General features: G+C 46.8%; 14 protein-coding genes, 1 long non-coding RNA gene, 1 other non-coding gene and 1 pseudogene across 30 annotated transcripts; 10 read left to right on the forward strand and 7 right to left on the reverse strand.

Moving 5' to 3' along the window:
• The first annotated feature begins 707 nt into the window (after positions 1-707).
• SPN (sialophorin) lies at positions 708-6118 on the forward strand. The gene is made up of 2 exons (XM_077141259.1): positions 708-821; positions 1183-6118. The coding sequence occupies exon 2, from the start codon at positions 1211-1213 to the stop codon at positions 2543-2545; it is 1335 nt and encodes a 444-aa protein (XP_076997374.1). The 5' UTR covers positions 708-821; positions 1183-1210; the 3' UTR covers positions 2546-6118.
• A 4858-nt stretch (positions 6119-10976) lies between these two features.
• Positions 10977-33222, forward strand: QPRT (quinolinate phosphoribosyltransferase). Its single transcript, XM_077140232.1, has 4 exons — positions 10977-11066; positions 31308-31843; positions 32347-32478; positions 32589-33222. The coding sequence occupies exons 1-4, from the start codon at positions 11054-11056 to the stop codon at positions 32838-32840; spliced, it is 933 nt and encodes a 310-aa protein (XP_076996347.1). The 5' UTR covers positions 10977-11053; the 3' UTR covers positions 32841-33222.
• Positions 33223-67105: 33883 nt separating this feature from the next.
• On the reverse strand, positions 67106-70326 carry C23H16orf54 (chromosome 23 C16orf54 homolog). 4 transcript variants are annotated; one of them, XM_077140237.1, is made up of 2 exons: positions 69669-69777; positions 67106-69064 (listed from the first exon to the last, which is right to left on the reverse strand). In XM_077140237.1, exon 2 carries the CDS (start codon positions 69062-69064, stop codon positions 68414-68416), a length of 651 nt encoding a protein of 216 aa, XP_076996352.1. In that variant the 5' UTR covers positions 69669-69777; the 3' UTR covers positions 67106-68413. The 4 variants fall into 4 exon arrangements, with proteins under 4 accessions (XP_076996352.1, XP_076996351.1, XP_076996349.1 ...); XM_077140236.1 differs by lacking the exon at positions 69669-69777 and adding an exon at positions 70271-70326 and having other exon boundaries at positions 67107-69087; XM_077140234.1 differs by having other exon boundaries at positions 67108-69179; positions 69669-69783.
• A 4550-nt stretch (positions 70327-74876) lies between these two features.
• On the reverse strand, positions 74877-75685 carry LOC143667793 (magnesium transporter NIPA2 pseudogene; annotated as a pseudogene).
• On the reverse strand, positions 75634-75740 carry LOC143667869 (U6 spliceosomal RNA). Its single transcript, XR_013168177.1, has one exon. It is a non-coding gene; the product is annotated as a U6 spliceosomal RNA (small nuclear RNA).
• Positions 75741-89959: 14219 nt separating this feature from the next.
• On the forward strand, positions 89960-91573 carry ZG16 (zymogen granule protein 16). The gene is made up of 3 exons (XM_077141260.1): positions 89960-90111; positions 90308-90440; positions 91159-91573. The coding sequence occupies exons 1-3, from the start codon at positions 90057-90059 to the stop codon at positions 91472-91474; spliced, it is 504 nt and encodes a 167-aa protein (XP_076997375.1). The 5' UTR covers positions 89960-90056; the 3' UTR covers positions 91475-91573.
• Positions 91574-103554: 11981 nt separating this feature from the next.
• Positions 103555-119107, forward strand: KIF22 (kinesin family member 22). Of its 2 annotated transcripts, none has more exons than XM_077141261.1 (14): positions 103555-103660; positions 111626-111821; positions 112989-113116; positions 113209-113363; positions 113590-113799; positions 113880-114110; positions 114223-114376; positions 114484-114619; positions 116504-116672; positions 117165-117333; positions 117709-117776; positions 118524-118739; positions 118835-118894; positions 118981-119107. In XM_077141261.1, the coding sequence occupies exons 1-14, from the start codon at positions 103564-103566 to the stop codon at positions 119026-119028; spliced, it is 2037 nt and encodes a 678-aa protein (XP_076997376.1). In that variant the 5' UTR covers positions 103555-103563; the 3' UTR covers positions 119029-119107. The 2 variants fall into 2 exon arrangements, with proteins under 2 accessions (XP_076997376.1, XP_076997377.1); XM_077141262.1 differs by lacking the exon at positions 103555-103660 and adding an exon at positions 103686-103805.
• Positions 119108-119863: 756 nt separating this feature from the next.
• On the forward strand, positions 119864-124923 carry MAZ (MYC associated zinc finger protein). 3 transcript variants are annotated; one of them, XM_077141265.1, is made up of 6 exons: positions 119864-119951; positions 120577-120663; positions 120747-121609; positions 121987-122050; positions 122330-122501; positions 123827-124923. In XM_077141265.1, exons 1-6 carry the CDS (start codon positions 119916-119918, stop codon positions 123976-123978), a joined length of 1374 nt encoding a protein of 457 aa, XP_076997380.1. In that variant the 5' UTR covers positions 119864-119915; the 3' UTR covers positions 123979-124923. The 3 variants fall into 3 exon arrangements, with proteins under 3 accessions (XP_076997380.1, XP_076997378.1, XP_076997379.1); XM_077141263.1 differs by lacking the exon at positions 119864-119951 and adding an exon at positions 123292-123516 and having other exon boundaries at positions 120420-120663; positions 123827-123935; XM_077141264.1 differs by lacking the exon at positions 119864-119951 and having other exon boundaries at positions 120421-120663.
• A 1141-nt stretch (positions 124924-126064) lies between these two features.
• PRRT2 (proline rich transmembrane protein 2) lies at positions 126065-129713 on the forward strand. Its single transcript, XM_077141268.1, has 3 exons — positions 126065-126209; positions 126884-127860; positions 128232-129713. Exons 2-3 carry the CDS (start codon positions 126949-126951, stop codon positions 128535-128537), a joined length of 1218 nt encoding a protein of 405 aa, XP_076997383.1. The 5' UTR covers positions 126065-126209; positions 126884-126948; the 3' UTR covers positions 128538-129713.
• Positions 129714-129915: 202 nt separating this feature from the next.
• On the forward strand, positions 129916-133936 carry PAGR1 (PAXIP1 associated glutamate rich protein 1). 3 transcript variants are annotated; one of them, XM_077141271.1, is made up of 4 exons: positions 129916-130073; positions 130439-130940; positions 131134-131216; positions 132810-133083. In XM_077141271.1, exons 2-4 carry the CDS (start codon positions 130459-130461, stop codon positions 132902-132904), a joined length of 660 nt encoding a protein of 219 aa, XP_076997386.1. In that variant the 5' UTR covers positions 129916-130073; positions 130439-130458; the 3' UTR covers positions 132905-133083. The 3 variants fall into 3 exon arrangements, with proteins under 3 accessions (XP_076997386.1, XP_076997384.1, XP_076997385.1); XM_077141269.1 differs by lacking the exon at positions 132810-133083 and adding an exon at positions 133468-133936 and having other exon boundaries at positions 129942-130073; XM_077141270.1 differs by lacking the exons at positions 129916-130073; positions 132810-133083 and adding an exon at positions 133468-133936 and having other exon boundaries at positions 130080-130940.
• Positions 133937-134189: 253 nt separating this feature from the next.
• On the forward strand, positions 134190-170790 carry MVP (major vault protein). Of its 2 annotated transcripts, none has more exons than XM_077141267.1 (15): positions 134190-134416; positions 150579-150723; positions 150947-151142; positions 161026-161149; positions 161257-161388; positions 162142-162236; positions 162544-162780; positions 164187-164456; positions 165216-165460; positions 165559-165756; positions 166481-166867; positions 167620-167736; positions 167877-168003; positions 169656-169844; positions 170529-170790. In XM_077141267.1, exons 2-15 carry the CDS (start codon positions 150599-150601, stop codon positions 170745-170747), a joined length of 2661 nt encoding a protein of 886 aa, XP_076997382.1. In that variant the 5' UTR covers positions 134190-134416; positions 150579-150598; the 3' UTR covers positions 170748-170790. The 2 variants fall into 2 exon arrangements, with proteins under 2 accessions (XP_076997382.1, XP_076997381.1); XM_077141266.1 differs by having other exon boundaries at positions 134191-134412.
• On the reverse strand, positions 150493-152352 carry LOC143667272 (uncharacterized). Its single transcript, XR_013167972.1, has 3 exons — positions 152164-152352; positions 151930-152002; positions 150493-150854 (listed from the first exon to the last, which is right to left on the reverse strand). It is a non-coding gene; the product is annotated as an uncharacterized LOC143667272 (long non-coding RNA).
• A 6883-nt stretch (positions 170791-177673) lies between the features above and the next one.
• Positions 177674-182662, reverse strand: CDIPT (CDP-diacylglycerol--inositol 3-phosphatidyltransferase). The gene is made up of 6 exons (XM_077141274.1): positions 181778-182662; positions 181538-181672; positions 180710-180863; positions 180184-180265; positions 179759-179840; positions 177674-179659 (listed from the first exon to the last, which is right to left on the reverse strand). The coding sequence occupies exons 1-6, from the start codon at positions 181818-181820 to the stop codon at positions 179514-179516; spliced, it is 642 nt and encodes a 213-aa protein (XP_076997389.1). The 5' UTR covers positions 181821-182662; the 3' UTR covers positions 177674-179513.
• Positions 182172-186871, forward strand: LOC143667275 (putative protein T-ENOL). 5 transcript variants are annotated; one of them, XM_077141276.1, is made up of 7 exons: positions 182544-182772; positions 183212-183296; positions 183627-183777; positions 184045-184078; positions 184250-184307; positions 186105-186177; positions 186563-186871. In XM_077141276.1, the coding sequence occupies exons 1-6, from the start codon at positions 182675-182677 to the stop codon at positions 186147-186149; spliced, it is 471 nt and encodes a 156-aa protein (XP_076997391.1). In that variant the 5' UTR covers positions 182544-182674; the 3' UTR covers positions 186150-186177; positions 186563-186871. The 5 variants fall into 5 exon arrangements, with proteins under 5 accessions (XP_076997394.1, XP_076997390.1, XP_076997391.1 ...); XM_077141279.1 differs by lacking the exons at positions 182544-182772; positions 186105-186177; positions 186563-186871 and adding exons at positions 182172-182368; positions 185945-186098; XM_077141275.1 differs by lacking the exons at positions 186105-186177; positions 186563-186871 and adding an exon at positions 185945-186098 and having other exon boundaries at positions 182532-182772.
• A 1243-nt stretch (positions 186872-188114) lies between these two features.
• Positions 188115-206472, reverse strand: SEZ6L2 (seizure related 6 homolog like 2). 2 transcript variants are annotated; one of them, XM_077141272.1, is made up of 18 exons: positions 205913-206472; positions 204887-205018; positions 203875-204174; positions 203390-203529; positions 202904-203105; positions 198919-199104; positions 198075-198243; positions 196233-196396; positions 194142-194342; positions 193549-193687; positions 192558-192754; positions 192226-192420; positions 190519-190710; positions 190224-190415; positions 189680-189718; positions 189379-189496; positions 189179-189275; positions 188115-188692 (listed from the first exon to the last, which is right to left on the reverse strand). In XM_077141272.1, the coding sequence occupies exons 1-18, from the start codon at positions 205989-205991 to the stop codon at positions 188663-188665; spliced, it is 2772 nt and encodes a 923-aa protein (XP_076997387.1). In that variant the 5' UTR covers positions 205992-206472; the 3' UTR covers positions 188115-188662. The 2 variants fall into 2 exon arrangements, with proteins under 2 accessions (XP_076997387.1, XP_076997388.1); XM_077141273.1 differs by lacking the exon at positions 189680-189718.
• Positions 206473-207604: 1132 nt separating this feature from the next.
• On the forward strand, positions 207605-210948 carry ASPHD1 (aspartate beta-hydroxylase domain containing 1). Its single transcript, XM_077141281.1, has 3 exons — positions 207605-208942; positions 210079-210192; positions 210706-210948. The coding sequence occupies exons 1-3, from the start codon at positions 208063-208065 to the stop codon at positions 210813-210815; spliced, it is 1104 nt and encodes a 367-aa protein (XP_076997396.1). The 5' UTR covers positions 207605-208062; the 3' UTR covers positions 210816-210948.
• Positions 210949-211132: 184 nt separating this feature from the next.
• Positions 211133-223878, reverse strand: KCTD13 (potassium channel tetramerization domain containing 13). The gene is made up of 6 exons (XM_077141280.1): positions 223447-223878; positions 222537-222706; positions 214664-214753; positions 214520-214572; positions 213634-213829; positions 211133-211896 (listed from the first exon to the last, which is right to left on the reverse strand). Exons 1-6 carry the CDS (start codon positions 223694-223696, stop codon positions 211660-211662), a joined length of 996 nt encoding a protein of 331 aa, XP_076997395.1. The 5' UTR covers positions 223697-223878; the 3' UTR covers positions 211133-211659.
• Between the last annotated feature and the right edge of the window lie 34770 nt (positions 223879-258648).

A 258648-nucleotide genomic window follows, 5' to 3' on the forward strand; every position in this document is an offset into this window, starting at 1 on the left:
GCAAAAACATACGCATACCAAAAGTCAAAGCATACTAATTAGAGGAAAGTTAAGAAAACAGAAACCAGCCAAAGAAGACAATAAAGAACCTCCTACTTATATCTATCCAAAGACAACTTGATAAAATCTCAGTAGACATCTTTCTGGATCATTTTCCATTTAAATTCCCACGTCTCTGTTATTATTCTACAAAAAATATGACCACAGCATATGCAGTGCTGGGTTAATACCTTGTTTACTTAAGCAGCCCATGACTGAGGACCATTGGACTGACCCCTAGCTCCTTGTAATGAACCCAAGAACTAGCCAGGAACACATGGAGCTGCAAAGGCTTTCACTGCCCCCAGCCAGGGTTGGGGATTCCCCTTGCCCTGGTATTTCCTGGGAGCTCTTTGGGCAGGAAATGGCAGGCCCTGGCCTAGCAGTTCGGGGACCACAAAAGCAAAGAAAACCACCCTTCCCTCCTACCTCCTCCCTTGCACCCCTAACTCCTAAGCATGCACTCCCATTACCTGACCCCATCCCTACTCCAGCTCCACCCTTTGCCATTCTAATCCTCAGCCAAGACCCAGGAATCTCCATTCCTATTTCTGAGACCCCAGAACCCTCAGGCCCCACCTCAGACCCCAGAAAGAGTAGGTGATGGTGCTTTCAATGCAGAGCAGCTGCAGGAGAGGGCGGGTCAGGATGCAGGGGTGGGTGTGGGTGGAGCCCGCACTACTTCCTTTCCCCTAGAGGCCTTGTCAGCCCCAGTCCTGCCCCAACCTCCAGAAGAGTTGCAGTGTCCTGGCCCCGGCCCTGTGCCCTCATCATCTGAGCTGGTAAGGGGGTGCGACCTGGGGGGCTGGAGCTTCAGCGCACCTGGGAATGTGCCTCTGGCATGCAAGGATCCTGATGGGCAATGGGGCCAGACAGGGTCCGGGAAGGCCAGGAGATGGTGGCCATTGCTGGGGTCTGAACTGCTAAGGCCTTCGGGGCCTATGGGGTGGTGCTCGTGGGGAGCTGCCAGCATCTGTTCCCTTGCTATTTCTGATAATAGTAAAAGCAAGAGTGGAAAAAGCCGTTAAACCACAAGTTGGGCCTGGCAGTTGGCAGGGAAGTGGGTAGGAGAGGAGGGCCTGGCTAGCCCCCACTCCAGCTCCTTCTGTGTGTTCTCTTTCTCCAACTCCACCCCCCACTCAGGTTCCAAACCCTGCTCCTGCCTGTTGCAATGGAAATGGCCCTGCTTCTCCTCCTCTTTGGAGGCTCCTGGGTCCAGGTCATAAGCATGGAAGCACATTCTCTGGGAAGCACATCTGCACGGGGAGCTTTTGCCAACATCTCAGATAGCACTGTGACCTCCAACTCTTCAATGATAATGGACCCGCAGAAGGTTGGCAGCCCTGGGGACCTTAGCTCAACCCCAGCTTCCTCAGCTTCCTTTATAGCCAGTGAGAACCTTGGCACTGCCTCTCCTGAACCTGGGTCAGCAACCTTCCAAGAAGTTTCCACTAAGCAGCCATCAATCGTCCCAGAAATCTCTAATACAACCAATGACTCTGCTGTCCCTGGAACCATGATTTCTCTGGGGACCCATACTGAGACTAGTGAAACTATGACAAGTGGTGCTCTGGAGAAATTCAATGGGACGAGTGGACCCCCTGTCACCATAACAACTAGTTCTCTGGAGACCTCCAATGTGACTGGTGGACCCTTTGTCACCATGGCAACTACCTCTCTGGAGACCTCCAAAGGAAGGAGTGGACCCCCTGTCACCATGGCACCTACCTCTCTGGAGACCTCCAGTGCAACTGGCGGACCCCTTGTCTCCATGGCAACTACCTCTCTGGAGACCTCCAGTGTAACTGGTGGACCCTCTGCTACCATGGCAACTACCTCTCTGGAGACCTCCAGTGCAACTGGCAGACCCCTTGTCTCCATGGCAACTACCTCTCTGGAGATCTTCAGCGGGAGGAGTGGACCCCCTGTCACCATGACCACTAGCCACCCAGAGACCAGGACCAGCAGCTCTCCTGTCTCTGGGATAGAAGTACCGGCTATGGCCACCTCAGAGGCCTCCATGGACTCAACCACCAGTGGCTCCCTAAGTTCAGATCAGGGGATGAACGGCTCCCTGCTGGTGGCTGTGCTTGTGGCCCTGCTGGTGGTCGGGGTCCTTGTGGCACTGCTTCTGCTGTGGCGCCAGCGGCAGAAGCGGCGGACGGGGGCGCTGACGCTGAACAGGGCTGGGAAGCGCAATGGGGTGGTGGATGCCTGGGCGGGGCCAGCCCACATTCCTGATGAGGAGGCTGTGATAGCCACAGGGGGAGAGCCCGGGGGTGACAAGGGCTCTGGGGTCCCCCCCGCGGAGGGCACTGGCCGAAGGCCCACGCTCACCACTTTCTTTGGCAGACGGAAGTCTCATCGGGACTCCGTGGCTCTGGAGGAGCTGCAGGCTGGGTCGGCCCCCAGCCCAAAGGGAGAGGAAGAGCCGCTGGTGGGCAGAGAGGATGAGGCCTCTGATGGGCCAGAAATAGGAGATGGGAATGCCCTTCAGAGTTTGTGAATAGCAGGAGTGGGGTCAAATTCATTTCCAGCTTTTATCACCTTCCTCCTGCCATCACCTCCAACCTAATCCTCACCCAGCGTGTTCAAAACCAGCACCGTCCCCTGACTCTTCATCCAGCTCCTCCACCCTGGATCTCCCACCAGCATCCTCACCCTGCGTCTTTACCCTGTGTCCTCACCCAGCTTCCTCACCCTGTGTCCTCACCCAGCCTCCTCATCCAGCCTCCTCACCCACCACCTGCATCTGGCACCTCATCAGGGCCTTCACTCAAGGAACATCATTTGTGGACTGAATGAATAAACCTTCTTCACCACTTCCTACTTCTTCTCCCCATCCCTCTCACTACCCCTACACCATCTCTTTCTCTCTCTTTTGCCTTTTGTCCTTGGAACGGCTGCTGAGTCTCCATAATGCCAAACTTACTCCATCTAGGATTTCTTGGACAATTCCTAAGGGGATATCAGAGTCTAGGAAGAAGAAGCAAAGGACATCCTAGTAAACTCCCACCTGGGATTAATTTTGTAGATTATACTTGACCCCAGAGATTCAAAGGACCTCCCTGGCCCTGGGTCAGCCTGGGAACCTACTCTAAGTTTGGGGTCCAGTCTTTGGTGTCAGCTGGGTGGGGCCATCCAGCTGTGTGCTCAGGTGTGCCTGTGACCTTCCCCAGAGAACCTGGACTCGAGGCTGGCCCATGGCCCATCCCGCCACATGGATTGAGATAGCAGAGGCTTGGGGACTTCCTCTTCTCCAGGGCAGAGGTGAGAAGTTTCTGGGCAAGTGTAGTTTTCAGAAAACCCAGCATCTGCGTAAGTTCATTCCTGGATGCAGTTTGTGTGCAAGAAGTGAGGGTTTGGAGGGTTTTGTGATGCGTTGGTGGATATGAACTGAGTGAGGGAGGGCTGCCGGAAGGAGTGCAGAAACTGAGGGCTAGCCAGTCAGAGGCGGGAAACACAGGAACTGCTGAGAACATATGTGCCCTTATTTTGGCTTGGGTGGGGTGGAGGGAGCAAACTTAACTGTGTAGCCCAATAGAGAATGCTTGACTTGCTAGAAAGACCACATGGCAAGAGGAGAAGAGCCTGGGGGCCTGGGGGCAGACAAATTTTGTTGTCCCTCTAAACCTAGTGGTCTTTGCTGACCCACCCCTCTCTGCTTGTCTGTTTGTCCGTATGTCCTCTGAGCGTCTCCCCTTCTCCAGGAGGAATCAGTGAGAGTGAGTCAAATAAGGAGAGGTGACAGGCAGCTGGAACAACACAGAACCTTCCTGCGTGTGTCTGGGATGGAGAGGAGGGGACAAGTTCCGATTGTGTTGTCTCTAGGATCAGTCCAGGCTGGAACCCAGGGGAGTATGTGGGTCACAGGCGGTTGATATTTCCCCAGGGCAAAGAGGAAATTTGCAAAGAGGAAGTTGTTGAGTCAGAGTGTGCTGTGGCTGAGAGGAGATGGAATGACCCACAAAAGGAGAGACAGATGGGAACCCTTTGAGAGTATGAGGGCAATATATGCCCAGACACGTTGGGGAAGGCAAGAGAAAAGGGAAGGGTTCCAAGTGGATCTGTTAGTGAGTTGGGAAGAGAAGAGGAGAGGTGGGGAAGTGGCCATAGACCTACCCAGGTGCTCCATCCGGGTTTGTCAACTGTGCTGGCTGCCTCTGGTCTGTGGGGAAGAGCTTCACCAGCCATGCTGGGCACCCACAGGGCTGTGTCTGGGCACATTTTCCTATTTCTCATGAAGGTGCTGTTCAGACTAACTCACATTCTGCTGTACTGTGGCCCCAGTACAGCAGAATGTGAGTTCCGAAAGTCGCTCGGAGAAACTGCAACCATTGTCTTGGATTTGTCAACCCAAGTGTTCCAATTTATGGCTTAGAAAGAATTGTCACTGAACTCCAGAGGTCGTCAACTCCACCCCCTCTCATTTGACAGAATCATTTTGCAAGGCATTTCTGGGTTCTAGGTCCTGGGGGAATCTAGAAGGAGATGGGATGGGGGTGGGTAGGGTTCCCAACAGGGTGCCCACAGCCCAGAGAATATGGAAATACGTGATGTGTTAAAATAGAGGCACAAATACAATTTTATGAGTGCACCAAAGGAGGGAGTGACATACCGCTCATGGGAAAAGGTTGTTGCTCCTGGCTGAGAGTTTAAATTTCACAGGGTCTTTGCCATCTTCACTGCCATATTCTTAGAGGCAACTGTGCTTGACCCACAACAGGGCCTCAAAAAATATTTGTTTGTTTGAATGAATGAATGAATGAGATGACTTCTCAGAGATTGTGAAGGGTGAGAAGGGTTTTATCAGGGAGGAGCGCATCTGGGCAGAGGACACCACAGGTGCAAAGGCATATGGTGAGGGAACCATGAGCAGTTAGTTCAGTGTAGACTTTTCTTTGGACAAATATGGAATGAATGCTATTTTTGTTTGTTAAACCTGATGAAAATGCAATATACCAGAAATGGACTGGCTTTTAACAATGGGGACTTATTAGCTTGTAAATTTACAGTTCTAAGGCCGTAAAAAATGTCCAAGTTAAGGTATCAACAGGGCGATACTTTCCCTGAAGACCCACTACCAGCAGGCTTGGGCTCCCCTGTCAGATGGCTAAGCACGAGGTGACATCTACGGGTCCTTCTCTCCCAAGTTTTGTTGCTTCCAGCTTATGGTTTCAGTGGCTTCCTCTCTCAGCTTCTCTAGGGGCTTTTCTCTGTCTTTTATCTGCTTATAAAGGACTCCGGGAAGAAGATTAAAGTCCACCTTGAATAAGATGCGTTACATCTCAATTGAAATAACATAATCAAAAGGTCCCACCTACGAAAGGTCCACACACCAAGAATGGATTAAAAGAACATGACCTTCAATTCTCTAGAAGAGAAAAAAAGGGCAAAGTAAACAATAGCTATCGTAGGATCAAAAAAGGAAAAAAAAGAGAGAGAGAAACCTTAAGGAAATAAAAAGTATAAAGATAGGAGAGGACCGGACATGTATGTTATGAAAACAATTGTAAAAAGCTTATTGTACTTATCATAGGTGTTACAAATCACATTTTCAAAACCTGTACAATGACTTTGAAAAATGCTTGCAATATTATGTTAAGTGGGGAGAGGGGAAGCCAGTTGCTAATCTATAGATATCTGATGTTAGTTTTGTAATAAAAGTTAAAAAACACATTTATAGGGAAAAAAGACTTATGGGAAATGCCGCAAATGTTTACTGGGGTTATGTATAAGGTGTTGTTTTTATGGGCAATTTTTATTTTGTTTATACTTGATTTGTACTTTCCAAATCTTCTACAATAAACATCTATTTACGATTAGGAAAAATACTGATAAGAAAAGATGTTCAAATGGAGTGGAATTGGGAGTCTGGCTTGAGGGATGTTGCAGGAGATCAGGCTGGAAAGGGAGGTGGGAGTTGTGCCTCCAGAGTTTGTCCTTAGTTCTGACAGCAGTGGGGGAGTCAGCGAACCTCACATCTGCTCTCCTATCTTTTTGGGGACTCCTGAAGCGGTGAGTAACGTTACTTGTCTGGTTTCTCTAAGGCCTCCAAACCATCACCGAACCCCACTCTCTCCCGTGTCCTTGCTCCCCGGGTGCTAAGTCCAGCCGATTCTTCTTCCGTCACCCCTTGGTTCCCTTCCTCCTCCCCACACCCCACCCCACCTCGCCTGGGTCCTGCCGAGACTCTTTTCCCGTTCACCCTCCATCCACGGTGGTGCTGGTCACCCAGCTAAAGGGCCGCCCTGTCCGGCTTACCCCTGCACTGCCCAGGGTGTGCCCACCTTCCTTAGCGTTGCGTCTGGGACCCCTCAAGATCTGGCTCTGTCCTGCCCTGGCAGGTCAGCCTTTGGCCCAAACCCTCTATGTCATCCAGCCTCCTCAGGTTCTTTGCAGCAACTTGAGTAGGTCTTGGGCTTTTTGGGGTGGTGGTGGGTGGGGTGGGGGGGCGGGCCCTTTTAAACATTGGAAATACTTATTTTTCCCAGAGAATAAAATCACATTTTCCTTCTTTTGCAAAAGTTAATTGCTAGGTGGCTGATATGGTATATGAATATATCTCAATAAAATTGCAACAACAAAAAAGTTCATTGCTAGCACATTTCATCTTCTCTCTCTTTTATTTAAAAAGCCGCTTTATTCACACACCATACAACCCATCCAATGTGTACAACCGGTGGCTCTCAGGATGATCACAGAGTCATGCTTTCATCACCACCATCGATTTTAGAACATTTTCATTGCTCCAAGAAGAAAAATGTTGCACTGCTTATACACTCCCTATTGCCACTAATATTGGCACCAGCGTTAGTCTGATGCCTTTGTTACAGTCGATGGAAGAATATTGCACTATTGTTGTTAGCTACAGTTTATATATATATTTCCCATGTAACACCTTATTATTAACACCTTGTAATGGTGACGTGTTCGTTCTAAATCACAGAAGAACATTTTTATAGTTGTACTTTCGTCATCCACGACAGGGTGGATTACGGTATGCCATCCCTTGTTTCATCCTCTAGCTTTCCTTCTAGTGACATACACAACCCTAAACTTCCCCTTTCAACGGTGGTCACCCTCCACTTTATTAAATAACAGAATTCCTACCCACACGTATCGTCACATATAGTGCATTGCTCTTCATTCTTACTATACATGTCTCTTTTCTCAAGGGTGCAAAATAATGCCTCGTTACAAGGACAGCATCATCAGCCAATGTGATTTGGATAGGGGAAGTTCTCGAGAAATCTATGAACGCAGTTCGCCTTGGCAGGCAGGGAAAGGGCCTCAGCACATGAGTCTAAAGACATTTCACTTCTGAAAATGTACGGTGAGGTCCATTGTGCCTCCGGGTCCCCGTTGCCTGGGAATGTGTGCCCCCTGGGGGCTGCGGACAGAGGCCACCTGTCACCCCTGAGCCCTCCAGCCCTTGGGCTGGAGGACTGAGAAACCAGATGGGATCCCTGAGCTGCCTGGCCAGCCACAGAGCCAGGAGGTAGCTCAGGCCAGGGCTGTTAAGATGAGAGAAGCTTACAATGAAAAGCTTCTAAAATGCCCAATGTAATTACAAAAGCAGATCACAAACAAAAGGAGAGAGAAAACATTCAGACCCTGAGAGAGGACTGCTTGGCTGACAACAGATTATCATGCAGTGGATACCACCTTATTAACAGCTTGTCGCAGTGACAGTCATCCCCTACGCAGGGGAGGGAGGGGAGGTTTGGAGTAGGGCCACTGGACAGTGGAAATGGGGTAGGGGGGCATTTTGGAGACGATCCGCTCCCTGCTACCAATGAGCTGCCAGAGGGTGCCCGGCCCCCCAGCCCGGCTGAGGCCCAGCCCATGTCCTGGGTCAAGGAGAGCAGTCTCGATGGTGACAGTGGGACCGTGTGGAAGGGACCTCAGACTCTCTCTTGCACTTGGCCATGCTTGAATGCGGCCCACCCCAGCTCACCCCAGGCCACACAAGTCTTGACTTCCTGTGGAACTCCTCCTCAACCGTCAAGATTCAGCTCAAAGGTCAAGGTCTTTGTGGAGTCCTGCCCCCCTCAGGGGGGACCCTCCTCCACCTTCACAGAGCATCCCTGTGGCTCCAGATTTCAGGGCCTGGCACCGGGTTCAGCACACAGCAGCTACCCGATGGGTGTTTCCAGGAGGGAGGAATAAATGAATTAATGAATGAACAAACAATGGTTTTCCTTTCATTTACTTATTTATATTTATCTTTTACAGCAGTTGTAGGTTTACAGAAAATTCAGGCTGAAAGTACGGAGTTCCCACATACCCTCCCCACCACACACACACACACATACACACGCACACACACAAACACACACACACATAGTTTCCCTATATACTACATTTTGCATTTAAGAGTGTGGTACATTGGTTACAATGGAAGAACCAATATTATTATAATTATATTATGAACTGTAGTCCAGAGTCTACATTAGGTTTCACTTGGTGTGTTGTAGAGTTCTATATTGTTGTGTTCTGCAATTTTTATTGTAGTAACATTTTTATTTAAGTACAGCGTAAAGTTTCCCATTTTAACCACTTTTCACCATACAATTCAAGGGTGTGAATTCCATTCGCCACAAACAAAAGTTGGTTTTTAAATGAATGTCTGGCAAGATCAGATCTGTGTTTCAAAATTACCCCTGCCTTGTGGTGGAGCTGGTGCAAGTTTGGTTAAGTGGTAGAGGCTTGCCTGCCATTCCCAGCCCTTGTACCCCACAAAAAACAAAGCAAAAGAAAACCCAAAATTAACCCTGGCACCCAAGAAAATGACATGGAGGAAGTGAGGCCCAAGATGAGACCATTATTCTAGTCCAAATAAGTATGATACTGTGGGAGTCTGGCCTCAGTGGAGGGAAGGTCAGGTTTGAAATATATTAATGTGGAGAATAAGATTTTAGAATTAATCAGCTGTTGAGGTGATGGGGGAAGAATCGAGGCAAGACATGAGGTTGCCATGTTTGGAGGCTGAGGAGGCACCGATGTCATCATCTGGAAATTATCCGGTTGGGCAGTTATTTTAGGAAAAACAATGAATTTATTTTTAGAACTGTTAGGAGGGATGCTTTGGAGAGAATTAGAAATAGAGGCTTGGAGCTTGGGAAGGAAGGCAGCGCTGCAAATAAGGATTTAAGAATCATCTGGTTACAGAGAGCAATTTAAGACATGGCCTTGACGGATTAATGAACGAATGATGTCATTCAGTATATAGAACGAGAAAAGAAGAGAGCTGGGGAGAGAATCTTAGCGTCTTAGTCGGGGTAGGCTAGCCGTTGTGACAAACAGCCCCCAGGTCTCAGTGGTATAACTCAGGAGAAGTTTTTTCCTTGCTCCTGTTCAAAGCTGGCATTTGGAGGGTGACATTCCACAAGGTTGTGCGGGGACACAAGCTCCTTTCATTTTGTGGCTCCTTTATCCTCCGAGGGCTGGGTGCTGTTAGCCAGCTGGAGGGAGAAGAGAGCAAGAGAGGAGGACCATGGGGGAGGACCTCAGGGCCACGCCTAGAAGAGCCCCCCTCGCTCCTGCCTGCATTCCACTGGCCAGGCTCCCATCGCACGGCTGCAGTGCCACAGAGGAGCCTGGGAAATGTGGTTCAGCTGTGTGCCCCGGAGGAAAAGAGAAACACCCCCCACCCCACCCCCTCGGCCCTCTCCCTGAACCCCCCCCCCCACTGAGGGAACACCAACATTTGAGGGCTAGATATAGGAAGAAAGGCCCGTGAGAGTGGAAAAAAAAATCCTTAATAAAAAACTTGGTAGAAAATGACTTCTAGAGGTAAAAAAAGAAGAAAAGAGTTTGCAGCAGCTTGTTAGAAGCAGGGGCAGGACTAGAGTGAAGCAAGCACGGTGCCTAGGGTGCAGAAGCCAACCTGAGCGTGAGGGCCGCCTTCAGTTTTGCATTCTACGTGCCCGCTTCCCTCGCCCTTGTCCCAGGCCTGGCAAGGTCACATGCTGTGGCCTTGAGAAAGAGACGGGAGAAGGTTGGGAAGAGACCACTGGATTTAGCGATCAGGAGGTCCCTGCAATTCTGCTAAGAACGGTTTCACGTGAAGAAACGGAGGTTCTGACAGTTCTGGGATGGGAACTTGCCCAAAAGTTTTCAGCAGTTTTCCAGTTTTCTGGTTCAGAAGCCAGCTCGGATCTGCTTATATGCCCTTGATGTATATTGGGAAGAGGGAAGGGAGAGAGCTTCTACTCTGTCTCATTTGCAGTTTTCTCACTTGGCTGTCAGCCAACTCAAGAGGTAGATAAATGATTCCATGCTACAGCTAAGGAGACTGAGGCTCAGCAAAAGGTAAAACACACATTTGATAAATTTAGTTTGACATGCTAGTGATAAATGAAAGCGAGGGGTAAGGGGTATGGTATGTATCATCTTTTTTTTTCTGTTATCGTTTTATTTCTTTTTCTGTGGTCTTTTTATTTCTTTTTCTAAATGGATGCAAATGTTCTAAGAAATGATGAATATGCAACTATGTGATGATATTAAGAATTACTGATTATATATGTAGAATGGAATGATATGTTAATGTTTTTGTTTGTTGTTAATTTTTTTTAATTAATAAATAAAAATAAAAAATAAAAAAAACAACAGCACACATTTGAGATAAAGAAGGATGGCGTTAGGATTTGAACCCAAGTCTGAAGCCCATGATTTTACCAGTATACCATAAAAAAGGCTTTCCAGCCATCCGGAGGGAGCTCCTTGAAGCTGTCCGGGCTGGTGTGTCCCCTCCCTGATGGCACCAGGGAGCAGCTGAGAGCTCTTCCCCTGGTCAGGGGCCTCCCGACCCCTGCGGGACAGCCGGAAGTGCCCCTGAAAGCCTGGGAAGTGCTGGGGCTGGGGGTAGGTGGACGGGGGGGGCGGGGTTTGAGGGAGGGGGACCAGCTAGGCCCGCCCCTCTCTCTCTTTCCTCCCACTGACGGCCTCACCCAGTCTCAGGCCTGAATCCGAGAGGGGGACACACCAGCCCAGACAGCGTCAAGCCCTCATGGACCCTGAAGGTAAAGCAGGCGCCCTCACCCTCACCTTTACCCTCTCTCCCCTCGCATCTGCCCCCCATCTCCTCCCCCTCCTGACTCACCTCCCCTGGAAGACCGAGTCTCTCTCCTCTGGTCTTCCCAGTCTTTTCTCTTATCTCCCCCCATCCCCTTCCAACCTCCCCACCCCAAGCACCTTTTCTGCTTCCCCCTGCCCCCACCGCACCCAGGCCTTTTCTCCTTCTTCTCTCTCCTATGCCGGGTCCCCAAGGCGCTCTGGGGAATGAAGGGGCTTGAGCCCCTGGAAAGGGCAGGGTGGACCAGAGGACGCCCGGGCCGGGGGCGGGCCGCGGGGGGGGGGGGGGCGGCCAGGGCAGCAGCTCTGGACTTCGCTCCCCTTAGAGCCTGCAGCTCCGAAGCAGCCGAGCCAAAGTCCTGCCCCAGCTGCAGCCGGGTGGGGGTGGGGGACTCGCGTCCTGGGATTCTCTGGCCACCGGGGAGGGGACCAATGGCACCAAGATACCCGTCGCCAGAATGGGAGGGGACAGCAGCTCTTCAGGGGCTCAGGGGCTCAGGGGCGGGTTGCCTGACCTTGGGCAGCTTTTCCTTGCATCTTAGTAAAATGACGCTGATGGTTTCCCCCACGCACAGGGTTGAGGGAGCACAAATGATGTGACCCTTGAAAGGTGCCTGACCTGTGCCTGCCGCCCTGGAGGCCCCTTTTCAGCCCCCTGGGTTTGCATGAGGTCCCCCTCCTTGGTCTTCTCCTGTAGCCTCTGACCTTGCCCCACGCTGGCCTGGATGCACAAGGACACTTGCGAAGCCACTGGGGACCTTCCATTCTCTACTTTCTCATGCTCTTTTCCCCTTAAATGTTTTATTTTAAAATAATATCAAACTTACAGGACAGTTGCAAAAATAATGCAAACCCCATGCAGAGAACTCCAACATAACGCCCCCTACCCCAGATACCCAAATCTACCAATTTTAACATTTTGCCACATTGGCTCTATCTATCCATCTATTTTCTGAACATTTGAGAGTAGGCTGCCATACATCATGCCCTGGAACACTTAATACTGCCATGCACATTTCCTAAGAACGAGGATATTCACTTAAATTCTCACCACTTACATCACCACCAGTTATCATGTTTGAGAAACGTAATGTGATACCAAACTTACAATCCAAATGCCAATCATTTCATATGCCCCATTAATGGCCTCTGAGGCTGTCTTTCTCTTTTGAAATAACACCGACCTGGGTTTGAATTCTTATTGCTGCCCGACAGCTGTGGGAACCTCAGCAAGTTACATCACCTTTACGAGCCTCAGTTTCCACATCTGGTCTCACCGGGTTATCGTGAGGATTTAAAACATTAGCAGAAGTCTCGGCTTTATTCCATTAGGGTGGGGTTTCCTTACTGAGTGTTCAAGTTTGCTAGCTGCCGGAATGCAATATACCAGAAACTAAATGGCTTTTTAAAAAGCTCCGTTTAATAAGTTACAAGTTTACAATTCTAAGGCCAAGGAAATGTCCCAATTAAAGCAAGTCTATAGAAATGTTCAGTCTAAGGCATCCAGGGAAAGGCATCTCAATTCAAGAAGGCTGATGACATTCAGGGTTTCTCTCTGAAGTGGCAAGGCACATGGTGAACACGGCGTCATCTGCTAACTTTCTCTCCTGACTTCCAGTTTCATGAAGCTTCCCGGGAGGCATTTTCCTTCTTCAGCTCCAAAGGTTGCTAGCTCGTGGACTCTCTGCTTCGTGGTGCTGCAGCATTCTCTGCTCTCTCCGAATTTCTAGGTTTCTCCAGAATGTTTTCTCTTTTATACAATTCCCATAAACTAAGACCCACCCGAATGGGTGGAGACGCATTGTCACCTAATCCAGTTTAACTATCACTCTTGATTGAGTCACATCTCCAGGGAGATGATCTAATTACAGTTTCAAATATACAGCACTGAATAAGGATTAGAAGAAACAGCTGCTGTTACAAAATGGGATTAGGGTCAAAACATGGCTTTTCTAGGGTACATACATCCTTTCAAACTGGCAGTCTGCAACTGAAATTTTCTATAGCGCATAATCTAACTCAGTCTATCTGTATAGCTCATTTGAACAACTGAAACACAGAGAACCCAGAATAAGAAAGAGGTCCTTTATACTGTATAGATTATTGTAATACCTGAATACCTCCTAGAGTATATTAAGTAGATAATCAAAAAGTACTGGCAAAGCCCCTTGAGGGATGGGAGAAAGAATATGGAACTATTAACCTTTATCATCAGGGAATCCCTTGAAACTGTGTCAAACATTAGGGACACCCAATTCAATAGCCCTTGATCCTGAGGCTTACTCTTGTGAAGTTTATGTAGGTAGCAGAGAAGTTTAGACTACCTACAGGCGTGCCTAAGAGTTACTTCTGGAGGACCTCTTTTGTTGCTCAGATGTGGCCTCAGTCTCTCTAAGCCCAACTCTGCAAGTGAAACCATTGCCCTCCCCCATATGTGGGACATGACATCCAGGGGTGAAAGTCTCCCTGGCAACGTGGGAGATGGCTCCTAGGGATCAATCTGGCCCTGGCACTATGGGGTCAATAATTCCATCCTGACCAAAAGGGGGAACAGATATGAAACTAATAAAGTTATCAGCGGCAGAGAGTGTTCAAATAGAGTCGAGAAGCTACTCTGGAAGTTGCTGTTAAGCAACCTTCAGTTAGACCTTGCTACCTATCATAACCTGCCAACCTCCAACCAGGACCATTCCAGCCAATCCTAAAGAACACCTAGGGCAATATATAAGATCCCACAAGGGTTCTATGCACTACAGCAACTTTCCAGAAACCTACAACCTCCTGATTGGTCCTGGGACCAGATAAGTCCTGAAACTAGAGGGCTCAGCCTCTCCAGAACATCACATAGTTCCATCTTCCTACCCGATATTAGTGACAGACCCTTCCAACATTAAGAAGCCAGAAGGGCCATAGCACAAACACCCCAAAAGAGAAGGGGGAAAGATCAACAGTGAAGGTGAAATTACACAGTGCAAACAGGATTCAACAGATGAACATGAATGCTGAATCACCAAACTGACATCTCCCCTAGTCTCCAGCATCCTACAGCAGCCAGAAGCAAAAACCCAAAACCGTGGAACTGTACCCCATGTCAAACTGAAACATGCTCCACAACCAACCGTGGTGCTGTGCACTGAAATCCATTGCTTCCCTGTATATATGCCACTCCTCACAAAATGAAGGAAAAAAGTTGACCGTGATGACAAAAAAATATTCAAGCCTCCTTTATTCTGGAGCAGCCAGAAGGAAAAACCCGAGAGGATCGCGTGGCAGCCCATGACAAACTCTGAGATCCGTCCTACAACCACACGTTGAAGAATGCTTTGAAAACCACCGCCCCTTCCATTTCCTTGCCTTGTACACATGCCACACCACACAACAGAAAGTCAAAAAAAAAAGATCAAAAAAAAAAACTGATCAAGGACCTATAAGAGCTAAAACTATAAAACTCTTAGAAGATAATACATAGGTAAATAGTCATGATTCAACAATGGGTTCTTAGATATGAAACCAAAAGCATGAACAACAAAAGACCCAATAAATTTGACTTCATTAAAATTCAAAACTTGTATGCCTCAAAGGAAATTTCCAAGAAAGTGAAAAGACAATCTATTGAATGGGGAAAATAGTTGCAAAGCATATATCGGAAAAGAGTTTAATATCCAAAATATATGAAGAATTTTTTACAATGCAGCAATAAAAAGTCAAGCAACCCAATTTTACCTAAAAATTGGTAAAGAATATTTCTCCGGAGAAGATTTATAAATGGCCAATAGGCACGTAAAGATATTCAACATCATTAGCCATCCCGGAAACACAATTCAAAACCACAAGATACCACTTCACACCCACAAGGATGGCTATTGTTATTTTTTAAAATGGAAATAACAAGTGTTGGTCAGGATATAGAGTAATTAGGACTCTAGTGCATTGCTGTGGGAATGTACAATGGTGCAGCCACTGTGGAAAACAGTTTGGGGTTTCCTGTTGAAGCTTGAGTGACCATCTCCTTATAAATAGTATCCAGGCTGATATTTGAAAAAGTGGATAATGCTGATACAATAGTTTCTGCTTGTGCTTTGTCAAATCCATGAGTTTCCAAGTCCTGAACCAATACATGGGTATCAAAAGTTAATTTCCTTTGCTCTATAGGAGTTATGTCCACTTGCCTCACATCATATCCTTCCTTGGTTACAGTGGTTAATAAGTCTCTCTTTAGGGCCGGGCGAGAAACACCCGCAGGGGAAAGAAACCTGGCAGCCCACATTGCCTTCAAAGCCAAGGAGCCGTCAGGCCCAGGGAGTCCTCATATCCTGTTTTCCAGTTGAAGAAAGCGAAATATCTTCTTTTGTCCTCGTGGTAGCCCTGTGAGTTCCTCGGGGAAACTGACTCTCAGAGAGGTTAGCGACTTGCCTAACATCACACAGCATTAGGTGGTGAAGCTGAGATTCTGACTTCCAAACAGGGCCCCTGTAGCCTGGCTGTGGCTTCAGGACTCTGCGATCACTGATAAAATAAGCATATAATAACTAAAAACATAATTTTGTCCTAGATTAAATGGTAGTGGTGAGGTGAGTGAGGGAATGGACTCCGGAGCCGGCCTGTCTGGGTTTATAATCCTGACTCCATACTTCCTGGCCATGTGACTTGCCCTTCCGGTGCCTCAGTTTCCTTATCTGTAAATGGGGATGATAGATAATAGTATCTACCTTATAGGGTCATTGTGAGCATTCAAAGTGTTTATCTGTTATTATTATTACACTGTACGTCCTGCCAGCTTCTATTATGGACAAGTGGTAGCAGGCAATGGAGTTTTAAGAAAAAGTCAGAAAGACCAAACTTCTATCTACTTAAGTTTCCTTATCCCTGTAACTTGAAGTGGTGAACCATCGCTTGGTTTTGGCTGGAGAACCCTTCAGCCTGCCTCGTGCAATGCCAGGGTTTGCTGCCAAGCACCAACCACATCATTACACATAAAATTAAGAACAAAGCCTTGCTCTCTTCATTCAGGCGTGTCCACAGAGCCTCCCTTTGTGCTCTGCTGGGCCAAGGTACGGACAAGTGTTTGTTAAACGATTGAACAGAAGATGAAGTGATGGAAATTCTGATTCTGACACAGCCCCTCCTGGCAAGGAGCCACTGGCAGGTTAGGGACAGCATCGAAGTAAATAAAAATCAGTCACCAATCCAGAAGAGGAGAGCGAGTGTCCCAGAGGAAAAGCCCCCAGACACGCTTTTATCAGAGTCATCAGTTTCTCTGTATCTCCTTGCATTTATTTGCAAAGAGAGGAGAGGTACAGAAATTAACCCCAATCAGACTTTGGAGACTCTTAGACACAGAGATGCCAATTTTAATAAAACTCTGGACAACCAATTAAGACGGCATCGCTTCGAGAGATTCAAGTTCCATCCCACTGAATAAAACTATCATCTGGGGTCCAGGCATCTTGAAAGAACACGCCGGGTTACAGCTGTCTCTTCAGCAGAGCACTTTCTCTGGACAAGCTGGCTCAGTTAGCAATTCCCCCCTGCAGCTGCAAGAACTGCACTCTCCCTCTCTGCAGTTCCTTTCAGAAACAGCTGCTGATTAGGGGAGCCCATATTTTCAAGATTACCCGCAGGAATCCCTCTTATTGCTGAATGCATGAGGCAGCCACGGCCTAATGAAAGCCAGACATATTTGTTTGTTTTTCACAAATGGAACCTGGAGGGTGTAACAGCTAGCAATCAGAGCAATTTCTCTCAAGGGAAGGCTGGCAAGAGAGTCAGGTCTGGTGGTGCAAACAGCCTGGGGTTCTCAAAGTACCTGCGCCCACATGTCTCATTCTCCAGCCCTGGACTGTAGGTAATACTTACCTTTACCTCAGTCCTCCATCTGTAAAGATGAATGAAACCTACCTTGAAGGGCTGTGGGGAGGGTTTGTGCCTGCTGGGTGCCTGCTAGGTGGTGGGTACCAATGTGGGGGAGCCGTTGGTTTCTTCTTTTAACTCAGAGGCGCTCACCTCTGCCACAAATTAGAAGGATGTCACCACATTCCAGACAAATGAAATAAGAATAGTTTGAAAAACAAATTTTTTTTTTAAGTATGAAAGGTGCTTCCTGTATATATATCCACATACATATTTACTTACGAACAGCTTTTTTTTAACATGGGCAGGCACCGGGAATCAAACCCGGGTCCTCTGGCATGGCAGGCGAGCATTCTTGCCTGCTGAGCCACCGTGGCCCACCCTATTTTTTGGAACTCCGACTATGTTGGTTATGCAATGCTGAGAAACGTAGTCGAGATAAATCTGCAAATCAACCGCACGATACATGGGGTTTGTAGAATAGAGGGCAGAAACCACATGACCTTCTCAATGGATACATTAAAAGTATTTGAAAAATTAAAAATCAGAATCTCTGGCGGTGGATTCAGGACACCTTCTTTATAAGGGGCCCCAGGTGTGCAGCTCAGGTTGAGATTCACCGCCCCACCCCATCCTATAAACTCTCCTTGACCTTGTCCCTCTATCTCAAGTGGGGAACTGTTTCTCTCCTCTCCTTTATTTATTTTTAAATTTCTTTCTTGTTATAGAGAATTTCAAACAGATACAAAAGAGGACAGAGAAGTATAATGAACACCCCATGCCATCACCCAGCCCCAACTGGCTTTTGGCCAATTCAGCCCAATTCACAACCTTATTGACTTTCTACCTTCTTGTTTTGTTTTAGAGCAAGCCAGCTGCCCTATCTTTTCTCTCTTGGATATTTCTACATGCATTATCTAAAAGATAAAAGACACAACCCATTATCACGTCTAAATATAAAAAAATTTTGTCTTCAATGTTTTCAAATAGTGTCCAAATTTTCAGTTGTCTCATAAATATTCTAATTCCTTTTTATTTTTTTGGTTCGAATTAGGATCCAAATAAGATCCACTCATTGTGATTGGGTAATGTGTGCTTTATGGTTCTTTTAACTTTTTTGTTTTCTTTATAATTTATTAGTTGAAGAACTTAGGTTATTTTTCTGGTGGAATTTCCCACAGTCTGAATTTTGCCAGTTGCATCCCCATGGTAGATTTTGACATGTTCGTCTGTCTGCTGCCAGGATTGTTAATTGGTGGTTACATCTAGAAGTCGGATAGGATTCAGGTTTGTTTTGTTTTTGGCAAGAGTACTGAACAGGTGATGTCTTCCAGCTGGGCGCCCAGGGCCTCAGTGTCATCTTGCGATGTTGCCCTTGATGCTTAATTCCTGGACCCACTGGTTCACCAAGGGTTGCAAAATACCTCATGCCTTCCCTTAGAATGCTGGTTCTTTTGTTTGTCTCTTTAAGCATTCAGTTGAATGAGTTTTAGTAAATTTACCAAGTTTTAGTAAATTTACTATCACCAAAATCCAGTTTTAGAATATTTCCATCACTTCAGGTGAGATTCCGTGCATGTTTAATTCATCCTCGGCCCCCAGCAACTTCTCATCTGATGTCTAGCTATTTGTCAGTTCTGGACATTTCATATGAATACTGGTGACCAATATGTCATCTTATGTGAACATTATTTCTTAACCTTCATGTGTAGCTGAGATATGGGAGAATTTTTGAAAACCCAGATGCCAAGGCACGGCACCCCAGGGATTGATTCAGCGGGTCTGGGATGGGAAAGCTGGCACCCAAGAGTTGGTAAAGCTGGCCAGGTTGCTCAAATGTGCAGCCCAGGCTGAGGGTCTTGCTTTATCAATTTCATCTGAAAGAAGTAGTCTACACCCAATGCTGTCACTACCTAACTTCCTGTTCTAGTTTGCTAGCTGCCGGAATGCAATATACCAGAAACAGAATGGCTTTTAAAAAGGGGAATTTAATAAATTACTACTTTACAGTTCTAAAGGCCAAGAAAATGTCCCAATTAAAACAAATCTATAGAAATGTCCAATCAAAGGCATCCAGGGAAAGATACGTTGGTTCAAGAAGCCTGATGAAGTTCACAGTTTCTTTCCCATCTGGAAAGGCACATGGCGAACACAGTCAGGGTTTCTCTCTCGGCTGGAAGGGCACATGGCGAATAGGTCATCTGTTAGCTTTCTCTCCTGGCTTCCTGTTTCATGAAGCTCCCCGGGAGGCGTTTTCCTTCTTCATCTCCAAAGGTCGCTGGCTTGTGGGCTCTGTGCTATTGTGGCTATGTCGTTCTCTGCTCTCCCATTTTGGAGAATCTCCCATTCTCCAAAATGTTTCCTCTTTTATGGGACTCCAATAAACCAATCAATACCCACCCAAATGGATGGAGACATGTCATCACCTAATCCAGTTTAACAACCACTCTCGACTAAATCTCATCATCCCAGGAGATGATCTGATTACAGTTTCAAACATACAGTATTGAGTAGGGATTATTCTACCTTTATGAAATGGGATTGCAATTAAAACATGGATGTTCTAGGGGCATACTTCCTTTCAAACCAGCACAGCTCCCATGCACTCCTTTCCCATGAAAGGTGGCTTCTGGCCCCCAAACCTGGTGCAGAGGTCTCCCAGGTGCCAAGTCCCATGGCTCACTTTCAGTCTTCCTTCTAGTTGCTTCTGCCCGCACACTACTTGAAATTCTCTTGTCCTTCTCATCCACCCGTTCACTCTTGGTGCTGTTTCTATCTTTTTTTTCATCTTCTGTTTGTCTCTAAATACGGATGTTTCCAAAAACACAACTATTGCATGATCTCACTGATTTGAAACAATTAGAGTAAGCAAAATCATAGAGTCAAAATCTAGAATATAGGTGACCAAGGGACAGGGTGGGGTCAGGGAATTGGGAAGGTAGGGCTTAAAATGGACAGCGTTCCTCTCTGCAGTGAAGGAAATGTTTTGGTACTGGATGGTAATGATGGTTGCACAACATTGTGAGTGCGATTAACAGCACCAAAATATAGAGCTGAATGTGATCGAAAGGGGAAATGCTGGATCGCATACATGCTAACAGAATAAAAATGAAAAACAAACAAACGGAAAAACCACACTACACAAACAGTGACCCTCAAGTTAAACCGTGGACTTTAGTTAATAGCGCAATTGTAAAAAATATGCTATCATCGATTGTAACAAATATTCCACACCAATGCAGGGCGGTGGTGGCGGGCGGTGTATGGTATCCTGTACTTCATGCGTGATTGTTCTGTAAACATACAACCTCTCTAATAAAGAAAAATAAGTAAATAAAAACTGTATATATTTTCCCAGAGCCCTCCTCTTCTTGCCTGCTCTGGGGGGGCCTCAGCCACAACTCTGCTTGCTTTCTGGCCTTGTGGCTCTAAAATGCCTTCGCCTCACCCCAATATCTCTTCTGAACTCCCAAACCATTCTTCCATGCACCAGCAACACTGCCACTCACATCCCCTACCAGCATCTCAGCCTTAAGTCCACAGAACCAAACTTATTCTTCACCCCCCCCCCCACCTTCCTCTCCTAAACTGTGTCCTCAGGGCACCATACAGGAACCTCTTCAAGATTCTCTTAAAGAGGAATCTCTTTAAGATTCAGTTTCTGCGTATGGAATCAAGATGAATAATAGGGGGAACAAATGTTAAAATGAATTTAGAGTGAAATGCTGGTGATCGGTGAAGGGAGGGGTAAGGGGTATGGTGTGTATGAATTTTTTTCTGTTTTCCTTTTATTTCTTTTTCTGAATGATGCAAATGTTCCAAGAAATGATCACGATGATGAATATGCAACTGTGTGATGACATTGTGAATTACTGATTATATATGTAGAACGGAATGATCAACAGTTATGAATGTTTGCATTTGTTTGGTGTTTTTTGGTATTTAAAAATTTTTTTAAAAAAGATACAGTTTCTGTACTTGTAAAAGGGGAGTAATCCCTGGTGTGCCAGTTGGAAAGGCTGTATGTACCCTAGAAAAGCCATATTTTAATCCTAATCCCATTTTGTAAAGGCAGCCGTTTCTTCTAATTCTTATTCAGTACTGTATGTTTGAAACTGTAATTAGATCATCTCCCTGGAGATTTGACTCAATCAAGGGTGGTTGTCAAGCTGGATTAGGTAGAGACATGTCTCCACCCATTCAGGTGGGTCTTGATTAGTTTACTGGAATCCTGTAAAAGAGGAAACATTTTGGAGAAAGAGAGATTCAGAGAAAGCAGAGAAGAATGACATAGCCATGAGAAGCAGAGAGGCCATCAGCCAGCGACTTTGGGAGATGAAGAAGGAAAACGCCTCCCAGAGAGCTTCATGAAACAGGAAGCCAGGAGAGAAGCTAGCAGATGAGGCCATGTTTGCCATGTGCCCTTCCAGCCAAGAGAGAAACCCTGACTGTGTTCGCCATGTGCCTTCTCACTTGAGATAGAAATCCTGAACTTCATCAGCCTTCCTGAACCAAGGTATCTTTCCCTGGATGCCTTAGATTGGACATTTCTATAGACTTGTTTAATTGAGACATTTTCTCGGCCTTAGAACTGTTAACTTGCAACTTATTAAATCCCCCTTTTTAAACGCCATTCCGTTTTTGGTATATTGCATTCTGGCAGCTAGCAAACTAGAACACCTGTTGATGTGTTTCAGGTGATGCAACGGGTGAGAACTGTAGCACCCATGACGTGTTCTCCACAGGCAGTTAAGCACAGCTGACTGCCCTCTCCGGGCACCCCACCCACCACCCCAACCTCCTTCGCTCTCTGAGCTCCTTTTGTTGGTTTTCAGCCACCCAGGTGTATGAGTCAGGGTTCTCCGGAGACACAGAACCAATAGGATATATACACACATATATTCTTATACACACACACATACAACAGATTTACAAAGAATTTGCTGACATGACTGTGGGCAATTCCGTAGGGCAGGGTGGAGGTTGGAAACTGTGGTAAGAGTGATGTTGAAATCTTGGGTCTGAATTCCTTAGGCTGGAAACTCTAGAATGAGCAGAGGGTGTAGCCTCGAGACAGAATTCCTTTTACTCAGAACCCTCAGTTCTTTCATTTAAGGATGGGGCTCATCCACAGTTTCCAGGGTAACCTCCTTTACTTAAAAACCAGTTTATTGTAGATGCTAATCCCTTCCACACAATACCTGCACGGTAATATCTAGGCCAGTGTTGGACCAAACAACTGGACATCACAGCCTAGCCGAGTTGGAGTATGAAATTACCCATGACATCAGAAACCCAAGTATGGCTTTTGTCTCAAAATTTCTGTTGCTTCCTGTTGAAACAGAGTTCGAAGGACACTAAGGAATGATGAGAAAGAGAGAAAGAAAGGAAGAAAAGACAGACACAAATGGGTTCAGGGGGTCTGAAGCTTAATTCTACGTCAGACATCAGACAACTTGATTCTTAACCAGATCCTGGTTATATACCACAGGATGTCAATAGATATGCAGGCATTTCCTGAGGGAGCAAAGTTCTTATCTTACAGTGTTCTTCATACTTAACATAACCATTTGGGGTAAACATTCTCTTCCTCCCAGACTGCTCTACATAACGATCTCCACGGTTTACTGCCACCATCCTGAGGCCAGCTGCTTCCAACAGATTCTGCAGGTCTTGTTTTAAGCCTTGTCTCCTACAAATTTCCACTCCTCACTCTTCCAAGCCTGCAGATTCTGGTAGTTACTATTCAGAAACAGCTCTCACATCTGCCCCTCCTCTCTCTTTTCCTACAGTTACTCCCTCAGTTTGCGGTTTCATCACTTTTTGCCTGACTAGTGGCCTCAACCTCTTTTTGCCTCCCAAGCCATCTTCAGTTGCTGTTTGAAGTGACCCTTCCAGAACAAAATCACATCCCTCCCTCTCCTGAAAACCTGTGATGGTTCCTAGGGTGCCACCAGGCTCCTCAGCTAAACAGCTCAACCCTTTTCCACTCCGGGTTCACCTCTCACCATTTCCCCCACGAACCCTACACTCAGACCCCCGGATTTTTTTCTATGTCTTACTTTTGAGTCTTTAAAGGCCTGCTCTCTCAGCTGGAATGTCTTGCCCACCTCCTCCCCACCCACACCTCTGCCTGGCAAACATTACTCATCGTTCAAGGCCACTATGACTACTCTCCCTTCCTCAAGGACACTTAGTCATTTCTTCTCTCTGCTCCCAGGGCACTTGGTAAATGCTTCAGTCGTTTCTTTAGCAAACACACTAGTAGATACTGGTGCTAAGTGCTTTTCAAATATTAACTCATTTAATTTTCATAACAACCTTAGGTTATTATTATAATGCCTGTTACAGATGAGGCCACTGCAGCCTCACTTGCTCAAGGTCACTTAGAAGTGGCAGAGCCAGGATTAGAACTCAGGTAGAGCAGCCCCGGAGCCTTTTTTTTTTTTTTAATTTTTAAAATTATATAATATAACATATATATAAAGCAAAGAAAGAAAAAAGCAATAATTTTCAAAGCACTCTTCAACAAGTAGTTACAGAACAGATCCCAGAATTTGTCATGGGCTACCATTCCATCATCTCAGATTTTTCCTTCCTTCTAGCTGCTCCAGAATATACATACACATATATATAAAATCATCACAATTGATATTTTTTCTTTTTTGTGAAAAATAACATATACACAAAAAAAGTCAATAAATTTCAAAGCACATCACAACAATTAGTTGTAGAGCAGATTTCAGAGTTTGGTGTGGGTTACAATTCCACAATTTTAGGTTTTAACTACTAGCTGCTCCAAGATTGAAAACTAAAAGAAATATCAATATAAAGATTCAGTAATCCTACTCATTTATTAAACCTGACCTTCTCTGTATAATTCTACCATCACCTTTGATCTTTCTTCCACTCTTTAGGGGTATTTGGGCTATGCCCATTCTAACTTTTTCATGTTGGAAGGGGATGTCGATAATATGGGATAGGGAGGTGGAACTAGTTGATGTTCTGGAGAGGCTGGGCCCTCTGCATTTCACTTATCTAGTCCAGGGACCCATCTGGAGGTTGTGTAGGTTTCTGGAAAGTTACCCTAGTGCATGGAACGTTTGTAGAATCTTATATATTGCCCTAGGTGTTCTTTAGGATTGGCTGAAATGGTTTTGGTTGGGTTTTGGAAAGTTATGGCAGGTAGCAGTGTCTAATTAAAGCTTGCATGAGAGTGACCTCCAGTGTAGCCTTTCCATCTATTTGAACTCCCTCAGCCACTGATACCTTATTTGTTACACTTCTTTTCCCCTCTTTGGTCAGGATGGAATTGTTGATCCCACAGTGCCAGGGCCAGATTCATCCTTGGGAGTCATCTCCCATGCCGCCAGGAAGACTTGTACCCCTGGATGTCATGTCCCATGTAGCAGCATCTCCTGCATTTTTAGTCCTGTGTATACTGCCCAAGTTGTCCCAGAGGCAAAGGCACCGCCACCTTGGTCTCATGGGAGGAGGAGCTGACTTCAGTGTGGACACAGCACCACAGTCCCCAGGGCCCAATAGGGAGGCCTTTGCTATATGGTCAGAAGCTTGTTCTGGGGCCTCCTCCCCTCCCCTCCGGGTGCCTTCGGGAACCTTCCAGCAGCGCAGGTGGTGCTGCCTGTGAGACCTTGAGCAGCCCTGCGCCCCCGTGCCCTGGCGCCCCACGGGTCCAGTGATGACCTGTCCGGACCTCCCGCCACAGGAACACGGCGCTGGAGGCCTCGGGGAAGGCCGGCGGGGACCCCTAAGACCCCAGGGCGCCCAGCGAGTCCTCAGAAGGGCGAAAAGCGCGGGAGAGATAGGGCACGGCTGGCCGAGCCAAAACTAACGAGGCGTCCATATTCCAGAGCCTGGGTTTTAATTCACTCCACTGTTGTGGCCTTTCTGATTGGATAAGTATCTCTGAACACTTACAATGAAGCCAAGTCATATGAAATTGCCGGTAATTGGCCACTTTTGACCTAGAAATGCCCCAAATTCCTAAGTCCAGAGTGCTAGGCAGAAAACTCAGTGAACACAGAAGCTTTGAACAACCAGCAAGAACTGGCAGAAACATCTTTCTCAGGGCTCCAGAAAAGAGTTAAAAAAAACTGCAGAAACAGGGCAAGTGCTGAATCAAGAAAAAGGCCACTGAAAAGTGATAGGATCTCGTGGGGCCCGGCTGGCCCCTCCCACCCCATCACTCACTGGCCCAGCACAGAACCAGCAACACTCCCAGTGGGATCCTGGTCCCGGTTTGGGAGAGAGCAGCGAAACCCTTGTGCACACACTGGGAGTATGTACGCCTGGTCCAGTCTGGCTGGTGATGGCCTGAGAGACTCGCTGTCTCAGAACTCCTGCGTGCAGTAGGTGGCTCATGGAACTCTGCCACAGAATGCTGTGGGAGAGCAGCCACGTAGTGCTGCCTGGATGCCTGGGACAAGGGACTGCCAGCTGTAGGATGTACATACAGTGCCGTATCCAGTTTTCTAGGGAAGAGGAGATATTCTTATCTGAGTAACAGGGGGGGTTCCTACGGCCACATGCACAGGTCCAAGATAAGCCTGTTACACAGAAAGAACCAGGGAGGCTCATATGCTTTGGCCTGGAGCTAGTCTCTAAATTCATTGTATGAATAAGCCCCATAGAAGAGCACTGGCACAGGTCAATCTGCAAAGACTGGGAAAAGGTGTTTTCCTTTGTTTTTTCTTTTTTTTCTTCTTCTTCTTTTTATGTTAGCTTCTGGCATTCAAGGAAAGCTCTGTCATAACATTAGTTGGGTACAGATGCCAGGAATTTAAGGAACAGATGCCACATCATCTAAATTTAATCAATAACACAATAAAACATCAAAATGTAAAGGTTTCAACAAAAGGTTACCAAGCACACCAAGAAACAGGAAGCAATGACCCAGGCAAAGGAGAACATTAAAGTCTTAGAAACCGTCAATGAGGAGGACCAGACCTGGGGCATACCAGCAAAAACTTTTAAAAATAGTCCTACATATACTTAAAAAACTAAAGGAAAACATGAGTAAGGAATTTAAGGAAAATTGTGCTGGTATGAAAGGATGTATGCCCCTTAGAAAAGTCATGTTTTACACAAAATCCCATTTCATAAAAGTAGAATAAGCCCTGTTCAATACTGTATGTTTGAAACTGTAATCAGATCATCTCCCTGGATGATGTGATTTAGTCAAGAGTGGTTGTTAAACTGGATTAGGTGAAGACAGGTCTCCACCCATTTGGGTGGGTCTTGGATTGGCTAATTGGAGTCCTATAAAAGAGGAAACATTTTGGAGAACGGGAGATTCGGAGAGAGCAGAGAATGCTGCAGCACCAAGAAGCAGAGAGTCCACCAGCCAGGGACCTTTGGAGATGAAGAAGGAAAACGCCTCCCGGGGAGCTTCATGAAACTGGAAGCCGGGAGAGAAAGCTAGCAGATGACACCGTGTTCACCATGTGCCCTTCCAGCTGAGAGAGAAGCCCTGACTGTGTTCACCATGTGCCTTCTCACTTGAGAGAGAGACCCTGAACTTCATCGGCCTTCTTGAACCAAGGTATCTTCCCCTGGATGCCTTAGATTGGACACTTCTATAGACTTGTTTTAATTGGGGCATTTTCTCAGCCTTCGAACTGTAAACTTGCAACTTATTAAATTCCCCTTTCCACTCCATTTTTGGTATATTGCATTCCGGCAGCTAACAAACTAGAACAAAAACCATAGATGAAAACAAAGAGAACATCAGTAGAGAGATGGAAATTATGAAACATCACTAAACAGAGCTGAAGACGTAGCACCAGAAATTAAAAATTCCCTAGAGGCATTCAATAGCAGATTGGAGCAAGTAGAAGAAAGAATCAGTGAACTTGAAATAAGATGATCGAAATCATCCCATCTGAGGAGCAGAAGGAAGAAAGGATGAAGAAAAGTGAACAGAGCCTGAGCAACTGTGGGATACTAGTAAATGTACAGTATAGCATTGTTCAAATTCCAGAAGGAGAAGAAAGAGAGAAAGGGGCTGAGAGAAGATTCAAAGAAATAATGGCTGAAAAGTTCCCAAATCTAACAAAAGACATGACTATGCACACCTAAGATTGTCAATGAAAACCAGACATTATAAACCCAAACAGACCCATTCCACAGATGTTATAATCAAATTGTTGAATGATAAAAAGAAAGAGAATTCCAAAGGCCACAAGAGAGAAGCAGTGTGTCACATGGAAGGAACATTGATTAAATGCCAATTTCTCATTGGAAATCACAGAGGCAAGAAGGCAGGCACATTTAAAATGCTGAAAGCAAAAAATTGTCAACCAAGCAAAAATTGTCTGTATCCAGCAAAACTGTCTTACAGAAATGAGGGAGGGATTAAAACATTCCCAGACAAACAAAAGCTGAAGGAGCTCATCACCACTGAGACAGCCCTACAAGAGATGCTAAGGAGATATCGGTAGGGTGAATAGAAAGGGACACAGATGATTGATCAAAGCTGTATGAAGAAATAAGGATCTCTGGTAAGAGTAAGGACATGGGTAAATAAAAATGCCAGTACTATGGCAATTTTGGTGTATAACTCCACTTTTTACTTCCTATAGGATCTAAAAGGCATAAAATGTAATGACACATCAGTGATTTTGGACTCACAATGTGCAAACATGCACTTTGTGACAAGAAGCACATACAGGCGGGGCACTGAGGGGCATAGGAACAGAGTATACTGTTGAAGTTGAGCTGGTATCAAAGCAAACGAGCTTGTTAAAGATTTAGGATGTTAAATTTAAATCCCATGGTAACTGCAAAGAAAATTATTGGCGCAAATGCAAGCTCAGAGACAGAAATTAGAATACAGGTTGTGGGGATGGGCAGTCAATTGCATAAGGGGTGTAGCATTTCTATTTGGGGAGAGGGGGGAGTTGTAGTAATGGACGTTGCTGAGGGTGCTACAATATTGTGAGTGTGATTTATGCCACTGAGTGGTATGCTTGGGAGTGGTTGAGATGGGGGAAAGTTTACGTTGTATGTATGTTTATTCTAGTTTGCTAGATGCCAGAATGCAATATACCAGGAACAGAATGGCTTTTTAAAAAGGGAGTTTAATAAGTTGTAAGTTTACAGTTCTAAGGCTGAGAAAATGTCCCAATTAAAACAAGTCTATAGAAATGTCCAATCAAAGGTATCCAGGGAAAGATACCTTGGTTCAGGAAGGCCGATGAAGTTCAGGGTCTCTCTCATCTGAGAAGGCACATGGTGAACACAGTCACAGTTTCTTCCTTAGCTGGAAGGGCACACGGCGAGCACAGCGTCATCTGCTAGCTTTCTCTCTTGGCTTTCATGAAGCTCCCCGTCTTCCTTCTTCATCTCCAAAGTGCTGGCTGATGGACTCTCTGCTCCACGGTGCTGCAGCATTCTCTGCTCTCTCTGAATCTCCTATTCTCCAAAACGTGTCCTCTTTTATAGGACTTCAGAAACTAATCAAGACCCACCCAAATGGGTGGAGACATGTCATCACCTAATCCAGTTTAACAACCACTCTCGATCACATCTCCAGGGAGGTGATCTGATTATAGTTTCAAACATACAGTATTGAATAGGGATTATCCTGCCTTTACGAAGTGAGATTTAGAATAAAACATGGCTTTTCTAGGGGTCATACATCCTTTCAAACCGGCACAATAAAAAAAATGAAAGAGTAACTACAGAGACAGTGCTGTTGGATGGGCTCTGGCAAGGGAGGGAGAAAAGGTTCAAAGGGACATTACTGGGACATGTGGAAAAACTGGAATATAGACTGTAAGCTTTATAGCAACATTCAATTGCCTGAACTTGATTAACTGCACTTAAGGTGGTTACATAAGTGAATATCCTTGGTTTGAGGAAATGTATGTGGCAGTATTAAGTGTTCAGAGATGCAGACAAACTACCCTCAAGTATTCAGAAGATGGATAGATAGATAGAACGGTATAGCAAATGCGGCAAAAAGTTAAAATTGGTGAATTTTGGTATCTAGAGAGGGGTAGGGATATGTTGGAGTTCTCTGCATGAGGCTTGTATTGTTTTTGAAACTGTCCCATAAATTTGAAAATATTCAAAAATAAAAAGTCTTAAAAAACACAAAACCTTAATGGACAGATACAATCTCTGGCCTCAGAACGGAAACAATAGCCGTTCTGTATCTGACCTCAGAACAATGTGGGGGGGGGGTGGTGGCGAAGGGAGCAGAATACAGGGTGCTGAGAGAGAGTATGACCTAATTTAGGGGCTCTGGGAAAGTGCCTGGGGAAATGGTATTTGAGAGGAGAGCTGAGGGAGGAGCCAGAGTGAAGAGGGAGTTTGGGGACAAGGGTAAGGGAAGGGGCTTCTAGGTAGAAGGTGCCACCCTGGAACAGCATAGGCTAAGGACTGATTAGCACCTGGCCATTAACAGGGGCCCCAGTAAGGATTTGTCAGAATAATAAATGACAAATTTATTAGTTGGAGCTAATATAGTGCAAGTGGAGTTTTAAGCAGAAGAGTGAGGCCCACAAATGTACTTTTTTTGTTGCTTTATTTTAAAGGCAGTTTTATTGTGATACAATTAGAGAAGGTAACGTTCACCTGTTTTGTTTTTTTTTTTGTTTTGTTTTTGGATGTACAATTCTCTGAGTCTTAACAAATGCATCAGTCATGCAACAGCCATCAGTCAAGAGGCAAAACTGCTCTATCACACCCCAAACTCCCTGATACAGTTCCTTTATGGCCAACCCTGCCTCTACCCCCTGCAAACCCCTGATCTGATACCTGTCATTATAGCTTAGACAGATTGTCATCTGCTAGATTGTCATCTAAATGGAATCATACAGCAGGGAGCTTTCTGAGTTTGGCTTTTTTTTTTCTTGCATGAGGTGTCTGAGATGCATCCCACTTGTGTATCTGTAGCTCCTTTTCGTTGCCGTGCAGGATTCCATTGTATAGATGTTCCACATTTCATTCATCCTTCACCAAGTGAAGGATTCAAATTCGCTTAAGAAGAAAAAGGACCACCGCACCTAGTTTGAATGGACGGAGGAATTCCTGGCTAGACAGGGGTCACGATGGAGATGGAGGCGTCTTTGACCCTTTGTCTTTGTGCCCAGCACCCAGCTGAAGCACAGCGGGCACTGAATGGAGGATTCGAGGCCACTTGGGGCGGTTGTGGAAAGGGGGGAGGGGGTTAGGTGCAAACACTAAGGACTGTGGCTCAGGTGGACGGGATAGATGGGTGCTTGGCTCCGGGGAGGAAGGACCAAACAGGAGAGGACCTGCTTCTGAGAGCAGAGCAGTTTGGCTTTACTCTCATCTTGGAGCCGAAGTGGGGGTGGGGGTGGGGGGAACCCTCAAGGGCTGTCCCTCCCCGGACGCTGAGTCGTCTGTGGCCAGCGCCCACGAGGCTGCAATTCTCCTCCCAACCGAAAGATGGCGGTGTTGCCTCGCGTCTCAGCCCTGCCTCGGCCATCGTTTCATTCAACAGTAATGAAGGGTGGGTTGGCGGCCACACTGGGCAGAAACCATGCTCCTGAAGCCATGCCTCGCGGGGCAGGGACTCAAGGCCAATTTTCCTGTGCTCTGTCCTCCTTGTGCGGCCCCTTGGAAGAATTCCCAAGGTTGAGGGCAAAAGCAGTAGCGACAGTCATGACTCCTGGCTGGCTTGGGCTCTGCCTCCAGTTGGCTGTGTGACCTTTGCTCTGTGGTCCTCAGTCTCCACATCCACAAAAGGCTGAATTTCCGGCTTTTAGATACTTGGTGCTATGGAGAAGACTAGGATGAAAAAGACACGACCCCCCCCCCCCCGCCCCCGCACAAGCTCACATTCTGGTTAGTGGGGGCTTCAGCTCATAAATGACTAATCCCTCCACACAAGGCAGATTGGAAAGGCGGTGGGGTGACATTCGGGTGTGCACGGGGCGACTGATTGGACCGCTCAAATATTGAAAGACTTCCCTTCCAGTTGGCAAACAGCTGATGATCCACCGCTAGGTTTCCCTGATAAAATTCAAGACACCCTGTGAAATTTGACTTTTGGCTACAAAGGATAATTTTTAATCTAAGTGTGCCCTAAATAAATGTTACCTAGGACATATTTATGCTAAAAAAATTAGTCATTGTTTAGCAGGGATTTAAATTTAACTAGGCCTCCTGGCTTTTCATTTGCTTGATCTGTGCAGCCCATAGGGTCTCGCCCTGGGATCCCCAGATTTTCCCTCTGAATGGTCAGTGCCCAGTTTATCTGGTTGTTAAATAGTTCCACTATCACCCCTGGCTACGAGAGAGCCAGGGATACCTAAATCTGACAGCTCTTCTCCCATTCTCCCTTCCAGGCCTGGCCCTCCTGCTGCCCCCCGCCACCCTGGCAGCCCTGGCAGCTGCCTGGCTCCAAGAAGACTGCCCGGGCCTCAACCACATGGCCTCGGTCACCGGGGCTGTCCCCTCGCAGGCGGTGCTGTGGGCCAAGTCCCCCGGGGTCCTGGCTGGGCGGCCTTTCTTCGATGCCCTCTTTGCCCAACTCAACTGCCAGGTGTCCTGGTTCCTCCCCGAGGGATCGAAATTGGTGCCCGTGGCCAAGGTGGCCGAGGTCCGGGGCCCTGCCCACCTCCTGCTGCTCGGGGAACGGGTGGCGCTGAACACGCTGGCCCGCTGCAGTGGCGTGGCGACCGTGGCTGCTGCCGCCGTGGAAGCCGCCAGGGGGACCGGCTGGTCCGGGCACGTGGCGGGCACGAGGAAGACCACGCCGGGCTTCCGGCTGGTGGAGAAGTACGGGCTGCTGGCCGGCGGCGCTGCCTCCCACCGCTACGACCTGGGAGGGCTGGTGATGGTGAAGGACAACCACGTGGCAGCGGCGGGGAGCGTGGCGAAGGTGCGCCCCGGCCCTGCTCCAACCCTCAGCCCCCTCCCTGGCGCGCCCCACCCTCCAGGACCCTCAGTCACCACCAGTCATTCGTTCCGTCTGTAAAACGAGGGGCTGGACTTGCTTCTTTACGTTGTCCTTCGGTTGCTTGGTGTGGCATTCAAGGGCAAAGGACATACCGTCCGGGCCTCCGGGGTCCAGGGTTCCGTGGCCTTAGGCAGGTCACACTAACTCCACGCCTCAGTTTCCCTATCTGTAAAAGGGATCTTAAAGACCCCTTTCAGTTTTAGTGTTCTGAGTGCAACGAAACTCAAGTCCAAATACCAAATATTGCTGCTACCTGCCCATATTTGACCTACCAACATGGGGAATTCCGTGGGCTTTAGCCCAACGCGACAGAAACCATCTGGGGGCCTTTTGACAGCCGGTCCCTGTGCCCCCAGCCCCATGGCCCAAGAGCCCTGGTGCCAGAGTCCACCCTTCTCATCCTCGCCCTTCGGCCTCCCGGACAGGCGGTGCGGGGGGCGCGGCAGGCCGCCGGCTTCGCCCTGAAGGTGGAGGTGGAGTGCAGCAGCCTGTCCCAGGCTCTGGAGGCCGCCGGGGCAGGAGCCGACCTCATCCTGCTGGACAACCTCCGGCCGGAGGTGAGTGAGGGGCGCTACCTCCCGGAGAGGCGGGCGGGGGGGGGGCTGTGGAGGGGGACGGCTCTCACCCACCCCCATCCCCCCCACGCCCCCGGGCCTGTGTCCCGCAGGAGCTGCACCCCGCGGCGGCGGCGCTGAAGGCTCAGTTCCCGCACGTGGGCGTGGAAGCCAGTGGGGGCATCACCCTGGACGCCCTGCCTCGGTTCTGCGGGCCCCACGTCGACGTCATCTCTTTGGGGATGCTGACCCAGGCCGCCCCGGCCCTCGACTTCTCCCTCAAGCTGTTCGCTGAAGGGACCACTCCCGTGCCCCCTCCCCCGACTCCCGCTGCGCCCCCTGCGGTCCTGAGGTGGGAGACGTGATGCCCTCTGTGGGTGGTTTGTAAGGGCTAAGAGAGCAGCGGGCAGAGTTTGATTGGCGATTGTCTTGCTGAGTGGTCATTTGCGTGCTTTCCAATCAGTGGGATCTTGAATGTGATGTCACCTGGAACTTCCCCGTGGTTGGTGTCCGTGATTAGGTATTTTGCGTCTCACTTTTGGCTGTTATTGGCTCTTTGGTGGAGAGACTCCCTCCCTTCTTCACTTCCAGGGTCCCCGATACACTCTGCTGGCGGCTCCCCCACGGTGGAAGACCAGAAAACACCAAACAAACGCAAACATTCTTAACTTTTGAACATTCCGTTCTACATAGTAATCAGTAATTCACAGTATCATCACACAGTTGCATATTAATCATCATTATCATTTCTTGAAACATTTGCATCTATTTAGAAAAAGAAATAAAAAGAAAACAAAAAAATTCATAGATACCGTACCCCTTTCCCCTCCCTTTCATTGATCACTAGCATTTCAAACTAAATTTATTTTAACATTTGTTCCCCCTATTTATTTTTATTCTATATGTTCTACTCGTTTCTTGACAAGGTAGATAAAAGGAGCATCAGACACAAGGTTTTCACAATCACACAGTCACATTGTGACAGCTATATCATTGTTCAATCATCATCAAGAAACATGGCTACTGGAACACAGCTCCACATTTTCAGGCAGTTCCCTCCAGCCTCTCCCTTATATCTTGAATAACAAGGTGATATCTACTCAGTGCATAAGAATAACCTCCAGGATAACCTCTCGACTGTTTGGAATCTCTCAGCCATTGCCACTTTATTTTGTCTCATTTCGCTCTTCCCCCTTTTTGGTCGAGAAGGTTTTCTCAATCCCTTGATGCTGAGTCTCAGCTCATTCCAGGATTTCTGTCCCACGTTGCCAGGAAGGTCCACACCTCTGGGAGTCATGTCCCACGTAGACAGGGGGAGGGTGGTGAGTTTGCTTGTTGTGTTGGCTGGAGAGAGAGGCCACATCTGAGCAACAAAAGAGGCTCTCTTGGGGAGGACACCCCCATTCTGGGCTGAAGGCTTGTTCCATGAGAATGGCATTTGACAGGGGAACGTGGTGTGCACAGAGCAAAGGGCAACCATGGAGTGGTGTGGGCAGGAGTCCGTGTGCCGATGTCAAAGCTCCTTCCTCAAGAGTTAGGACCCACAGCCAGGCAGCTGCAGCCCAGCAGAGGGTTGAGCCCAGCTCCTTGCCTTGCACACAGCCTTGAGGCCCTGCTCTCCTCTGTGGGTGCTCCACCCCCCAGCCTCTCTCTAATCCTTCAAAGGTGGCCCAGGAGGAAGGGGGGTGTGAGAGGCCCAGAGTGGCCTCAGGGGACTCCTTCCAGGGGGGCCGAGGCAGGGCTGCCCTTCCCCTCCCAGAAACTACTCTCTTCTCCACTCTTTGCCTGAGGAGAGGAAAACAGCTCTTATCAGCAAAGGCTCCTTCCCCAGGGGGCCTCTGGGGTTCCCAGGCTGCACTAAAGGAGGGTGCCCACCTCTTCAGCCCTGAAGACCAGAGAAGAGCAGATAAAGAAAACAATGAGCCCATCTCTGAACCAAAAGCCCTAGACAGACAAATCCCTCCATCCCACAGCAAACAAGCAGTGAGCACCTGCTGGAGAGGAGGTGAGCAGAGAGGCTGGCTCGAGCTGGACGCTGCCTTTGGGGGTGCCCTGAACTGAAGGAGCCCAGAAGTGCCCCCTGGGGCTCCCAAATCCCTGTCTGCACCCCGGGGTGCTTCTGTCTTCCCTCCAGGGGAGACAGGGACATGCTCAGCCAGGCTGCCTTCCCTGCCCCAGCTCCTCATTCCTAGGCAGGGAATGCCAGGCCCGTGCAGCACCAGGGACCCTGCCAGGAAATCAGGGCGGGGAAGGTGGGACCCATGGGCCAGCTGGGAATTAGAGATGAAACACCCGGGATCCAGGAGGGAATCGGGGGCAGGAGGGAGGAGCGAGTACCAGGAGCTGCCAACTCAAATACCTCAAGGGACCAGAGAGATAAAATGAAGGCATGAAGCTGGGATTAGACAAATGGGGCGGGGGGTGGTGGTGCTATGATGAATGCATATGGCACTCACAAGTGTTTCAATAACAAACAAACAATAAATGAATATCTTGTTCTTAGGAAATGTACATGGCAGTGTTAAGTGTTCAAGGAACAGGATGTAATCAACCTACATTCAAGTGTTCAGAAAATTGATTGATAGTCAAATAGATGGATTGAAAGATTGATAGAATGATGTGGCAAATGGCAAAAATGTCAAAACCGATGGATCTGGGTATCTAGGGGAGATAGGGGTATGTTGGAGTCCTCTATCAGGGGTTTGTATTATTTTTGAAGCTGTCCTATAAGTTTGAAAGTCTTTCCAAATAAAAATTTTTTAAAAAAAATTCAAAAGAACCTCTGCCAGGCTTGAGTCTCAAGCTCAAACCAGGCGGGGGTCAGCCCTAGAGGAACTTCCAGGGGAGGGGATCCCAGCACCAGAGGCAGGGGAAATGGATCCTGGGCAGGCAAAAGCAACAACACTTGGCCTCCTTGCAGGAGAATGGATTTCCTGGCAGAAGCGACTGCAGAGGCAAAGGTTGGGGCGGGACGCAGCTTGGACTGTTTGTTCTAAGATTTGAAAGTGGGATTAGGAGAGGTGAAGTGGCTGGGAGACAGGTTGGGTCCAGGCCACGGAATGGTGATCCCAGGATTGGGCGCTGTCCCAAGAGCAATCAGATATAAACTGGAGAGTGAGATAAACCCATTTGCAGTTTAAATTTAGTCCACCGCAGGAAGATGCCTTGAGGGGGCTAGAGCAACTGCAGGGAAACAAGGAGGAGGCTGATGCAGCCAACCCCACAACTTGAACACGGGCCATGGCAGGGGGTTGGAGAGGAGGGAAAGCAGGCAGAGAAACAGCATCCACACAGGCTCAGAGGCCCAAGTGAGGCTGATGGAACCGACGGTCTCAGGGCAGTAGGAGAGGTCGGCGTGGCTGAAGGGGTGGATGGCAGAGGATGGATCTCGCATCTCACCTGGGATTTGCCTGCCCATCCGGCTACCCTTCCTCCTGGCCTGGCCAGCCTGGGACGAGGCTGGAATCATTCCCCATAGGCAAATGTGCCCCTCAAATCGGGTTGCTAAATGAAAACCATGTGGGGCTGTCGGTATATGATGTGGCGTTGGCCGCAAGTTGCCCAGCATATGTGGGCATCTGTCTCCCAGTTAATGGGCGTGGCACCTCCAATTTACCCACGAGGAAACTGAGCCCCTATAAAGTTAAGAGAGTTGCCGCATCCATAGAGTGATGGGACAGAGTTTGAAATCTATGGCGTTCACTCATGCAGTATTTATTGAATGCCTACTATGTACTAAGCACTAGTCTCCATGCCAGAAATACAACAATGAGAAAATGGGCAAAGATCCCTGTCCTCGTGGAGTTTGTATTCCAGTGGGGATGGGGTGGTGTGGTAGTAGGGGAATAGGGGAGGAATAAATAATGAAAAAATATTTAAGGAAAAGAGGTAGAAGCCTTAACAGGCAGTCCCCCATAGCCACCAGAGGGCACTATCCCCCCCAGCCCCCACCTTCCAGTTTCCTCAGATTCCATCTCCCTTTTTGGTTCCAAAAACAATGGCCAAGGAGGCTATGAATAGTAAGGATGGCATCTGCTAAAGGAGGAAAATTAAGGAAGAGAATGTAGCAAGTCCTTCTTCCACCCACTCTGCCAGCTTCATCCCCTCCTCAGCGTGGTGTCCCCCACAGCTCACCAATGCATTCACACATGTCCCTCAGCCCACTCCCCTGGCCTTCCGTCCTCATCCCACCCTCCTTCCACCCGCACTCCTGCCCCCCACCCACCCTACCCACCCATTCAGGCTTCCATCTATCCCCCATCCCTCTTTCCTCCTACCTCTACCCATCCCCCAACTCATCCATCCCCCGTCCCTCCATACCTGCATGTACCTGCCAACCCGGGCGCCCAGACGCCCACACAGCCTTCTAGGCTGCACGTGTTCATGTATTGACAGTTCATGTACTGTTGTGGTACAGTAGAGTCTAGAAGAAAGACTAACCAGTAACAAATAAGTACAACAAAATGTGATGGATGAGTGTGCCTGGAGCAGAGCACTCGGTTCCGAGGGTCAAGGAAAGCAAGGGGAAAAAACAGAATCGACGAAGTCAGTGAATTGCCTCAATGGGCTTGAGTTTTAGTATGCCAAGGCCAACAAAAGGTGAAGGCATTTAAAAACCAGACATTATAGCAAACAATACTGTCTCTGAAAATGACTCAACCGTGGATCTTCAGAACATCTCACAGTGGTTATTCGGCATGGATACATATCTATCACTACACCTACAAGACAACAGGGTATGTAAAAGGCCCATAAATGTTTCAGGATCTCTGCACTTTATTTCTGTGACGTCCCTGAGCAATGGACCATTTTGGCACTTGCTCAGTAGCATTTAAGGACCTGCTTTCTGAGGCCCTCAGTGGCTCAGCATTGCAAGACCAAACTGTAAAGTACTGAAGGAAATGTAGACGTGAGGTTGTGAATATCGTCTCAGTAGATCACTGTACATATCTGATCCATCCAGATAATTCAATCTTTCTTTGCTTCAGAAAAAAAGCTTCCAGGATGCAAAGCACAGGACGGGGGCAAAGAGACCCTCTGCCCTTCTCACTGGTTTGGTAAGGTCCCTGGGGAAACCGCTTTTCTCTCTTCCGGCTCCTCAGCTGAAAAAGTCAGAAGACTTTGACAGCACCAATGAAAAGCTGTCCTAGAAGTTCTTTTTGATATTTGGCTATTTTTTAACCAAAAGCAAGCAAGCATCTTTGTTAGAATAATATATCAAAATATAAAGGACAATATGTAGTCTTTAAAGGATGGCTTAAAATCATGTTTTCCCCATAAAAACAAAACTTGTAGTAACTCCCTTAACTGTAATCTTCCTAACAGCCCAAACCGTTTACATTTACTATTATTATCATTTTGCATGATTTGTTTTCTCAATATGCTATGAGCCAGAAGGAGAATTCACTGGAGATTGGCAGCTTTTTCGGCAGAGGATTGTATTGAATACAGATTTATATTACTAGTAGAGTAACCACCCAAATGGATGTAAGATTTCAAAGGCTAAATCAAGTCTTGCATTTTTTTTTATTCAAGGTAATTAATTCCAATGGATGAGAAGTCCATTGGGGAAAACATAGATGATGCAAAAGAACTGCTTATTCGTGACCCAGCTGAGTCAGTAATTCAGTGATTTCTACATACAATAATTAAATGTAAAATACAGCCCAAAAAAGTATATCCATAACTTCTCTGACAGTTAATTTATTTATCCTCTCCTTTCTTTTCCATTTGTTAATGTATTTAGTTAGCAGGGTATAAAATGAACAAGTAAGAATCCCCATTCTCTCCCATCCCCCTGAGGCAACAGCTTTTAATGTGTTCTGTTTTTAACTTGCACTGCCAACACTCAACCTATAAATAGTATGGACTCCAAAGATTTCACCCACTCACCCTTTCTCCTCTTCTTTCTTTTTTCTTTTTTTTTTTTTTGTGTGTGTGTGCTTGTAGGGCAGAAGTCACATTTCATTCTTTTTCCATGTGAATATCCCATTATTTGCAGCAGCATTTGATCAATTTTTTATTTGTTTGTTTGTTTGTTTTGGGAATAGCATGGGCCAGGAATCGAACCTGGGTCAAACATTAACTTTTTCGGGGGGGGGTATTATTAATTTTTAAATTAAAAAATATATAACAACAAACAAATGCAAATATTCTTAACTTATGATCATTCCATTCTACATATATAATCAATAATTCGCATCATCACATAATTGCATATTCATCATCATGATCATTTCCCAGAACATTTGCATCAATTCAGAAAAAGAAATAAAAAGACAGCAGAAAAAAATTCATACATACCATACCCCCCACCCCTCCCTATGATCACTAGCATTTCAATCTAAGTTTATTTTAACATTTCTTCCCCCTATTATTTATTTTTATTCCATATGTTTTACTCGTCTGTGGACGAACATTAACTTTTAAAAGTTGACAAAATTCTTTTCAATAAATGGGCATGGGAGAACTGGATTTCAAAAGCCGAGAGAACGAAAGAGAACCCCTATCTTACACCCTATACAAAAATTAATTCAGAATGGATCAAATACCTAAATGCAAGCGCCAGTACCATAAAACTTCTAGGAAAAAAATGTGGGGAAATATCTTCAAGATCTAGTAATAGGAGGTAGCTTCTTAAACTTTACATCTAAAGCACAAGCTGTGAAAGGAAAAAAATAGACAAATGGGAACTCTTGAAGATAAAGAGCTTCTGTGCCTCAAAGGACTGTTAAAAAGGTGAAGAGGCACCTTTCTTCCAAATATGGGAGAAAATATTTGGAAACCACATATCGGATAAGGGTTTGATATCCTGTGTACATAAAGAAATTATACGGCTCATCAACAAAAGAACAAACAACCCAATTATAAAATGGGCAGAGGAAATGAATAGGCACTTTTCTGAAGAGAAAATACAGATGGCTAAAAAGCACATGCTGATTTCATTCCCAGTCCATGCACTTCCCCTGAAACAAACAAACAAGCAAAACCAAAAGCACATGGAGAGCTGCTCATCTTCATTGGCTATAAGGGAAATGCAAATTAAGATGACAATGGGATATCACCTCACACCTGTAAGAATGGCTGCAATTAAACAAACAGGAAACTATAAATATAGAATGCAGAGAGATTGAAACATCTGTTCACTGTTGGTGGAAATGTAAAATAGTTCAGCAACTGTGGAAGTCAGTTTGGCAATTCCTCAGAAAACAAAATATTGAGTTGCCTTGTGACCTGGCAATACCAATACTCAGCATATACCCAGAAGAGTTGAGAGTAGTGACACAAACAGACATTTGCACACTGATTGTTCATAGCAGCATTATTCACAATTGCCAAGAGATGGAAACAATCCAGTTGACCATCAACAGATGAGTGGATGAACAAACTGTGGTATTACATACGATGGAATATTATGCAGCATTTAGACAAAATGATGTCCTGAAACATAAGACAACGTGGATGAACCTTGAGGACATAATGCTGAGTGAAATAAGTCAGGCACAAAAAGATAGATACTGTATGATTCCATTATTATGACTCTGATAAAGCCACCAGTGTTTTGGAGCAGCTAGAAGGAAAAATCTGAGATGAGAGCATGGTAGCCCATGACAAACTCTGGGACCTGTTCTGTAGCTGCTTATTGAAATGTGCTTTGAAAATTATTGCTTTTTTCTTTCTTTTCTTTGTATGTATATATATACACACATTATGTTTTACAACAACAAAAAAAAACGTTAAAAAAAACTATAGGCAGCTATAGTAAAATTAGATAAAATAAATTCCTGCAATAAAAAATTGAAAATATTTAGTGACATAGCTCACGACTATAGCAAAGTTGATATTTATAATAACTTTTTACCTGATATTTTGAGAACGTACACAATTTTGATAGTTAATTAAATAGTATTTAAGATAATGCTTAATATTTAGAATTTAAGAAACTCTGATATCTGTATCTATAGATTTTTTTCTTCCTTGCTTTAATTTTAAATTGGTTTATGAAACATATTGTACAAACAGGCTTTACGATGATGACTTAGATTTTTAAAAAATATCCCTATGGAGACCTATGAATCGCACTGATTCACACTAGAAATGTGAATGACTTCTCGTGAGAATTACTCAAAGATATGATTCTTGTATAAAGAGTGTTTAAGACCAGGGTACAGGGGGAAAACTGCTATTGCATGCTGTGAGCTGTGTTCAAAAGGAAACCATCAGCACTACTATAGCAACAGCAGAGGTAAATAAAGGGGTGAGAGACAAGAGTTAAGAGGAGTTTAGATTTCCTATTTGGCGAGGGTGTGTTTATTGGTTGTCATTCTCTTGGGAACAATGAAATTATCTAAAATTGAGAATGTGGATGGACTGTGGACTTTGGGCCTTCTACATGATGCCCCATGAATGCAGGTGGCTGAAGGATGCACTGACAGAGAAGTAGATTGGCGAATGATGATGGTGTATACTTATGAACAAAGGTTGTGCTGCTACAAAAAGGAACAATGTCGTGAGGCATGCAGTGATGTGAATGAACATGTGGGACATTCATTGAGACAAAATAAGCCAGAAACAAAAATATCCAACAATGGTATGGTCACCTTTAGAAAATGATTGTAAGAAGACGGGGGTCTAGATAGTAAGCTTTTGGAGCAGACACATTAAGTCCGGAGTGGTGATTATCATTTCTGGATTTTGAGAGGCTGTTTTATAAATATAACCTGATATTTAGAGATAAGAACGAAGCTCGGCAGGTTGGGGTTAAAGATATTCAGAATATAGGGGTAAGGAAGATAGTGTCTGTCATGGTTAGGGACAGGTGTCAACTTGGCCAAGTTGTGGTACCTGTTCATCTGATTGGGCAAGCGCTGGCCTGCCTGTTGCAATGAGGACATTTCATAGGATTAGGTCATGATCACGTCAGCTGCATCCACAGCTGATTCCATTTGTAATCAGCCAAAGGGGAGTGTCTTCTGCAATTAGTGATGCTAAATGCAATCATGGGAAGCCTTTTAAGGAGGACTCAGAGAAGACAGGTCCCAATCCTGCTTTGCTGGTGAGCCTCTCCTGTGGAGTTCATCCAGGCCATCTGCGTCATCGGCTTCACAGCCTGCCCTGTGGATTTTGGACTCTGCGTTCCTACGGTCACATGAGACACTTTCATAAATTTTATATTTGCAAGTGTTCCCTGTTGATTCTGTTTCTCTACAGAACCCTAACTAATACAGTGTCTATTTTTTAGAACCACACATACCAGTGGAAGAAAGGTTTATTTGATCTGGAACTGCAATTTTCTGTAGTGTATAATCGAATTCAATCTGTCTATATAGCTCATTTGAACAACTGAAACACAGGAAGCACAGAATAAGTAAGAGGTCCTTTAATCCTGTATAGATTATTGTAATGCCTGGATACATCCTAGATTATATTAAGCAGGTAATCAAAAAGTATTGGCAAAGTCCCCTGAGGGAGGGGAGAAAGACTATGGAACTATTAAAACTTACCATCAGGGAATTCCCTGATACTGTGTCAAACTTTAGGGATACCCAAATCAATAGGCCATGCCCTTGATCATGAGGCTTACTCTTGTGAAGCTTATGTAGGTAGTGGAGAAGCTTAGACTACTTATAGGCATGCCTGAGAGTTACTTCTGGAGGACCTCTGTTGTTGCTCAGATGTGGCCTCAGTCTCTCTAAGCCCAACTCTGCAAGTGAAATCATTGCCCTTCCCTCTACATGGGACAAGACATCCTTGTCGACGTGGGAGAGGACTCCCAGGGATGAATCCAGACCTGGCACCTTGGGATCAACAATTACATTCTGACCAAAAAGGGGAAAAGAAGTGTAATTAATTAAGTATCAGTGGCAGAGAGAGTTCAAATAGAGTCAAGAGGCTACTCTGGAGGTTCCTCTTACACAAGCTTCAGTTTAGACCTTGCTACCTATCATAACCTGCCAACCCCCAACCAGGACCATTCCAGCCAACCCGAAAGAACATCTAGGGCAATGTATAAGTTTCCATAAGGGTTCCAGGCACTAGAGTAACTTGCCAGAAACCTACAACCTCCAGATGGTTCTCTGGTCCAGATAAGTCCCGAGACCTAGCCCAGCCTCTCCAGAACATCAGATAGTTCCATCTCCCTACTCCATATTTGTGACAGACCCTTCCAATATCAAAAATTTAGAATTCCCATAGTCCAAACAACCCCAAAGAGAGTATGGAAAGGCCAAATGTGATGGTGGAATTATACATGGAAGATAGGATTTAAAAAATGAATATGAATATTGTTATTCATATTCAATGCTGAATCATTAAATTGATATCTCTTTTAGCCTTCAGTATTTTAGAGCAGCTAGAAGTAAAAACCTAAAATTGTGAAATTGTAACCCATGTCAAAGTTTGAAATATGTTCTACAAAATTGTGGTGCGGTGCTTTGAAATTTATAGCTTTTTTGTATATATGTTATTGTTTACAAAAAAAGAAGGAAAAAAGGTCGATTATGATGATTAAAAAGTAAGCCCTCTAGCCTCCTATATTCTGGAGCAGCTAGAAGGAAAAATCTGAGAGGATCGTATGGTAGCCCATGGAAAACTGTGGGATCTATCCTGTAACCACTTTTTGAAGAGTGCTTTGAAAACCATTGCTTTTTTATTTCTTTGCTTTGTATATATGTTATACTATGTGTCATGGTTAGGGACATGTGTCAACTTGGCCAAGTTGTGGTACCTGTTTATCTGATTGGGCAAGTACTGGCCTGTCTGTTGCAATGAGGACATTTCATAGGATTAGGTCATGATCACTTCAGCTGCACCCAAAGCTGATTCCATTTGTAATCAGCCAAAAGGGAATGTCTTCTACAATTAGTGATGCTAAATTAATCACGGGAAGCCTTTTAAGGAGGACTCAGAGGAGACAGATTCCATTCCTGCTTTGGCTGCTGAGCCTCTCCTGTGGAGTTCATCCAGACCTTTCATCGGAGTTGTCGATTTCACAGCTTGCCCTGTGGATTTTGGACTCGGCGTTCCTGCGGTCACGTGAGACACTTTTATAAATTTTATATTTGCAAGTGTTCCCTGTTGATTCTGTTTCCCTAGAGAACCCTAACTAATACATCTTGGTACCAGGAGAGGTTCTTAAGAAACAGAATCTTAAAAATGGGTTTTTATGAATGGTTTTCTACTCTGACTGGACTCAGAGGCATTAAGGACTCTGATTCCCACAATCAGAATGACACTCCCAATCCATGGAGTGAGTTGGCAAAAATGCGAAAATATCCTGTTCTCCTTCCCACCTTCAGTCCCCTCGCAGCCTCCTCTCCATCCTTTACCCTGGCATTCGTGCACGCTCCCTGCAGGCTGCGCCTCAGGCCTTTGCACCAGCCCCCATGCCCGCCCTCAACGCACGGGAAGGAGGGAAAGTCGCGGTCGGACCTGAACCCACGAGAACCCACGGAGTTCTTGTTCAGACTCTGGAATTCATAAACAGTGTCTCCCGGAGACACATAACCTGTCTGGGTTTGATTCTTCACCTGGGAGAACCTTTGCCTTGCCTGCTTCACAGGGTTATAGTGGGGAACAAATGAAGTAATTTGAAGTTATGGAGCCCCTACTTTGTGCAAGGGCCTACGAGAGCTGAAGGAGTCAGGTTCCTGCCCTTAAAATGTTCTCAGGCTAAATGCAAATCAAAACCACAATGAGACACCACTTCACCCACTAGAATGGCTAGTATTAACAAAACAGGAAAGCAGCAAGTGCTGACAAGGATACAGAAAAATAGGAACCTCAGTACATCGTTGGTGGGAATGGAAAATGGTGCAGACCCTGTGAAAAACAGCTTAGTGGTTCCTCAAAAGTTAAACAGAATTACTGTATGACCTGGCAATTGCATTTCTAGCACAAAATAATTGAAAACAGAGACTCAGACATATTTGTAAACCAATATTCACAGCCACATTGTTCACAATAGCCAAAAGGTAGAAGCTACCCAAATGTCCACTAGCCGATGGATGGATGGACAGACAAAATGTGGTATATCCATACAATGGAATATTATTCAGCCCTAAAAAAGAAATGAAGTTCCAATACATGTGATTGCATGGATGAACCCTGAAGACATTATGATGAGTGAAATAAGTCAAGTACAAAGAGACAGATATTGTATGATTATACTTATATTAAATAGCTAGAATATGCAATACATAGAGACAGAAATTGGAGTACTGGTTACTGACGAGGGGTGAAGGGGAACAGGGAGTGAGTGCATAATGGATATAGGGTTTCTATTAATGGGTATACAGGTGATGGGAAATTTCTGCTAATGGATGGTGGTAAGGGTAGCTTAACATCATGAATGTGACTAATCCTTCTAGTGGTATGCTTGTGTCATGGTTAGGGACAGGTGTCAACTTGGCCAAGTTGTGGTACCTGTTTATCTGATTGGGCAAGCGCTGGCCTGTCTGTTGCAATGAGGACATTTCATAGAATTAGGTCATGATCACGTCAGCTGCATCCACAGCTGATTCCATTTGTAATCAGCCAAAGGGGAGTGTCTTCTGCAATTAGTGATGCTAAATCTAATCATGGGAAGCCTTTTAAGGAGGACTCAGAGGAGACAGGTTCCATTCCTGCTTTGGCTGGTGAGTCTCTCCTGTGGAGTTCATCCAGGCCATCCATCGGAGTTGTCGGCTTCGCAGCCTGCCCTGTGGATTTTGAACTCTGCGTTCCTACAATCATGTGAGACACTTCTATAAATTTTATATTTGCAAGTGTTCCCTGTTGATTCTGTTTCTCTAGAGAACCCTAACTAATACATCTTGATACCAGGAGTGGTTCTTAAGAAACAGAATCTTAAAAATGGGTTTTTATGAATGGTTTTCTACTCTGACTGGACTCAGAGACACTAAGGACTCTGATTCCCATAATCAAATGACACTCCCAATCCATGGAGTGAGTTGGCAAAGGAGATAGTCAAAATATCATCATTCAATTCTCCTAATGCTTCACTTGTACGAAGCCAGACTCTGGGGGATAATGTTTTTGACACCTTTATAGAGTTTTGTAGAAATAAGAGTTATAGAGATGTTGGTTGGTTGTTGTTAGATACACTGTCTACATTAAGGGGTGAAAGGGATGGGCTTAAGGCTTCAAACGAGAAGCTTAAGTGCCGTCTGAAAGATGTAGACGTTTCTATGAGTATCCTGAAGGAAAATCTTATTTCCTGCAGCCGTAGACTTGAGGTCTCTGAAAATCAGACTCAGAATCTTATTGTTAGAGTAGCAACTTTACAATGTAAACTGAAATCTCAGTCTTGCATGGTGTCTGCCGTTAAAGTGAGGGCATTGATTGGAAAGGAGTGGGACCCTGAAAAATGGGATGGTGACATATGGATTGATAATGATATTGGAGGCGAGGTTGAAACCCTAGGCCATGCTGAGCCTTCTCTAGATAACCCTGTAATAGTCTGCCCTGAGGACATAGCCGCCCCACCTCCAGCCTGCCTTGAGGAATTGGCCACCCAACCTCCACCTGAAGGGATTAGCCCTAGAGTTACTAATCCTGTTTCACCAGATGAAACTGCAAATGAAGGCCCTGAAGCAAATGGCTTAGAAGATATTTCTAATTCTTTTCATGACCCACCCCCACCACCTCTCATTTCTTCTAGACCTATAACTAGACTAAAGTCCCAACAGGCCCCTAAAGGTGAGGTACAAAGTATCCCACATGAGGAGGTACGTTATACTCCAAAAGAACTGTGTGAGTTTTCCAATTTATATAGATAGAAATCAGGGGAATATGTGTGGCAATGGATTTTAAGAGTGTGGGATAATGGTGGGAGGAATATAAGGCTGGATCAGGATGAATTTATTGATATGGGCCTACTAAACAGAGATTCTGCATTCAATGTTATAGTTCGAGCGGTTAGAAAACGTGTTAACAGCTTGTTTGGGTGGTTGGTTGAAACATGGATCAAAAGGTGGCCAACATTACCTGAGGTTGAAATGCCAGAACTGCCCTGGTATAATGTAGATGAGGGGATCCAGAGGCTTAGAGAGATTGGGATGTTAGAGTGGATTTATCATGCAAAGCCTGCTCTTACACCCCAGGAATGTCCAGAGGATGCACCTTTTACCAGAACAGTGAGAAATAAGTTTGTGAGACTAGCACCATCATCCCTCAAAAGCTCTGTGGTTGCACTTCTCTGTAGGTCAGATATTACTGTAGGAACTGCTGTCACTGAGCTGGAATCCTTAAACACAATGGGGATGACAGGATCCCGAGTTGGCAGAAGCCAGGTGGCAGCACTTAATCACCAAAGACAGGGTAGACATGGCTATTATAATAGACAACAAACTCAAAGGAGGCATCAAAATTATATGACACGCAGAGATTTTTGGCATTGGCTAGTAAATCATGGGGTGCCTAGAAATACAATAGAAGGGCAGTCTACTAAATTCTTGTTGGAGCTGTATAGACAAAAGAGTTCTAGGTCAAGGGAACAGAAGTCTAACCTGAATTACAAAAACACAGAGTCATGGCCCCTTAATCAATTTCCAGACTTGAAACAGTTTACGGACCCTGAGCCCCTGGAATGAAGGGGAGGCCAGGTCCCTATGGGGGAGAAACCTGTTACACTGCCACAAATTTATACTGTTAATCTTCCTCTAAGTCTTCCCTAAGGAGACCGATGGCCTTTTACCAGGGTAACTGTGCATTGGAGAAAAGGAAATGATCAGATATTTCAGGGATTATTAGACACTGGTTCAGAAGTGACATTAATTCCAGGGGACCCAAAACGTCACTCTGGACCACCAGTCAGAGTGGGGGCTTATGGAGGCCAGGTGATCAATGGAGTTTTAGCTCAGGTCCATCTCACAGTGGGTCCAGTGGGGCCCCGGACCCATCCTGTAGTTATTTCCCTAGTTCCGGAATGTATAATTGGCATAGACATACTGAGTAACTGGCAGAATCCCCACGTTGGTTCTCTAACTCGTGCAGTGAGGGCTATTATGGTGGGAAAGGCCAAGTGGAAGCCACTAGAACTGCTCCTACCAAGCAAAATAGTAAATCAGGAGCAATACTGTATTCCTGGAGGGACTGCAGAGATTACTGCCACTCTTAAGGACTTGAAAGATACAGGGGTGGTGATTCCCACCACATCCCCATTCAACTCTCCTATTTGGCCTGTGCAGAAAACAGATGGGTCTTGGAGAATGACAGTGGATTATCGTAAACTCAACCAGGTGGTAACTCCAATTGCAGCTGCTGTTCCAGATGTAGTATCATTGCTTGAGCAAATCAGTACATCCCCTAGTACCTGGTATGCAGCTATTGATCTGGCAAATGCTTTTTTCTCAATAGCTATTAGTAAGGACCACCAGAAACAGTTTGCTTTCAGCTGGCAAGGTCAGCAATATACTTTCACTGTCCTACCTCAGGGGTATATCAACTCTCCAGCCCTATGTCATAATCTTGTTCGCAGAGACCTTGATCGTTTCTGCCTCCCACAAGACATCACACTGGTCCATTATATTGATGATATCATGTTGATTGGACCTAGTGAGCAAGAAGTAGCAACTACTCTAGATTTACTGGTAAGGCATTTGCGTGTCAGAGGATGGGAGATAAATCCAACAAAAATACAGGGGCCTTCCACCTCAGTAAAATTTCTAGGTGTCTAGTGGTGTGGGGCATGTTGAGATATCCCTTCTAAGGTGAAAGATAAATTGCTGCATCTGGCCCCTCCCACAACCAAAAAAGAGGCACAACGCCTAGTTGGTCTTTTTGGATTTTGGCAACAACATATTCCTCATTTGGGTGTGCTACTCCGGCCCATTTATCGAGTGACCAGAAAAGCTGCTAATTTTGAGTGGGGACCTGAACAAGAGGAGGCTCTGCGACAGGTCCAGGCTGCTGTACAAGCTGCTCTGCCACTTGGGCCGTATGATCCAGCAGATCCAATGGTGCTGGAAGTGTCACTGGCAAATAGAGATGCTGTCTGGAGCCTTTGGCAGGCCCCTACAGGAGAATCACAATGCAGACCCTTAGGATTTTGGAGCAAAGCCTTACCATCTGCTGCAGATAACTACTCTCCTTTTGAGAAAGAGCTTTCAGCCTGCTACTGGGCCTTAGTAGAGACTGAACGCTTAACCATGGGCCACCAAGTTACCATGAGACCTGAGTTGCCTATCATGAGTTGGGTGTTGTGTGACCCACCAAGCCATAAAGTTGGGCATGCACAGCAGCACTCTATTGTAAAATGGAAATAGTATATACCAGATAGGGCCACAGCAGGTCCTAAAGGCACAAGTAAGTTACATGAGGAAGTGGCCCAAATGCCCGTGGTTTCCACTCCTGCCACATTACCTTCTCTTTGGTAGAAGGTAAGAGCTATGGCCTCTTGGGGAGTTCCTTACAGTGAATTGACTGTGGAAGAGAAAACTCGGGCCTGGTTTACAGAACGTTCAGCATAATATGCAGGTACCACCCAAAAGTGGACAGCTGCAGCATTACAACCCTTTTCTGAGGTGTCATTGAAGGACAGTGGTGAGGGGAAATCCTCCCAGTGGACAGAACTTTGAGCAGTGCACCTGGTTGTTCATTTTGCTTGGAAGGAAAACTGGCCAGAGGTGCGTTTGTATACTGACTCATGGGCTGTTGCTAATGGTTTGGCTGCATGGTCAGGGACTTGGAAAGACCATAATTGGAAAATTGGTGACAAAGAGACCTGGGGAAGAAGTATGTGGATAGACCTTTCTGAGCGGGCTACAAACATGAAGATATTTGTGTCCCATGTGAATGCACACCAGAGGGTGACTTCAGCAGAGGAAGATTTTAATAATCAAGTGGATAAGATGACCCGTTCTGTGGATACCAGTCAGCCTCTTTCCCCAGCAACTCCTGTCATTGCACAATGGGCTCATGAACAAAGTGGTCATGGTGGTAGGGATGGAGGTTATGCGTGGGCTCAGCAACATGGACTTCCACTCACCAAGGCTGACCTGGCTACAGCCACTGCTGAGTGCCTAATCTGCCAGCAGCAGAGACCCACACTCAGCCCCCGATATGGCACCATTCCCCGAGGTGACCAGCCAGCTACATGGTGGCATGTTGACTACATTGGACCACTCCCTTCATGGAAGGGGCAGCGATTTGTTCTAACTGGAATAGACACATACTCTGGATATGGGTTTGCTTTCCCTGCACGCAGTGCTTCTGCCAAAACTACCATCCGTGGGCTTATAGAATGCCTTATCTATTGTCATGGTATTCCGCATAGCATTGCTTTGGATCAGGGAACACACTTCACAGCAAATGAAGTGCGGGAATGGGCACATGCTCATGGAATTCTCTGGTCTTACCATGTTCCCCATCATCCAGAAAATATTGATAGAATGGTGGAATGGCCTTTTGAAAACTCAATTACGGTGCCAACTAGGTAGCAAAAACTTGAAAGGCTGGGGTAATGTTCTCCAGGAAGCTGTGTATGCTCTGAATCAGCATCCGCTGTATGGTGCTGTTTCTCCCATAGCCAGGATCCATGGGTCCAGGAACCAAGGGGTGGAAATGGGTGTGGTACCACTCACTATTACCCCTAGTGATCCACTAGGAAAATTTTTGCTTCCTGTCCCTGCTACCCTGAGCTCTGCTGGTCTACAGGTTTTAGTTCCAAAACGGGGAGTGCTTCCTCCAGGAGAAACAGCAATGATACCACTGAACTGGAAGTTAAGATTGCCACCTGGTCACTTTGGGCTACTTATGCCTCTGGATCAACAAGCCAAGAAGGGAATTACATTATTGTCTGGGGTAATTGGCCCTGACTATCAGAAAGAAGTAGGACTGCAACTACATAATGGAGGTAAAGAAGAGCTTTCTTAGAATATAGGAGATCCCCTAGGGCGTCTATTAGTACTACCATGCCCTGTGATTAAAATCAATGGAAAATTGCCAGAACACAATCCAGGCAGGACTACCAATGGCTCTGAAACTTCAAGAATGAAGGTTTGGGTCACCCCACCAGGCAAAGAACCATGGCCAGCTGAAGTGCTTGCTGAGGGGAAAGGGAACATGGAATGGGTAGTGGAAGAAGGTAGTGATAAATATGAACTTCGACCACATGATCAGTTACAGAAACAAGGACTGTAATGCTGTTTTTTTCATGTTATACTATTTAAGTTATAAGATATCAAGTTTAAGAATGAATGTTGCCCAAGGATTTGCACCCTATTCTGGAGAGATTTAATGTGTTTCCAGTTATATGCAGGACAGTTGAGTATTGTCAGGTAAAAGAAAAAAAAATGTGTGCTTATTTGTTTTCATTTGGAAATTAAGTATGGTTTAAGGTGATATATATATAGGTGCCAAGTTGACAAGGGGTGGGCTGTCATGGTTAGGGACATGTGTCAACTTGGCCAAGTTGTGGTACCTGTTTATCTGATTGGGCAAGTACTGGCCTGTCTGTTGCAATGAGGACATTTCATAGAATTAGGTCATGATCTCGTCAGCTGCATCCACAGCTGATTCCATTTGTAATAAGCCAAAGGGGAGCGTCTTCTACAATTAGTGATGCTAAATTTAATCACAGGAAGCCTTTTAAGGAGGACTCAGAGGAGACAGATTCCATTCCTGCTTCAGCTGGTGAGCCTCTCTTGTGGAGTTCATCCAGACCCTCCATTGGAGTCATTGGTTTCACAGCCTGCCTTGTGGATTTTGGACTCTGCGTTCCTGCGGTCACGTGAGACACTTTTATAAATTTTATATTTGCAAGTGTTCCCTGTTGATTCTGTTTCCCTAGAGAACCCTAACTAATACACTATGCAATAAAAAAAAGTTAAAAACAAACAAGCAAAACAAAATATGCCATGGAAAAGCTAACGAAGATATCCATTTTTGGTGGCTAAGATTTTCATATGCTAATTGTAAAAATATTTGTATCTTCATATTTTCCTGGAATTAGGAAAATATTTAGTAATATAGGTCATTACTATAACAAGGCAGATATTTGTAAGAACTTTCTACTTGATATATATACATGGTGTACAGCGGGGATCAAATTTCATTATTTCTCCATGTGAGTATCCCATTATTGCCGCACCATTAGTTGAATTTTGTTGTTATTTTTGGTTGATTGGTTGGTTTTTGGAAGGTGCATGGGCCAGGAATCGAACCTGGGTCTCCCACATGGCAGGCAAGAATTCTGCCACCAAACTACCCTCGCACACCTCTACTTTATATTTTGCAAACATTTACAGTTTTGACAGCTGATCAAATGGTATCTAAGTTAGTGTTTAATATTTAAAATTTAAGAACTTTGCTATCTGAATTTGTAGATTTTTTTCTTGTTGCCTTAATTTTAAATTGGTTTATGAAGTACTGTGCACATACAGGTTTTACAGTGATTATATGGATACTTTATTTAAATATGCCTATGGTTAAACTAAGATATCCATTTTTGGTGGTTCTAAGTGTATTGTGTGTTTCCTTAAAATATATATATATATATCGTAGACATAGTCCCCTTTATATGTAAGAATTTCTTAGAAATAATGATTGTCACGTCAGTTGAAAAATGGGCAATAGACAATCGCAAAAATGATAATAACAGTCAATAAACATGGAAAAATGTTTGGCTTCATCATGGATCAAATAAAGCTAATTATATATATATTTTTTTTTCTCTCTTTTTTTTCCGGGGGATGCATGGTCAGGAAATCAACCCCGGGTCTCTTGCATGAAAAGCGATCATTCTACTACTGAACCACCCATGCACCTGCAATAAAGATAAACAGGGAAAAAAAAACTTGACATAATTTACTTTCTGCAAAATTTGTCATTTTAGAGTGTACAATTCAGTGGCTTTTAGTATATCCACAGAGTTGTATAAGCATCAGCATTATCTAATTTCAGAATATTTTAATCATCCCCCAGAGAAACCCCATTCCCATTAGCAGTCACTAAACTTCCCTTCCCCCCTACCCCCCAGCTGCTGGCAGCCACTAATCTACCTTCTGTTTGTAGTTATTTGTCTATTTTGGACATTTTATATAAATGGAATCATACAATATATGACCTTTTGCATCTGTTTTCTTTCCCTTAGCACAGTGATTCCAAGGTTCTTGGACATTGTAGTGTGTATCAGTGCTTCATTCTTTTTCATGGCTGAATAATATTCCCCTACATGGATATACCATATTATATTTATCCATTCATCAGTTGATAGTCATGTGAGTTGTTTGCATATTTTGGCTGTTATGAATAAATGCTGCTATGATAATTTGTTTGAGTTTTTGGGTGGACATATGTTTTCATTTCTCTTGGTTATATGTTTAGGAATGGAATTTCTTGGTTATATGGCAACTGCCGTTTTTTAAAAGAATTCCCAAATATTTTTTCAAAATGACTACACCATTTTATGTTCTTATCAGCAATGTAAGAGGGTTCCATTTTCCACACATCCTCTATAACACTTGTTAATTTCTGTCTTTTTTATTATAATCATCTTAATGGGTGTGGAGTGGCATCTCATTCTGGTGTTGATATGTATTTCCCTAATAGCTAATGATGTTGAGTATCTTTTCACGTGCTTTTTGGTCATTTGCATTTTTCTTTGGAAAAATATCTGTTTTGGAGAAATGTTTAGTCATAATGTTGTCCTATCATCATCACCACCCATTACCAAATGTCTATTTTTTTTGGAAAATGTCAAATGACAAATGTTTCTTCTTGAGTTGGAAGAGTTCTTTATATATTCCTGATATTAAACCCTTATCAAGATGTGATTTGAGGCTATTTTCTCCCATTCAGTTGGTTATCTTTTCACCCTGTGGATAATGTCCTTTGATGCCAGAACTTTTTAATTTTAATGAAGTCCAGTTTATCTATTTTTTTCCTGTTACTTGTACTTTTGGTGTCATATCTAAGAAGCTATTCCCAAACCCAAGGTTATGAAGATTTATGTCTTTAATCCTTCTAAGGATTTCATAGTTTTAGCTCTTGTATTTAGCTCCTTGATCCGTTTTAAGTTAAATTTTGTGTATAATGTGAGGTAGGGATCCAAATTCATTCTTTGCATGTGAATTGTCCCAGTACAATTTGTTGAAAAGACTATTTTCCCCATTGTGTGGAATTGTCACCCTTGCTAAAAATCAATTGACAGTTCTGGGTCAAGATGGCGGCTTAACAACGTGTGCATTTTAGTTCGTCCTCCAGAACAACTGCTAAATAACCAGAAACAGTACAGAACAGCTCCTGGGGCCACGTCAGTGACCAGACACACAGCGTACCCCAGTCTGGACCAGCTGGACCGGCTGTGAGCACCCCCCAAAACCGTGAGTTCCCAAAGCTGCAGCAGCCAGTGCCCCTCCCCGACAGGCCGCTTCCCAGAGGGGAAAGGAAAGGACTTTACCAGCAGCAGGGACTGGGCACAATCAAACGCCAATTGTGGAACTAATTAACAAATTCTGACTACTAAAAATAGGCCCCCAGCTTAGGTGAACCCAATCAAAGCGGAGGTTGCTCATTTTTGCCCCGGCACCAAGGGGGCAGGACTGACAGAAAAAGGAGGAAAAAAAAGAAGGAAACAGGTTTTTGTGACTGTGTATCTACAAAGGCTTGACTGCCTCTGGATACAGCGGCAGGACTTTTCAGGCTGCAACTGCCCCAGGCATAGGCAGCAGTGAGCTCTTTTGGGGGCTTATCTGGAGCCTGTGCCTTCCCCAGGGGAGGGGTGAAGGCCCACCCAGGTGGAATCCCTCCATCAAGAAATTCAGACACCAGGGCTTGGTAATTTGAAGCCATTAAAACCAGCCTAAAACCTCTCCTCTGTCTCCAACAAACCCCCAGCCAAAGTTAAAGGTACCGCATCATCTTATGCTGGTGGGACCTGCAGTCAGACAAGCGCCACATACTGGGCAGGATAAGAAAAACAGAGTCCAGAGACTTCACAGGAAAGTCTTTCAACCTGCTGGGTCTCATGCTCAGGGAAAACCGACGCAGGTGACTCTTTCCTCCTGATAGGAGGCCAGTTTGGTCTGGGAAAATCTGGCTGGGGTCTATAATATCTAAGCAGATCCTCCTAAGTGTGTGTGGGGGAAAGGTACCACACAAGCAGGGCAAGAAACAAGAAAACAAGAACTGAAAAATTCTCCTCTGTTAAACAAAACTTAAGCTAAAGGTTCAGATAAAGCTGAACAGAATGTCAAAGAACAGATAGACAACAAATTCATCCAGCAAGAAAACCCTAGATAAAAGAAGTGAAAGCAATCTCCAGAATAAACTAATTAAGGTAATTAAATGCCTAGATGCCAGCAAAAAATAACAAATCACACTAAGGAAATTGAAGATATGGCCCAGTCAAAGGAACAAACCAACAATTCAAATGACATACAGGAGCTGAAATAACTAATTCAGAATATACAAACAGACATGGAAAACCTCATCAAAAACTAAATCAATGAATTGAGGGAGGATATAAAAAAGGCAAGGAAGGAACAAAAAGAAGAAACTGAAAGTCTGAAAAAACAAATCACAGAACTTATGGGAATGAAAGGCAAGGCAGAAGAGATGAACAAAACAATGGAAACCTACAATGGTAGATTTCGAGAGGCAGAACATAGGATTAATGAACCAGAGGACAGAACATCTGAAATCCAACAAGAAACAGAAACTATCGGAAAAAAAAAATGGAAAAATATGAGCAGGGACTCAGGGAATTGAAAGACAAAATGAAGCTCATGAATATACGTGTTGTGGGTGTCCCAGAAGGAGAAGAGAATGGAAAAGGAGGAGGAAAACTAATGGAGGAAATTATCACTGAAAATTTCCCAACTCTTATGAAAGACTTAAAATTACAGATCCAAGAAGTGCAGCATACCCCAAAGAGAACAGATCCAAATAGACATACTCCAAGACATTTAATAATCAGAATGTCCAAGGTCAAAGAGAAAGAGAGGATCTTGAAAGCAGCAAGAGAAAAGCAATCCATTACATACAAGGGAAGCCCAATAAGACTATGCGCAGATCTCTCAGCAGAAACCATGGAGGCGAGAAGACAGTGGGATAATATATTTAAATTATTAAAAGAGAAAAACTGCCAACCAAGAATTCTATATCCAGCAAAATTGTCCTTCAAAAATGAGGGAGAAATGAAAACATTTTCAGACAAAAAATCACTGAGAGAATTTGTGACCAAGAGACCAGCTCTGCAAGAAATACTAAAGGGAACACTAGAGACAGATTCGAAGACAGAAGAGAGAGGTGTGGAGAAGAGTGTAGAAAGGAAGACTATGAGTAAAGGTAAAAGGAAGGAAAATTAGATATGACATATAAAATCCAGAAGGCAAAATAGTAGAAGAAAGTACTACCCATACAGTAATAACACTGAATGTTAATGGATTAAACTCTCCAATCAAAAGACATAGTCTGGCAGAATGGTTTAAAAAACAGGACCCATGTGTTCTAGTTTGCTAGCTGCTGGAATGCAATATACCAGAAACGGAATGGCTTTTTAAAAAGGGAAATTTAATGAGTTGCTAGTTTACAGATCTAAGGCCGAGAAAATGTCCCAATTAAAACAAGTCTATAGAAATGTCCAATCAAAGGCATCCGGGGAAAGATACCTTGGTTCAAGAAGGCTGATGAAGTTCAGGGTTTCTCTCTCATCTGGAAAGGCGCATGGTGAACACGGTCAGGGCTCCTCTCTCAGCTGGAAGGGCACATGGCAGACACAGCGTCATCTGCTAGCTTTCTCTCCTGGCTTCTGGTTTCATGAAGCTCCCCGGGAGGCATTTCCCTTCTTCATCTCCAAAGGTCGCTGGCTGGTGGACTCTGCTTCGTGGTGCTGCAGCATTCTCTGCCCTCTCTGAGTCTCTCATTCTCCAAAATGTTTCCTCTTTTATAGGACTTCAGAAACTAATCAAGACCCACTCAGATGGGTGGAGACGTGTCATCCCCTAATCCAGTTTAACAACCGTTCTTAACTAAATCTCATCAACCAGGGAGATGATCCCATCACAGTCCCAAATACACAGCATTGAATAGAGACTATTCTACCTTTAAGAAATGGGATCCATATTAAAACATGGCTTTTCTTAGGGGGCATACTTCCCTTCAAACCAGCACATTCCACCCTCTGGCCCCTAAAAAAGACATGTTTTTCCCAAATACAAAATACATTAATTTCATAACAATATCAGAAATCCTTAAACCTATCAGTAGCAATACAATGAAGTAAAAAATTAGAGACAGTATAAAATCTCATCAAGTCAGTTACAGGCATGGTCTGTCCTAAGGCAAAATTCTCTCCATTTGCTCTGGACCTTTGAAAACTCACAAGTTATTTGCTGCCAACATACAAAGGAGGAACATTCATAGGATATATATATACATTTCCATAGGGAGGAAGGAACACAGGAGTCACTGGACCCATACAGTTTCGAAAACCTGCAGGGCAAAGTCCATTAGATTTCAAAGTCTGAGACTCATTTATCCTCAGGGCTTTAGAAAGTGGCAGTCCCACCCTTTCCAAATGCCTACGCCTGCCTCTCTCTGAATGCAACCTTGGGGGATATTGGGGAGACCACCTTTCTCTCGGCTCCACCCTCTCCAAGCATTGGGGCCGCACCCGGGCTCTCTGCCATCTCCGGGGCACATGCTCAGCCCCTCCATGTGGTGGCAGCCAGGCTCTCCCCCAACCCCAAGAAATGTGCTTCACCCTCTCCAAGGCCTGAGGCGGCATGACTCTTCCACTGCAATGAGGTGGAAGGCCCATTCTCTGCCTTTGGGGCAAACTCACCCTCTCCATGGGCTTGGGTGGGTCCACTCTCCTGGTCTGAGGCTTCTTGACTTCAGACCTCAGCCTCCACGGTTTTGCCTCTGAAGTTATTTTTCCTCCAATGTGCCCCTTCTCTGAACCCCTCAGTCCAGACTGGCAGCAGCTCTGTTTATACAGGTCCCACAGCACTCTCGTTGGCTTTCTATGCAGTAGCCTTGGATCATGCCCATTAGACATAAGGAGTTTCCACAAATCTTTCCTGGATAACTCCATGTCTGATCCTGACTTTCTCTGAAATGGCTGGCTAGTTCCACATTTGTTTAAATCCACACTATACTCTGTAGTCTCCCTTTCTGTAGGCCCAGAATTTTCTGGGACCTCAATTTCTGGTTTCTTTTTACTCAAGAGTTCAGTTTTCAGCTTATCTCTTTCCTGTCGCATTTCACTATAAGCTGCAAGGAGAAACCAGACTGCACTTTCAACATTTAATTTGGAGATCTCTTCTGCTAAATATCCAAGTTCATGGCTTTTAAAATCTGCCTTCCAGCCAATACCATTAGTCAACTTTGCCAGATTATCTGCCATTTTAAAACAAGGATCACCTTCCTTCCAGTTTTCAATAACACGTGCCTCATTTCTTTCTAAGGCCTCATCAGAGGTATCTTTAGAGTCCACATTTCTACCAACAGTCTCTCCAAAACATTCTAGGCATTCTCTATCAAGCTTCTCACAAGCTTCTCTATCAAGATTCTTCCAGAATCTTCCCCTTATCCATTTAAAAAGCCACTCCAACATGCTTGGTATTTGCAAACCACAGCAGCAGCACCCCACTCCTGGTACCAAAATCTGTTCTAGTTTGCTAGCTGCTGGAATGCAATATACCAGAAACGGAATGGCTTTTTAAAAAGGGAAATTTAATGAGTTGCTAGTTTACAGATTTAAGGCCGAGAAAATGTCCCAATTAAAACAAGTCTATAGAAATGTCCAATCAAAGGCATCCGGGGAAAGATACCTTGGTTCAAGAAGGCTGATGAAGTTCAGGGTTTCTCTCTCATCTGGAAAGGCGCATGGTGAACACGGTCAGGGCTCCTCTCTCAGCTGGAAGGGCACATGGCAGACACAGCGTCATCTGCTAGCTTTCTCTCCTGGCTTCTGGTTTCATGAAGCTCCCCGGGAGGCATTTCCCTTCTTCATCTCCAAAGGTCGCTGGCTGGTGGACTCTGCTTCGTGGTGCTGCAGCATTCTCTGCCCTCTCTGAGTCTCTCATTCTCCAAAATGTTTCCTCTTTTATAGGACTTCAGAAACTAATCAAGACCCACTCAGATGGGTGGAGACGTGTCATCCCCTAATCCAGTTTAACAACCGTTCTTAACTAAATCTCATCAACCAGGGAGATGATCCCATCACAGTCCCAAATACACAGCATTGAATAGAGACTATTCTACCTTTAAGAAATGGGATCCATATTAAAACATGGCTTTTCTTAGGGGGCATACTTCCCTTCAAACCAGCACACCATGTATATGCTGTCTCTACTCAAAGGTCACAAGGCCAAGGACACAAATGGACATTTACATGTTTATAGCAGCATTATTAACAATTACCAAGTGATGGAAACAGCTAAAATGTCCATCAACAGACAGTTGACTAAACAAACTGTGACATTTACATAAGATGGAATATTATGCAGCTGTAAGATAGAATAAAGTTATGAAGTATGTAACAACATGAATGGACCTTAAGGACATTATGCTGAGTGTGATTAGCCAGAAACAAAAGGACAAATACTGTATGGTCTCACTGACATGAACTGATGTTAGTGAATAAACTTAGAATATTTCCTTGGTAACAGAAACCATCAGGAGATAGAAATAGGGTGAGATATTGGGTGATGGGAGCTGAAGGGATACAGATTATGCAACAGGACTGAATATAAGGTCTCAGATATGGACAGCACAATACTACCTAACAGTAATATAATTATGTTAAAACACTGAATGAACCTGCATGTGAGAATGATAGAGGGAGGAGGACTGGGGACATAAATGAAATCAGAAAGAAAGATAGATGGTAAAGATCGAGATGGTATAATCTAGGAATGCCTAGAGTGTATAATAATAGTGAAATGTACAATGTAGAAATTTAAGAAATGTTTTTGCCCGAGGAAGAACAAAGGAATGTCATTATTGCAGGGTGTTGAAAATAGATGATAATTAATACTTTAAAATGTCACCTTATGTGTGAGACTAAAGCAAAAAATGTTTATTTGTTACAAAATTTATATTTTGACTAGAGCATTTCCTAATATAACTCATGTAGATAGTTTGACTGAATGTCATAAGTACTTGGAATCTCAGGTAGCACATGAGATTTTGTTGGTTTGTCCAGAGTGATGCCCCGATGAATCCCAGAGTGATTTGATCAGTGACTGGAAAAGTATTTGCAAGCCCCCTTCGGGGAATGGTGAGAGTGGGGAGATATTCTCACAAGCAGTGTGGACAACCAAAGCTATAGGCTGACCCCCCAGGCTTGGGGTTTGTTCACATGAAACTTAACCCCACAAAGGATAGGTCAAGTCTACTTAAAATTTAGGCCTAAGAGTCACCCCCAAGAGAGCCTCTTTTCTTGCTCAGATGTGGCCTCTCTCTCCAGCCAAGACAATGAGCAGTCTCACCACCCTCCCCCTCTCTGCGTGGGACATGACTCCCAGGGGTGTGGACCTTCCTGGCAACGTGGGACGGGGATCCTGGAATGAGCTGAGACTCAGCATCAAGGGACTGAGAAAAACCCTAGAATGAGCTGAGAATTAACATCAGGGGATTGAGAGAACCTTCTCGACCAAAGGGGGAAGAGTGAAATGAGACTAAGTGTCAATGGCTGAGAGATTCCAAACAGAGTCGAGAGGTTATCCTGGAGGTTATTCTTATGCATTAAGTAGATATCACCTTGTTGTTCAAGATGTAGTGGAGAGGCTGGAGGGAACTGCCTGAAAATGTAGAGCTGTGTTCCAGTAGCCATGTTTCTTGATGATGATTGAACAATGATAAAGCTTTCACAATGCGACTCTGCGGATGTGAAAACCTTGTGTCTGATGCTCCTTTTAGCTACTATATCAGCAGAAGAGTAGAACATATGGAATAAAAATAAATAATAGGGGGAACAAATGTTAAAATAAATTTAGTTTGAAATGCTAGTGGTAAATGAAAGCGAGGGGTAAGGGGTATGGTATGTATAATCTTTTTTTTCTCTGTTATCATTTTATTTCTCTTTCTGTTGTCTTTTTATTTCTTTTTCTAAATGGATGCAAATGTTCTAAGAAATGATGAATATGCAACTATGTGATGATATTAAGAATTACCGATTGTATATGTAGAATGGAATGATCTCTTAATGTTTTGTTTGTTAATTTTTTTAATTAATAAGAAAGGCCAATGAAGTTCAGGGTTTCTCTCTCAACTGGAAAGGCACATGGCAAACATGGTCTGGTAGCTTTTTCTCCAGGCTTCTTGTTTCACGAAGCTCCCCCAAGGGCATTTTCCTTCTTCATTTCCAATGGTCTCTGGCTGCTTGCACTCTCGTGGTTGTTGTGGCTCTCTCGTGGCTTTCCAGCTCTCTCTAAAATGTTTCTTCTTTTAAAGGATTCCAGTAAACTAATCAAGACCTACCTGGAATGGGTGGAGTCACATCTCCCTCTAATCAAAGTCAATACCCACAATTGGGTGAATCACATCTCTGTGAAGATAATCTTATCAAGTTTCCAACCTACAGCATTGAATAGGGATTAAAAGAAAGGGCTGCGTCCACAAGATGGGTCAGGATTAAAACATGGCTTTTCTAGCGTTCAAAATCCTTTTAAACCAGCACACCCATATTCTTCATTCCTTTGTATAAATCCAGATTTCCTTTTAGTGTATTTTCCTGCTGCTTTTACCTTTTCTTGTGATGTGGGCTATTGGTTTTGGTTTCATACATCTGAAATATATATTTTTTTGTCTTCATTTTTTTTTTTTAAATATTTTTTTTATTAATAAAAAAAGAATTAACAAAACAATTAGAAATCATTCCAATCTACATGTACAATCAGTAATTCTTAATAACATCACATAGTTGCATATTCATCATTTCTTAGTACATTTGCATCGATTTAGAAAAAGAAATAAAAAGACAACAGAATAAGAATTAAAACAATAATAGAAAGAAAAAAAAACAAATAAAACAAAAACAAAAAACCTATACCTCACATGCAGCTTCATTCAGTGTTTTAACATAATTGCATTACAATTGGGTAGTATTGTGCTGTCCATTTCTGAGTTTTTATATCCAGTCCCGTTGTACAGTCTGTATCCCTTCATCTCCAATTATCCCTTCTCTTTTTTTTTTTTTAATTAACGGAAAAAAAGAAATTAACCCAACATTTAGAGATCATACCATTCTACACATGCAATCATTATGTCTTCATTTTTGAAAAATATCTTTGCTGGGTATAGAATTCTAGATTTGCTGGGTCATTTTCTTTTAATACTTTAAAGATGTTGTTATATTGATTTCTCGCTTGTATTGTTTCTAAGAAATCTGATATTATTCTTGTCTTTGTCCCTCTGTACACAGTGTATTTTTTTCTCTGACTGCTTTTTAAAATTGTTATTTCAAAAATTGACATATAATTTGCATGCCATGAAATTTGCCCTTTTCAAGTGTACAATTCAGTGGTTTTTAGTAGTCACAGAGTTGTGCAACCATCACCACTATCAAATTCCAGATTTCAATTACCCCCACAAGAAATCTCATTTCCATTAGCTCATTCCCTCCTTCCCCAGTCCCTGGCAATCACCAGTTGGCTTTCTTTCTCTGTGGATTTCTCTCTGGCTGCTTTATAATTTTTCACTTTATCACTGGCTTTAAACAATTTGATTATGATATGCCTTAGTGAATTGTTTTGTCTGAGAGATTTATTGAGCTTTTAAGATCTGTATGTTTATAATATTCATCCAGTTTAGAATTTTTTTTAAATTTCGGGGGTGCATCGTTTGGAAATCAAACCTGGGTCTCCTGCATGGAAGGTGAGCCTTCTGCCACTGAACCACCTGTGCACCCTGGCCATTATTATTTTTTAAAACTTTCTTTTTCTGTACCTCCTCTGTCTTTCCTCTCCTTCAGACTCTAATTACTTGTATATTAGGCTGCTTGAAGTCCTATAGCTTACTGATGTACTTTTCTTTTTTTTTTTTAGAAAATGTGTTGTGGTAAGAAATATACAACATAAAATTTGCCACTTTAACCATTTTTAAGTGTACAATTCAGTGACATTAATTACATTCACAATATTATGCTACTATCATCACCATCTATTACCAAAACTTTTTCATCATCCAAAACCAATTATGCAAACACTCTTTAAAATGTGTAGCTGAGCAGCTTAACAAGACAACCCTATTTAAAAATGGGCAAAGTACTCAAATAGACATTTCTGCAAAGAATATATGCAAATGGTCAATTCACACCAGAAGATGTTCAACTTCATTAGCCATCAGGCAAATGAAAATCAAAACCACGTGAGATTCTACCTCACACCGAGAATCATTATTATTAAAAAAAATGGAAAATAACAAGTGCTTGCAAGGATTTATAGAAATTGTTGTACAGTTGTTGGGGGGATAGAAAATGGTACAGCTACCATGGAAAACAGTGTGGTGAGGCCCCAAAAAAGTAAGCATAAAAGCTACCATATGACCTGGCAATCCTACTTCTAGCTCCATACCCCAAAGAATTGAAAGCAGGGATTAAACAGATATCGGTATGCCATTGTTCATAGCAGCATTATTCACAATTGCCAAAACATGGAAGCTGTCCATCATAGACTAATGGACGGAGTATGGTTTATACATATGTAGCATAATAAAAACATGGCTGGTCTTTGTCCCCAATTCCTGGAGAGATAACCTCTACATCCCAGGAATTTCTATGATGGGAGTGTTTTATTTGTTAATCATGGCTGGCCTGGAACCACACCTGATAGTTCATATGCTAATAGGATGACAGGGTGGGACTAGACACCCTGTAGTTTTAAGATAGGGCTCTGACCACCCCAGAAAGACCAACCATGTGATTAGGTCTAGAGATTGAATTCAACCACATGGGCATGGATTCATTCCTCAATGGAACCCCACATAAACTTGGGACACTGGAAGTTCAGGAGAGAGCTTCCGTGATTGAGAAGGTACATTGCTGTGCGGGAAGGGTGGCATATCCTGACTCCACATGGAGAGGACACGGGCTTGTGTGTGAGATCCTCCTAGACCTTACCATAGGTGTCTCTTCTTTTGACTTCTTATTTGTATGTTGTGACTATAATATAGTACTGTAATCTCAAGTATAGTGCTTTCAGTTAGTTCTATGAGTCATTCTAGCAAATTTCAAACCCAATGTGCTGGTGGGGATCCCTAAATTTGTAATTAACTGGTCAGAAATGTCAGTGGCGTGGGCCCCCAAACTTAAGACTGGTGTGGGAAGGACAATCTTGTAGAGGATTGCCATAACTTGCGGAGTTTGGCCTAACTCCCAGTAGTTAGAGTCAGAATTGAATTGAATTACTGCAGTATTTACGGTTGGTGTCAGAAGCTGTCAGAAGTTGATAGAAGTTTTTGCAACCTTTAGAACATACCGTGGAATATTATTCACCCATAAAAAAGAAAGAACGCTACAATACACGTGACCTAGAAAACATCACATTGAATGAAATAAGCCAGACGCAAAAGGACAGATATTGAATGACTCCGCTTATAGGAAATAACTAGAATATGCAAATTCAGAGAGATGTGTGTAGAGTATAGGTTATGAGGGTTGGGTGGGAAGCAGAGGGAGAGGGAATGGGGAGTGAATGCATAATGGCTGCAGTGTTTCTGTTTGGGATAATGATAGCACAACATTGTGAATGTAATTAACACAACTGAATTATGTGCTTGGCAGCAGTTGAGATGGGAAATTTTATGTTGTATATATGCTACCACAAATTTAAAAAAAAGTATAATTGAACTTGCAAAAAAAGTAATGGTCATTTCTGGGAGCCATACACGAAGAAGAAATTGAAAACCAGAGCTGTGTAAGCCGATGTCACTGCTGCTTGGTTGGTTGTGTATCTTGGTAATACCATTTCCATAACCTAGGTGGTTTTATACTCACCTGGGGATTGGCAAGGAGGCCTTGCCTGGGGAGTTGAAATCAGACCCTTAAATAAAACTGGCTTTCTTTAAAAATGGCACCCTCAGTGAAAGAGTTGGTGATATAAAAATCTGCCCACCAACCCAGGGAGCACAAAAGAAACTTGTCCATCCTGACCTGAGACCTTTCTCAGAGAAAGGTCTCCTTTGAGAATCCATAACCAAGGGCTTGCCCTCACTTGGGTTGAGTGCTTAAATAATACTATCTACATGGTCTAGGACCCCCAAACAAAATTAACAAAGTGGTCCAGAGTTGACAGCACCTGGGAGGCACTCTTGGCAGAGCAAATGCAACACCTCAAACATAGCGACGTGGATTCCAAATGATGAGGCCATTCTGAGGCCATATTCACAAACCCAGAACTATAAAACTTAAGAGGAAACAATCTGTCATGAATGAGAGTAACCAGATACAGCACCCATTGGTTCACTCAACTGAGAGTTCATTCCCACTGTATTAGTTAGGGTTCTCTAGAGAAACAGAATCAACAGGGAACACTTGCAAATATAAAATTTATGAAAGTGTCTCACGTGACCGTAGGAATGCAGAGTCCAAAATCCATAGGGCAGGCTGTGAAGCCGACGACTCCAATGGATGGCCTGGATGAACTCCACAGGAGAGGCTCACCAGCCAAAGCAGGAATGGGACCTGTCTCCTCTGAGTCCTCCTTAAAAGGCTTCCCATGATTGGATTTATCATCACTAATTGCAGAAGACACTCCCCTTTGGCTGATTACAAATGGAATCAGCTGTGGATGCGGCTGACGTGATCATGACCTAATCCTATGAAATGTCCTCATTGCAACAGAGAGGCCAGCGCTTGCCCAATCAGATGAACAGGTACCACAACTTGGCCAAGTTGACACCTGTCCCTAACCATGACACCCACCCTAGAAATCCAGGTAATGGAATTATTGGATAAAGAATCATACACTAGGTATTTTTTAAATGCCTAAAGACATAAAAGGAATCAACATGAGAGTAAGATGTTTAAAAATGTTAAAAATCAAAGGGCAAGGTTAAAGGAAAAATTTATCTATCCATTCACTCATTCATTCCTCTTTCATTGGACTCCTATTGTGTTTTAGATCATGTTTTGTGTCTGCGAATATAAAGGTGACTCTGGGGATAGCAAGTTGGACTCTGTCTTAGGAGATCACATCCATTTGTCCATCCACCCACCCATTTGTGCATTTATTTATCCAGCCAATCATCCACCTACCCATCTGTCCATCATTCACCCATTCATTCTCCCATCCAATCATCTATATCTATCTATCCATCCATCCACCCATCCATCCATCCAACTTTTATCTTAGAATATCCTCAAATGTCACAGTCCTGACAGATCATCTTGTTCAACTTTCAACTCTCTTGTTGTACAGACAAAGAATCTGAGACCCAGTAACCCAGAAATCACTTTTCTAAGTTTCTAAGTGTTTGGGTGTGTATTAGCTAGGGTTCTCTAGAGAGACAGAATCAGCAGGAAATATCTGTATGTAAAATTTATAAAAGTGTCTCATATAACTTTTGAGGAATGTAAAGTCTAGAATCTGTAGGGCAATCTGTGAAGCCGGTGACTCCGATGAAGGGTCTGGACAAATTCCACAGGAGAGGCTTGCCAGCCGAAACAGGAAGAGAGACAGTCTCTTCTGAATCCTCCTTAAAAGCCTTCCAGTGATTAAATTAAATGTCACTTATTGCAGAAGGCACTCCCCTTGGCTGATTACAAATGCAACGCAGCCAACATGATCATGATTTAAATCTATGAAATGTCCTCATAGTAACAGACAGGCCAGCACTTGCCCAACCAGACAAACGGGCACCACCACCGCCTAGCTAAGTTGACGCATGAACCTGACCATGACAGGATGATAGAACTGGAATGAGAGCCAGGAGCCTTGCCACCTGGCATCCCTTCCAGTATGTCCTGCCCCTCCTGAGCACTTGCTCTGCAGTCATCTGAGCTCTGAACACCTATATCAATGCTCCCTTTCCCAGGTGGACTCTTCACTCCTCATGGGCAGAGTCCCCACAACCCAGTCCTGTTAGCTGGTGGTGACAATGAGAAGTGACATGGTGACCTAGCTCGTGAGTGACAGAAATGGGTGTCTAGGTCTTATCTTGCTCTTACCTCTATCCCCCAACCCCTGCCACTAAAAGATCATGAGGACCAGGTCTCCGTTTTCCCTTTCCCAGGGTGGGTCTCAGAGAAGGTGATCCGAGTCCTGCTGGTTAAGGGACCCGGCAGGAGAGGCTGGGCTGGTGGTTTTTCATCTGCACACCTGGTGTTTCTCAGCCTGGGGGTCTCTCATTCCCTCTGCTGCCTCTTCAACCAAGGGATGGAGGGGAGGTCGAGGCTCCGAGTACTCCTTCTCCCTCCTGAGATGAGACCTGAGTGTTGGCTACAGCCCAGGAGAGTGTTTCCCCAGGGTGTGGGTGAACTTAAGAGGTTCCTGGTCAAGGTTATACAACACAGAACCACTCTTCCCTTTGCAGGGCTCTCAGTCTGCCTCAGTACTTCCAGGGGACGGTCTCAGTTTTTGCTAGACTATCTAACACTTTTATAACATTGGCTAGTCCCCTTCCCCCCTCAACCCCCCTCCCACTTTTTTAACAAAGCAAGCTCAGAGCTCTGGGACTATGCCTCCAGCCGGGAACAATGTCAACTTACAACTTAACGTTATTTATGTCGTATTTATTTTCATGGTTTACCTTCTATTTATGGCCAGTGATACTGGTTTTCCATTTACAGAAATGACACAAAAAAGATTCCTTTTAAAATAAATGTATTAAGCAAACAGTCAACTTCAAAAAAATATATAAAGTAAATAGTGCCACAGGTGGTAAACTGATAGGGCAGAAAGTCTGCCATTCGTGACCGAAGTTGGGGAAATCAGAGCCCTGGGAATGGAAACTCTTCCACTGTCCCACCTCCTGGCTCTTCTCCTACAGGGAAGTTCGCTGAGACAAATGGCTGGGACCAAGGACATTTGGGGCTCCATTTCCATGGGGTGGAACATTATTAAGTAGGCCAATCTTGGGGCCGATCCGTCTTTCTGGACCACTCCAGCAGGCTGGGAGGGAAGCCTACCCGAAGGCCATGTTTTGAACACTGCCCTGAGCTGGCACAGGGCTCCTCCTTCTGTGTTGGCTGGAACTCAGTTCTTGGCTTGCGCTTTCCTCACTGTGAAATGGTAAGATCCCGAGGGCTGCTGAGCCCTGCGAGTGACCTCTGAGGCGAAGAGGAGGCCTTTTGGTCTTTGGCTTCAGGCAAAATAGAGCCTTCCAGCTTGGCCCCCCAAGTTCTTCATTGTGATTTGGAGGTCAGAGCCACAGTCCCTGTGTGTAACCAAATGCTCCTTTGCTGGGCCTCGGCCTTTCTTTGTTTATATGTTTCCCTGCAGGACCTCATCGGGGGAGGGGCTGAGGAGGGCTGAGATGCCTGGGTTTGGGAAACTGGATTCCTGACATCTGCTGCAATCCCTGTTAATGCTGTCAGCAGCTCTGTAGCACACTCCGTTTGCTCTTTAACAACCACCAGACTCCTTCCCTCTGGCGTCTGGGATTTTGGGTACACACTCTCAGGAGGTGGAAGCGCCTGGGGTTGCTGCCATTTCCTGCCAGTCTAGTACCTTGAATTCTTAATCTGGAATGTGATCTTGGAGGCTTCAGGCCCAGCAACGGCCCCACCCCCAGGCCTCAGAGCCCCAGCCCCCGGCCGCTAAACAGAGGTGCTGGCTGGGCTTCCTCAGTGACCCCGGGACTGGAAATCCAGAAGTAAAAGGCCTTGGAGGGGCAGGCTTACCTGGGTGGGGGTGGGGCTGGGAGAGGGGGGCTCAGGCATCAGTCCTGGCTTCCAGGCTGGAGCCCCAGGATCTCGAGGTCTCTAGGAGGCAGGGCCCTCCGCGGGGTTCTCTGGAAAGCAGCAGGCAGGCCCCCGGGCACTGAGGCCTCAGAACCCCACGCTGCTCCGGCCTTCGCGTCTCCAGAAAGCTGAGATCTGCTCCAGGGTGACGCGGGGCTGGAGGCCCCACTCAGGCTCAGGGCTCCCTGGCCGCGGCCTCCAGGCCTGGGGGCTCCCCAGCTGCCTGGCGGCCTCGGGTCTCGGCCCTGGCTCGGCCCAGCTCACCAGGCCTCTGGCCTGGGGCCTCTCCTCCCAGGGCTGCGGCACCCAGAAGGTGCTGCGGGCTGGGGCCTGCGGTGGGGTTCTGGGAACCACGGAGCCGGGGGTGCAGGCTGGGGCTGCGGGGGCCGGGGGGGCCGTGGCTCGGGCCTCCAAGGTGCCCCCGGGGGAGGCGAGGTCCGGGACTTGGTCCGTCAGGAGGGGGACCGCCGAGCTGTACCAGTCCTCGGAGCGCTCGCGGGGGCTGCCTGTGGGCTCGATCCATAGCTCTCCCCCAGGGCGCCAGACCAGGGTGGGGGGGTGCTTGCCGGGGTCAGGGCGCAGAGAGCGGCGGAACAGTCGTTCGGCCAGCACAGCCGTGGTCAGGAGGAAGAGGGCGGCGAAGGAGGCCAGGGTCAGCATGATGGGGATGCAGGGCCCGCAGGGGAGCGGGGCCCACGGGACCATGGGCCCAGGAGGCTGCTCCGGAGTCGGGGGCATCTGGGAGACACGGAGGGGGTGGTCTGGAGAGGAAGCAAGTGAGTCCGAGTCGACACACCCCAGAGAGGCCGCGAGTGTCAAAGAGAGTGAGAAAACAGGAACTCCTGGGTGCTATCTACGTTACCACAAGAAAAACAAAAGAGTGAGCGAGTCAGGAGACCTCAGCTGGCTGCCAGGCCCTCCTGTTCAGGCTCCCCAGACCCTTTCTGGAAGCCCCCTTTCCCTCCCAGACCCCAGGGAGCCTCGGACAAAATCTTAAGGGTCCCAGGACCCATCTCCTCCCGTCTAGGAGTCCTCAGGTCTGGCTGAGGCCTAGGGAGGACGTGATCGTGAGGAAACGGGAGCCTCCCCTCCTAGCCCCTGCCCAGCTTGCACGGTCTTCTGCGGGAACCCCTGGGGGCACCTCAGCCTCTCCTTGGAGCTGGTCTTGCTGTCTGTGAGCTCTGTCTCGGCCACCACCTCCCACCTGTCCCTGCCCCTCCAGTCTGGCCCCTCTCTGTCTCCCCCATCGGGCTCTGCCCATCTCTGTCTCCCCCGGGGGAGAGAGCCCCCACGCCTCCACCCCTCCATCCATCTGCAGGGGCTCCTGCACCCCTCCCCTCACCTCCACTCAGTCCCGGGGGGCTCCTCTCTGTCCCTTCAAAGCCGCTTTTCCCTGCTCAGGGCGGTGGCCCCAAGTGCGAGGAGGGCTGGCCCCACAGGAGCCGGAAGGGGGGGCAACCTGCCCCAACTCCTCCTGCCCCCGACCAGGGTTTCCAAGGCAACCTGAGGGGATGTGGTCACTGCGGGGAGGAGGCATTTCCTGGGGTGAGGTGGGGCTGGCGTGGGCGGTGGCTCTTTTGAACCGGGTCTCACCCCATGGCCAGGCCCCAGGCCCCAGAACTTTCCTCCAGAAACCAGGAAGGAGGAGGTGGAGACTCCAGCCCATCCCAGAGCGCCGTGGAACCGAGACCTGCCTGTGCCTGGAAGGTTGCCCACTGTAACTGTCCTGTCCTTGACTTCAGACCACCTAGGCCCAATTTTGGTTGGAAAATACCCGCCAGGTGAGGCTTCCATAACAAATGGCAGCACTCTGGGTAGAAGGCCTGTTTCCGAGATCCCGGACACCTGCCGTGTCCGTTCCTCCCCCCTGGTGCCGAGAGCCAGGGGTCAGGAAGAGCCACCCGGCAGGCACCCGGGGGTAGGTGTGGTGGGGCATGAGGGTACCTGGAGTTGAGGAGACTTTGCAGAGATTCTCTAGTTCGACTCGTTCACTGACAGATGGAAAGAGCGAGTCCCGCGGAAGGCAGGTGACGTGCCCAAAGTCACACCGCCCACGCGGGTGGGAGGGAGGGGGACGCAGAGATATAAATACATGCTTCCTCTGGCGAGCTCCCCGAACACAACAGCAACTCTTAACAGTGGTTAATAATTCGTTTTGCAAAATGACAGCCCCGTAATGTGAAAGGCTACACAAATACGTTGAAACGTCGGCATCTTACAAAAGGAGGCTGCAGGGGCAGCTGACTCTATTTTCGTGCAAAGAATAGAGTTCCTGTATACCTGTCCCCATTATTAACATTTTGCATTAGTATGATACCTTGGCTACAACTGATGCGGGGATACTATTCTAATTGTACTATAAAGTGTGGTCAATAGTTGACAGTGATGTTCCCTGTTTGTGTTGTATAGACCTATGGTGGTGGTTTTGTTTTTTAACATTTTCTATTGTTTTTTAACATTTTCTATTCTAGTTAACATACGTATCATTTAAAATTCCCCCCTTTAACCACCTCAGAGATATAATTCAGTGCTGTTAACTAAATTCACAACGTTTCGCTACCATCACCACCAAGAATTTGATGAGATTTGAAGCCTTAAAATAAAATCTGAAAATTGTGATGTATGTTCTCTCTTATGTGTGTATGTATGCTTACATAATTTAACCATAGACCAAATAAAAAGTAGTGATTCACACTTATGTATAAGACAATTTCAAGTGCTATAAAATATTTGTAAAATGTTTGAATACTAATTAGCCCATATATTCTCGATGGGGGCAATATCACCTCTGAATACTGGTTCCTGGGGAGGCAGAAAGCTTTTATTCTTTATGAATAAAGCACACTAACTTACGGCACATAAACAGATATCACTGTTTATCAGTCTACCTGTGGTACTGAAAGTACATGGGGTAGGGTGCACGGGTAGTTTAGTGGTTAGAGTACCTGCCTTCCATGCGGGAGACCGGGGTTCAGTTCTCGGAGCATGCACAAAAAAAAGTACATGGGGATAATAATGCCTAAGAGTTGCTTCCAGGAAACCTCTTTGGTTGCTCGTATTTGGTCTCTCTCTCTCTCTCTAAGCACAACTCTGCAAGGAAAATTATGACCCTCCCCTGCTCCGTGGGACATGACCTTCAGGGGTGAAACTGATGACAGTCTCCTTGACAATGACAGACATGACTCCCAGGGCTGAGCCTAGCTCTGGGATCATGGGATCAACACCAGCTTCTGAACTAAAAGGGGGAAAAGAAATGTGATAAAATAAGGTCTCAGTGACTAAGAAGTACAAACAGAGTTCAGAGGCTGTTTGGAGGCTACTCATATGCACGCTTAAGCTAGATATTGCTCGTTGCCATGGTTTGCCATACGCCAACAAACTTCATTCCTCTTACCCCTAAAGAACACCTAGGGCTCTAACTGAGACTCGACAGAGGTTTCATGTACTACGTTTACTTCCCCGACACCTATAACCTCCAGAGGGTTCCTGGGCCAGAACCCCAGAGGGACCAGCCTCTCCAAGAATTCTAACAAATTCCATCCTCCTGTTCTGTATCATTCTATATCACCTACTTTTTCAACGTGAAAAAGTTAGAATGGGCATAGCCCAAAGACCCCTATAGATTAGGAATAGAATCAAAGGAGAAGGAGGCGTTATAACAGAGAAGATGGGATTTAACAAGTAAGTATGACTGCTGGATCACTATAATGATATTTCTTTTAGCTTCCAGTGTTATGAAGCAGCTAGAAGGAAAAACCTAAAAATGTGGAATGGTAACCCATACCAGACTTTGAAATCTGTTCTGCAATTGCTTGTTAAAATGTACTTTGAAAATTATTGCTTTTGTTTTTTTGCATATATGTTACGTTTCACAATAAAAAAAAGTGTGGTTTTTTTTTTAAAGTATATGGGGAAAGTGATTAGGAGAATGTGCCTAAGACAATATATTAGAGGGTTAAGAGTTAAAAAAAAAATTGGGACAAAGAAAATAAACCTTATTTATCCCATGAGACCTGGGGGCTGAGTGCAAAAATCTTTGCCCCTGATGAAGCCAACCGGGCCACGTGCAATGCCACAAGCCGTGCCCGGGACTGCACACTGTGCCTCCAACATGGCCCCGGGGAAGTCTGCGGGGCAGAGTTGGGGGTGAGGGGCACTCCCAGGGGTGGCTGAACGTGCTGCCCCCTTGGCTGAGCAGCCTTGGGAAGGAGCAACAGGACAGGACAGGCCCAAAGGTATAATTTTTAAGACCAATTCCTGGCTATAAATTGACAGTTGTCTTTTTGTGTCTGTGAAAAATAACATATATACAAAAAAGCAATACATTTCAAAGTACATTGCGACAGTTAGTTGTCGAACAGATTTCAGAGTTTGGTATGGGTTACAACTCCACAATTTTAGGTTTTATCTCTACCTGCTCTAAGGTACCAGAGACTAAAAGAAATATCAATATACTGATTCAGCAAACATCTTTGTTTGTTAAACCCTACCTTCTTCTATAACTCCACCATCAACTTCTATCTTTCTCCTACTCCTTAGGGGTATTTGGGCTATGCCCGTTCTCATTTTTCATGTTGGAAGGGGATGTCGATAATATGGGGTAGCAGGATGGAACTAGTTGATGTTTTGAAAAGGTTGGCCTCTCTGCATTTCAGGAACTGTCTTGTCCACGGACCCATCTGGAGGGTGTAGGTTTCTGGAAAGTTACCCTAGTGCGTGGAACGTTTGTAGAATCTTACATATTGCCTTAGGTGTTCTTTAGGATTGGTTGGAATGGTTTTGCTTGGGGTCTGGCAAGTTATGATAGGTAGCAATGTCTAACTGAAGCTGGCATAGGAGTGACCTCCAGAGTAGCCTCTTGACTCTATTTGAACTCTCTCAGCCACTAACTTTATTAGTTACCCTTATTTTCTCCTTTTTGGCCAGGATGGAATTGTTGATCCCACTCTGCCTGGACCAGTCTCATTCCTGGGAGTCATTTCCCAGGCCACCAGGGAAACTTTCACCCCTGGATGTCATGTCTCACTTAGGAGGGGAGGGCAATGATTTAACTTGCAGGGTTGGGCTTAGAGAGAGTGAGGCCACATCTGAGAAACAAAACAGGTCCTCCAGAAGTAACTCTTAGGCATGCCTATAGGTAGGCTAAGCTTCTCCGCTACCTATTTAAATTTCAGAAGAGTAAGCTTCAAGACCAAGGGCATGGTCTATTGATTTGGGTATCCCTAAAGTTTGACACAGTATCAGGGGATTCCCTGATGGTAAGGTTTAATAGGTCCATATTTTTTCTCCCATTCCTCAAGGGGCTTTACCAATACTTTTTGATTATCTGCTTAATATATTCTAGGATGTATCCAGGCATTACACCAAGCTATGCAGGATTAAAATCTGGGCTCCCTGTGTTTCAGCTGTTCAAATGAGGTACCCAGACAGGTTGAGTTAGATTATGTACAACAGAAAATTTAGGTTCCGGACAAAATAAACCTTTCTTCCTTTGGCCCCAAGAGTAGGTGTGGTTCTAAAATATAGACAATGAAGTTGACAGGTTTTGAAGTCATTATATTACTCTGCTACTTTGCATATTTAAAATTTTTCCACTCCTTTTTTTTTTTCCTGTAACATTTTTTCAAACATCAAAATATAGAGTGGTTCAAATGACCTCTTAAGCAGCAAAGTAAAATACGTGGTACAAAGAAATCATATTTTACAAGCATTTCAAGTTTGTGCTGAGCATTCAGACTTAGAAAAGAACTCTGTAACACATTGTATTTTTATTATAATGAGTTAAACCTACAAAATAAACCCTAATCTTCTGACTGTATTTTTTTCCCCAGAGTTATTAAAGGGTGTAAATGGCAATAAACTCATTATACAAACATATTGAAAAGTACAAAAGCATCACAGGATTGGAGGAACTGAAGAAAACTGGCAGACTCCAAAAGAGATCTCAGGCTCCAAAGAGGAAAGACACATCGAGTTTAACAAAATAATACATCAGATACACACTTGAAATCTTACCTGATAACTCAGTCACAACCTGAAAAATATTTCTTTGAGTGATTTCCTAATCTTTTTTGTGTCTAGAATTTGCCCTCGTTCAGTAACTTAAGATTCCCTTAAAATGACATTTCAAAATTAAAATAATTCATCAAACAGGAGGCATTTTATAGGCAAGGTAAACTACAGCATAATGTATTTAGATAATAGTGTCCTTTTTTTAATCGAGAAGCTTTATAATGGTCAGGGATTGACAGAGAAGATGACAAATAAACATTTCAGACTTTTATCAGCTATGAAAAAAGAAATCATTTTTATAGACTTACTATTGTCATTAGTACATTCAGTTTTGGGTAAAAGATTTAAAATTTAAAATCCCTCTAAAATAATACAGTGTTACTAGAAAAAGAAATTGGCCACATCCTGAGGTCATTTTAGTGAACTACCATCATTTAAATGTGCGAGAAGTAATAGTTGGCCTAATTAATGAAACCTTTAAAAATATTGTCTTTAGAAAGACTTGTTGAGGACAATGGTTTTTCAGACACATTCTGATATTCAAACTCACTTTATAGCAGAACCATAGTTTAAAAGTTTTTTTTTTTCTTTTTAAAAAAAGCTGTCCGATTTCCATTTCTTTGGGAAATATTTTCACCCGTGTGTTGTTCAATTCCACAGGTTAAGCTTGATGAATTTCCTACATATTGCAGAGATTGCCATGCATTGCCTTCTCCTCCTTTCGAAAAAACAGTGGCAGACTTGCTAGACTAGAACTGAGATGATTAAAGGCATGCAATAAAAATATCCCCCATCAAAGTACCTGTGACATCATCAACAGGCATATCTTGCCACTCCTTAGAAAGAATAGCTGAAAAAGTTAAAACTGGTGTTGTGAACAATATATAATATATTGGCGTCATGGTGGAGGTGTTGAAAATGTCCAGGGTTCTACTCAGGCCCTTGATCTGTGTGTTTGACATTCAGCAGCAGAGCCCAGGCGGTGTGGCAGCACAGACTTTCCCACAAGCAGTTCTTTACTAGCAATGCCCAAGCCTTTGACACAGGACACCGAAAATGCGCCAGTCACAGAGCAGGTTGTTATACACACAAAGACATTTGTCTGTCCGTGGTGGGGTCCCACTACGAGGATTAATATCGAGGACACAATGACCACAAAACCGGGATCACCTGGCTTGTGAGACATTTCATTTAAGGTCTCTATCTCCTCTTCTTTTGGCCCATAACTGTAGAGTCTAAATTACTTAACAAACACCCAATTTTCCCATGAAGATTAAGGCTTTCACAAAAGTATTAAAAATATGGAATGCTTCACGAATTTGCGTGTCATCCTTGCACAGGGGCCATGCTGGTCTTCTCTGTATCGTTCCAATTTTAGTATATGTGCTGCTGAAACGAGCGCTTTTTTTTAAATTAAAAAATTGTATTTACTCAGAAGCATTCAGAATGTCAACAAAACAGCTGCAGCTTTTTTTTTGCAATTAGAGTCGTATTCAGTTAACAGAATAACAATTATTTTGAATAAGTTGATGAGAGACAACTGAAGATGAAAAGCCTAATCTCCATATATAACTAATTTGTGCTGCCACCAAAAAGAACCTGCTTTAAATTTTCATGCCAATTTTCAACCCCCATACTGTATCAGGCAAGGTTAGTGGCTACTGAAAAGACCACAAGACAGGGCTATTTGAAAACACATTCGGTAGTGTGTTAACTATTCAAAAAAAAAAGTCCCTTTACAGTTTAAAAAACAAATCTTACACAGCCTTATGTTTCAATTTTTTTCTTTAGAAGGAGTGAGTGGTGTACACAGGGGCTAAATGCCTTATAGATAAGAAATAAAAAACAATTGTGCTAGAACCAATTTATCATCATCTTCGTCTTCTTTGTCTTACTCCTTCTTTTTCTTTCTTTTCTCAGCCTTGACATCTCCCTTTTTTGCAGTACCAGGCTTTCCTGATGCCAGGAAATGCCACAATATCCTTTTCATATTTCTCCTTGAGCTTAGCAGCCTTCTTTCCCTAAGGCTGCTTGTCATCTGCACCCAGTTTATTACACATCTGTCCCAGTTTCTCTGCAGAATGAATATCTGCCAGGATATTCGCCTTCGATTTGGGCGCGATACTCAGAACAAAACAAGAAAAAGGCCAAAGGCGGCCTCTTGGGTGCACTGGGACCCTTGAACTTCTTTTTTGCTTCCCCTTTAAAGAGGGATATAGGTTTTCATTTCTCTTTCATATCTTGTCTGCTTTGGCCGTGTCTTCACATTTTCCTTGCTCTTTAGCAGACATGGTCTTCCACCTGTCTCAGCACTTCTCAGGAAACTCTGAAAAGTTGACCGAAGCATCCGGTGCCTCTTCTTGTGCTCCTCCCAGCGGGTTTGCACAAAAGAATGCACATGATGACGTTTTGCCTCTCTGCCTCTCAGTGCCTCCTTTGCCCATGCTTAGTTATTTTTCATTATTTTACTCGGCTAGGCACAGAGTCACCTCACGTCCGCCTGGCTCTCACTTGCCCCCGCGCTGTCTCTACGGAGCTCAATGTACTGCAGAGGCCATGCCTGTTCCCTTTCAATCAAACCTTTCTTAAAAGAGAAAAAAAAAAAACAAAACAAAACCCAGAAGAGTAAACATTATTAAAAACCGGGACGAGAGACGTGATTTTTCTATTTCTAAAATAACAAGCTAGTTGCTTTGACTCTTAACACTTTCATCACTTAAAATAAATAGCTATAAAAATATTAGAGAAAATTACAATGTAGAAAAGAAAATCATTCCCTGTAATCTCGCCATGCCCAAATAAACCTGAAGTTTTTTTTGTTTTGTTTTGTTTTTTAATACAGGCTTCTGCGTGGTTGAAGTCAGGATCCTGGAGTCCGTAATTCTAGTCAGACCAGTGTCCAGAATCCCGGCCCTCAAGCCCGCGTCTTCCCACTCCCCCTTTCAAGAATCCTGAAGTTTCTCAAGCAGTGTGTGCAATGAGAAGTTTCTGGATTGCCAGCCAACCGCCACGAGCTGGAGTGGCAAGGAAGATTCTGCTTTACATGGCCCAGCAGTTACCTTGGTTTCAGATTTCTGGCTTCCAAAACTGGGTGACAATACATTTTTGTTGTTCAAAAAAGAAAGGAAAAAGTTTCTGGGTCAGAAGCCTAGAAAACAGGCCTTTGGGAGTTATCTTCTGGGCAGGGGTGCGCTCCTAAGGTCAAGGTGTTCAGGGGTGGGCTTGCCTACGCCCAGACAACCAGCAAGAGATAATGATTTCTTCACGGACGAGGGAGCTGGCTCTTGGCTGCTGTGTGCTTGCTGTTAGTGCTGAATCTCATGTGACAGGAAGGTCTAAGCAGGAAGAGGTACGGTCATCCCCTAAAATAGTGAAGCTTCTCAGAGTTCTGTTTGGCACCCTTTTGGCCCCAAGTCTATGGGGTGGTTTTAAAACATGTTCGCAAATTCTCGGACGCTGCTCCTATTGAAAGGTGGCATCTAACTTCACTCCCCTTGAATCTGGCTCAGCCTTAGTGACTCCTTTCTAATGAATAGAATGCAGCAGCAGACACAGAGCACAACTCCTTCCCAGGCTGGGTTTAACAAAAGGGGAGATTGGAGTGTGTGTGTGTGGACGGTGGGTGTGCTCTCACATAGGTGTGTGTGAACACGTACGGGCTCCTGTGTGCCTGCTGTGCCATAGTCCCTGACGATGCCAGCTGAATAGAGTTATAGGCGGGGGCAGCTAGGATTATGCTCTGGGAAGTTTAGCCACTTGTCATTTGGAAGCCTCCCTAAGGGGTCCTCATTTGCTGGAAAAAAAAAACTGTCAACTGTAAACGGAGTTGGGGACATGCTGGCTACAAGCCAATGGTGGGGACATTCAACAAAAATTTATTGGGCATTGACTATGTGCCAGGTGCCGTGCTAACCTCTGAGATTCGACAGTGAACAATCAGACATGGTCCCTGTACTCATAGGGCTCACCTGGGGATGACAGCCAAGCAGCTGAGCAATGAATAAACCAATGTCTTGAGCGTAGTGATCAATATGACCCAAGCTCCTGCTGGTTTTAGCATATCTGAATTATGTGCCTCTCTGTTGTGTGTGAAAAACTTAGCAAGGCTTCTTGGATAAAACTGTCTGATTTTGCGGGGGAGGTGGGAGGGTGGGCAGACAGGGGAAGACGAGGAGGCTGGACAAACATGTTTGTGAAACTGGATACCCCAGTTCTGTGCCACGTCCTCTCCATTCAGAAGATCCAGATGCTGCCAGAACCAGTGCATGTGGTCCCCTGAGTTGAGTGGAGATTTGGGGAATTGGAGAACTACCCCCTGAGATTCTGCCTTACTTTCAACCTGCAGATCTTACTAGCCAACCCCCAGACATTCTCCTTCACTTCTGCTTGGATCCCACCTACCCAACCTGGCCGCATCCTAACGGTTCTCTGCAGCCCTGAACTGAAGCTGAGGCCCACAGGTCTCAGCAGGAGATAGTGGGACCTGATGGAACTCTGCAACCCCCTGGAAAGAAGGAATCAATTGAGCTGAGTACGGAGGGGAGCATCGTGCCAACATGCCCATTTGTTGAAGTTCCTAATTCTCTGTCATCGTGCCACCTGGAAAGTCATTGGGACCCATTCCAGCCTGAGGCTTTCAGGGTCCAGCATCTGGCCCCACAGCTTATGATCCACTGCTGCCCAGGTGATGCTTCCAGGAAAAGGGAGGGCCCAAGAAGTTCAAGGGCCCACGTCTTTCCCTGAATCCTGAATGTAACGGGCTTGACCACACTCACATTCTCAGACTGGTTCTGGTGGAGGAGGCTGTCTTGAGAAGATAATGAGCTTCATGCTGTCTACAGTGTACCTGGTCATCCATCAGGAAGGTTTTCCACCTACATGGACCACTAGCTGCCTTAGTCCAACCAAGGGATCCACTTGATTCCTGGTTCCCGAGGACTCATCCAGCCATCCAAATCATCTGCCCCCTAGCTCGCACATCCCGACACAAGGAATATCAGCTGAAACCTGAAGGCATCACTCTGAGCTGTAGACTATACTACTACCCGGATGCAGTAGGACCCGGTGGCCAACATGTGATTTATTTATTTATTTAGATATAATTCACATGCCATAAAATTCACTCTTTTAATGTATGTAATTCAGTGTTTCTTTCAGTACATTCACAAGATTGGGCAGAACATTTTCATCACTTCAGAAAGAAACTCATACCCATTAACAGTCACTCCCCATTTCCCTTCCTCCAGCCCCTGGCAAATACTAATTTTCTGTCTTTGTGGATTTCTCTATTCTCTACAGTTTATATAAATTGGATCATACAATATGCTTCTTTTTGCTTCTTTCACTTAGCATAACGCTTTCAAGATTCATTCATGGTGTAGCATGTGCCAGTATTTCCTTCCTTTTTACAGCTGAATAATATTCCATTGCATGGTAATACCACGTATTGTTATCCGTTCATCAGTTGATGGATGTGTGAGTTCCCCATTTGGGCTATCATGAATGACGCTGCTTTGAACATTGGCATACACGTTTTTGTGTGAACATATGTTTTCAATTCTCTTGGGTATACACCCACAGTGTATTTGATGGGTCATGTGGTAATTCTACGATAACATTTTGAGGAAGTGCAGGTGACCAAATTTGCAACTGCTGAGTTCGTCCACTTCTCCTGTCTGCTGAGAACTCACCTTTCAATAGCAATAACAGCTTCCTTGCCTCCTTTGTCCACAAAATTGAGTCCTACCACAAACCTGACTATGAGGCAAAATGGGGGGCCACTGACCTTGTGTGAGAAGAAAGTTGACAGCAGGCCCCAGGGAGAAGGCCATTCTTCTGGGGCGCTCTGTCTGGCCCTCTTCCTGCCATACTCACCCCACTCATCCTGGTGGAAGCCTGAAAGCCTCTTCCTGGGCTGTCACTGTGATGGAGTTCTGGGTCTTGTGTTTCAAGCTGCCTCCGTCCATGTGCGCCCAGCCCCCGTTTCCCCTCTCCCTACTGAACAATATGTGCATGGACTTGGCCGTGCTCCCCTCTTTTTTTTTTTTTTTAAATTTATTTATTAATTAAAAAATTAAGAAACAAAATAAAACATCAACATTCATAATCAGTAATTCACAATATCATCACTTAGTTGCATATGCATCATTTCTTAGAACATTTGCATTAATTCAGAAAAAGAAATAAAAAGACAATAGGAAAAGAAATAAAACGAACACAGGAAAGAAAAAATAAAGATTATACCTATCATACCCCTTACCCCTCGCTTTCATTGATCACTAGCCTTTCAAACTAAATTTATTTTAGCATTTGTTCCCCCTATTATTTATTTTTATTCCATATGTTCGACTCCTTTGTTGACGAGGTAGATAAAAGGAGCATCAGACACAAGGTTTTCACAATCACACTGTCACATTGTGACAGCTATATCATTATTCAATCATCCAAGAAGAGGATCTTGAATGGAAAAGAAAGAAGAAAGAGACGAAGAAAAAGAAGAACCGACACAGTCCAGACCACCCAGGCATGGGCAGCAGCCAGCCAGCAGCAGCCTCCACTAACAGGACTGTTGGACTCTGCCAGGATCACTTTTCCTGCTCATGCTCCCCTCTTGACAAGAGGCAGCAGCCACAAATGGTGGGAAGGTGATCAACTGGGGAGGCTCATGATTCGTGGTCTAGGCCACAACATAAGCCACAGCTGAGGGCTCCAAAGAATGCGATTGAAAAGTGGCTATGCAATTCAGAAATTTAGCTTCAGCAGATGAGGGTGCATGTAGTCGGCGCTGAACTTCTTCCAGTTTAGATAGAATTAAATGGTACCCTATCCTTGTAGTCTCTGAAAAGCACCACCCAGTTTCTGAGAAGCAGAGCAGGTGAACCTAGGTTAAATGAAAGCAATCAGAAGACAGCCACTTTTGACACCTGGAAACTGAGGCAGAGAGTGGTTGAGTAACCCATCTGGGGTGACCAGCCATCCCATCTGCCCGGGACAATTCTGGTTTTAGTGTGGAAGGTCCCCTGTTCTAGGAAACCCCCTAATGCTGGGCAAGCCAAGAAAAACTGGTCAGTACCATCCAAGGTCACACAGCTAGCAAGTGGAATCTGAAACCAGATGTCTCTTTCTCCAAAGTCCTCCTTACATTAATGAATTACTCCTTGAGCATGTCAATCACATGAGACATACCCAAATCTTCAACAAGGGAGTCCAGGCTCTTCGTGCAACTCTTGCCTCCCCCTTCACCACTCTCTCTGTAGCACGGTCTATCCCAGTCTCAGAGCTCCAGCCTTCACCCAGGGCCATCTGGGTGGCAACAGGAAATAAAGGTGGGGCTGAGCACAGGACGGTTTCCACATTGCTCAGAACTTGCCAGATCTCTTGCCTACTTGGTGATCTAGAACCCAAGAATCAGAGTCTGACCATGAAAAGATGATGAGAATGAATTACAGAATCCAAGTGTCATGTCTTTGGGGGAAATCTGAGATGGCGCAAAGGACCCGGGCTTTGGAGCCAACCAGCCCTGGGATTAAATTTGAGTTTCTTCATTGAACAGCCGTAAGACCCTTGGCAACCTATTAGATTTGTGTCTGAGTTTCCATTTTTTCACTAATCTCCATTGCGCTGGTTTGAAAGGATATATGAACCCTAGAAAAGCCATGTTTTAATTAAAACCCCATTTTGTAAAGGCAGGATAATCCCTAATCAATACTGTATGTTTGAAACTGTAATCAGATCATCTCCCTGGAGCTGTGATTTAATCAAGAGTGGTTGTTAAACTGGATTAGGTGACGACATGTCTTCACCCATTTGGGTGGGTCTTGATAAGTTTCTGGAGTCCTATAAAAGAGGAGACATTCTGGAGTAAGAAAAAGATTCAGAGAGAGCAGAGCAGAATGGCATAGCTATGAGAAGCAGAGTCCACCAGCCAGCGACCTTTGGAGATGAAGAAGGAAAATGCCTCCCGAGGTGCTTCATGAAACATGAAGCCAGGAGAAGAAGCTAGCAGATGATGCTGTGTTCACCATGTGCCCTTCCAGATGAGAGAAGAACCCTGTGTTCACCATGTGCCTTTCCAGACGAAAGAGAAACTGTGACTGTGCTTGCCGTGTTCCCTTCCACTTGGGAGAGAAACCCTGAACTTCATCAGCCATCTTGAGCCAAGGTATCTTTCCCTGGATGCCTTAGGTTGGACATTTCTATAGACTTGTTTAATTGGACATTTTCTTGACCTTAGAACTGTAAACTAACAACTTATTAAATCCCCGTTTTAAAAGCCACGCTGTTTCTGTTAGCTGCATTCTGGCAGCTAGCAAACTAGAACATCCATCTTGAAGGGTAGTTGTGGGGATAATATAATAAAAGATAGTTGTGGGGGTAGAAGTGGGCACTCAACACTTGGTTCCCCCTCCCACCTTAATCTAGCATCATCTCTGAAAGACTATCAAAGAATCTGACCCTCCACTTTAGGGACCCACCTCGAACTTTATTATCATCCAGGATCACTCTATGTTGGCCATAAAGGCTCCCACTCCACCTGCTGGTTGATCTTGTTCCATCTCCCTATTTCCCTCCATAAGTGCTTTTCGTACATTACATACATGCTATCTTTGCACGTGCAGCAGTGTTCTGTGAGTAGGTGAGCATTTCGCCCTATTCTTTAAAAAAAAAATCAGCATGAATGCAAAAGTGATGTTTCAGTTTGCTAAAGCTGCCAGAATGCAATATACCAGAAATGGGTTGGCTTTTTAAATGGGGATTTATTAGCTTACAAATGTACAGTTCTAAGGCCATGAAAATGTCCAAATTAAAGCACCTGAAGAAAGGCCACCAGCATCTGGGACATCTCTGTCACATGGGAAGGCACATGGCTGGACACTGCTGGTCCTTCTCTCTTGGGTTCCATAGCTTTCACTTTCTGGCTTCAGAGGCTTCCTCTCTCAGCTCCTCCGGGGGCTTTTTGTGTGGAATGGTAGGAATGGATTGTGCTGGTTTGAAAGGAAATATGCCCCCTAGAAAAGCCATGTTTTAATCAAAATCCCATTTCATAAAGGTAGAATAATCCCTATTCAATACTGTACGGTTGAAACTGTAATCAGATCATCTCCCTGGATGATGTGATTTAGTCAAGAGTGGTTGTTAAACTGGATTAGGGGATGACATGTCTCCACCCATTTGGGTGGGTCTTGATTGGTTTACTGGAGTCCTATAAAAGAGGAAACATTTTGGAGAACGGGAGATTCGGAGAGAGCAGAGAATGCTGCAGCACCAAGAAGCAGAGAGTCCACCAGCCAGGGACCTTTGGAGATGAAGAAGGAAAACGCCTCCCAGGGAGCTTCATGAAACTGGAAGCCGGGAGAGAAAGCTAGCAGATGACACCGTGTTCGCCATGTGCCCTTCCAGCTGAGAGAGAAGCCCTGACTGTGTTCTCCATGAGCCTTCTCATTTGAGAGAGCAACCCTGAACTTCATTGGCCTTCTTGAATCAAGGTATCTTTTCCTGGGTGCCTTAGATTGGACATTTCTATAGACTTGTTTTAACTGGGACATTTTCTCAGCCTTAGAACTGTAAATTTGCAACTTATTGAATTCCCCCTTTTAAAAGCCATTCCCTTTCTGGTATATTGCATTCCGGTTGCTAGCAAACTAGAACATGGATAACTGAGGTTTATAACTAAATCTTGAGGTATAATTGGGCATGTTTTGATTTTCTCATTTCAATGGGATGAAGTCACCCCTTAAAACAGGAGATGGTTGTTAGACCTGCACACACTTGATTCATGTGGAAAACACTTCCTTGGCATGCTCCATGCACCCACAGTGCACTGAAACGTCACTCACGCCAGCTGGTAGATACAGATACTGCCTCCTCTTTCCTGAGTAGCAGCAGCTGGATTCCAACGCAACCTGGCCCCTGAGTCTCTGCCTTAATGCATTTCCAGAATACATCATGCACAAAAGCAGATGATTGCTTGAGTGTCATGTGATGAACAGACAAGGCAATCAAATGTGCTCATAGTCTTCAATTAATTCTTCCTGACACAGAGTAACAATCGGTGAATCCTGGTGGCTTGACTCCATCTCCTTCCCACTTTAATAGCAGCTTATCTAGAATACGTGAGCACTGAGTATGGCCGAATAAAACGACTCACACTATATGATATTGTCATATGTTCTGGAAAGTGATCATTTTTTGTGCCAGGGAAAAAAAGTAAAGGAAACAAAGGAGAAAAACAAAGATCAAGGCATCAAGCAATTAATTCAGTAAGAGATGTGGAGATTTTGAAAGCAAAAAAACATGGAGGGCCATAAAAGAGATTACCACATAAGATACACTTCAATATAAAAAGGATATTATAACCAGATTCCAATTGACTTTAGTGTCAGTTGTCCAACCAACTTACACAATATTCTTTTCCAGGTTCTATGGTACATTTGACAAGGTCTCTAGTATCTGAACTCAAGCTAACCCATAAAATAAAGCTAACCAAAGATGACAACAAAAATGGCTGCCCAGATCAACTTTATCTGAAAATGATCAAAGAGAAAGGCCACATTTTATGAACTTCTGATGGGAGAAGAGAAGGGACATTTGCTGAGTACCTACCATGTGTCCAGGCCAAATCCTGACTTACCTTATTATTTCCAAATTACAGATAAAGAGACTGAGACTTAGTCAGCTCTTCAGGGAAGGGCTGGAGCCAGGCTTTAAACTCACATCTCTTTATAATACAATATTCTGTCCATGAATTCTTCGTAAATCTCCACAAGTTTCAGACCTCGAAATGTGACTGGCAACCTACGCTCACCTGGCCTCAAGCTGGGTCACCTGAGCTACCCTAGTTACTTCCATCACTGCTCAAGCTGCCCTCCAGAGGTGTCCAAACCCACATCTAGCCCGACAGAATTCTGAACCAAGGGCATTGTTTATAGAGAACTTGTATTTGAACCTCACTCTTTGAGGGAGGTAGAGTTCTCTTTTCTTCTCATCTTACAGGCATGGAAACACAGGCTCCAAGGAATGAAGTGACCCCTTCAAGGCCACACAGCTAGGAAGTGTTGGATTGGGGCCGCGACTCAGAATTGTCTTTTCGTCCAGTATTCTTAGCAGTACAGAGTTTCTCTGAAGGGATGGTAAATGGGAAATGGAAGGAAACACAAATACAAACCCTGCAAGAAAAGAGACTTACATGTGTGAAAAGGCAAAGGGTGAATGTCTACTAGAAGTCTCACATCAGTCTGGCCTCAAGGCCCTGCCTCACTTGTAAATAGGCAATCATTTATTTGTCTACTAAATAAATGTCTACTCTGCCAGGTGTGATGCTAAGGAGCTGGGAATTCATTCGGGGATGGGTAAGACCTAGTCCCTGCCTTCAATGAGTGCACCACTCAGTAGGGGAGATGGTCATGTAAACAGATAAATTGCAGCTCAGGGTAATTAGACCCATAATAGGGTTATGTAGGAAGCTCAACTGGAGGCCAGAGAAAGGAATAACTGATTCTATTTGGAGTGGAGGGGCTGGGAGAAGAGAGCCGAGCAGCCTGTAAGAGGAGGCTTTGCAGTGGGCTCCGGGGTGGTGTGGGTACAGGTGATGGTATCATCTGAATGGTCCTGAAGGTAGAAAATGCCAGGTGGGCAGAAGGAGGAGGGTGTTCTAAGCAGTGGAAGGGGCGTGGGCAAAGACAGAAAAAGTATGGGGTTGGCAGCTGCAGGCCACTGAGGGCACTGGAGTGTGGGGCAGAGGGGTGAAAGGGGTAGGGGAGTAGAGGGATCCCGTACATGGCGAACACAATCAGGGCTTCTCTCTCAGCTGGAAGGGCACATGGTGAATACGGCATCATCTGCTAGCTTTCTCTCCTGGCTTCCGGTTTCATGAAGCTCCCCGGGAGGCATTTTCCTTCTTCATCTCCAAAGGTTGCTGGCTCGTGGACTCTCTGCATCTCATGGCTACATCGTTCTGCTCCCTCTGAATCTCCCTCTCCAAAATGTTTCCTCTTTTATAGGACTTCAGAAACTAATCAAGACCCACCCAAATGGGTGGAGATATGTCATCCCTTAATCCAGTTTAACAACCACTCTTGACTAAATCACATCAACCAGGGAGATGATCTCATTACAGTTTCAAATATACAGTATTGAATAGGGATTATTCTATCTTTATGAAGTGAGATTTATATTAAAACATGGCTTTTCTTAGGGGGCATACTTCCTTTCAAACCAGCACAACCACTGTCCTCTTTGCTGTTTCCAAATGCACCATGCACCCTCTCTCCCCTCAAGGCTTTGGTACTGATGTCCCCTCTGCCTGGAACACTGTTCCTCCAAATATCTGCATTTCTGTCATCACTTCAGCCAAGTCCCTTCCCAAATGTCAGGTATAAGAGCAGCCTCCCCAGCCCTCCTTGTGCCATCATCCTGCCTTATTTTTCTCCACAGCACTCCCTTCTCACTGACAGATGATGCGTTAGTTTATTTGGTCATGGCCTGACTCGTGGCATTGGCATGACGGCTCTTTGAAGGAGCATGCTGATATTCCTCACTGCGACTTCCCCAGCACCTAGAACGCTGCCTCCAAGGTCGAGATGCCCCGTAAACATTTGGTGAGTGAGTTTCTTTGCCAAGGGACCTGAGGATCTGGTGAGAGAATGGGAACAAGGGTGGCAAGCTTTGGGAGGGCCTCATGGCCTATAGGACTGGGGATGGGGGGGACGTCAAGGCAACTCCAACCAGACTTTAAGGGGCAAGTAGGTCCCCCGCTGGCACATGGCTCAAATGTAAAGCAGATCAAATGGGAGCTGATGAGGGAGAAGCAGAGACGGGCCTGACATTCTTTCCCCTCCTTCCTTCTGGCTCTTCAGTCACTGCATCAGAGCCAACCCGTGACGTAGGTACCAGCATTAGCTGGACAGTGGCCTCCCAAGTCTCTGGGAAAGACTGAGGATTGGCCCCGAGACCCCTCCCACTGAGGATGGGCATCTTTCGCACTCTGGAGAAGGGGACTGGGAACTTGCACAGAGGAGCAAGGGACCAGTCTCCAGGCCATAGAGAAGACCTGGGATCTCCCCCAGAGGGTCAGTATAGGGGATGGAAACTGTGGCAAATGTGGGAGCTCCTGTCCTGAGGGTCCTGGACGTGTTGTGCCTGGAAATAGGTTGACCTCCACCTCAGACCTCTCTGAGCTGCCACCTATGACTTCCTGGGTTTGGCCATAGAGTGTGTGATTCATCCCTAACAGGAGATAGATAGAGGGGGACACACATGACAGCGAGAGAAAGGAAAAGTTAGAGAGCAAGTGAGCTAGGAATTAGATGGAAAGATAAACAAAGAAGAGATGGAGATGGTGGGGGCGGAAAAAGGCATAGAGGTTTTGGTGATGGATGGTGTGATGGCAATACAACACTGTGAATGTAACTAACGGCACTGAATTGCGTACTTGAAAGTGGTTAAGATGGGAAATGCTATGTTGTGGATGTGCCACAACAAAAATTTTGAAATGGGGCCTGGAGAGAGGGAATATTAAGATAAAACCTCAGAGCAGGAGATACAGGGAAAGGTAGAGACATAAAGAGAAAGAGAGAGAATGGGGAAAGGAATGCAGGCACAGAGAGAGGGCAAGAGATGTAACCAAAGTGGCTGGGGTGAAGGAGCAAAGTTGTTCTCCTTGAAGCTTTGCCTGCGCGGGGCTCTGCTCCTGGAACCTTCACCCAGGACCCCGCTGGCTTCTGGCTCTTCAGCGCAGGGCTGGCTCCCTTTGTTATATGGGATGGGTCTTCAACCAGGAGGAAGAGTTCTCTGAGCACCTGGCTATCAGTCAATCAGAACTGAGAGGGATGAGCCCCGCCCCTCCCTGGGTTCCATCCTCCCCTCATGTGGAAGGACCTGCTGACTCAGGGGGTTCTCTGGGGGGATGAGACTAGAGGACTCCCCAAGTCAGTCCTGTCCGCAGTCCTGGAAGAAAAAGGTCTAAAATGAGAAGAAATGTGTGACACCAGCCCTGGGGAAGTTTCAGACATAAGGGAAGGAGCAGTTGGCCTGGGTGGGCTGTCCTCAGTGTGTGCTGTCCCCTGGGCAGGGGCTCCAGTCCCCAGAGGATTCAGCCTATGCTGCTGAGAGGGGGGTTTGGGGTCCAGAAGGAGAGCCACCCCCAGAGGAGGCCCTGGGTTCCCTCAGATCCTCAGCTTCTCCCTTGCCCGTTGGACGGACTCTGTGTGTTCTTGGAAGGGGACCGTTAGCAGGTGTCCAATATGTTCCCTTCTCACAGAGAAAAGGTTTGAGAAAGGTCTGGCAGGGGGGAGGTGAATATGTGGTTGGATAGAGCAGAGAAAAGAAAGCAAATAGTGGGCAGTTTTAAGTAAAAAAATATTGGGAGTGTGGCCCCATTCTGGGGGAATCCGTATTTTGAATGCCTGGAGGGCAATGTTTATCCTGAAAGATGGGAGATTTCAGGTGAGAGCACCTGCAGTTCATTCAGGGGAGGGAAAACCTTATGAGAAACCTTAGATTCCACGACACAGGTGACTAGTCAGTCATCCTGCCTGCCCAAAGCTGATTGCCCTTCAGTTGGCGACCTTTCCTCAAGTTTAATCTGCCCCTCCTGAGATCTGGGGTTTGGCCCAGAGTGGACCCCACCCTGCCACCTGTGACCCTTGGGGAGAGGGGCAGGTTATGATGTTCCAGGCCTTACCAGACACCTGATCCTAAGAAATTGATCATGTTTATTCAGGAGGTGAGGTTCACACGATAAAGAACAGAGGGAGGGCTAGGGCCTACTATAAAAGATCTGGAAGATTCTGGGAGGTTACTTTATACCTGAGATGACCGGGTGAGACATGAGAGATGCTTGGGCTAAGTGGGTGACAGGGTTGCCTGGATCTGAGTTAGGGGGAAATTCAAATCTGAGCCTGAGAGGAGAATGCTTGGATTAAGCAGCAGGAGAGACCTGCATCTGAGCTAGTCTTAATTAGGTGCAAAGATACCTGGGCCTCAGTTGGGGGTGCTCTGGGGAAGGGAAATGGCCAGATTTTGGCTAGTGGAGAAAGAATTATGACAAATAGGTGGGGTCCCTGGAGTCTAATGTGCTGACCTGGTCCCGGCTCCTTCTACAACCTCTTGGTCTATTCCGATTCCACTGCAACTGCTCAGATGATGGTGTTGGCACAGCCCTCTCACCATCTTCTCTCGCCAGGTGGCTCAGAGGCACCTCCAAGATGCTTTATGTTTTGAGACCAGGGTTAGGCTGAGGACTTGAGCTATGCCCCAGAGGCCCCACAAACCAGGCCTGTGTACCATAGTCAGGCTTCAGTTAGGTTTTGCTTAGACTCATGAGTTTGGTAAACAACCACCTCTGTGCTTTGTGATGTCCTTGACTTCTTTTGATAATGCCTTTCCTGCTTCGTGCCAGGAAGGAAGGGGGCTTGCCACAGCTTGATCCAGACAGAGGTTGCTAGGATTTCTCTTCTGGCTTGGGAAGGGAGAGCAGAGTTTGGCAAAAATCAGACCAAGGAGACCCGGAGGGGCTGAGGACACAGAAGACAGTATGCAGCTGCACCAGGACTCTACATAATGGATCGTCCTTTCTAAGCCTAAGACAGGGTCTGCTAGGCCTTCGTTGAGAGACTAAGAAGGCTGAGCCTGTGAAGGAGGTCAGGGATGCCTGGTAAACAAGCCCAGACGGAAAAGGGCAAACCTTCATTTTCCCCTTTCTTCCCATTCCCACCCCAGAATGTTGACTGCCGCCCTCCTGGCCCTTCTCTGTGCCTCAGCCTCTGCCAGTGCCAGTAAGTGAGACGCCGGGAACCTCAGGGTCAACCCCAAGGTCATGGGAAAGCAGCCTTCTGCCCTGCTGGTGGCCAAGGCCTTCAGACGCCGGCTTGGGGGTGGTGGGAACTGAATTGTGGGATGTCTAATAGAGGGAGTGGGGAGAAACTGAGCTCTTGGGGGCTATCCCTCTCCAACTCCCACTCTCCCCTCCAGTTCAGGCGCGGTCCTCCTCCTACAATGGAGAGTACGGTGGTGGCGGTGGAGAGAGATTCTCCCATTCTGGAAACCAGCTGGATGGCCCCATCACTGCCCTCCGTATCCGAGTCAACAATAACTACATCGTAGGGTAAGGTTCTCTGAGTTCCTGTGGTTTGGGGGACCCTCTAAGATCTTACAAAATTGACATATTTTCTGCCACTTTGGGGTCATGTCTGTTTCAATCCATGAATTCTAGGGGTAATGTGACCAGGTAAAAATGCAGATGACTTGAATTCTAGACCAGCAGTACTACAACCCCTCCAACCCCTGCCACGTGTGACCTTGGACACACCTGAGGTTTAAATCCCTCTGCAATACTCCACTTGGCCATCCTCCATCCTTGCTTGATGACTCTCCTGAGAGACTCCCTTTCCATTCATATGATTGGAAAATTCTATTAGATGCTGAGCCAAAAGGAATCACCTTCCCATCTCAGCTCTGCACCCAGGGGCAGCACGACAAGTCTCTTTCCTCTTCCACATTAGAGACTTTCAGAGGCTTGAAAAACATCTTTTTGCTTCTTTCCAGGGGCACAGGGATGAGGGGAGAGGGTCTGGACTTCAAGTTCAAGCTCTGCCACTTGCTTGCTCTCTGGGTCATGCTAGGCAAGTTGCTTTCCCTCTCTGAGTCTGCTGATCTCCATATATGATCTCCAAGGGCTCACCCGGCTCTCATATCCCATGGGGACACGGCAGGAGACTTCTCATGGCCATGACCAGTTTGAACTCTCCCCAGCCAGGAGTACTGAATTCTGATCATCTTTCCTGCTTGTCTCCCTTCCTTTCCTTCCTCACCCCTGCTCACAGCCTCCAGGTGCGCTATGGCAAAGTATGGAGTGACTATGTGGGTGGCACCCAGGGGGACCTGGAGGAGATCTTTCTGTACCCTGGGGAGTCAGTGATCCAAGTGTCCGGCAAGTACAAGTACTACCTGAGGAAGCTGGTCTTCGTGACGGACAAGGGTCGCTACCTGCCTTTCGGGAAAGATACAGGCACAAGTTTCAACGCTGTCCCCTTGTACCCCGACACGGTGCTGCGGTTTATCAGTGGCCGATCTGGCTCCCTTATCAATGCCATTGGCCTGCACTGGGACTTCTACCCCAGTGACTACAGCAGCTGCTGAATCTCAGCCTCCTCCTTGGTAGGGTCGCTGCGGTTGGGGTAGGAGAATTCCCTTCTCGCTAACCGCCATCCAATGGCTCAATAAAAGAACATGGCTAAAGCGAATGTGTATGTGGGTGTCTGTAGCTGGCATCTGACTTTGACTCGGGGTGCAGATGTCCAAATCTCACTTCTGGCTATCTGTCAGATGTCAGTCTGGGGAAGAGTGGGTGGATGAGGCAGACAGGTGCTAGGTAGGAAGCCTGGGCTTCTTAGAATATATTTTATCAAGAGGAGATAAGATTCTGGCTTGCATCAGCTCTGTTTTCAAGGATAGCTCCTGAGTGTTTACCCAAACTGGAAAGCTGAGGCTGAGGGGCAAGGCCTGGTGTGGTTCATTGCCCAAACCCCAGATGTTCCCTTCTCTCCTGCTCCTGTTGTCCCTTGTCCTTCCCTTGAGAAAGTGTCCCAGCGTCAGGCTTTTAACTCAGCCACTGTAAGCAGGTGGCCTGGGTCGTCATCCTTTGTTCTTGCCCGGAAACCAGCTGATTCTTGAAGTTTAACCTACGCCTGTGCTGAAGGACACAGCCCGATTTCTTCCTCGCCTTTACCCATAAGCCTCCGTGTCCTTGCTCAGTTCTCTCAGAACCAGATTCTTTCCTGAGGCAGCTGCCACCTCCGCAACAGCCCCACACCCTGCCAGCACCCACCTCAGAAAAGAAAACTCTGAGGTGGGGAGATTTCCAGAGTGGGGTTGCCATGAACATGAGGGATTGTTCAGAGTTCAGGGGTTTTGGGGTGACTAGACAGAATCAGCGAGGACATAAAGTTGCCTTGGAAATAAGTCTTAGGACTCTAGCTCCCAGTCATGAAAATTTCTGACTTTTTTTGGGGGGGGAGGAAGGTGGGGGTAAACTTGCTGCTTCTAACAGATTTGTTCATGTCACAGGGAATGCCAGAATCACATTCCTTACCAATTAGACAAAGAGAACAGCTACATGCATAGTAATTTTGTAAAGAAATACTGATATTCTAGAAACAAACCCATGACTAGGTCATTTTTATAATCATTCCTTTATCTTGTCCCCCCCCCCAAATCAATTCCATAGATTGGGATATTATGTCATCGTAATTCTTTCTAAAATTAAACTATCATAAAATTCACCCTTTTAAAGTGTACAGTTCAGTAGATTTTAGTATATTCATTCACAAGGTGGCGCAACCATCACCACTATCTAATTTCAGAACATTTTCATCACCCTAAAAAGAAACACCAGCTATCGGTCACCCCCCAACCCCGATCCCTGGCAACCACTAATCTGCTTTTTTGTCTCTATTCCAAATATTTCATACAAGTGGAATCATACAATATGTGGCCTTTGGTGCTGGCTGTTTTCTCTTTGTATAAGGCATCTGAGGTTCATCATGTGTCAAATACCAGCATTTCATCCCATCTGGCCCACTTCCGTGGTTCTGAATTTGAGAGCGAGTGGGGGGTAGGTGGGTAGAAGGGCTTGAAAGCTGCATGCTTGAGGGTGGGGGGTGGGGTCGAGGGGTATTTCCATGTCTCTAGGCAGGCCCCGGGAAGAAAGGGATATCATTCTCTGGGATCGGAATCCAAAGGAAAAATTAATTAGCATTTTGGCCTGTTGAGTTTTGACGTATCTGTGGGATATTCTGATGGAGGTCCAATGTGAGGCAGAGAGATATTTCAGTCTGAAGCTTAGGCTATAAGTTTGACATAGGGTCATAAATTAAGGAGTCACCAGCATGTAAATAATGACGTTTAAATAGTGGATATAGAAGAAGTCACTCAGAAAAACTATGGGCATATAAAATGGGAAAAAGCCTGAAGTCAGAGGATTGAGGAACACCAGTGTTTGATGGCTGGTCCAGAGAAGAGGATCTGATTAAAGAAATGGGGGCTGGAATGGTCTGGAGATAAAGGGGATGAGGAGTGATGCTCTTTGAAGGCAACAGAGAGATTTCAAGAAGGAGTTAATGCCCAGAGAAGTCAAAGGAAGAGCAGCCTTCCCTTTCTTTGCCTTTGGCAATCAGAAAGTCTTTAATGACCTTGACAAAGAAAGTGTCAGGTGGTTTGGGGGAGGTGGAAGTCAGGCTGCTATTGGTTAAGGAAGTGAGGAAATATAGCGAGCAAAAGCTGAATATTTCAAGAAAATTGATTCTGGAAGCCAGAAGATAGGCAATCGTAGTTATTAGGGGATACAGAGAAGGGTGTTTTGTTGTTCTGGTTTTTTTTTTTTCTAGACAGAAGAGATGGGAGCATGTTTATGAGATGAAGAGAAAGGAGGTAGAGTAGAGGAAGAGGCTGAAAATTCAGGAAATAGGGACTAATTGATAGAACAAAGTCTCAAAGAGATTGGAGGGTGCTTTATGTAGATGCTGGAACAGGGAAATTTAAAGAAAGGAGGGAAGAAAGTAAAGATGAAGGAGTAGTTTGTATGGGTAGTAGATATGGGTAGTGAAACTTAGGGAAATCAATACCTAACCCTTATTTGCTCAGTTAAATTAGAAGTAACGCTACCTGCTAGGGCCTAGAAGGACAGGGGTGGGGAGCCAGGGAAATGATAGGAAGTTTGTTTCTGAGCAAGCCAAAGGCATGAGCCTCCAGGACGCCGCACGAGCAGCAAGGCCTATACAGCACTTTAAGGGGCGTTCCTGGGGGGACAGTGAGATACGCAAATGATGACACTGAACGCATGGGAGTTGACCTGACCATGAAGACCTGTTTTAGCCCCAGCCGGGTTATTGGACTCTCAAGTGACTGACAGCAAGTAGGAGGAGCCTCAGCTCGCATCCAGGACGCCCTGAGCACAGTGTTGCAATATGCAGGGGATGTACTGTCTGGAAAATTGTCAGCTGACAACACTGTGGGCCGCTTCTTGATGAGTCTGGTTAACCAAGTACCCAAAATAGCTCCTGATGACTTTGAGACCATGCTCAACAGCAGCATCGATGACCTGCCGATGGTGACCTCCCTGGCTAATCTCACGCAGTCACAGATTGCCCTCTATGAGAAATTTGTAAACCTGTGGTGGGCCCTAAGCAGCACTCCCGGAAATCTAGGTCCCATCCCTAGGACTCATTATGGAGTGAAGGAGAAATGGTTTCTTTGTGGTCTCGAGGCACATTAAGTCAGTCAAACATCGCCTACATTTTGTAAACGAAAAAAAAAAAGGCCAGTCAAAGGACTACTGTGCAAAGTTGGAAGTCTAGCTAACAAAGGTTGCAGCGAGTTAGGTTGACAAAGCACTGCACAGGAACTTAAAAAACCTAATTTCTGACTCCACTTGGCTATAAATTTGCTATATGAGTTCAACCAAATCTCTTAACCTCTCTAGATCTCAATTACACATTTATAAAATGAACTTTTTGTATTAGAAGCTCTCTAAGACCTGCCTGGCTCTCACATTCTAGAAATTTAAATTCTAAGAATTTACTATTACGGGAAAATGACTGGTCTCACTGTCTGGTAGCTGAGTGGTATATTGGCCTACAGCACGCTGCCCCCAATCCATCAGCAGATGGGTGTGTCAGGAAAGCGGTTCTAGGCACACCTAACTGGCCCGAGAGGGAGACATCTCTGGAGGAGCTTTTTTTTTTTTCAGTAAAGTCTGAGGGCTTTTCTGGAGCATGCCTTGAAAGAATACTGAGAGGCTTACCAGCTACAATGGGGCTCACAGCTCCTCTAGTGATAACTGCACTAGAAAGGTAATACCTTCAAAAGGAGCCCCCCTTCCCCAAATTTACAATTAGCCGGGTTGACTTATGATATAATCTATGATTATTTATATAATACAATACAATACAATACAATATATAATATAATATAATATAATATAAATGACTTAAGACATAAATTAGCTAAGTTAATGAACTATGACTGCTTCCTCATTTGGCTCATCATGGACTCCTCTCCATGGCTGATACTGGGCCTTCAAGCTCCCACTTCCAGTCACAGCAGGGAGAGAGCAAGGCCAAAGGAACACAGGGCCAGGCTTCTTGAGCACTTCCAAGAATAGGGAAGCCTCAACCTGCAAAAAGCTAACGCAGTCATCAAGTAGATGCCAAGGTCAAATCCCCAACCAAAGCCACCAACACAACCCAACTCTTCAAGTAATAGAAGATTCCCCTTAGACTATAGCTCACGGGTTTCAAGAACGTTTTATGTTTTTTTTTTTAATTTTGTTTTGTTTGGTTTTTTATTTCAACTGCCTTGGTGCAGGTTTATCATGTTAAAGCATCACTTCTCCCCTTTTCCAGGGCAAGGCATCAGAGCACGGGGAACAAAGAACCAGCCAAGGCAAAAAGAAATGAAATGGCTGAGTTAATGAGAGCTTTAGGGCTTCTGCTTTCTTTTTGTCAACAAGCAACAGTGACCTCTTGTCTTGCAGCCTGAACCGAGGTTGGCATCTTGGTTCTGAACCCATTGAACTCAAATGCACCATCAGTTAGAAAGAATCGCTCTTTGGCAGATCCTGCTACTGAAAAAATGGCTTGCCTGAAGCAAGACCTTTTTAAAAAGCACAGCAGAGGGCAGGCCATGTGGCTCAGCAGGCAAGAATGCTCGCCTGCCATGCCAGAGGACCCGGGTTCGATTCCCGGTGCCTGCCCATTTAAAAAAAAAAAAAAAAAAAAGCACAGCAGAAAACCTGAGTTTGGGAGCCTCCATCTTCCAGATGAAAGTCCACTGGAGCATCTACGAACCTCCAGTCGGAACTACGGCCCAGGCTGACTTCGATTCTTCAAAGAGCCTTTGGTGAGTTCAATTATCTGGTGAATGTCCAGTGTATCCCCCTGGATCTTCTTTCCATCCCACTGTGGTTAGAAGGGGGTTAAAATCTCTCTCTCCCTGAGGGACTGGTCAATAGCAACTACACTGAAGTTTCATTCAGACCCAGCTTCTAGGCCAACATGCACCTGGTCAAGAGGTTGGCAAGCTGTAGGCCAGGGCAGTGCGGTAGTGGTCCTCCTTCAGCACCAGGTAGTAACCTTGCAGGGGATGCTGATGCAGAAGCGCCTGTCAATGGCAAACTCCTCAGTAACCTACAACAGGCCACAGCATGAGATGTACAAGGGTCACAGCAGAGGTAGGTCTATGCCACCCAGCTCAAGGGCTGATCATGAAACCTCCCTGTACAGCCAAGGGCTTCAGGGCTCGGCTGATACAGCAGCTCAGCAAGGGGGTAAGTGGTATGTCAGACATGGCTATGCTGTGCAGTTTATTGGACATTTCTGACTCAGTGTCCCCATCCATGCTTTTTCAGCAACCACCTCCCACTTCTTCCACGATGACTTCCTTGAAGCTTCTCTTTCGGTCTTGCACAGATCCTGCAGGGAAACCCAGCCACCAAGAAAATTTTTAACTCAACAAATTCAAATCCAGCCAATGAAAGTGTGAAATTCTTGGAATAATCATGACATGGACTAGCATGCATGAGAGAAAGACAGAAAATACAGGGAAATTATTAAGATAGGGCATCTGAGAGAACATTGAAGGACTGTATAGGTAAAAAGACTATATTAGCAGTGATCTATGCGTGTTGCGGTTATTTCAGGGAAACCCAGGGAGAGGTGAAAGAGGCACTTTTGGAATATTCATTATTAGCTCAGATACTTTTCAAAAATTAGCTCATTTAATTGTAACAGCAATCCCGTAGAAAAGGAGTATTATTAAAACCATTTTTCAGGTGAAGTCACCAAGACATAAACACCATAACAAACCCTGTGTTTGTAGGTAGTGGAGAGTCACAGGACAGATGTCAGAGCAGGGCTCTGTGTTGAGGTGGCCATCATCCACACATAAACTTCCCATTATCCAGTATTCAATAACTGAGCAAACCCATCTTTGCTTTTTTCAGTTCGTCACCATAAGGAAACTCACCCTGAAAACACTCTAAATCTTGGTAGAATGACTCCCAGGGGTGTGGGCCTTCCTGGCAACGTGGGACAGAAATCCTAGAATGAGCTGAGACTCAGCATCAAGGGATTGCAAAAACCTTCTCCACCAAAAGGGGGAAGAGTGAAATGAGGCAAAGGGTCAATGGCTGAGAGATTCCAAACAGAGTTGAGACGTTATCCTGGAGGTTATTCTTACGCATTAAGTAGGTATCACCTTGTTAGTCACGATGTAACGGAGAGGCTGGAGGGAAGTGCCTGAAACCATAGAGTTGTGTTCCAGTAGCCATGTTTCTTGAAGATGATTGTATAATGATACAGCATTCACAATGTGTGTGATTGTGAAAGCCTTGTGTCTGATGCTCCTTTTATCTACCTGGTCAACAGACGAGTAGAACATATGGAATAAAAATAAATAATAGGGGAACAAATGTTAAAACAAATTTAGTTTCAAATACTAGTGATCAATGAAAGGGAGGGGTAAGGGGTATGGTATATATAATCTTTTTTTTCTGTTGTCTTTTTATTTCTTTTTCTGAATAGATGCAAATGTTCCAAGAAATAATCATGATGATGAATATGCAACTATATGATGATATTGTGATTTATTGATTATATATGTAGAACGGAATGATCAAAATAGGAATGTTTGCGTTTATTTGGTGTTTTTTTGTATTAAAAAAAAATCTTGGTAGAGCAAACGAGAATGAGATCTGTTGGACTTAAGCACACAAGAACTCAGGAAAGTTTCATTCCTTCCTTCAGTCATAAAACAAATAGTTAAGTATTTATGATGTTCTAGGTACTGTGCTAAATGCTGTTACTTGCCCAAAAATCACAAATACAGTAAGTGGCAGAGTCAGGACTAAACCTAGGACTTTCTGATGTCAAAGCCTGGACATTTTTCACATGTCCGTGATTTTCAAACTTCTTTGGGGACAAAATCTTTCAAGGAAATACAGTATGTGAAATAAATGAAGAGCTGTCTGGTTGAAGTGGGACTGCGGTGCCCTGAACCCTACCTACTCTGCTCTCTTCCTTCTGCGTCCCTCAAATATTCCATCTAAGGTCCTGGTGAACCCCTAGGATTGGAGGGATTCCAGCTGGAAAGCCATGCCATGCTTCCATCGCAGGAGTTCTAACAAATGCACACACCTGTGTAACCTAAACTCCTAGGAAGATATAAGACATAACTATCACCTGAGAAAATTTCCTGCTGGCCCTTCCCAGTCACTACCTGTCCCCAATGCCCAAGAAACAATCACTGCTGTGAGTTGTTTTTTCCACCATAGACTAGGTTAGCCTGTTCTGCATTCAAATCTGCCGTGATAGTACATCTCATGTAGCCTCTGGAAAATTCCACTATATACTCATGAGACGATAGCGCAAATAGATCTCTTGGTATTATTAGGAAAATAATTTGAACTTTGCAGAGCCCAGAGATACCCCAGACCACATTTTGAGAATCCTTGCTCTAGGAATTACAATGGATCTTGTTTTTGAAAACATGAATATTTTTCTCTTTCGTCTTCTCAAGCCAACCTCTGCAGAGCTAGTCTTACTCTTCTGGGGAGCAATCAGCGAAATGAATCTTAGTGCTTTTAGGCAAGGACCTTCTACTGGAAACTGTCTCTGGACTCTCCTAGCTGAATCCCTTTCCGTAGTGCCCCCATGTGGCTCTTATGCAATTTTATGTAAAATGAAGGAAAAAGTGTCCATATGGCGGCAATTGGCCCAGCTTCCTGGCTCAGTGGTGCTCCATCATCTCTTTAAGGACTGTTTTTATCCACCTGGCCTCCCACATTTGGTCTGGTCCTCTTGCGTCCAGCCCCCACTACTTTCTCTTCTGCCATGCCTCTCACCTTAGATGACCCTCGCTGAATCGTCCCAGGCTTGAAGGTCAGTTTTTTACCTCGCCCTCTATCCTCTACTTAATGACATGAACTCTGTAAGTTCTACTCTCTTTTGTTTCCTCTTATTTCTTAAGAGTCTAGTTTGGAAGTTAAAAAAAAATTGTTTCTGATAGATGATAAGGATAAAGACTGAGATGGTATAATCTAGGAATGCCAGAGTGTATTTTGACTAAATGTACAAATTAAAAAATATTTTCACATGAGGAAGAACAAAGGAATGTCAATATTGCAGGGTGTTGGAAATAGTCATATTTTAAAACTTTAACTTATTTGTGAGACTAAAGAAAAAATTGTTTATTTGATACAGAATTTATATTTTGACTAGTGCATTTCCCAACATAACTTATATGGACAGTTTATTTGAACACCATAAGTACATGGAACCTTGAATAGGGCATTAGATTTTGTAGGTTTGTCCAGAGTGATGGCCTGATAAACCCCAGAGTTATTTGAACAGTGAATAAAACAGTATTTGCAAAGTCCCCTTGGGGGAAATGGCAAAAAGGGGGAAAATTCAACTTCCCCATTTGGAGAATTCCTGATGTGCTTGCAAGCAGTGGGGACAAAGAAATCAATAGGCCAAGTCCTCAATATTGGGGTTTGTTCATATGAAACCTATCCTCACAAAGGACAGACTAAGCCTACTTAAAATCAGGCCTAAGAATCACCCCTAGAGAATCTCTTTTGTTGCTCAGATGTGGCCTATCTCTCTCTTAGCCAACACGGCAAGCAAACTCACCACCCTCCCCCTCTCTACATGGGACGTAACTCCCAGGGGTGTAAACCTCCCTGGTAATGTGGGACAGAAATCCTAGAATGAGCTGGGATTCAGCATCAAGGGATTGAGAAAACCTTCTCAGCTGAAAGGGAGAAGAGAGCTATGAGACAAAATAGAGTGTCAGCGACTGAGAGATTTCAAATAGAGTCGAGAGGTTATCCTGGAGGTTATTCTTATGCATTATATAGATAATCCCTTTTTAGTTTAAGATGTATTAGAAAGGCTAGAGGGAAGTGCCTGAAACTGTAGAGCTGTGTTCCAGTAGCCATGTTTCTTAAAGCTGACTGTATAATGATATAGCTTTCGCAGAGTGACTGTGTGATTGTGAAAACCATGTATCTGATGCTCCTTTTATCTACAATATGTAAGATGAGTAAAATGTGGATTAAAAATAAATATAGGGGGAGCAAATGTTAAATTGAGTAGATTGTAATACTAGTGAACAGTGAAAGGGAGTGGTAAGGGGTATAGAAAAACAATAGAGGGAACAAAGGTTAAAATCTATTGAGTAGTGATCAATGAGAGAGAAGGGTAAGGGGTATGGTATGTGTGAGTTTTTTCTTTTTGCTTTTTATTTCTTTTTCTGGAGTGATGCAAATGTTCTAAAAATATGATCATGGTGATGAATATACTACTGTGTGATGATATTGTGAGTCATTGATTTTACACCATGCTCAGAATGTTTGTATGTTAAGAATGTTCATATTTGCACACTGTTTTGGTTTGATTATATGAAATAAATTTTTTTTTAATGCCAAAAACATTGTTTCCTTCTCTTTGACTATCAGGCATTAAACGACCGTAATTTCCACAAGGCAGATGCAGATCTTATTGCACTTTCCTTAGAATTCTTTATTGTCTGTCCACACTGCCCATCCCCATGTCCCCCTCCCTACAAAAAGTAAAGTCCAGGAAAACAGGGACCATGTCTGTCTTCTTGTTCACCATGGAGTTTTCACCACCTAGAAGAGAGACTGGCACACTGTAAGCAATCAGTTGTGAACCTAACTATCTGAGTTAATCCTTAAAACTGTGGGAGGTAGAGTCAACCATTATTCCCTTTCAACATTTGAGGAAAAGGAGGCATAAGAGACTAAATTTCTGCTCTGAGTGGCCTAGCAGGATTATGGTCTTTCTACTATTTCTGGCTGCCTCCTAAGCAGGCATCTTCTTAAATATCCAGGGATTGTCCACAAATGTGAAAACCTGAAAATGTGAAAATTGGAAGAGCTCTTTCTGAGGGTCAGAGAAGACCAAATGGCCTATTGTCTAAGTCAGTGGTTCTTTTTCATTTTTTAAATTTTATTTATTAAACATACTAACATAAACATACACAGACATTCTTACCATATGATCATTCCATTCTACATATATAATCAGTAATTCACAGTATCATCACATAGTTGTATATTCATCATCATGATCATTTCTTAGAACATTTGTGTCAATTCATAAAAAGAAATAAAAAGAAAACAGAAAAAAAATTCATACATACCATACCCCTTACCCCTCCCTTTCATTGATCACTAGCACTTCAATCTACTCAATTTATTTTAACATTTGTTCACCTTATTATTTATTTATTTTTAATCCATATGTTTTACTCGTCTGTCAATAAGGTAGATAAATGAAGCATCAGACACAAGGTTTTCACAATCACACAGTCACATTGCGAAAGCAATATTATTATACAATCATCTTCAAGAAACATGGCTACTGAAACACAGCTCTATATTTTCAGGCAGTTCTCTCTAGCCTCTTCATTACACCTTAACTAAAAAGGTGCTATCTATATTATGTGTAAGAATAACCTCCAGGATAACCTCTCGACTTTGTTTGGAATCTCTCAGCCATCAACACTTTCTCATTTTGCTCTTCCCCTTTTTGGTCGAGAAGGTTTTCTTAATCGCTTGATGCTGAGTCCCAGCTCATTCTAGGATTTCTGTCCCATGTTGCCAGGAAGGTCCACACCCCTGGGAGTGATGTCCCATGTAGAGGGGGGAAGGGTGGTGAGTTTGCTTGTCATATTGGCTGAGAGAGAGAGAGGCCACATCTGAGCAACAAAAGAGGTCCTCAGGGGGTGTAAGTCACTGGTTCTTAAAGTAGGTCCCAGGGACTTTTGAAGGTCCCTGAGCTGCTTTCAGGAGGTCAAAACTATTTTCAGAAAAAACCTTCGACTTTTACTCTTGTATTCTTTAACAATACCCTTGCATTGCTTTCAAGAGGTTTTATGATGTGTGTGATACTGCGACAGATTGGAGAAGCAGACATGAGAATCCTCTCTATTCACTAAAAGGCAATGCTGCTCTTCTAAATTTTTGTTTTGGAAGATAGTTTTATTTAATTAAATGTCATTTACGTTATGTTAATGAATTTGTATTTGTAATTTTTGGTGGTTACATTTGTTGAGAGATAATTCATATATCATAAAATTAACCATTTAAAAGTTTATCCATTTATAATGAGTCCCAATTTTTCCCTTTCCTCATCCTCTGGCAACTACCAATCTACTTTCTCTCTGTATGGATATGTTATTGTAGTTTCTAAGTGCATTAATATTTTTAAAACTTGCTTTAATTTTTAACATGCTATAGAGAGATCTAATTCACACTAACAAAAGACCTATGGGGACCTCAAGTTTTTAGTATAAAGGCATCCCAAGATGAAAAAGTTTGAGAACCACTACTCTGGTTTTTGTTTCCTTTTAACAGGGCTGAACATAATGTCTAAACCCAGGCCCTACCAGGAGCTCAAAGATGAGATAATTACCCCTGGTTAAGCTTCTGAAAAGGATCGAACTATTTGATAGTCCGTTCAACTCATAGGACATGAGACTAGAGTGAGGTTGAGGAAGAGATCAAGTACGCCTTTGGAGCTCACTCCCATGCGCTGAGTGCTGACTTATATTGTCCGGAGCTTCCTAGCTAGTCTCCTCGGCTCAGACAAGTAACATTAAGGAGATACCTATGTCACCTGGCCTCTACTCCTCACACAGTGGCCTTGGGCTCAGCAAGACCTGAGTGCAACGCCGCTGTCTACAATGCAGCCTGCGCGGTCGGATCTACAGAACCGACCAGACGTTAAAGCACCGTTGACTGCCCTGAAGTCAAGACGTGCAACCCATAAATCGACCCCTGCCCCACGGACGCGTAGGCAACTTCTGAGGCAAGAAACTGTCGAAAGTGAGTATCTCCGGTAGAATGATCGGTTTCCAGACATCTTCCTTATTTATATAATCAACGCTCCTGCCACTAAAATACTTAAACCTGGACTCAACTACGGTAAGTTTCTGGAAAATTCGTAGTTATTTTGGGAGTTAAATCAGGCAAAAAGTCTGCGTTTCCGCAATTCCAGGCCTCAAAGTCTGGAAGGTAAAGGAAGCTCAAGCCCGGGTCACACGCCCAGCAGCCCCGGAACCGCCCCGCTCACTAACGCTAGGCGCGAGATTTGCGCCAGGGCGCGAGGGCTGCTCGTCAAGGTCTGGGCGGCCGACGAGTGCGCATGCGTCCTCTCCCAGGGCCCACCTTTTCTGGCCCGACCCAGTGGCGAGCCCCTAGAGGGCGGTATAACTTCGAGCCACAAGAAGGGATTTCCGGCGGTAAGTAGCTGCGATTGGTGGATCCTTGAGAGAAGGTGGGGCCTCGGGAAATTCGAATAGGAAAGGCGGGTCAAAGGACCGAGTGGGATGGACGCCGGACCTCGGGCGCATCTTAGGCGACGCGAGATGGCGGCGGCCACCTCAGGTACCAGAGCCGGCCTAGGCGGGGAGGGGGGGGCCGAAGGCTTCAGCCTTATGGGGTGAGGCGTCGGAGTCCTGTCGGGCTCTGCCGGTTGCCCGCCGGAATGGCGCGGGGGGCGGGGGTGGAAGGAGTGGGTAGCTAGCTAGCTGCCAGCCGCCCCGCTCTTCTCTTTATGCACTCCGCTCGGTTTTGTAGTCCCGGGTTCAGACCCGGCCTGGGCACAAGCCCTTCGTTTGAGCTCGCGGCGCTTTTCCTTTCTGAGCTTTGGTTTCTTCGTCTGTAAAATGGGGACAGGGACCCCATCTCAGGAGACTACTTGAGTAAACTAGTGGAAAAGTGGACAGCACTTTAACCATAAGGACAAAAAGAAGGGAGCCAGATGCGTGTTTGGGGAGAAGGGTTCTGTGTATGACTGGTGTTTGGTGCGGGGGGCATCCCCGAGGGATGCAGGAGGGCGGACTGAGGTTCAGAGGGGGCTGCCGCTGGGCGTGAGTTGACAGTCTGAGGTGCACTGAGACCACAGAAAAGAGAAATATTGTTTACTTTTATTCTGTCCAAGGAGGTAAGTGCTGTTTTTAAGGGCTAGAGGGCTGTTAGGACACTAAGAATCTTGTTTACATGGATCTCTCCCTTCCTGTTGACCGCGGATGCTGATAGACACTTGTGGTGGACACCATGGTGATTTACTTAAATTCCTTACTGTTTGTCCTGTTCTGTGGGGAAACAGTGAGGAGACAAACACATTTGGAACCCTAGCCAAGTGCCAGACACAATTGTAAGCATTTTGTGATGATGAGTCATCTAATTGCCACACAATTGCTATGAGTTGGTCACTATTATTGTCCGTGTTTTACAGACGAGAAACTGAAACATAGATGGGTTAAATAGCTTGGCAAAGTAACATGGCACTGCCAAAGTTAAGCTAGAAAGTAACAAGGTCTGAATTTGTACTCAGGTAGTCTGACTCTAGAACCTCTGCTTTTAACATTAAGTTATTCCTGTTGCCTGGGCACAACCTCTCCTTACCCTCCCAAGATTCACCTTGCCTGGCAAACAGCAGATGACATAAAAATATATGAATGAATATTGTCCCTGCCTCAGAGGACCTTACAGTCTGTTTCAGGAGATAGTCACATAAATGGATATAATATGATGAAACAATGAGAGCTATGTACAAACTGCTACAGGGAATAGAATCAGAAGTAAACCCATGTTGAATCAGAAGTAAACCCATGGTGATTCAGGGAGGACTTCACTAAGCAAGTGATATTCAAAGTGGGTTTCAAAGGTTGGAAAAGAGTTTGCAGGTGTTGGTGGGGAAGAAAAGACCACCAAGTGTTTTCTTATTTATGATGTAAAGAGAGGCCAAATATGTTCTCTTTGGCTCTATTTCCCCACCAATAAGAGAAATAAGAATTAAGCTGAGAAGTAAAACTTTCATTATTTGCAGATGACATGATCATATATATATATGATATATATATATAGAAAATCCCCCAAATCTATAAATAGCTACTAGAGCTAATAAAAATGTTTAGTAAAATGATGGGATTCAAGATCAACAAGCAAATATCAGTAGTGTTTCTATACACTAGTAATGAGCAATCTGAGAGGAAATAAAGAAAAAAGGTCCATTTACAATAGCAACTAAAAGAATGAAATATCTAGGAATACATTTAACCAAAGATGTAAAGGATTTGTATGGAGAAAACCACAAACCATTGCTCAAAGAAGATCTAAATAAATGGAAGGACATTCCATGTTCATGGATTAGAAGACTGAATATTGTTAGGATGTCAATTCTACCGAAACTGATTTACAGACTTAAAGCAATCCCATTCCAAATTTCAACAGCCTCATCTGCAGAAATGAAAAAACTAATTATCAAATTTATTTGGAAGAGGAAGGGGCCCCGAATAGTCAAAAAGAAGAATGAAGTTGGAGGACTCACACTTCCTGACATTAAAGCATATTACAAAGCTACACTGGTCAAAACGGCATGCTACTGGCATAAAGATAGATATACTGACCAATGGAATAAAATTGAGACTTCAGAAACAGACCCTTACATCTATAGTCAACTGATATTTGACATCAGTGCCATGTCCACTCAACTAGGAGAGAATAGTTTCTTCAACAAATGATGCCAGGAGAACTGGATATCCATATCAAAAGAATGAAGGAGGAACCCTATCTCCCACCTTATACAAAAATTAACTCCAAATGGATCAAAGACCTAAATAATATAAGAATCAGGACCATAAAACTTCTAGAAGAACATGTAGGGAAGCATCTTCAAAATCTTATGGTAGGCAACAGGTTGTTAGACTTTACACCAAAAGCATAAACAATGAAAGAAAAAATAGATAAATGGAGCTTCTCAAAATTAAAAACTTTTGTACTTCAAAGTACTTTGTCAAGGAAGTGAAAAGCCAACCTACTCAATGGGAGAAAATCTTTGAAAACCACATTATCTGATAAGAGTTTAATATCCAGAATATATAAAGAAATCCTACAACTCAACAATAGAAAGACAACCCAATTTAAAAATGGGCAAAAGACTTCTGAATAGACATTTTTCCAAACAGGATGTACAAATGGCTAAAAAGCACATGAAAAGATGCTCAATATCACTATCTATTAGGGAAGTGCAAATCAAAACCACGATGAGCTATTTCACATCTACTAGAATGCCCACTATTAAACAAACAGTCTACAAGTGTTGGAGAGGATATGGGAAATAGGAACATTTAGTCACTGCTGGTGGCAATATAAACTGGTAACAGCTGCTGTGGAAGAGAGTTTGGTGGTTCCTCGGGAAGCTAAGTATAGCACTGTCATATGATCTGACAATCCTGCTACTAGGTATATACTCCGAAGAACTGAAAAAAGGGACATGAAGGGAAATTTGCAGACTGATGCTCACAGTGGCATTACTCACAATTGCCAAAAGATGGAAATAACCCAAGTATCCATCAACCAGTAAATGGATAAACAAAATGTGGTATATACATACAATGGAATATTACTCAGCTGTAAGAAGGAACAACGTGGATGAACCTTGAGGACAAAAATAGAAGTATTTTCAAAAGTGCTATCAATAATAGTAACAGATGTTTCACACCAATACAAGGTGCTGGTGGTGGGTGGTATATGGGAATCTTGTATTTTATGCATGATTGTTTTTTCAACTCACTTCTTTAATTAAAAAAAAAGTTAAGCTGAATGAAACATGAAAATTGTGGGAGAGGGGAAAATTAGAAAAAAAATTGCCAAAAGCCTTGCCTAACTTCAAATTCCTTTTATGATAAACGTGACAGACTCTTGTACTGGAAGCAGTTACTTGTGTGTGTTTATCCTTCCCTACTCTCCTGGACTGAGTTGAGGGACAGGAGTGTTATTCTGCCACTTTTTTTTTTTAATGAGAACAATTTATATAAAACAATGTCTTCTGTTCCTTCTTTCACTTATCTTAATTGTTCAGCAAATACTCCCTATGTGCCCGGCATCGGGGATAAAAATGTGAGCAGGTTAAGACTTGTTCTCACAGGGTTCACAGTCAGATGGAGAAGACAGACAAATGGGCCATTACAGTGGAGTGTGAGTGCTTGGATGGAGGCGCTAGAGCCATGGGCACACCTAACAGAGCCTTAACATGAGCAAGAATGTCTAACAGGGATTATTTCTTAGAAGAAGTAAGATCTAAATATTTAATCATTTGGGGAGTGGGGGTACAGGGTTATAAAGAAAATATTCTGGGGAGAGAGAATAGCACATGCAAAGACCCAAAGAGTGAAGGAATATTGTGTGTTGTAGGAACTAAAATAAGTGGGAGTGAGACTGGAGACAGGGAGACCAGGGGGAAGGTTGTTAAGTAGTTCCTGTGAAATAATGGTGACCTTGGGCAAAGATAGTGCAGTGAAATCAGAGAGCATATTCATTTAAGAGCTATTTAAGAAGGTAGATTTGACAGATGTTAATGATTAGCTGATGTAGGGGGTGACAGTGAATGAAGGTGGAGTTAAGATAGACTCCCATCTTTGGGGTTGTCCATTCATTTACATTAAAGAGCACAGAAGGAAGATAAGGTTGCAGAGATGAGAAAGGGTTCAATTTATGGTATGTAGAGTTTTTGAGGTATCAGAACCATCTAAGGAGATGTCTGAGCAGCAGATGGGAATGTGGATCTGCAGTTCAAGGAGAGAGATCTCATGTGGTGGTGCTGACTAGGAGTCATCAGCTTTTAGATGGTAATTCAAGATAAGAGAGAGAAGGTGACCCATGCCCAGGATATGAATGTTTCTCAACAGTAGGGTGATTTTGCCCCCCCCGCCCCCTCCCCGGCACATTTTGTGATGTCTGGAGACATTTTGAGTTGTTACAACCTGGGGGGTTGATACTGGCATCTAGTATCTAGTGGGTACAGGCCAGGGATGTGCAAAACATCCTACAATTGAACAGGAGAGGCCCCTACAACAAGGAATTATCCAGCCCAAAGTATCAAGTGCCAAGGTTGAGAAATTGGCCTACAAAGAGAAGAGAAGGATCCTATGTAAAACATTAAGACAGCCAGAAACTGAGAAAGAGTGAACGGAGCCCGGAAGACAATAAAGAGAGTGGATAGCATGGAAACTAAGGAAAAAGTGTATCTCACAAAAGAGAGCAGATCAGGAGTGTTGAATGTTGCTGGGAAGCTAAAGAGGATAGGGACTGAGCATTCCCACTGGGTTTAGCAGTAAGGAAATATATACATTGTATATACATTATTTCTTTGAATCCTCAACAATCTTATGAAGGTACATACTGTTGTTACTGTTACAAAGAGAACTGGGGCTTGGGGAGGTTAAGTAGCATTCTTAAGATCACACAGAACTTGCCTCTGACTTTTACATGGATCTCTGACTTTTACATAGATTACCTTATTTACTCCCCTAACAGCCAAATGAATAAATATTTTCGTTTACCTCCATTTTACAAGTGAGGAAACTGAGGCAATGGAGGAATGGAAAATAATTTCCCCAAATGGTTCAGTTAGTGATAAGCAGCAGAGCTGGGATTTGAACCCAGGCCATCTTACCTTGAATAAGGTACCTATCTACTACGTGCTGGTCACTGTCCTGGCATCTTACCTGTCACTTCTTTTTTTGGGGGTGCATGGTCTGGGAATCGAACCTGGGTCTCCCTCATGGAAGGTGAGCATTCTACCACTGAACCACCTGTCACTTCTCTTAATCTGCACAAGGTCCGCCCCATCCCCTTCTATTTTACAGACAAGGAAATTGAGGCACCTGGATGTTAAAGTCACTTGTCCAAGTCAGAAGCTACTGTCAGTTGCAATTTAAATCCAGTCCAGTCTAACCAGAGTCTGCACTCTTTTCTCTCTCACCACAGACTTCCCCTTCCCCTTGGATTGATCTTAAGTGCATTTACATCTGCCAACTTTCTCTATTCACACACACACACACACAAACCTGGGACAGATGGGCAGGGAGAAGCTCCCTTACATTTTTGACAAGTCAGTGAACATCTTTGTACCTCAATTTTCTCGAACCTGTGTATGTATATCTGCAAGTTTCTACCTGCTTGCTTCCTCTCTCAGGATTACTGTGAAAATCAAATGATTACTAGAGGCCCAAGTGCCTTGTAAACTATGAAGTTAGAAATATGCCCATTTGTCAAATGAAGGTACAGAGGCTCCATTTTTAAAGCAGCCCACCTGCTTATGGGCTGACCTTAATTCTGTGTAAGATTCTTTGCAAGGGTAATTGGTGTGTCTGTCTACATCTTGCTGTTTCTGTGTGGGCCACATACAGCAGCCTCTTGCCTTCTGTGAGGCTTGTGGCTCCCAGCAACCAGCTACTATCACCAGCATGAAGGATCAGGCTGCTAGGAGCTTTCCTAGTTGGTGCATAATAGGGAGGCAATAAGCCATTCTCATTAAAAGCACAGATTTTTTTTAATTAAAAAAATTTTTTTAACCATAACATACAAACACGAACATTCTTACCATATAATCATTCCATTCTTGGTATATAATCAATAACTCACAATATCATCACATAATTGTATATTCATCACCATGATAATTTTTAGAACATTTGCATCAATTCAGAAAAAGAAATAAAAAGAAAAGAAACTCATATATACCATTCTCCTTATCCCTCCCTCACATTGATTGAAAAGCATAGGTTTTTTTTTTTTTTTTTTTAGAGAGAGGGAGGAAGGGAAGGAAAGACAGAGAGAAGGATGGAAGGAAGGAAGGGAGGAAGAAAGGGAAACATCTTTAAACATTTTCTTGTTTTATTGTATTTTGTTTGTTCGTTTGGTTTTTACATGGGCTGGGGCCGGGAATCGAACCGAGGTCCTCCGGCATGGCAGGCAAGCACTTTGCCCGCTGAGCCACCGCGGCCCGCCCCGAAAAGCATAGGTTTTTGAAGGCAAAGAGATTTAGGTTTGAATTCTGTTATTAACTAACTGTAGACGGTAGTATGGTGTCCTCTTGATAAGAGTTGGTCAACTCACTTAGTCCTTCCTTACTAAAATAAGAGGCTGGTTTTTTGTTGTTGTTGTTTTTTTTATCTTCATTGTGTTTTCTGATTATAAAAATAATTTATATCATTATTGTTAAAAAGTACAAATATTACAGAATTGGTTAACACACAAAAAAACCCATATAATTCCCCATCAAGAGAAAATTGCTGTTAACTGTCGTGCATGTGCCTGTGTCTGTGTGTATACGTACATGAGTATGTATTATAAGCACCAGGTAAGAAATAGAGGTACAGAGAAGTCAGGCAGTTTTTGTCTGGTGGGGGTAAATGGCAACTCTTTTAATCCTCAGACAAGCCCGGGAGGAGCATGGACTATTACATCCTTACAATTCAAAGCCAGGACCAGCAGTGTCAGAAATACAGAATATTGGGTTCCACCCCAGGAACTGAAGTCCAATCTGCATTTTAATAAGATCTCCTAGGTTATTTGTGTATACTATACCGTCACTATACCAGTATACTGGTCCTACTTGTAGAACAGGAAAGGAACTGGGATTGAGCTTGGAGGGGCTCAAGGCAGCAGAAATAGCTCCCCCAAAGTAAACTGTGGTCCCCGACCCTCCTGAAGGCGCCTCAGGGCCCAGCGTCCAGGCCTTCTTCCCAGTCCTTGTGTCCCTTTGTCAGGGTTATGGGGGTCGCCAGGCATACTGAGATTTGGGCTTTTTTTGCTTCATTTATTGTAGGTTTTGTCCATTCCTCCTTTGGAAGGCATAACAGCAAAATGTTGATTATGATATAAAATAATGGCTCTAGGCCCTAGGTGTAAAATACTTACACATCTCTGAGCTGTTTCATTGGTAAAATGGGACTAATAAAGCCTACCTCACAGGGACACCATGAAGATTAAAGTGTGCCTGGCATTAGGGCTTAATAAATGTTAATGATTTCTAAGTACACAATATGACTTGTAGTCCCCAACCTGTATATGATTTCTCTCCTCAAACCCTCACTGTACCCTGCCTGAGATCATGTATTTGCTTCACCTTTTTTCTCCATCTTGCCCTTCTCTGCTCAGCCTCCCTAACAAAATACACACATAGTCCTGCCTCACCAGGTCTCCAGAGGGGCTGCACTTCCTTAACTCTGTGCCTTTGCACACGCCATTTCTTCTGCCTGGAATGTTTGGCAACTTCCTATTTATCCTTCAGAGCTTAGCTAAATCAAGTACCTCTTCCTCTAAGACCTCTACCCTTACTTCTTAGCAAATATGGTCCCTACTTCCTCTGTGCTTCCTTCATACTTCATGCCTAAAACTTATCTTTTCTCCTCTAGGAGCTGGTCGCTGTCGGCTAAGCAAGGTGGGGCCTGGCCGGCGTCCGCCTCCAGCTCGAGTACGGGTGGCTGTGCGACTACGGCCATTTGTGGATGGAACAACAGAAGCAAATGATATCCCCTGTGTTCGAGGTCTGGACAGCTGCTCTCTAGAGATCGCCAACTGGAGGAACCACCAAGAGACACTCAAATACCAGTAGGGTTCAGGCTATTTTTCCTCCCATCCCTCCCCACCCCCCTCATCTTCCTTTCCCAGTCCTGCTTTCATTATTATCACTTGCTGAAATGGTTTCTCAAACCCATGTCCCTAGGGTCCATGCTCCCTTCTTAGCACACCACCTTCAATTAGTTCCCCATTACCTTCATTTGTTCATTCAGGAAATGCTCATGGGTATCCACTGTCTGCAGGGCACCCTGTAGGATATTCCAGTGTGAAGACACTGAAGGCTGAACCCCTCTGGTGAGGGAGATGGGCACAGAGGGAAAAGGAGCAGCAGAGGTATACAGGGAACCTAGATGGAGTAACTTAAGTCCAAACTCTTTAGCCTGTCATTCTAGGCCAGGAGGTGATCAAATCTGACCAGAAGTCTATTTTTGTAAGTAATGTTTTATAGTGACATAGCCATGTTCACTTACTTACGTATTGATCATGGCTAGACTCTGACTATAATGGCAGAATTGGGAACTTGTGACAGGAACCATATAGCCTGCAAAGCCTAGCTCTTTACAGAAAAAGTTTTCCAACTCATTATAGATCTTTGATTATTTGGCTTCAGTTTCTTTCCAGCCTATTCCCCCAACAAATACTACCTTCCATTTACACTAAAGCCCTTGCTGTTGCCTATGCTGCAGCTTCTCCACCAGTACTTTCTGTATATGCTGTACGGTGAAAAAGGTTGGGAAACCTGGCCTTTTTACACCATGTATTATCTATGTGCTATTCTTGTTACCTGGAGTCTTTCTTTCCTCATCTAAGATGTAATGTGCTTTGAGCTGAGCCCTCTACATGCAATTAGTTTATCAAAGCCTGCCCCCAATCCTCCCTTTCCCTGAAGCACACTCCTTCTAGTGTGTGCACATCTTTGTTTCCTGCATTATAGCACAATATAGTTAACTATCCCTCTAGATTGCAAAAATTCCAAGAGCAGGTATATTCAGATTCATCCCTAGCACCAAATGTCTTTGAACACTAAGACAAAGTAGGTGTTCAGTGGGCTCGTTCTAAGATCTTGGTGCAGAAAAAGCGCCAGAGGTCTTGCTTTTAAAATCATAGCCAGTATCATCCTCTAAGGGCTAGGTAAAAATGAGGACTTCCCACCATCCCCCGACACACATTAATTCTCTTCTTTCTTCCTACCTGCAGGTTTGATGCTTTCTATGGGGAGAGGAGCTCCCAGCAGGACATCTATGCAGGTTCAGTGCAGCCTATCCTAAGGCACTTGCTGGAGGGACAGAATGCCAGTGTGCTTGCATATGGGCCCACAGGCGCAGGTTAGAGAGCCAGATGGGAGCAGCTATGGATCAGAGAAAGTTGGGGAGCAGGGAGGAAAACCTCATAGCTTTCTCCACTATTCTTTCCCCAGGAAAGACACATACAATGCTGGGCAGCCCAGAGCAGCCTGGGGTGATTCCCCGGGCACTCATGGACCTGCTGCAGCTCACGAGGGAAGAGGGCGCTGAGGGCCGGCCGTGGTGCCTCTCAGTCACTATGTCCTATTTAGAGATCTACCAGGAAAAGGTAAGGCTGTATTTGGGGTGGAGGGAAGAGACAAAGGGTCCAAGTAAGACCCAGTTTAGAACAATTGACTCTGCTCTAGCAAGGAGGGAAGGTGAAACCTGGAAAGATGGAGCTTGGGGTAGCAGATAGTACAACTCTGAGAATCCGACAGAAAAAATTAGACTAGTTCCAGGAAATAAGCAGCCTTTATATGGGCAATTGGCCCTATCTCTCACTGCCCAATCAGGTCCTAGATCTTTTGGATCCTGCTTCAGGAGACCTGGTGATCCGAGAAGACTGTCGGGGAAACATCCTAATTCCAGGCCTCATGCAAAAGGCCATCACTAGCTTTGCTGATTTTGAGCGACACTTCCTGCCAGCCAGTAGAAATCGGACTGTAGGAGCCACACGGCTCAACCAGCGCTCCTCCCGCAGTCATGCTGTGCTTCTGGTCAAGGTGAGGTCCATCAACAGGGGTGACAACATGCAAGTTCCTAAAGACTAAGCTAAGCCCAGGACCCTTGCTCTTACCCCCAGGTAGATCAACGGGAACGTTTGGCTCCCTTTCGCCAGCGGGAAGGGAAACTCTACCTGATTGACTTGGCTGGCTCAGAGGACAACAGGCGGACAGGCAACAAGGGCCTGCGGCTGAAGGAGAGTGGAGCCATCAACACCTCCCTTTTTGTGCTGGGCAAGGTGGTGGACGCGCTGAACCAGGGCCTTCCTCGCGTGCCTTACCGGGACAGCAAGCTCACTCGCCTGTTGCAGGTCAGGGCACACATCTCAGGGAAAAAAGGGTTGGAGGGAGACATTCTTGGGCTACTAGGGTGTTGGGGATGGCAGTCAAGGAATGGCACCCCACCAAAACTCCCTTCCTCAGGACTCCCTGGGGGGCTCAGCACACAGCATCCTCATTGCCAACATTGCCCCTGAAAGACGCTTCTACCTGGACACAGTCACTGCACTCAACTTTGCTGCCCGCTCTAAGGAGGTGATCAACCGGCCTTTTACAAATGAGAGTCTGCAGTCTCATGGTAAGGACAGGGGATGCAGTGGTGGAAAGGTCAGATCTGGATGACTGGGGAGTTTGCTGAGCCACCAAGCCTCAGGACAGAGGCTGACACTCCCCATCTGGTTCTAGTCTTGGCACCTGTTAAGTTGTCTCAGAAAGAATTGCTGGGCCCATCAGAGGCAAAAAGAGCCCGAGGACCTGGGGAGGAGGAGCTTGGGAGCCCTGAGCCCCTAACAGCTTCAGCCTTTGCTGCCCAGAAACTGAGGTGAGCAGAGGGGGTGGGACCTGGGTATATCCCTCTCCCTGTTCTGTCTGGGTTATGTGCAGTGAGTTTAGCCTGGTAGACCCTTGAGCTTAGAAAGCTGTGAACTTGCATCTCTTCCACTGAATTTACTGAAATCCTGTACTTGCTTGAATTTACAAGGATAGAAGTGCTAAGTTCAGTCTCTACCCTCAAGTGCTACTGCCTGGGGACCTACAAAGGCCCCCTCAGGCTCCTATCTCCCTCCCTTTCCATTTTCCAGCCCCTTTATGGGGTCAGTAAAACCTCATTTCGGGGCAGTTGTTTCAAGGACCAACACTTTTACTTCTGGTTCAAAGAGTAATCTGATTAGATCTTTCAGGTTCAGAGGATGAGAGCAAAGAGACAAAGGAGGGAGATGTCTCACTGAGACCCCTCTGTCTGTGTCCAGCCTCTCCATAATTCTAAGGAGCCGTTACTGTCCTGACTTTGCCCTGTTTCTATTCATTCCAAACAAAGCATCTCTAAATTAAGTCCCTTTTTGTGTAGCCTCCCTTCTCAGCTCTGATAGTCACACCCCCACCCCCACCCAGGGCCCAGTACACGCTAATTTTTAGGCCTCCTGTATTCAGTGGTCTTCCTGATTGTCCCTGAGTCCAAGGAGTCAGGTGCAATTCTAACTTTGCCCCATTTCTTCCCCAGGCCAGGTAAAACCTCTCCAAGCTACATAGTTCCTAACTGAACAGAGGGAACCTGAGGTGGCCCAGGGTTAGCATACCATGCCCCAGGGGCACTAGGTAGTTGGGGAAGGAAGCCACTCACAAAAAAGGTGCTTGCTCACTCATGATCCCATCTCCCAACTCATCCTTCCCAAGCCATCTGTCAGCATTCCCCTCTCCTATGTGCACAAACTTAGACATAGCTATACACCCTTATGCTATTACATATGAACAGGCAGGCTCTCTGCCGACAGACCCTGTGGGGAAGGGATGAGGCACATCAGACCTAATGAGCCCCTGACCACAGGGGGGCTCACTTTTCAGCAGAGGAGGAAATAAGAGGATGATGTGAGGTAGATGATACAGAATGCAGTAAGGAAGGATGTGCTGCAGGATGAATTAGAGCCAAGAAGGAAAAAATTGCTTCCTGCATTCATCTACCTGTTTTCGGCTCCTTCTCTTCCCAGGCAGTTGCACACAAAAGATAGGACAGTCCCTGCCCTGAAGGAGCTAGCTCACAGTGTAGTAAGTAAGACACACAATCATCTGGGCAGCATGGGAAAGGTGGCATCAAACTGACTTTGAAAGACAATTGAGATCTGATGTGAAGGTGAAAGAGAAAAATCCCAGGCAGAAGGGACAAGTGTTCGGTTTTCCATGTAATAAAACTCAGCTCAGATTGTCAGGATTTTGCTTTTAACAAGCCTACCCTACTGCCCACGTGATAAAGGCTTGCTATTTGAGGTCTTCAGTGACTTACAAAGCCCTGTTGAAGATGACCTCTTCTGTGAGGCTTTCCCTGGTGGCTCCTTCAAATGGACAGGCACTCAGCCCTAGCTGTCTCTTTATCATAGTCTCTTATTTCCCTTGTCAGATGGTAATCATCTCTAGGGCAGAGCAATGTTGTAGACCCCTAATACCTGGCACTCAGGTGTTCATTAAATGCTTGTCCTTATATCATCCCCTGGCATAGAGGTTACTAGGGCAGGTGATGATTGGTCCTCGTTTAACTGAAGACATTGCACTCAAAACAGTGGGTGACTTCCTCAGCTTTGCCCAGCAAATTGACAGGGATTCTGGAACCACAGGATAAACCAGATTAAGACATTAGGGAATCCTGCTGCTGGGGGTGAGGGGTAGGGGTGCAGATGAGAAGGTAGGTGGAGAGTCACTTCCTCTATCTCCTCAGCCCCTTGCAGAAGCTAAGCAACATGGACCCAGCTATGTTGGAGCGCCTCCTGAGTTTGGATCGTCTGCTGGGCTCTCAGGGGAGCCAGGGAACCCCTCTGCTGAGCACCCCAAGGCGAGAGCGGATGGTGCTCATGAAGACGGTGGAGGAGAAGGACTTGGAGATTGAGGTTAGTATTGGGGATCTTGGGGGCAGGGATTCCTACTGCTCTTGAGAAACAATCCTAGAATTTTCAGTGTTCGAAAGGACACTGAAAGGCTAGACTATAATCCAGTTTTCACCCAACACCTACTCAGTCTTCCAGCTTCTGCTTGAATATCCTTAGCGTGGCTGAACTTTGAAGATGAGGTCAGATGTGAGGAAATGAGAGGGAAAAAATTCAAGTAGAAGAACAAATGTTAGATATTGCTATTTCCTAAAACTGCTCAAATTAAGTCAGGACTCTGCTTAACAGTCCTTCAACATTTTCCAAAGTGGCTTATTCTACCATCTGGGCAGCTCTGATCATTAAAATGCCCTGTTATACTGGGCCCTTAGCTAACTCCTGGTAGTTTCTCCCTTTGGTTCTAGCCCTATACACTCATCCTCCTAACTCACACTGCCCTTCAGGCTACCCTGAAGCTGGGTCTGAAGCACATCTCTCTTTGATCCTTTCCAATAGAGGCTTAAAATGAAACAAAAGGAACTAGAGGCCAAGGTGCTGGCCCAAGAGGCTGCAGATCCAAAGGAAAAGGAAAATTGCTCTCCTGCGATGCTCCGTCCCCTTGCCCGCCGCACAGTCACAGTCGCTAAGCCTCTAAAAAAGGCTGTGGTGATGCCCCTACAACTAAGTAAGTATAGCTCCAGGGGCTCAGATAACTGGGATCCTGGAACAGTGGTATTAAGGACATCTCAACAGACCATCACTCATGTCCTCCCACCATATGCCAGCTCCAGAGAGGAGTGAATAGTCTCTGAAGCAGAGCTAGGTGCTCTGCCCCCTGCAGTGTTTAGTACAGTGGGGTAGCCAAACAAGTGCATGATTGCTTTTAATGCAAGACCAATTGAGATGACTATCAGATACAGGTATTGGAAAGGATGTGGGGAAACACAGCAACTCAGGGTGGAAGGGCGCTAGGGAATTGGAAATGGGAGAACTAGCTGGCTACCTGAGAGGGTGAAAGTGGCCTCTGCCCTGACTCCAGTTCCCTAATTCTTGCTTTCAGTTCAAGAGCAGGCAGCATCCCCAAATACCGAGATCCATATCCTGAAGAAGAGAGGCCGGAAGAGGAAGGTGAGAGTCGCTGGAGGCTTGGGCTACACTTAGAGCTTAGAAGAGAAGTAAGGGGTAGTGAGACTAGTGGGAAGAACACTGGCCTTGGAGTGACAACACCTGGCCAACACCAGGTCTTTACAACTCGTGTAACATGCTTACCCTCTATATGTTGTGATGGTACCTCACAGGACACTTAGGATGAAATGCAATGCTATGGAGTTTCCTAGCACAGGGTACATGTCCACTATCTGATTTTGATAGCTCTCACCTTTAGAAGCTATGTAACAATGTGTAGCCTGGGCCCAAACCCACTTAAGAAAACATGACCTAAGCGCTTAAATAAAACAGCAGTAAAAGAATTACCGGAAAACTGAGGTGGCAAGGTAGGACTGGAGGTGGGGGTGGGGGTGTAATTTATTGAGAACTTTCTCCTGTGTGTCTTCCCCAGAGTTAAGAAGGTATTCTTTGCTTTTCTAGAGATGAGGCACCAGATTCAAAAAGCTTTGTGCTTTACATTCATTAACTTAATCTCCTTAACAACGATGACCACTTTCCTAAGTCATATAGAATGAGAATTAGTCCAGAGAATAACCAAAGGGAAAGCTTTTTGGACAGACACTTGATAGAAGGGAAAAAGAGGCTGGGGCGTGGGAGGGAGCCGTTGCCAGGTTCCTAATCTTGGCAAAGGAGTCTAAAGTGCATCGCAGCAGTGGGCTGGACGGCAAACCCTACCATTTCTGCCACTCACCTACCCCTGCCTCATAGCTGGAGTCCCTGGATGCCTCAGAGCAGTCCGAGGAGAATGGTGAGGACTGCTGGGAGCTGCAAATTAGCCCGGAACTGCTGGCCCATGGTCGCCAAAAAATCTTAGACTTGCTGAACGAAGGCTCAGCCCGGGATCTGCGCAGCTTGCAACGCATTGGCCAGAAAAAGGCCCAGCTCATCGTGGGCTGGAGGGAGCTCCACGGCCCCTTCAGCCAGGTAAAGACCAAGGGAGGGCAGCCTGGCATTCAGTCGGAATTCGGGGGGAGGGGAGAGCCTGGCACTCCTACACCCCATCGTTGCTGTCCTGCCAGGTGGAGGACCTGGAACGCGTGGAGGGCATTTCCGGGAAACAGCTGCAGTCCTTCCTAAAGGTGAGGTCACGGCTTTGTGCCCTCTCCTCCCCCTGGCCTGTGCCCTATCCCCAACTCAAGCGTTGCTCTCCCCTCCTGTCTTGCAGGCAAACATCCTGGGCCTCGCCGCGGGCCAGCGCTGCGGCTCCTCCTGACTGCTGTCTCCTCCACTCACTTTCTGCCTTTTTGTTTTATTCTTGTACAATCGCGTGTTATGTAAATACAATTTTTACTCTGGTGTTTCAGCCTGATTCTTGGAACCGCGGGGGGGGGGCTGGGGAGGAGAAGGATGGGGGAGGGGAGCAGGTGTAATTGCCCTCGGGGTCCGCTAGCTCGGCGGGCGAACGCCTTCCAGCGCCATCTTTAGTAGGAAACCACGCACCAGCACAGAAAATTGTAAATAAACCTCTCTGGTGGGGAGGGGAGAAGGACGGTGGCCGAAAGGTGACAAAAAGCTAAAGCGAAGCCTTCGGCCGACGACCGTTAGACGAACGGGCGCGCGCTTACAGCTTAGCCCCGCCCCATTCGTACTCCCGGCGCGCGCGGCCCCATTCTCCCGCTCAGCAACGACAGCGGCTTTGTGCGCGTGCGCGCGAAATAACGGCCGCGGGAGGGGGGGGGCGGAATCGTTGAAGGGGGGAAAGAGAGAAGCCGCCCTGTCTCCCGCGCGCCCACCACCTGCGCCATCACCAGCCAATCAGCGGCCGTCTCAGGGGTCTCGCGCTTGGGGCGACTCGGGCTGCTTGGGTGGCTCCAGCGTCCCTCCTCCCGCCAGAGTCCCTCTAGTGCCTCCCCCCTCCCGCTGGTCGCGCGCGCGCGCCCGCGCTCGCGCCCGCTCGAGCCTCTTGTGTGTCCTCGCGCCCCCCGCCCGCCCTCCCCGCGCGCAGTGTACTCCGCTCCCCCCACCCTCCTCCTCCTCCTCCTCCCCCCCTCCCGCCCGCCCCGCGCGCCTCCTCCCTGGGTTCCCCCTCCCCCACTGCCGCCGCCTCCTCCTCCTCCCGCCCCAGGGTGAGCGCGAGCCACCTCCCTCCCTCCCTCCGCCATGGATCCCGGCAACTGGAGCAGCTTCATCTTCCAGGTAACAACCCCCTCCCCCCACCTCCCCACCCCCTTCCCACCCCCACTCCTGCCCGCCCTCCCGCCCGTCCCACCCCCCCTCCGCGCGCCCGGTGCGCGCGCAGCTGTCCCCCTCCCTCCCTCGCGCCCTCCCCCGCCCTCCCCGAGGCGCCAGCTGGGCGCGCGCGCGGCGGGGGCCGAGGCTGCTCCCTCGCTCCCCCCACCCCGCCCCGCCAGGCTCCAACCGCTGCCGCCGCCGCCACCGCCCGGGCCCCCGCCCCCGGCCCCCGGCCCCGCGGGGCCTCCCGCCCCCACCCAGGGGGCGTCGCTGGCGCCGTCGCCGCCGCGCTCCGCGGCCCGCAAGGCGCCCTCCTTCCCTCCCTCCCGCCGGCCGGGGTGCGCGGGCGGCGGGGCGGCCCGCGGGCCATGCGTTCGGCGCGGCCCAGCCCGGCCGGCCGGGGGCGGCGCCCCGAGCCCAGGCCCCGCGCGGCCCGCGCCCCCGGCCCTCGCTGAGCCCCGCGGGCCCCACCGCGGCCGAGACCATGTTCCCCGTGTTCCCTTGCACGCTTCTGGCCCCCCCCTTCCCCGTGCTGGGCCTGGACTCTCGGGGGGTGGGCGGCCTCATGAACTCCTTCCCGCCACCTCAGGGTCACGCCCAGAACCCCCTGCAGGTCGGGGCTGAGCTCCAGTCCCGCTTCTTTGCCTCCCAGGGCTGCGCCCAGAGTCCATTCCAGGTGAGTAGGGGCCGGCCGTGGTGGGCCGGGCCGGGAGGGCGCCGACCCGCGGCCGCGGCCCACACGGCGCCTTGTCTTCGTAGGCCGCGCCGGCGCCCCCGCCCACGCCTCAGGCCCCGGCGGCCGAGCCCCTCCAGGTGGACTTGCTCCCGGTCCTCGCCGCTGCCCAGGAGTCCGCCGCGGCCGCTGCTGCTGCAGCTGCTGCGGCCGCGGCCGCCGCCGTCGCCGCCGCACCCCCGGCCCCGGCCACCGCCTCCACGGTGGACACAGCGGCCCTGAAGCAGCCCCCGGCACCCCCTCCGCCGCCCCCGCCCGTGTCGGCGCCTGCGGCTGAGGCCGCGCCCCCTGCCTCTGCAGCCACCATCGCCGCGGCCGCAGCCGCGGCCACCGCCGTCGTAGCCCCGACCTCGACGGTCGCCGTGGCCCCTGTCGCGTCTGCCTTGGAGAAGAAGACAAAGAGCAAGGGGCCCTACATCTGCGCCCTGTGCGCCAAGGAGTTCAAGAACGGCTATAATCTCCGGAGGCACGAGGCCATCCATACAGGAGCCAAGGCAGGCCGAGTCCCCTCGGGTGCAATGAAGATGCCCACCATGGTGCCCCTGAGTCTCCTGAGCGTGCCCCAGCTGAGCGGAGCCGGCGGTGGAGGGGGAGAAGCGGGCACCGGTGGTGGAGCTGCCGCCGTGGCTGCAGGCGGCGTGGTGACCACCACTGCCTCGGGCAAACGCATCCGAAAGAACCACGCCTGTGAGATGTGCGGCAAGGCCTTCCGCGACGTCTATCACCTGAACCGGCACAAGCTGTCGCACTCGGACGAGAAGCCCTACCAGTGCCCGGTGTGCCAGCAGCGCTTCAAGCGCAAGGACCGCATGAGCTACCACGTGCGCTCACATGACGGCGCTGTGCACAAGCCCTACAACTGCTCCCACTGTGGCAAGAGCTTCTCCCGGTGTGCACGGGGCTGCGGCCACCCCCTAGGCTGGGGAGGGAGGGGTGGGCAGTAGAGGTGGCCTGGCCTTTGCTGGTGTGGAGGGAGGAGGCCCCTCACCCGAGGATGGGGAACCGGTGCACCTCCCTGGAAAGAGGAAGGACGGCCTCTTTCCCTTACCAGAGTCCAGGGGGTGGCACTTAGCCAAGGAGGTGGGTCCTCAGGGTGGAGGGAAAGCTTCATGTAGGCAGAGAAGGAAGGCGTCCTGGAGGGGAGGCATCGTGCTGAACCTAGATGCTGGGGCCTTTGGAAAGGCCCAGCACATGAAGTTAGGCAGGTTTGGGGCACCTGCTCCTCCAAGATCCCCAGCCCTAACCCTACCCCCAACATGTTCCCAGGCCGGATCACCTCAACAGTCACGTCAGACAAGTGCACTCAACAGAACGGCCCTTCAAATGTGAGGTAGGAAGCCCACAGCCTCCTGCCCCAGTTTTCATGAGTTTGACCCTCATTGTAGCTGTCTGAGTTCAGCCTCTCAGACCCCCTTTTTCTCTCTCTTCTTTTTGCCTTTTCACTCCATTTTCTCATCCCTTCTTCAAGGCCTCGTCATCTCACTCCCATTTCCTACAGATCAAAGATCCCCAAGGCTCTGATTCCTTTAACCTCTTGCCCCCCTCTCCCCACTCCCGGAAGCTTTAACTCTTCCTGTGACACCCCCCCACACCCCTCCCCCCTCCCCAGAAATGTGAGGCAGCTTTTGCTACGAAGGATCGGCTCCGGGCGCACACAGTGCGACACGAGGAGAAGGTGCCATGTCATGTGTGTGGCAAGATGCTGAGCTCAGCGTACATTTCGGACCACATGAAGGTGCACAGCCAGGGCCCTCACCACGTCTGTGAGCTCTGCAACAAAGGTGCGTGCTGAGGGAGGCCAGGAGGGCCATGGGGGGAGGGGGGTTGTGAGGGCAGGAACAAAGCTAGAGTCCTTTTCACAGATGTGGGTTAAAGGGGGCTGCAGCCAAGAGCTGGTGGCATCAGCTAGAGGAAGCTTTAGGAAGAAAACAAATAGCACTGGCAGCAACTGGACGCTCTTGAGTTCTGAGAGGTCTAGGCTGGAGGAGACACCTACCAGGAAAAGCCAGCCTCCTGGGTGTGTGGGGGGCAGAATGGGAGAGGGACATGGTTCTTTTGGGAAAGGATCAGTCTAGAGAGCTAGTTCCGAAGGGAAAGCAAGCAGGGTGTAAGCTCTACAGCCACAAGTTCTTGTCTCCAGCCCCTGGAGTAAATGGAGGGCACTGATAAGGTCAACCTGCACACACCCTGCCCCAGTAGCAGAGAAAACTGCTTTAAACAGACTCACTTATTCACTAACTGGGCCAAGAATGCGTGAGGCACTGGAGGGAGGGGACACAGCCGTCTCTGCTGAGGGTCACTCCCCTCAAGTCGCTAGGAATCAATGTCCTGATCCCCAGGGAGAGAGCTCACACCACAGACAATGGGCTCTGTGGGTGCCAAGGCTGAGAAACCAGGACCACTCCACCGGCCCCAGTAGCACAGTTGGCCCCAGGCTACTAAGGATGTGGCGGGAGGAGGACAGGGCTATCTGAGGAGGACGTCCCCAGCCTGGGAGAACAGCCCCGTCTCTGGGGTCTCCACCTGGCTGACCCCCATCCCCCCCATCCCAATCCACCCCCCCCCCCATAGGCTTCACCACAGCAGCATACCTGCGCATCCACGCGGTGAAGGACCATGGGCTCCAGGCCCCGCGGGCTGACCGCATCCTGTGCAAGCTGTGCAGCGTGCACTGCAAGACCCCTGCCCAGCTGGCCGGCCACATGCAGACCCATCTCGGGGGGGCCGCCCCCCCTGTCCCGGGAGACGCCCCCCAGCCACAGCCCACCTGCTGAGGGGGACTCCCGCACTCACCAGGCAAGGCGTGGGGCATGGCTGGGGGGGGTGGGATGGGGTGTGTGGGACAAGGGGGTTCAGAGGGCCCAATAGGGGATCTCAGGAAGGCCAGGGATGCCCATCCTTCACCCAGGCTAGGGAGACCTCGGGACAGGGCCTATCAGGAGAACTGTTCTGTCTGGGGAAGGATGTAGGCCGAGGCCTCTGGGGAATAAACAGGAAGTGAGCAACGGCTGTGTCCCAGGGAAGGGAGTCTGGAAAGGAGTCTGGGGGCCAGGGGCAAGGCTGTTGCCATTCAGATCTCGCTGTGATCTCTGTGTTCTCCCTGCAGGTACTGGTGAGGTCTGTCCAATGGCAGCGGCGGCGGCAGCTGCAGCAGCGGCAGCAGCAGCAGTGGCAGCCCCTCCCACAGCTGTGGGCTCCCTCTCCGGGGCCGAGGGGGTGCCTGTGAGCTCTCAGCCACTTCCCTCCCAGCCCTGGTGAGCTCCAAGTTGGTGGGGGGGAGAAGGAAGAGTGGAGGAAAGTCCCTTGGTACCCTCTCCTCTTCCTCCCTCTCTTCCCACCAACTCCTTGCTACTTCTCCCACCAACCAAGGAGCCTCCAGAAGGAAAGGAGGAAAGACATGTTTTCTTAGGGGATTTCACTAGGTTTTAACGATTTGTTTCTCCTACTCCTCTCGTCTCCCTATAAGACCTGACCCCACACACACCTGTCCCCTTGGTTGTGTTGAAGCCCCCTGGACAGTGGGCAGGGGTGGCAGAGGACAGGACTGGCCACTGCCCTTCCCCGCTCTCCTCTGTGATCCCCTGCCCTGCCCTCCCAGGGATTTGAGAGCCTTTTCCCTCAGTGGTCTTTCTTGCTCTCCTCCTTCCAGTCCCCTCCCCCCCTACTGTCTGCTGCCCCTCCCTGGGGAGTTGGTGCTTTTTTTTTTTTCAGGGGGAGGGAGGAGAGGAAGGAGGGGAATCAAAGATTCTGTCCCAGACAGGGGGAAAGGCCAGATGTGTAAAGGGGCAGAAGCAGGAAAGGCAAAGGTTATACCTTCACAAGGTGGAGTTGTTTAGGGTCAGGCCCTAAACATCACCCCTACTCAAGAATCTGTTGGGGGAGGGGGAAAGTCTGGGGGAGCAAAGAAAGGAGCCACTAGGGCCAGAGGCAGAAAAAGAGATGGACTCTTAGGGGGCCAGGATAAGTGGGGGGATCCAGGGACTAGAGGTGCTTCCTGGGGTGGGGGGAATGCAGCTGCAGTGTCTCCCCCTTCCCTCTTCCACCCCAGCTCCAGCCCTGGCCTTTTCTTTTCATTCCTCTTCCTCACGATAGATGCTGTGGCCCTGGCCATGTCATCGTGTTCCTGTGTCCCCTGCATGTTCCCCACCCTACACCTCCCTCCCTTTGCGCGAATCCCATTACAATAAATTTTAAATAAAAACCTGTCTCAGGCTCTGGTTTCAATGAATTGCCCGCACCAAGACCCCTGGTTCCAACCCCCAAGGAGTTTCTTTGGTCTGGCTGGGTGTCACTTTCAGTCTCGGTCCTGCCTGCTGAGGCTCTGAGGCTCTGGCTCTGGCTCCTCCACCCCAGTGGGGGGGGGGGGGACAGCTGCAGCCCAGATAAGGGTGTGGCCAAGGCCCAGTGGCTGTGGAGCACAAGTTGCAGGACTCCCGGGTCCCTAGGGGAATACCGGATCTGGAGAGGCCCAGAATAGCCGCTGGAGGTTTGAAGAGGCCCTGGCTAGGAGCCCAAACAGCTGCTGGACAGAAATGCTGCTCTCCCTCAACCACATCCACTGCCTGCTGCTCAGACTGGCACCCCAGATCCCAGCCAAATACCTGCACACCCACCAGGCCCTGAAAGGCAATGGTGGAACTGCAGAAGGGTTGGGAAAGTCAGCCCCGGGACTGGGAGCAATGAGGGTGAGAATAAAAACTCTGCTTCTCCCCAGTAGTCCCTCTCATGGCATGATCCAAGCTGCCTGTCCACTCTCCATTTCCACTTGCTTCTCTGCCAGCAGCTCCCCTGCCATGCCAGGCTGTCCCTGCAGCCCCTGCCCTGCCCCTTGCAAATCCCCCCAGTTCTTGCTCCCTGTCTTTTCCAGGGACCCTTTTCTTTGAGCCTTCTAGTACCCATTTCTGCTGCTTCTTCCTTGGGGGTGGGGAAACTTCCTGTTCTGCAGTCTCCCGTCCCCTGAAACCCCACCCTGCTCCTCTGCAGCCTTCCCAGCTTTGCCCCTCCGACCATCCCCTCTTTCTCCTCCTGAGGGTGCTTCCACCCGGCCCTGCCGGTCTCCCTGGTCCCGTCGCTCCTCGCAGACCCCTCTCCGTTTCCCCTAACCCCGTGCCTCTGACAAGACCCCCGGTGACCGTTGGCGGGAGGGGCCGGGGGCTTGGGAAGGGGCCGCCCCGGGAGGCGCGCGTGGGAAGGGGCAGGGAGGGGGCGCGAGTGGTCCCCCGGCCGGTTGCCCGGGTAACGCGGGGCCTGGCACGCGAGGCTCCCTAGGGCCGGCCGGGAGGGGCGGGAGGCAGGCGAGGGGCGGGGGCGGCGCGCGGCGGCGGAGCGCAGGGGAGGGGACCCGAGAGGAGGGGACGAGCAGACGGGAGAGGAGAGGAGGAAAGACCCGCCGCCTCCCTCCCTCGCTCGCTCGCTGACTCGCTCCCTCCCGGGCTGCGGCTGCTGCAACGGCGGCGGCGGCGGAGAGCAACCTGGAGGCCGACGTCGAGGTGAGACGGGGACGGGCTGAGGCTCGGGGTACGGGTAGACGGACAGACGGCGGACACCTGGGCGGGCTGCATGGGAATGCGGGCGCCTGGCCGGCGGGCTGGTGGTACTGGGCGCGCCGCGGCAAGGGTAGGAAGAGGCACCGGCACCCCGGGGGCGAGGGAATCCCTGGGAGAGGGGCTGGGAAGGGACTTGGAGGAGATGCCCAGGTCCCCCACGGAGGGGCGGGGGAGTCTACTCCCGAAACACGCAGCAAGAAAACCGCACGCCTGGAGGCTCAGGGAGAAGGGGAGGATGCAGAGGGAGTGGAACATGAGTGAGTGGCGGGTCCTCTATCCTGTCAGACTGTCAGTGTGTTGGCAGGGCTTGTTGATTTGGGGGCGCTGGGGCGTCTACTAGGATCTTAGAGTCAGAATCTTGCTGGGGGACCGGGATAGAGTCCTGCCCACAAAAGGGTGAATTTTCCGCGGGCTCTCCAAGCAGAACAGACTTTGAGCAGAGTATCCCTGTCCCTACCCCAGGGATGTCCCACCCCAAGGCAAAGGAAACCCCAACTTTCTTCCTTTCCCCAGAGGCAGCCCAAGGCTGGCCTGAGACAGGAGCATAGCTCTCCCTCGTGAGCTGGCAGTGCCCAGCACCCCGTCCCCCCTCATACCAAGACTGTCTTCTCTTCCAGGATTTGCTGCCGCCTCTGCTGCTCTATCTTCCGCAAAGGGGCCCTCTCCCCTCTCCCATCTCAATATGGCAGCCAGCAGCTCTGAGGGCTTTGAGATGAAGGGGGTTGAAGAAGGTCCCCAGACTCCAGGAGTAGGGCCCAGCTCTTCTGAAGCTGGAACTGACCCTCCCCAGGTCCCAGCTGGGGTCCCAGATGAGCTAGACGCCCCACAGCCAGGCCCAGACACCACTGGGGCTCCTGTGGACTCAGGGCCCAAGGCTGGGCTGGCTCCAGAAACCACAGAGACCCCGGCCAGGGCCCCAGAAACAGCCCAGGCCACAGACCTCAGCTCAAGCCCAGGAGGGGAGTCAAAGGCCGAATCCAGCCCCAAAGAAGCATGCCAAGACCCAGAATCCAAACCAGAAGTGAACCATGAGGCCACCGCAGACCAGGGGTCTGAGCTGGAGTCTGCAGGCCCCCCTGAGCCAGCCTCAGAGCCTGTCCCCAAACTGGACCCCCAGACAGACCCTCAACCTGACCCTCAGCCAGAAGGCCAGCCCAGCCCCAAGCCAGCCCACCAGCCCGAGTCCCCTACACAGGAGGACCCCGCCCCTGAGGCCCTGACGGAGAGTATGGGAGAAAAGCAGGAGAATGGGGCTGTTGTCCCCTTGCAGGCTGGTGGTGATGGGGAAGAGGGTCCGGCCCTCCAGTCTCACTCCCCACCCTCAACCAAAACAGCCGCGGCCAATGGGGCCCCCTCCCGCGTGCTGCAGCAGCTGGTTGAGGAGGACCGAGTGGGAAGGGCTCACAGCCACAGCGGGCATCCAGGATCTCCTCGAGGGAGCCTGAGCCGCCACCCCAGCTCCCAGCTGGCCGGGCCTGGGGTGGAGGGGGGTGAAGGTGCCCAGAAACCTCGGGACTACATCATCTTGGCCATCCTGTCCTGCTTCTGCCCCATGTGGCCCGTCAACATCGTGGCCTTCGCTTATGCCGTCATGGTGAGCCCCGTGCGACCCTGGCCCAGGCCAGCTGTGGCTCCCAGCTTCCTGACAGGACTGGGACTGAGCCCCAGGAGTGGCCTCGCCTTCCCTCTCCTCCCTGCATGGACCCTCTGTTACCATAGAGCCTTTGCTTGCCTCTACCCAGGACCTCACCCTCTGATGTCCTGACCCATTTTTTGCGGGGGGAGGGGGTTATTGAAGTACATGTCTCACCCAGCCTTGCTTACCGGTGCCCTCCCCCCCCCTTAACTTCCATGGGGCCGGCCCACCTCCACTGGATGACTCTCACCTGATCCTTGCCCGCCTGGCCTCATCTGACCCCACCTGACCTGGGCCATGGTGCCCCCTGCCCCTCACTCCAACCCCAGTCCCGGAACAGCCTGCAGCAGGGGGACGTGGACGGGGCCCAGCGTCTGGGCCGCGTGGCCAAGCTCTTAAGCATCGTGGCGCTGGTGGGGGGGGTCCTCATCATCATCGCCTCCTGCGTCATCAACTTGGGCGGTGAGTGGGGGTCCGGGACCGGCCAGGGAGGAGTGGAAGGGTGGGTGAGGGCAGCTTTACTAACCCCCTGCCCCTGCTCTCTCCTGTCTGTCCTCCCCTCCTTGTCTCTGCCCATCCCCACCCCCTCCCACCGTCTCTGTCTGTCCTTCCCGCTCCTCTCCCACAGTGTATAAGTGAGGGGCTCTGCCCTGCATTCCAAGACTTTTCTTCCTGTTGGGAGCTGCCTTGGGTCCATCCCTCCCCTGGGGGGCAGCCCAATCGATGGTCCTGGCCCCCACCCGTAGGGACCAAGGGAGCCTGAGCGGCCTTGTTTACAGCTTCTCTCCTGCTCCTGCATCCTGCCAGGCTCCCCTGCCAACTGTAGGCCTCCTTTCTCCCCGCACTGTTTCCCACCTCCCTGAGAGTCTGCCTGCACCCATCCTGCCTCTTGGCCTCCTCATCCCTGCATTTCCAGAAGCCTTCCTGCACTTCTGTCAACCATCCTGAACATCTCCCAAACTCTCTGCCCCCTCTCAGCCTCCCTCCATCTCTCCCAGCCTCTCTGCACCTCTTCTGGCGACCCCCAACTCCCACCCCCCACCCTGCCTCCGCGATTCCCTTTACCTCTCTCCCTGGCTTCCCCCTCCCAACTTTCATTTCCTTGGCATCTTCCCCCTTCCTTTCTTCTTTCTCTCTTTTAGCATCTCCCTTTCCCTCTCCACGTCCCCACCCCCTTCCTCCTCCTGCCTCCTCATCTCCCCTCAGCATACTCTCCTCCACCCTCCCGCCACTATTTATTCTGCAAAAACTCCAACACTTATATCAGGTTGGGGGTGGGGGGAAATAGGGAGGGAAAAAGGGGTCGGGAGGCGTGTCTGGAAAGGGCTCTGACAGTTCTCTCCTAGAGCCACCCAGACCCGGACGTCCCCCTCCCCCCCAAGGCGCCTCTCAGGTCCTCTAGCTGGGGTCAGACCGAATCTGGGAGCATGTGCCGGGGTTCGGAGTTACCCCCTAGGAACACACAGTGGGGAGAAGTAGGGGCTCAGCAGCGGACATGCCCCTCCTGGGCTTTTTAACCCCAGACAGTGTGTTTCTTTCTAAAAGCGTCGGGGTGCGGGTCGTTCACGTGCTTTTTTAAGGCAAGAACCCCTAAAACAGGACCAAAGCTCCCAGCCGCAAGGAGCGAGGGAGAGGCGGGGAGCGCTATAATTATTTTCTAAGAGGGTGAGGGAGGTTTATTGCACGCGGCGGCCCGCAGGGGAGGCGCGGCCTGAACTGCGACGCGGTTCGGAGTTGGCGGTTGTTTTCTAAAAAAAAAAGTGTGCGTGGGGGGGGGGGGGGACAAATTCCAAAAAAAAAAAAAGGTATATCAAACCGATTCCCCTCTTTTTGTATGCCGGATGCTGCATGGGTCTGAAACACCAATAAACGGAGACTGCATGAGACGCCTCTGGTCTCGGTTGGTCCTTGCATTCGTCGGCCGCGGGCCAGCGGTCCTACCTCCCTACGGGCGGAGGCTACTGGGTGATATGCGCATGCGCCTTCCCGGTAGCCATCTTTACTGCGGGCCGAAGCCTTTGATGCCGGAATGCCTACCTTGCCAAACCCTGTTTTGCGCATGTGTTAGCCTCTCCTTGCTTTTTCCTCTTCCAAGTAGTTTTGACTAGCGCGGAGCCTCCCGTGCCATCTTTGTGCGCCTGCGCAGCCGGGGAGGCGGGTCTTAGCTCCAGGTGCGTAAGGTGACTGGGGTGGCGCCACCGGGAACTGCGAAGTCTGGGGAGAGGGCAGCGGGCCCAGGTGTGGGGAGGGGTGGTGTGAAGGTGAGAAGAGTGGGCCCGCCCCTCCCCCTGCCCTTTCCGAAGCGGAAAGTGGTTTCGGTGGATCCGGGGGAACACTGACGTACCGGATCTCGACTCGTGGGGCGGGATCGGAGGCGGGGACTTAACGCCCCCTCCCGGGGATGGACGATCTGGCTTCGGGGATCGCCGTTGGAGGCTGATTGGTTGAGAAGACATTCCCTAAACCCCTGGGGAGTCCATTCCCTTGGGGTGGGAGCTGGGGCGGCTTAGTACCCCTGCATCTCCTGTCGTCTCAGGGCCTCTTCCCTAGTGACCTATGTCCCTTGCCCGGGGTCATGGAGACCCTGCGACCAACACGGCGGCGCCCCTGTCTGAAGAAGGGGAAGTGACCTCCGGCCTCCAGGCTCTGGCCGTGGAGGACCCCGGAGGTCCCCCTGCTTCGGCCAATAAGGCTGAGGAAGAAGTGGAAGGAGGCCGGGAGGAGGCTGAGAGAGAGGGGCCCGGGGCCGAGGAGGCCCAGGGAGAAGGCCCCCGCGCTGGGGAGGAAGAGCAGGCAGAGGGAGAGTCCGAGGACTGGTGCGTGCCCTGCAGCGACGAGGAGGTGGAGCTGCCCGCGGATGGGCAGGCCTGGATGCCCCCGCCCCCGGAAATCCAGCGGCTCTACGAGCTGCTGGCTGCTCACGGCACCTTGGAACTTCAGGCAGAGATTCTGCCCCGCCGGCCCCCCACGCCTGAGGCCCAGAGTGAAGAGGAGAGATCGGATGAGGAGCCAGAGGCCAAAGAAGAGGAAGAGGAAAAGTGAGGGCGCACCTTTGCATCTTGTCCCTGGGGCTATGTCCCTGATGCTAGGGGAAAATAGGGAGGGAAAAAGGTCTTGCATGCAGAGGGAGGGAAGTGGAAGGAAAGGAAGAGTCTGTTGTTTGGGGAGTGGCACATGGGTGGGTGTTTGGGCAGCTACCCTCACCCTTCACTCTCTATCCACCTGTCCCAGACCGCACATGCCCACGGAATTTGACTTTGATGATGAGCCAATGACACCAAAGAACTCCCTGATTGACCGGAGACGCACCCCAGGTAGAGACAAGAGGGAAACGTTGGGGGGAGGTGAAGATCTCTGTTCCCAGTTACCCAGGCGGCTCCCCACAAGAGGCCTGGTACCCAAGTTGTCCCACAACTTTTAGCTGCAGGAGAAACCATTGGCCCAAAGGCACCGTCCTTCCGGTTTAGGATTGCGTACCTTATCTTCAATAAGGGTGATCACAGATCATCCCTGCCTGCTTCCTAGCCCCTTAACCTCTGTCCCTTCAGAAGCCCAAGTTTTCCCAGTCATTCATTATTATCCAAATGGATGTGCTGGGACTGTGTACATCTCCTAACCTGACTCAGTTTCCCTCTCCACGTATCTTCCTAGAATTTACCATCCTTTCAGACTCCTCTATATCTCCAGCTTCCTCTTTGAACATTGCCTTTCTTACCCAAACCAGAACTGACTGTCCACTGAGGACAAGTGGAGGCTGAATTTTCTCTTGCTACTCACCCGTGACAGAGTCTAGGGGTTAGAGTGGTGTTGCCTCCCCCTTCCCCACTGCCACTTACAAGCCATTTCTTTTCTTTTAAAACTCTCAACCTTTTTTGAATGTCATGCCGGATCTATCAGGCCTCCTTCGCCTGGCACATCTGTCCACCTGCACTCCTACTGTGTGGGTGAGGGGCCCCTGAGGCCAGCCTGTCCACCCCTCTTCTGGACCCTGACCTCCCTCTCTTCTCCCTGTGTCAGCAGTCTGGTCCATTTTACTGGATTAGTCACAGCTATGTAAGAACGTGCTCCAGTTCTTTTTTCCCTTATACAATCACATTTCTCAAGAGTTGTTTGTAATCACTGTCTCCTCTTCTCTTATTCCCTTTAACACATTCCAGACAGGCTTTGGACCCCATCCTGTAGAAACGGTGTTTTTTAGGGTCACCAGTCACCCACACTCTTCCCAACCCTGTGTCCTCTCCATCTGTCCTCAACAGCTTAGTCTCTCAGTCACTCGTCACTCTTCAGATGCTTTTGTTCCTTTTGCTTCCAGGGCATTACTCCCCGACTCTTCTTCTCCCTGCTGGTCGCTGCTTCTTGGTCGCCTATGCTGGTTTCCCCTTCTCTGCTTGACTTCTTCCCAGGTGGTTGGGAACAGACTTTGGGAGCCCACTGTCTGGGACCAGATCCTAGCTTTGTCACTTACTTGCAATGGGACCTTAGTAAAGTTACGCTCTAAAGAGCCTAGAAAAGCACCAGCTGTGTAAGCACTAGCAATGAAAAAAAAATTATTTTCCTCTTTAAGATGAGTGACCCAGGGCTGAGTGCTCTGGCTACCCCCTATTCTAGTTCTTCGCATCCAGCAGTGTGAGTCTGAAATCATTTAAACCACCAACCGTCACCTCTCCCTTGAACTCCAGATTCTTCCATCCAGCTGTCTGCCTGATACCTCTACAACACCCCCCTTCCCCATCCCCAGATTCCTACCTCCTAGAAAATGGAATCAATATCTGCCTAGTTCAAACCAAAACCCTTGGAGCCTTAATTCTTCTTTTTCTCTGGTGCCAACATCCTGGCCAGCAAGCAGTCCTATTAGCTCTGTCTCTAATGCCACATTTCCAAGGCCACCCACTCCTTTCCACCTTCAGCGCCACCCCAGCCACCGTCTCTTGGCTGCACTGTTAAAGTAGCTGTTGGGTGGTTTGCCTCCCTCCAGTCTCAGCAACCAGAACGACCATTTTAAAAATGTAAGTCATACCGCTTTTCTGCTTAAAATCCTCCAAAGGCTTCCATCACATTTAGAATAGAAATCCAAACCACTTTCCAGGACCTGTGGGGCCTCTGCCCTCTCCTTTGCCTCCTCACTCACCTGGCCTCCACCTTTGAACAGACCCCTCCCTTCCTGCCCTGGGGTCTCTGCACCTGCTCTTCCCCCACCCGGGATGCTGTTCCTGAATCTTCACAGTACTGGCGCCTCGTCACAACTGAGGCCACCACTGACACCCCCTTCACTGTCCCCTCCACCTGGGGGCCAACCCCAAACCGTGAACCTCTGTGACAGAGCCTGGAAATCAGGGTTTTTAGTTTTATTTTATTTTTTGTATGCTGTGCAGTGGTAGGGGGGAGGGTGTGTGTCACATTTAATTCTTTTTCCGTGTGAATATCCTGCTATTGCAGCACCATTGGTTGATTTTTTTTTGGAAATTGGGGTCTTTAACAAGTCCCTCAAGTGATTGAAAAGGCACAGGCAGGGCTTGTGCCCACTGCTTCAATCCCTTCCCCTCTTGTCCCCTTCCTCTCTTCCAGGAAGCTCAGCCCGGAGCCAGAAACGGGAGGCCCGCCTGGACAAGGTCCTCTCAGACATGAAGCGACACAAAAAGCTGGAGGAGCAGATCCTTCGTACGGGCAGGGACCTCTTCGAACTGGACTCGGAGGATCCCAGCCCCTCCAGCCCCCCACTTCGGTCCTCGGGGAGCAGCCTCTTTCCCCGGCAGCGGAAATACTGACGGCGTCCGCCTCCGGAGTACAAAGTCTATACCCTTGGCAACGGAGGAGGGCAGGAAACTGAGGGAGAGGAGAGAAACCCCCGGCTCCTCCCACAAAGACTTGCAAGAAAAACGTGTGTGTGTGTTTATGTTTATGTTTATGTTTATGTTTATGTTTCCCGTCGCTTAGCTTTTTGGAGACCTGAGCTAAATTTTCTGAATCTCAAATAAAAGATGCAGACTTACCTTCTTCGAAGAAGAAGAGCTGTGGCTCGAGCTGGACCATTGGCCCCACTTTGTGGGGCTGGGGGGTTGGGGAGGAAAGACAGAACTGTGTTCACCCAGATTGGGAAATTAAAGCCAGCTAGGGCAGAGGTGGACTCAGTAAGAACCTGCTTACCTTCTCTCGGCCCTCTGACCCCTCCCAGTCTCACCCCAATGTTGCCGCCTGGCCCCAGTGCAGAAATTCTTGCTCCTTCAGCTGCAGCGAAAGCAGCCGGGAGGAGCCAATGAGAAGCAGCTGCAAAGTTCCTTTAATACCCGAGCCCCACCCCCTGGCCTCTGTCCTGCGCTCTCCGGGAAGTGATCCCCGGGGCTAGTGAGGAAGCGTCCCTGGCGGAGGCGAGGAGCTCATCCGTCTCAGCCCCGCCACTCCTCTGGCCGTGAGGACTGTTGGCCAGCCTCCAAACCAACAGTGGGGGGCTCTGGGCCCCTCAAGAATCTTTCCAGCCCCGTCCTGCTTTGGAGGGCCTTACTTCTTGCTGGGGTAGGTAAGATCTCTCTGAACCTGAAGGGAAAGAAGGTGGGTGGAGGCTTTGCCTCGGGAGGATTTGCTTTCCTCGTCGGAGTTTTTTCTGTGTTTGGAAGCAAAGGTGGATCCACTCATCAGCTCGTCCCCCACCCCCCCGACCCAGCCTCACCCCACCCACTAAAATCCTAGGCCTGTCTCTGACTTCAGGCTCCCACATCTGAAGAAAGGGGAATCTCAGACTCCATCCTGGAGCTGGGTTGGTCCCCGCTGTATTTGCCCTTCCCCCTCTCCCGGGACTTGGGCTCTGGCCTGTCTCCTAGAGCTCCTAGGGTGTGACTTGTCCCCAGGGAGACCCCTTGACTGTACTTCATGGTGAGGCCCTCCTGCTGCCCACTCAGGGCTGTGCCAACTGTGGGCCTTGGCAGGCCACTGAGAAGTCAGTAGCGGGCTGAGCTTAAGGCAGGCTTGATGACCAAAAGATGTAGGGTTTGGCGAGCAAGTTCTTTTGTTTAAGCGTAGGAGGGGAAAGTGAAATATACCGTAGAACTGCACAAAACCCCAGGAAGCTCAGTTGAAGCTGCCAGGCCATGTCACTGACTCCTGGGAGGGGAACCCCGATGGAGGAGGCTGGTTGAGGTTGAGTTTCCCTGTGTTTTCTGCTTCCTGCCCGTGTGGAACCCTGGGTTATGGCATAGAGACTGGCTGTCATGTGGGTGGCAGGTGGCTCTCCCTGGAAACTCCTGCCTGTTCACACCCAGGGCAGGACTCCAGCCCTGCCCTGGGTGGGGCTGTGCACCAGGGCTGTTCTCCCTAGCTGGGAGCAGGTAGTGCAGCCACATTGAATGGACCCAAGGTGACTCCTGGTGCTCTTTTGTTGGGTGCTGCACTCCCAGGCCCTGGGCTGGGCACTGGCCCAGGTTACAAGGAAGTGCTCACCTTTGAACTGCCATTGGCACTGTCTCCTGGGGAGGGCCCAGGCCCGCCCAGGTCCTTAAATAATTGTTCTAGGGTACGTGTCCGCAAGAGGTCTCTGCCTGAGAAGCCACACTGTTTAGGGGCTCTGTGATCACAGTACCCCAGGATAGAATTCTGACTCTATACTCTGATAACTCTGACCCTGAGCAAATTCCTTAATCTCTAGTGAGGTTTAGATGAATTGATTAACAATGCATGGCACAAATTAAGTTCTTAAGTAGTAGCTGTTCTTTGGGGCACCTGCCAAAAATAAGTGTGCCAGACCCCTCTGGAAACCTGAGTCCAATGGTTCTGGGGTGAGGCCTGGGAATGAGCATCAACAGGATTAATGATCTCTGGTGAGCCTTGTGATTGGGCGAGTTTAGAACACTGATTTAACTCAGGAGTTCTGAAAGCTGGTTCCTTTTTTTTTTTTTTTTTTAATTTCATGAAAAGCTTTGCTGTGGTCTAACTGACATATGGTAAACTTAGCGCTGCTTGATGAGTTTTGAGATGGGACACCAGTGAAAACGTCACCACAATCAAGATTTCTTTCACCCCCAAAAGTTCATCAGGCCCTTCCCTCCTTCCCACCTCCCCATCCCCAGGTAACCACTGATCTGTCACTGTATGTTAATTAGCATTTTCTAGAATTTATGTAAATAGAATCATACAGTATGCACTTTTTGGGGTCTGATTTCTTTCACTTGTCATGATTATTTTGAGATTTGCCTATTTTCTATGTATTAGTAGTTCATTCCTTTTTTTTTTTTTTTCTTGGCCAAGTACTGTTCATCCTGGGCTGTCTCTAATGTAGGCAGTCTTCCTACTTCAATGACTGGCACTAATGACCAGGGTCAGGGAGGCAGGCCCCGGGGGGCAGAGCTGTTCCTCTCTCCCACAAAGTGGCCCAAGTTGGGCTGGTGCTCAGATGAAATTTTCTTAGGAAGAAAAGTTTCTAAAACTTTGTTTCTTAAGTCACTTTTGTGTGTGTGTGTGTGTGTGTATGTGTGTGAGGTATCTGCTCAGGAATTTGTACTAATAATCCTCTAAAGCAAATGACACCATTTCCCCAAATGGGGACGCTAACCGGTGAAAGCAATTTCTCTGCCGTTCCCGAGTCATGTGACTCTCACATCCCATAAACAAAAAATGCTTAACTTCAAATTAGCATTGGGGAAACTCCGCGAAGATAAGCCTAGGTTTATCCTGAACTTTTCCACTCACTTTGGGGCTTGGGGCAGAGGGATAGATAGCTTGCCCCAGTTTGATAAAGCCAAAGTTGATAGAGGTGGATGGGGGCAGGGCTGGGGGTCAGCCTTGCCTCCAACTTCATGCCCATTTGGACCAAAAGTCCAGGTGAGGGACAAAGAGGCTTGTGTTGGCAAGGAGGCTGCTTGGGTTGGGGGAAGGCTGGGGCTGGAGGGGAATAAATGAATTTCCCTTTCCTGGAGAAGCAGTCTGTAATCTGAATGCCTCTTCATTTCTCCTCTTACCTACTGCTGCTTGCTGAACACTCACTGCGTGCTAGAGGCCTTCTCCATCCTCACATCCCCTTAACCCTGGACAGCAGCCCCTTCTATCCCTGGTTTTTCAGGGTCGAAGTGAGTAAGGCTCAGAAGCTAGTAAGCATCCCAAGATCAGGTCAGCAGTGACAGAACCTACCAGATTGAAATTGTCCCCTGCTGGCTTTCAACCTTGTCAGCCACAGCGCTTTTTAAAAATAACAATGTTGGGCGGGCCACGGTGGCTCAGCAGGCAAGAATGCTTGCCTGCCATGCCTGAGGACCCGGGTTCGATTCCCGGTGCCTGCCCATGTTAAAAAAAAATAAAAATAACAATGTTTGCATCCCACCCCTGGGCCAATTGAATCAGAATCACCAGAGAATGGGTGCCTTTAAGAGATCTTCAAGTGGTTCTGATGTACAGGCAGGGTGGAGAGAGTAGCTGCTTCTCCTTGGGGATGTAGTTGAGATGCTGATGGAGACGGTCCTAGCAAGCTTCCAAGGGACGCTGATGCTGCTTACTGCCACCATCCTTTGGCATCTGCTATCACGAGTCACTGTTTTGGCTACTAGGAATTGACCCTGAAGATTTCTGGTCTGCAGTGGCACGTGACTCATCTATTTGTTTTTGCTGCTGCATAAATCTTTGAGTCAAGAAACCGGGATCATGAACCTGTCTCTTAGAGAGTGACCCCAACCTCGGTTTCTGGCAGGCTGTTTTGTTTTCCTTGGTCTACCCCTCCTTTCTTTGTCTACCAGGGAGATGCTGGTCCCTGGAAGGCTTTGGGTGAAAGTTGACCATTGGTATCCCTTACAGACTGGGTTTTTAAAAAAATTTATTTTGTATTTTTCAAACCAAAACAACATACAATCATGAACATTCTTAACATACAAACATTCTGTGCATGGTGTACAATCAGTGGCTCACACTATCATCACATAGTAGTATATTCATCACCATGATCACTTTTTAGAACATTTGCATCAATTCAGAAAAAGAAAAAGAAAAAGAAAAAACTCACACATACCATACCCCTTACCCCTCCTTCTCATTGACCACTAGTACTTCCATCTACTCAGTAGATTTTAACCTTTGTTCCCCCTGTTTTTTTCTATACCCCTTACCGCTCCCTTTCATTGTTCACTCTAGACTGGGGTTCTTGAAGGAGCCTCCCGACCCTTGAGGGAAATGTGATTGGGCAAGGCCAGATATGCACCCTGAGAGCAGACGAGGGGGCAGATCTCAGAAGCAGGGACCAGAGGGAGGTCAGGGTGAGTGGGGTGGGTGTGTGAGTAGATGTGGGTCCTGCCCGAGGGCTGGGCAGGCCCTTACAAAGGCTTGGGTAATCCTAACCACTGTCTGTTGAGGGCCCTGAGATACTGAAAGTAAATGTTACAACTGTATGTACTATCTGGTAAACCACAAAAGTCTAAATCTGAAACTTGTCATGAACAAGCTGCCCAAGTCAAACGCTTCCCCGGATCCCCTGAAGGAATGGAGAGGATAAGAAGGCTAAACCTGGTCTCGGTGAACTTGGCAAGTGGTCTTGGGAGAAGGCCCAACCTTGGGGGTGGGGAGAGGGGAGGCCAGGCAGGGTCTAAGCAAGAATACTGGATCTGAAAGCAAAACCTGGGTCTGCAAGCGAGACCAGGAACAAGGTGGGAGCCCAGTCCTTTCAGCTGAATCACTGAGCTGGGCAAGGTTCTCAGCCTCCCTGCCTGGGCCCAGCTGGGGTGGCAGATGGCAGAGGGACCTCAGCCATGGGGGGTGGGACAGCCTCCAAGGAGGAGCCAACGTGGCCTCTCCCAGAGCCTGCTTGCCAGCCCTTCTGGACTTCAAATCTTCCCTGGGGGGTGGGGGTGGGGATGAGGGGCTCAGGGACTCCTATCTGCACTTCTGCCCCCAGCCCGAGCCCTTCTTCTCCCCCCATCTGGTTCCCTGGCCAGGCTTCCATCCCCGCAGGGAACTTAGCAGAGGAGCAGCTGGAAAAGGCTTCACCTGCCTGTCAGATGCCTCGACTTTGCAGTTCTAGCCTCCAGCAGGGGAGACAAGGGATGCCCCGCTTTCCTGACCAGTAGGCAAGTGAAGGTCAAGACTGCAATGCCAGGTGGGGTGGGAGCCTCTTGAGGCAAGCCCCCCACCCCCACCCTACAATTGGAGACGAAAGCGGGGCCTCGGGCGTGAGTGCCTGCTTCGGCCCTGAAAGATGGAGCCCAGCTTGGTTCTAAGTGCTCTGCGTATCCCTTCACTTGATCCTCATGACTCGCAGGTAGATGATCATTTATGGAGGAGGAAACCCAATTGGTGGGGTGGGGGTGCCCGCAGCCAGCCCCAGCGTGCCCGGACACTACCTGAAAACAACAGAAGAGGGCGCTCTGAAGTTAGAAAAGCCACCTACCAGCAAGTTCAGGGAGGACTAACTTTCCTTTAAAAAAGAAAAAAGGAGCTCCGGAAAAGTGTCAAATCTCGTACAGATTTGTCAGAACGAGGAGCAGAGTAACATCCCTCTGAGATGGAAAGGATACCAGGAAAACACATCAAAACTGTTAACTCTCTACCTGAAGGGAATACCGGGCGGGAAGACAACAAATCCCAATTGTAAAGCGGGCAGCCTGGCTCCGTATCTGCCCCGTACCTTTTACCTCTTGGTGAAGAAGGGATTAGGCATTTAATTGGAGCTCTGAGCCTAGAACTACGGTTGATTTGCTGTGTGACCCTGAAAATAAATTGTCCCTATTTGGGTCTCAGTTCTTTAGAGCTATACAGCTCAACGTGGGATCAACCAGCGACATTTGACTATTTAAATTAACATTTAAAACTCCCTTCCTCCGTTGAATCAGCCATACTTGAAGTTTATGTTGTGGTCCAAACACAGCAGGGATTTAGAACATTTTTACCACTGTGGACATTTCTGTTGGACAGCGCTGATGTGGAGGATTTTAAACTCGATCAGAGGTGGTGAATTGAAATGCACACGAGAGTCAGGCATAGCTGGGCGCAGGGGCCCAAGGACAAGATGACATAGTGAGTGGGTGGGGGTGGGGGTGGGGGTGGGGGATTGATTGTGATAAAATGGAAAGCTTGTGCTCGGTCCGAAGGGGGCAGCCACTACCTGGCTCCAGCCAGTTGTGCCACGTGGGAATGAATTTTTACAGTGTTGCTGAGTTCCTAGCTCTTCAAGACAAGCGAGAAATAGTGATTTTGTGAAAAGTCACGATTTCTAAATGCTGGCATCAGATTTGGAAGTTTCCAGATTGTGTGGGCTGAGCTCTCCTCGTGCCCCTTCCAGCTTTGATTCTGTGATTTCCTGCCTCCTGCCTAGTTCCCCTGTGCCAAGCCTTGACCTTTCCCTGCTCGATTCCCTTTTCTCCTCCGGGCTGGAAGCTGGGGGAAGGGTGGAGTCAAGGAGGTGCTCTTCCTTTCGCTGGTGGCTCACAAATGTCTAGCCAAATTCTCGGAGGACAAAACTCCCAGGGGCCTGGTGTAAACTGGGTTCTTTTTTGAGTCGCACCATCTGCAACCTCCAAGCGGTGCTGAAGGCAGGGATGGGGCTTAGGTGGGAGGGTGACATATCTAAACGGGGCCACTCAGGATTCAGGAGCAGGTAGGAGGCGACTGGGATATGATATCCACCTAGCCCTCTTCCCCTTTCCCTGCCCACAGCAGCAGGCAGCTGAGGACCAATGCGGGAACTGGGGACAAACTGAATGCTTTGTGGTCTCTCTCCAGCCCCTTCTATGGGAGAATCGAGTCCCTCACAGGTTTCCTTCCTTGAGAGGAGGAGCAGGTCTCAACTGTTACACCAGAATCACCTAAAGCACAGGGAAGGGCGAGAGGCAGTGCAGAGAGCATGCAAACTTGCTCTGGCTCTGGGCTAACATTTGTCTGCAGCCTGGGTCCCTAGGAGCCTCAGAAATCCTGGCTGCCTGCCTCTGGAGGAGGTGTCCAGTTACCTGGAGCCACTGCTTCCCACTAGGTGTAGGAGAAGAACTCACCCCCTCCAGGCTGACCTAGTCACCCATCGCCAGCTATCTCAGCTCCCGTACTCTGGAGGAGGGGAGGGGCGTGTGCACATACGCATGTCGGGAAAGGGCAAGGAGGAGTCCACTCCCCTCCCCGACCCCCCACTGTGTAGTTTAACAATTTTTTTTTTATTTTTTAGAGAAGCCATAAGTTCACAGAAAAATCATGCAGAAAAATAAATTCCCTCTAACTCCCCTTCACACACTTAGTTTTCCCTTTTAACACTTTCATTAGTGTGGTGTATTTGTTATAATTCATAAAAGAATATTATAATTTTACCGTTAGCTGTAGCCCGTTGTTTACATTAGGGTTCACGCTTATGTACAGTCCTATGGTTTTACAAATTTTTATTCTAACATATGTAACCTAAAACTTCCCCCTTTTAACCGCATTCAAATATATAAGTCAGTTAATTACATTTACAATGTTGTGCTGATATCACCACCATCCAATACCAAAACTTTTCCATCACCCCGTGGGAGAAACTCTGTAACAGTCAAGCATTAACTCCCAAATCCCTACACCAATCTTGGTTCCTGGTACTCTTGTTTTCTAGTATCTGACTCCATTAATCTATTCTAATGACTACGTACCAGTGAGATCATACAATACTTGTCCTTTTGTTTCTGGCTTATTTCATTCAAGATGTCATCAAGGTTCATCCATATTTTCATATGTATCAGAATTTCATTCCTGTTTTATGGCTGAATTAGATACCACATTTGTTGATCCATTCATCTGTTGATAGACACCTGGCTTGCTTCCATCTTTGGATGGAATTCAGAATTCCAATCATGAATGCCACTGTGAACACTGATGTGCAAATATTGGTTCACGTTTCTTATTTCAGTTCTTTTGGGTGTATATCGAGAAGTGGGATTGGAGGGTCAAGTGGTGATTCTACACTTAACTTGTTGAAAACTTCCAAACTGTTTTCCACAGTGGTTGAATCATTTTACATTCCCACCAACAATGAACAAGCGTTTCTATTTCTCCACATCTTCACCAACATTTGTTATTTTCTGTTTTTTTTTTTAAAATAGTAGCCATTCTTGTGAGTGTGTACTGGTATCTCATTTTTTTAGAGCAGTTTCATTGAGACATAGTCATACACCATAAATCTATCCAAAGTATACGATCAATGGCTCATGGTTTAATCAGAGTTATGTATTAATCACCACAATCAATTCTAGAACATTATAGTTTTAAAAAAAGCCCTATACCCCTCATTGCCCTTTTATTGACACTTTGCATTGGTGTGGTACCACCATTTGTTACAGTTGATGAAAGAATATTAAAATGTTAACTGTACTCCATAGTTTACATTAAGTACATTTTTCTCATATACCACTATATTAACTCCTTGTAATTAGTCGTGATGTACGTTTGTTCTAGTTCATAAAAGAACATTCTTATAGTTGTACTATTAATCACAATCATTGTCCATGATAGCATTCAGTTATACAGTCCCATGTTTCATCCTCTAACCTGCCTTCCAGACACAATGACCCTAAACTTCCCATTTCACATGTATAATTCAGTGCTGTTCATTACACTCACCGTAATGTGTTGTCATCACCTCTATCCATTTCCAAATGTTTACCCTCAACCTATTTAAAAATTCTGCACAAAGCTAAGCATCCGCTCCCCATTCCCTAGCCTCATTCTATCTCCTGGTAACTTATATTCTAGATTTTAACTGTTTATTCATTATAATTAGATCATATTAGTCAGATCATACAATGTTTGTTCTTTTATATCTGGCTTGTTTCACTCGATAGAATGTCCTCAAGGTTCAGCCATGCTGTTATATGACTCAGAATGTCATTCCTTTTTGCTGCTGAATTAAACATCACATTTGTGGATCCATCCATTTGTTGATGAATACTGGAGTTGCTTCTATTTTTGGCAATTGTGAATCATGCTTTCATGAACATCAGAGTGCAAATATCTATTCAAGTCCCTACTTTCAATTTTTAGGGGTCAATATTTAGAAATGGGATTGCTGGGTCATATGGTAATTCTGTACTTCCTGAGGAACTGCCACACTTATCCATGGCAGCTTCACCATTTTTACATTTCCATCAGCAATGAGCAAGTATTCCTATGTCTCCATATCCTCTCCAACACTTATTTTCCAATTTTTAAAAGAATGGTAGCCATTCTTGTGGGTATGAAATGGTATCTCATTGTGGTTCTGATTTGCATTTCCCTACTGGCTAATAATGTTGAACATATTTTCGTGTGCTTTTTGTCCATTTGGATAGCTTCTTTGGAGAAATGTCTATTCAAGTCTTTTACCCACTTTTTAATTGGGTTTGTCGTTTAGTTCAGATATAGCAGTTCTTTGTATATTCTGGATATTAAATCTTTGTTGGATATGTGGTTTCCAAATACTTTCTCCCATTCTGTAGGTTGTAATTTTACTTTCATAATGAAGTCTGTAGTAGTTTGTTAAACTGCTGGAATGCAATATACCAGATATGGAATGGCTTTTATAAAGGGAATTTAGTAAGTTGCAAATTTACAGTTCTAAGGTAAAAAAAATGTCCAAGTTAAGGCACTAACAAGAGGCTACCTTCACACAAAGGCTGATGCCATCTGGAACACCTCTATCAGCTGGGAAGGCACATGTCTGGCTTCTGCAGGTCCCTTGTTCCTAGGCTCCATGGCTTTCAACCTCTGGTTCCTGTAGGAGTTCCTTGCTTTGCTTCTCCAGGGCTGGCTTTCATCTTTTGGCTTCCCTTGGCTCTCTCCAGGTTCTGGCTTGCTTAGCATGTCATGGGAAGGTACATGGAGACATCTACTGGGATCTCTGCCCATGTCTAGGCATCTGCTCTCTCTGTCAACACTGCAAGCATCTCCAAACATCTGTGTCTCTGTGAGCTCTGAAGCAACTGTTCTCCAAGTGAGTGCAGCTGAGTTTTCTCCAAAATGTATCACCTTTTAAAGGACTCTAGTAAACTAATCAAGACTCACTGTTGAATGGGAAGAGTCTCAACTCCATCTAATCAAAAGGCCACACCCACATGTTCATGGAGGTAATCTAATCAAAAGTTTCTATCCTGCAATGTTGCAATTAGATTAAAATAAACAGCTGTCCCCACAAGATTGGATCAGGATTAAAACGTGGCTCTCCTGGGGTACATAATAATTTCAAACTAGCCAAAGTCCTTTGCTTTAAAGTCCTTAATTTTGAAATCCCATTTTTTTTCTGTTGCTTGTGCTTTTGGTGGAAAGTCTAAGAAACCAATGCCTAACACGTGGTCCCAAAAGTGTGTCTCTGTTTTCTTCTAGGAGTTTTAAAGCTTCAGTTCTTATATTTAGGTCTTTGATTCATTTTCAGTTAATTTGTATATATAGTGTGAGGTAGGGGTCCACCTTCATTGTTTTCCATATAGATATCCAGTTTTCCCAACACCATTTGTTGAAAAGACCGTTCTTTCCCTATTAAATGGACTTGGTATCTTTATTAAAAATATCAGCCATAGGGTGCATGGGTGGTTCAGTCATAGAATGCTCCCGTTTCAAGTGGGAGACCCAGGTTCGATTCCCAGACCATGCACCCTAAAAATATATATATATATTTATCAGCCATAGATGTGAGGGTTTATTTCCAAACTCTGAATTCAATTTCATTGGTGTATTGTCTTTGTGCCAGGAGCAGGTTGTCTTGATTTCTGTAGCTTTGTAATCATTTTTGTTTGTTTGTTTTTGGTACATGGGCTGGGACTTGAACCTGGGTCTCTTGCATGGCAAGCAAGTATTCTACCACTGAACCACCCATGCTCCTGGGTAATAATTTTTTTAACATAGGGAATTGTGAATCCTGTGCCTCTTATTTCCCAAGATGGCTTTGGCTATTCAGGGCCCCTTACCCTTCCATATAAATTTGATGATTGGTTTTTCCATTTCTGCAAATAAGAATTTTGATTGGGATTGCATTGAATGTGTAAATCACTTTGGGTAGAATTGACATTTTTTGTTTGTTTATTCGTTTTTAAATATTTTTATTGAGAAATCTTCACACACATACATTCCATTCATGGTGTGCAATCAGTGGCTCACTATATCACCACACAGTTGTGTACTCATCACCATGATCATTTTTTCAAACATTTGTATCACTCCAGAAAAAGAAAGAAGAAAGAAAAAAGGAAAAATTCATACATACCATATCGCTTACCCCTCCCTCCCAAAGACCACTAGTATTTCCATCTACCCAATTTATTTTAACCTTTGCCCTCCCATTAATGATTTATTGTTTAAAGAAAATGTTTTTATTATAAACAACGAACAAACATACAAACATTCTTGACATACAAATATAGAATTGACGTTTTAACAATATTTAGTCTTCCAATTCATGAGTATGAAATGTCCTTCCATTTATTTAGGTCTTTGATTTCTTTTAACAAAGTTATATAGTTTTCCCACATAAATTCTTTACATCCTTGATTAAATTTATTCCTAGATATTTAATTCTTGTAGTTGCTATTATAAATGGAATCTTTTCTTGTTACTTTTTAGAGTCTTCATTACTAGTGTACAGAAACAGTACTGATTTTTGTGTGTTGATCTTGTACCTCACCACTTTGCTGAATTTGTTTATTAGCTCTAGTAGTTTTGTGGTGGATTTTTCAGAACTTTCTATATACAGGATCATGTCATGTACAAAAAGGAAAGTTTTACTGCTTCCTTTCCAATTTGGATACCTTTTATTTTTCTTGCCTAATTGTTCTGGCTAGAATTTCCTGTACGGTGTTGAATAATAGTGGTGGCAATGGGCATTCTTGTCTTATTCCTGATCTTAGAGGGAAAGCTTTGAGTCTTGCACCACTGAATATGATATATGCCTTTTATCATATTGACGATTTCTCCTATTCCTAGTTTAAGTGTTTTTGTCAAGATAGGGTGCCGGATTTTGTTGAATGCCTTTTTTTTTTTTTTTTTTGCATCAATTGAGATGATTATGTGCTGTTCCCCTGACCCCCTGCCCTGCTTTGTTCTATTAGTATGATGTGTTACATTAATTGGTTTGCTTGCGTTGAACCACTATTTGTTTGTTTTCAGGCAAAGAGGTGGATTTATTTGCTTGAGGTAATACAAATTAGTATGTCAAACCACTCTTGCATACCTGGGATAAATCCCACTTGATCATTGTGTGAACTCTTTTAATGTGCTATTGGATTTGGTTTGCTAGTATTTTGTTGAGGATTTATTTTTGCATATAAGAGTATTGGTATTTAGTTTTCTTTTCCTGCGGCATCTTTACCTGGCTTTGGTATTAGGGTGATGTTGGCCTCTAGAATAAGTTAGAGTGTTCCCTCATCTTTGGTTTTTGTTTGTTTGTTTGTTTTTGGAAGCGTTTGAGCAGGATTGATAATAATTCTTTTTTTGCAATGTTTGATAAAATTCCCCTGTGAAGCCATCTGGTTCTGAAGTTTACTTTGTTGAGAGGTTCTGATTACTGATTCAGTCCCTTTACTTGATATTGGTCTGTTGATATCTTCTGTTTCTTTGAGTCAGTGTAGGTAGTGTGTTCCTAGGAATTTGTCCATTTTATCTAGGTTATCTAATTTGTTGCAGTACAGTCGCTCATTGTATCCTGTTATCCTTTATTTCTGTAGAGTCAGTGGTAATGTCTCCCTTACATTTCTGATTTTAGTTATTTGCATCTTCTCTTTTAACTTTGCCAGTCTAGCTAAAGATTTGTCAATTTTATTGATCTTGTTAAAGAACCAACTTTTGGTTTTGTTGATCTCTATGTATTTTTTAATTCTTTATTTCCTTTATCTCCATTCTGATCTTATTTCTTCTTTCAGCTCATTCTGGCCTTGGCTGGCTCTTCTTTTCTAATCCTCCAGGTGAGGTTAGAGCTCTGCTTTCAGATCTTCCTCCTTTTTTTTCTTTCTTCTTTTTTAATATAAACATTTAGAACTAAAAATTACAGTCAGCACTGCCTTTGCTGCATCCCACAAGTTTTTGGTGTGTTCTGTTTTCTTCTTCATTTCCCTTAGGATATTTACTAGTTGCCTTTGTAATTTCTTCTTTGACCCATTGGTTGTTTAAGAATGTGTTAATTTCCACATTCTTGAATTTTCCAGTTCTCCCTCTGTTAATTGATTTCTAGCTTTATTCCACTGTGGTTGGAGGTGATAATTTCAATATTTTAACATTTATTGAGACTTTGTTTGTGACTTAACATATGGTCTTTCCTGGAGAATGATCCACGTACACTAGAGAAAAATGTGTAATCTGTTGCTGTTGGGTGAAGTGTTCTATATAGATCTGTTAGGTCTAGTTGGTTTATAGTATCACTCAACTCTCTCTTTCCTTATTGGTCTTCTGCCTAGATGTTACATCTCTTATTGAAAGTGGTGTAATGAGGTATCTTACTCTTATTTTTCTTCAAATTAATATTTCTCCCTTCAAATCAGTCAATATTGGCTTCAGATATTTGGGGACCCTGCCATTAGGTGCATATATATTTACAGTTGTTATGTCTTGTTGAATTGATCCCTTCATCATTATATAGATACCTTCTTTGTTCCTTGTAACAGGGTTTGACTTAAGTCTATTTTATCCAACATTAGTATAGCTATTCCAGCTCTTTTTTGATCACTATCTGCATGGTATTTTACCCATCCTTTTACTTTCAACCTACTTGTGTCTCTGAATTTAAGGTAAGTCTCTTGTAAACAGCATATAGTTGGATCATGCTTTTTTATCCATTCTTCTAATCTCTGTCTTTTGACAGAAAGAATTGAATCCATTTACATTTAAAGTAGCTACTAAAAATGCTGGACTCTTTTCTGACATTTTGCTATTTGGTCTTTGTAAACTTTTTTGCCCCTCAATTATTCTGTTAACACCTACTTCCATTTTTATTTGATTTCTTTTTGTACCATACCATTTTGAATCCCTTCACATTTTCTTCTATGTATATATTGTTAATCTCTTCATGGTTACCATGGAGCTTAAATTTAACATCCTAGATCTATAATGGTCATGTTTGATTTTATATCAACTTAGCTTCAATAGCATACACATACACTGTTCCTATACCCCTCCGTCCTCCCATCTTTTTGTTGTACTTGTTACAAATTATATTTTTATACATAGTATGTCCCAAATCATAGATTTATCATTACTTTTTATGTACTGTCATTTTAGAACAGTAAAAAGTAGAGTTACACACCTAAATACACAGTACAGTAGTACTGGCATTTATAATTACCCAGATAGTTACCTTTATTGCAGGTGTTTGTTACTTTATGCCTTTTCAATCCATTTCCTTTCCTTTCAGTCAGAAAGATTCCTTGTAGCATTGCTTGAAGGGCAAGTCTAGTGGCAATGAACTCCTTCAGCTTTTGTTTATCTGGTGATGTCTTAATCTCTTTCTGATTTTTGAAAGACAGTCTCACCAAATATCAAATTCTTGATTGGTAATTGTTTTCTACCAGTTCTTTAAATATGTTGTCCCATTGCCTTTTTGTCTCATGATTTCTGTTGAGAAATTGGCACTTAATATTATTGGAACTCCCTTGTACATAACACATTGTTTTACTTTTGAAGCTTTCAAAATTCTTTCCTTGTCCTTGGTGTCCAACAGTTTGACTACAATGTGCCTGGGCATGATTCTCTTTGAGTTTATCCTGTTTGGAGCTTGTTGTGCTTCTTGAATGTGCATATTCATGTCTTTTGGAAAACCTGGGAAGTTTTCTGCTATTATTTCTTTGAATGTTCTGCTCTTTTCTCTCTCCTCTTTTTGTGACTCCTATAATGCATATATTGGTCCACTTGATGGTATTCCAAGGTCATTTAGGCTCTGTCTACTTTTTTCATTCATTTTTCTAACTTCTCACCTGAATCATTTCATTTGTCTTGTCCTTGAGTTCACTGATTCTTTCTTCTACCAGCTCCAATCTGGTGAAACCCTCTAGGGAATTTTTCACTTCAATTATTATCGTTTTCCTCTCCAGTAGTTCTGTTGGGTCCTTTTTGGAATTTTTGTCTCTTTTTGAGATTATCATATTGCTCATCTGTTGTTTTCTGATATCAGGGTATAGTTCATTCTGAGTCCTCCTTTATCCCCTTGAGCATATTGAATATCATTTTTTTTAAAGTCTTTTTCTGGTATGTCTGAAGTCTGGTGTTCATTGATGGTTCTGGGTTTTTATCTTGTTCTGTTGGATGAGTCGTAATTTCTTGTTTGTCTTGTAATATTTTGCACATCATATACTTTAATATGTTAAAGTGTTAACTCTGGGATTCAGTCTCTGGACTTCATAGTTTGTGCAGCTAGTGATTCAACATATTTCCTTGAGGGCCAGGAGCTAACAGAAACAAACAAACCAATACGAAAATATCTTTCAGTCTTTGCAAGTTGGTTCTGCATTGGCTGATGATCTCCTTCAGATTTTAGCTCTCCTACCAAGAAGGCCAGCTTGAATCTTTTTTACTGTGAATGTGAAGTATAGGGGCCTCTCCATTACTAGGCCTGTGTCTTGTCCTAGGCTGTGTTTGCTAATGGTTATAGGAATTCCCCCATTTATAGAAATTCAAATGTCCCCTCTACTCCTTAAGAAATAGATTTTCTCCTCCTCCTGGCTCTATTGTATGACTTAAAGCACTAAATCCCTTGCCCTAGGCAGCTTTGCCTTAATTGTTTCTTATACTGCTTTGATTGTGTACAAGCTGCTTCTGCCTGCAAAGCAAGTTATGGGAGGATGAGCCAGAGTTTTCCAGTTCAGTCTTTCAGGCTGCCATCCAATATATAGGCACTGCATTATGCACATAGGGGTTATTCTGCCTTCAGAACAGGACCAGGTACCCATAATGGGAGTATAGACTGGCTTTACACCATTCCCAGGAGGGGGTTGGCGGGAGGACAGCAAATTTCTCCTGAAAGATGTGTCTCATATTTTAGTGAATTTTTACTGAGATATACTCACACATCATATAGCCTATCCAATCAGTGGCTCGCAGTATCACTGGTTAGTTGTGCATTCATCACCACCATCAATTTTAGGACATTCTCCTTTCTCCAAAAAGAAAGAAAAACCCAAGACAGCACATACCCCTTATCACACCCTCCCTGCCCCCCTCTACACAAATTGACCTAAGTATTGGTGTGGTACATTTGTTACTGCTGATGAAAGAATATCAAGACATTACTATTAACTCTATTCCATAGTAGCTGTGTCTTCTTGATTCGGCACTCATCCAGATACTGCCACCCTATAACTGTTTTCTAGAGCTCTGAGCAACACAGCTCTGCCAGTTTTTGTTGGCTGTTCAAATAGTCAATGGGAGAATGGCACCTTAGAGCACCTTACACTGCTATTTTGGTCCTTTGAGTTAAGGTCTTTGGCATTGAGTTAAGATCTAATGCCCCTTCTGGTGTGACAGGCAATCTGGGAGAAAGTGTAGTTAATGAGAGCGAGAGAAAGGAATCAGCAAAGAACTCTGGGCTTCTTTGGTGAACTGCATCAAGTGATTTTTGGTGCAAGGGTGAGAGCTGAAGAGGCAGTGTTGTGCTGGGCTGGAAGAAAGAGTCAGGGTGGGAATCGGTGGCTGGGGTGATGGGTGAAATAGTCTGAGTCTCTCTTCAGACTTGTCCCTGCTTTATCCCAGGCCTTATTTTATTGTGTCCTCTCCCAACCTGTCATTCTCTGTGCTATACTTTGGTCTAGTCTCGGATGCAGAAGTCACCATGGCAACTGAAGAGTCCATCATCCGCATCCCCCCCTATCACTACATTCACGTCCTGGACCAGAACAGCAACGTGTCCCATGTGGAGGTCGGGCCGAAGACCTACATCCGGCAGGACAATGAGAGGTTGGTGCCGGGTCAGGCACAGGGGTGGTGGCTTGGGCAGAGGAGGGTCTGTTGGTCTGGCTGGCGTGGTCCTCTACCCACTCCTCCCGTTTCTAAGCAGGAGCAGCCCTCATTTGGGTGACAGGGACGTCCTGTGGGAAAAGGCGGGCAGGTTTCTCTCCCGTTCACTGCCCCCTCTGGGAATGGGTGCAGAGTCCTCACACCCTTTCTCATCCCCCAACAGGGTACTGTTTGGCCCCATGCGCATGGTGACCGTCCCCCCGCGCCACTACTGCACAGTGGCCAACCCTGTGTGCCGGGACGCCCAGGGCTCAGTGCAGCTTGATGTCACCGGGCAAGTACGACTTCACCACGCTGACCTGGAGATCCGGCTGGCCCAGGATCCCTTTCCCCTGTACCCGGGAGAGGTGCTGGAAAAGGTACTGGCTTGGCTCCTTTGTACCCCATTCTACCATCCTGCTGCCTTGTCCCAGGGCTCCACGCTGCCCCCTGAAGGGAACAAACCAGGGCAGTGGGAGGGGCTGGGAGGGACCTTTGCTGACCCCCTCCACTCACTTTCCCAACCCCCTCCACTCACTTTCCCAACCCCCTCCACTCACTTTCCCAACCCCCTCCACTCGCTTTCCCAACCCCCTCCACTCACTTTCCCAACCCCCTCCACTCGCTTTCCCAACCCCCTCCACTCACTTTCCCAACCCCCTCCACTCGCTTTCCCAACCCCCTCCACTCACTTTCCCAACCCCCTCCACTCGCTTTCCCAACCCCCTCCACTCGCTTTCCCAACCCCCTCCACTCGCTTTCCCAACCCCCTCCACTCACTTTCCCAACCCCCTCCACTCGCTTTCCCAACCCCCTCCTCCCTCCACACATTCCCACAGCAGACCTGCCCCTCCTTTGAGAACTATTGGCCCATCTCCCCACCTAACCTAGCACGCTCCTGAGCCTGCTGGAAGCTTCCAGCCGTTTCTGGCACTACATGACTTGTGCCACTTAGTGAAGGTTAAGTGTCTCACAAACACAGTCAGTGCCAGACACTGCTGGGCCGTGACAACGCATTAATGGACAAGACGTGACTCATATTCCAGGGAAGGCACTAGAGGCCAGCACATTCAACTGGTCCCTTGTGTGTGTGGCTGCAGGCCTGGGGTTGGGGGCCTCCCACCCACCATTTCCTCAACTGTTCTGCCCCCGCCCCTGCCTTCTTACCATCTTATTCTTCTTCATTCTGGATGCTTCTATGGACCAGTGCCCCTTGGTCTTGGGTGCATGACAGCATGACCTGGGGAAAATGCAAAGGGATTTGTGTCCGCTTAGATGCAAACAATTTGGGGTGGGGGCTGAGTGCGTGTGTACACTAGCAAGCAGAGAGAATGATGAGACTTTTATTTTGAGGATCTGGGTTTTGCAAGCAGTATAAGTAAGCTCACAGTGGCAGCTTACCTCTCAAACCTCATGTGCCCAGGCCAGTGCTTCCTCGGAACCCAATGCCCCCAGAGGCTCCCTTTCTGCCCTGAGTCGACACTCCTCCTCCCCCATGTACTCTCCCCCAGCACCATTTGCTTCCTTCCCCACAGTCGCTAAGGGTGGCACCCGGCATATCCCCTGCCCCCACCCTCCTGTTGTCCCAGGAGCCTCACCAACATCCTTGCCGAGACCCCCCCTTGGCCTTTGTGACCTCAGTTGTGAGCCCCCACCCCATCTGTCCTGCTTCAGGCCCTGCCCGGGGCCACATCCGCTCTGAGCTTGCTTATCTCCCACCTGCCCCAATTCTGAGACCTAAACTCCAGCCGCCTCCTTCCTATCAGGCCTTTCCCACCTCATTTCTCCTCTGTTGTCTCATCCCCTGCAGTCTTTTGAACCTAGTCTTCTTTCCCAGATTCTCTTCGCGGGCCTTTGGGACCTTATCACCTTAACACGTATAATGGATGTTCCTTTCTGGTACCCTTGACCTCCTACAGCAAAGCCTTGGTCCTGGATCAGTACATGTCCTACCCACCCTTTCCAATCTCACACCCACGAAGGAGTTTCCAGTTAAAAAGAATCCTAGCTGTGTGGACAGGTCCCACCATGATAGCAGTGTTAACAATAACTGAGTAAGTGGCTCCTTCCAACCCCAAGACATGTCCATTGGTTCTCTTCCTTTATTGTTGCTTCCGATTGAAACGGAGCTCAAAGGATATTAAGGAATGATGAGAAAAAAAGCAAGGAAGAAAGAAAGAAAGACACAGATGGGCTCAGGGGGTCTGAAGCTTGAGTTTACTTCAGAAAGACTTCAGACAACTTTATTCTTAACCAGATCCTGGTTATATACCACAGGATGTCAATAGGCATGCATGCATTTCCTGAGGGAGCAAAGTTCTTATCTTTCAGTGTTCTTCATACTTAACATAGCCATTTGGGGTAAACATTCTCTTCCTCCCAGACTGCTCTATATAACAATCTCCACAGTTTACCGCCGCCATCCTGAGGCCAGCTGCTTCCAACAAGTTCTGTAGGTCTGGCTTTAAACCCTTGGCTCCTACACTTTATAACCCACTTTCTCTTACATTTTTACTCTGCACACTTCCAAATACTTTTCAGTCGCCATCTCTTCCTGGTTCCCAACCTCTCGGACAACTCGATCACCTGCTTTTTTAAAAATGGAGGCCACCTGGCAGGATCTGGGTCTGTGTCCCATTCAGGCAGGTCCAGCACCCACCCATCCACTCTCTCTTGAGCCCTTTCCCCCACCCATTGCTCTCTCTCCTTTATGACTTTAACTTCACACTACTCGGTCTTTCTCCTGGCCAGTAAACAGCTCTGCCTCTCCCATCCTTTACTGGCCTGAAAAGCTTCCTTGCCCAAGCTTTCCATTTTAAATAATGCAGTTATAAAGCAATGAGGTCCCCTCTGACTTCCATCATCGGTACTCAGAGGGTTCGACTGCCCTCTATTCAGGGTATATACTTCCAGATGTGGCCTTGCAGTAACATAAGTATCTATAGAAAAAATAAAATTGATTATAATCTCTTTGTATGAAGGCTGTTGTGCTGTACCTGTTCATTTGCCAGTGTCTTTTTTGGGGGTGCAGTGGCGAGCAACTTTTTTTTTTTTCTTAACAATTTCAGATTTACAGAGCAATTGCAAAAAGCATGCAAACCCCATACAGAGAACCTCAACATATCACACACCCCCTAGAAACCCAGATCCAGCATATTTAAACATTTTGTCACATTTGCCATATCACTGTGTTCATCTGTCCATCCATCCATTTTCTAAACATTTGAGAACAGATTGCATAGATCAGGTTCCTTGAATGCTTAAAAATTCCATGTACATTTCCTAGGAACAAGGATATTCACTGGTGTAACCACCTTAAGTGCAGTTATTAAGTTCAAGAAATTTTATGTTGATAGAAAGCTGACAGCCCATACCCCAGTTCTCATGTGTCTCAATGTCCTTTTGCATATGCCAATGTATTTTGAATGAGCCTTTGTATATTGTGTTTATAGGGAATTCTATAAATATCTTGTATATATATATATGGAATTATATAAACATTAGTTCAGCGGTCCCCCTATTGCGTGTCACTTAGGAAGTTTCCAATTTAAAAGAGAAAACAGTGCTGAGATGCTTACCCTCAGCTGCCTGTCCTTGCATCCACAGGGACTTTTCTTAAGGATTAACTAATTGCAGGGTCCCAGAGCACACATATTAACTTTGAGTGGATTTTTATAGGTGACCCTGCAAATCTTTTAACCACTTATGCTTTCTCATTGCTTTCTTCCTCATTCTTTTTTTTAAATTTTTTTATTAATTAAAAAAAAATTACAAGAAACACAAACATTCCCAACACATACACTCAGCAATTCACAGTGTCATCACATAGTTGCATATTCATCATCATGATCATTTCCCAGAACATTTGCATCAATTCAGAAAAAGAAATAAAAAGACAACAGAAAAATAAAACAAAAACAGAAAAAAAAAATTTTTACATACCATACCCCTTACCCCTCCCTTTCATTGATCACTAGCATTTCAAACTAAGTTTATTTTTAACATTTGTTCATTTGTTCCCCCTATTATTTATTTTTATTCCATATGTTCCACTCCTCTGTTAACAAGGTAGATAAAGGGAGCATCAGACACAAGGTTTTCACAATCACACAGTCACATTGTGAAAGCTATATCATTGTTCAATCATCATCAAGAAACATGGCTACTGGAACACAGCTCTACATTTTCAGGCAATTCCCTCCAGCCTCTCCATTACATCTTGGTTAACAAGGTGATATCTACTTAATGCGTAAGAGTAACCTCCAGGATAACCTCTCAACTCTGTTTGGAATCTCTCAGTCATTGACACTTTGCCTCACTTCACTCTTCCCCCTTTTGGTCCAGAAGGTTTTCTCAATCCCTTGATGCTGGGTCTCAGCTCATTCTGGGGTTTCTGTCCCACATTGCCAGGAAGATGCACACTCCTGGGAGTCATGTCCCACGTAGACGGGAGGGTGGTGCATTTACCTGCTGTGTTGGCTGGAGAGAGAGACCACATCTGAGTAACAAAAGAGGTTCTCTTGCAGTGGTGGCTTTAAAAAGCCAGGCAGTGGTAATGCCTGCAGAAAGAGGGCAGCAAGGAAGGCTGGGGGGCCCCGCAGCCGGCTCCCCTGCTTCTCCTGGAAGAGGTTACAGACATTTGTTGGTTTGTACATACGCGTTTTTTTGCACTTTTTTCTGTATTTTATATCCCGTAATGAAAATTTGTTATGAAAATGTAAAATAGTGAAATAAAGGTAATTTCCAAAACGCAAAAAAAAAAAAAAAAAAAAAGAGGTTCTCTTGGGGGTGACTCTTAGGCCTAATTTTAAGTAGGCTTGACCTATCCCCTGTGGGGTTAAGTTTCATATGAATAAACCCCAAGACTGGGGGCTCAGCCTATAGCTTTGGTTGCCCACACTGCTTGTAAGAGTATCAAGAATTCAACTTGGGGAAGTTGAGTTTTCTCCCATTCTCACCATTCTTTGGTGAGACTTTGCAAATACTTTTCCACTCACTGATCAAATCACTCTGGGATTCATCAGGGCATGGACAAACCAACAAATTCTCATGTCCTATACAAAGTTCCATGTACTTAAGGTGTTCAACCAACTATCTACATAAGTTATATTAGGAGATGCACTAGTCAAAGTATAGATTTGTACCAAATAAACATTTTTTGCTTAAGTCTCACACATAAGTTGAAATTTTAAAATATTAATTACCATCTACTTTCAGCACACTGCAGTAATGACATTCTTTTGTTCTTCCTCATGCAAAAACATTTTTTAAATTTGTACATTTAGTCACTATCATTATACGCTCTAGGCATTCCTAGATTATACCATCTCAGTCTTTATCGTCTATCTTTCTTTGTGATTTCATTTGTGCCCCCAGCCCTCCTCCCTTTATCATTCTCACATGCAGCTTCATTCAGTGTTTTAACATAATTGTATTACAGTTAGGTAATATTGTGCTGTCCGTTTCTGAGTTTTTATATTCAGTCCTGTTGCACAGTCTGTATCCCTTGGCTCCAATTACCCAATATCTTACCCTACTTCTATCTCCTGGTGGTCTCTGTTACCAATGAAATATTCCAAGTTTATTCACTAATGTCAGTTCATATCAGTGAGACCATACAGTATTTGTCCTTTTGTTTTTGGCTAATCACACTCAGCATAATGTCCTTAAGGTCCATTCATGTTGTTACATGCTTCATAACTTTATTCTGTCTTACAGCTGCATAATATTCCATCTTATGTAAATGCCACAGTTTGTTTAGCCAACCGTCTGTTGATGGACATTTTGGATGCTTCTCTTGGTAATTGTAAATAATGCTGCTATAAACATTGGTGTGTAAATGTCCATTTGTATCCTTGCCCTCATGTCCTTTGAGTAGAGACAGCATATATATGGGTCCTGTTTTTTAATCCATTCTGCCAGACTATGTCTTTTGATTGGAGAGTTTAATCCATTAATATTCAGTGTTATTACTGCATGGGTAGTACTTTCTTCTACTATTTTGCCTTCTAGATTTTATATGTCATATCTAATTTTTCTTCTTTTTACCTTTACTCATAGTCTTCCTTTCTACACTCTTCTCCACACCTCTCGCTTCTGTCTTCGTATCTGTCTCTAGTGTTCCCTTTAGGATTTCTTGCAGAGCTGGTCTCTTGGTCACAAATTCTCTTGTGATTTTTTGTCTGAAAATGTTTTAATTTCTCCCTCATTTTTAAAGGACAATTTTGCTGGATATAGAACTCTTGGTTGGCAGTTTCTCTCTTTTAATAATTTAAATATATCATTCCACTGTCTTCTCGCCTCCATGGTTTCTGCTGAGAAATCTATGCATAGTCTTATTGGGCTCCCTTTGTATGTGATGGATTGCTTTTCTCTTGCTGCTTTCAAGATCTTCTCTTTCTCTTTGACCTCTGACATTCTAACTAGTAAGTGTCTTGGAGAATGTCTATTTGGGTCTAATCTCTTTGGGGTGGGCTGCACTTCTTGGATCTGTAATTTTAGGTCTTTCATAAGAGTTGGGAAATTTTCAGTGATAATTTCCTCCATTAGTTTTTCTCCTCCTTTTCCCTTCTTTTCTCCTTCTGGGACACCCACAACACGTATATTCATGCGCTTCATATTGTCTTTCAATTCCCTGAGTCCCTGCTCGTATTTTTCCATTTTTTCCCTATATTTTCTTTTTCTTGCCGGATTTCAGATGTTCCATCCTCCAGTTCACTAATCCTATGTTCTGTCTCTCGAAATCTACCATTGTAGGTTTCCATTGCTTTTTTCATCTCTTCTGCCTTGCCTTTCATTCCCATAAGTTCTGTGATTTGTTTTTTAAGACTTTCAATTTCTTCTTTTTATTCATTCCTTGCCTTCTTCATATCCTCCCTCAATTCATTGATTTGGTTTTTGATGAGGTTTTCCATGTCTGTTCGTATATTCTGAATGAATTGTTTCAGCTCCTGTATGTCATTTGAATTGTTGGTTTGTTCCTTTGACTGGGCCATATCTTCAATTTTCCTAGTGTGATTTGTTATTTTTTGCTGGCGTCTAGGCATTTAATTACCTTGATTAGTTTATTCTGGAGATTGCTTTCACTTCTTTTAACAAGGGTTTTCTTGCTGGATGAATTTGTTGTCTATCTGTTCTTTGACATTCAGTTCAGCTTTATCTGGACCTCTAGCTTGAGTTTTGTTTAACAGAGGAGAATTTTTCAGTTCTTGTTTTCTTGTTTCTGGCCCTGATTGTATGGTGCCTTTCCGCCCCCTACCCTTAGGAGTGTCTACTTAGATATTATAGACCCCAGCCAGATTTTCCCAGACCAAACTGGCCTCCTATCAAGAGGAAAGAGTCACCTGCGTCGGTTTTCCCTGAGGGTGAGACCCAGAAGGTTGAAAGACTTTCCTGTGAAGTCTCTGGACTCTGTTTTTCTTATCCTGCCCAGTATGTGATGCTTGTCTGCCTGCAGGTCCCACCAGCGTAAGATGATGTGGTACCTTTAACTTTGAAGGACTCTCTGGTTCTGGGGAGGCTCACAGCCGGTCCAGCTGGTCCAGACTGGGGTACGCTGTCTGTCTGGTCACTGATGTGGCCCCAGGAGCTGTTCTGTACTGTGTCTGGTTATTTAGTAGTTGTTCTGGAGGACAAACAAAAATGCGCACATTGTTAAGCTGTCATCTTGACCCGGACCTCCTCATTCTTTAACAACAATTTACACTTGATGTTCTCTCTCCTGCCCCCTCCTAAGCCCCCACCCTCACCTCTGCAGAAAACACTTGGGCAAAGCCCCACCACAGTCATAACTGCAGGACCAGTGGCTTCTTGGCACGTCCATGGTGGATCTGCCGTCTTATTTAACAGCTTGCTGCATTTTACTCTGTGGGTGCCTTTCCCCATCCGCTTAGGTGTGTCCCCCACCTCCCCCAGCCCCTCTGCTCTGAGTTCTGTCCTGACCTTCCATCTGTCCGTACACGTTCCTGTGGCCTTAACACCATCAATCCTGAACTCACCTGACCCTGTGACTCGGCTGTGAGCCGCAGGTCTGTGAATCCACCAAGTGCCTCTCCTGGGTGCCCCACAGCCACCTGACACTGGGCGTGACAACCTAACATGTCCAAGGAGCACAAGGTATGTGACCTACTCTCACCTGTTTAGAAAATAGAAGGACAGGTAGGCAGAGCGATAGAGCAGATGGGGCCAAATGCTCAACATTGGGGAATCAGGGTTTCTAGTGGGGGTTATGTTAGCATTCTATGGATTATTTTCCCAGTGTGCATCTAGTTCTTTATTTTTATTGTGATACCATATATACAACATTTCCCATCTTAGCCACTTTCAAGTATGTGACTCAGTGGTGTTAATCATATATATATATATATATATTTTTTTTTTTTGCATGGGCAGGCACTGGGAATCGAACCCGGGTCTCCAGCATGGCAGGCAAGAACTCTGCCTGCTGAGCCACCCTGGCTTGCCCAGTGGTAATCATATTTACAGTGCTGTGCTACCGTCACCACCATCCTTTACCAAAACTTTTCCATAACCTCAAACAAACTCTGTACCCCTTAAGCATTAACTCCTCACTCTCTGCCCCTTGAAAACCTGCATTCTAATTTCTGACTCCGTGAATTTACATTGTCTAAGGATTTCACGTGAGGTCACACAATGTCTAGCCTATTGTGTCTGACTTATTTCACTCCGTATGATGCTGTATGTAGTATATATCAGAATTTCATTCCTTTTTATCACTGAGTAATATCTATATACTGTTGTATTTGCGTGACGTCCTGTAAGTTTTTGCAACTGCCTATAAGTTTGAAGTCATTTCAAAATAAAAAGTTAAAAAAAAATAGTTGAAGTATTTTATCCCTTTGAGGAGCATATAGGCATGGGTATGTGATAGGTCATGTACTTATCTGGTAATAGATGAATTGGTGATTTCTACTTAATTAAAAATAAAAAATATGTAAACATATATACAAACATCTCTCACTTCCCTTTACGCTTAAATCTGTTCTTTTCCCATTTTCTCAATCTATCTTGGTGATACTTCTGTGTACCCCAGTTGGGAAGGTATTTTCATCATCCAGGCAAGAGATGGTGGGCATGGGATAATGGCCAGGAACGATAAAAGTAGACCTAGGGTATCTACAGGGGAAAATAAGGAAGTGAAGACAGAATAGATGCAGGAGATAAAAAAAATAGGCTGGACTCGATGTTTTTCCTAAAATGCTCACCTTCTTTTTCTTCCATACTTTTGTATCAAAAGCCAGCTCTTCCTTAGAGCCACAGGTGAAATGCTACCCTTTGAGGACCTCCCCTAACTTCCCCTTTCACCTGGCTTCTGCAGCACCCCTCTGTCTTGGCACTGCCTGCAGGTTACTTGGAGAGGATGATGGACTTTGCCTATGTCTTATCACCTTGCTTGGAATCTAACTGCTGTGGAGATGGGGTGACTCCTGCCCCCACATGGCCGACAGAGCGCTATGTTGCTAGGCTGTCCCGCCAAGTTTTGCCTGAGCAGTGAGCCTCCAGTTCTGCCTCTCTCCAGTCCTAATTTGTGGTCAGGGGGTAGAGTTACTCTACATCCAAAGTAAGGAGCAGCAGGGGAAAGGGTGGCAAGCTGGCTTCACTGCAGCCGGGGCTCAAGTCTTGCTTCTGTTCCTGATTAGCTGTGTGAACTTGATTGTGTCCCCCAACCCCTGAGCCCCTCTCTCCTTGCTTTCCCACGTCCCTCTGAACAATGTCAGAGATCAAATAGCATCATGTTTGCAAAAGTACTTCTACAAATTTAACTTGTCAAAAAGTAGCCAGACTTTTAACAGGAGGTGTGATGACCGGAGCCTAGTGGCTACCTTGTGACCATGAGGCAACCTTCAGAATAAAGCCACAGGCTTAATACTTCCCTGTTATAAGTTATGCGTGCTCATGCCTCCTAGAGAGCCCCAGGGCACACTAGTCCATTAAACCCTCCATTATTCAGCTTCTTAGATATTTCTCCCACATCTCTCACCAAGCCCTGTGCCCAGTTTCCCTCCTACTACATTACTAGCTCTAAACAATTTCTAAGATGTCATCATCTTGCTCTGTGGACTCCATTTCTTAGCAATTCAGACCTGGGAGCTTTGGTGCTGCCCTTACTTCATACATTCCCCCTGGGGTCTTATTTGGGGACCTGCAATGATGGGTGCTGTGGACTCTGATCCCAAGATATCCTGATTGACTCTTGGGGTCCCAGCATGGGGCATTTGCTGACCCCTTTCCTTGCCCTCCTAGGATATCACACCGCTGCAGGTGGTTCTGCCCAACACTGCCCTCCACCTTAAGGCATTACTGGGTTTTGAGAAGGAGAATGGAGACAAAGTGATAGCAGGAGATGAGTGGCTATTTGAAGGACCAGGTATGTCATCTTTCCTTTGGGCCTGAGTTGGAGTCAGGGGCTTCCTGCCTTCCTGTCCTGAGTCTGTTCAGCTCGGACATCCCTCTCGCCTCATTTTCCCTCTCCAGGCACGTACATCCCCCAGAAGGAGGTGGAGGTTGTGGAAATTATTCAGGCCACGGTCATCAGGCAGAACCAGGCCCTGCGGCTCAGGGCCCGCAAGGAATGCCGGGACCGGGACGGCAAGGACCGGGTGACAGGTGGGGGACACAGAGGGGCACCAAGGACAGGTGGGCTGCAGGGAGTAGGGGGAGAGTGCACCCCCACCATATCTCTTGAAGGCTGTTGGGGGCTGCCGTTGCTTCTCTCTGCCCCCAACCCACTTCTTGCTGGTTCTAACCCAGCTCTGATTCTGCCGTTGTGTTCCTGGTGACGTAGGGATGTTTATCTCGGCTTCACCTGAAGCTAGGGTAGTGGCCAGGTCATTCAAATACAACAAACAGGGGCAGAGCTTACTGTGTATTAGGTGTGATTCTAAATGTGTCAGCGATGTTAAGTTACGTTGTCCTCAAACAATCTGGAGGTGCTGCCATTCCCATTTTCCATATGACAACACTGAGGCATGGGAATTGTGACGTGCCCTGGCCATGTGACCAGGAAGCTGGCACTTGTCCCCAGCCACTCTGCTAAGCTGATAAACCAAATAGGACACCTTTGGCTCCAATGGAGGCACTGCTGATGCCCATTTTCGGGCTGGGATGGAAAGGAAAGATTTGGGTTTTGGTGCTCAGAGGAAGCATGGCAGGGGGTTGGCATAGCGCTATGCGGGCATCTTGGAAGGGTTTTTGAATGATCTGGGGAGGGGCTGGTTTTCCTGTGGCCTCAAAGGAACAAATATGAGGACTCCCACCAGGCCCTTGAGCCAGGGGACAATGGCAGCTGGGCTGCGGGAAGGGACTGCTGGGGGACAGGCTGGTTGACCTTTGACCCTCACCTCTCTACCCTCGGCCCAGGAGAAGAATGGCTGGTCCGCTCTGTGGGCGCCTACCTCCCGGCCGTGTTTGAGGAAGTTCTGGATTTGGTGGACGCAGTGGTCCTCACGGAAAAGGTTTGGGCTGTGGGGACTGGATGGGGTGGGTTGAGGGCCCCGGGGGTCGGGAGCTCTCAGGGTGGCAGGCAGTGGTGACAGGTAACGGGAGAGGAGAAGAGAAGCAACACCTCAGAGTCACTAAAGAAAATAATTCAAAGGTCAGCTTGCTTGGGGTAGCCCAAAGGGTTCGGGAGTCCTCCTGGGTTGGTAAGAAAGAAAACTATGTCTCTGACCTGGGAGCATGTAGGAGCCTCTGGGGCTGGAGCTGCTGAAGTGGGAGGTGAATTTACCCCCCTCCCCGGCTCCCACCCCCACCTCACTCTAGACAGCCCTGCACCTCCGGGCTCGCCAGAACTTCCGGGATGTCATGGGGAAGAGCCGGCGCACCGGTGAGGAATGGCTGGTGACCGTGCAGGACACGGAGGCCCACGTGCCCGACGTCCACGAGGAGGTGCTGGGTGTCGTGCCCATCACCGTCCTGGGCCCCCACCACTACTGCGTCATCCTCGACCCCGTCGGGACAGACGGGAAGAACCAGCTGGGGCAAAAGCTCGTCATCAAGGTAACCTCCGCTCCGCCCCGCCGCGGCCCAAGGCCCTGGATGTCCCGGAGAGGCGCCTTCGCCCTCTGCCTGCGTCCCTTCTCTCCTCCCAGCGGCCTGTGCGCCCGGGAGGCCGTTCTAGAAACACCACGCGGGTGGCACTTAGTTCTGTCTGCTTGATGCGCGGTTCCGTTTAACTTTGGGGCAGCTTCCCATTTCCACTTTAGCTGTCAGGTTAGGTGCTTCCTCTTCCAGGAAGCCTCCCTGGCCTTAACACCCCACATGCGAAGACCCTGAAGCGCTTTCCTGTAGTCGCACACCTGACTCTGCTCTGTCCTTGGATTTGAAGAGACCTGACTCTAGAAAAAATGACCGAAAAACCCTCAATTTACCAGCCCTCCACCTCTTCCCTCTGAACTGAGTGTGGGATGGCCAGGGAGCCCAAGGCTGGGCAGGAGACGTTTTAGGCTTTGTGGGGCTCCTGGCTCCTTCGTGACGCCTCCTCTCTGTGGCATGAAAGTAGCAGGGACAACACGAGGAAGGAGAAATGTGGCGGGCCCCCGTGACACTTTCAAAGATGGAAACAGGAGGCAGAGCAAGTAGAAATGACCCAAATGTCCTTCAGCTGATGACTGGGTGAGGGAAGTGTGCCCTGTGCATCTGAGTAGTGTTACCCGGCCACGGGACGGAACGAAGGGCCGAATGCTGCGGCCGGACGACCCTTGAAAACGTGCTGCCTGAGAGAAGCCGGACACACAGGCCACCTAGTGTGTGACCCCACTTATGTGTTATGTCTGGAATTTGCAAACCCCTAGAGATAGCAAGTAGATTAGTGGTTGCCGGGGGCTGGGGGAGGGCAGAGTATAGGGAGCAGCGCTAGAGGGTGCAGGGGTTCTTTAGAGGTGATGGAATGAGTGATGATGCTGCACAACCTGCAAATAAATACAGTAATTTATTTAAATAAATGCAAATAAATACACTAATTTATTTAAACTGTGGGCTGTATAGTTTAAAAGAGTGAGTCTTAATGGTTGGTTATACCCTGAAAGATACACACACACACACACACACACACACAGTGGCCAGATTTGGCCCAAAGGCTGGAGTTTGCCAATCCCTAGGCTACCCTTTCCCAAGAAAAGTGACCGTGGGACAAATGAGGAGGGGCTGACAGGTTGATTCTTGGCTGCTGAGTTTGCAGGGATCTGGATCTGGGCAGGGGGTCCAGGCAAGCCCTGTTGGCACCTGCCTAGAGCTTCTCGGGGTTTGTAACCCCACCTGCTACCCCGTGGGTGTGCAGATGGGGGTGGGAGAGGAGTGGGGGGTGACTGGAGGAGAGGCTCCTCTGGGGCTGGGGGAGGTGCCACCAGAGGTGTGTGCAGCGCTGGGTGGCAGCTGTGTTTAAACCAGCCCTGTCTCCCCGCCAGGGAGAGAAGTCTTTCTTCTTGCAGCCTGGGGAGAGGCTGGAACAAGGCATCCAGGACGTGTACGTGCTGTCGGAGCAGCAAGGCCTGCTGCTGAGGGCCCTGCAGCCCCTGAAGGAGAAGGACGTCATGCTCCAGGCCGGGGACCGCTGGCTCATCCGCGGGCCCCTGGAGTACGTGCCGCCGGCCATGGTGGAGGTGGTGGAAGAGCGCCAGGCCATCCCTCTGGACGAGAACGAGGGCATCTACGTGAGGGACATCAAGACCGGGAAGGTAAGGCCTGGGGAGGGGCCGCCACACCGGCTTCCTCTGGGGCAGCAGGTGACGCTGATGGGGAGGGGTCCGTGGGAGAGGTGACAGTGCCATCTGGGCAAGCTGGCAGGTATGGGGGCGTTCCTTAGAGTAGCCACACTCCTTTTGTCTTAAAGGTCAAAGTCAAATCTTTGAACTCCAACTGAAAGGATGAGCTTGGTTTTGGGTGAGAAACTCTGTCCCCACTGCAGATCCAGGCTTGGCCTAAAGGCTGATTGGGTCATCACCTAGGAATAAGAAGCTCCGTCCTCTTCCCCATGTCAATCTCCCGGTGGGGTCCTTCCTTCTTGCCACCTCACCTAAGACCCAACTTTGGGGTGGCTCAGGACCTTGTCTCTCCCACCTCGTTCTCTAAGAGTCTAACCTTAAAAATATGGTTCAGAATCCTAGGGGGCATTAGGGTAGGCAATCCCAAACTGCCCCTGGAAGGAAAATTCCAGAAGAAATAATACTAAGCACTTAACTGTGTGTCAGGCGCTGTGCTCAGCCCTCAACACGGGGTCATTCATTCCTAAAGCAAGCGAGGCAGCCGCTGCTGGGCAGGAGCTGGCGGGTGGCAAACCCGGGGCTGGAACCCCAGCTCGTTCCAGGAACCGTGTTTAACGGCAGTGGCTGTGCCACCTCCCTGGACCGGCCCTCTGCGTTGTGTGGGGGGACTGGGGGCCTTTCTCCCCCCTGGCACTCCGTGGCGAAGACCTGACCTGGTCCTTCTCTCTCGAGGTGCGCGCTGTGATCGGAAGCACCTACATGCTGACCCAGGATGAGGTCCTGTGGGAGAAGGAGCTGCCCCCTGGGGTGGAGGAGCTGCTCAAAAAGGGACAGGACCCTCTCGCTGACCGGGGCGAGAAGGATCTGGCCAATACCCTTCAGCCCTCTGTCCCCCGGAACAAGACGCGCGTGGTCAGCTACCGTGTCCCGCACAATGCGGCGGTGCAGGTGTATGACTACAGGGAGAAGAGGGCTCGGTGAGGCTGCGGGGCTGGGTGCTGGGGGGGCGGTGAGGGGATGGGAGGCGGCAGGGGAGAGGCCCTCCCCGGGGGTCTGACTCTGGCTCCCTCTGCAGCGTGGTGTTTGGGCCCGAGCTGGTGTCGCTGGGTCCTGAGGAGCAGTTCACAGTACTGTCCCTCTCAGCCGGGAGGCCCAAACGTCCCCACGCCCGCCGCACGCTCTGCCTGCTTCTTGGGCCCGACTTCTTCACGGATGTCATCACCGTCGAGACGGCAGACCATGCCAGGCTGCAGCTCCAGGTCGCCTACAACTGGTGAGGGCTGGGGAGATGGCGGGTGGCCAGGGGGTGTCCTTTGTGTGATAGAGCCGTCCCCAAAGGGCAGGGCTCACAGTGAAGGTGGGACACCTGACCCAATACCATGGTCAAGAGGGACACCTGGAAGTGGGTGTCTGGGCGCCTTCCTTGGTTTCCCAGTCTGGACCAAGGAGACAACAATACCTCCCTCCTTCACGGGGCTATGGGATGGGAGGCAGCGAGAGTAGAGAACAGGGCCTGGTACATAGTTAGCACCCAAACATCAGCCCTTGTGACTGGGGAGGATCAGTCACACCCAGATATAATTCTTGACAGTTATTTCTGACCATGACAAAGGCAGGCAGGGTGCTGGCATCCTCAGGGGCCCCATCGCCTAATGGTTCAGGACACAGACCCCATAGCCAGATTGCCTGGGTTCCCATTTCCACTTGCCATGTACTCTGTGACCTCGGGCCAGTCACTTAACCTCTCTGGGCCTCTGGTTCCTTGTCTTCAATGGGGATAACATTCATCTCCACCTTGTAGGTAGGTCTGAGAATTAAATGAGAATGCATGTAAGTTACTATGGATGGGCGCTGGCACATGGGAGGCCCTAAGTCAGAATTCTCTATCACCGGAGACCGTCTCTGGCCATGGAAGGCCAGCGTTGACATCCTTCTCAAAGAGAGAGTTGTTTCCGGGTGGAAAGCAGCTACTGCATTCGAGGCCTCTTTGCTTGCAGGCACTTTGAGATCAGTGACCGGAAGGACCCCCACGAGACAGCCAAGCTCTTCTCAGTGCCCGACTTTGTGGGAGACGCCTGCAAGGCCATCGCATCCCGGGTGCGGGGGGCAGTGGCCTCCGTCACTTTCGACGACTTCCACAAGAACTCGGCCCGTATCATCCGCACCGCCGTCTTCGGTTTTGAGGTTCTGGAAGCCAAGGGTCCCGATGGCATAGCCCTGCCCCAGCCCCGGGACCGGGCGGTCTTCCCCCAAAACGGACTGGTGGTCAGCAGCGTGGACGTGCAGTCGGTGGAGCCTGTGGACCAGAGGACCCGGGACGCCCTGCAGCGCAGTGTCCAGCTGGCCATCGAGATCACCACCAATTCCCAGGAGGCAGCCGCCAAGTGAGTGGGGCCCGGGGGCCACAATGCCCGCGGCAGGCCGGCCCCACCTTCTCCGGGGGGTGGTCCCTGTTATCCATCCCACTATCGGTCCAGGCCACCATCACTGCCCACCGGGCACGGGGCCCGCTTAGCGTGAGCCTGAAGACATCCCTGCTCCTGTGGCCTCCCTCCTCGCTCACGATAAGACCCTCCCTCCTCTCAGTAGCCTTCCCGGCACACTGGGCCAGAGCCCATGCCTCCCTCCTCCCGTGCCTCCAGTTTTCTCCCTCAGCTCGTGTGCTTCGGCTCCCCCCTACCTTACCCTCAAATCTTTTTTGCCACCTGAAAGCCTTGTGCACGGTTTCCCCCTCTGCCCAGAATGTTCCTCCCGTAGAACCCTGCAAAGCAGGTCCCTCCTTCAGGCTTCAGCCCAAAAATCACCCGTGGGAGAGTCCTTTGCTTTCAACCTCAACAGAAGCAGGACTCTTCTCTACCCACTCATGCCATGGCGACACTCATTTTACTTATATGTCTTTAGCACTATCTGGAGTCATCCTTGTTTACTTGGACCCCCCCCCACTGTGAAAGCAGTAGCCTGGATCACTGGTCCACCGTCTGTGCCTAGAACCGAGCCCAGCTCACAGAGGGCACCCCGTTCCCTCGCATGCATGTTGAGTGCCTTCTGTGGACTTGGGTCCGTCCCTGGGCACCTGATGGACTAGGGGTCCCTGCCCTTGTGCCCCCGTTCCAGCTCTGTCCCCTCTCCCATCCAGGCATGAGGCTCAGCGACTAGAACAGGAAGCCCGGGGTCGGCTTGAGAGGCAGAAGATCCTGGACCAGTCAGAAGCCGAAAAAGCTCGCAGGGAACTCCTGGAGCTGGAGGCACTGAGGTGGGCTGAGAGCCGGAGCTGGCGAGAGGCTCTTGGTGGGGAGGGTGTCTGAGCCCCCTACAGCACACGGAGGAGGGCAGGGCTCCCCCCACACACACACACACTCCACGGGCCCTGCCTGATGCTGCCCCCTCCTCCAGCACGGCTGTGGAGAGTACCGGGACCGCCAAAGCTGAGGCCAAGTCCCGCGCAGAGGCGGCGCGGATTGAGGGAGAAGGTGCCGTGCTGCAGGCCAAGCTGAAAGCAGAGGCCTTGGCCATTAACACGGTGAGGCGGGGGGGGGGGGGGGGGGGGGGGGCTCCTGGGAAGGTGGGGGGCCCCTTCCAGGAAAGAGAACCCAAGGAGAGGGAGAGATGATTTACCAAATGCCCACTTGGTACCAGGGACTGTTCCCGGTGGATATTCTTCATTTGTGGGCATTCATAGGCATACAGATCCATAAATGACATTATCTCCAATTCATGGAGAAGAAAAGTGGGGTTCAGGGAAGGAGGCTCACTCTGCTAACCCGGGCAGGCATTGCTAAACCTCGGGTTGCTTACAGCTTGTATTTCAATTGAATTTACTCTATGCCAAGCACTGAAGAAAGTCTGAGAACACATTAAATAAGTATTAATGTATTTAATCATCAGCGCTATAAAGTAGGTGCTGTCTTCTGTCACCCAGAAGAGGTGACCAAAACTGGAGATTAAATGACTTGCTCAAGGTCACACAGCTAGTGAATGGATTGAACGTTGAGTAGCCTGGTTCTAGAGTCTCTGCTCTCCTCCATGTGCTGTGGGCATGAGCCCTCAGTCTGATGACAGAGGCAGGCAGATTTGACAAGTGCAGTGATGGGTGGGGAGTGGTGGGTTGTTGATGCAGTTGACCCAAAGGTTTCCTTTGTGAAGAGCTAGGGACCTGTGCCTGGGATCACGCATAGCTGGGAGGTGGTTGGGCCTATAACTTTGACCTTCACTGCACCCCTGGTAGGAAGCCCCCTTGCTCTCCGGCTTCTCTGATCCTCCCCTCCCCCTCCCCCACAGAGTTCAGTTCCCCCCCCCTCTTCCTCCCAGGCTGCGTGCTAGGCCTGTCATCCTTCCATCCCAGTCCTTGAAGTCCTGGAAGAAGCCTTATCCAAGAATTCCAGCTCTTCCATCTTTTCCTTCTTTGAGTTCTTCTTGCCCTGGAGCAGCGTCTTGCTCCCTGGCACCTATAACTTACGGACTCTGGTCTTGTTTTCTAAGCTCTTAGTGGTCTCCCCTGGTCAGCTTTGAGCGCCCAGAGCATGTTTGCTTCTCTGTTCCAAGCCATGGATAACGAGCACGGACACTTGTGAAAATTTCAGGTCCCCATGTAAGGCAGACTGGCTACAAATCCTTATATGGGAGTGTCCTGGTAAGCGGCCAGGTCGGGTGCCGGCTTCCTCCATTCTGTATATGGTCAGGGCTGTCCTGACCATATTCTCTACAGTCCCTGAAGCTAGGTAGGAATCAAGCAGAAGACCTAATATAAATCCCTATTCAAGGAGTTTGTAGTACTTGCAAGTCCTTTGCCTTTTATCAATTCTTTGAATGTCTCCCTTAAAGGGAAGGATTATTGTGCCCATTTTACAAGGAAGCACTCAAGCACTGGCCAGCTCCGTAACAGGAATTGTATATATTTTATAAGCATGATCTTATTGCCACCTGAAATCCCACTGAGGGATCTCCTTTTTACAGGTGAGGGACCTGAGCCTCAGGTGAAGGGCTTCCATGGGTCACCAGCTAAAAGGTGGCCTAGCCAGGACTCACAGCTAATTGACTGCAAGTTTGCATCACCATCTCCCCCACCCCAGTTCCCTCAAATCTTGCTGGTTAGAATGAGCTGCTGGGCAGTTCTCAAGGGCCACACATTCCAAAGAATGCTGTTTATGTGTGTGTGTATGTTTCCCCTTTCAGGACGCTGAGCTCCAGCGGGTGCAAAAAGTGAGAGAGCAGGAACTGACCTATGCCCGCGCCCAGCTGGAGCTGGAGGTGAGCAAGGCCCAGCAGCTGGCTGAGGTGGAGGTGAAGAAGTTCAAGCAGATGACGGAGGCCCTGGGCCCCAGCACCATCAGGGACCTGGCTGTGGCTGGGCCGGAGATGCAGGTGAGAATAGAGGAAAGCAGGAGGAGAATGTGTGTGTTTGTCTTGGGGCCAGACCAGAACTGAGAAGGCAGAGCTGGAGAGGCAACACATCTAGAAAGACATCGGGGTAAGGGCAGGTGGTGACACTAGACTTGGTCAGCAGCTAAAGCTTGGGGTGGCTGGGTTGGGGGACGGGGCAGTAAACAGATGGGACAATGTCAATGTGCGATAGTGCTTTGAAGGAGGTCAGGCAGGGTGATAAGGTGACGCTTCTGACTAGTTGGTTTAAGCAAAGTCACTACTCTAAAGAGTGGACACCTGAGCCTCACATGGAGTTGAGAAGTTTCCCACCAGAGCATCCAGGTGCAAAGACACAAAGAGAAGAACTTGGTGCATTTGAAGAGGAGAAAGGACTTTGTGCCTACAACCCAGCGAGCAAAGGGGTGAAATGGGGACCTGTTAAAGAGGCGCTCAGGGCCCTCTCTCTCTCGGGCCCTGTAGACCACAGAGAAAAAGGAGCCCCACAGGCTTACCTACAGTTACCACTGACTGATCCTTTGTGGATGGGTGGGGAGACAGCTGTGGGGTTGGGCAAGAGTAGAGGGTGGCGTGTCCTCGAGGGGAAGCCAAGGAGGTGGGTGAAGTGCCTGACCCCTTTTCGCTCTCTTCTTCCTCTTCCCTCCATCCATTCATCCATCCATCCAGGTCAAACTGCTCCAGAGCTTGGGCCTGAAATCAACCCTAATCACCGATGGCTCCACTCCCATCAACCTCTTCAACACTGCCTACGGGCTGCTGGGGCTGGGTGCTGAGGCTCAGCCCCTGGCCAAAAAGATGGATAGGGGGTCCAGTCCCCAAGAAGGTTTGCTTTTGCAGTCCCCTCCTGCCCTCCCAGCTCACCCGAGCAGCTGCACCAAGCCCTAGCTCTGTCTTACATTGACAAATAAAACATTTCTGGGCGTTTAAACCTGTTTTTGTTGCTGTTGTTGTTTCTTTAATGCAAAACTCAAGGCCTGGGTCACAAGGAAGCTTAATGGTTGGGGGGTGAGGTGGGAGGGGAGACCTCTGAAATTCTAAAATAGTTACTAGGGTCTCTAGAGAGAGGTAACTGAGGGAGAAGTCTAACTTTGAAGTCACACCGATTGGTCCGCGATCCTAAAGCCTCGCACACAGTCCATTTGGTAGTTTTCCAGAACCCTGGTCCCAGATGAGGAAGCTGATGCTACCAGGCAGGGAGGATGGTTCCTACCTCAGCAACATCTATTCTTACTGCTCATTCCCCCTGGAGCCCAATCTGGCCAGGAAGTTCTGGAGTGGAGCCCTGGGGCGGCGGGTGCGTCCATCCCTGCCTCCTACCCCCGAGCCTTGCGGAGGCTCCCTTTAGCGCCATCTGCTTGTCACACTGGGCACCTGCCAGGTCTACGTCCCGCGCCTGCGCACTTGTCCCTTCTCAGGCCGGGATCTGACCCGGTAGGTGGCATGGCCGTGGGGCAGTAGGAGTACTGGGCCCTTCAGGAATTTCGACGGAGGGTTGACTCCTTCTCACAGTCCCCCATAGTCAGGGGCCTTTGTCTGGGGGGAGGATCTAGGCGCGATCAGTCTGGGCGCAGGGGTGGAGGCTGCAAAGTGAAGCTGCACCCTCGGTTTAGGCGGGTGCCAGGCTCCCCCGGCCTCGGCTGCGGAAATAAAGAGCCCAGAGGTGGAGGGAGCAGCTTGACCTTTTGCTGTGTGGCTACAGCAGGCAACGCGACCTCTCGGAGCTCTCTTCTTGGTCTGTGTGAAGCGAACCCTGCAATTCCCCTGCTGAACCAGGTCCGGGAAGCGGTAGGGGTGAGTTCTTTCCAGGGCGTTATTCCTTTCCCCGCTGGGGCGTGACGCTGCGGGGCCTTTTCGTTTTCTGAGCTGAGTGGTACGACCAGTGGCTCGGCTTAGGTATGAGCTTGTTTAGCCCACAGCCCTCTTGGTGCCGGCTGAGACGAGCCCCTTGTGGCACCGCAAGGGAGTCACCGCCCCCAGCCCCCAAGGTTTGCCTACGTTTCCCTTTGGGAGGGGTCACTAACCTAAAGCTCTTCATCGGGTAACCGCACATATTAAATGCTAAATAGACGAGCACTGTTTATTACCAAGGGCCGCTGGCAGGATTGGACGGAGTGTGCGCCTTCCCGTTTCAGCCACCTGCTCTCCCGTGGCTGTCCCTTGACCTTGCCCCTGCTAATCACCGCACCGCCTCTGAAACCCTCGCCTTCTGAGCAACCCTTCCTCCCGTGTGGAGCTTCTTCGGCGCCGCTGACCCCAACCACGGGCTGAACATCGCCAACCTCCCTCGTCTCTTTGCTTTTCAAGCTAAGCCTGCGGTCTGAATGTGGCATCACTCACTCGCCCCTTCCCGACCATAACACCCCTCCGCCCCCGTGATACTTAGTGGGTGAAGCCCCTCTCTGTGCCCACACCCGACCAGCTAGCCGCAAGTTGCTGGAGGAGAACCCGTCCCTCCCGTACCCCCACGCCCACGGTGCTGCCAGATCTCATTTTTAACTCAGGACAGCAGATTTCCAGGCACTTCTCCTGGCGCTCAGGCTTCTCTAAACTGGGTCCTGGAAGAGGCTCCCCACTTTCCAGCAGCACAGCTCACACCCTGTGGGCTTCTGGACACTGCCTTTCCTCAGGTTCCCACATAGGCTGCGCCCAGCCCCAACCCTGGGACTCCACAGCACCCTCCAGGGTGCGCCCTTGCAGCTGTCACCTTTCTGTGCACCATCTGTCGCTTCTCTCCTGGGTCACCGCTGTCAGTGTAGGATGAACGTGCTCTACTCGCTCCCGTTTTAAACACACTCCCTTAATCCTACATCTCCTTCCAGCTACCCCTTCTCCTCTCTTTTTAAAGTTTTAATTTCCAATTTTTTTTATTGTGGTAAAATGTACCTAGAGTAAAAATAAGTTTAACCCTTTTTAAGTTCTGTGACATTTAGAATATTGACAATGCCTTCCACCACTATTTATTTCCAGAACGCTTTCATCATCCCAAACAGAAACTCAGACCCATTAAGCAAAAACTCCCCAGTCCCGACCATTCTGCTTTCTGCCTCTCTGAATTTGCTTATCCTAAACAATTTCATGTAAGAGAAATCATACACTATTGATTCTTTGTGTCTGGCATATTTCACTAAATATGGTGCCGGGTTTATCCACGTTGTGTCGTGTATCAACATTTCATTTATTTTTAACCTCGCCTCTTTTTCATTCACAGTCAAATTCTGAATTCTCTGTGGTCTGGGACTCCACTCCTCACCTCTCACTGTCTCCTCACTATCATTCTCTAATTAGCTCTCATCTCCATTCATCTCATTAGCTTCTGTCTCGACCCTTTATTTCCGGGAAACTGCTCATCAGCCTCACCTGCGACATCCGAGCTCTATGTGGTGCAGGCGCCCCCCCCCCCCCCCCCCCGTTGCTCTGCGCAGGCGCCATCCCTCGCTGCACACCAGCTTCCATGACATCACCACCTCTGGTTTCCTTCCTCCCTTCCTGCTCCCTGCTCCTTGACCAGCATCACCGCCTCTGCTCAGGGGCTTAAATGTGGGGTTTCTCTCAGACCCTGTCCTTTGTCTTTTCTCTCACCTGCCTCCATTCCCCTTGGGCATCCTGAGTCAATCTTGTGGCTTTAAATGATCTCCGTCCCCACTGACTTCAAAATCCATGTTTCTAGACTTATTTCTAGTCGATGACTTGCTGTCTCCACGTGGCTGTCTAATTGCCTTCCAGCTTGACCAGGTGACTTGCTCTGGCCAATGAAATGCCAGGGAGAAGTGACACGTTATTTCCAGGCCAAAGCTTTAAAAGCCAACGTGGGTTCACCAGACCCTCCTTTCCCCTTTCCGTGGTGACCAGCAATGTTCCAGAAGAGAAGCCACTCCATCGACCTGGGTCCCAGAGGGGAGATGAAATGGGACAGAACCCAGCTGAGCAGCCATAGATGTGTAGCAGAAAATGAGAGAGAAATCTTCGCTGTTTTAAGCAATTGAAATTTGGGGGTTATTTGTTACCACAACATAACACAGACTACTCTGACTGCTACATCTACCTCACAGGATTGTGAGATCTGATAAGGCAATATAAGAAAACACTCCCTAAATTGTATGTATGAAGATAGGCCCAATATCTAATTTAACCTGTCTGGTCAGTTGATTTAAACATAATTACATGGAACCTAGAATAGGGAATGAGATCTTGCTATTTTCTTGTTATTTGAGGTAATACCCTGAAACATTCCAAAGTGTTTTGGGCAGAAATTCAAGAAGTATTTGCAAAGTCTCCTTGAGGGACTGGAGAAAATGTGAAACTATTCAACTTGTCCACTTGGAGAATTCCTGATATTCTCTGAAGCATTAGGGACTCCCAGTTTAATAAGCTAAGCTCTCAATCGTGAGGCTTGCCCTTATGAGACTTATTGCTGCAATGGTGAAGCTAAGTCTACTTATAGTTATGCCTGAGTCATCCCCATAGAACCTCTTTTGTTATTCATATGTTGCTTCTCTCCCTAAACCAACTCTGCAAATAAACTTTACCTCCCCCAGGTGGGACATGACTCCCAGGGGTGTTAAGTCTCCCTGGCAATGTGGGACATGACTCCCAGGGATGAACCTGGCCCTGCCATCATGGGATTGAGAAGGCCTTCTTGACCACAAAGGGGGAAAGAAATGAAACAAAATAAAGTTTCAGTGGCTAAGAGGTTTCATAAAGAGTCGAGAGGCCATTCTAGAGATTATTCTTATGCAAGCTTCAGCAAGATATTGCAAATTGCGACAGTATGCCAAGCTCCAACCAAGTGTATTCCTGTAAATCCTAAAGAATACTCTGGGCTCTATCCAAGACTCTATAAATGTTTTCTTAGTAAGTTTATTTTTCAGAAACTTAAGGCTTCCAGATTGTTCCTAGGTCAGATAAGCCTGAAACCCAGAGATACCAGGCTCTCCCAGAACATCAGCCAGTTTCATTGTACCTATAAGGTCCATACCCCTTTCCAGCACGAAGATGTTAAAATGGTCATTGCCCAGATAGCCACAAGGTGTGAGAGAATGATCAAATGAGACAGAAGAGGTGTAACTGAGAAATTAGTATTGAAGAAGTGGTTATGACTACTGACTCATTATATAGATATTTGTTTTTAGTTCCTAGTGTATTAGAATAGCTGGAAGGAAATATCTGAAATTGTTGAACTGTAATCCAGTAACCTTGATCTTTGATAATGATTGTGTAACTATATAGCTTTTTTTGTTTGTTTTTAACTTTTTAATTGTACGATATAACATATATACAAAGCAAAGAAAGAAAAAGGCAGTAGTTTTCAAAGCATTCTTCAACAAGTAGCTACAGGACAGATCCCAGAGTTTGTCATGGGCTACCATAGCATCCTCTGAGATCTTTCCTTCTAGCTGCTCCAGAACATTGGAGGCTAGAAGGAATAAATGTTATTTTTTATCATCACGATCAACTTTTTTTTTCTGTGAAAAATAATGTATATACAAAAAAGCAATAAATTCCAAAGCACATCACAACAATGCATTGTAGAACAATTTCAGAGTTTGGTATAGGTTACAGTTCCACAATTTTAGGTTCTTACTTCTAGCTGCTCTAAGATATTGGGGAGTAAAATATCAATATAATGATTCAGTAATAACTATATTGCTTTTATTGTGTGACTGATTGTAAAAACCTTGTGACAGACACACCCTTTATCCAGTGTTTGGGTAGATAAGTAATAAAATCAGGACAAAAATAAATAATAGGGGGGTATGGGGTATCAGTGATTTGGGGTCTTTTTTTTTTTTGGAGTAATGAAAATGTTCTAAAATTGATTGTGGTGATTAATGCACCACTATATGATTTTACTCTGAGCCACCGATTGTAGCTTTGAATAAATTTTATGGTGTGTAAATATATCTCAGTAAAATTGCATTAAAAACAATGGGCCCAGCACTGCCTGTGTAGTGGGGGATACAAAATACGCCTCCTGGAAAGGCAGTGGCGTTCCAGGTCACATCAGAGTCAGATGCTAAGTCAGTCTCCACGGGGAAAAGCACGTGTTACCAAATTTACCCTTGAAAGTCTCTTAAATTGTCTATTAAAAATGCAGTACACTATGATCTCTGATTAAGTTCGATGCAGCCTGTTTTTCTCCTATCCTGAAACAAATGGCTTTTCTTTGACTGAGTAGCAGATTTTTTCACTGATTTGTTTAAGGACCAATTTTATAAGAAAAAGCTGCATCTTTAAACATCAAGGTCATATTCAGCAGGATAAAATGCTATTGACCGCACTTATTTCCTCTTCTTCCTAGGCTTGCGACTATTCTATATTTCCCAGCCCCCTTTGCACTTAGATGGGGCCATGTGCCTGGGTTGTAGCCAAAGGACTGAGTGGAAGTAAGAAGGTACTAAATGCAAGACTTCCCATAAATACCTGCCTTGTGCAATCCTCCCTGCACATCTCCCTCTCCCTGCACATCTCCCTCTCCCTGCATGATGTAAGCAAGCAGGGCTGTCTTGGTAGCCATGTGTTGAAAATTGTAGGACCTTAAAAAGAAGGGAGCACCTGAGTCCCAAGTTACTGCCTGCAAGGGAGTCACTTCTGGGTCATTTTACGTGAGTTAGAAATAAACTGTTTGAGTGACATGTTCTGGGGCAGCGTCACAGCAGCTGGTGTTGGCTGTAATGACTCATACTGTGAGAGCCAGGGGGAGACTCAGGACCTTCTGAGAACCACAGGGCCACAGTGCCCATGTCATGCAGTCGCCAAGCTGTGAGCTTATCGAGTGGAATGAGCAAATGGGATTTCTTGTACGGTGGTTATCCATTCTATCTGAAAGCACAAGAGTTGAATTCTGGGCAGTGCCATGGCAAGGACGTGATTCTACTGTACTCCCTTGTGACTCCAGGCCCCAGTCCCCTGCCCCCCCGCAAGTCACAGGGTCATTTGGTCCTGACCTGTAAATACAGGATCTGTACCTGGCAGGTTCCTCCAGGGGTCAGCCCAGACAACTCTGGACATGTGACTGAAGGTCCCAGGGGAGGAGCTCAGAAGCCCTTCCCTGGGAGGCTGTGAGGAAAGAGCCCACACTCTCCTCCTCAATCCCTCCTCCTTTTTTTAGATAACAAGAGCTGAATTTTCCTCAGTTAGAGACTTCTGATGTCACTGAAAATGGCTTCTGATGTCACTGAAAATGGTTAGGGCCAAGGGCTCCCTCCCTGCTCTGGGGCTTGAGCTCCTTCCTGCTCCAAAGTGAGCAGGAGGGCGCTTCTCCTTCACCCTTCTGGGGAGCTAGCTGCCCCTTACACCCCGCCATGGTGGCTGGGAGTAGGAGGCCAGACGGGGATCCCCGAAGAGTGGGCAGGCAGTTCGCCTTTGTACATGAATATCTTTCTCAAGGACAAATCTGTCCCTGCCACTGCCCTGCATAAAGCCCTTCCATGTGCATCCTACAAATGCCCCCAAAAGGGACCTAAGATGATTTGCTGCAGCCTTGCTCCTGGGAGCAAAGCCTGGTTAAATAAATAATGGAATACTATACAGCACTCAAAAAGATTGCTGATATGGACTTTTGAGCATGATAAATTTAAGAGCGCAGGCTTTCAAGCCAACCCAGTCAGACTGGAAGACTCTCAGGACCACCATTTCTGATCTAAAATGAGCACAGCATCAGGACTGTCATACTGTACAGGGTATAATTTTGAGTGGTTGTGAGGAGAAATGAGATCATGTCCACAGAAAGCACTTAGGACCCTGGGAGCTCGGGTCAGCACCCAGACAGCGAATACACAGAATGTATTTTAAAGTATGGAAATACACACATGTAGATGTAAAGAATTTATTTAGACAGATCCACAAGGAATGATTTGGCAGGGGGGTGCCTCTGGGAGAACTGAGAGCTTAAGATGGAGAAACACTCTTGTCAACCTTTTGCAGTACTTTTGGCCACGGGAATATTTCATTTTATTTATTTACCATTATTTTTTAACTCCTTTCATGGCTCCACGTGACCCTCAGGATGAAATCCAAATGCCCTACTGGGCTCCTTGGCTGCCCTTGCAGCCCCTCATCTCTCACCAGTTCTCCCCACACTTCCCCCAGCACTCAGCTGCAGCCCCATCAATCGACTTCAATTTCTAGCTGCCAGGGTGACCTCTGGCCTCCTGCCTTTGCAAGCTCCTCCCTCAGCAGGGAACCCTCTTCTCTGCACTAACCCTTCCCTCCCCAGACCTTTCTACTTAGGATATGCAACCTCTTCACTCAAACCTAAGTAAGGTGCTATGGCACCTTCTCCCCCACCCCCACCCGAGCACCTCCCTGGCTGCACTGTCACTGCTCCCACCGACTACACCTCCTGCTTTCCCTCTGAACTCTCTCACCTAGCACAGGAGTTGAGGCTCGATTCACCCCTGATAAATTTTACCTCTTGGCCACCTGGCTGAGCTGTTCTGCGGATTAAATCAGTAATGTCGGCAGAAAACCCCCAGCACAGGTTCCGGTGTACAGTGGGTCCAGGATAATTTCTTTGCCATTTGGCAGAGAAAGTGGAAATTATAAAGGTAGCTGTGAGGGACAGATGCCAAAGACAATGCCTAGCATATGGTAGATGCTCAAAAACGCTTTAGAAAGGACAAAGCATTTTTGTCCTTTCTCGTCATTGGGAACAGGGATTTCTTGGAGCTTTAATTTTTGCAGACTCTTCTTGGGCCCAGCCTTAGAGATTCTGAAGGGCCCAAGAAGCTGCACTACTTTTTTTTAACACACCACAAGTGGTCTAAGGACCAAACTGAGAAACCAATTGATCTATTTGTAAATATTAAGCAGCTACCATATGGCAGGTTAAGGTTCATCTCCACCCTAGGGATAAAGAAGGGAGCAAGAAAGATCTGTGCTCTAATGGAGATTACAGTCTAGTGGGGGTAGAAGATACCAAGTGTCTCAATAACTATAGAGCCAGTGAGTGTCATAAAGATAATAAAGCAGCTGGGCAACAGACTTGGTGTGAGCTTGGGGGTAGGAGGGTCTCCCTCTAACCTCACTGTGAAATAACAGGAAGGAGCCAGCCAGCAACTGGAGGAGAGCACCCAGATCGACCTTCCTTTTTTCCCAAGGCTTCCCTCAACCCAGGCCCTGGTCCAAGAGTTATCTCAAAGGTAGATAAGATAAAGGAGACCGCAATGAGAAAAGATCGAGAAGGATCTAGATGGGTCCTTCCCTCCTGGGCTGGCATCCCCAGGCCTCCTCTGGCCAGGGACAGAAGCCCGACTACCCTGCCTTTGGAGAAACCTGGTCCTTTGACCTTCTCCCTCAACTGTGTGTCCTGAACACTGCAGGCCAAGCCCCCTGCCAGGGCTGAGCTAGCAGGATGGGACAGTGCCCAGTCCCCAGACAGGCCCCCTGGGGCCCAAGGGGAATTACCCGTATGGCTGTGGGTCCTGAGCATTCTTCCTGAATTAAAGCCCAGGTCCTTGGGGATCACAGAAGCGGGACTAGTCCTCAGGATTGCAGAGAGTGCAGCCTCACCAAAGAGAAGCTGACCCCCACCCCAGCAGGTGTTGGACAACACATTAGGAAGACGTGAGACTGGGGCTTCCTAGGAGGGGAAGGGGAGCACAGTGAGCTTCCCAGGGCAGGTGAGCAGCTGGGGGACTGGAGGTTCCAGGGTCACTTCTTCTTGGCACGGTCTGCCGCGTCCAGGGCAGCCATGTTGCGGGCAGCTGTGATCAGGTGGATGACACTGATGATGGACTTGAGCATGGCAATGGGGGCGGTGATCCAGAGGCCCATTCGGAAGAGACCCACTGAACCAACTGTGGGAAGGGAGGGGCCCAGGAGTCTGAGGCCTTAGTCTCCCTGGGCCCATCAGATCCTCCCCTCCCAATCCTCCTGCCCAGCCCCTCATCACCTACCTAACGGCCCCTCGGAGAAGTTGAACAGATAGAGAAGGCAGTAGAAGAGCTCGTTTCCAGCACACAGGACGAACAGTGCAGGCTGTGCAAACAGTACACAGGCTGCTGAAGCAAGAGGAAGAGGCACAGGGCCTCCCCTCCACCCCACGAGACCCTCTATCACTCAGGGACCTGAGGTCAGGTAGCAGGGAAAAACTGTACTGGGGAAATCAGGATGCAGGGAGTAGGGGAAGGAGGAAAGAGCAATCTCAGCGTGCTACTTCTCTTCCTACTCTTCCTTCGTGCCTCAGCTTGGACGCTCCTCTCCCGGGGGGAAAAGGGGCTGGTGGGCCCTCTATGCTTGCCCCCTCCTAACCTGGAACCAGGGCTCAGCCTAGGATTTGGCATAAGCTGAGCTAAGAAAGGGATGGGCAGGAGGCACTCACTCTGGAGGTGTAGTAGATCCGAAGCACCGGATTCCCAGACAGGTCGATCATCTTGTGACTCTCGCTGCCTCGGACCACAGAACTGGAGGGGCAGGAGTCCGTAAGCCCATCTTACCACTAACCATTTAATCTGCATATCAACCCCATATGGTGGGTACTGGGAGACTTGGTGCTACAAGTGAAGACGTGGGGCATAGCTGAGGACCAGTATCTTGCCCAAAGCCAAAACTACCTAGTCAGGGGCAGAGTCAGGATTCATACGTCACATTCAAAAACTCTCATGCCCCCTCTGAGGAGCTAACACCCATTTGGAATCCTAGAATTTCCAGCCAGAAAGGTTTCTGGAATTGCTTAATTGTAAACTGAACTGAAGTTGAATTCAGACGGGGAATATGACTCACCCGGGGTACTTTGACAAAGCAGTGGCTAAAAACAGGCCTTCCAAGAAGCTTGTAGCCATCCAGAACAATCTCCCATCTCATCTCACCCCTCCCTACCCAGGAACCCCCAGAACCTTGCAGCAGACCTGTGGAGGTGCAGCCAATGGCTGGCCACATCCAAGCTCATGCTGAGCTGGAAGAGAAGGGTGGCTCGAGGGTACAGCAGGGCCAGGTTGACCAGCAGGCACATGGTAGAGCAGCGGTCCGTCAGCATGTCCAGCATGGCCCCAAACCGGGTGCCTGGAAAATCGGGACTATTAGGTGGAAAGAGGCTATTAAGGGGCCTGCCCATGACAGCTCGCTCTGATACCAAGTCTAAAAGAAGACTGAAAATGTCCACCATCTGCATTGCCTGGGGAGGACAGCAGGCTGACATCAGTGGGTGAGACACAGGCGGGCAAGAGGTACCATGATGTAAAATGAGAAGACAGGGGAGTATGACAGGAACAGTGAAGGATGGTGGGGGAGGGGTGTTTGTGAAGCCATCTTGACAACTCAATCCCGGAGCAAGGCTCCAGGCCAAGATAGGGAGACCTGAAGTCTCAGAGGTGGGTCTGGAAGGCAGATCCAAGTCTTAGTCAACCCTCTGGAACCATTCCTTCCCTCTACATCCTTCCTCTAAACATGACTTCTAGAATGCCCATGGCTTGGATGCACAGTAGGCCATCAGGAAACACTTGGTGACTGGATTCTGTTCAGACAGCCACTGCCACATCCAGTCTTCCTATCCGACACCCATCACAATCTGTATGTTCTCAAGAGCTATCTTAAATCCCTTGTTGCTACCAAACAAGATGAGAATGACAGAGCCCTTCAGACTCCTGAATCCCGGCACTCCCTAAGGTCCTGAGGAGGCAGGGGGAGGAGCAGACGGTTGTTGGGCCCCAAAACTGGCTGGGAGGGACATGTGTCACCTTGATTAAGGGTTCGAGCGGCGTGTCCATCGAAAGCGTCCAGCAGTCCGCTGAGCAGGTAGAAGGAGGAGGCCGTGAGGGGGCAGCAGGGCATAAAGTAAAAAGAAACGATGGCGAAGACGATCCGGGCATAACCTTGGAATGGGGAAGGGGGATGACAGGGTTATAGGTCGCGCGGACTGGGGGCCACCCGAGGGCCCTCGCCCTTCCTGGTGGCCGGGGGCCGCGGGCGTCACTCACCGATAAGGTTAGGCACGAACAGGAAGATATTTTCGCCCGGCATCACTGCGGCTCCCTCACCGCCCAGGGATCTCTCCAGAGGTGCAAGCGCTGTCCGGGTCCCGCCGCCCCGGCCCGGCCCCAGAGGTGCAGACTCGCAGCCGGCCGGAGCATGAGCCGCCCCAGATGTGGGCGGGGGGCGCACGCACACCCCGCGCGTCCACTGGGCAGCCCCGTGCCACCGCCCTCCCGGCTCGCAGGCGCCCCCGCCTCCCGCAGTGGCCCTGCTCTTCCAGCTGTGCTCGGCTTCCCGGAAAAAAAAGCAGCTTAAAAAATGGCTACTGCCCCTTTAAGACCTGCCCGCTTCCTTTTCCTTCTCCTTCCTCCTCCCCTTTCCTTTGGCTCCTAACAAAGCACAGAGGGAGGAGAGAAGCAAAGAACCATCGAGGCCGAGCCGAAGAAAGAGCTGAAGAAAGAGAGAGCGAAACGGAAGGATGACGAGATAAATAGCTCTCGTGTCCTTTTTACCGGAAAGCTGACTTCTTAGAGACGAAGATGAGAAAAGATTGCGCTCGCCTCTGTCTTTGCATCCCCGAGGAGCCGGGTTCTTTGGTACAGTCCACATTTTTCCTTCCCCGCCCCCTAACTGTCTAGCCTTATTTGCTCTCGCTGGCTCCAGGCTGCGAAATGACGGCTAGAGAGGCTGGGGAAAGAGAGGGCGCGAGCGGGCCGGAGAGGAAACCCGGGGCCGGCTGCTTCGTGCACTGCCCCTAGTGGCCGGAGGATTAGGTCCCAGGCTCCACCCTAAGTGACCTTCCCAAGCCTCCCGAGCCTCTCAAGCCTCTGGCGCTCGGGAATGCCGCCCGCAGAGAGGAGCCTAGAAGGCGGTGGAGGACAGGCCGGAGGAGCGAACGGGGAATGCTGGGAAAATGTGCCCCCCTCCTACCACCCTTGGTTCTAGAACCCCTCATACATCTCCATAGCAACGGGGTTGCGGAACCTCCGCCCACACCAAGGTTCGAATAGCGACGGGTAGCGGCGCCGCCCGAGTCCCCCTCTTTCCAACCTTCCTCCCCTTCTCCGACTCCCCGACCCCCTTTCCCCGCGACCAATTCCTATAGTAACAGCCGCCGCAGAGGCCCCTTAGACCTCCCCATCTCCCTTCCTGCCGAGTAGTCGAAGATTTCAACCCATCTGCAGGGTCCGGGGCGGCAGGTCGGCTGCCTTGGCTTGAGGGGGGCCTTGGAAGGGAAAAAGAGAGGACTGTCCCACTGGGTGAAATGGGGAAGGGAGTTGCTTGGGCGTCTCCCAGGAAGAAATAAGGCAAGGAATTTTTTTTCACAGAGACAACTGAGACAGCAGGATGATTGTTTGAATTTTGCCCCCGGAAATGGTGGAGGGATAGGTTTGAGGGGAAAGATTTCTCTACCTAACACAGGCTCCACTTGTTCGCAGGGGGATGGCATCTACTCCTACCAGGAATGAGGAGAAAAAGGGCAGCCGGCTGTTCCCGGCTGCATCCTCAGTGGGTGGAGGCCCGGTGAGCACTGCATGGGCACATTAGAGGTGGGACAGGGTAATGAGGTAGAGAGTACCTAGGCTGAGCACCCAGCCCAGCTTCTGAGCCTGGAGCCCTGAGTTTCGAGCCCTGAGACCCACCATCCCTGAGACTCTAGCCACAACCTTGAGGCCTTAAGTCCAGACCAGCATGGCCCCGAGTCCCCCAGAGACTGTCCCCCCAGGCCCAGGACCTTCTAAATCAAATCTCAAGGCTCAGACTCTTTAGACCCAGAGCCCACCCCCTGCCAGCCCAGACCTAGGACCCCCACGTAGGAGCTTCCAGGCTGAGCCTCTCTGATTTCTTTTCCAGAAGGTTTCCTTGTCCCGTTCTGAGGAATTCCTGGCCCGGATCAGCAAAGAACTCACCGATGAGGCCTTGTTTATCGCCGGCTACCACCTGAACCCTGCACCCACCAAGGAAAAGCAGACCCAAGATCAAGGGACTCAGATATCCAAACACGGTGACCCCCACCCCAGCACCAGTGTGCCCAGACCCTCCCACATCCCTAGATCCTGTCCCTGACCCTCTCCCAACCATAGCTGACCTCTCTAAGGATCTGTGCCCTCCTCCCAGACAGCCCTAGGACCTGTGCCGTAACCCCTCCCCTGAACCCAGTCCCTGCTGCATACTACCTGGCCAGGAATCTTTCTCAGCCCCCTTTGCCTTAGTCACATCTGTTTCTGGCCACGGGATTAGTCATTTCTCTGACTGAGGCCTCTACTTCCAGTGTTCGTCGCCAAGACCCGAGGTACAGATACCCGGTGAGTGAGGCCTCAGGGTAGTTGCCCTTTATTCTGGGATCGGAGAAAGTGAGGGTCAGACCACATCCCAGCAGGGCAAGGGGATTTTGAACCATGCAGTTCTTTGCTGTTCTGTCCCGACTCTCGAATTCAGAGTTTTCAGCCTTCTCTTGTCTCTTCCGTCTTCTGTAGCTCTGACAGAAACCGTACTCGCACCAAGGCACACCTCCTGCCATCCCCTCGTGAGAAGGTAGGACGGGGCCATTCATTTATTCACCAAAACACTTAGGGCCCCCACCATATTCCAGTCCCTGTTGTAGGATCTTGGGACTCAGTCCCTGCCCTTGACAAGTTTACAGTTTAGTGTAGGAACAGACAAGCTAATGGCCAATTACAGCGTAATGGTGGATGAGTGCCTGTGATAGAGAAGGAGACAATGAGAAGAGTGCTCATCCCAGCCTCAGCTGGGGCAGGAAGGAAAGAAATCATGGAAAGCTTCTGGGAGGAGTCGACACCTAAAGAAAGAAGACTTTACTGGGGGAAAAAGGGCTAGTAGAGGGTATTCCAAGCAATGTGGATTGCTTCGGCAAAGGCACAAAGGTGGAAACTCAGTAGAGCGTGAAGATAAATGTGTGTACTTAGGGTGGGGGAGAGGGTGGGGCCCGAAGCACTTGAACATGCTGAAGTATGCAGGCAAGGGAGACAGGAAGTAATCCTGCACCTCAGTGAGATTCAGGAGTTCTCCTGCAGGTGAGGAGCCATCGAAGAGTTCTGAGCAAGGGGGTGACATGGTCAACTTATATGGCTGGAATTTTAAATCAGTGACCGTGGTGGTCAGTGGGGAGCGTGAACTGGAAAGGGGAGAGACTGGAGACAGGGAGGCTGGTTAGGAATTATTGCAAGCCTAGAAATAATGGGGTCCTGAATTGTCACAGTTAGTAGTAGAGGCAGGGAAGTGGGGTGGAAATGAGAAAGGGGCAGAAGTGACCAGGAGGATTGGCAGAGTTTGGTCATTGATTAGAAATTGTAGGGGATAAAAGAAGGAATCAGACAATTCCCATCCAGGTTTCTAACTTGGACAATAAATCTGACCTGTCCTGCTCAAAACTTAGCAATAGCTCCCAATTTCAGGGTAAAAATGAAAATCCTGCAGAGGCTTACAAGGCCCTACATGATCTCTCCACTCACCCCACCAGTTGTCCCTCTGACCTTGTTGCCTATAACTGTTCTGCTTGATTCCCTGGTCCCGGTCATACCAGCCTTCTCATTCTGGAATGTGCCAAGCAGGCTCCTTTCTTTGGGCCATTGAATTTGAAGTGCTTGTAAGGAACTCTAGGTGGAAATACCCTGTAGACAGTAGGAAATAAGGATTCGAAACTCTTGGAGAGGTCTGGAGGTCATCAGGAGGGAGCTGGCAGTTGAAGGGCCTGTGGTCTGTTACCCTGGGCAGGGTGGGGGTGGGAGAAAAAGGGAGAAGGGGGTTGTGCAGAGTGAGAAAAAAGTGGGTACTGAAGATGGAGCCCAGGAGAACATCTCCGTGTAAGGAGTGGGCAGAGGAGGAGTGATGGGTTCATGAAGAAGGCAGCAAATATTCACGGAATGTCTATTATGTGCCACCCCCACCAGTCCATGGGATAGACATTTTTCTGCCTGGGCCTCTACTTCCAGGATTCTTCACCAAGACCCAAGGCAAAATATGGCTGAGTACAAGCCACTGTCCTTATTCTCAAGGAGCTGGTTTTCTAGTCTATTTGGGACATTCATTCTCTCTCAGTTGGGCTTTGGTGTTGGAAGCAGCTTGAAGGAGCAGAAAAGCCTCGGACCTGAGTCCTGCCTTGATAGTCGGTCTCATGCAAGTGGCTTTCCTCCATCTCTCTATCTGTCAAGGGTGAGCTCTGGACAAGTCATCCTGTGAGGGCATTCTCTGCCCAGGGAGTAGTTTTCCCCTCCTTCTCAAGTGGCACTTGATTGAGGATTTCATCTTGAGCTAATGCCTTCCCCTCATCCACCTGCCACCCCTGATGGTCTTTCCTTCCTCATTCTCAAGAAAGAACATGGAAACCTAGGATCCTGGAATTCTGGGACATTGTAGATGGTCAAAATGTTGGGTGGGGGAATGGGTAAGTGAATGGGGTAAGTAAATTGGTTGATGGATAAATGGATACATTAATTGATCTCTTAGCACTTACTATGTGCTCACACTATTCTAGGGGCTGGAACAGAGTAGTGAACAAAATAGAATTCCTGCTCTCAAGGAGTTTAAATAGGGGATGGGTGGTTGGATGAGTGGGTGGGTGGATGGATAAATGGATAGTTGGGGTGGATGGATGAATGGATGGGTGGATGGGAGGGAATGGTTAATAAATGAGTGGAAGGAGAATAGTGGGTGGGTGGGTAGATGAATGGGTGGGGGACAAAGTATGGATGATGGGTGAAGGATGAAAGGATAGAAAGACCTGAGCCTTGGGTCTGTCTAAAGGGTCAAAGGCTCTTCTTCTTTTCTAGGGAGCTCTGCCTAATAACAACTTGACATCTGGAGGAGGATGATTCCCAACTTGCTTTGGTGCTGCTCTTGGCCTCTTATGCACATGCCCCTGCCCCCGTTTCGTCCCTCCAGAATATGCCTCAAAACTCCTCTTTGACAACTTGAACACCTTAGTTTTGGAGGGACTCCTGGCTATGAGCAGCATCACCCTTGAAAATCCCAGTGTTCCAGAACCATCCTACAGCTCTCCACCCTCAGTCAACCAGGACACTACCAGAAATCAAAGACTTTAATAAAGAGACAGGGATCCTCTCTTCCCCCCAATGCAGGCAGTGCACTGGTGTGGCTTCTGTGCAAGGCAGGGTTACTTGGGGTGGAGATGCAGGAGGCGTGACTCCCCTCACCACCACCCCAGATGTGGATGTTAGGCATGCAGAGTATAGGGACGGTTTTAATTCAGACAGTTATCTCTGCCTGTTGGCAGATGCAAGCTCATGGATCCAAATCCAGCCTCCTAGCCAAACTCCAGCACTTAGGATCTTGGCCGGTAGCAGCTGGAAGGGTTCTCCCTGGCTTTTGAGGGCCTTGAGCCATGGCCTCTCCCCTCCAAGCTCTGGGGCCTCATCCCTATGGTGGCATTTCATGCCCACTACAAGTCAGAAGGCAGCGAGTAGACTTGGTGAAATTTGCATTTAAATCCCAGTTTGGCCACTTGTTGGAACCTCCTGAAGAAGTCAGTTCGCAACTCTGCGCCTCAGTTTCCTTAACTGAGAAATGGGAATTATAAATTGTCCCTACCTCACAAGGGTCCTTGTGAGAATTAAAATGAATAGTTTAAAGCGCTTAGCGCAATGACGGGCCCAGAATAAAGACTCAAAACTGAAGCTTTCCAGATGAATTTGGCTCATGTTCACTTAAAATTCAACCCCCTTGAATATTTCATCATCCTTTTGAGTGTCCTAAAAGTTTTAAAATTGTATTTAAATACAAATATAAAATTTTAATTGAGCAAAATTCAGTTAATCTGAGGAAAGGCATTTGAGACAAAGCAGGCTATCATGTCCTTATAGTGTTCAAAGGCAGGTAAAGTAGAAAAGGTCACCTGCAAGGACACGAGGCAAGCCCATTGTTTATGAAATGCTGCAAATCTGAGCAATACTTGGTAGAAAAGCAAGTGCAAATAGGTTTACAATGTCAAAAAGATTAAAAAGAAAAAAAGTACACTTGGATGGATGCAAAAATTCTCCAAACGGCATGGAATTTTAGGTAATCTGGTCATGAGACACATCAAGAGCCAAACAGGAAGGGAAGCTCCTATCAGCTGTCTCCCAGATAAAACAAACTAGAAATATCAAGCCCTGCTGGAGAGACAGCCAAGGCCCATGCACCAGCTTGTCTCAGTCACCCAAAGACACAGAGGCTAAAGTCAGGCTTTAACCAGCTCCCCTGGACATTGCCCTGTGCCCAGTTTGGTGTGTCCATCTTTGTTCCCCTTTTCCCATCCCTCTTTCCAGAGAGGCCGCCATCACCACCAGCACCCCCACCTCCCCACACCCCACTAGCCCAGTTACAAATGGTGATTTTCTGTTTATTGTTCAAAAACAAAAATCCAGAAGCAAAGGTGGCGAGATTGTGGACTGGGGGACTGTAGGAAGGGGGCGGGGGCCTTGTCCCAGCTCTTCCCTTCATCCATCATCTTCTGACTCTCCAAAGCCCAGGAGTTAGGCCTGGGGCCAGGGCATCTGGGAGGAGCAGAGCCTTTGTGGCCAAGGGATCAGTAGAGCTCTCAAGGTGATGGGGCAGTCCTTGTGGGGTGCTCTGAGCTGGAGGATTGCAGGGGAGCTTAGTTTCCCTCCCAGGCTTCAAAAGCCAGTGATGGGCACGGAGGGTGAGGACAGGCCCCTGGTTTGGCAACGGAGAAGAGGAGGCTTTGGGCAGCAGGATGCTGGTTTATTTACGAAGGGTCTCCAGGGCCATGAAAGCCCACTGGTGGGGCCGGGAGACTATTTACATGACAGGGAGGAGGGGAGCAGGGAGTTGGGGACCAGGTCCTGTCCTCTCCCCTGCCCAGAAGGAGGAGGAGAGGGGCATCCTGGGTCCTGCAGCCTCGATCTTGAGGATCAGATGGAAACTTCATATTCCCGTGTATCCTGGAGACAGAAGGGATCAGTTGCTGGTGTGGAATGGGAGTGGAGAAGGCAGAATAATGGGAATTGATATCCAAAAGTGGATGAAACACCCTGGGTTTTTAAAGTAGCTTTGATCACTGGGGACTTGGGCAGCTTGCAGTGGGGATGGGGCTGAATCTGACTAAAGGTTGTATTTGGTTTGTTCTACCATGTCAAAATCACATAAAAATCTGCATTCCTGGCTTGTCTTGGATAACTGGAAGATCTGGCAGTTAGGCCATACAGGGTGGAGCTGCATTCTACAGCTGGGGCATAAGTTCTCTGATTAGCCACAGTCCTTACCGTTCCCTATTGCCCCTGACTTGCTGTGCTCATAGATGTGGACTCTGTAGACGGCAGAGTTTGAAATTTCCAAATCAGAGATTACAGAGACCCTTGAGAAGAGGCTATGGAGTCCTGGAACTGAGAACCAGAGCGCCCCCCCCCCAGGGGTAGGGAGAGGCTCACCCCAGCTTCATACAGTGGGTTACTGAAGTCCGACTCCACGGTGATGGGGCTGTACGAGTGGGAGCCCGAGAAGCCGAAGAGGGATTTTCCCTGCAGCCTGGGAAAGGGAGAGGACAGAGGCCCTTAATCAACAAGGGGGGCTCCAGAGCCAGGCAAGGGGGCAGTCAGCCCCAGCTAGCGGCCCTGACTGGGTTACTCACTTGGTGTAGTATACGTAAACGCCACTGCCGAGGACAATGACCAAGCCCAGGGGCAGCAGAATGGCCAAGGCCAAGTTCCCACCTTCCAGCTGCCGTGACGGGTCTGTGGTCTGGGTCACTGGTGGGGAGGAGAAGAGGCTGGTGATCAGGGGCTGGGCCCTGCCCTGGCCTCTCCCAGCCTCCTGCCCTGAGCCCTGAACCCTGGGCCTTACCCCTCCAGGACCTGGCCTCCTGCCCCCGGCCTCTGCCTCGCCCTCCCGACCCGGCCAGGGCCTGGGTCTCCACCTGTGCCCTCACTGACCTTCCAGTTTTCGGTTGTCCAGGAGCTCCTCATAGGCCACTGCAGGGAGAGGAGGGGGAGGGGGAGGGGGTCTGAGCCAGGGAGGGGAAGGAGGGTGGGTAGAGGGCCGGCAGCCCGGTGGGGCTGGGCTGGACAGCCTGGTTCTCTCTGCCCTCTGCTCAACCTAAACTTTGTCCTTCCCTTGGTGCAGAAGGGAGGAGTGGGCAGGGCAGAGCCTTTTTCTTCCATCTCCAAACCCCTAAAGTTTGGGGGTTCCTGCGCCAGCCAGGTCTTCAGAATTTGTCAGATAGGGAAACTGAGGCCTATCCAGACAGGGCAAGGGGCTTCTAGACCAAGGCCCTTCCACTGCATCCCTTAGGGTAATTCCATGACCCCAAATTTTCCTAGAATTTCTAGATACGCCTGTGAGGATACAGCACACGGGAGGAAAAGGGGTGCTCAGCGGGGTCTCCCGTTCATCTGGAATTTGCTACCTGATTCTCCCAGCCCTGTCACTCCCAGGCACTAACGTGCCCTCCTGTCTCTTGCCGTGAGGCCCAGGCACCTTTGCAGAGCGGGGGCTGGCTGGTCCACTGCGAGGGGTGGCCAGGCACACAGGTGATGGTGACCTCGCCGATGAGCTCGAAGCCCTCATAGCAGAAGAAGCGCAGGGACTCGCCGGCCTGGTAGTGATGCTTGTACAACGTCTGGTAGCCATTCTCTGGAACTCCAGGGTTCAGGCACGGCTCGTACTTCACTGTGGGGAAAGGGTTTGGTGGCGTGTGCCAGCTGTGCTGCCGAGCCGGCCCAGCCTCCCCAGCATCACCCAGCCACCCTCCTAGGGCATTCCCCACACTCACAGGCGCACTTGGGGACCCGGTCGCTCCACTTGGGCGTGCCTGTGTCCCGGCTGTAGCAGGTGAGTACGGCCGCCCCCTCCAGGCTGTACCCCGGCAGACAGCGGTACTGGACGTGGGAGCCCACAGGGAAGCCGGCATCTGAGGCAGTGCGGTGCCCGTTGGTGATCTCCCCGGGGTCGGCACAGGTCATGACTGTTGGTGGTGGGAGGGCAAGGTGAGGGAGGGGCAGCGAGGGCCTCAATTCCTCCAAGGCTCCCCCAGAAGCTCAAGGCTGGAAGCTTCTGGAGCACCACCACCCCTTCCTACCTTCAGAATATTTAACCACCATACCAGAGCGTGCTAACCAAATACCAGTAGGGTCAGCCCCCCATGGCGGACTGCCTGGGAAGGACCAGCAGTGGCCCTCTTTAAGAGGCATGGCCCTCCTTTCCCATCATTCCTTGCATGCCCGGCCCACTTCCCCACTTTACACTACCTGCCTGCCCACCCTGCGGTGGCAAGATCATCATCATCATCATAGCTTTTTTTTTCCAACTAACTTGTGCCAACCACCCTGCTAAGCATTTTGCAAACATAAATCATTTCAGATGTCATGATACCAAGAGGTCAATGTCACTGTTGTCTCCCTCTGATGGAGCTGGGAGTTGTCAAATGACCAGCCCATGCTCACTCAGTCAGGGAGTGGCAGAGCTGGGACCTATTCAAGGCCACTGCCATGTAGCACCAGACTGAGAGCCAGGAGGGTGGTTCTCAGCTTAGCCTCAGGCTCAATGTCAAGGTGCCACCCCCACCCCCTACCCCCACAGGTTCCCTCTGGAACCTTGGCTTGTTTCCTCCTTGGAGACAGGAGGCAGCTGGACCAGCTGAATTCTCAGCTCCATCCAGGCCTAACATTTTGCACATCCCTCCAGGGACGGGGAGCTCACTGCTTCCTGAGCTGGGTCAACTCAAAAGTCTTCCTTGTGTCCAGCTCAAATCTGGCTCCCGGAAACTTCTCCCAGTGGGCCCCACCACTGCCCCCAAGGGCCATGTGGAAGACACGCTGTCCACACTGCAGCAGGCCCAGCTTCTTCAGGAGTCACCTCTGCGAAACCTCCTGCCCACTACCTGAGGGGACCCATCCAGCCCTCTGCCCCCAGCCCTTCTTCAGAACTGCAGGCTCTGTGGGCACCTTTTCCCTCACTCCTTACAAGCCCCTGATCTGTTTCACCCAGGCCCACAGATGACAAGTACCTTCCATAAGTCACCCAGCAGTTACTGCTGTCCAGTTACCTGTTCCCCTCCCAGGGGAACCTCTGCACATAGCCCCAACCCAGCACAGGGCTTTGATGATGGCCTTAAACAAATCAGGTGCTCTAATGAGCTGTGGCCTTGGGTAAGGGACACCTCAGAGGGTCAAGGGTCCTGCCGGGCCTAGAACGCTAAGGGTGGTGGCCAGAGTCGAGGGGGCCAGCCGAGCCAGAGTGGAGCGGCGGGACTCAGGTGGGCCAGGGGCAGGGACAGGGACCTGTGGGTCCCGGGCAGTGGAATAGAGAGTCACTTCCCAGAAAAAACGGGAGAGGGACCCACTTGCATGGAAACAGTTGCCAGGCACGGACTGGAGGGGTGGAACCCAAAGGGCCTGGGGGCGAAGGACGGGACAAGGGTGGGGAGAGGAGGGGACAGAGGAGGGACCTCGAGGGAGGGAGACGGAGCAGGGCGGCTCACTCTTCTGGCAGGCAGGCGGCGCTGCGCTCCAGGACAGGTCCCACTGGCAGGTGAGAATGTCGGACCCCAGCAGCTCATAGCCCGGCTCGCACTGGTAGGTGAGCACTGTGCCCCGAATCAGGTCCCCGTGGGACGCCGTCCTCCAGCCCCACTCCGGAGGTGGCAGCTCGGGGCACGTGTCGTTCCTCGGGACCTCTGCAGGGGTGGGGGACAGAGAATTGGGGGGCTGCCCTTAGACTAGGAGTCCCCTTCCAGCCTCGGTGCACCCCGACCCCCCCGGGATCTCTGGCCTGCGGGACCCCTGCCCATCTCGGGACCCTAGGCCCCGGTACCTTTGAAGTGCAGCACGAAGCCCTGGCCCAGGCCCGGGTTTGGGGGCCCGGGAGGTGCCTGGAACTGCAGCGTGAGGTCGGGCCCGGAGGAGAGCAGGCGACGGCGCGGTTGAGGCCCCCGCAACTGGGCCAGGACTCGGGCGCTGGGGCCATCCCCGTCAAACAGCGTCAGCATGTCCCCTTCGCGCACGTTCAGGCTGCAGGGGGTGGGGTCAGATATGGGGGCGGGGCTACTAAGGGCCACGCCCCACCCCCTTCCGCCCAGTCCCTGCCCTGATGGTGAATAATCCTATCTTCTTCAGCCCCCTATCCCGCTGCCGGGGCCCCGCCTCAGCTCTGACCAATCATGGGCTTTTCCACTTCGTGAGTCCCTCCAGGGTCTACCTGTTCTGGGTGCCTCCCGGTTCCTGCGGCCCAATCCTCAGCCCCCCCCCACCTCTGGCCCACTCTCCAGCCTCTACCCCATCAATCACGGGCTCCCCTCCCAACCTAGACCCGCTCCAACTCTGACCAATCAGAGCATCCGCACTCCGCTCTAGGCCCTGCCCTAGTGGCCACGCCCACTTCTGGTTCCCTCCAGTCACATGACCAGCTCATGCCAAATCAGCCGACTGGATCCCCCACCCACCCACCTCCACCTTGGGTGCTGGTGATGATGCAACAGCTTGGACCCAGGACCCTGGAAATCGCTCCAGGGGCAGCCCCCCACTCCTTAATACCATCAAAGTGTCAGAGACACTGAGGCCGAGTCCCGTTTCTCAGAACAGCCCTTGAAGAAGGCCGCATTGCCCCCATTACTTGTCCAAAGTCATCTGGCTAATAACTTAGGTCTAATTGACTAAGGCAAATCCTTAATCACCTCTCATCAGACCACATATTTGCTGATTCTAGCGCAGAAATACAGGAGCAGCTCAGAATGCAGATGGCACATTTTCAGGCCATCCAGGGCTGAGCCTACACCCATGGAACCCTCTGCAGGACCCAAACATACATCTCAACTTGGAGCAAGATGCGCTTCTCCTCCTGGACGTGCAGGCCCCACACGCAGTCCTGGCCCGGGCTGTAGCTCTGGGGCCAGTCAGGAGAGAGGACCACACCGGCTGGCTCGGACAGCTCCCCGCCACACATGGCTGCGGCAGAATGGGGTCACATTCAGGACTCAGGTGGGGAGACAGTCTTACACTCCCAAGGGCGTGCACCATTTCACATGGTCCTTCCAATTCACTAGCCACCTGTTTCTTGACACGCCTACGTCTTGTTGTGCCCGGTCCTCAGCCTTGCTCTTGAGTAACCTCAGCGGCTCTCCAGCCTTCCCATCACCACCCTCCGTGACTTAGCCCAGCCAAGTTCTGGCTCTAGAAGACACCTGAGTTTGTGGCCCCTGGATCCTGTAACAAGCTCACCAATTATTCAGCTAAGAAAACTGGGGCTCTCTGCAAGAGGCAGGGATTTTTCCAAGGCCTGGGTTGATTTGGCTTGAATCTGGAGGTCTCGCTCCTGTTTCCTAGGGCTTCCTAGGACCCCCACATCAGGGGGTAGTCTTTAGACTGACTGACTCCCTGGGGCTGGGGGGCAGTGGCTCACCCTTGCAGGCTGGCTCTGTGTCGTTCCAGTGGGGTTCTGTGGGATCCACGCATTCGATGGCATTGGGGGGGCCAGGGGGCTCCAGGGCATATCCGGGGAGGCACGAAAAGGTGGCCAGTGCCCCTGGGCGGTACTCGGGATCCGTGGTGGTGACGTTGCCATGTGCCAGGAAGGGAGCGAAGCAGCGATCCTCCTCAAATGCTAGGGAGGAGTCAACCACAGAAACTAAGGACTAGGACAGGCCTTAAGGGACCACACAGGGGGCTTTAGGCTGAACACAGGTGTCCACTGGCCACTCAGCGGGCTTTTTAAAGAATTGAATGCACTTGGGCTTAGCTTTCACTCTCCACGTTGCCAAAAATGCCAAACGCTCCTCCTTCTCACATTCCTATGTTCTCTCCAGAGTCTCCAGACAAATCCCCTAGGCTAGGCAAATCCCAGCCAGCATCCTACAGATGTGGAAACTGAGGTCCATACACAAAAATCCCCTTGCCCAGGGTCACACAGCAAGGCAGCAGCAGAATCCAGGCCTCAAACCCAGATCGCTTGATTCCCAGGCACAGATAGTTGGCCCTGGACATGGCAAAGTCGGGGGAGAGGTGCGTTTGGAGAACTGGCTTACTAGGTTGGCAAAACCAACTCTCAGGTTCTCATCATCTTTGGTTATCCAAGCTATTGCTAGAATCCAAAAGGCAGCTGATGCAAAAGCTACCGAGTTTCCACTTTGGACTAAGTTAGCAAACATGAATGCTTATAGGATATTTCAGTTTTTGTATACCTGACCACATCTTAGCTGCAAAATTACCCATGAGATAAGATTTCAGTTGCTCTCATTAAAATGGGGACTTGGAAGCTCTGAGTGGCGGTGACCCACAGCCACAGAACCAGGCCTCAAACCCGGGAACTCCTACTAAAAGGCCAGTGCCCTTTACATTTTAACGCTTTCAGAATATATCCTGCAATTTATTTGTGCAGATCTATTATCCTAGTTCACTGTTACTTAACCTGATAAAGTACCATGTAAAAATCTATCCATCCACCTGGGCCAGTGTCAACTGTATTTCTCCCGTACTTCGTACCAGGAACTAACTCCAACCATCTCTGTGCATTTCACTTTCTTTGTCTCTCTCCTGGTACTGTTTGCACAAGGCCTCTGCTCAAGACACCCTAAAATTCTGTTTCCCAAGCATACCAGCTCTTCCCTGCCTCACATTTCCTTGCACTGTTTCTTCTAAGATGCAGTTCCCCAGTCTCTCTCTTTTCAAATGCTCTCCATCCTTTGAGGCCCAGCTCAAAGGCCTGTTCTCCCTCAGTCACTGACCTCCTGGCAGGAAGTGACCTTTACCTCCTCTTAGAAAACACAACTTTCTCCCTTCTGGCCACAGGCTGCCTTTATTTTATTATTATTATTTTAAATTTATTTCTGTGGCTTTCTTCTTTCGCTACCTTTATTCCAGCACATGTCTGCAGCGGATAGTTGATGTTTCTACCTGTCCAGCCTCTGTAACCCCTTCTTTCTGATAACAGCACCCCTATTTCCCTTTGGGGAGACACGCCTTTCTGAACTCCTAGTCCCTGGATTCCAGGTGGGGCCAATCAGGGATGACCATGTGATGTAGGTCTGCCAATCGGAACACTACCTGCCCTTGCTACAGTGGTTGGCGCAAACCTGGTCACATGACCTACGGCAGGCCAATGAGAGCCTTTCCTAGCATTTTCACTGAAGCTCTCAGGAAAGAGATGTGTTCTCTTTCTCTGTCTGCGCTGGACTAAATAAATTGTGTGGCATGGAAACCGCGAGTGGCTAGGTCCACCACACAGGAAGAGCCTGCCTGAGAATGAAGCCAACACAGAGGAAAGGAGAACTGAGAGACTGAGATGACTAGTCTCCTGACTGTGTCCCTGGAACCAGCTACAGCTGAAGCTTACATAGGAAAGTCGTCCTCAGGGAATTAGAGGGGGATCCTCTGCTGGGGACCCTGTAGTTGTGCGGTGGGGGTGGGGCAACTCAGGTTTCAAGGATCCAGACACAGAGACGGGAGCGGAGGGAGCCTGTGCCTGGGGGTCAGGAGGAGGGGAAGGTGCAGTTACCTTCGAAGCGGAGGCTCAGCAGCAGGGGGTTGGCAGGTGTCTCCGAGAGCAGCTCCACATAGAGCGACTGGGCGTCACTGATGAGACCCCGCTCCGGGACATCATCCATGTCCGAGTCATAGATCACAGGGGAGAGGGGCCCACCCCCCGAGCGCACCATCAGCCTGGAGGGGAAGAGAAGTAGACAGGAGCTCTTCCAACTGCCTACGACTATCATTATCAAACATTAACTAGGTGCGACGTACTCCTCCTAAGCCCTTTACGCATTTCATCTCGTTTAATTTTCACAAATTCTTGAGGCAGATACCATTATTATTACTTATTTTAGAGGTGAGGAAACTGAGGCCAGGGAAGACCAAGTAACTTGGCAGAGATCACATAGCAAGTTGTGGCAGAGCGGGGATACTAGTTTGTTAGATAAAGAATAATGATGATACCTTGAGTAGGACATAAGATTTTGTTGGTTTGTCCAGAGTGATGCCCCAATAAATCACAGAGTGATTTGAACAGTGAATAAGAAAGTATTTGCAAAGTCCCCATCGGGGAATGGTGAGAAAGGGAGAGAATTCAACTTCCCCAAGCTGAATTCTTGATATTCTCACAAGCAGTGCGGACAACCAAAGCTATAGGCTGAGCCCCCAACCTTGGGGTTTGTTCATGTGAAACTGAACCCTGCAAAGGATAGGTCAAGCCTACTTAAAATTAGGCCTAAGAGTCTCCCCCCACAAGAGAACCTCTTTTGTTGCTCAGATGTGGCCTCTCTCTCCAGCCAACACAACAAGCAAACTCAACACCCTCTCCCTGTCTACGTGGGACATGACTCCCAGGGGTGTGGACCTTCCTGGCAACATGGGACACAGATCCTGGAATGAGCTGAGACTCAGCATCAAGGAATTGAGAAAACCTCAACCAAAAGGGGGAAGAGTGAAATGAGACAAAATAAAGTGTCAATGGCTGAGAGATTCCAAACAGAGTCAAGAGGTTATCTTGGAGGTTATTCTTATGCATTAAATAGATATCACCTTGTTAGTCAAGATGTAGTGGAGAGGCTGGAGGGAACTGCCTGAAAATGTGAAGCTGTGTTCCAGTAGCCGTGTTTCTTGAAGATGATTGTATAATGATAAAGCTTTCACAGTGTGCCTGTATGACTGTGAAAACCTTGTGTCTGATGCTCCTTTTATCTACCTTATCAACAGACAAGTAAAACATATGGAATAAAAATAAATAATAGGGGGAACAAATGTTAAAATAAATTTAGATTGAAATGCTAGTGATCAGTGAAGGAGAGGGTAAGGAATATGGTATGTATGAATTTTTTTCTGCTTTCTTTTCATTTCTTTTTCTGAATAGATGCAAATGTTCCAAGAATTGATCATGATGATGAATATGCAACTATGTGATGATATTGTGAATTACTGATTATATATGTAGAATGGAATGATCAAAAATTACGAATATTTTCGTTTGGTGTTTTTTTGTATTTAAAAAAATTAAAAATTAATAAAAAATAAATTAAAAGAAAAAGAAAGATGATGATGATGAAGGTGATGGCAAACACTCATCAGGTGCTTACTGTGTATTAGGCCCTATTCTAAGTGCTTTACTTATCTGACTTCATTTATCCTACCAAAACCTTAAGTAATATTCTCTCCATTCTACAGATGAGAACACAGAGGCACAGAGGGGTGAAGTGACTCATCTAAGTTTGCACAGCTATACCACCGAAGAAAGGGTAAGAACTAAACTTGTGTTTGACACATAGCCCAACTGGGATCCGTCCCAGGTCTGTCTAACTCTCCACTGCTCTGAGATGGGGGCCTCTAACCCCAGGCAGACCCTCACCGGTCATTATCCTCATCCAGCGAGACCCTTTCGAAGTGCAGGTGCAGTCGGCGTCCCTCGGCTGCTTCAATGACCCAGCGGCAGGTGAGGTTGGGCCCTGCAGCTCCCCCAGGCTCGGGGGACACGATACGGCCAAGTGTGGCATTGTGAACAGTGCCCCCACAGGATGCTGTGGGCAGAGGGAGCAGGGTAAGGTTGGCCCGGACTGACTTCTCCTCCTTGGGTCCTTAGCCCTTCTCAGGCCCAGCATCAGAGCTGTTGTGGCCACAGCTTGGCTGGGACCTGGCTCAAGAGATGGCCCGTACCCCATAGGCTCACCCCAGAGGACAGAACCTTCTCCAGACTACCACCCAGGAGGGGAGCCATCCCTGGAATAGGAAAACCCCAGAATGGGCACCCCTCTCCAGGATGGAGAGTCCACTAAAATGATGCCTTCACAGATAAGGCCACCTTGGAATGGAGACTTAGTTATGGGGATCCCTCAGAATGGAAACCTTCAAGATGGGGACTCTCAGCAGGAAGACCCTACGGGACGGAGACCCTCCAGACCATGGACCTGAGGAATCCCCCTCTAATGAGAAGATATCCCCCTCTAATGAGAAGAGCCCTAAAGGGATGCCCAGAATGGCAGCTCCCCAAATGGAAACCCTCCAGGTGGGACATCCCAGTATAGAGACCCTCCAAGAATAGAGACTCTTGGTATAAAGCACTCCAGTTGGAGAACCCAGGATAGGGACTCTTCAGCATGTGTTTTCCCCAAAGATAGAGACCCCCAAGATAGGATCCTCCCAATGAGGTCGCCAAGACAGAACCACCCCCAACCCCATGGTGGCAAAACACTCACCCATGCAGCTCGGGGGTTCACTACTCCAGGCTGGCCGGGTGCCATTGAGGCAGATGAGGGTCTCCTCGCCCTGCAGCTGGAAGCCTGAGTCGCAGTGGAAGGTGGCGGCGCCCCCAGGGTGCAGGTCTGTCACGCTCACATCCCCATGGGCCGGCCGAGGAGGAAAGCCGCAGCTCAGGAGGTAGGCTGGACCAGCCAGAGCAGAGGGAAGGAGGACTCGTTTTCACATGCTCCTCCCTTCCCAATCCCCCAGCACCTCTTTCCCTCTTTCCCGTCTCCCAGGGACACAAGCTGGCTCCCCATTGGAGACCACTCAGTAAGAGCCCCTTACATGAGCACATTGCCTCCCAAAGAGATGTCATTTTGACATCTCTTAGCTCCATCAATTTTTATGATCTACCCACTTTTGCCCCCGTGTGACAGACGAGGTGCCTCAAAGAAGTTATTCTGGCCCCCGGTGTTTATTTGTTGTATGGCCACAGGCAAATCTGAACCTCTGTCCAGCGCTAATAATAAATAGTATTTGCAAAACTTAATTCACCTTCCAAAATGCTCACATTGGAATGTTTGACCCATTTTTCAGATGTGAAAATTAAGGCTCCAAGTAATGAAGTGCCTCATAGCACTTTGCTTCCCTACACACACACACACACACACACACACACACACACACACACACACACACACACAGTCTTTCCTTACTGAGGTGCACTGTGGTGCTATCATCCAGGGAAGCCACGTGAAACTCCTATAGGAACTTGGACTATTTTACATTAAAGACATTATTATTCGATGTTCTCTAAATGAATCCCCCAATGAAGGTGAAGTGCTAGGGAGAGCTTTGCTGTCCTTGAAATCCTTGCAAAATCAGATGGGATAAAACAAATAAATAGAAAGTGACTTGGTAGTAAATGATAAACTCAATAATGAATCCTGAAAGAGCTCTGTGTGTTTATGTTTCAGAACTGGGCAGAGCCCATCATAAAGGACTTCCTTTTGTTTCCCAGCCCATGCACACACACAAAAAGGACTTCCTGAAAGAAATGCTATAAAGCCAGGTCCCCAGGAAATTCACCAAGCATTTCCTAGGCTGAGCCCTGGGAAAATAGAGGTGAAAAAGATACAGCCCTTGCTCTGGGGGGAGCCCAAACAACCTTCTTACCACAGTGATTTGCATGAATGTTAACCTCTATAATTGCTTGCTGTGAATCAGATGGGAATGCTCTTGAATGACATTCAAGATTTTTCCACAGCTGATATCAGCCTGGCACCTCCAGCTTCGGTTCCCGACACTTCTGACCCATATATCCTACACGACACGGTTTTGTGACTCCTTGCGATCCCACCTCCATCCTTTGCTCTCACCATTGCCCTTGCCTGGCAGGCTGTCTCCTCCCTCTTTCTCATCTTTCAAGAAGTAACTTAAGTACCACCTCTGCCAGGAAGTCTTCCTGACACCTCCCCTCCCTCACCTGTACACAATCCCTCATGCAGAAGTTTACCAACACATTAACCATTGTCTGTTGCCATCATTGAAGTTATACATTTGGTTTCTCCATGAGACTGAACCAAAACTTACTTATTTTGTCTCCTAAGAACCTAGCTGATCAATTGCAGCAGCCCAGAGGCAGTGTGGAACTGTTCAGAGAGCACTGCATGGAGAGACAGGCAGACCTGTGCTCCTCTCCCAGCTCCACAGCTTACGAGCTGTATGACCTTGAACAGGTGACTTCACCTCTAGGGGCCTCTCACCTGTAAATGGCAATAATAATTCCTACCACTGGGGATTGGCCTGAAAAATTAAATAAAAGAAACACATAGCTCCTGGCGGATAGAAGAGGCTCAGAAAAATGTTAATCGCCGACCCCTCTGCCTCAACTAATGAATGACCAGGAGCCACAGATCTGATTTCAGGCTCTGCCATGAATTTGCAGGTGGCTGAGCAACCCTGCAGATAACCTTTGAGCCTTTTTCTCCTCTGAGAGCTGGAGATGACAAGGGCCACTCGCCAGGGTTGCTGTGAAAAGCAGATGAAATCATAGTTGGTGAGAGGGCTCTGTAAATGGGGGAGTGTGCTGGATTGGGGGTGAAGAGTGTTGGAGCCTTTGACCTTCCAGAGAAGCTAATGAGGCCACTCTGGCCCAGCCGCCCGAGTTACTGCGGGTTGGGAAGGGCTTAAGCAGGTCCTCGGTCCCAAGGGTGCGCAGAGGAGCCGCAAAGCAGGAAAGACCGAGACAGGTAATAAAAGGCGATTTATGCAATAGCCCTGCTTCCCCCAGTGTTCCACTTAGCACCAAGAGTCCTATTTTCAATGCCCTGGGGAAGTGCCTGCTTAAAGGAGCTAGTGGGGAGCCATTCTGTAATACCCCAAGTCCAGTCTGTGGCCCTGGGCCCTTGGGGCCTGCCCTTGCTTCCCACCAACCAGGCAACCCCCCATCCCCACCCCTCGCTCCCACCCGTTTGCCAAGTACATGCCCTGCAGCAATCTGGTCTCTCAATGCTGGGCCTGGTGACCCGCACCCCACTCCTTGCACTCCTGAGCCCCTGGGGCAGGTCCCCAGTAGAGGCCCTGGGAGAAGCAGGAGGGAGAGGCTGGAGAAGTAATGAGGAAGAGATATAAGTTGTGTCCTGGATAATGTCTGCAAGGGGGCTGGGTGCAGGGAGCCAGGGGAGGCCATGAGGAGACATGAAAGGGCCACTGGCTCAACACACAGCTTCCTCTCCATTTGTGAAGAGCATAGAAAGGGATTCTGGAGAGGACAGCAGCGCCTGGGGTGGGGAGTGTGGGCTGGGTCCCTTGCCTCATGCACCCACTTATCTTCAAACCTACCCTGGCGCTGGCGGGAAGTGCCCATACAAGCAGGTGGGGGTGAATGCAGACATGTGTAGGTTCTCTGTGGATAGATGCTCAAGAATGCACCACCAAATGTGCATTCTTGAGTACTTGCCCCTCCCTGCCCACCCCTCCCCTGCCCTTGAAATAAGAAGGTTAGAAGTATCTTTGTAGTTCACAAATCTAAGCCTGTCACTCTCTTAATGCTTAAAGCATGTCAAAATGCCTCCCTCCCACCTGCAGGATGGAGTAGTCTGAAATCCTTACTGAGGCTAGTAAGGCCTTCTAGTCCAGTCTCTCAGTCCCCTTCTCCCCCACTCCTCTCTGCTTTCCCTAGAGCACAATAACTGACATTTTTGAGCTCTCACTGTGTATGAGGCCCTATTTTAAGCCCTTGACATGCATTAATTCATTTAATCATTCTAATAATACCATGAGATAGGCATCACAGGCCCTACCATCCCATTATTCAAATGAGCTCATGAAGCACAGAGAGGTCAAGTAACTTGTTTAAAGACCCACAGCTAGGACAATTTTGTCTCCCCTGCTGAAATAGCAAGGAGTCATATTTCGCTTCTCTCTGAGTCTTAGAATGTATGATTTCATCCGTCTAGACAACTACCTCCCTCTTTGCCTCCCTCTCTCCCTTCCCCTGGCCAATCCATCCTTTGTTTCAGCTGAGACATTACTTCCTCCAAGAGGGTTTCCCTAGCTCCCTTGGGAGAAATTTTGGTCCCTTTTGCATGTTACTTCTGCCTGTGTTTCCTCCATGATAGTATTTATCAATTGAATTATAATCATTCCAATTACTTGTCTGTCTTTCTACCTAGATGCTGAGTTCAATGAAATTGGGTTTATACTTGGCTTGTTCATTCCTCTCCCCAAGGCCATCACGGGCTCTGGTGCAAAGTAGGCACTCGATGACCATTTGTTAAGGGAATGGATGAGTTGCCGCTTGGACGTGTGCACTCACAGACAAAGGTCTGCGAGGGTGTGAGACCAGTGTGCATGTATCTCCTTGGGGGTTCCGATCCCCAGGGCCCCAGTCAGAAGGGAAAACCCCCAGCAGTTCTCTGGGTTTGGAGGGTGCCCGGAGCTGTCCCCTGTGCCCAGTGCAGCCTCGGCCCTTCCACCAGCTCCCAGGCCCCTCACCCTGATAGTGGATCCTGAAGCCACCGCCCCGTGGAGCCCGCGGGCTCTGGAAGTGCAGGAGCAGCCGGTTGGTCGGGCTCCGAAGGACCTGTCCTTCTCCAAGCATGGACGAGTTGGCCAGGAGTCTGGGGGCCAGGCCTGGGGACCCCCCGCCAGCCAGCACCAGTAGTTCCTCCTCCCGAGACAGGTTCAGTGTCTGCACCTAGAGAAATCAGACCCAGACCGGCCAGGTCAGGTCAGCCAGGGGAGGCGACTTGCTAACACTGCCTGCCTTCCCTTTCCCCACATGCCGCGGCCCAGCACAGTGCTGCCAGCCAAGCTTAGAACTCCAGGAGGGTCTGAGGTCATCGGGGTCAGAAAATAGGTTCAGAGAGGGTGGTGGCCACACAGCCCAGGTCCTCTGACTCCTGGGCCAAGTGTGTGCACATGCCGGGGCCCAGAGGGCAGGACTTGGAAGTTTCACAGTCAGATACTTAGGTCCGTTACCTGGATCTCAATGCCATAGCCGGGGTAGACGTGGATGCTGTAAGTGCAGTCCAGGAGCCCCAAGGCGCGGCTGGCCGTGCTCCCCAAATCTGGAGACTCCACATACCCTTCACCCTCTGAGATGTTGTTGTTACACAGAACTAAAGGGATATAAGCGACTGGGGTTGAGAGAACCCCTGTTTTCTTGCCCTCCCAGCCATGCAAGTCGGGGGCCCTCATCTGTCTTCTCCCAGCTCCCCTGGCCGTCTTTATCCAATGGCCCCAATCCCACCTGCACCCGGCATGCCCTTCCCCAGCTGTAATGTAGATAAAACACATCGCAGCGAGAGAATGTCAATGTTAGCTTTCGTTGTTATTACCCAGAAGCCCCTCTCCCATCTGTACCCAGAGCCTCTTCTGCATGTTCTCAGGACCCTCTTCCCATCCGTACCCAGAATCCTCCTCGCCTACATCTGAGCTTTCGGCCCTACTTTCAAGCGCCTCACCTGGGCTGGTCACTGTGGTGGTGACGGTGGTGGTGGTGATGATGGTTGTCGTGGTCTCCTCCTCTCCTCCATCGGGCCCAAGGGGTGGGCCTGGGGAAGCGGGCCCGGGCAGGGGCGGAGCTGTAGTCCCTGGGGGCGGGGTCAGCAGCTCTGGTGCGGTGGGCCCTGCCCCCCTGTCCCCCTTAGGGGTCACGGCTGTTGTCAGAGGCCCTGTCCCTGGCTCGGTGGCCCATGGCGGCGAGGGTGCTGCAAGGGTCTGGCCGGCTGGAGGGGTGGCTAGTGTGGGGCCTGGATCAGATCCTGGGATAGTGCAAGAGAGGTCAGAGCACATGAGGCACAAACTGGGGGGCCCTGGGCAGGGACCAGGGCTGAGGGAAAGTGTGGGTCTCCCACTGAACCCCAAAGGCCCCTCCCCCCACACAGCCACCCCTACCCAAACACCACACCTCCCTTCCCCCCAAGGCTTCCACAGCTTGGCCCTCTCCTCTTCTCCTCCCCCTCACCACCGAGGCCTGTCCACTTTGACTGGTGCCCTGGGCCCCTCCCTCTGCCTCCCTGTTCAGACCCAGCTCTGTCTCCTGGCCACCCCTTTCTCCCTCCCCTCTCTCTCTCTCTCTGCTCTCTCTGGAACTCAGTTTCTCTGTTTCATATTCTTATCTTTCAGAATCTGTGGCTCTAGATCTGCTAGTCAGTATTCCTCTCTCCTCCCTCCCTCCATTCCTTTCTCTGAATCTGTCTAGTTCTCCGAGTTTCCATCTTGTCTTTCTCTGTGTCTGTCTGTTTTTCTGTCTGCCTTGGCCTCTTGATGATCTTTTCTCTGGTTCTCTGACTGTCTTGATCTGTGCCCAGTTCTGACTCTCTCCAACTCTCTCTCTCTCCAACTCCCTCTGAATCTCACTGTCCTTTCTGGGAGCTGTGACAGGTCTCTCTCCCCTAGCCGGGCTTCCCATCTCTCTGAACCAGTGCCTCTCCCGCTGCCTCTCTCTCACTCCTGCCACCCTGGGGGCCTCACCTGGCAGGAAGCCCATCTCAGGGCCCCTCCTTAGCAGGGCCCCATGGAGCAGCTCAGCCAGAGCCTGGGAGGCCACTGTGGGGGTCTCGCTTCCAGGCTCTGGGAGGGCCTCTTCCTCCTTCAGGGGTAGACCTAGGAGGCAAAGGTGTGTAAGCAACCTCCCCACCTCCCTTCCTTACCCAGAACCATCCTTTCCATAGCTTGTCCTCCCTCCTCACCCAGTCAGCTGAGAACCATGATCAAGAGATCAGCTCCCAGCTGCCCCTCCCACTCCTACCACCCTCCCTCCATGCGCCCCAGGCCCCCAGGCCCCCAAGGCTGTGTGGGCCTTCAGCCATCACGTTGGCATTGTGGTCCCTGGATGGTGCCATCCGGGCAGGGAGGGGGCGGCAGTTCCACCTCCACTCTCACCTCAGAACACTCTCCCCCCAACCCTTGGGCTCTGCGGAGGGTCTGACAACACCTCCTAGCCCTTGCTTCCGCAGTGTCCCAGCTTTCTCTCTCTCGGTTTGTCTCTGCAGCATGGCTGTCCTTTCTCTGCTCTTTCTCATGTTCTCTGCAGTCTTTGCTTCCTCCCCTGGAGTCTGGTCCGCGGTCAGAATGAAGGACTGACTAACTGGTGCCTGAGCCCTGTCTCTGTCCATCTGGCTTTGTTCATATGCCCAAGATCATTTGTGTGATCAGTGCCTGGCCTCTCTCCCAGCACCTCCATCTCTCTACCCAGGTACCCTGAGCACCGCCGCCGCCTCCGCAGACCTTCCCCCAACTTCCCTATCCCTCCTTCCTGGAATTTAACTCCTAAGACGCTGCTACGAGCTCCCCTCATTCATTTCACCATCGCTTTAGGATCAAGGGCTAGGGGATCGGGTGCAAGCTGGACACTCCAGGCTGGCGCACTCCGCGCCTGCCGCGATGCCTCCCCCCTCCGCCGCAGGCTCGGAAGATCCAGGATGTTCCGAGAAAGGATCGCTGAGGACCCCGCCAAGGGCCGACCCGGGGCCCACCCCCACATCCCCATGTCCTTACCCCGAATCCAGGGACAGCTCAGCAGAATTAGGAACAGCAGCTTGGGAGGCGGTGGGTGCTGGGCCCTGGGGGTCCCCATGGCGACTCACCCCGATCTTTCTCCTCGGGGCCTCTCGCAAATAATCTAGCTGCCACCTTTCCTCCGACTCTTTTTATCCTTCCCTTTATTTTCCCCCCCCGCCCCCCCCGCTAGGGGTGGGCAAAAGAAGACGATTTCTGTGCCCCTTGTGATGGAAGGGCAGGTTTGGGCTGGGGGGCGCCTGGATCCTCCCCCTCTGCCCAGCCTCCTCTGTCCTTTGCTCCGGGATCTGTGGGAGAGGGGGGCGCGGCTCCGGCTGCAGGGGGTGGGGCTGCGAGGGCCCTAGGGACTGGGTTCCCCTCTCCCTCGGGCGCCTGGGTCCACCGGGCTGGCTGGATCTCTAGCTGGAGGGATGGGGAGGAGCAAGGCGGCTTCCGAGGGTCTGGGGTGGGGTTGGGGACCGGGAGGGTACCCACTGGGCTCTAGCGGGGTTCAGCCGGGAAGGGGGGCGGGTTGCGGAACCCGGAGAGTCGAAGCTCGGGCACTGGAGCTGCGGGAAGGAGAAGCGGAGAAAGGTGTTGAGTCCACGTCAGATCCTGGGGACGGGCGAGGGGAGGGGCCTGGGATTTTTTTGGGGGGGAGAGAGGGTGGGGGAGGGGGAGGAGGAGGAGGAAGTGCAGAGGGAGGAAGGAGGGACCATTGGAGCGAAGACCGTAATCCTCACTCCCGCGGCCCCTAGGGGAAGCAAAGGAAACTCTCCGGTCCCAGCAATTCCGCCCCCTCCCCCAGTCCCCCCTCCCCCCCGCCATTCCAGCACATCTGGAATTTGAATCTCCTCTTTCTAGGGCGCCGAGGGGCGGCACAGCTGGGCTCACACCTGCTCGGCCCCTTAATGTGCCCCCTCCCCACATCTGGACCCACGGGACTTCCCTTTCACAAGCTCGGGTGGAACGGGCTTCTCCTTCCCGCAGGAAAATGACGCGTTTCCATGTTTTGGGAAGTCTAAGGAATGACAGGCAGGGGTTAGGAGGTGGGGGTGGGAAGAGACCTTCCCCTTACACACGACCTGCCCTCGGCCAGCTGCCTGGCGGTTTCAGCTCTGGTTCTGTCTGCGGGGCTCCGGCACACGGCGTCCGGAGCGCGCTATTTTCAGGACCACCAGCGCGCGGACAGCTCTCCCCTCGGCCCCGCCCGAGCCGGCCCAGCCGGCGATTGGCCCCAGCCACTGTCACGGTCAGTGGCGCTCCCGCCCCGGGCCCGCTGGCGTGAAGGCGGAGGGAGAGGGGAGTCGCAGGCCGAGGATCGAGGATCCGAGGACAGACTGGGGTGTGTGTGGGGGGACCCCGGGATCCGCCCCCCCCCCCGTCTCGGAGCGCCAGCCCAGTGCGCGCGCTCGCTCCGCCCCTGACTTGGCCCCGCCCCTCCAGCCCCCGCCCCTCCTTTTCGCATTGCGGGCCGGCTGGAGGTTGGCGCAGTGCCCCCTGCTACCTCCCCGCCCCCACGTGGCGCCCCGTCGGGGCCAAGGGGGGCTGCAAACCCGGAGACGCCGATCCCCCCCACCCCCACCCCCGCCTCCCCAGCCTGAGATGCAGCTGCCACTGGACGGGGGCGGGAGGAGCTGAATTGAGAGGGCTACGGGGAGGGGTGACGTCAGGGTGAGTGGGAGCCAAGGCTGGAGCGAGTAGGAGAGAGGGAGCCAGGGAGCAGGACCGGCGGGCCGGGTCGAGAGAGAAGCGAGGGCAGGAAGGCGAGGGGAGAGGAAGGAGGGAGAGAAGCCGGTGCGGACGAAGGGGCTGCGGGCTCAGGTAGGGTAGGAATTGCTGTCTGGGAAGGTGAAGGGAAAGGGAGGGAGAGAAAAAGAGAGCGAAGAGGAGGGCGGGGGTGGAAGGGAGAGAGGAGAGGAGAAGAAAGGAGAGGCAGAGGCAGAGGGAGGAGGTTGTGGGAAGGAAAAAGAAGAGAGAGGAGAGGAGAGAGGGGGAGGAGAGAGAAGAAGAAAGTTAGAAGGAGAAAGAAGCTGAAGAAAGGGAAAAGCCAGTTAAGGGTACATGAAGGAGAGGAGAGAGAGGGAGAAGAAAGGGAGACACGCGGAGGAGAGGAGACCCCAGAAAGAGAGAGAGAACCAAGAGTAGGAATGTGGAAGGGAAACAGCCCAGGGGGGAAGCAGGAAACAACCATGGGAGGGACAGGGGGAGAGTTGGGGGAACAGGGTAACTGGGGCCTGGGAGATGGCCCAGGCCTCTTGACCCCGGCCCCCCTGCCCACCATGCCCCCCTGGCCGCTGCCTATGGCCTCCTCAGCTCTTACCCTGCTCCTTGGAGCCCTCACTTCCCTCTTCCTCTGGTACTGCTACCGCCTAGGCTCCCAAGACTTGCAGCCTCTGGGCACTGGGAGCCGGGCCAGGGGTGTCAGTGGTGGGCCTGGAGGGTGCGCTGGGGCTGGCAGAGCAAACGCAGGGAGCACTGGGGAGCCTGGGGACGGACCCAGGACAGAAGGCCTAGTGAGCCGTCGGCTCCGAGCCTATGCCAGGCGCTACTCCTGGGCTGGGATGGGCAGGGTGAGGCGGGCGGCTCAGGGTGGTGCAGGGCCTGGGGGAGGGCCAGGGGTCCTGGGCATTCAGCGCCCAGGTTTGCTTTTCCTGCCAGACCTGCCCTCGGCCCCCTTTGTGCTGCGGGATGCCCAGCGGCATGATGTGGAGCTTCTGGAGAGCAGCTTCGCTGCCATTTTGCGGGACTTTGGGGCTGTGAGCTGGGACTTCTCAGGGACTACCCCATTGCCTCGGGGCTGGTCCCCGCCCCTGGCCCCTGGGTGCTACCAGCTCCTACTGTACCAAGCCGGCCGGTGCCAACCCAGCAACTGCCGCCGGTGCCCGGGTGCCTATCGGGCACTGAGGGGGCTGCGGAGCTTTATGAGTGCCAACACCTTCGGCAATGCTGGCTTCTCCGTCCTCCTGCCTGGGGCACGGCTCGAGGGCCGCTGTGGGCCCACCAATGCCCGGGTCAGATGCCATCTAGGTAAGTAGGTGCTGTCCACAGACACCTTCTTGAACCCTCTCCTCTGCCACCAGAGCTCCCTCCACTCCAGTTCTGAATGTGTCTCTCTTCTCAGAAATCTTGGACTCCTTCCTGCACACAGCAGCATTTTGTGAGCTTAGTTATCTGCCTCATAAGCTTTGCCACCGCCATTTAACACCATAATATGTTTCTTCCCATCAACTCCCGCCACATTTTTTTCCTTATATATTTACAAGGAATCTTTATAGATTTATAGACTTTCTGTTGGGGGCAAGTAATAAACACTCGGCAGAATTACTCGTCAAAAAAAGAAAGCTTTGAAAACTCCTGCTGAATGTTCTTGATCTCTCTGAGCCTGACGCCTGCACTCTTTGAGTTCAAGAGGGAGCAGTTTCTTCGGTTGTTAAAATTGTGGTAGCATCAAGCTGAGATTATCTTTATGATGCTTTAAAGAGGGAAAGAAAATGGAAAAGGAAACAACCTTGATTGCAATTTAATGCCATGATATTGTTTCACCTAAAATCATCTTCTGTGCTGCCAGCTGCATGTGTCCTGCACTTCCAGGCACACTGCCAGTCAGGGTCCTTCTCCTCATCTCCCACCTTCCCCTCTGCCTCCTCCCTCTCACAGTGTTCTCATGATGAAGGCCTTCTGGCCGCTTCTGGCAGATGCCAGGCACATCCTGCACTCAGCCTAGAGGGCCCTTCCCCCTTAGCACCTCCTGGAAAACTCCTGCTCAGCCATCAGGACACAAATTTTTGAGTGTCACACCTTCTCTGGGATGCCTTCCTATTCCACATCAGTTTTCTCACAGCACCCGAGTATGTGGTCTGGGGTAGAAGCCAGGATGGTGTCACAGTCGCCCTAAACCTGGTGGGGAGGCAGGGTCTAGCACCAAGTCTTTCCTTTTCCCTCCAACAGAATAGATTGCACTTTCCATTGCATTTCTCCCATCTTCTAGCACTCCTTTCATCCACTCCTGTATCATAATTATACTCCAGTCCCCTTCCAGAGAGCAGGGAGGGGCCAGCATAGAATCTGGAGCCTACCAGAACCTCAGATCTGCTTACTGACTGAATAGCGTGGGCCCCTTGGACAGAAGCAGGGGTGTCAGATACCTGAGTCTCTTCCCACAGGCCTGAAGATCCCCCCTGGCTGTGAGCTGGTGGTCGGCGGTGAGCCCCAGTGCTGGGCTGAGGGGCACTGTCTACTGGTGGACGACTCCTTCCTGCATACAGTGGCTCATAATGGTAACGGGGCCCCCATCCTGCCAGGGGAGTAGACGAGAGGGCTGCAGACTGAGGCCCCAACGGCTTCCAGTCCAGTCACAAATTTCCCAGCTGTGTGACCTTGAGCAAGTGATATGACCTCTCCCATCACCTGTGAAATGAGGCAACTGCCCTCTTTATCAGGTGATTGCAAGGCCTAGCTAAGCTAATGCAGGTGTATAGCAAAGTAGTTAACAGCACAGGACCCTGAGTCTGGACCACCTGGGTTTTTGTCCAAGCTCTAGCACTTATTAGCTGTGTGGCTCTGAGCAAGTTACTTAGCCTCTCTGTGCCTTGGCTATTTTGTCTAAAATGAGGATAATTATGGTACTACCTCAGAGTCTATTTTGATGATTAACAGCTGACAAATAGAAAGGTCTAGAACAATGCCTGGCATGTACTTGCTGTTTGCTTTTGTGATTATTTGGTGTCTCCTCCTGCCACCCTGGCAATTCATGTGAGCAGCTCTCCTGTCTCCATCTCCATATGCTCTAGGTGCCCCTGAAGATGGGCCTCGCGTGGTCTTCATTGTGGATCTTTGGCACCCAAACGTGGCTGGAGCAGAGCGCCAGGCCCTCGACTTTGTCTTTGCACCAGACCCTTGAAGGCAGGAGACACCACCCTCAGGGACAGCTTGAGGAGTAGCCAGAACCTCCTCTCTCTATGGCAGGGCTAGGGTGGGACCTGAGGGTGGGAAAGGGAGCTGACTGGTGTGCATTGAAATACAGATTTTGAATCCTCTCCTAACTCCTGACTTCATTCCTTGCTAGGAAGCTCAGGGAGAAACTTGAGGCAGGGGCTAATGTGTCTTCCCATCTAACTAGCCAAGGACCTCATTAACATAAGCCATCTCCCTGTCCCTCTCCCTGGGAGCCACAATCAGACCCTCAACTCAATTTTATTTCAATAATTTAATAGAAAATTAAAATAAATAATATGAAACAGATTGAGAAGAGAGCTGAGCTGGTGCAGGCGCTGGCCAGCCTAGTACAAAGTTAAGGTGGTGGGGAGAACTGGTGGGGGGAGGGGAAGGAGGGAAGTAAAGTACCCCACACAGTGGTGGAAAAGGCGGCTCAGAACGTGCTGGGTGTTATGAGGGTTGCGTTGACACTTTGGCATGTACAATGAACTGAAAAAACAGCGAGGGAATTCAAAATCATTCTAAACCTGCTGTGTAGGAAACAGCAGGACAAGAATTGGGGTGAGGAGACAAATGTAGGCCTTCTGCAGGGCTCGGACTGAGGGGGGAGGCTGGAATGTACCTTGCTGTTAGCAACGAGCTAGGAACGGATGGAAAAAGACTGAAGTGAACTGTACCATGCAGTGAGAGGGCAGGAGGAAGACCCACGACTTGGCCAGCAGAGCCGGGGCAAAAGGCTAGGGACGGGAGGGAAAGAGAGAGAGGGACTGGGCCCAAGGGCAGTAGGAAGGCAAGGGAGCAGCAGGAGATCAGTCCTTGAAGACTATCTGTTGGCCGTGAGGACGCTCGTCATGGGTGATGTGGCGCCGGACGTGGATCCTGCGGACACGGTGTTCTCGGTTCTCTTCATCCTCCCCTCGGCCTGCCCCGCCACCTCCAGCTGCGCCCCCTGTGGCCTCCAGGAGGGCCAGGTCTGGGCCCCGGGGAGTTTCATAGATCAGGATGTTCAGGGTCTCCTCAAAGATGCGGGCCTCTGGGAATTCCACCTGCAAAAGGCCAGCAATCCCCAGCTCCTACCCTCTGGCCCACACACAAACATCCCCCTTGCCCAATTTCTCCTGCACTGACCCCCCCTCTAGCCTGTGCAATCACTGATTCTTTGGCCTGGACTGTCTTCTCTGCAGCTTCCTTACTGCAGAGGCCCAGCTCTGAGTTATCTGCTGCCAGGTTTCTTGGTATATTCTCTCACTTGATAAATATTTACTGAGTGATTGCACTAGGTATTGGGAATACAGCAATGAACACAACAGACAGAATCCATACCCTCAGGAAGTTTATATTCTAGGGAGAGGACACAGGCACAAAAGACCTAAAGTAAGTCAAATGGTGAGAAATATGATGGAGAAGAATGTAGCAGAGAAAGTGGGTGGGATGGCAAGGGCTCAGAGTGTGGCAACTTTTTAAAAGTGAGTTAAGAGAAGGCCTCTCTGAGAAGGTAACATTTGGTGGAAAACCAAGGAGGGGAGGGAGGGAGCCAGGTAGACAGCTAGAGAAAGAGCAGTCTGGGAAAAGGCAAAAGTGCAAAGTTCTGGGGCAGGAATGTGCTTAGGGTATAATCTGAAGATCAGTCAGGAAGTTGATGAGACTGATGGAAAATGATGAAAAGAGAGAGTAGAAAGGGATGTCAAAGAGGTGATTGGGGGTGGTCTCCATCATATGGCCCTGGGAGGATATAATTAACATATCTCTTAACTAGTTTTATTCTAAAATTGTTTTATCTTCTGGTCTCCCTGATTACAGAGGAAGCTTCTTGAAAGCTGGGTTGTTCATTCATTCGTTCATGCATCCATTCATTCATGTATTCAGTAAGTGTTTCCTGGCTTACTCTGTATGACTGGCTGGATTAATGCCAGGGAGTCAGGAGGCAAAAAGGCACCATCCTGCCCATAAGACGCTAGCACCCTGCTGTGGAGGAAACCCCTGTAGACTATAATAGACACCATATTTAGCCAGGAAGAGAGTAACCAACTTTGGGGTTGGTGGACTCAAAGTTCATAAGTGGAGTGTCCCTAAGAAAGTGATGCTTGGCTTAGGACTTAAAGATTAAGCACATGTTCATTAGGCAGACAGAGACAAGGGAAGATAATTCCAAGAAGAGAGGCACCTATGTGTGAAACAGTACTGAGGGCTTAGAGACTTGGAAGAATTATGGTCAGTCTGAGGCAAGTCCCTCCAATTAAGGCCAGAAAGGACCGAACTGGTGGATCGGCAGGACTGGTACTAAGCTCAGTGCCTCCTTCACCTTGGTTTTGGCTGGGCTGGTGCACTGCTCAGCACAGATGCTTGGAAAGCATTTGCTGATGGATGCCATGTTAATGATTTAGAGTATGTTCTAAGAGACCAGCTGGTCCTGAGGTTTTAAGAACCTATTTTGGGTCATGGACTATTCCAAGATTCTAACTCAACTATCGGACGCTCTGCACAGAAAAATGAGTACACACTTCCAAACTCGGATACTATTTCAGGGAATCACAGATAGCCTTGAAATCCCTCCAACTGCTCTAGGTTAAGAAGCCCACTCTACTCCAACAAATGGAGAAATGGAGACTCACAGAGATTAAGTGACTCACCTAAGGTTACATACCCAAGACCCCAGAACCCCAGCTCCTGACTCCCAGTGATGGACTCCTTCCCATGCCTGATCTGCTGAGCTGCCTGTGTCTGGGGTCCTGGTACTGCCCACCACCACACCCCTCCCAGGCTAGCCCTGGATCCCATCTGACCTTGGTCTGCTTCTTCTCCGTGGCATAGACAATGGAGGTGCAGCACACCTCGGCGATTTTGCGGCCCTGCCCGTAGAAAGACCAGCAGCAGATCTCGTCCCCCAGTACATCCTTGAGGAAGAGCAGCCGCCCGTGGAAGCGCAGGGCCAGTTTGTCAAACAGCTCGATGTTCTTTAATAAGTTGTCATCTGAAGTGCTGGGGACCAGGGGGCCAGGAGGCCTCAGCACGATTGGCTTCCCTCCCTCTGTTCCCCTAGAACTCCTCCTGTACTCTGGTTCTGCCCCAGGGTTGGGTGCCCAGCAAGGTGCTTCCTCCCTCTGGGGCGAGGCTAAGTGGGCCTCAGAAGGGAAGCAGCATTTGCTGAGCAAATCCCAGCATGGCAGAGGTGCTGGCCAGGAGCTGCTGCTCCTCCCGGGGAACAGAGTTGCTACCCATGCAGGTCCTGGAGCCAGCGCGACTAACCTAGTGTCCTGGCTCTACCACTTTATTACTGAGTGACCCTCAGCAAGTTAGTATACCTGGAGGTGCCTCAACCTCCTTATCTGTAAAATGGATACACAACAATTCCTGCCTAAACCGTGAGGACTATATGAATTAACATGTGCAAAGTGCTTAGGCCAATGCCGGTTGTAAAATAAGCACTTATTAAATGCAACCCATTATCACTTAATACCTGAGCCCCAGTTTACTGATGATAAAACTGAAGCTCCGAAGCAAAAATGACCTGCCCAAACGACCCAGCAGGTAAGCAGTAAGGCTGGAATTTGCATTTGGGCAGGCATTCTTTTAGTTCCTCTGTGTGGCCACAGCCTGTCCCTGGGGTCAGGAGCAGGGCTGTGCTGGATCCCAAGATTCCACCCAGCACAAACCCCACAGGGTGGTCACCTGGTGTAGGAGTACTTGTTGTTACTGCGGTTGTGCAGAAGCTTCACCACGGGCTGTTGGGGGAGAGGATGGAGGAAAAGGCTGGGGGTCAGGCTACAGGGAGAGGCCTCCCCACCTCCACCCTACAGGGCTCAGGGGCCTCACCTTGGAGGTGCTGGCCAGGAGCTGCTGCTCCTCCCGGGGAGATGTCACGGTGGGGATGAGGCACAGCGGGGACAGGTTCTCCCTTTTTTGCTGGGGAAGAAGCGGAAGGTGGTTAACAGCATAACCAGTCTCTCCCCCACTTAAAAGCCTTCCAGAGCTGCCCACTGCCCTGAGGGAAGAACAGTCCAGATTCTGAGCTCTGCAGGATCCCATCTCTGACTTCTCTGACCCTCGTCTCCTCCCACTCTCCTCTTGTTGGTCAGGCTTCAACTCCACAGGCTTCAACCCCACTGGGCAAGAGCCTGCTCCTTTGCAACTCAGGTTGCAGCCGTCCTCGCCCTTTGCTACTGTCCTGTCTGGAATACTCTTCACCTAGCACTTAGCATGGCTGCTTCCTTCTTACAATTCAGTTCTCAGCTCAAGTGGTGCCTCCTGGACAGGTGCCAGTCCTTCTAAGCTCCACGACTAAAGCAGCTTCCTCTCCTTCCTCCCTTTCACACAGTCTCATTTTTTGGTGTATTTGCTTATGGTCTGTCTCTTCCTTCAGAGAGAACAAGTGCTTAATACATACTCAATAAATATCTGTGAATGAATGAACCTGGTTAGGACAAGGTTACAGGCAAAAACTGGGACCAGACACATGGCCTTCGTTCTTCTAGAATCTTCATGTCAAAATCCCTCTTACCTCTCCTAACCTAAAAACCAGATGGGCAGTTCTAATACAGATTCCAGAAGACTTTTTTTAAAACTTAGTATTAAACTTCTTCTAAATTTAAAATAGATTTTTTTAATAAACTTCTAAAAGTTATTCTAAAATTAATATGGAAAAATAAAAGCCTAAAATTACTAAGGTCAATTTTTTAAAAGAAGACCAAAGAGGAGAATAACCCTAGTAGATGTTAAAGTATACTTACAAAGTCATAAAAACAGTATGGTTCTGGCATAGAAACAAACAAACCAATAGAATAAAGAGCTCAGAAGCAGATCAATGTGTATATGAGAACTGGTTACTTATAACAAGGACACCATAAACCAATAAGCAAAGTACAGATTGTATACTAGTTATACATTGCTGCTTAGCAGCCTAAATTAACAATAAATACTTATTATCTTATACTTTCTGTGGGTTGGGAATTTAGGAGTGCTTAGCTAGGTGGTTCTGGAATGGAGGGTATAGTTAAGGTTGCAGCCAAGATGCAACCATCAGAAGGCTTGGCTGCATCTGGAGGATCCATTTCTGAAAAAGCTCACTCATCTGGCTGGCGAATTCATATCAGCTGTTGGTGGGAAGCACCTGATCCCTGTCATTTGGACTGTGCCAGAGAGTTGCTTGAGAGTCCTCAGGATGTGGCAGCTGGCTGCCCCAGAGCAAATGGTTCCGGAGAGAGCAAAATGAAGACCTCAATGTCTTTTATGATATAGCTTCAGAAGTCACACACCATTATTTCTTCAATATCCTACTGGCTATAGAAGTCAGACCTATTCATTGTAGTAGACTACACTATGCAAGGGAATGACTACCAGGAGGCAAGAATCATTGGAGGGTGCCTTAGAGGCTGGCTTGAACATCCACCGTCTGGCCCACATTTACTCACATCCTTTTCACATGCAAAAACAACTCATCCCTCCCAAAGGTCCCCAGAAGTCTCATCCCATTACAGAAACAGACTAACATACAGAATCTTCTCATGTAAATCAGGTCTAGGTGGGGATGAGGTTCCTTAGATGTAGTTTCTTAACTACAGTTCCCAAAGTACATTTCCTCTTGATCTGAAGACCTATGAACTAAAGAGATAAGTTATCTACCTCCACATATCCAACATACAATGGCAGACAGACATAGGCTAACCAATTTGTACACTCTTGTTTAGAATGGGGAAAAACAGAAGACACAAAGGAGTCATAGAAATTCTGAAATCCAGGTGATCAAATATTGGAAGTTCTTTGATTCTACTCCCGTCCAGGAATGATTCTCCATGGCTCTTGGTTCTGCTTTCAGTCACCCTTCTTTTTCTATAAAAGGTAGTACATCTTGCAGCTTCATAGTTTTCTCAGCCTGCTTTCTGTCGACAGAAGTTCAAAAGTCTCTTTTCTTTTTGCTCAGACTCTGTCCCTTTTAGTCCAAGCTGGCAGTATTTTTGCCAACATAATTTTCTTAAAAACTAATGGGTACCTTATGAATCTTACTGTAGTTCCTCTCATTAAAAGCCACACTCACAAAGCTCTGTAAGATAAGCCTCTTTCTACCTTGGGCTTATGCTGAGATAGCTGAGAGACAACACCCTGAAGATTCTTAGATGCTAATATTTGACAGAATAACTCTCTGAGGCATCTTTATGGCTATTCCTGGGGTCTTAACACAGGATTTTATTAATCACATCTTCAGTTTCAACTTTAGACCATGTTTTCCTGAGAATGTCTTATATTTAATCTTTATCTGGGAAGCCATGGCTAATTTCAACATCTTTTGTTATCTGGAAAGGCTGGGAATTTTCAAACCCAGCAAGTCCTGGCTCCATTTTGTTCAACTGATTTTCCTTCAGCTTACCCTATCCCCTCCCATTTTACTATATGCAAGAAGAAATAAGGTGGCACCTTCAACATCCTGCTTGGAAATCTCCTTAACTAAATCATCCAGTTCATTTGGAACTTTTTCTACTTTCTATGTTACTGCAGGTGATAGTGTTGCCAAACTTTCTGTGACTACATAACAAAGGTCCTCTTTCCACTAGTTTCCTCGCTGTTCTTTAAGCCCTCACCTTCCCCCTCCTCAGGGCCATCAGATTTCTATGAACAGATTCTTTACTAACACACTCTTCAAAATCCTTCCAGTTTCTGCTCACTTTTCAGTTCTAAAGCTACTCCCATATTTTAGGTTTGGTCATGGCAGAACCCCACTTCATATACCAAAATATGTAGTAATTATCTATTGTTGTATAACAAATTACTCCAAAACTTTAGCAGCTTAAATAAAAAATAAACATTTATTATCTCACACGATTTCTGTGGGTCAGGAATTTGGGATTGGCTTAGCTGGATGGTCCCGAGTTAGGTCCCTCATGAAGTTACAGTCAAAATGTTGATCAGGGCTGTAGTCATCTGAAGTCCTGATTGAGCCTGGAGAGCTGCTTCCGAGCTGGTTTACTCATGTGGCTGGCAAGTTGTGCTGACTGTTGTTAGGAGCCCTCAGCTCCTTACCAAGTGGACCTGTCCCTAGGGCTACCTGAGTGTCTTCATAACATGGCAGCTGGCTTCCCTGAGTGAGTGATCCATGAGAGAACAGGGTGGACACTTGTCTTTTATGACCTAGCTTTGGCAGTATCCTATCAGTTGCATAGGTCAGCCCTATTCAGTGTGGGGGGGACCAAACAAGGGCTTCAATACCAGGAGGCAAGAATCACACACTCTGGACACTGACTACCACAGACTGTTTAGTATATCACCCTGGGAAAACCACTATATGGCGGACAAAACAAGGGTTAAATCTCTTGGTAATTCACATTTCTAAAAGTGAATTCCATTTTGATTAAAAAACCTATGTTGTAAGATAAAACTATACAAGACCCAAAAAGGATATACCATTAGGCAAACGATATCAAGGGATCTGACTGCATTAAAATCAGGAGTTTCTCCAGTTGATAATGGAAAGCATGACTATAAATAATCCCACAAAATGTTGAAGGAATGGTTATAACATAAGTATTATGTAACTCCAGTGAAATTATTGATTCAGGCATGGATTATCAATTGGTATGTAGTTGATAGGTAAGTGGCATCCATATAGTGCCCAATCACGTGAATTTGTTATAGCTGGCAACCAGGAAGTGTAATTACAATGGAGGGATGAACCACTAACAGCTGAATCCTGCAACCAATTCTGAACATAGCTAATGATGGGTCATACTAGCAACATTATGGGTCTCCGGATATAACACAATACGAAATATATAACATTTCCTAAACTGTAGTCTAGCAAAAGAGGTTACTATCAATTCTTTAACTCTAACTTCTAGTTTAGTGGGAATTCAGGGAAGGGGAGATCAGATGAAACCATGAGGAAACTACCAATGAAATTCAAAAGGTGAGTCACTGTGCATGACACCTGGTAGTCTCTTTAGGAAGTCAGCATCATTAGTAAAAATGGGCTGGTTTAGGTTGGGAAAGACTTAAAGAACATAACAGTCAAAATGAACATCTAAATTAGGTCCTGGTTTAGATAAATGAGCTATAAAAGACATTTCCGGAACAACTAGAGAAATAACCTGGATGTTAGATAAGATAAAATTTTATTGACATGTAAAGACAGCAATCAAAAACAAAGAGCAGATTACAAAACATAAAACACGATCATTATTTTAGTAAAAATATAGAAACATACACAGGACAGGAGTCAGAAGGATGTCTGGTGTTTTTTCTGCATATGATTATCTGTGTTTTCTACATTTCTGCAATGCATATATATATACTACTTTAAGATAACAAAGATAAATGGTTATTTGCAATTTTTTAAAAATCAAGAACTTCTATTCAACAACAGATATCACAGGTGGCAGATGACATTCTAAGAGAAAATATCTGCAACATCTAAAACTGACAAGAAATTATTATTAGAACAGACTTTCTCAACAGGGGCTCCTCAAATGAATCTCAAAGGAGGCAAATAATTTGAGTGACTATTTTTTTTCCAGCTCTTCCAAGGATGCTAGGTAAACAGGCCCTGTGGTAGATAAATCATGTACACCAACAAAAGACATGTCCTTAATCTGTGTCCTGTAGGTGTGAACCCATTGTAAACAGGATCCTTTGGAGATGTATTATCATTTAAGGTGTGGACTCCTTTTTGCGTAGGATCTTCTAAGATCCTACTTAGGTATGACCCAACTGAATGAGGGTGGGCCTTAATCTGTATTATTGGAGGCCTTAATCTATATTATTAAAAGAAAAGCCAGGCCAGAAGTAAAAAATAGCCATTAGGGGAAGACCAGAGGCACTGACATGGGATACAGGCAGAGATGCACAACAGCACAAGGATGCTAAAGACTTTGGGGAGAAAGTCTGGCCTTGCTGAAGCCTTGATTTTGGATTTCTAGCTTTTCAAACGGTGAGATGATAAATGCTTGTTGTTTAAGCCAACCCATCGTATGGTATTTATCATACTAGCCTGGCAAATGAAGATTGTACCATGCATAGGAGAAAAGGTGACTTATAATGTACAATGGGTGCCTTAGGGTAACAGGGCTTAATTCTCTGAGGAACCCTGGTCAAGAAAGACCGAACTAAAATATGCAAAGATCTCCTACAAAGTCACAAAAAAGAGACAAGAAACTTAGTAGAAAGTTTGGTAAGGAGTTCACAGAAAGAAACCAGAAATGAAAAGATGCTCAACCTCATGGGTAACCAGGCATGCAAATAAAAATGAGATCACTCTGTACCCATCAGATTGGCAAATTCAGGAAGCTGGATGATGCTATGTTGTCAACGATATGCAGAAATGGGATCCCTATACACTGCTGATGAGTATAAACTGCTACAACCAATGTGGAGAATGATATGATGATGCTAGTTAATGAAACGCAGTATGTATGTGCCCTGCAATCCTGTAATTCCACTCCCATCTACAAACACAAGAAACCCTGGCATAGGACCATGAGTGGACATATACAAAGATACCTGCTGTGCCACCATTTGCAGGAGTGGGAAGTGGAAGGCAATCTAGGTCTCCAAGCTCAGGGGAAGGTATAAGTGAAATGTGATGAACGTGCACCATAGATTCCTGGGCAGCAGTTAGAAGCGAAGAACTAGAAGCGAAGAACAGCATGAATACATTTTGAAGAGTTGAGTTAAAAAAAACAACTAGGAGGGCGGGCCACGGTGGCTCAGCAGGCAAGGACACTTGCCTGCCATGCCAGAGGACCCGGGTTCGATTCCTGGGCCTGCCCATGTTAAAAAAAAAAAAAAAAAAAACAACTAGGAAACAGAACACAATCCACAGCTCAATGTCATTTATGGAAATTGAAAACACAAACACATACATATGCAAAACAATGCTTCACCTTCTCAAGAGTACAAACATAATCTAAGCATATATATACAAACATAATCTAAGCATATGTATCAAAACATCAGAATTGGAATGGGTGTCTATGGGGAGAATAGGAACAGGGAAGGGGATTTGGCATGAAGGGAAAATAAAATAAAAACAAAAGATCTGCATGGACCAAAGACGATTAACTGCCATTTACTGAGGAACTGGATGAACTCAATCCTCGATATCTAAATCTTAAATAAAAAACACCACCTCTAAACAAACAAGCAAATGCTAGATGTGTGGGATGGGGATGGGAAGAGTCTCAGAGGCAGCTGGAGCACAAAAGAAAAGGCACTGCACTTGGGAGTCAGATAACCTGGGGTTGAGTCTAAGCTCTGCCACTTACTGGCCCTTTGACCTGAGATGTGTCACCCAACCTGCCTCGTGTTTCTTTTTATGTCAAACAGAAGTATAAAACGTATAGTCAAGCAGATAGCAGAATCGCTCCTGACACATAGTGGGTGTGCAAAACTACAGAGCAGGAATATGTCACCAAGATCATTTAATTCAGTGTTTTCCAACTGCAACTGGTAATCCATTAACGGGTCGGGTCATGAAATCAGTTTAATGGGTCCCAACCAGCATTTAAGAAAAAAGAATAAAATATATCAGGGTGCATTTCACTAAAAGTAAGCACTATTTTATAAAACTCTCATTTCAGTCATGTACATGTATGTCTTATTTTTTTCTGTGGGATGCCATCAAAAAGTTTGAAAAGCATAGCTGTTGTCCAAAGGGACTGTATACTTTGGAATTAAGAACCAATAAGTATCCCCCAAGATAACAGTTGGCACTTTTTAATATATAAAGTAAGGGCATTAAAAAAGAAACTTATAGGCAACAGTGGCTCAGTGGCACAGTTCTCGCCTGTCATGCCAGAGACCCAGGATCAGTTCCCGGAGGCTGCCCATGTTAAAAAAAAAAAAGGAAGAAAGAAACTTATAATCTCCCATTACTATTGTATCATAAAAGAAAGAACATTTTCAACATTGTAAAAACAGAACAGAATAAAAGCCTCTATGTAAAACTTACACACTGTACTTCTTTTCAAATTCCTTATCTTTTGGAACATGCGGACAGAATGTCAGAGATGGGAAGTGATTCACCAAGGTCAGTCAGCAGGTATGGCAGAGCTGACATTGAACCCTTAAGTTCCAGCTGTGCTTTGCAAACTCTTCCTTGGAACCCTAAAAGATCCACAGGAGGCCTCAAGGGCCACTGTTGGGTAGAAGTGGAGCCTAACAGGAAGGGCTCTGGAACCTTCAACCCTGTTTTATCAGAAACAGCCCAGCTTCTATGAGATTTCATTGAGGAAAGGATTTCATTTCTTTGAAGAAAGAAAAAAGAGAGAGAGAGAGAGAGAGAAAGAAACCAAGTTGCCTCCCGGGACAAAATCATGGAGGTCATTATCTTCTAAATTAAATTAAATTAAATTATTTTTTCCCTTGGTGAAATAGAGAGCTATCTAGTATTTCTGAGTAAATGAGAGAACAGATTGGGGTTATGCTTAAGGATAATTACTTGGGTGGGTGGTACTATATCAGCTGGAATGGCTGAGTAGGAACAGCAAGCCAGCAGAAAGAGCAGTCATTTAACTATTGCAATAGTCCTGCCTGAGATGGTGAGGAGGACTATGTGAGGCAGCAGGGATGAAGAGGACAAATTCTCTCTCCAGGAGGTAACTGACATCTTTTTTTTTTCAGTGCTAATATCTAACTGTTAGGGCAGCTCTCCCTGGGACATGGACACAGGAGTGGGACTCAGGAGGCCGGGAGAGGCCCTCACCTGCAGGGCCAGCTGGCAGTCCTCAATCAGGCCTTGAACCAGGTAGTAGCGTGCTTCACCCAGTAGCTCCCCCAGTTCTCTGGTGCTCTCAGGCAGTGGCACGGACCCATCACGCAGGTAGTTGAGGATTGTGCCAAAGTGGCGGCCACTCCGGTCAATCAGCACCCAACCTGGTGGTGGGGACGGGTGGGAGGAAGGATGGTTTTGCTGCCGGCCTTGGAGCTACCAAGTTGTTGATGAAAACAGGATTTCAAGGCTACAAGAAAAGTCTGAAGACTGATCTGCCCCAAACCTCTGCCTTATCCAAGAAAACCCCTTTAAAACTTCTTCATTCCCATACGCTTCTTTTTAACATTTCCAGCCACAAAGAGATAATTACCTCCCAAGTCTGCGGTTAGGAGGGATCCCAGGAGAAAGTTCTTAAAGAATTATCTTATCAGTAAACATCTAACCAATCTTGTTACCCCTCGCCCACCGCCCACCTGGAAGTGTGAACTCCGTAGGGGCAGCGGTCTTGTCACATTCCTTTACTAACGCACTACCCAGCACTTTACAAACACTTGTTGAAGGTTGAGCTCCCCTCTCAAATTTTTATTTCCTGCTGTCAAAATCCTTATCTACCACTTTGAATCTCCCCCACATTTCGGTGTCCCACTTGGACATTTTTTGGAGCTGCGGGGTAAAGCGTGGGAGAGTGTTAAATCACTTACCACAGCGCCTGGAGAGTTAGGGACGGGACGCTACAAAATTGTTAATCGCTAGGGGTAAAGGATCGCGGGAGGAGGGAGATGATGAATGAGAAAGGGGAGATGAGATGGGATGAGGAGCGAGAATGAGCTGACGACACTGATACCACAGAAGGGGCGTGGGGAGACCTGGGGGGCTAGGGGCCGGGGGGCGGCGCGCGTACCTCCGGCGTCGGTGAGCACCTCCACGCGGCCGCTAAACATGGCCTTGAGCATGGTGTCCTGCCCCGTGAGGGTGCGCAGCGTCGTGTAGTGAAGCGAGCCGCCCACGTTCAGCTTCACGTACTTGCTGTTGGGGGTCAGCGGCTGGAGACCGTAGGCGGCGGAGCAAGGCTCCAGACCCGAGGGCTTGGGTATTTCTAGGGTTGGGGCCGGGGCCGCGGCCGCCGCCGGGCCCGAGGCCTCCGCCGACATGTCGGGTGATGGCGGCGGGCGGCAATCCCGGGCTCTCTCCGCGCCCTCCGTCCCGCTCCCAAAGACCCCGGAGCCCGGCCCTCGGGTCAGACCGCTCGCTCGGCAGGCCGACACGCCGCCGCTACTCGGCGACGCTGACCCACAGCCCCATCGCGCCCGCTCGGCCCGAAAGCCGGGGCCGAGCAACTGCGCACGCGCGTCAAGAGCCCGCCCCCTGACCGGGGAGGGGGCGGGTTAGGGGACCTGAGTAAGGAGCATGCGCAGTGGTCTTGGAGCCAGCGGCGGAGTCGCGCGGGTTCCGGGGGCCACCGGCGAGTCCCCAAGACCATCCCGACGAGGCGGGCTGATGCTCCCGCCTGACGTGGACTGTGGCGTCCATGTACCATGGTTGGGTCTCTGCACTGAGAGCGCTTCCCTGGGTTTCATTTGGTGATGCTGAGCTGAAGCCGAGAAGAAGGGGGCCAGATGGAGGTGTGAGAGACGAGTTCCAGGTAGAGGGTGGACACAAAAGCCCTCAGGCAGAAACAAGCTGGGCGTATTTGCGGAGCAGAAAAAAACGTCAGGGTGACTGGAACAACTGAGCAGACTTCTTAGCATCCCAGATCATGCCAGGACACTTGGTGGCTGTAAAGGCACACCCATCCCCAAAAGAGAAATAAGAACACGTTGTTGAAAAGAAAGCGTGGTGAGGAGGAGCAGAACTCAACAATCTACCAGAATGTCTGTCTGGGAGCTTTGCTGAAGGAAACTAAAAGCAGAGTTAGAGTTTTAGTTTCCACCAGTTCACCGGGCAGGTCATTTCTCTCTAGGCTTGGTTGGTTCCTTTTCTCCTTGTTGAGGGGATGCAAATTTCAATGCCTGCGGAGCCAGATGGGAGTGTAAATGACTGAAATAGGGCACTTACGAGGTGTTTAGTGATGATGGGGCCTCTGGTGACCTAGAGTTCCTGTTCTTACCAAAAGGACTTGCCAATTCTGATTTTTCAAGTGTAATTGGTGTAAAAGAGAAAAGCAGCCCTTGACAACTGGGAGCTGGTCTGCACTCTCCCTTCATGGCCTCAGGATTGCTAGGAACTGGCCTGGCCTTCACAGATGGGTGAATATAAAATTTTACCCAACGCCAATATCACATAAGGCTACCCTCTGGATCTCGAAAAAGACCATTCTCTAAACGTGTCTGAACACAAATGTGGAAACATTGTCCAAGCCACAAAAATGACCAAACACACAATCTTCTTCCCTTTTCCACAGTGCTTTTTAAAGCAATTACGGCTTTAGCCCAGATTTATTTCTCCCATCTTCTAGATAAAAATTATTAAGAACCAATAGTTATCCCCACTTCCTGACAATATCCAACTCAAAGCAAAATCCCACTTTCTTGAATCCTCCTCGAAACTCATATAACACAAGCCCAGTTCCTGTAATACGTCCCTTCTAACATTTCTTGCTGAGATGTCCCATGGTTCCCCATGATGTGCACCCTCTCTTACTCAACTACTGATGTGTTCCTGGTGGTTTCTAGCTGGAGGGCATTGTCAGAAGTGGAGGATCCAGGGAGAGTCAGCTGAAGCCCACACTGCTTTTGACTGCAACTCACGACTCAAATAATAGAGTGCACATGTAAGAGCCCCTGTTTATTTACCTGTTTGAGGGGCCACCCTCCCCACAGCTGGAAGGTAAGTTCCTGCTGAATTGAGCTCTGAATATTTTGTTGAGACCCATAAGCACTGGATTCATTTTGTTTGTTTTCCATGGAATCAGGTGCCCCTGAACTTTCTGTCATCAGGTCAGATTTATATTTTTCCTTTAGTGAAACTGTTTTCTACCCTGTATACCTGCTCCTATGGTCTGTCTAGTATTTTGAACATTGGTCGTAAAAGGAAAGAACTACAGCGAATGGATAGTCAAAAACCTGCCAGCAAAATTTAGGCACATACTGAGCCAGGTAGCCTAGCACGCAAGCAGCCCTGGACTTCTAAGGGCATCACAGACCTGCTATTATTGCTCTATCTCAGGGGGACTGAATACCACTTTTCCCTCTAAGAGGTTAGGGGATGTCAGCCACTGAGGGGTCACGGAATGGGGTTGCATGCCAGAGTCTCATTCATTGTCAGAATTAAACAGACAAATTGCTCCATCAACTAAGGGCCAATAAAGTCTGTCCTCTGATCAGCTCCAGAGGCTACAAAATTTCAAAGGTATCCTCAAACCAGTGTCCTTTGGATAAACTTTGCCTTGGATCACTATTTCAAAAACCTTATAAGGACATTTTCCTCGGTTTTGTCTGAGGCCCTGAGAACTGTTTTGTTTCATTTCTTCTGCTCAGAATCAGGAGGTTTTGTCTGACCCCTGAGCAGTGACAACTGGCCTTTGGCCAAGTTCCTGAGATAAAGGTTGCACCAGTGTCATCCTTATGAACCTTTGTTGCAGCCTAAAACTGGGCCAAATTCCTCCTTCCTTCATGTCTTCTCACGATTACATTAACTTGTAGCCTTTACTTTCTAACTGGCACAATTTAGTTCACCAAGGACGACTTGGAATCGCAGTGGCTATTTTGGAGAACTTTTACATGAAAAATGTTCATTTGACAGATACTTTAGAACAAAGAAAGGGGAGAAACCTTCATGAGAAGTTTGTTGATCTTGTTTGTCAAAGAAAGAGGTTATTTGATTTAACATAGGAGATATTCATCTTCATATCCATACTTTGGGGATTTTCCAGTGCTAGCTTTTCTTTTTTTAATTGAGGTAAAATTCGCAGAACATAAAATTAACCATTATCTATTTTAAAGTGTACAATTCAGTGGCATTTCATACATTCAAAATGTGCGGCCATCAGGTCTATCTAGATTCAAGATATTTTCATCACCCCAAAAGAAAACCCAGGCAGGGTCAACTTTGCCACTTCTGGGTGCCCACCTGAACTTGTTCTCCCTCTCAGCCACTGAACACGCGCCCCAGTCCCATCCAAAGACATGTCTAAGCCTAAGGCTGACCTGGAGTAGGGCTCCTTTTTAGCCCATCATGGATGCCACAGCTGTCAGGCTCTTCAACACCCTGAGTGCCACCTGTGGCATGGCCAAGAGCGTCCCTGAAGCGAAGAGGCCTTCTGCTTCACCAGCTCCCTGATGGAAACTGTCACCCGAAGCTTCCTTTAGCTGGGTGCTGGCTGAGCAGCCTGGTGGTACCTTTGCCAATGACAATGTGGGGAAGCCGGAGTGTGGGGCCTGGCCCAGCTGCCCCCATCCTTGATCCTGATCCCTCCTCTGCACCAGCCAGCGTGGCCTCTCCAGTCTCGCTGTGGCCTTCATCCCAGCTCTTCTCCCAGCCCACCAGCCACAAGATGTAAAGACCACCCCCAATTCATTCCAGAAAAAGCAGATTGCCGCCGGGCGGGCAGCCCCTCAGTAGCTGGTCTTGCAAATGTGCAGTGTCTTAGTGTGCATTGTCTTAGGCTTCCTGCCTTGCCTTGCCCTTTGCCCCCCACCACACACACAGCAGGCCTTGGACATCTGGATCCACTCATCCCCCGCCAGGCCCCCTGAGTGCCCCCACCCATTTGTCCTGGAGTGCTCAGTATATGCGGCTGCATTCGAGTTGTCATTTTTCTCTTCACTAGATGTTTGTTAATAAAAGATGTGACCTGTGCAGCAGCTCTCCTCTCCCAACTATATAGTAATCTTAGTAGACTTTTGCCTTACCAGGTTCCCCGGCCCTGAGATTTCCCTGGATGCAACCCCCTACCCCTGAGCTCTGCTGGCATGGGACCTGCAGGGCAGTCTGCTGGGCCTGCTAGGCCCTGGCTCCTAAGCTGTGTCCAACAAAGTGTTCAGGTATGGAAAAAAGAAAAGAAAAGGAAATCTGTATCCATTAAGCAGTCACTCACCATTGCCCCCTCCCCCAAGCCTCTGGCAATCAATAGCCAGCTTTCTGTTTCTGTGGATTCCAGATGTTTCATGTAAATGAAATCATACAATATGTAACATTTTGTGACTGGCTACTTTCTCTTAGCATAATGTTTTCAAGGTTCATTGATATTGTAGCATGTATCAATCATGTATCAAATATCATTTTTTTTGTGGCTGAATAATAGATTCCATTCTCTGGCTATACCACATTTTGTTTATCTAGTCATCTATTGATGGATATTTGAGTTGTTCAGTGTTTTTTGTTTTGTTTTGTTTTGTTTACTTTTTATAGTGAAATAATCTCAAATTTATAGGACAGTTGCAAAAATAATACAAACTCCATACAGAGAAATCCAGCATACCCCCACCCACCCAGATACCCAGATCTATCAATTTCAGCATTTTGCCACCTGTGCCTTATCATTCTATCTATCTAATCTATTTCTGGACTATTTGAAAGTGGGTTGCAAGCACTATAATCCTTGAATATACAGGCTATTCCTTTATGTAATCACCTTAAGTGCAGTTATATTAAAAAAATTTAGCATTGATGTAAAGGTTACATTATATATTTCAACTTTTTCTTATGTCCCAATCATGTCCTTTTGGGCATTTTCTACATTATTAGATCCCATCCAATATCATGTGTTGCATTTTATTGTCTTTATTGCTTTAGTCAGTTTTTCCTTCCTCCTTTCCTCATTCCCTCCCTCCCTCCCTCCTCTCTCCTCTCTTTCTTTCTTTCTCTCTCTCACTCTCTCTCTTTTTTTGTTCCCCCTATTATTTATTTTTATTCCATATGTTCTACTCGTTTGTTGACAAGGTAGATAAAAGGAGTATCAGACACAAGGTTTTCATAATCACACAGTCATATTGTGAAAGCTGTATCATTATACAAACATCTTCAAGAAACATGGCTACTGGAGCACAGCTCTACATTTTCAGGCAGTTCCCTCCAGCCTCTCCATTACATCTTGATTAACAAGGTGATATCTACTTATTGCATAAGAATAACCTCCAGGATAACCTCTGGACTCTGTTTGGAATCTCTCAGCCATTGACACTTTGTCTCATTTCACTCTTCCCCCTTTTGGTGGAGAAGGTTTTCTCAATCCCTTGATGCTGAGTCTCAGCTCATTCTAGGGTTTTTCTCAATCCCTTGATGCTGAGTCTCAGCTCATTCTAGGGTTTTTCTCAATCCCTTGATGCTCTCTCACTCTCTTTTATAGAGACAGAAAACTTTCCATCCCAAACCCATCCAAGTATACCATTCAGTGGGATTAATCACATTCACAGTGTTGCAGTACCATCACCACCATCCATTACTAGAAATTTCTCTTCACCCCAAACAGAGACCCTATACTCACATGGCATTAACTCCCCCTTGTCTCTTCCCCCTACTCATGGTAACCTGGACTTTACTTTCCATCTTTGCAAATTTTCAATGTTCACTGATACTTTCTCTCTATGGTTACCATGGGGGTTAAATTTAAGAACCTAAATCTCACCAATCTGTTTTCCTTTGATACCAATTTAACTTCAATAGCATATATTAACTATGTTCTTATACCCTTCTGTCCCCCTACCTTTATGTAGTTCTTGTCAGAAATTACGTATTTATACATTGTGAGTCCAAGAGCATTGATTTATTGTTACATATTATGCATTTCCCTTTTTTAGATCCTGTAGGAAGTAAAAAGTACTTCAAAAGTCAAAAATACATTAATACATGCATTTCTGTTTACCCTTATCATTGTCTTTACTTGAGACCTTTATTTCTTCTTGTGGCTTCGATCAGTCATCTCGTGTCCTTTCCTTACTCCTGCAAAACTCCCTGTGGCATCTCTTGTAGGGCTGGTCTAGAAGTGACAGATTCCCTCTGCTTTTGTTTATCTGGGAATGTCTTAAACCCTCCCTTAGATGTGTATTTGCTTGTCTTTCATTATGTTTGGGAAGCTTTCAGGCATTATTTCTTTCTATATTCTCTCTACTCCTTTCTCTCTTTCTTCTCCTTCTGGAACTTCCACGGTGCCTCTACTGGTACACTTATTGGTGTCCCACAAGCTTCTCAGGCTCCGTTCACTTTTCTTCTTTCTTCTTCCTGCCCCTCAGAGTGAATAATTTTGATCATTTTGTTTTCAAGTTCATAGATTCTTTCTTCCGCCAGCTCCAATCTGCTGTTGAACCCCTCTAGGCAATTTTTAATTTCTGCTACTGTGGCCTTCAGCTCTGTTTGGTTCTTTTTCCTAATTTCTATCTCTCTATTGATAGTCTCTTTGTGTTCACCTGTTGTTTTCCTAATTTCCTTTATTATTTTTTTTTGTCTATTTTTTCCTTTAGCTCTTTGAGCATTTTTTTTTTTTTAAACATGGGCAGGCACCGGGAATCGAACCCGGGTCCTCTGGCATGGCAGGCAAGCATTCTTGCCTGCTGAGCCACCGTGGCCTGACCTCTTTAAGCATATTTAAGACCATTAAAAAAATATCTGTTTCTGGTATGTCCCGGGTCTGATCTTCCTTATTAATGTTTTCTAATGCTTTAATCTTCTTCTTTACTTGTATTATCACTTCCTTGTTTCTTTGTAGGTTTTTAAACATTTTGTTGAAATCTAGACATTCTGATATTTTAATGTGTTATCAGTGAATTTTTTGAGGTGTCTGTTCCTTAAACTTGTATCCAGGTAGTGTTTTGACACAGCTTCCCTTGATTGCCTGATTGCTGGAGCTAAAACAAAAACAAAACACACTTTTCCCAGACACTGCAAATCAACCCACCTGAGTGCTTCCTTCAGGGTTTATCTGTACAATGAGTTTGGAGACTAGCTGAATAGCTCCAAGCCAAAGCGCAGGGGCCTACCTGACCCTTTATGCACATGCCTCTTGTCTTGGGCAGGCATGAATTTCCCTTTATACAGGATTCCAAATGCCTCTTCCTCCTTAAGAAACAATTTCCTCACAGTCTGCAGCCAGCAGTCCTCTGCCCCAGGCAATCACTCGACTGCTCTCTTACGGTGTTCTACAGAGAACTCTCTGAGCCGCCTTCTACATGCAGAACGAATTCTGGGGCAAGAGTCCTTCAGGTCACCCATGGGCAGATCGGGTCAGGCATGTGTGCTTTCAGTATGTGCACAAGGGTTACTCTGCTTCCTCCAGACTGGGACCCAGGGTCTGCACTGGGATCGTGGGCTGGCTCAGTGCCAAACCAGGAAGGGGCCGGGCAGGGGCCAGCATGGCGAGCCTATGGCTTTTGTTTTGTTTTGATATCTACTTAAAAATATATATATGTTTGCTTTTGTCTGTGTTCATAGAGAAGTTGTAGGTTTACAGAAAAATCATGCATTAAATACAGTTCCCATATACCATTCTATTATTAACACCTTGCCTCCTATCCTTTTTAAGTAGCCTTTTTCTTGATTCAGCACTTGCCCTGTTACTGCAGTCCTTTATTTTCTGGAACTTTGAGAAAGATATTTCTGCCTGTTCTTGCTGGTTGTTCAAACTTTCTATCTCAGTACTTGATTTTTAATTATATAACTTGCCTAAATTGTCAAAGGCCTGAATTATTTTTTTTTAATATTTTTATAGATAAAATAACCACACAGACATTCTTAACATACAAACTTTCCATGCATGATATACAAGCAGTGGTTCATAGTATCATCACATAGTTGTGTACTCATCACTATGATCCTGAATATTTTTTAAATCAGCTATCATGTCACTTCTTTTGAACATGTGAATATGTCAAAATCTATTCTTTAACCTTTCTTTTCTCTCCTTGCAGAGGGAGCATAATTAGCCCTCTAGTGTGATTATTTCTTATTTATCTGAATTAGCTCCTTCTCACATTTTTTCCTACCCTTTTCCTTCTCTTGGAATATTTTAATGGTTAACTAATCAAAAAAATATTATGCACACACCCTAGGAATATCTAGTCCAGTAAATCGTCAAAAATGTCTAAATTAAATAGTTTATTATACTATTTTTCCTTTGTGGGTACTGAAACTGATATTTTTGTGTTAGCCTTGGTCATTATGGTTAAAAGATAAGAAAAGGCCTTAATTGCAAAATAAAAAAAGAGATTTAGGCATGATCCAGTGTCTTTAAATTTTAAATTGCCATATAAATATTATGCCAGCAAAATGTTTTGGTTTATAAAGATTAGAGTTAATTTTCTCAAGATTTAAACTTTCTCAATTTTTTACATTGTTTTTATGAGTTAAGAAAATGTCATAGTTTCCATATCTTATTTAAAATTATATATAGATATAGGTCATATAGATTATAAATATATATAAAGAAAGATCATATGTATATATATATAAATATTTGTATTTGTATTCAGCTAAAATAAATTATAATAGCGAATGCCTTTTGTTGGAAGTTTTATTAAAAGGTTTCATTTTATGAAAGTTTTACAGTGTTGCAAATCGTAAGGATTCATATGTTAGCTAAAATTGTAATTTTTCAGAATCTTAGCAAATTTGAAAACCTTAGACAATGATTAAGTTAATTAATAAATAATCTTTAAATGTTGTGCTGGTTTGAAAGGATTATGTACCCTAGAAAAGCCATGTTTTAATCCTAATCCCATTTTGTAAAGGCAGCCGTTTCTTCTAATCCCTATTCAGTACTATATGTTTGAAACTGTAATTAGATCATCTTCCTGGAGATGTGACTCAGTCAAGAGTGGTTGTTAAACTGGATTAGGTGGAAACGTGTCTCCACCTATTCGGGTGGGTCTTGATTAGTTTATTGGAATCCTATAAAAGAGGAAACATTTCGGAGAAAGTGGAAGATTCAGAGAGAGCAGAGAATGCTGCAGCACCATGAAGCAGAGTCCACGAGCCAGCGACCTTTGGAAATGAAGAAGGAAAATGCCTCCCAGGGAGCTTCATGAAATTGGAAGCCAGGAGAGAAAGCTAGCAGATGACGCTGTGTTCATCATGTTCCCTTCCCGCTGAGAGAGAAACTCTGACTGTGTTCACCATGTGCTTTTTCACTTGAGAGAGAAACCCTGAACTTCATCGGCCTTCTTGCACCAAGGGATCTTTCCCTGGATGCCTTAGATTGGACATTTCTATGGACTTGCTTTAACTGGGACATATTCTCGGCCTTAGAACTGTAAACTAACAATTTATTAAGTTCCCCTTTTAAAAAACCATTCCATTTCTGGTATATTGCATTCTGGCAGCTAGCAAACTAGAACAGATGTCTAGACAGCTTCTATGTAAGAAACAAGTATAAAACATTGATCACTAGACATAATTTTTACCTGTATTTCTTAGAATGGCAGTGGATTAACAAAATATGGAAGTGTTTTTATATATAATATAAATATATTTATTTTGCCACTACAAATTTGTTAAAATGGAATTAAATGAATGTTCATAGAAAAACATAGTTAAAAAATTATTGCTTTTCTACCCCCTAGTTTTCTCTTGTGTCTGGAAAAATAAGAAGAGTTGATATTAATATGAACAGTTGACTATACTAAGTACAATAATTATGGATGAATACAAATTTGTATATAAAATAATGGTTATGATTTTCTGTTTGATTTTTTTAAGGAAGTTATATTGTATCAAAATGGTAAAGTTAATATGATATATACATTTTAATATACTTATAAGTTATATCTTAAAGCTTTAAACTTATTACCTATTTGTATATAACTGTGAACATCTACTGCACACATATAAGTGTATATTCATAATCCTTTATTGAAAATTATTACATGAACAAAGTATAAAAAGTATAAAATTAAAATTTGGGTCTTTTTTTTCCCTGTAATGTGACTAAGTTACTGTATACCCAGATTAGTATCACCAAACAGTGCTTTTTGACATACTCTTCAATAATCTTTTTGGAATCACTGATAACAGTTTTTCAACTATTTACATTTCTAACAATGGATTTTCATATTTCCAGACAAAAATTTCAGTTTCCTTGGTAACTGTCACTAAAATCTAAAACAAGGCTTCAATTTATTTATTTATTTTATATTATATTTTTTAGCAGAGAGCCCAGCCATGTGGTTTCCAGACTTCTAACCCACAGAAGTGTCATCTAATAAATGGTTGTTACTTGAAGCTACTGACTTTGTGATACTTTGTTATGCAGCAATAGAATACTAATACAGAGACCTTAGCAGTTTTTCGTATTAACTCTTGGATAAACAAGAGTGAAATACTAATATCTTGCATGAAATTAAAACTAAGGTATAGTTCAACAAGAGTAAGATTGTTGAAAAAAACATGGCTAAGATTCAGCTATACAGATTCAGACTCCTAAACATGGCATAAGGGGAATCTGAGTCTATGAACTTGTTTTGTACCCCACATAGATTTTTTAGAACTATGGAATACATTTCATTTCCGAGGGAAATAGGATTATAAATATGTCTCATTTCACCCCCGTAAGTATGCCAGATTTGGAGTCAGGCATGGCTTCATACCCCAACTTTGCCCTTTATTAACACTATGGCAGTGGGCAAGTAACTCAATTTCTCTGAGCCTGTTTTATCATCTGTGAAACAGGAATGATAAGGTTGTTGCGAGGTTTAAATGAGATTAGCGGCATAGGTCCTGCCACTAACAACTCTCTTGAAATAATTTTCACTTGTATGTAAGAGGGACAAAATAATCAATATGAAATATTTGAAGCCTCCTTCTGCCCCCTCAACTGTTAAAATATTCTGACAATGACCAGTGAGCATTTCCTCCCTCTACCCCTCAACTTCTTTTTTTTATTATTATTATTTTAACGTTTTTTAAAAATTTATTTTTTATTAACTTTTAAAAAATTTAACAACAAACGCAAACATTCTTAACATATGATCATTCTGTTCTACATATATAATCAGTATTCACAATATCATCACATAGTTGCATATTCATCATCATGATCATTTCTTGGAATATTTGCATCTACTCAGAAAAAGAAATAAAAAGAAAACAGAAAAAAAAATCATACATACCATACGCACACCCATCCCCCTCACCGATCACCAGCATTTCAATCGAAATTTATTTTAACATTTGTTCCTCCTATTATTTATTTTTATTCCATATGTTTTACTTGTCTGTTGATAAGGTAGATAAAAGGAGCATCAGACACAAGGTTTTCACAATCACACAGTCACATTGTGAAAGCTATATCATTATACAAACATCTTCAAGAAACATGGCTACTGGAACACAGCTCTACATTTTCAGGCAGTTCCCTCTAGCCTCTCCATTACATCTTGACTAATAAGGTGATATCTATTTAATGTGTAAGAATAACCTCCAGGATAACCTCTCTGTTTGGAATCTCTCAGCCATTGACACTTTATTTTGTCTCATTTCTCTCTTCCCCCGTTTGGTCGAGAAGGTTTTCTCAATCTCTTGATGCTGAGTCCCAGCTCATCCTAGGATTTCTGTCCCACGTTTCCAGGAAGGTCCACACCCCTAGGAGTCACATCCCATGTAGAGAGGGGGAGGGCAGTGAGTTTGCTTGTTGTGTTGGCTGGAGAGAGGCCACATCTGAGCAACAAAAGAGGTTCTCTTGAGGGTGACTCTTAGGCCTAATTTTAAGCAGGCTTAGCCTATCCTTTGCAGGGTTAAGTTTCATATGAACAAACCCCAAGATTGGGGGCTCAGCCTATTGCTTTGGTTGTCCCCACTGCTTGTGCAAATATCAAGAATTCACCACTTCTCCCCCAACTTCTTCACACTTAAAATTCATTAGGCATATTGGGGTAAGTGGTTTGGTACTGACATAAGGACAGACATATAGACCAATGGAATAAAAGTCATCATTTAGAATTAAACTTACACATCCCTGGCCAATTGATTTTTGACAATTCTACTTAATGGGCAAAGAACAGTCTCTTTGACAAATGGTTTTAAGCAAACTCAAGATAGATGAATGACCTAAATATAAGGTCCCAAGCTACAAAACTCTTAGAAGAAAACCTAGGGCAATATCTTCAAGACCTTGAATTAGAAAATGAATTCTTAGACCTTATACCAAAAGCATGACAACAAAAGAAAAAATAGGTAAGTTTGATTTCATCAAAATTAAAAACTTGTTCACCAAAGGACTTTATCATAGAAGTAAAAAGACAATGTATAATAATATGGCAGAAAATATTTGGAAACCATATATCCAATAAGGGTTTAATATCCCGATTAAAAAGAACTCCTATAACTCAATGACAAAAAGGCAAACAACCTAATTTAAAAATATGCAAAGGAATTGAGTAGACATTTCCACGTAGAAGATATACAAATGGCCAATAAGCACATGGAAATATGCTCAACTGTCACCTGGAAATAATGAAAGTTTTACTTCTTCCTTTCCTATTTGGATGCCTTTTATTCCGTTCTCCTGCCTTACTGCTCTAACTGGAACTTCTAGTACAATGTTGAATAATAGTGGTGACAATGGGCATCCTGTCTCATGCCTGATTTTAGGCGGAATGCTTTTAATCACTCATTGTTGAGAATGATGCTGGCTGAGGGATTTTTATATACGCACTTTATGATGCTTAGGAAGTTTCTTTAGATTCCTACCTTTTGGAGTGTTTTAATCAAAGAAGGGTGCTGAATTTTGTCTAAAGCTTTCTCAGCATCAATTGATATGTTCATGTGATTTTTCCCTTTCAATTTCTTAACGTGCTGTATTTACACTGATTGATTTTCTTATGTTGAATCACCCTTGCATTCCTGGTATAAACCCCACTTGGTTGTGATGTATAATCCTTTTAATTTATCATTGGATTCAGTTTGCTAAAATTCTGTTCAGAATTTTTGCATCTATACTTATTAGGGAGATTGGTCTGTAGTTTCTCTTTCTTGTAGCGTCTTTATCTGGTTTTGGTATTAGAGTGATATCAGCTTCATAAAATAAGTTAGGTAGTGTTCCTACTTCTTCAATTTTTTTTGAAGAGTTTGAGCAAAATTGGAGTTAGTTCTTTGTCATGGTCAGGTTCATGTGTCAACTTGGCCAAGTGGTGGTACCTGTTTGGGCAAGTGCTGGCCTGTCTGTTGCGATAAGGACATTTCATAAAATTAAATCATGATCACGTTAGCTGCATCCACAGCTCATTCCATTTGTAATCAGCCAAGGGGAGTGTCTTCTGCAATGAGTGATGCTTAATCTAATCACTGGAAGCCTTTTAAGGAGGATTCAGAAGAGACAGGCTCTCTTCCTGCTTCGGGTGGCGAGCCTCTCCTGCGGAGTTTGTCCAGACCCTCCATCAGAAGCATCGGCTTCACAGCCTGCCCTGCGGTTTTGGATTCTGTATTCCCACGGTCACTTGAGACACATTTATAAATTTTATATTTGCGAGTGTTCCCTGTTGATTCTGTTTCTCTAGAGAACCCTAACTAATACATTCTTCTTGGAGTGTTTGATAAAATTTCCCTGTTAAACCATCTGGCCCTGGGCTTTTCTCTGTAGGAACATTTTTGATAACTAATTGAATCTCTTCATTTGTAATTTGTAATTTGCTGAGATCCTCTATTTCTTCTTGAGTCAGTGTCCGTAGTTATGGTCCTAGAAATTGATCTATTTCATCTAAGTTGTCTAGTTTGTTAGTGTATAGTTGTTCATAATATGTCATGATTTTTTTTAACTTCTTCAGGATCATGGTAGCAACCCCCCTTTCATTTCTGATTTTGTTGATTTGTACCCTCTCTTTTTTTTCTTTGTCAATCTAACTAGGGGTCCATCAATTTTATTGATTTTTCTCAAAGAACCAACTTTTGATTTTGTTGATTCTTTCTATTTTTTTTTTGTTGTTGTTGTTGTCCAGTTCATTTATTACTGCTTTAATCTTAGTTATTTTTCTTCTTCTATTTGCTTTGGGTTTAGTTTGCTGTTCTTTTTCTAGCTCCTCCGAGTAAGCAGTTAGATCATCAATTTTTGCTTGTTCTTTTTTAAAGTAGGCATTTAGGGTGATAAATTTCCTTCTCACCACATCCCATAAGTTCTGACACATTGTATTTTCGTTTTCATTCATCTCTAGGTATTTGCCAATTTCTCTAACAATTTCTTCTTTGGCCTACTGTTCTAGTTTGCTAGCTACTGGAATGCAACATACCAGAAACAGAATGGCTTTTAAAAAGGGGAATTTAATAAGTTGCTAGTTTACAGTTCTAAGGCCGAAAAAATGTCCATGGAAGTCTATAGAAATGTCCAATCAAAGGCATCCATGAAAAGATATCTTGGTTCAAGAAGGCCAATGAAGTTCAGGGTCTCTCCCTCAAGTGGAAGGGCACATGGCATCACAGCCAGAGTTTCTCTCTCATCTGGAAAGGCACATGGTGAATACAGCATCATCTGCTAGCTTCTTCTCCTGGCTTCCTGTTTCATGAAGCTCCCTGGGAGGCGTTTTCCTTCTTCATCTCCAAAGGTCACTGACTGGTGGACTCTGCTTCTTGTGGCTACATTGCTCTGCTCTGCTCTCTCTGAATCTCTTTCTTTCGCCAAAATGTTGCCTCTTTTATAGGACTCCAGAAACTAACCAAGACCCACCCAAATGGGTGGAGACACGTTTCCACCTAATCCAGTTTAACAACCACTCTTGACTAAATCACATCTCCAGGGAGATGATCTAATTACACTTTCAAATATTCAATACTGAATAAGGATTAGAAGAAACAGCTGCCTTTACAAAATGGGATTAGGATTAAAACATGGCTTTTCTAGGGTATATACATCATTTCAAACCAGCACACCTACTGATTGCTTAAGAGTATATTGTTCAATCACCAAATACTTGTGAAAGTTCTGGCTTTCTGGTGGTTGTTAATTTCCAGCTTGATTCCATCATGAGCAGAGAAAATGCTTTGAATTATTTCAATTTTGTTAAATTTATAAAGACCTGATTTGAGTCCTTCCTTGTCTCTTATGACATTTTTTACATTTAAAGTCTTTTTTATCTGATATTAGTATGGTTACTCCTGCTTTCTTTTGGTTACAACTTGCATAGAACATTTTTCTCCATTCTTTTACTTTCAATCTATTGGTATCTTGGGCTTTAAGATGAATCTCTTGTAAGTAGCATATAGCCTGTATTTGTTAGGGTTCTCTAGAGGAACAGAATCAACAGGGAACACTCTCAAATATAAATTTATAAAAGTGTCTCACGTGACCGCGGGAAGACAGATTCCAAAATCCGCAGGGCAGACTGTGAACTTGACGATTCCGATGGAGAGTCTAGACGAACTCCACAGGAGAGGCTCACCAGCCGAGACAGGACGAGAGCCTGTCTCTTCTGAATCCTCCTTAAAAGGCTTCCAGTGATTAGATTAAGCATTACTCATTGCAGAAGACACTCCCCTTTGGCTGATTACAAATGTAATCAGCTGTGGATGTAGCTGACTGATCATGATTTAATTTTATGAAATGTCCTTATCGCAACAGACAGGTCAGCACTTGCCCAACCAGACAAACAGGTACCACCACTTGGCCAAGTTGACACATGAACCTAACCATGACATAGAGGATTCATATTTTTAATCCATTTTGCCAATCTATGTCTTTTAATTGCAGGTTTATTGCATTAATAGTCAGAGCTATTACTATAAAGGCAGTTCCTGAATCTACCATCTTACCCTTAATTTTTGTTAGACAGATCTATATTTATTTTTTCCTCTCTCTTTTTATCCTTAATAATACTCTTCAATTCTATACCCTCCTCCAGACCTGTTTGCCAATTCTTTCAGCCTTTGTCTGTGTAGATCTTAATCTCTCCCTCAGTTTTGCAGTACAACTTTGCAGGATAAAGAATTCTTGGCTGGGTGGGCCACAGTGGCTCTGCAGGTAGAGTTCTTGCCTGCCATGCCAGAGACCCGGGTTCGAGTCCCGGTGCCTGCTTGATTCCCAGTGCCTGCCCATGCAAAAAAAAAAAGAAAGAAAGAAAAAGAATTCTTGGCTGGAAGTCGTTCTCATTCAGAATCTTAGATCTATCATACCACTACCTTCTCTCTTCTGTGGTGACTATTGAGTAGTGTGAGCTCAATCTTATGTAGTTTTCCTTGGATGTAGTGAATCTCTTTTCTCTTGCTGTTTTCGTGACTTTTTGCTTCTCTTCAAGATTTGATATTCTGATTAACTCGTGTCTTGGATAGGCCTATTTGGATTTATTCTATTTGGAATTCATTGAACTTGTTTGATTTGCATATTTATGTATTTTATAAGGGTTGGGGAGTTTTCTCCCATAATCTCTCCAACTAGCCTTTCTATTCCTTTACTCTTCTCTTCTTCTGGGATAACACTAATTCTAATATTTGTGTGTTTCATGTTGTCTATCATTTCCCTGAGATCTAATTCCATTTTTTCCATCTTTCTTACTGTATTAGTTAGGGTTCTCTAGAGAAACAGAATCAACAGGAAATATTCATAAATATAAAACTTATAAAAGTATTTCACGTAACCATGGGAACGTAGAGTCCAAAATCTGTAGGGTAGGCTGTGAAGCTGACGATTCCGATGGAGGGTCTGGACGAACTCCACGGGAGAGGCTTGCTAGAAGACAGATTGCCAGAAGAAACTGTCTCTTCTGAATCTTCCTTAAAAGGCTTCCAGTGATTAGATTAAGCATCACTCATTAAAGAAGACACTCCCCTTGCCTGATTACAAATGGAATCAGCTGTGCATATAGCAAAAGACAGGCCAGCACTTGCCCAACCAGACAAACAGGTACCACCACCTGGCCAAGTTGACACATGAACCTGACCATGACACTTGCCATTTGTTCTTTTGCATATTAGAGTTCAATTTTCTTATCTTTGAATTCACTTATTATTTCTTCTGCCTTTTCAAATATGCTTTTGTGTATCTCTAGTATACTTTTAATTTGGTCAACAGTATTTTTCATCTCTGTGAGATCTGCTATTTTTCTATTTATCCTTTCAGATCCATCTTTATGCTCTCCCAGTGTCTCCTTGATATCCATTATGTTGTAATGAACATCCTTGATTGGTTGTTCCAAGTTCAGTGTCCCCTCCGGAGATTTAATCTGCACCATATCTGCCAGAATTTTCATGCGCTTTGTGATCTTCTGTTGCAAATGGGGTATTTGATTGTCTTGATAAGGTTATTTTGCAAGTTGGTTTCCTTCACTCATCTAAGATTTTGTATCTACTTGGGTTTACATTGAAAGTCCCCTTTTAGGTTTGGTTTGTGGGTCCTTCCCTGCCAAACCAAGTCCCAGATTCATAGGGGAATAGTATTTCTACTTGAGGGTCTACTGAAAGCTAGACAGACAGGCAATTTGCCAGACTGAACTGTCTGCTTCTTCCTAGCAGATGGCACTATTGAAGCCAAGATCTTCCAAGCCAGCTGTAGGAGTAGGCTCGAACTGTGCACCCTCACCCCATTCTCTCTTCCCAGTTTCTCTGCTTTTTCATTCAAGACCTACATATATAGGGTAGAAGACTCTCTCTGGTCACTTGCACCCTGGAACCAGTGTTCCAGCACTGAGCTGAATGAAGATCTGATATAATTCCAGCCAGGGCCACTGGTTTCCTTGCATGTTGAAAGCCACCAACCCCAGGGCTGAGGGCTGGGCAGTGTGCACCTCAGTGTAGACCCTGCTGTGTGTCTGACAAATCTGGTGGCCCCAGTACTCCCACTTGGGAAGGACTTGGGCTGTGGGACTGTACATTTCAGCTTCCCCTGCCCACAGCCAATCTGGAAATGTCTAGCAGTTGGTCATGGTGTTCATTTTAGCCAGCTTATTCAGCATCACCTCTCTGCCATGCATTCCTGAGGTCTCTGGGTGTCCATGGGGGAAGGGGTGCAATATTCATACCCAAACAAGTCTCTTTTGCTGGTTGGCTGTTGGACCATCACCACTCTGCATCTCCCCTTCCTCCCTGCGAAAGGGCCCCCCAGTCTCCACCAAAAATGACCAGGCACCCACAGTAGCTATCTCAGGAGTAGGGAGTAGGCACTATACCCTGGCCAAATGGTCTCTGTGTGCAGGGAAAGCAAGTCTGCTAGCTTCTGAGTTCCTCATGGGAATTCCCAACTGTGGAGCTGCGAGGGAAGATCTTCCAAGCCAGATGCAGGGGTAGGCTGGAATCATGACCAAGCACACTCACCCTGTTCTCTCCATCCCACTTTCTCTGCATTTTCATTCAGAGTCTCCATATACAGGGCAGAAGACCCTCTGGTCAGTTTCACCATTGAACCACACTCCCAGTCGTTTTCTCCATATCGTCTCTCACACAGAGCTGGGGTGAACTTAGCTTTTCCTATTCTGCCATCTTTTCAGACGTCTTCAAAGTTTTATATATAAGTACTCCAACATTAGCACTAATTCCTTTTTTCTTTTCTTTTTTAAAGTTATTTTCTAGAAATTATATTTATAGGTTTCAAGAAAAATCATGCAGAAAATACAGAGTTCCTGTATCCCTTCAGCCCCCATACACAGCTTTCCCTATTTTTAACATTTTGTATTAGCTTGTACATTTGCTATAATTGATAAAGCAATATTATTATATTATGCTATTCACAAAAGTCCATGATTTTCATTAAGATTCATTCTTTCAGTTGTACAGTTCTATGGTTTTTATTTTTTTTATTGTTGCGACATGTATACAATATAAAATTTCCCATGTTAACCACTTTCAAATACACAATTCAGTAGTGTTAATTATGTTCATCATATCTTACCACCATCACCACCATCAATTACCAAAACTTTTCCATCATCCCAAACAGAAACTCTGTACCAATTAAGCTTTAATAGCCTATTCCCCAACCCCATCCCTACCTTTGATAACCTGTATTCTAATTTCTGACTATGAGTTTGCATATTCTAATTATTTCATATCAGTGAGATCATACAACATTTTTCTTTTTTTGTCTGGCTTATTTCACTGAACATTTTGTCTTCAAGTTTTGTGTCTGGCTTATTTCATTGAACATTACGTCTTCAAGTTTTGCCCATATTGTAGCATGTCATTTAATCTTCATTTGATATTGCTGGATGGGACCTTTCTGGTTGTTTCCATGGAGATGTGACCCACCCAGTTGTGGATGGCAACTTCTGATTAGGTCGTTTCTGTGGAGATGTGTCTCCACCCATTCAAGGTGGGGTTGCTTACTGGAGCCCTTTAAGAGGAAATCATTTTGGAAAGAGTCAGGAGAGCTGGCAGAACTGACAGTATGGACTGAGCCCAAGGCAAGCCATTGAAGAAACCTAGAGAGAAAGCTAACAGATGTCACCATGTGCCTTTCCAGCCTAAAGAGAAACCTTGAACTTCATCGACCTTCTTGAACCAAAAAGTCTCTTTCTCTGGATACATTAGATTGGACATTTTTATAGCTTGCTTTAATTTGGAATTTTCATGGCTTTAGAATAGTAAACTTGCAACTTCATGAATTCCCCTTTTTTAAAAAAAAGCATTCCATTTCTGGTTATATCGCATTCCAGCATCTTGCAAACTAGAACACTCAGGATTCTCTAGAGAAACAGAACCAACAGGAGATATCTGTAAAAATGAGAATTATAAGAGTCTCATGTGTCCATGAGAATGCAACAGTCCAAAATCCATATGACAGACGGTGAAGTTGGCAACTCCAATGAAGGGTCTTGACGAATTTGTCAGAAGAGGCTTGCTGGCTGAAGAAGCAGCGAAAGTTTTCCTTCCTAAGAGTCTTCAACTGATTGTGCCAAATCCAGATGATTGGATTACTTTATTTGCAGGAGGCACACCCTTAGTTGATTGTAGATGTAATCAGCCATACCTGCAATCAGCTTACTGATGATTTAATAAACCAGCCTTCTAATTTATCAACCAGCCATGAAATATCCTTGCAGCCTGACCAGACAACTGGGCATCATCACTTGGCCAAGTTGAAACCAGAACCTAACCATCACAGTGTGTGTATACTACATTTTGTTTATCCATTCATCTATTGATGGACTCGGGTTGTTTCCACCTTTTGGCTATGGTGAATAATGCTTTTATGAACATCAATGTACAAATATCTGTGAGTCCAGCTTTCAATTATTTGGGGTATATATACCCCAAAGTGGGATTTCCAGGTCATATGGTAGTTTTATTTTTAACTTTTTTTTTTTTTTGGACAAGTAAATTTTTATTTTTATGGATGTGGAACGGCAGTCATAATATATTAGGAGAAACAAGGCCTAATAAGAGGGGCTTATCCCTGAGCGCCAAGTAGCTTGCTAAGAGGTTCACACCTGTTTACCCCCGACCTTGTTACTGCAGCAGCCCAGGCAGGCACATTCCAACACCTCATTTTCACAGAGGACTAAAAGGGCCTGGAAGGGAATGCAGGGATCTGGCCGAAGTCCCAGGGAACTCAGCATCTCAGTGAGGAGGAGGATCCCGCTTTTGCGTTTCTAAAATAAACAGGCTGATACACATGTAAAAGTCTGGAAGGACATGCACACTGTTCATAACGGTTATCACTGAAGGAGGATTAAAAGGGGGAGAATTTTTCTCCTTTGAAATTACTTGAATTTTTTCCCAAATGATTATATATTATCAGAAGAAAGAATTATGAAAAATAGAGGGGTTTAAGGACAATAAAGAGAGAAAGCAGGAGCCGTAAGTGTAAACTACCTAATTTGGCAGTTTTCCAAAGTCAAAAAAAAGAACAGACAGAACAACAGAAACAGCAGTCTGCTCACTAGCACCGATGCTTACCAAAGCAAGCACGTTCCAGCGTCCCCTACGACAGCTTCCTCCACCTCTCAACAGCTACGTAGAGAATGGAAACAGTCTTAAATGCTTTTTTTTCACAAATTAAGTGAAAGTACAGCAAAATCAGTAAAAATTGAGTGTGAAACACTAGAACTTAAAAAGTCATATACACTTAACTTCGTAAGATTTATGAAAGTAAAATCCTTAATAAAATCTTAGCACAGGGATGTACTATTCTGATCCTATTTCCCAACTTTGCCCAACTATCCGTCATTCTGAAATAAGGAAGATCTGACCACAGCCATTTGATACATACATTTCATAGTGCTCACTGATTTTCTGGAGAAATCAGTTAATTCTTTCAATTTGAGATTAGCTAGCCATATTCACACTTTCATTTGAAAAATAATAGGACCCTTATCTTCAATATTACAAAAAGATGATTTTTTCTTTGATAATTGTTTAAACGTCTCATCTTCTAACAGAGTTTTCCCATCATCAGTGAATTCTCAGGGTGGGTGAACACCAATCCAGTCTAAGCCAATACTGTCTGTTCTATTATCTACAACAAGTTAAGAAAAAAAATGGTCAGTAGTGTAATTCCAATACTAAAGTTCAAATATATATCTTTAAAATTGCCTTTAATTCAACCAATTAGGAAACAGAGGGTCTGGACCTCAGGACAGTCCCATTATACAGAGAACTTTCCCCAGACATATGGGGATGTTTGTATTTTTACGAACACTTTAAACTACAGAACTTATAGGCTATCATGTAGCAAACCATATTTGAAAGATGAGAATCTGAGCTACAGGAGGACAGATACACGAGACTATCTGAACAAGAATCCTAAGAACAATGCCGCTTAAAGGATACTAAAGCTTCTATCTGTGATTTCTAAATGCCAGAGATTAATTCTCAGGTCGTCTGCAGAAAGGTATGTTTCATGATCACTATTTACTGAAATGGAATTTATATGACACGTGTGAGCGTTCGCAAAAATCCGACGTGGACTTGCTTCTACCATAAGGTCCATGGGCTTCAATATTGGGACCCGCAGTGCTGTAATTCTGAATGGGTCTCCAAGTCATCCGTCTTCCTCTTTCAAGTTACAGCCTTCTGCTCTTTTATCCCGTTCACTTATTTTCCATAATTTAATAGTTTCATCATTTGTAGACAGTAGAAAATGAGCAGCATTCTGTTGAGGTAACCACCTAATTTTGCTAATTTTTTCCTCAATTTCTAGACTTTTCAAATAGTCAAACTCTGGTGCATGACTTTGAAAGGTACTGGAAACATTATACTCTCCCCTGGAACGAGGGCGGCTTTTATTCTCTTGTTCCCGCTGGAAAATAACGACTCTGCCGCCCTTGTCTCCTGTTGCGAGAAGGTCTCCAGAGTAATTAAATTCCACAGTTGAAATGATGTCAGCTTCGGCCACGTCCTCGGCGATGGCTCCCTTGACCTGCGAGAAGCACCATCGGAAGTCGTTGCCGCCCACGGGGCAGCAGCTGTCGCCGCCGACTCCGGGCACTGCCGGCGGGCGGCGGGGGCGGCTGATGGGAGGAGGCGGCCCCCGCGCTGCTGCCGCCCTGGAATCTCAGCCCCGGCAGCCCAGCCGCCGCCGCCGCCGCCCGGAAGTGATTTTTTTTCCCCCATTTTTAACTTTTTGAAAATTCCCAAGCTGTTTTCCAGTGTGACTGCACCCTTTTGCATTCCCACCAACAATGCATGAGCATTCTTATTTCTCTTCATCCTTTTCAACACTTGTTATTTTCCATGTCTTTTAATAATAGCCATCCAAGTGGGTGTGAAGTAGTATCTCATTTGTGGTTTTCATTTTGATTTTCATTTCCCTAATGGCTAGTGATGTCCTGCATCTTTTCATATGCTCATTGACCGTTTGTATATCTTCTTTGGACACATGTCTGTTCAAGTCTTTTGCCCATGTTTAATACATTTTTTTTCATCTTTTATTGTTGAATTGTAGAATTTCTTTATATAGTCTGGATATTAAACCCTTATCAGATATATGGTCTCCAAGTACTTTCTCCCATTGTATAGATTATTTTTTCACTTTCACGATAATGACCTTTGAAGCACCAAAGTTTTAAATATTGATGAAGTCCAATTATCTACTTTTTTATCCTTTATTTTTTTGATCATGGGTTAGTGATTTTTGGGGTGGTGATAGTGATGGTGCTTGGACTGGGAATCAAACCTGGGGTTTCCACAGGACAGGCAAACATTCTACCACAGAATTACCTGATAATGGTTTTAGTGTAATGTCTAGAAACCATTGCCTCATAGGGAAGATGTTTCCCTATGCTTTCTTCTAGGAATTTTATAGTTTTAGTTCTCATATTTAAGTCTTTGAGCTGTTTTCAATTAATTTTTGCATATGGTATGAAGTAGGGGTTCCAAATTCATTCTTTTGCATGTGAATATCCAGCTTTCCCAGGACTATTTGTTGAAGAGCCTATTCTTTTCCCATTGAGTGGACTCCGCCCCCTTGTGAAAAATCAGTTGGCCATAGACATGAGGGTGTGCTTTTGAACCCTCAGTTCTATTCCACTGGTCTGATGACTGTCTTTGTGCCAGCAGCATGCTCTTTTGATTTCTGTAGCTTTGTAATAAGTTTTAAAATCAGGAAGTATGAGTCCTCTGACTCTTCTTTTCCAAGATGGCTTTGGATATTCAGAGCCCCTTACCCTTCCATATGAATTTGATCATTGGCTTTTCCATTTCTGAAAAGAATATTGTGATTTTTATTTTTTAAAGTAGGCTTTTTTTGGGGGGGGGTGCATGGTCTAGTAATCAAGCCCTCTTGCATGGAAGGTGAGCATTCTACCACTGAACCACCCATGCACCCTGTATTTTTAAAAGTAGTTTTAGTTTACAGAAAAAGTGTACAGAAAATGCAGAGTTTTCATATTCCTACACACACAGTTTCCCCTATTATAATGTAGCTCAGCCTATTATAACATTTTGCATTAGTGCGGTACATTTGTTACAATTGATGAACTGATATGGATACATTGTCATTAACTAAAGTCCATGGTTTTCATTAGGGTTCCTGTCTTTGTGTACAGTTCTGTGGGTTTTGACAAATACAAAATGTCATGTATCCATCACTACTGTTTCAAACAGAATAGTTTAGCCCTAAAAACGCCCTTTGCATCACCTTCTCATCCCTCCTCCCTTCCTCCTGAATCTCTGGCAACCATTAATATGTATCAGTGTATATACACTATATGTGTATATATATACTACATATATACATATATAGTGTATATATGTATTAGAGAAGTGGTAGGTTTACAGAAAGTCATGCAGAAAGCACAGAGTTCCCATATACTCCCTCCCCATCTCCACTGTTGTGATTTTTATCGCAATTGCATTGAATCTGTAAATTGCTTTGGGTAGAATGGCATCTTAAATAATTTTTGAAAGATTTTTTTCTTTAAAAACCTTTGTTTCTTGCTATTTTTCACATTTAAATAATTTATGAGTAGAATAACTAGTAAAAGAATAAGCAAGGAAAACGCAGTCAGCACAATATATTCTGCAAAAGTTAATAGCTCTGCTCTGTAAAGAGCATAAATCTGAAATGATCAGGAAAAAAAATTGTGTAATCAAGTCCTCAGCAAAGTAACTGTGTGTGCTGGTTTGAAACTGTTATGCACCCCAAAAAACCATGTTCTTTAATCCTAATTCAATATTACTGGGTGGATATTTTTGATTAAGTTGCTCCCACAGAGATGTGACACTTCCAGTTGTGGGTGTGACCTTGTGATTTGATTATTTCCATGCAGATGTGGCCCACCCAATTGTGGGTGTGACCTTTTGATTAGATGGAGATGTGACTCCACCTATTCAAGATCCACCTTGAATAGGTGGAGTCCTTTAAAAGGTGAAACATTTTGGAGAAAACTCAGATGCAGACACAGACACAGATGTTTGGAAGAGCTGTTGCAGATGCTTAGATAACAGTTGCTTCAGAGCTGACAGAGCCAACATGAGACCCAGACTTTGGAGATGCAGGGCCCAGCAGACATTGTCATGTCTTCCCAGCTGAGAGAGGTGTCTAGAAACCAAAGACCCCAGCAGACACCAGCCATGTGCCTTCCCAGGTATTCCGGATGGCATCAGTCTTTCTTGACTGAAGGTAACCTCTTATTGGTGCCTTAATTTAGACATATTCATGGCCTCAGACTGTAAATTTGCAACTTAATAAATTCCCTTTTTAAAAGTTGTTCTGTTTCTGGTATATTGCATTCTGGCAGCTTTAGCAAACCAATTGACTGTGCAAATTAGAAAAAGTTGCCCCCTTCTGGATAGACATATTAGAAAAAGGCAATTCATCTAGTTGGATTTAAGCCTGCAGTACAGAGCTTGGAGAGTGCTTGTTGGTACCTTTGTGAGAAGAAAAATGTGCCCCCTCCTTGGCTGAAGGTATACTTTCAAATGATCTGAGTCAGGCTTAATTTTGGCCTCTATGCCTCCTTGGCCTTTGTGCAGCACATACATGGAGCATCCTTATGAGATGGCCCTTTCATGCGGGAGACCTGGGGTTCGATTTCCAGACCATGCACCTGGGAATTCAAGGGGAGGAGCTTTAGGCATTGCTGGATCCAAGGGTTCAAATTATGTTCTCAGGTCTTTGTTTCTCTCTTCATATCTTTATTCTGCTCTTGGCTTCATTTTTTGGCCAGTTTTCTCCTTCCCATGGGCAAGATGGCCATTAGCACTCCCAGACTCATATTCTCCTTCACTCAAGAAAGGCTGATGAAGTTCAGGGTTTCTCTCTCAGCTGGAAGGGCATGTGGCGAAGTCTGTTAGCTTTCTCTTCTGGCTTCTTGTTTTATGAAGCCCCCAGGGAGGCATTTTCCTTCTTCATCTCCAAAAGTCGCTGGCTGGTGGACTCTCTGCTCCATGACATGTGAAGCTCATCTGTTGCTGATTACATCTGCAGTCAGCTAGGAGGCGTGCCTGCTGCAATGAATGATATTTGATTTAATTGGCTGGTGCTTAAACGAGAGTTCAATGTAGCACAGCCTAAGCAGCTCGGCATTCCTCATCTCAGCACTCGCAGCTCAGCCCAGGCCTTTGGAGATGCAGAAAAAAATCACCCCGGGAAAAGTTGTTGGAACCCAGAGGCCAGGAGAGAAGGCCAGCAGAGATCGCCCTGAGCCTTCCCATGTGAGAGAGAATCTCAGTTGAAAATTAGATACCTTTCCTCTGAAGAACAAATGGAATAAATCCCCTTTTATTAAAAGCCAATCTGTCTCTGGTGTGTTGCATTCCAGCAGCTAGTAAACTAGAGCACACATGATTAAAATATGTTAACATAAATGCCTGTCAATGATTGTATAGTTTTCAAGTAAAAAAAAACCATATTCATGTTTAAGCACAAATACTGGTATGATAACTATCTACAAAAAATGGGCTCTGGTGGCTTGGGAAGGCCTTTTCCCTGTTTGTTGGTGAAAAGTCTGAATAAGCAACTAGTATTGACTCAGTAACATGGGGATCATCACAGACCTACTGCTTAGTGCAGTCTTTTGCTAGATCCGGTAGTCAAGGCATATCTACCTTATCTATGAGCTATAGCAATATTAGAAAATCTGTTTGAAACTTTTTGTGCTGGTTTAAATCTGTCATATACCCCAGAAAAGATCATATTCTTTTTTTAAAACAAAAATTTATTGAGAAATCTTCACACAAACAGTCCATACATGGTATACAATCAATGGCTCGTAATATCACCACATAGTTGTGTATTCATCACCATGACCATTTTTAGAATATTTGAATCACTCCAGAAAAATAAATAAAAAGGAAAAATGATACATCCCATACCCCTTAACCCTCCCTCTCATTGACCACTAGTATATCTATCTACCCATTTTTTTTTTTTACCTTTTCTCCCCCTCCATTATTTATTTATATATTACTCCTCTGTTCACACCCTGGATAAAAGGAGTGTCAGACACAGGTTTTCACAATCACATGCACATTGTAAGAGCTATATAGTTATACAATCATCTTTAAGAATCAAGGCTACTGGAACACAGCTCAGCAGTTTCAGACACTTCCCTCCAGCCATTCCAGTACATCATAAACTAAAAGGGATATCTATATAATGCATAAGAATAACCTCCAGGATAACCACTCATCTCTTTGAAATCATTCAGCAGCTGAAACTTTATTTTGTCTCATTTTTCTCTTCCCCCTTTTGGTCAAGACTTTCTCAATCCCATGATGCCTGGACCTGGCTTATTCTGGGAGACCTGTCCCACATTGCCAGAGAGATTTACACACCTGGGAGTCATGTCCCATGTAAGGGGCAGGCCAGTGAGTTCAACTGCCAAGTTGGCTTAGAAAGAGAGACCACATCTGAGCAACAAAAAAGGTTCTCTGGAGGTGACTCTTGGGCATAATTATAAGTAAACTTAGCTTCTCCTTTGAAGGAATAAGTTTCATAGGGTGAAACCCAAGATCGAGGACTTAGCCAATTGAATTGTTTGTCCCCATTGCTTATAAGAGTATCAAGAATTCCCAAGATGGAAGTGTCTGAAAACGTAGAGCTGTGTTCAGTAGCCATGTTTCTTGAAGATGATTGTATAATGATATAGCTTTCACAATGTGACTGTGTGATTGTGAAAACCTTGTGTCTGATGTTCCTTTTATCTACAATATGGACAGATGAGTAAAAAATATGGATTAAAAATAAATAAATAATAGGGGAAACAAACATTAAAGTAAATTGAGTAGATTGAAATACTGGTGATCAATGAAAGGAGTGGTAAGAGGTATAGAAAAAAAAATAGGGGAAACAAAGGTTAAAATACATTGGGTAGAACCTCCAGGTATAGGAGAGCCAAGATGGCAACTTAGCAAGGTGTGAGATTTAGTTGGTCCTCCAGAGAAGCTAATAAATATCCAGGAACAGTATAGAACAACTGTTGGGGCCACGTCAGTGACCAGACACACAGCGTACCCTAGTCTGGACCAGCTGGACTGGCTGCGAGCCCACCCAGAACTGTGAGTTCCCCAAGCTGCAGTGGCTGGCACCCCTCCCTCACAGGCTGCTTCCCAGAGGGAAAAGGAAAAAGACTTTACCCGCAGCAGGGGCTGAGCCCAACCAAGCTCCAATTGTGGAATTAATTCACAAATTCTGACTATTAAAAATAAGCCCCTAGCTCAGCTGACCCTTGAGTAAAAGCAGAGGTTGCTGGGTTTTGTCCCAGTGCAGAGGGGGCAGGGCTGATGAAAAAGAAAAAGGAAAAAAAGCAGAGGTTTTTTTTGGATCTGAAAAGGTCTGGGCCCTGAAGGAAAGGAGGGGGCATACAGGACCTGGAGATACACAGAGCAATGTACCAACTTAAGCTCTTGATTGGCAAACCCAAGGAATGGGGGTCCTGCTCTGAAAAGGATTTTTATTTTTCTTTTTCTTTTTTTGTGGCTGTGCTTTTACAGCTATACTACTCTTTGGATACAGCTGTAAGGCTTCTTAGGCTCCACTGCCCCAGGCATAGGCAGAATTGAGCCTGTTTGAGAGCTTGTCTGGAGCCTGTGACTTCCCCAGGAGAGAGGTGGGGCCCAGCTCAGGTGGAATCCCTCCCTCAAGGAATTCAGACCCCAGGGTCTGGAAAAGTGAAGCAATTAAAACCAGCCTAGAATCTCTACTCTATCTCAACCACACCCCTAGCAGGGAGACTCTGCTGAAGTTAAAGGCACCTCATCACATTATACTGGTGAGACCAACAGGCAGACAAGCACCACATACTGGGCAGGATAGGAAAAATACTGAGTCCAGAGACTTCATAGGAAAGTCTTTCAATCTGCTGGGTCTCACCCTCAGGGAAAATCGATGCAGGTGACTCTTTCCTCCTGAGAGGAGGCCAGTTTGGTCTGGGAAAATCTGGCTGGGGTCTATAATACCTAAATCGATCCTCCTAAGGGTGGGGGGAAAAAGACACCATACAGGCAGGGCAAGGAACAAGAAAACAAGAACTGAAAAATTCTGATCTGTTAAACAAAACCTAAGCTAGAGGTCCAGAATAAGCTAAACTGAATGTCAAAGAACAGATAGACAACAAAGTCATCAAGCAAGAAAATCCTAGGTTTAAAAAAAGTGGAAACAATCTCCAGAATAAACTAATTAAGGCAATTAAATGCCTTTGTGCCAGCAAAAAAATAATTAATCATACTAGGAAAATTGAAGATATGGCCCAGTCAAAGGAATAAACCAACAATTCAAATGAGATACAGGAGTTGAAACAATTAATTCAGAATGCTCGAACAGACATGGAAAATATCATCAAAAATCAAATCATCGAATTGAGGGAGGATATAAAAAAGGCAAGGAATGAACAGAAAGAAGAAATCAAAAGTCTGAAAAAACAAATCACAGAACTTATGGGAATGAAAGGCTCAGTAGAAGAGATTAAAAAAACAATGGAACCTTGTGTCTGATGCTCCTTTTACCTACCTTGTCAACAGACGAGTAGAACATATGGAATACAAATAAACAATAGGGGGAACAAATGTTAAAATAAATTTAGTTTGAAATGCTAGTGATCAGTGATGAAAGGGAGGGGTAAGAGGCATGGTATGTAAATTTGTTTTTTCTGTTTTCATTTTATTTTTCTGTTGTCTTTTTATTTCTTTTTCTGAATTGATGCAAATGTTCTAAGAAATGATCATGATGATGAATATGCAACCATGTGATGATATTGTGAATTACTGATTATATATGTAGAACAGAATGAGTATATATTAAGAATGTTTGTGTTTCTTTCTTGTAATTTTTTCAAATTAATAAAAAAATTTAAAAATTCTAAAAATAAAAAATAAAAAAAAGATGGCATGAAAAAAACAATGGAAATCCACAATATCAGATTTCAAGAGGCAGAAGATAGGATTAGTGAATTGGAGGTTGGAACACCTGAAATCCGACAAGCAAAAGAAAATATAGGGGAAAGAATGGAAAAATATGAGCAGGGACTCAGGAAATTGAATGACAACATGAAGCACATGAATATACATGTTGTGGGTGTCCCAGAAGGAGAAGAAGAGGGAAAAGGAGGAGAAAAACTAATGGAGGAAATCATCACTGAAAATTTCCCAACTCTTATGAAAGACTTAAAATTACAGATCCAAGAAATGCAGTGTACCCCAAACAGAATAGATCCAAACAGACGTACTCCAAGACACTTACTAATCAGAATGTCAGAGGTCAAATAGAAAGAGAGACTCTTGAAAGCAGCAAGAGAAAAACCATCCATCACATACCTGGGAAGTCCAATAAGACTGTGCATAGATTTCTCAGCAGAAACCATGGAGGTGAGAAGACAGGGGGATGATATATTTAAGATATAAATATTTTTTCTCTAAAAGAGAAAAACTGCCAACCAAGAATTCTATATCCAGCAAAATTGTCCCTCAAAAATGAGGGAGAAATTAAAACATTTTCAGACAAAAAGTCACTGACAGAATTTGTGACCAAGAGACCAACTCTGCAAGAAATACTAAAGGGAGCACTAGAGACAGATAAGAAAAGACAGGAGAGAGAGGTGTGCAGAAGAGTGTAAAAATGAAGACTATCAGTAAAGGTGAAAAGAAGAAAATTTAGATATGACATATAAAATCCAAAATGCAAAATGGTAGAAGAAAGTACTATTCATACAGTAGTAACACTAAATGTTAATGTATTAAACTCCCCAATCAAAAGCATAGACTGGCAGAATGGATTAAAAAACAGGACCCATCTATATGCTGTCTACAGGAAACGCATCTTAGACCCAAGGATAAACACAGGAAAAATGAAAGGTTGGGAAAAGATATTCCATGCAAATAAAATCAGAAAAGAGCAGGAGTAGCTATACTAATAGCCAACAAATTAGGCTTCAAATGTAAAACAGTTAAAAGAGACAAAGAAGGAAACCATGTGTTAATAAAAGGAACAATTCAAAAAGAAGACAGAACAATCATAAATATTTATGCACCAAGCCAGAATGTTCCAAAATACATGAGGCAAAGAAAAGAGAAATAGACACATCTACCATAATAGTTGGAGACTTCAATTCACCACTCTCATCAATGGACAGAACATCTAAACAGAGGATCAATAAAGAAAGAGAGAATTTGAATAATACAATAAATGAGCTAGACTTAACAGACATTTATAGAACATTGCACCCCACAACAGCAGTATACACCTTTTTCTCATGTGCTCATGGATCATTTTCAAGGATAGACAATATGCTGGGTCACAAAGCAAGTCTCAATAAATTTAAAAAGATTGAAATCATACAAAACACTTTCTCAGATCATAAAGGAATGAGGTTGGAAATCAATAATAGGCAGAGTGCCAGAAAATATATTGGGTAGATGAAAGTACTAGTGGTCAATGACAGGGAGGGATAAGGGGCATGGTATGTATGAGTTTTTTCTTTTTTCTTTTTATTTCTTTTTCTGGAGTGCTGCAAATGTTCTAAAAGGTGATTGCAGTGATGAATATACTACTATGTGATATTGTGAGCTATTGATTGTACACCATATATGGAACGTTTGTATGTTAAGAATGTTTGTGTTTGTATGTTGTTGGTTTTTTGTCAATAAAAATAATAAATAAATAAATAAATAAAAGGATTCCCAAAATGGGAAAGTTGAATATTTCCTCCTTTCTCCCCAGCTCCCCGAGGGGACTTTGTCAATACTTTTTTATTCTAGGATATATCGTGGATATATATAATCTGAGCAAACCAACAAGATCTCACATCCTATTCAAGATTCCATGTAATTATGGTATTCAAACAAATTAATCATACAAGTTATATTAGATAATACACTACCCAAAATATAAATTTTACACCAAATAATTATTCTTCCCTTTGGTCTCACACAAAAGTTGAAGTTTTAAAATATGGACCATATCATCCTTTACCCTGTATTCTGATTTACCTTAGTCCTATCCAAATTAACTACATTCATATCTCTAGTTGAAGTCTGATCGCTTTTTGAGCTTTTTAAACCATTGCTGAATGGGGTAATGCTGACTTTCAAAGCTTCAGTGCTCTAACTCAGAGTCTCAGTGTCATAAACATATCTGAAGTTTCAGGGAATGACCAGGTTACATTCAAATAGCTCAGTATCTCAGAATTTAGAAATAAGTTACAACTCCTGAATATATGTGACACTGTAAGAGCTTACAGTCTACAACCCTTTACTATAGGCCTAAACCTGGTAATGCATGCTCTGGACTTTAAAGAGTTTGTACATTACAATTAGTCTACATGAGTGAGGCATGATAATGTTTATCTTTTTGTTTCTGTCATTTCATTCAACGCATTGTCCTTAAGTTTCATTCACCTAATTGCATGTCTTTACAACTTCATTTCTTCTTGCAACCGCTTAGTAGTCCATTGTATGCATACACCACAGTTCCCCCTTCCTTCCCTCAATCATTGTACCCTTAGGCCATCTCCATCCATTCCAACCTGCCCCTATAAATACCAGTGTGCAAATAAGACCATGTTCTTTTAACCTATCCCTGTGGGTACAGACCTATTGTAGGTGTGAACTTTTGCTTAGATTGTTTCCAGGGAAAAGTGACCCACCTAATTCACTGTGGGTCTTAATCCTTTACTGGAGTCCTTTGTGAGAAGATAGAAGACTTTAAATAAAAGCCCCTAGAGTTTAGACAAGTATCCCCCAGGAGAAACATGCCAGGACCTACAGAAGCCCAGAGACATCTTGGAGAGAAGGACCAGCAGACATCTGCCAAGTACCTTTCCATGTGACAGAGGAACCCTGGATGCCAGCAGCCTTTCCCCGGAGAAGGTATTTTCCTCTTGATGCCTTAATTTGGACATTTTTATGGCCTTAGAACTGCAAATTTATAACCTAATAAATCCCCACTGAAAAAGCCAACCCATTTCTGGAATATTGCCTTCTGGCAGCTTTAGCAGACGGAAACACCTTTCTTTAATTTAGTTCTCGGGTCTCTAGTAAAAGTGATTGTCCATGCAGAAGAATCTTCTATTGAAAGAAAACACTCAACACTGACATCTACAGGAATCCCTTATGAAATGGACAGCAAATTAAGATAACTTTTAGATATTCTGGTATTATCTAAGGAAGGAGCCATCATCAAACTGTAGTTTAGCAAAAATGATTCTTGATGTTTCCCATACGGCAGAGATAAATGGACAAAACATCGAACCAACATTGGTAGGGGTAAGAATTTTAAGGGTTTTGCCAAGTATGTTTCCAGGGCAGGCCCGATCTTGACAATCCTGGGAAGACCATAAAGGCGGAATACGGACAAGTCCAAAGCCTCAAGGCCCCATGAAGAACTGCAGATGGGCTGAGTACGTTCTGGGTCTTATTGTTTATTCTCAGGATCTACTGAAGTATCTTTCTTGATGGAGAGCTATGGATATAATGGTGGGGGAAAGTTTACCTGATTTTTTTAATTCCCAATTTGGAATATCCCAACTTATTTCTCTAGTAACAGGAATATATATTTCACTGGTGCAATTATTTAAAGCAAAACTTTGCATAGCTTTGCTTTTCACTTAGAAAGCGCACTACCCTTATCCTACATGATCTTAAGGAAAAATGAAAGAAACTAAAGAAATTTGAAAACTCGTAATTGACAAAGCTCTCAGAAACCCAACAAGGTCACTTCCTGCCAAGACCCATATGTTATCTCCTTCCGAGTTAATAACAGTCTCATCCCATGAGCTTGGGAATTATTTCCAATCCTAGACTTGACCCTATTCTACATTAATATAGCTAATTACTACAGGAGACTCCTATAATATCCACAAATTAATCACCCATTGGTACACTGCATTTCCAAAATATCTACCTAAGCAGCCCCTATATGATCTGAACCCTAGATCTTTGGTCTTCAGGAAAAGAATCAGAAAAAACCTACCCTTGAGCCCGGATGAAAAGGACCTTAAGAGATAACTGATACAGTAGCAAAACTCCAAAGTGTTGATACTTGCATTCATTTTTCCAACTAAAAAGACATATATCACTTTTTCCTGTTTACTCAATGACTATTCCATTGGGAGACCTCAAACTCAGGATTAGTAAGAATTCTCCGGAAGCTGCTGACTATGGATAGCTTCCATTCAAGATGATGGAACAAGCTGTGAACTACAAAAGTAAAAATCTTCAGCCCAAGACATCAGAACAGATTAATGTTTGGTTCTTCTGTATCCTTTATCGTATCTTTTGCTCTACTACTGGTCTTGCATGTTATTTTCTTAAAACCCTCTTTAACAGAGTGAGAACTTTCTTAATATGATCTTTGTTATCTTCATTTTGTACTTTTGATCCTCTTTGATCTTCTTTTGCTACTCAAGGAAAAAAAAATCTTGCTTCTTTTCTCTCCCCAGACCTTAGCTACTGCTCTGAGTTTAACTGATTGCTGGATCTGTTGCTCTCCACCTAATCCTGCTAACAGAAATTTAATAGCTTTAAAGACTTAAAAGGGGAGCTTTCTTTCTTTCTATAGGTCCTTTCTGATACTTAAGTTTTCTTCACATAGTTAATCCCAAACTTTAGTCTTATAAAAATTAGACCTGAAAAAAATACTTCTGTTGAGGTCATTATAACTCTATTAGTAAAACCTAGCCCATCAGGACTGAGAACTGATACTAGGGCTATCCCTCTTGGGGGAATGGTGAGAAAGGGGGAAAACTCAACTTCCCCAAGTGGAAAATTCTTGATATTCTCACAAGCAGTGGGGACAACCAAAGCAACAGGTGGAGCCCACAATCTGGAGGTTTGTTCATATGAAACTTAACCCTGCAAAGGATAGGCTAAGCCTACTTAAAATTAGGCCTAAGAGTCACCCCCAAGAGAACCTCTTTTGTTGCTCAGATGTGGCCTCTCTCAGCCAACACGACAAGCCAACTCACTGCCCTCCCCTTCTCTATGTGGGACATGACTACCATGGGTGTGGACCTTCCTGGCAACATGGGACAGAAATTCTAGAATGAACTGGGACTCAGCATCAAGGCATTGAGAAAACCTTCTCGACCGAAAGGGGGAAGAGCAAAATGAGACAAAATAAAGTGTCAATGACTGAGAGATTCCAAATAGAGTAAAGAGGTTATCTTGGAGGTTATTCTTATACATTAAATAGATATCACCTGTTTAGTTAAGGTGTAATGGAGAGGCTGGAAGGAACTGCCTGAAAATGTAGAGCTGTGCTCCAGTAGCCATGTTTCTTGAAGATGATTACATGATGATATAGCTTTCACAATATGAGTGTGTGGTTGTGAAAACCTTGTGGCTGATGCTCCTTTTATCTATGATATGGACAGATGAGTAAAACATATGG

The sequence above is a fragment of the Tamandua tetradactyla genome, chromosome 23 (assembly GCF_023851605.1).
Source record: "Tamandua tetradactyla isolate mTamTet1 chromosome 23, mTamTet1.pri, whole genome shotgun sequence".
Classification (NCBI taxonomy): Eukaryota; Metazoa; Chordata; class Mammalia; order Pilosa; family Myrmecophagidae; genus Tamandua; species Tamandua tetradactyla.

What these genes read in the sequence shown, in the direction of transcription:
- QPRT (XM_077140232.1), top strand. An exon ending in CGGCGGGGAGCGTGGCGAAG is followed by an intron (nt 31,844 to 32,346) that starts GTGCGCCCCGGC and finishes CCTCCCGGACAG; the next exon opens with GCGGTGCGGGGGGCGCGGCA. An exon ending in TGGACAACCTCCGGCCGGAG is followed by an intron (nt 32,479 to 32,588) that starts GTGAGTGAGGGG and finishes TGTGTCCCGCAG; the next exon opens with GAGCTGCACCCCGCGGCGGC.
- MAZ (XM_077141263.1), top strand. Translation starts at nt 120,472, where the DNA reads ATGTTCCCCGTGTTCCCTTGCACGCTTCTGGCCCCCCCCTTCCCCGTG. An exon ending in AACGGCCCTTCAAATGTGAG is followed by an intron (nt 122,051 to 122,329) that starts GTAGGAAGCCCA and finishes CCCCCTCCCCAG; the next exon opens with AAATGTGAGGCAGCTTTTGC. An exon ending in CTGTGAGCTCTGCAACAAAG is followed by an intron (nt 122,502 to 123,291) that starts GTGCGTGCTGAG and finishes CCCCCCCCATAG; the next exon opens with GCTTCACCACAGCAGCATAC.
- ASPHD1 (XM_077141281.1), top strand. Translation starts at nt 208,063, where the DNA reads ATGTGGAAGGGAAACAGCCCAGGGGGGAAGCAGGAAACAACCATGGGA. An exon ending in CCGGGTCAGATGCCATCTAG is followed by an intron (nt 208,943 to 210,078) that starts GTAAGTAGGTGC and finishes CTCTTCCCACAG; the next exon opens with GCCTGAAGATCCCCCCTGGC. An exon ending in GCATACAGTGGCTCATAATG is followed by an intron (nt 210,193 to 210,705) that starts GTAACGGGGCCC and finishes CATATGCTCTAG; the next exon opens with GTGCCCCTGAAGATGGGCCT.
- PRRT2 (XM_077141268.1), top strand. Translation starts at nt 126,949, where the DNA reads ATGGCAGCCAGCAGCTCTGAGGGCTTTGAGATGAAGGGGGTTGAAGAA. An exon ending in CCTTCGCTTATGCCGTCATG is followed by an intron (nt 127,861 to 128,231) that starts GTGAGCCCCGTG and finishes CTCCAACCCCAG; the next exon opens with TCCCGGAACAGCCTGCAGCA.
- SPN (XM_077141259.1), top strand. Translation starts at nt 1,211, where the DNA reads ATGGAAATGGCCCTGCTTCTCCTCCTCTTTGGAGGCTCCTGGGTCCAG.
- CDIPT (XM_077141274.1), bottom strand. Translation starts at nt 181,820, where the DNA reads ATGCCGGGCGAAAATATCTTCCTGTTCGTGCCTAACCTTATCG. An exon ending in CATTGGCTGCACCTCCACAG is followed by an intron (nt 180,266 to 180,709) that starts GTCTGCTGCAAG and finishes CTGCCCCTCCAG; the next exon opens with TTCTGTGGTCCGAGGCAGCG. An exon ending in CTTCTCCGAGGGGCCGTTAG is followed by an intron (nt 179,660 to 179,758) that starts GTAGGTGATGAG and finishes CCCTTCCCACAG; the next exon opens with TTGGTTCAGTGGGTCTCTTC.
- SEZ6L2 (XM_077141272.1), bottom strand. Translation starts at nt 205,991, where the DNA reads ATGGGGACCCCCAGGGCCCAGCACCCACCGCCTCCCAAGCTGCTGTTC. An exon ending in CACCACAGTGACCAGCCCAG is followed by an intron (nt 203,530 to 203,874) that starts GTGAGGCGCTTG and finishes ATATCCCTTTAG; the next exon opens with TTCTGTGTAACAACAACATC. An exon ending in CCGGGTCCCCAAGTGCGCCT is followed by an intron (nt 190,416 to 190,518) that starts GTGAGTGTGGGG and finishes CTTTCCCCACAG; the next exon opens with TGAAGTACGAGCCGTGCCTG.
- KCTD13 (XM_077141280.1), bottom strand. Translation starts at nt 223,696, where the DNA reads ATGTCGGCGGAGGCCTCGGGCCCGGCGGCGGCCGCGGCCCCGGCCCCA. An exon ending in GGTGCTCACCGACGCCGGAG is followed by an intron (nt 222,707 to 223,446) that starts GTACGCGCGCCG and finishes CCCCACCACCAG; the next exon opens with GTTGGGTGCTGATTGACCGG. An exon ending in CGGAGAAGAAGCAGACCAAG is followed by an intron (nt 211,897 to 213,633) that starts GTCAGATGGGAT and finishes GGCCTTTTGCAG; the next exon opens with GTGGAATTCCCAGAGGCCCG.
- LOC143667275 (XM_077141275.1), top strand. Translation starts at nt 182,675, where the DNA reads ATGCTGGGAAAATGTGCCCCCCTCCTACCACCCTTGGTTCTAGAACCC. An exon ending in GACTCAGATATCCAAACACG is followed by an intron (nt 183,778 to 184,044) that starts GTGACCCCCACC and finishes CTCTACTTCCAG; the next exon opens with TGTTCGTCGCCAAGACCCGA. An exon ending in TGCCATCCCCTCGTGAGAAG is followed by an intron (nt 184,308 to 185,944) that starts GTAGGACGGGGC and finishes CTATCTGTCAAG; the next exon opens with GGTGAGCTCTGGACAAGTCA.
- PAGR1 (XM_077141269.1), top strand. Translation starts at nt 130,459, where the DNA reads ATGTCCCTTGCCCGGGGTCATGGAGACCCTGCGACCAACACGGCGGCG. An exon ending in AAAGAAGAGGAAGAGGAAAA is followed by an intron (nt 130,941 to 131,133) that starts GTGAGGGCGCAC and finishes CACCTGTCCCAG; the next exon opens with ACCGCACATGCCCACGGAAT. An exon ending in TGACCGGAGACGCACCCCAG is followed by an intron (nt 131,217 to 133,467) that starts GTAGAGACAAGA and finishes CCTCTCTTCCAG; the next exon opens with GAAGCTCAGCCCGGAGCCAG.
- MVP (XM_077141267.1), top strand. Translation starts at nt 150,599, where the DNA reads ATGGCAACTGAAGAGTCCATCATCCGCATCCCCCCCTATCACTACATT. An exon ending in GGCAAAAGCTCGTCATCAAG is followed by an intron (nt 162,781 to 164,186) that starts GTAACCTCCGCT and finishes TCTCCCCGCCAG; the next exon opens with GGAGAGAAGTCTTTCTTCTT. An exon ending in GGGACATCAAGACCGGGAAG is followed by an intron (nt 164,457 to 165,215) that starts GTAAGGCCTGGG and finishes TTCTCTCTCGAG; the next exon opens with GTGCGCGCTGTGATCGGAAG.
- KIF22 (XM_077141261.1), top strand. Translation starts at nt 103,564, where the DNA reads ATGCGTCCTCTCCCAGGGCCCACCTTTTCTGGCCCGACCCAGTGGCGA. An exon ending in ACAAGAAGGGATTTCCGGCG is followed by an intron (nt 103,661 to 111,625) that starts GTAAGTAGCTGC and finishes TTTCTCCTCTAG; the next exon opens with GAGCTGGTCGCTGTCGGCTA. An exon ending in ATATGGGCCCACAGGCGCAG is followed by an intron (nt 113,117 to 113,208) that starts GTTAGAGAGCCA and finishes TTCTTTCCCCAG; the next exon opens with GAAAGACACATACAATGCTG.
- C23H16orf54 (XM_077140237.1), bottom strand. Translation starts at nt 69,064, where the DNA reads ATGCCCCCGACTCCGGAGCAGCCTCCTGGGCCCATGGTCCCGTGGGCC.
- ZG16 (XM_077141260.1), top strand. Translation starts at nt 90,057, where the DNA reads ATGTTGACTGCCGCCCTCCTGGCCCTTCTCTGTGCCTCAGCCTCTGCC. An exon ending in CTCAGCCTCTGCCAGTGCCA is followed by an intron (nt 90,112 to 90,307) that starts GTAAGTGAGACG and finishes TCTCCCCTCCAG; the next exon opens with TTCAGGCGCGGTCCTCCTCC. An exon ending in AACAATAACTACATCGTAGG is followed by an intron (nt 90,441 to 91,158) that starts GTAAGGTTCTCT and finishes CCCTGCTCACAG; the next exon opens with CCTCCAGGTGCGCTATGGCA.